This window comes from Nelusetta ayraudi, unplaced genomic scaffold (assembly GCF_046127955.1).
Source record: "Nelusetta ayraudi isolate G7.1 ecotype Tasmania unplaced genomic scaffold, CSIRO-AGI_Nayr_v1 ptg000048l, whole genome shotgun sequence".
NCBI classification, from domain to species: domain Eukaryota; kingdom Metazoa; phylum Chordata; class Actinopteri; order Tetraodontiformes; family Monacanthidae; genus Nelusetta; species Nelusetta ayraudi.
The window spans coordinates 14,410,986-14,679,343 of record NW_027466098.1 but is presented as its reverse complement, the minus strand read 5'-3'; the positions used below and the strand labels follow the sequence as shown (position 1 = coordinate 14,679,343).

The 268,358-nt window shown below is 44.2% G+C and overlaps 16 protein-coding genes, 2 long non-coding RNA genes and 5 other non-coding genes across 40 annotated transcripts; 14 read left to right on the top strand and 9 right to left on the bottom strand.

Annotated features, from left to right (window-relative positions):
- Positions 1-1,633: 1,633 nt before the first annotated feature.
- Positions 1,634-3,428, bottom strand: LOC142895477 (uncharacterized). Its single transcript, XR_012928219.1, has 3 exons — positions 3,311-3,428; positions 2,446-2,509; positions 1,634-2,164 (listed from the first exon to the last, which is right to left on the bottom strand). It is a non-coding gene; the product is annotated as an uncharacterized LOC142895477 (long non-coding RNA).
- klc3 (kinesin light chain 3) lies at positions 3,347-9,686 on the top strand. 2 transcript variants are annotated; one of them, XM_076036562.1, is made up of 14 exons: positions 3,347-3,483; positions 4,123-4,373; positions 4,945-5,010; positions 5,186-5,350; positions 6,002-6,077; positions 6,302-6,447; positions 6,563-6,645; positions 6,727-6,814; positions 7,029-7,130; positions 7,347-7,520; positions 7,618-7,717; positions 7,849-8,029; positions 8,724-8,790; positions 8,917-9,686. In XM_076036562.1, the coding sequence occupies exons 2-14, from the start codon at positions 4,164-4,166 to the stop codon at positions 8,998-9,000; spliced, it is 1,542 nt and encodes a 513-aa protein (XP_075892677.1). In that variant the 5' UTR covers positions 3,347-3,483; positions 4,123-4,163; the 3' UTR covers positions 9,001-9,686. The 2 variants fall into 2 exon arrangements, with proteins under 2 accessions (XP_075892677.1, XP_075892676.1); XM_076036561.1 differs by having other exon boundaries at positions 3,450-3,658.
- Positions 9,428-16,869, bottom strand: ercc2 (excision repair cross-complementation group 2). Its single transcript, XM_076036560.1, has 23 exons — positions 16,702-16,869; positions 16,261-16,360; positions 16,056-16,133; positions 15,897-15,959; positions 15,677-15,790; positions 15,477-15,593; positions 15,238-15,354; positions 14,972-15,095; positions 14,761-14,857; positions 14,391-14,524; positions 14,095-14,263; positions 13,842-13,960; positions 13,642-13,711; positions 13,464-13,533; positions 13,260-13,361; positions 13,110-13,173; positions 12,823-12,944; positions 12,548-12,640; positions 12,333-12,405; positions 12,097-12,167; positions 11,865-12,008; positions 11,628-11,771; positions 9,428-11,264 (listed from the first exon to the last, which is right to left on the bottom strand). The coding sequence occupies exons 1-23, from the start codon at positions 16,704-16,706 to the stop codon at positions 11,172-11,174; spliced, it is 2,283 nt and encodes a 760-aa protein (XP_075892675.1). The 5' UTR covers positions 16,707-16,869; the 3' UTR covers positions 9,428-11,171.
- A 352-nt stretch (positions 16,870-17,221) lies between these two features.
- On the bottom strand, positions 17,222-24,248 carry LOC142895473 (uncharacterized). The gene is made up of 2 exons (XM_076036559.1): positions 24,088-24,248; positions 17,222-19,460 (listed from the first exon to the last, which is right to left on the bottom strand). The coding sequence occupies exon 2, from the start codon at positions 19,090-19,092 to the stop codon at positions 18,115-18,117; it is 978 nt and encodes a 325-aa protein (XP_075892674.1). The 5' UTR covers positions 19,093-19,460; positions 24,088-24,248; the 3' UTR covers positions 17,222-18,114.
- A 14,080-nt stretch (positions 24,249-38,328) lies between these two features.
- Positions 38,329-51,351, bottom strand: zc3h4 (zinc finger CCCH-type containing 4). Of its 2 annotated transcripts, none has more exons than XM_076036529.1 (15): positions 51,014-51,351; positions 47,364-47,670; positions 47,144-47,251; positions 46,852-47,062; positions 46,491-46,642; positions 46,285-46,384; positions 46,054-46,190; positions 45,721-45,837; positions 45,495-45,606; positions 45,284-45,393; positions 44,747-45,098; positions 44,224-44,686; positions 43,820-44,097; positions 43,504-43,722; positions 38,329-43,276 (listed from the first exon to the last, which is right to left on the bottom strand). In XM_076036529.1, exons 1-15 carry the CDS (start codon positions 51,091-51,093, stop codon positions 41,613-41,615), a joined length of 4,410 nt encoding a protein of 1,469 aa, XP_075892644.1. In that variant the 5' UTR covers positions 51,094-51,351; the 3' UTR covers positions 38,329-41,612. The 2 variants fall into 2 exon arrangements, with proteins under 2 accessions (XP_075892644.1, XP_075892645.1); XM_076036530.1 differs by having other exon boundaries at positions 46,852-47,059; positions 51,014-51,347.
- A 496-nt stretch (positions 51,352-51,847) lies between these two features.
- Positions 51,848-62,723, top strand: sae1 (SUMO1 activating enzyme subunit 1). The gene is made up of 9 exons (XM_076036552.1): positions 51,848-52,063; positions 52,342-52,453; positions 52,646-52,819; positions 55,924-56,069; positions 56,540-56,639; positions 56,800-56,905; positions 60,515-60,659; positions 60,960-61,029; positions 62,468-62,723. Exons 1-9 carry the CDS (start codon positions 51,963-51,965, stop codon positions 62,558-62,560), a joined length of 1,047 nt encoding a protein of 348 aa, XP_075892667.1. The 5' UTR covers positions 51,848-51,962; the 3' UTR covers positions 62,561-62,723.
- Positions 62,724-65,883: 3,160 nt separating this feature from the next.
- Positions 65,884-75,129, bottom strand: bbc3 (BCL2 binding component 3). The gene is made up of 4 exons (XM_076036528.1): positions 75,008-75,129; positions 73,368-73,758; positions 69,863-70,068; positions 65,884-68,444 (listed from the first exon to the last, which is right to left on the bottom strand). Exons 2-4 carry the CDS (start codon positions 73,744-73,746, stop codon positions 68,349-68,351), a joined length of 681 nt encoding a protein of 226 aa, XP_075892643.1. The 5' UTR covers positions 73,747-73,758; positions 75,008-75,129; the 3' UTR covers positions 65,884-68,348.
- A 7,488-nt stretch (positions 75,130-82,617) lies between these two features.
- Positions 82,618-94,889, top strand: ccdc9 (coiled-coil domain containing 9). Of its 3 annotated transcripts, XM_076036525.1 has the most exons (17): positions 82,618-82,770; positions 83,574-83,627; positions 83,731-83,835; positions 84,054-84,203; positions 84,634-85,056; positions 85,636-85,719; positions 85,911-86,075; positions 86,185-86,366; positions 86,574-86,635; positions 87,349-87,393; positions 88,306-88,429; positions 89,068-89,224; positions 89,317-89,920; positions 90,651-90,893; positions 91,178-91,312; positions 94,822-94,847; positions 94,880-94,889. In XM_076036525.1, exons 2-16 carry the CDS (start codon positions 83,625-83,627, stop codon positions 94,824-94,826), a joined length of 2,487 nt encoding a protein of 828 aa, XP_075892640.1. In that variant the 5' UTR covers positions 82,618-82,770; positions 83,574-83,624; the 3' UTR covers positions 94,827-94,847; positions 94,880-94,889. The 3 variants fall into 3 exon arrangements, with proteins under 3 accessions (XP_075892640.1, XP_075892641.1, XP_075892642.1); XM_076036526.1 differs by lacking the exon at positions 87,349-87,393; XM_076036527.1 differs by lacking the exon at positions 90,651-90,893.
- An 11,729-nt stretch (positions 94,890-106,618) lies between these two features.
- On the top strand, positions 106,619-126,427 carry pak4 (p21 protein (Cdc42/Rac)-activated kinase 4). 2 transcript variants are annotated; one of them, XM_076036523.1, is made up of 11 exons: positions 106,619-106,807; positions 115,763-115,999; positions 116,479-116,696; positions 116,787-116,997; positions 117,369-117,596; positions 118,295-118,753; positions 118,883-119,016; positions 119,707-119,833; positions 122,030-122,155; positions 122,277-122,411; positions 122,559-126,427. In XM_076036523.1, exons 2-11 carry the CDS (start codon positions 115,799-115,801, stop codon positions 122,712-122,714), a joined length of 1,995 nt encoding a protein of 664 aa, XP_075892638.1. In that variant the 5' UTR covers positions 106,619-106,807; positions 115,763-115,798; the 3' UTR covers positions 122,715-126,427. The 2 variants fall into 2 exon arrangements, with proteins under 2 accessions (XP_075892638.1, XP_075892639.1); XM_076036524.1 differs by lacking the exon at positions 106,619-106,807 and adding an exon at positions 111,600-111,957.
- Positions 126,428-129,648: 3,221 nt separating this feature from the next.
- Positions 129,649-139,259, top strand: LOC142895454 (sushi domain-containing protein 6). Its single transcript, XM_076036522.1, has 5 exons — positions 129,649-129,874; positions 134,008-134,107; positions 135,237-135,440; positions 137,315-137,459; positions 137,652-139,259. Exons 2-5 carry the CDS (start codon positions 134,044-134,046, stop codon positions 137,971-137,973), a joined length of 735 nt encoding a protein of 244 aa, XP_075892637.1. The 5' UTR covers positions 129,649-129,874; positions 134,008-134,043; the 3' UTR covers positions 137,974-139,259.
- Positions 139,260-140,188: 929 nt separating this feature from the next.
- hif1al (hypoxia inducible factor 1 subunit alpha, like) lies at positions 140,189-149,288 on the bottom strand. The gene is made up of 14 exons (XM_076036549.1): positions 149,137-149,288; positions 145,451-145,781; positions 145,162-145,246; positions 144,823-144,926; positions 144,496-144,680; positions 144,255-144,361; positions 143,903-144,050; positions 143,645-143,772; positions 143,286-143,446; positions 143,112-143,189; positions 142,762-142,925; positions 141,432-141,540; positions 141,152-141,267; positions 140,189-141,054 (listed from the first exon to the last, which is right to left on the bottom strand). The coding sequence occupies exons 1-13, from the start codon at positions 149,169-149,171 to the stop codon at positions 141,160-141,162; spliced, it is 1,743 nt and encodes a 580-aa protein (XP_075892664.1). The 5' UTR covers positions 149,172-149,288; the 3' UTR covers positions 140,189-141,054; positions 141,152-141,159.
- Positions 149,289-149,992: 704 nt separating this feature from the next.
- Positions 149,993-160,309, bottom strand: LOC142895464 (WD repeat-containing protein 20). Of its 2 annotated transcripts, none has more exons than XM_076036548.1 (4): positions 159,305-160,309; positions 157,699-157,881; positions 155,106-156,545; positions 149,993-151,094 (listed from the first exon to the last, which is right to left on the bottom strand). In XM_076036548.1, the coding sequence occupies exons 1-4, from the start codon at positions 159,728-159,730 to the stop codon at positions 151,086-151,088; spliced, it is 2,058 nt and encodes a 685-aa protein (XP_075892663.1). In that variant the 5' UTR covers positions 159,731-160,309; the 3' UTR covers positions 149,993-151,085. The 2 variants fall into 2 exon arrangements, with proteins under 2 accessions (XP_075892663.1, XP_075892662.1); XM_076036547.1 differs by having other exon boundaries at positions 149,993-154,134; positions 159,305-160,306.
- LOC142895472 (uncharacterized) lies at positions 160,209-160,796 on the top strand. Its single transcript, XR_012928218.1, has 2 exons — positions 160,209-160,323; positions 160,356-160,796. It is a non-coding gene; the product is annotated as an uncharacterized LOC142895472 (long non-coding RNA).
- A 276-nt stretch (positions 160,797-161,072) lies between these two features.
- Positions 161,073-178,206, bottom strand: map4k1 (mitogen-activated protein kinase kinase kinase kinase 1). Of its 4 annotated transcripts, none has more exons than XM_076036542.1 (32): positions 177,812-178,206; positions 170,719-170,776; positions 170,123-170,213; positions 169,973-170,037; positions 169,635-169,690; positions 169,412-169,459; positions 169,203-169,245; positions 168,477-168,549; positions 168,061-168,192; positions 167,903-167,965; positions 167,715-167,796; positions 167,272-167,388; positions 167,097-167,178; positions 166,929-166,981; positions 166,619-166,665; positions 166,498-166,542; positions 166,343-166,363; positions 166,223-166,277; positions 165,967-166,120; positions 165,580-165,680; positions 165,370-165,417; positions 165,009-165,087; positions 164,842-164,918; positions 164,661-164,721; positions 164,375-164,477; positions 164,200-164,258; positions 163,944-164,047; positions 163,504-163,681; positions 163,300-163,368; positions 162,802-162,894; positions 162,585-162,711; positions 161,073-161,671 (listed from the first exon to the last, which is right to left on the bottom strand). In XM_076036542.1, exons 1-32 carry the CDS (start codon positions 177,917-177,919, stop codon positions 161,572-161,574), a joined length of 2,592 nt encoding a protein of 863 aa, XP_075892657.1. In that variant the 5' UTR covers positions 177,920-178,206; the 3' UTR covers positions 161,073-161,571. The 4 variants fall into 4 exon arrangements, with proteins under 4 accessions (XP_075892657.1, XP_075892659.1, XP_075892660.1 ...); XM_076036544.1 differs by having other exon boundaries at positions 161,073-161,668; XM_076036545.1 differs by having other exon boundaries at positions 166,223-166,268.
- Positions 178,207-180,591: 2,385 nt separating this feature from the next.
- Positions 180,592-184,361, top strand: eif3k (eukaryotic translation initiation factor 3, subunit K). 2 transcript variants are annotated; one of them, XM_076036557.1, is made up of 8 exons: positions 180,592-180,769; positions 181,575-181,673; positions 181,806-181,926; positions 182,518-182,592; positions 183,118-183,184; positions 183,283-183,360; positions 183,658-183,783; positions 184,209-184,361. In XM_076036557.1, exons 1-8 carry the CDS (start codon positions 180,708-180,710, stop codon positions 184,238-184,240), a joined length of 660 nt encoding a protein of 219 aa, XP_075892672.1. In that variant the 5' UTR covers positions 180,592-180,707; the 3' UTR covers positions 184,241-184,361. The 2 variants fall into 2 exon arrangements, with proteins under 2 accessions (XP_075892672.1, XP_075892671.1); XM_076036556.1 differs by having other exon boundaries at positions 180,593-180,769; positions 182,515-182,592.
- A 1,046-nt stretch (positions 184,362-185,407) lies between these two features.
- On the top strand, positions 185,408-198,043 carry LOC142895453 (calpain-9). Its single transcript, XM_076036520.1, has 20 exons — positions 185,408-185,735; positions 188,532-188,601; positions 189,079-189,197; positions 189,284-189,417; positions 189,746-189,917; positions 190,040-190,111; positions 190,575-190,666; positions 190,777-190,851; positions 190,976-191,136; positions 191,630-191,781; positions 191,912-192,117; positions 192,229-192,274; positions 193,052-193,129; positions 193,257-193,317; positions 193,672-193,736; positions 195,493-195,561; positions 195,644-195,722; positions 196,013-196,129; positions 196,324-196,382; positions 196,582-198,043. The coding sequence occupies exons 1-20, from the start codon at positions 185,484-185,486 to the stop codon at positions 196,606-196,608; spliced, it is 2,106 nt and encodes a 701-aa protein (XP_075892635.1). The 5' UTR covers positions 185,408-185,483; the 3' UTR covers positions 196,609-198,043.
- trnak-uuu (transfer RNA lysine (anticodon UUU)) lies at positions 192,737-192,809 on the bottom strand. The gene has a single exon. It is a non-coding gene; the product is annotated as a tRNA-Lys (tRNA).
- Positions 193,853-193,925, top strand: trnak-uuu (transfer RNA lysine (anticodon UUU)). Its single transcript has one exon. It is a non-coding gene; the product is annotated as a tRNA-Lys (tRNA).
- Positions 194,236-194,308, top strand: trnak-uuu (transfer RNA lysine (anticodon UUU)). The gene has a single exon. It is a non-coding gene; the product is annotated as a tRNA-Lys (tRNA).
- trnak-uuu (transfer RNA lysine (anticodon UUU)) lies at positions 194,578-194,650 on the top strand. The gene has a single exon. It is a non-coding gene; the product is annotated as a tRNA-Lys (tRNA).
- On the top strand, positions 195,068-195,140 carry trnak-uuu (transfer RNA lysine (anticodon UUU)). The gene has a single exon. It is a non-coding gene; the product is annotated as a tRNA-Lys (tRNA).
- A 1,590-nt stretch (positions 198,044-199,633) lies between the features above and the next one.
- LOC142895462 (alpha-actinin-4-like) lies at positions 199,634-248,834 on the top strand. 8 transcript variants are annotated; one of them, XR_012928215.1, is made up of 22 exons: positions 199,636-200,048; positions 230,101-230,215; positions 231,745-231,864; positions 233,706-233,792; positions 234,842-234,929; positions 235,441-235,519; positions 235,632-235,713; positions 236,570-236,655; positions 238,744-238,836; positions 238,956-239,081; positions 239,195-239,299; positions 239,999-240,146; positions 240,266-240,416; positions 240,534-240,642; positions 240,837-240,977; positions 241,354-241,536; positions 241,728-241,862; positions 242,272-242,451; positions 242,798-242,944; positions 244,215-244,295; positions 246,212-246,682; positions 246,713-248,834. XR_012928215.1 is itself a non-coding variant. In XM_076036541.1 (22 exons), exons 1-22 carry the CDS (start codon positions 199,923-199,925, stop codon positions 246,620-246,622), a joined length of 2,685 nt encoding a protein of 894 aa, XP_075892656.1. In that variant the 5' UTR covers positions 199,636-199,922; the 3' UTR covers positions 246,623-248,834. The 8 variants fall into 8 exon arrangements, 7 of the variants coding, with proteins under 7 accessions (XP_075892652.1, XP_075892651.1, XP_075892656.1 ...); XM_076036541.1 differs by lacking the exons at positions 236,570-236,655; positions 244,215-244,295 and adding exons at positions 237,085-237,170; positions 244,991-245,056 and having other exon boundaries at positions 246,212-246,370; positions 246,464-248,834; XM_076036539.1 differs by lacking the exon at positions 236,570-236,655 and adding an exon at positions 237,085-237,170 and having other exon boundaries at positions 199,637-200,048; positions 246,212-246,370; positions 246,464-248,834.
- Positions 248,835-249,332: 498 nt separating this feature from the next.
- On the top strand, positions 249,333-255,454 carry LOC142895047 (uncharacterized). Its single transcript, XM_076035774.1, has 10 exons — positions 249,333-249,413; positions 251,585-251,792; positions 251,864-252,085; positions 252,445-252,489; positions 252,643-252,700; positions 252,845-252,939; positions 253,070-253,256; positions 253,540-253,613; positions 253,706-253,799; positions 254,447-255,454. Exons 1-10 carry the CDS (start codon positions 249,333-249,335, stop codon positions 255,105-255,107), a joined length of 1,725 nt encoding a protein of 574 aa, XP_075891889.1. The 3' UTR covers positions 255,108-255,454.
- The last annotated feature ends 12,904 nt before the right edge of the window (positions 255,455-268,358 follow it).

Sequence of the window (268,358 nt, the reverse complement as noted above, 5' to 3'; positions counted from 1 at the left end):
TTAGTACTGATTTTATTTTCAGTGAAGACACTTTTCTTTTTTCAACCTCAAACAGTCATTCTTGACTTACGTGTGGAGTCAAAGTGAAAAACAACTCATCTTCTGCTTTGCAGGAGAATCTTCTTGAGTCGTTATGTGTGAGCCCGGCCCCTCTGAGGAGGGAGAACATAACTTCTCAGCCTCGTTTGAGCTGGCGAGCCGTCTCCCAGCGGATTCACAGTGCGGGCCTGAGGGATCGCTGGTGGGTTATATTCACACATTCACACGTTTGTGCTGCCAGGAACAAGAGGCAGCGTCGAACAGTGACGCCCTCCACTGACGCAAAGCCGACTAGCTGCTATGAGCGTTTCGGAGCAACTGACTGCTCCACGGATTGTTCCTGGGAATTCATGGGGGCGGAAAGACACCTGGTTCGCAGGTTTTTCTTGACAACAGATGAAAACGAATGAATTTTCACTTTGTTGAGTTTTTGTGTGTTTTTGTTTTTGAGTTTTGTCATTGCTGACAGAGACGGCAGCCCTCATGCCGTCCACCAACTGCCTCAGATTGAAGTTAGGTCAAATGTTTCAGGCAGCTGAGTCCTGAACGAGAGCAGGGAAGGAAAAAAAAAATCTTGTTCACAGTTTGAGGAGGCCCCCAAAATAGATGGAGGCATTTTGTAAGATGACTCTGTCGCCTTGTGCATGTTCACGGGGGAAGAATGTTGGAGTGGGAAGGAGGGACAGTGTTTTTGTCTAGTTTGCTCCGGTTGTACACAACACACACGGCACTTGACTGGCTGCTAGATGAGTGTGCTAGTGCTTCCTTTGTTTGACAGTGCACTGTTAATGATGGAGGTGTCTGCAAAGGGTGTCTCTGCAATGGCTTTGCGATGTGAAGTGTGTAATGTTTCATTTCTCTTATTTTGCATGTTTGTGCATCTGTCAAAGATGCCGTGAACAGTGAAGAGTGAAATGTGATCATCACAGCGAGTTATGAGGGAGACGGTGAATCCGGGCCTGAACTTTGAGTCTATCTTTAGTGGTGCCTCTGCAGGTCTTCCCATCTCCAGTACCAGCCCTCCTGATTGAATTGCTTTGACTCAGCAGCAAAAGTGTTTGTGCTCCTCCTTCTCATCCCTTCATCCATCCCACTCACCCAGCCTCACTTATGCAACTTGGATTTTTTGCAAAGTCTCATACATAAATTGGAAAAAGTGTGCGTGTAGGTGTTGGTGTGCGCACGCACCTCCAATTCAGCGACAGCTGCCACTAAGATTTTTACATCATCCTTCAATAAATTGGAACTTATTGAATAAATTGTTCGATAAATATCTGTATATCCTATTATTTGAAATGTGAATTGATGTGAAACTAGATAGTAAGTTAATTATTAACATTTTTAAAGTTTATAATTAATTATTTCCTGTGACAAAATAAATGTAACTAACGAGAAGGCTTGTGTGTTTCTTGCAGTATATTTTCTTTCCTTTAAATGACAGTAAACATTAACAACAAAATGTAGTCATGCACACACTATAGAGTTGACCTGCCAACTAGCTATTTCCCATTATTGACAACTGTGTACACACACACAGTGTGTGAGTGAGTGTGTGTCAGTGAGAGAGAGGGGGAGAGGGTGAAAGGGAGAGAGAGAGACAATGTTTATTTTACCTCTTTGCCACCACAGCACGGTGGCAGAGAGGATCAGCCATGCTTAGCAGTTCTTATGAAGGTTGTTGTTCTTTATGAGAAGATTTGAAGGGCCTAAAGCGATTTAGCCTGGCTTAGTTTTTCACCCTGTGGATTCCAAGTGAAATTTTACATGGAAAGGTGCAAGAAAACATTTTTTTTTTTATCACAACTCAAGATCGCCAACAGAATGCATGGTAGAATGTTGATTTCCACTCTTCTTCCCCACACCTTCCGTCATCACCTGGTGTTTTTCTTCCACAGCTGGTGTCCAATTCTAGCTTCTGGTTTTGTATGTGGGACTCTTCCATGCCTGACCTATGGCACCTGATGTCAGCTGTTGTCCCCAGTAGGTGCTGCTGGCGTGAACATCAGGTATTGGTGGGCTGCCAGGAGGTGTGTCCCCGGAGACCTGTGACCTTACATGGCCAGGCTACGCCTGTACGCCGCCTCTGCTGGTCAATCCCGCCTCTCCTCACAGCTGAGCCATCTGTCTGCACCATCATATAACTGTCAGGCACATATAACAGACAGAAACACACGCACACGCACACACACACACACGCGCGCGCACACACACACACACACACACACACACGTATCTACGTATACACACATACACTCTCGTGGCAGTGTGGGTTTCTCCTTTCTTATGAATTTTTGTTTGGTGAGATTTTTAAAAGAACCCCTGAAGTGTTCAGTGTCAAGAAGTGGAGACAGGAACAGTAGCTCCCTCAAGTGGTAAAAAGGTGCGTTGCACGATTGACCTACTCACTTTGCTGTACGATTGAATGGAGGAAGTGGAGTGCGCCATCTGCAGGAACTCTGATCATCCAAAACTGCATGAATGAATGAAGAAGAGAACAAAGTAATTGATATATCCGCCGTGTGACGTAAACATACATTTCCGGCAAAAACCCCTCTCTTCTTTCGTCCTCTCTTTGTTTTGAGCTCCCTGCTGAGACCATGGATTCCTTTTAAAAAGATTAAATTTATGTTGTCACTGATATGACTATTTGTGTGTAATTAGTGTATGCTAAACTGCTCTGCTGTTGTCCCTCTGACTTAAATCTTCACCCTTAAAATGATTTGGCCCTGGCCTTGTCACTCTCCATTGGATTAGATTAGCCACTGTGACATTAATAAATCTGAAACACACACACACACACACACACACACACACGGACCACCCAGTTCATCTGACTGATTAAACACGCACCATCTGTGAGATAAGCTGCAGAACCTGACTCTTTCAAAACACACAGAGCTCTGTTGTTACTGACTATATTTGGCCAATGCTCCATGCCATACATACATAATTTTATCATGTTAAGTGTACATTTACACATCATAATATTTTTTTTAAAGGTAAAGCTTGAAACAGAAATACTTAAGTGACAACATCAAGTGCTATTTACGAATCTGTTTCAACGGTAGGTTGGTAAACATCCAGTAATCTGTCATAATAATCTGTCTTCTCCTGTTGACAATTCGTTTTCCCACACAGACGGGTTGCGTTGTCCCAGGCTGGGCCGCGACGGCGCGGTGTATGGTGGGAAATACGATATCAGGTAAGCTCCTCGGCAGCGTCAAGTCAGTCGGATATAGTTATACCAGCGCGGGAAACTCTTATATTTTACCTTCAGAATAAAACAGCGGCGGTTATCGGTGTGCCGGAACGATGTGACAGCAGAGTGGTTTGTCCACGACGGACCTCTTACGTTGGAGGGCAATACCGGAAAAGGACTGAGTGTGTGGTATTAGCCAAAATGCTAATGATGAGGAGGAGCTGAGAGCACCGATGAGGTAGCAGGTGAATCACCCGGAGTCCCTAGTGTTTCACTGTCCAACCTGTTTCGTTTGAAGCGTGTAAAACTTTTAGAAGAAATGCACAATATCAATAGGGCGTTATTGTACAAATTAAAACAACCGTTTTGATTCCGCTGACAAATTGCTGGAAGCACATCGCCAACAGCCGGGCTTAGCAGGTAAGCTATAAATAACTTTAGTGGATGTGACAAGGCGGCTACTTGTTTGTCTGGGGGTTTATGCTGCTGTTTAGCAAAACAACGAAACGCGGGGAGAAGTTCACCTGCCGCACAGCAACATTTCGCCAAGAGTACGTGTAAAGAAAAAACAATTCTGTCGTCTGATGTGACGCAGTCCCCATCAAATGAGCAGGACTGGGTTTGTTGACATTTCAAATTAACATGAGAAAAAGCCTTGCATTTCCGACTGTTTTGAAAGTGACCTGAGGCGTGTAGCATCGCCCGCAGTAAACACGGAGGAAGTTCAATGAATTCCTCCGGTGTGTTTATTTTCCATGGAATATTTCTCCCCCAAATTATCTCAGTAAACATCAGTGTCGAAAGTAACGGGCCTAATTATGCTCGCCAACCAGCTCTAATTATTATTTATTCAATATGGTCACTGCTTTCGTGTGTGTTTCCAGGTTTAACACCGGTGTGAAGGGGAAACCTCGAGGGTTCTGTGATGTTGTCGGCGGAGGACATTCTGTGCAACACACAGCAAGTGATCTCAGGCTTGGAGGCGCTGCGAGGAGAGAACCGCAGCCTGCTGGAGAGTCTGCAGCCGCCGGAGGAGAGTCGGTCCGCGTCGGAGAGCAACAGCGTGGACCAGGAGAAATGTGGCATCATCCGCCAGTCACTGGACAGGATAGAGCTGGGCCTCAGCGAGGCGCAGGTACACAAGGAAACCCAGTGCAGAGGCCTCCTTTGATTGAATGATTGATTGAGCATTTTCATACCTTCAACCGGGTTGTTGTGGTTTGACCCCTGGCATCATCTGTTCAGTGTTCAGATGTTCTAAATGCTCTAAATAACACAACACAACACCCTCCACTGACTCTGTACTTCAGTTTAACAACAAGAAGAAGAAGCATTTATTCATCCCGCATTGGGGAATTTTGCAACAGCAATACAATAGAAAATAATGAGATTATATTAATTAAAAGAAATAAGGAAATAAAATGAAATAAAAATATTTATAGGCTAAAAATAATTGTCATTGTATAATACATTTCTATAGCAAATCTTTTAAAACACTTTGTAATTGTATTTATAATTTATTGTTTATAATTATAATTTAATATTTAATTTTGAAAATAATATGTAAACAGCACACAACTATATAAATATTTTAACTATTAATCTTTGTCTTACATTTTATTACCACCTAAGTTTCAGTCGTTTCTTTGAGATCAGCCAGTGTTTTTGTCCTCCAGTTTCTCGACTGTCTTGCCTCCCTCCTCCAGGTCATGATGGCTCTGTCGGCTCATCTGGGCTCACTGGAGGCCGAGAAACAGAAGCTGCGAGCTCAGGTGAGTGTCTTCTCTCCTTTCACTTCATTCCAGCTGTTGTGCTCTCCTCCTGTTGCCTCCCTCCGTCGCCGACATCTTCACCTTCCTTCTCCATCCTTCCCTTCCTTCACGTTGGGCCCGGTAATCTTCTGTACAACTCACTTCACGTCTCCCTCCCGTGTGTCCGCCTCCTCAGGTGCGCCGTCTGTGTCAGGAGAACCAGTGGCTGAGGGACGAGCTGGCCAGAGCTCAGCAGAAGCTGCAGGACAAAGAGCAGGAAGTGGTGGCGCTGGAGGAGCACAACAAACACCTGCAGTTCATGTCCTCCATACGCAAATACGACCTGGAGGAGCCGCAGCTGGTGAGAGTGATGTGTGTGTGTGTGTGTGTGTGTGTGTGTGTGTGTGTGTGTGTGTGTGTGTGTGTGTGTGTGTGTGTGTGTGTGTGTGTGTGAGACAGAGAGAGATGGGTGTGTCTCCAGGGTCTTTCTGTGTCTTTTTTTCAAAGACATTAACCTGAAATATGAGCCCGAGTTGACTTTAACTTTTGAAAGGTAGCTTCACCCATAACCATCAAACTACGGCTAACAGTGAAGTCCAAACACTAAAACAGGTTCTACAACTGCAGTCACTGCTGTAACGTCCTCAAGAGTGACAGCAAGCAAACGCAAACAAAATACTTGAAGCAGACCTCACACAGAGGAACCTTTATTTGTCCCACAACACGACTTCAGCAGCGGTGGCAGTTAAATGTAAGAAATGAAGGTGAAAGGACACCGTATAGGTCAGACACTGTCAATGTAAGGATAAACTATGAACATGAGTATGTGCAGAATACATTGTACAGAACAAAGCATGGGTTTCAGTCAGTCTAAATTTACATAGTGCAACACACACATACAAATAGTTCTTAGACAGCAAACTAGAATCAACACCCTGTTTAGTGGATGTTTTATTTGTGCTTTTGGCTTCATGCTCAGCTCCGAGATGAATGTGTCTGCTTTCCTTCTCAGGAGGACAAAGACACGTCTTCCACCAAGGAGTCTCTGGATGATCTCTTTCCCACTGAAGACGAGGAGCAGTCGCAGAGTAAGAAAGCTCCTTCTAAAACACAAGATAAAAGGCCATGTTTTGTTTTGTTTTTATAACAGAATCAAAGCTATTTTTCCACATGTGATTTGGTTTCATTTGCACACGTTTACTCTAGTTAATCTAAAACTGTGGCTGTGACCATTTTTTTATTGCGATATTTAGGTTTTGCGATATTCTAGGGGTGATGGAAACGCAGCTGTTGACACTTTTCCCTCCTTTAGTGTCTCAGCCACATCACAGCAGCGCAGCAGTCGCGGCCCAGCAGGGCGGCTACGAGATTCCCGCCCGCCTTCGAACGCTGCACAACCTGGTGATCCAGTACGCATCCCAGGGAAGATATGAGGTGGCGGTACCGCTTTGTAAACAGGTGGGTGGGGGCTGTTGGACAAACACACAGAACCTGTTTATTTTTTGTTTCGTTTATTTTTTTCCATTGTGAACCGATAAAATGAAACCATGCGATTGACAAAATACCTCCACAGGCTTTGGAAGACCTGGAGAAGTCGTCAGGCCACACCCACCCGGACGTAGCCACCATGCTAAATATATTAGCGCTGGTGTACAGGTGGGTCAAGCGCAGCCTTGTCGACGTCGTCGTTGGCCGGCAGAAAGCGACGCGTCCTGATTTCTTTTTCTCGCTCTTCAGAGATCAAAACAAGTACAAAGAAGCAGCCAATCTATTGAACGACGCCCTGGCAATCAGAGAAAAGACTCTTGGAATGGACCATCCAGCTGTGAGTGACCCGCCAACATTGAATAAGCCCCAAACTACTGACTCTCGTAGTTTCAGATCCCATTGAACGCAAACTGAACCTGACATTGTTTTTATTATTATTTTTTGGTCAAACAACTTGGAAACAAGATTCTTGTGTATTAATTCCTCTTGTGTGTGTGTGTGTGTGTGTGTGTGTGTGTGTGTGTGTGTGTGTGTGTGTGTGTTTTGTGCAGGTGGCAGCGACTCTCAACAACCTGGCAGTGCTTTATGGGAAAAGAGGGAAATATAAGGAAGCAGAGCCGCTGTGTAAGAGAGCTCTGGAGATCAGAGAGACGGTGAGGGAATAAAACTCACTCACACTTTTGCTTTCTGTCCGGATTATTGTTTATAGTGACAATAAAGATAAAACAGCTTATCTTACATGCTGACTCTTAGAAAATAATATGAATGTTTACTGCCACAGGGCCTCAACATCAAGATTTTAGTTGTTATATGATTATCATTGTCATTGTTTATTTGGTGTCTTTTCCCTCCCCCACCTCCTCCCTCAGGTTCTGGGCAAGGACCACCCAGACGTGGCCAAGCAGCTCAACAACCTGGCGCTGCTGTGTCAGAACCAGGGCAAGTACCAGGAGGTGGAGGAGTACTACGAGCGCGCGCTGCACATCTACCAGAGCAAGCTGGGACCCGACGACGCCAACGTGGCCAAAACCAAGAACAACCTGGTGAGAAGAAACCTTCAGAACGCTCCACTGACCTCCACTCATGGCTCAGCTTCTCTTCCTCTAATCAATGCTTCCTGCACTTTTGTTCTCCTCTCAGGCTTCGTGCTACCTTAAACAGGGAAAATACAGGCAAGCTGAAGCTCTTTACAAAGAGATCCTGACCCGAGCTCACGAGAAGGAGTTTGGATCTGTGGAAGGTAACAAAACAGCAGGAGGAGGAGGAGTCACTTTGGATTTTATTTATTTATTCTTTGTGTATTTTTTAGAAACACATCATAGCAGACAAACAGGAAGATCATGCTGGTTTGTGACTCTGTGTGTGTGTCAGGCGATGGTCGGCCCAGCTGGTCCGCTACTGCTGAGGACGGCGGCTCCGGGCCGGACGGACTCACTAACCTGAAGCGCAGCGGCTCCTTCACCAAACTGCGAGAGTCGATTCGCCGCAGCAGCGAGAAGCTGGTCCGCAAGCTGAAGGGGGTCGGGCTGGAGGACACCCCGAGGAATGCTGGGTAATTCTCTGTCGCACACATTTTACTGGTACCAGACGAGTTCGGAGTCCTTTCTCAACAACTGCTGCTGCTTTAAATACTCCAGTTGACTTTAGTTCGTGTTTCTTATGGGACAAGTTCCATTTTATTAAATAAACATATATTGCTTCCTATTCCTATTTGCATTCTATCACTCTTTGTAATGCTAAACTATCATTCAGCAGTCTTCCCTGCATGTTTCGAGCTGATCTGGGACTTTTAATTTTTTTGGCCCCTGAAAAAAAAAAAACGACAGTGTTCAGTATGACTTTTTTCCCAATTTTCGGACAAGTTGAGATTTTGTGCGTTATCCTGTTTCGCTCGATGAACTACCATAGAACAGTCGTCTGACTGTGTTTTGGGCAGATCTGCAACTTGGAAAATCTTTGTTGTAAAGCATATTCCACAAACGAAATAAAACCTAAGTGGACTACAGAGATATTGAAGCAACACTGTTTGTAGGTAGGTTAGAACTGCATTTCCATTTGGGATCAGGGTCTGGGCTTGATTTGGAGCTGGGGTAAGGTTTAAGGTTGGGTTGGGTTGGGTGGCGAAAGCTTCAAGTGCCAGTATTTGGCAGTTTTGTATTTTTCCAAAACATTTTTTTTTGTTTTTGATATATTTTCCTGTTTTTGAATATGAACCAACTCTTTCTGATCATGTGCCCTGTTGTCAGGATGAAGAGGGCGAACTCTCTCAATGTGCTGAACGTCGGAGCCAGAGAGACCCAGGATGGTGCACAGGTGAGAACGGAGCTTCTTAAAAGACAACACGAATGGCACAACTATTACACCTCAGTCAGGTGAGACCAGCAGATTAGACTGGAAGTGAAAATCACCTCTGTGTCGTGTGTCCGTTTGTTTCCTCAGACGAGTCGTCTGACAGACGCCCGCGGCCTGAGCTGCAGCACACAGAACCTGGCGAGACGAGGCTCACTGGGAGGGAGCAGCTAACACACACACACACACACACACACACCTTAAAAATGTCCTGACTTAGGTCTATGACAAGCATATCAAAAATATTGTGCTGTTTTAAAATCAACCGCTGGCCTCAAGCAAGAGAACATGTTGCACATTCCCAATTTTCACATGATCTCTCTCAATGCGATTTAATTTAAATTTTTAATTTATAAAGTAACAAAAAAAAATAATCTATGAACTGAATTTCAAGATTTGGTCTAAATGTCCTGCTACGTATTTTGTCAGAGCTGAATTTTGCTACATTATTCAAACGCTGCACAACAAACAATGAAAAAAAAAAAGACAGAAAAATCAGATTGGGATTTTGATCCTCTTCAAATCACCTCCTCGCCTGTGAAATGATGCCAACAGGCGTCATGTGACCAACTTCTTTCAACCTTATGATGTCTTTTTCAATAATCATCATGAAGGACTAGAAATGAATCATATCCTGTTTGTTTGTTTGTTTGTTTGTCTCTTGTTGAGCAGATTAACGTTCATGTCTCAGTCGCTGTTACAGAGGTGTGTTATGTATCTCGTGTTGCTAATGTATCCATTTTTTCTTTGCTGTTAATAACATTGATTGTTATTTATACTTTTATACTGGCTGATTGGCGTTTGTGTCCACGTCAGATTATCTCCGCAGGGAATCTGGAGTCGTTTACACTATGATCAAATCATGACACCGCTGTCATTATTGAACCAGTAGGTTCAAATTTGGTTTACAAGGGGAAAGACAATCGACTTTGTGCTGAGTCACTTATTAGATTTTGCCTTGAAATGTCAAAGTCAGTCAGATGTATTTTTTTCATACTTTAAGGCCTATGGAAAAAAAAAGATTGAATTTGCAATTTTTGCACCAGAGTTTTATCATTCCATTTTGTGAAAAAAAGGACAATTTTTGAACTGACACTTGGTGACCAGATAAAGAGTGAGAATAACACTACATTTTTTTTATATACACTATTTCTGTGTGTATTGCCAGACCTCCACAGCTGGTAGACGTGTCCACACGACTGTTTCCTCCAGTCTTGTTTGTGCCTGAGCTGATAAACGCTGTGATGCTGGTTCAACCCTGGGCACAGTTTGATAAGCTGCTCGGTTCTCCAAACTCACTGTGAGCTGTGAAACTCTGCACCTGTGGTCACACCGACGGACTGCAGCTGCGGTCGGGGTTCTTAGGCTGGTCTGTCTGTTTGAGTTTTTAAAATGTTTGAGCGACAAGCTCGGTAAAAACCAAAGAGACGAGATTCACCCGGAGCCCAAAAGATAAATCATGTAAAATCTTTACAGCTCAATATCACAGATACTGTTTATTTCTTAGCACTATCGATATTATTTAAATATACTTGGACTTGTTACTTACATAAATTCCTGTATTTTTAGATATAGTATGTAAAGGCCCAACTCCTTTAAATTTTTCTTATATCTAATATGTTTGAACTTGACTTGTTTAAAACGTTAAGAGCTAAAAAAATAATAATAATAATAAATTGCACTGTGCTTGTTAGTTTCCATAGAAACCACCTCCTGCGGAAGTAATGTATATAAATACCTGTAGAGATGTCACTAACACGGTCGTGCACAAGCTGGATTACATCTCCGATGGCGTTTATTTTGGTAAACAAATGTCTGTACTTTATATTTATTATAAGCTTGAATTAGCTTCAATAAATTGCAATGATAATTTAAAAAAAAAATAATCTGGGCTCTGTGACTGATTTCAGTGTTTGTGATTTCATTTGTCCGATTTTGTTTAAATAAGTCTGAATGAAACGCATACAATTAAAACATTAAATAGAAACATTTATATTTAAGCTCCATGGAAACAGATGCAGCAATATTCAGAGTCAGTAAAAAAAAACAAAAAAAAAACAAATATGAACAGCTGGTCTGTGTTGTCGGTTAACATGATTTTGGTCTTAAGTCACGATCCAGTGTCTTGTTTGCTACAGTGATCTGTGGTTCCTTACAGCTCACCTACCAGAGGTTGATTTTCAAGTACATGTTGATACCTGTCACGATTGGATCTGTTGGAGTTCTTTTCACTGTAACAAGATGCCGGTTTACCTCCCGGCAGTCTGCAGCTGACGGGAACGGAGAGCTGAACCCTGACCATGACGGTGGCGATGAGCCGGCGGCATTGGGCAGTGGCGCCACCTTCAGGTCTGATGAGCCATCTGACTGATTTTCTGCAGCATCTCCTCAGACTGCAGCTGCTCCAGGGTCAGTAGTGACAGACCCAGCTGGTCCTCCTGGAGCAGAGAAAAATCAATGAAAAGGGAAAATATATATATAGTTCACATTAGAAACATGTCACCAAAACATTTGTCAAACAGAGGACAAATGAATAAACATCTGATGGTGATTACTGGCGTTCCTGGAGACTTTGTTGAAAAAAAAAAAAACATTACTAGAATGCATAAAAAAGGTATTAAATTGACATTTTTGTGTGTGATATTACAATGCGTCCTACTGGTATAATGTATAATTGAGCCATTGAAGCTCAATTCAAATTAAACTTAAAAAAAAGACAATACACAGATTGCCTGGTTGCCTCCCGTTGGTGTTTGCGACACCTCAATGGTTGATATTAGGCAGCAAAAAGGTGAGCGAACCTGTCTGAACGGCTGAGCCATCTGTCGCAGGAAGTGCTTGGAGAGCTGGATGGTCTCGTCCACGGTGAGATTCAGGCTGCCGTCGCTGATGTGCTCCTGAATCCAGCGAGGGAGCTTCCCGCGTTTGTCCGCTCGGGCGTAGCGCTGCGGACAGGGGGCGGGGGGAACAAACGGACACCTTCCTCAGCCGAGCAGCTCTCTCCGACCACTCCCGTCCGGTCTTGAATGTGAACTCACCTTGTCGGCAAAGATCATCAGGCCGTAGTCGGTTTTCCCTCGGATGGCTCGGCCCACGCACTGGGCGGCGTGTCGCATGGCGTCAAACGTGAGGAAGTCGTTCTCCCTGATCTGGAAGTGATCCCGCAGGTATTCCAGACGAGCCTGGAGGACGAGAGTCAGGACAAGATGCAGGGCGGGTGGAGGACGGACGCTTGGTGGCCGCTGTGGTTGGGGGGGATTTTGTTCTCACCTTCAGGATGCGGCTCTGCGTGTAGACGTACGGCACTCCGAACATGATGACCGCTCGGCCAAAGTGGTGAACTGCACGGAGAAGGGAAGTTGTGGTTGTGTTGGAAAGTATCCCAATAAAGAAACATTCAGACGCAGCCACGAAACACTTGCGTTGCTTGTCACTGTTAACATGTTTCCTTCTGTTCTCTTGCCAGTTTTCTAATCATACAAAGTTGCAGCAAACTGATTATTTACCGAAATCAATTCCTTCCGACACTTTTCCTCTGGCCACAGACAGCAGGATGGCTCCTCGGCCGTTCTCACAGGCCTGAAAAGCAAAATTTACACACAGGGGAAAACACAAAGTCAAAATTATATGTTTACAATCGCTGAGCTAAAGGGGTTGAAAAACTAAATTAGAGGGAAATTCAATCTTCTTTTCATTTCTATGTCAGTGTGCCGTGTCTCACCTCCTGATATTTCTCCAGAGCCATGCTCGTCTCTGCACCGTCGGGCGTCTCAATGAAGATCAGCTTGTTTCTCTGGATGTTTTCCAGGATTCCCTGCAAGCAAACGCACAGTGTTAATATTCCTTTCAATAGGACTGAGCAGGGTTCCAGCTGCATTTGTGTTTATTTTGCATTAGAGACATTCTCATTATTTTGACACTCATTTTTTTTTTTTTTTACAAATAAATCTCTCTTTTTGATGTTGTTTAGGGGAAGAAGTGAGTCCACACACTGACCTGTTCGTACCACGACGCCACTATATTCTCCATGTAGACGTAACTGGTGAAAAAGGCCACAATACCATCTGGGACGATGGCAGACATCTCAAGGAGCAGGTTGCCGTAGTTACGGATCACGGCTGGGGACAAAAATAAAGCAATATATATATTTATACATATATTATTACCGTTTTGACAAATTAAAACAAAGAATGTCATACTGTGTTTTATCTCCATGGTGAAATGATCATGTGATACAGTCATGGGAACAAAAAAAATATGTAATAGAAGACGTGTCTACGAACCGACATCTTCTCGGGTCTCAAACTTTGAGCTTAGAGCCACTTGGTCGTTTCCCCAGCTGACAATCTGAAGGAGGCAAAACAGGAAAATAAAGGGTCACATGGTTCACTTTGTTAACACCGACGACAATAACGAGCAGGAGATAAACACACCAGAGGACAGAGGCAGGTCCTCGCCAGCGTCATGGTGAAGGACGCCATGGTAACTGGGCGGAAGTCGAGTATTTTGGGATAGATGTCCAGCGGCGAGAGAGTCTAGCGAGAGCAGGAAGTCATCCGTCAGCAGAAATCCAGCAGCTTGACAACTTTCGGTGCTTGTTTTTGCGGCCAACGGAGAGAATGAGTTGAGAGACTTACCCCTGAGGTGATGATGACCGACTGGAATCTCTGGAAGACAGGTTTGATGGCTATCGATGGGTCCATGCAGCTGAGAGGAGCAGAGACACAAGAGAAACGTCACAACGGGCACTCTGCGACCTCCAGAGGTCATTTCATCTGGGCCGAGATCAGGGTTCAGGTCGAGCGTGTCCTCCACCTGAAGTGCAGCACGGGGTTGGCGATGGTTGGAGTTCTGTCTTCGAAGGGCTCGATGATGATGGTGAAACCTTCCGACAGCAAGAGGAACGTTTTCAAATAAAAAGCTAAACCAACCAGGAATCCAGAGCAGTAAAACTCTCTCTTATTTTTTTCCATCCGCTGGAGAGAGTGATTTAAAAGGTGAATTCCATGTCATACCTTGGCTGTAGGTGCTGACCAGCGTGGCAAAATTGGAGATGAGCGTCACAGCTGAGAAGTCGGCGATGTCGGCGATCTCCAGGGTTCTCAGTAGCGACTGTAACCGCTCTGCACAAAACCTGAGGGTGGAAAGACAGCGGTTGATAATAAAGGCTACACTGTCATCTCAAATGTAAATTGCATCCAGACTATTTGGTCAGCATCAATAAAGGTTGAACTTTCTCCCTCAAGTGTTTACGGGCTGGCACACAACCTGAGAGGCTTGCGGTCGATGCAGACTTTCTCAAAGATGTCCTTGAGGAACTGAGGAGTGCTCTCCTGGACCACGTGCTGGATCCTCAGGCGGGACTTCAGATACTCCAGGAATCGTCTCAGGAAACCAACAAAGTGCTCAGCTGTGCGAATTGTACCCGGGACAGCCTCTGGAGGTGAGCGAGGGCATAGCAACAACCATTAGTTCATTTCAGCTTTTTAGTTTAAAGCTGCCGCTAGAGCAGAGCAGAGAGACAATGGAACAGTTTATGTCTCGATGTCTCATCCTGATGATACCTCGAAGAATCTCATCTGGTAACACTGGATTGGCGAGGTAGACGTCGGTTTCCCTTGCAACGTTGGCCTCTTTCAGCCCCTCCACCAACCGCCTGTACTCCTGCTTCAGTTTAGCGGCGTCTGTCTCCTTTATCCTGTCGCCATGGAGGGAGCAAAGGTGATGCAACGATGTCAGCATGGACCAACTTTTATTGACTTTTATTTTACATATTCTAATAAAAGTTGGACTGATCCTTCAGTATTGACTTTAAAAAATACATGTGTATACTGTATGTATATGTACATTCAAACAGTGAACAAACATCTTATCAGAAGAAACCGCATTAGTGGCAACAGATTCAACCGTTGCCGACCTCTCACTGAATCTTACTTTTGAATGGCTGTCTGAAGAGTGTCCACGTTGTTCTGGCAGCGGTCCAGAGTTCGTCTGGTGATGTTCACACTCATGGAGTCGATGCACACGTTGTCTGCGGGGTGAGGAGGTGGCGACGTGAGGAGGAGGCAAATGACACGGCAGACAGGAAGAACGCTAGCTATTGCTACGCAATGCATCCTGGCTGCTATTTCATTTTTAAACTCACCGATATTATGAGCTTCGTCGAACACCACTACCGAGCTTTTGGCCAGCTCTTTGGACACCAGGTCAGCTATCTTTGGGTCCAGCAGGTAATGGTAGCTGTACACCACGATGTTAGCGTGCAGGATCTGAGAGGAGGTAAGCGCAAGAAACAAATTAGTTATTACAAACTATAAATTAGTGATGATGATTTGAACACTGCTATTGTTGGTGTCTGTATTTATAATATATTTCACAGCAGTTGCAGTGGCTGGCAGAGGTAGAGCTTACAGAGTAGCGTGCCAGATAATAGGGACACCAGCCTTTCCTCCTGCCAAAGTCCTTCAGGTCGTCCAGGTTGTAGATTCCAGGAGGGAGAGGCACCTGTCGTCCGACTGCATCAAACTCCTGCATGCACAAATCAGACAGAGGAGGGTGGCTGAAGGAAAGCAGAGGTGCAGTCCCACAGACAACAGACTACAGCCTGAAGTATCCATGTCTACCCTGGGAGAACGTGAGGGGCTCTTTACCTCGTAGAAGCGGCACACAGGTTGATCGGGGTCAGTGTGATGCTGTGCACGAATGTATGAAGCAGTCAGACTGTGGCACTTCCCATCAACCTCCTTCCCGAAGCGCAGAGCGCTCACCTGGGGAAGACGCGGAACATCATTCCATCATTCTGCTCTATGTCTTGCTGCCCGGGTTTATTTTTCACCCGATGTCTTCTTACCTCAGGGTGAATGCAAAGGTTCTTTCTGGATGAAAGAGCCAGAGCTAGGAAGTTGTTGCTCTCTCCAGTTTGCTTGGAATAAAACTCCATCAACTTTCTGAGCTCTTCCACAACCTGCTCAGACAGCAAACCAGACATTTTTTTCAGTTATTTCATCATTTTAGAAATATTATTCAGAGTGAAAACAGAGGTGTTTCTCAGTACTTTATGTCAATCAAACCTTTTCTATCTCAGGGACTGTTCTGGAGCAGTAGATGAGTTTGGTGACATCCAAAGGATAGGTCTGTGAAGGAAAAAGTGGGATGTCACCACATCTATACAAGTTTGGTCACATGGGAATCTCAACTGTAACACAATGTATTGTATTGTGCACCCTCACCTTCTGGTAGGCAACGATGAGAGACAGCAGCGAGATGGTTTTCCCCGTTCCTGACGGCATCTCCAGGACCCCATGACCCTGAACGGATATGAGCAAGACTTTAACGTCAAGATCAATCATTCCAGTACGAACCCTAAACCTCTACCATAACCCAGCGACACATCCACCGTCATCCATACTGTGACATGCATTTCGCAGCACCAACCCTTGCATCCAGCGTCCTCTTCAGCTCCAACATGTAGGAGTACTGCTCGGGATAGATGTAGTCGTATGGGAAATACACCAAGAGTCCGTCGATGTTGAGCCTAAAGTGACAAGTTTAAAAATGTTTATAATTGTCTGCTAACATAGTAAAAAGAAGACACAAAGTCCGAGATAAACTGATATTAGCGTGTTCAAAGCTAGCCGATGGCGGTGAACATGATGTTAGTTTTATGACACAAAACATGTATACAGACAAGAACTGTCTAAACTGCAACACCAAATAGACGAGCAACGATGGGTTAGATAAAAAAAAACAAAACAAAACAAAACAAAACCACACGGCTTTGTATTTAGTTGTTTGAGTTGACTGTAGCAACGCTAGAACCAACTCTGCATTCTGTGAACTGAAAATTTTGTTTAACGTTTCACGAAAAAGACTTACTTCATCGTGATAATGCTGTAACAGTCGCTCCTTTTTCTTCTCAGTGACTCTCAGTATTTTTCTTGTTTTTCTTTTTAATAATAATTTAAAACTTGGTCAGGCTGCCAGTGGATGAGCCAAGCACATACTGATGTTGCACAGCTTCCTGTGACGTCATCTCGTCTTCTTCTAGGAGTGCTCACATGCGCCCCCCTTGTGGCTGGATGATAAACTACTGGAAAATATCTTGAAATAAAATGTGTGTCCACGAGAGGGCGACATTGATTGAGCATAAATCACAAGGCAAAATTGACCGCGATATAGCTCTTAGTAGCTAACATTTGAGCTAACATTTCATTTATATGATGTAACTGAGAGAATAAAGCGTGTTCTGTTACTAATATGCTGATTCTTATCAATTATATCCTAACTAAATAGCACTGATTGATTTAGAAAATGGAACAGTATAAGCAAACAAAATTAATTGTTATTGAAAAGTTATCTCCTTTCCATGTGTGCAGCAAAAATGACATTGCAAACATTTTCGTAATGTAGAAATTTTTTATTCTTACATTTACAGGATACAGCATAACATGACAGTGGAATAATAGGACAGTGTGATGATGAAAACAGTGGTTGAGTCCGTGAGCCATGGCAGAAGAGTGTTTTTCTTTCTTCAAAGATTGAAAAAAAAAAATACATAGAGCAGCATATTTAGTCACTTTAAAAGCCATTTTGTGTGTTTGTGTGTGACCTATGTGAACGGCCGTCATCGGCCTCCGTCAGTTTAACACACAGAAGCACTGTGCCATTGTCTCTAAAGGGCGAGTGAAGCCCATGGAAGCTACTGACTATATCTGCTGCTGAAGGACGGGGAGACCTGGAAGTTCTGGAACTTGCAGCACTACAGTACAAGAGATAATCCATCAATGTACATGTTATCATTTATTTTGTGAGTTTTGATTTCGCTGCAGCTACTGTGTATCCAGTACATCCACCCAGTCAGTTCGTTTGCCCCTGTTTTCACTTCATCGTTGCTGATCTTCTAGCTGTGGCCTCGACGATAAGATGAGTAGAATGTTACATCTTCAGCACATGTCCAGTTAGCCGACCGTAAAATGTGGGATTTTTATCCAGGAGATAAAAGAATGTTTTTCAAAATGTTTAGTTAACGTTCAAGGTTCAGCGTCGATAAGGCTCATTAGGACCAGCCTGTTGCCTTGGCTGAAGTCGTGTCGGGACGTGGCATCCGCTCGTTTATCAACAACGTCCACGTGCCCGTTCTCCACTCGGTCAAAAGTCACCGCTGGTCAGGGCCATCGCGTCGTCTCCGGCCTACGTTCATTCTCACGTTTGTCGTCCTTCAAGTATCCCTCAAAAAGTCTTCAGGATTTGTTGCTCCAACGCCCACCGCCTCCCTCTCGCCACGCCCCTTCACAGCTCGCAGCGGTTGTCCTCGCTCTTGTAGCGGTCCATGATGCTGAGGACGTCCTCCAGGATGGACGGGCCCAGGTCCAGGTCCAGGCCCATCATGGAGTCAGCCCGGGGCACGACGGCAGCGCCGGTGCCCAGGCCCCCCGTCTGGAAGGTGGAGCAGGGCGACTCGCTGCGCTCGCTCCTCAGGTCCTCGTTGCTCAGGCCGGCGTCCGAGTCCAGGCTGAGGCCCCGGCGCACGTCCAGGGGCCCGCAGCTCTCCGACATGGAGTCCTCGGAGGAGGCCTCGGAGAAGGAGCCCGAGGACGGCACCAGCTTGCGTATGGTCGGGGAGAGGGAGATGTCTCGGTGGCAGGACTCGGACGCCGGGACGCCCATGGATCCGTTCTGGAGGAAGCCCAGTTGGGTGTGGGCGTGGCCATTGGCCTGTTTGCAGTGGTTGACCTGCTGCTGCTGCTGCTGCTGCTGCTGCTGCTGGCCGTGGTGGAGGTGGCCCTGCTGTTGCGGCGGGAGGCGGGAGGGCGGGGACGGGTCGTCCAGGTGAAGGCGTGGGGGTTTGGGCGGAGCCTGCTCGTGGTGGACGAAGACGGGCATGGAGACGGTGGTCTTGAGCAGGCCGCTGGAGGCGTGCTGGTAGTGGTAGCCGTTGTAGGAGTAGTCGTGCGAGTGCTGCAGCCCGCCGCCGAGGCCGTCCAGGTCGTCGTCGTGCTCGTCGTGCCTCTCCACGCTGTGTGAGCGCCCGTTTGCCGCCCGACCCATCCCCACCCCCACCGCCGCCGGCAGCATGCTCATCTTGCCCCGCAGGAAGGCCACGTCGCCGAACATGTCGCCCTCGCCCTCGGGCCCCACGTGCGCACTGTGCCGCACGTCGCCCAGCGGCGGGCTGATCATGTCGCCCGAGAGGACATCGCGGAGCCTCAGCTTCTTGCCCTTCTTGGGCGTGGTGGTCTTCAGGTACATGGGCGTCTTTGCCGGCATGTTGGCTGGTGCGATGATGATGTTGGTTCTTTTAGGTTTCTCAGGAGCGGAAAGTTCAGCCGAGTTTCTTTCCTTTTCACGGCGAAACTGAGCGTTCCAGCTCGTTTAGGTTGGCGAGCCCCCCGGTGGGTTGAACCTCACGCTGACATATGACTCTGGAGGACGAGGGGGGGGGGGTGTTAAATAGAGGAGGAGGAGGAGGAAGGCCTTGACCTCAGCTCAGGTCCCTTTGTCGCCACCTCACACTCAGAGGAGCCATAGCAGAGCCCAACGCCAGTCGCTTTTTCCCCCACTACTTGTCTTCACCTCGGAGGGCTCTGCAGCCGGGGGACGGGCCTTCAGGAATGTGACATCAGAAATCTGGAGATCTGTGAGGAGAAGCAAGAGAGAAAGAGAGAGAGAGAGAAAAAAAAAGGGAGTCATTAGAGGAAGGAGGGAGGCGCTGGGGGAGGAGATTTACGACCTCCTCTTTAGCGAGCCAGAGGACACATGACGGAAAACACTCCAAGAATCCAGAGTGTTTGCTTCAAAAAGGGGGGTTCTGCTCGCCCTAAATTACATGGCATTGTGGTGCTTGACATCATGTGGGCGTCGGAGCTGTGAGTCAGTCAGTGAATCAACGCAGCTCATTGCTCACGCGTTCCTCAAGAGCCAAACACAAACCTGTTGCGGGGAAAATTGTCGGTTTTTGCAGTATTTTTTCGGGGCGGCCGCACAACTCCGGAGTCGTCCCTCCTGTTATCAGTCGCAAAAGCAGCCAAGACGCGACACAAACACGGTGAATTACGGAGAGACGACGACAACGACGAGGAGCCCGCAGGCTCTGTGATCTTGTGATCCCATCACCGTCGTAAAGGAACCTTCGGTATGCGACTCGTTCAACGTCAACAAGTGATGTGTCGTCTGTTCAGGGGGAGGATGACAAGATGTGAACCAGTTCTCTGACCTTAAAAAATAAAAGACGTTCTTCACTTTGTTTACAGCAGGCAGCATCAAAGTGTAAAATGTCTATTTTGTCCATGTTGCCTTTGTGGGACAGCTTCAGGGGTGAGAGACACAAATAGTCATTTGAGAAAGAAAAGCCTGCGTGCTCGTTTTATTTTGTACCATGTGACCATCTAACTGGGTTCAGCCTCAGTCCACTGAGGAATGTCTGGAGGGAAATGTGCATCCATAAACTTCACAGCACAGGCAAAGTGAATACATTTTAATTCCAGGCTGTTTCTTCTTCATCTCACTGACATCTTTCAGAGTCGACGGTTGTGGAATAAACCGCAGCCGTGATGTCAGCGTGAATCTAAATCTGGTTGAAAAGCCAAAATTTAGCATTTTATTCCTGATGTCATGAAACTCAAGTCCAGGGTCACAAAAACACCCATAAGACTTCTTCTCTGTTCAGAAACTAGGCCCCGGCAGAGAGGATTACATAAAAAAAGACCATGCAGAAAACTCATGACTTGGTCAATCATGTTGTCATGGTAGATGGTGATGTTTTCATCAAGTGCTGATAGAACGTTCAAAGTTACATAATAGGGCTGGAAGTTTTTGTTGTTGTTTTAAAACAAAGACATCTTTATTGTGAGTCCAGAATGAGGGAGATTTGAAAGCATACTGTTGCCTCATCAATTTTCTATATATATAAAATTTCTATATATTTTCCAATATATGCGTAAAAAACACCAACATTTTATTTATGGTGATTACTTTAACACAGACTAAGTTACTCTATTTGATAGTTCATCATGTCTTCAACACATTTACATACTATCAACATGTAAATGGGTGCCTTTGTTGTGACAAGCGCACGGAGCTAATCTGCTCCCAAACGAACCTCAGAGCAGCAGCTTGATGGGAGCCTCTGTCGGCAGCAACACCGTCACTGCTGCCACACGCAAACGATAAAAGACAAATAATGACAAAACTCTCCTCCTTGGTCACCTGCTCTCAGACACTTTGCAGTAAATCCACCTGAATCACATGACACCGCCGGGGAGAGACACTGACTCATAATCCAGCCTAATCTACAGGTTTATTTTTAGCCACGACGACTCCTTTGGTTGCACTGACGGGAGCGTCAGGGGGTGAGGACTGAGGGCCCAACATGGTCACATCATTTGCTAAACATTCAAATAAACAAATGGAGGAAAAAAATGCTTATTGTCAGTTTTCATTAGATTTGTAAAAATGTTTTTCCTAAACTTTAATTTACATCCGGTACATTCCCAATATGTCTACTTTAGATAAACAGGCTACATAATATTTATTTTCATGCCAAAACACTGTAGGCAGTATATGTGACTGCCAGTGTGAGCATGCACTGTACACTCCCCACTGTTTTTCTATTCACCCTGCACCGCTCCCAAAATACGATACCAAGCCAAACTCTTGACTCGTACACAATTGAAACATTGAGCAACCCTCCTTTCCTCACTCACGACAAACAAAGCCGTTCCGAACTCAAGTGTCGGATGAATAAATCTCACAAACGATAGCAAACTGTCAGATCCCAACGAGAGGACAAGGCACGCTGTTCTCCTCACTAAAGCACACGGAGCAGCCGTATGAGTGCCAGAGCAGAGGACCCTGACCACCGCAGCGCAAACGTGCACGAAAATAATTGCACGAAAATAATTGCAGCATAAGACACGTGTCGAGAAGAACCAGTCGGAGCCGCTTCAGCAGGGGTTGGGGGGGGGTTGGGTTAGGGGGGGCGATTTCAGCTGAGGACACGGTTCCAGCTGGAGAACTCTTCCTTTAAAGGAATAGTTCAACCCGAGTGGAAAAATAAACAATAAATCAGAGTTTATTAGATTTTACTGGGGCTGCAAACTGCCTCGTCAGCCTTCCAACAAAAGGCTGAGGAGGACACGTGGAGGCCCCAGTCAACGCTCATCCTACAGTTAAAGAACTTCAGCGGCAGAGTAAACAGCGAGAATTATGTTAAAAGGAAATATATGAATTGTGTTATCAAGTAAAAGTGGTTACTTGAAAACACCTTCCCAAGGGAAGCTGTGCAACTTTTTGCCTTTTCTTTATGTCAGAAATCATTGGGAGTGGAAACAGTCAGTCTGAAGACAAAAAATAAGTGTCTTATATTTAATCTGCTAATTATTGGTCAGTGGATACATGACATATATATACTATTTCACCTTTGACAGAAAGTTGAAATAGATGGATTTGTTTAAACTGCCCACAAAGCAAAACACAGACACGCCCTGACTGATATAAATGTACAAATGGGGTTACTGTGCCACTGTATCATCAATTCATCTATTGGTATTTACACGACACACCAATCAATCAGAAACAGGTCTGGCCCAGAATATTGTATTATATAGCACAAGTCCCGCCCACTGACCTAGTGACCTTCACCCAACCAGCCATGTCTGGGCCGCTGGAACATCCAGAAGGTTCCTGCATCCATCCCTCCTACACCCACCACCTCCTCCCCCAGACGGCTGTGGAATCTGTGACGCTGATGCCGGTGATGCAATCAACCCATGAGGACACTCATCTGACATCTGTTTCTACTCTCAGCCTCCATTAGCAGCTCGGACCCGTCGCCGAGCCACCCACGGTGCCCTGTCATCTTGTCAAAGAAACAAACAAACAAACAAAACACCACTCACGACTTCTCGCTCCTGCCTCCTGCGCAATTGCGCACAGCGGCAGGCTGACGACAGTAAACGCGCCCGTTTTCACCATTAAAGTTAAACGGATCCAGTCATTCGCCGCAAAAACCCGAGGAGTCCGGTGAATTTATACAGCTTTGGTAAACTGCGGCGTGTGCGTAATGCTGGTCCACCGCTGCCAGTAAGAAGTGAGCGTGTGCGTAAAAAGCTCCGATGAAGCAATTCTTACTGTATAGTGAGTCACTGAGATGCGACTCACCTCCCTGCAGCAGAGACACAACAAACAGTCTCAACCGAGACTCTGGAAGACAACAAAATCACTGGAGGATGAAGAAGAGGCGGAAACTCGGAACCGGGCGCAGCTAAAGACACAGCGGGGTGTTAAAGCTGCCCAAGCTGCGGTCCACTCCCTCTTCCTCCTCTGCTTATGTAACCGCAGCATGGGCCGTGAGGTCATCCTTGTCCTGTCCTGCAGGAGGTCCGATCGGCACAAGCAGGAACCCCGATCGGCATCAGTCTAAAGTTTAATCCGAACACTGGCAGGTACACGAGGCTGAAGAGGCACACCTCTGCAAAATACAAGCCGAATAACTGAGATCAATAGTCCCGCTGATCAAACACAGCGACTCCACCCACCGATATCAGTGACTTGCCGCCTGTCATGCTCAGGGGGAGACTTTATTCTTGGAGGCTGTTTGAAAAACACCCCCAAATTTGTATATCAACATCAATATATTCTTATATGCCAAATCCATCTCATCATCTACTGGAACTAGTCCAGAGAGAAATTGCCAGGACACATCTGACCCCTTCAGTGACACCTAATCTGCCCTGGAAATTAGATTACCATAACCTAAATAGTGTCATGTTCTTCAATAGAACCTAAACTGAGCGTTTGTGCGTGACAAACACGCCTTTTTAATCCCTGCGAGATCGCTTGTTTCCCACAGAAGAAGACGCACAACAAAACGACATTCACATGTAGACAGGAATCATTAAACGAGTATTATTCTTTGAAAACGACCAAAATATTTATTTTGTTTTACAGACTGAGAAAAGCTGAGAACTTTTTTTTTTCTCGCTCAACATGACAAAAGCCACAAACCAAGTTCAGACTCTCAATAGTGGAGCCGAGGCTATTATGTCTATTTTTTTTCCCAAAGTTACTCAATCAGTCGCTTTTTTTCCTTTTTGTCCTGCAGATAATAGTAGACAGAGGCTCTATTCAGCAGGTAGGCAGCGAACACGGACGGAGCGCTCGCTTGTTCACGCACTGCGGTTAAAAAGGTGGTCCGATAATAATGATGGAGAAAAAAAGGGAAGAAACTCAACGAAAGGACCAGATTGATCTTCGATGTTTTACCTGTAATTTGGGGCGCTGTCTGGTTTCGTCGCTGTGGTTTACTGATAAAATCCTCCGACACGCACTGGATCCTCAGCCAGGTCAGGTTAAACCTCTTACCGGCTGGTGATAAGTGACTCTGGAGCGCTCTGGACGGAGAAAGTAAAGCGGGGAGGGTCGGCTGCTCGCCACCATCAAGCTGGAGTGAAGAGCCACCGCAACTTCCGCTCAGCGCTTTCAAGTTAAAAGCTCGTACAAGAAAACGTCTAATATCTGAATGAGTGAGCGTGAAAGTTCAAACACACGTTTGCGTAATCTTAATTTCCAACGTTGGGATCTCGATTATTCTCAGATAGGGAGAGAAGTTTCAGCGGCTGCTGTCTGTGTGCCCGCGGGTTTAGTTTCCGTTACACGATCACATTACGATTACATTAAGATCAAGTTCCGGTTGCACGTTTGTCGGCATTTCCAAACTTTACACAGCTGATCGTTGAGGCAACCGATCGATCAGATCCTTGAATCAGTTATGAAACTGAGTCGATGATGTCGCTCAAAGAGGCAAAAAACAATTAAGGCTTTCATTAGGATTTACTAAAAGTTTTCTAAAAACAAGAACATTTGTTGTTTTTTTACATTTTGATTTAATGAATCAATTGATTTATGAATTAATTTATGGATAAGGGTAGGCGTTACATAAAAAAAAAAAAAGGGGGTGGGGGGGTGCTGGCCTGAATCTCAAAGATGCATCTTGTCTTTGATTGTTTTGATCAGTCACATGAGCATGCTGGCATTTCTCTTTTAGACACTGGGACATCTCATGCTTTGACATTTTTTCCACATCACTGTTATGTCATGAAACAGCCAAACAACCACAGCAACACTTCTGTCCAACTAAACAATAATGTGAGCCTTGTTTTTCCCGTCCGGAGTTCTGGGGATGAAGCAAGGACTAATTAGACACTTAACAGACTCTTCACACTTTTACCGCTGCCTCGCTGAAGACCTGCTGCACAGCCACATTCTGGCTCCCTGTGGGTATAGCAGGACAAAGATAATGAGGTTTTAACAAAGTGAGAATGCAGACGTCTGCTGCTGCTGCTGCTGCTGCTGGAGTCAAACTGCAGACGCATCTTGTTTATGGCCCCCGCGGGATGCCTGCTGAGCAAATTAAACACATTGCCTCCTAACTCATCTCCTGCTGGGTGCCCTCCACAAAAAATAATAATGATAACAAATGGACGACTTTTCCACTGAGGCAGCATCAGGCCATAAAAAATGCATGCAATGCACTTATCCAAACAAACATGAGATAATAGTTTCAGGACTCTGGCTTTGAGGTTCAGATACAACTTCAACAACTTCCATGAAACATTCCATTTGTATGTATGTGCGTGGTTTATTCAACGATGAATGCAATTCAGCTTGAATGCATCTCCTGGAATCTGGAATTAGGACATGACAAAAGTGACGACAACTGACACTCACCACACATGCACACAGTAAGAGAGAGAGAGAGAGAGAGAGAGAGAGAGAGAGACAGAGAGAGAGAGAGAGAGAGACAGAGAGAGAGAGAGAGAGAGAGAGACTCCTGCTAATTGTTGAACGCTGAGAGGAATGTATAAACAGATAAGGAGTATATTATAACAAGGCTTTGGAGTGGTTGGTTGTAACATACATACATACATACACACACACACACGCGCATGCACGTCCGCACACACACACACACACACACACACACACACACACAAACACACACGCAAAGTACAGGGACTGACATGGACACACAGATATGACATCATCTAAGTAAATCAAGATGTAATCAGTTCAGTATGGGGTGGGTCCACATGAGAATTCTTGAGAATAATTTCTCTTAGCACACACACACACACACACACACACACACACACACACACACACACACACACTCCAGCCTTCAGCCCCCCCAGGTGAGGCCCCATGCTAAGCCCCCCAGAGAGGCTGCTGTTCTGTTCCTGCTGCTCAGAGAGACAAACCCGTGGGAGGGGCCGAGTCCGTGTTCCCCTCTCTCTGACACAATTTAACCCCGGAGCGAGGACTGATGGAGTGATAGCCGCTGCCTGCGCCGTCTTTTAAGGTCACCCCAGAGCTGTGTGAGCAAGGAGGAAATAAAAGCTGCAAGGACAGAGGAAAGATTGTAGGAAGGAAGGAGCTCGTCTTTGTTCTGCAGGAGCGACCTTGGCCCCTCAGTAACCTGAGCGCTGGCAGATGGGACGACAGCCAGGGTCTGTCTGTCTGTCCGCACTTCAGGGGGGGGGGGGGCACCAGAGGTTATTATGCAACAGTGTGACTCAGCCAGGTGGGTTTCATTTCTACCCATTAGGCACACACGAAACCGCCGCGATGAAGCACAAGTTGTGTGATTGAATCACTTCCAGTCTACCATTAAGTTTATTAACCTGCCTTGGAAGCTGCACACAAAACTCCAAGCCAAGCTTTTAAATTCAGGATTACGTAACAGATGAGCGCTCATCACTCTGTGGCCATTTTGAAAGAGGACGACATCGCTTGAACAATTCCATATGCACTTTGCTCAACAGCTCACCTCGGCTGTGCGATAATTTAAGATGTTACGGAGCTGTTGCGAAACTCCAGATGTTCTGTGCAGAACGCCATTACTGTGACAATACACATAAATATTTTTTGGTTGTGATTTTTAATTACTTAGTTTATTGTACTTTCCATTCCGCATACCAAACTTTTCAGCCGATGGCAGCCAGGTGGACGGAAGAAATGACTCAGCATGGCCTGTGGAAGCAGTACTCATTATCTTGAACGTGCCCTCAGGTGATTCAAAGCTGAAGGCAAGAAGGTGCATCGAGTCAAGACGCTAGAGAGTTACAACGTAAACAACGATATTAAGAATTTGCAATGCTACTTCTAACTTCAAAAGAACACATGGTTAGCCCGACAGACAGACGTTTATTCCAGAGTTTGACTTAAAACTAAAAAAAAGTTTCCATCTCAAAAGTCCAGTGCTACATGTAGCCGCACCGCTGCAGTGCTCAGTTAGCCTGTGGCCGTATGGGCCTTTGAAACACGAGCGACACACACATCCGAGTCGCCAAGTGACCTCATCGCCTGGAATTCTGGGAATCTGTGAGCAAGCGACCCCTCATGTGTTTCCATTTACTCTGATTGAAGCAAAACTGCAGAGTTGAAGCATCGAAACAGAGGTGGAGGAAAGGCAGTTATCCGCAAAGATCAAGATAAGGAGCAGAGAAAATAAACCTGTTATTACAACATTTTGCTACCGACTCTGCGCCTTTATCTTGGATGAGGAGATACACAAGCAAAGACTTCCAGAAAAGAAAAAGAACAAGGTCACGTGATCAAGGAGGAGACCCTTCCTGGACAGGAAGTGGTTTCCAGCTGTTGGCCTCCACGGCAGAAACACTCGACTCACTCTGCACCACCCGTCCCTCCACGGACCTTTGACCTGCAGTAATTCCTCTTTCCCACAACTGCAGTAGAGCGCTACTTTTAAAGGAGATTTCAGTTTTAGAGAAGAGCAACGAGTAACAGAGTAACAGAGTACGCAAAAATGTTGTGTACTATTTGGCAACTTAAAATAGTGTAAAAATAAATAAATAATAAAATAAGAGTGAAACAATCAGCACTTCACTGCCTGAAGAAATTACAGAATTGTGGGGAAAGTAGCATCATGGCATGAGCAGACAAATCAATGTTACCAGCATGTTTCAACCTGATATCAATGTTGTGTGCTTAGCTCATGAGTAATAAAACGTCGTCTGTGCTCTTTTTATCACCTGCTGGGTAGAAGAGGCAGGTTTGAGAGGGTGTCACTTCCTGCTGTTGCACACTTGGACAGAAAGTCTAGTGCCCAGGCGTGCATGTGTTGTTTTAACTCTTTCATTCTGTGCGATCTGTAATACAAACACACACCATACGCAACTCATTGCCATTCACACAACCGCGGCGATCAAGCACACTTTAGTTCAAGTGATACCACATACAAACAACGACCCATGAATATGAATGCCAAATTTTCCTATTACACAACTGGACACTTGTATATATCCCCAGACATCACTTTTCATGACTTTTCTATCACTTTCGCTCACCTGTCACACACACACACACACACACACACACACACACACACACACACACACACACACACCAGCATTAACCACGTAGCTGCACTCTGGAGGCGATCGGTCCATTAGGAGGCTTCAGGACCCCCCGTGAAAATATAGCTGCCACCAGTTGCCTGTGTGAAAATTTTACCAAATAACCAAATCAAGCCCCCCCCCCCGCCACTACGGCTCCTATTGCTAGTTGTGGTGTTTGATAATAAAATCACTATAATGAATAAATGACAACAATATCAGTAACAGTAGAAAAATAAAGTCTCAAATTAGGAATTAGAATTTAGGGTGTGTCTATTGTCCATTTTCCAATATAATTCTGGGTCCCAGATTGTCCAAAGGTTTAGCACGTGGATAAACATATCATGTCACTGTGTGACATAAGAACAAGTTGAAAAAATAAAATCAGAAAATGTCTAAGTCGAGAACTTGATGTAACAATATTATTACTGGAGAGAGAATTTGTGGAAAAACCTCTCTCCAAACAAAGGTCCATACACATTCTTGTATGTGTTAAGTGCTAACCCTGCAATTATCACTCAACTCGTTGGCTATTTAGAGTTTTACAGCTATCTTAAATTCATTGTTTTGGTTTTTGTGTGCCAGAGCTTTACTGTTTGAGTTCCTTTTACTCTTTAGACACTGAAGTCTGTGGTTCACCTCATAAATCCCTTGCGGTTTAGTTTTGGGCAATAACAGCGCTTCAGTAACGGTGAGTCGACAATCCCGCCATAAATCTCACCTCTGTGTGGCCTTGTTGGGTCTGTTTTAGGGCGTTATCATCCTCGGCTGGGTTGGACATAAACACTCAGCGAAGAATTGTATTGTAGCAGAAACAGAAATTGGAAGAAAATGCTTTCAGTTTAAGAAGAAAAAAGACTTGCAGCTGAAAACCTGACCCACAAACTCTTGCCACCAGTTCCTTTGATTTGGGAATTTGAAATTCTGAATGTTTGACTTGAGTTTCAATTGCATTTCAAATGAAGCTGTCCAAGGTAGCGGGACGGATTTGTTAAAGTTATGCTGAACCTGAAACAAAATCTCCCCATAATATGACATGGTTTGTAAAACTTACTGCAATCGCAATCGCACAAGTCAGAAGTAGCATCTGGTATGCACGTATAGGAAGCAATAATCTATTTACAGCTCCCAATAGAAGGTTAGAGGTATAGAACCATTTTAGCATTAGCCACACTGTCAGCCACAAAAATGCTCATGCAGCATTTTAATAGCTGCAGGCCATAAATAAGCTCCACTAGAATAGTGTCCATTGTTTACCGTCTCAATTTTCTCATAAAATTAAAGCGGCCATTTGTGGAGCTCGGTGAAACACACCCATGGCGATACTCAGAAAGTGAGCACAAGGTTGGAAATCAAACCAATGAGTGATGTAAGAAGAACACAGGGCAAAGCAACACAGGACGCCATAAATGTGTCATTCAAACCTCAAAATGCAGAAGCATCAACGGCAACAATTGACAGGGAAGCACACGCTGCACATGCACAAATACACACACGCACACACACACACACACACACACACACACACACACACACACACACACACACACACACACAATCACTTTCCTGGCTGCAGAACGATGCTGTTACATAACTTTTAATCAACAGGACAAATAATAATGCTTGTTTACAGACCACCTCAGGTACGCTCTCTCTCTCTCTCTCTCTCTCTCTCTCTCTCTCTCTCTCTCTCTCTCTCTCTCTCTTCTCTGTCTTTCTTTCTCTCAGATATGCAGAATTTTAACACGTTAAACGCATTCCCTATGCCTTCCTCCCCCATCATCCTCCACCTCCCTGGACTCCTTCCGTTCCCACAATCCTCCCCTCCTCTGGCCCCTGGCTGCCCCACCACACACACACACACACACACACACACACACACACACACACACACACACACACACACACACACACCCTTACCATCCCTTCCTCTCCTCCTCTCAGTTGTGGTTCAAGGGTTCAGCCCTGCTTGAGGTCAGAGCTGCTGCCCACCTGGAACAAACAAACTAAAATAGACCAAGCCATCAAAAGCGGAAGGGACGGTCGCCTGTCGTCATGGAGCTCCGCTGATAACAGTGTCCAATAGGACTGCATAATCCTACGAAACAACAAAAACATTCATGAGAAACTGTTTTTACTACTTATCATGTGTTAAATACTGGGACAGTTTATTTTAAAGTTCTTTAAACATATTAAATTAACTATTTTACACAAATTACAGTTACCAAGTTTGAGCATCCTATGGGTTTAGCAGCTTGCAGCTTAATCAGCTGAGAAAAAAAAGAGGAATAAACAGCCTGAAAGCACTTTTGCTTTGTTTGCATTATGTAACCTTCCTGATTGAGCTCCTGATCGTGTTGAGTGAATTTGGAGCCTGTAAGCATTTTTAGAGGGAATTTTCTTTTTAAATAAACAATGTATAAACAGACTCTTTTCAGAGTTTCCAGGTAGAAAGACAGTATAATAAAAGTGGCCTTGTGTCTGTGAGATTGCAAAAATATTTAAAATGTTTTTGTTTTTTTGAAAACCAAGATAATAAAAAACCCTGAAGTTTTCCAAGAGTGACAGTTCCCCACAAGAAATGTTTTTTCTTCTTTTTTTTTCCTGTGCAACACTATGTCTCATACCACTAACTACCAGTCTTAAGCTGTTGGTAATGTTCTCTGCAGAGGGACATTCTGTGCAGGATGTTGAGGCAGCCAGGAAGACGGAAAGAAAGGGACACAATGTTGCAGTTTATTTTTCACTAATACAAATTCCTTCACACCTGAATAGTTGTACAGGTCTCAGTCAATCATCAATGTTTTGACCTCATTTTTACAGAAAGAAAAAGTAACTCTTAGTAAAAAAAAATTTTTTTAAAAATCCCCCTTTTTATTAAACTATTATTAACCCATCAGAACTGAGAATATTTTGTCATCACTACCAGATTTGGTTTTACTTTGTATTCTATGTGGAAATAAGCTGCTGCTCAGATCAAATTTAGCATATTAATAAAGTTTTTTTTTTTTTTTTTTTCTCAAATCATATAAAAGCAAAATTTCTTAAATTATTATAGTTTTTTTCTTTCGGACTCATTTGCCAGTTTAGACCAGCCAGAGGAGCTGTATAGAAAGAATGAGAGCCAACATACATGTTTAACTACGTTTGACTGACAGCCAGAATAGAACCTGGGAACTTAAATCGCTCTACTGCAACACACACAAACATCCGACTCAGGCCTTGTTGATCCTGGAAGATATCCAACCAGGGCCGAGGTGCATTTGTTTGTGTGTGTGTGTGCGTGTGTGTATGTGTGTGTGCATGTGACAAGTTGTTAGGAAACAGTGGGAAAGTTGGCAGATGGAAAACTCTCACTAGCATTTTTATCAGTGGGACATCAGCACTTGGTGAATTGTTTTCATTTTTTTTTTTAAATCTCTATTTTTAGGCTTCCAGCGAAAAAGTGGTTGCATCATCTTTTTCTTAGCTGAGAATATTTTAATGGTAATTAACATGATACTTGAAAAGTAACATGCTGATAAGCTCTTTGCACAATGAAAGTTATTTGGACATCTTGGTTGGTCCTCGCTTGTTCCCACAACTTTATCAGTAAATAGACTTAGGTTTAAAGGCACAGTGTGAATTAAGGTTAGAGCAAGGTTTTGAGCTATAGGCCTGTAAAATGAATGAAAGTCGAAGTAAAGTCCTCACAAAGATAAGACGCTCGGGTGGAACACAAGGAAGTGAAAGTTAATTTCTATTCCCTCAAGAGGGTTAATTCCAAAATCTGCTGCCAGTGTTTACTATGGTAGTAAACTCTCTCTCTCTTGCTCTGTGTGTGTGTGTGTGTGTGTGTGTGTGTGTGTGTGTGTGTGTGTGTGTGTGTGTGTGTCCACAACCACCATGTGTTTTTTTTTTCTCATGCCAGCGGACTGTTTTAAATTTGTCCCGTCGATCGCTCGACTCTGCTCCACAACAGGAAGTTGGGATGTTGATGTTGGAGTCTCTGGGAACAGGGGGAGGCCCCCACACACCACCACAAGCTGTACCAACGTCATCCGAGGCGCTGCACTTCACTTTGCGGGGCCAGCTGGTCCAAGAGGGTTGGTTGATATGCAGAAGAATTTCAGTTTCTCTCGTTTGTCTTTGTTTTTAGATCTGTTTTTTTTTCCTTGTGGTTTCCCCACTTTCAGCTCACTGAGAAATGGAGTGCAGTGAATGGAAGAAGTGAGTTCCGTTTCCTCCATTTCCCATCTATTATGTCATATGTAAAATATATAAGCAGAGTTATCTGGAACGTAAACATTGAACAAACAAATTCTAAAAATGTTTATAGATTTGTGGTTGGTTTCAGAAGGAAAGAGTAAATTGCTACATATCAGGATTACAAACTATCTTTTATGTCTCTTCTTTGTTCTTCTGGGTTGATTCCTGTCTCTCCCTGTGTCCCCTTCCCAGGACATTACGCTGCAGCAATAAACTCAGCATTAATTGCTGCAGCGTAAATAAACAAATGTCTCAAATGACACATCGGAACCCACTTTACATAACCGCAGAGGAACATGAAATGAAAAAGTTCTGCATGTCTAATTAAAATTGACCCGCCGCGTTGTGCAACAGAGGGAGCAATGTGACGGGCAGATGTTTTCTGAATGTTTGTGTGTTTTCTCCGGGTTCACACGCGCAGAACATTCATCCGCTTTAAGGAAAGACTCGGCCATCAGTTCATGGGTAATTATACCAAGAATGGAGAGGGCCAGACTCTTCTCAACAGGCATGCAGGCTGTTTGGATGTGGCCCGAGTTGGAATATAATGTTCTCTTTGCCTCGGACAGGAAAGAACAGCATTGTTTAGTTTGTTAGCGAAGTGAGCCGTTTAGGAAAAGGAACGGGCTCGTCCCACACCGGCCGAGCGCGGCGCACCAGGGGAGACAAAGCAGAAGGAGATATGGAAGGAATTTGTTTTGATGAGAGAGCGAGGACAGTGACCATCAAACCACGAGCCGAAAGCGCAGGGGCCCGAACTGGAGTAACCTCGGAGCGGAGCAGAAATAAAAGCTGTGGAAGGAGGGACGGAAGGACGGGGGAAGGAAAAAAACATCTAAAGAAAGAAGGGAAATGAAGAGAGGCACAACACTGCCGGTGCAAGTCCTTTGAGTGTCTGTGTGGGGAGATGAAGAAAAAATACAGGCGGTGCCAAGAGCGAAAGTTAATTGAACAAACTGTCTGGTTCAGAATTTATAATTATCATTATGTGGTTATTAATATGGGGCCGAGTTCATGGCACCGCAAGGAAATCTGGCCTGGTTCTAGTTGGCTGTCACTCTGATCACTGGGAGTTGCCAACTTTCACTTTTGGTCAGCAAGTCTTTTTGAAACGTGAGGAAGAAGAGCGGACGCACACACACACACAATGCCTCGGCAGCAGCTGGAAGACGGGGCTCGTCGCTCTCTGGCCTCCAAACTCAACCCGCTTGCCAACAATGTGTATTTTAGTGTCAAAATACGTTGAGATGGAACTAAAATGAAGGGGGGGAGGACTAGCCAACCACACACACACACACACACACACACACACACACACACACACACACACACACACACACACACACACACATACACACACACACACACACACACGGTCAGTGTGATGTAGACACAAACCCTGGATTGTGTGAGGACTCAGCAGGGCAGCAGCGTACGAACACAGGGATATGCACTCATGTACACACACACACACACATAGAGGCACCACAAGCATGTGGCTACCACAAAGGCGCCTGTCACATGTGGATCAGATACATACCAGCGCTGTGATGTCAGTTTGTTCATCTCAACCTCACACTGCTGATCCATTCATCAGGAAGCCAGCAGCTCATGGCCACCCTGCACCCTTCACACAGTCCAGCCTTTTTCTATTTTTTTCAGTCCAAATCTCTCATGGTCAGTTCACTCCCGCGTCATCGTCTCAATGTTCACGTACATTACAGTAAGAAACCCAGGAGACTGGTGACAGCGGAGCATTTGAATAAAGCTGATTTTCACATCGGGGACTTAACGGAGAGTTTGATGACTTGGCCGGGGCCCCTGCAGACCAGAGCGGAGGGGGTAACACAGCAGACCAAACAGAGACGAGGCCGAGGCGCCCCAGGATCAGGGGCCAGGGGAGACAAACACAGACAGGCCAAAGATGTGATGGCTGGACTCCTCATAAAGGATGAGCAGGCTGAGATAAGGCTGCTTTTATTTACCTCACTGCATGATAGGACACAGCTGGCCTGCTCTGCTCAGGGCCCCACCTCCCTTTTGATAATCACACACACACACACGCACACAAAGGGAGCGTTGTACTCCTGTAAGGGCCAGTAAGAGCATCAACAGCAGTAAGTGTAGCGAATAAATACACCATTAACAGGTGAAACCTCCCAATAAATCCTTGTTGTGTGTTGTTGTTTTGCATTATTTTCTTAACGGTTTTGTTAAAGTTGTGTGTGTGTGTGCGTGTGTCAATGCATGTGGGTGGCAATGGCTGGAACTGGAGACCCTGAATCAGCGCCCTACTCAACCTGTTGTGTGCTTGATGTCAGTTTCAAAGTTAAGCTTATCGGCCGTGTTAACAAAGCAGCAGCACATCAGCTGCCTTCTGAGGTCATCCAGGACGACGGCATGCTCTAACAATGAATGACTGATAGCCGTGTATGTGTGTGTGTGTGTGTGTGTGTGTGTGTGTGTGTGTGTGTGTGTGTGTGTGTGTGATCAAATGTTTGTGCCTGGATGTCATTCCTAAAAAACTCGTTGTTCCTCCTGGCTGAGATAAGAAAGATAAAAATAAAATAAACCTGCGTATTGTTTCATTTCTACGCCATATTAAAGCAAGATCAGCAGTATTTTGGCAACATACGTGGGCGGGTGGATGGTTGGATGACTTTGTCCCAAAACTGATCCTTCAGAGGATGTGGGAGAACAGTCTGGAAATCCAGAGGAGACTGCTTGAGCTTGACTCTTCCTGGACAGAAGGAGTCACAAGCGTCAGTGGAATTTATATTTGTGCAGTTCAGACACTGTATCCGGAGCAGCGCACAACAAGCCACTCACGGGGACAGACAGACAGACTCCCAGACTGGACAGAAAGGGGCGCCGGGAAGAGGAAACTATCACAGGAAGACAAAGTGTTCTCTACTTTCTATTTTTTTCACCTCCCTCCTGTGACGCAGATGACGGAACAATCTGCGGCTGCTATCAAATTGTCAAGTTCTGCCGTGTGGGAAATCTTTGCATTATGTAATCTGTGAAGCACTGGAGCCGTGGATAAAGAGGCAGACACAATGCAAGCGACAGACAGAGACAAGAGATCAGACAGTCACTCTTTTGCCTGTCACAGCACAGCGCCCCCCATACCTGCAGAGACGGCGCTGCAGCTGACATCCCGTCCAACCTCCAAATCCCAGTCCGAGTTGTCCGCTAAAGAGGATCAGATCTTCTAAATATATACGCTCACCGCAGGAAGCTTCCCTGAACAGGCAGCTAAGCAGATTAAACATAAAAGATAAGAAGAAGAGGTCGTCGGCGTTTGAGGGAAGTCCGGGGGCATATGGGAAGAAGAACAGAAAAAATATATATTCTTTTCATTTCTGCACAGAAACATTAATTGCGGAACATCAACAGTTGAACATGATGCCATGTTTAGAATTTCAGCCAGAAAAGATCGAAGTAAAGAGATGGCTTATGCACACCTGTGAAGAATCTCTGAAGCAGGTGCAGAGGACGCATCACAGCAGAGGAAACATTCCTGCGGATTGATGCCATTCTTGCAAAAGTATTTATTTGGAGTCGGCAGCTATGTACAGAGTTGAGGTGTGATCACAGGTGGCTTGAAAAAACACACATCAGAGATAACCAATCAGAGACTAGCAATCAGCATCGCAAGCTGTGTGTGATCAAGAATAAGCAGCAAGACGTACAGCTCTCATGCACACTCACAAAACCATTGCCACCATATGGAAAAAGTAAATTAGTAAATTCTTATATTTCTCACTCAGAATAAACATAATAGGAAAAATATATTTACAGTGCCGGAGCAGGTTTAAACCATCAGTGGAACTAAAACCTTTTTATGTGCTTTTTAAAAGTATCAATGCTCTTGAAATGACCTTGAACCTTATCTGACTCTGATTCACCAGTGACCCAGACTCCTACCCGTTGCACGCTGTTTTACAAACAATTCAACTGTGTTCTTAAGCTTGCAGTTGTGCATGTAATCATATGCAATTGTTCACGCAGACACCTGTTGACACTTCACTTCAATGCTTTAAGCGCTCAATGTGAGTCACCAAGCCCCTCAGACGCCGTGAACCACGCGTGACCGCTCTGACGGAGGCGTGTTGTGACACACTTTCACAGGATTGACGCTGGCGCGTGGAGAAATCTGATAGTTATAGATGAATGAACTTCATGACTTCAGTGTCTTGGAGGAGTAGCGTGGGAAGCACCGTGATTCAGACGGCAGGTACGGCCTGTTGCAACAATAACATCCCCAACTTGCATCACCTTCTACCTTACAATGAGTTTGAGCTGTATTACCAGACATGCTCTGACCTACAAAAAAAAATCCCCATTCAAGGTGTCTTTACAGTTGTCTCATTAAATTTTGTGTGTATCATTGCAGCTGCTCTGCATGTGTGTGTGTGTGTGTGTGTGTGTGTGTGTGTGTGTGTGTGTGTGTGTGTGTGTGTGTGTGTGTGTAATAGGAAGGCTTTGAGGTACCGGGTGAATAGTTTGTCTTCCTGGAGCCAGTGTCGGGAGCAGGATGGGAGTGGGGCAGGAAGTGAGTCAGAGGTGGATCGTGGCAGATGAGGAAGCAGGCTGCCTGCTGCTGGTGCTTCCATTCCATACACACCAGAGAGCCGTGCAGCATCAATCACCCTAAACATAGCAGCAGCAGCAGCAGCAGCACACTCGCACTGGGTAAAATGGAGAGATGTGGGATGGGCTGTGGGTCAGAGGTCATTTTTAAATAACTCATGCCAGACGAGAAGGATGACAGAACAAAAAGAGAGAACAAGGCAAAGAAAATTTAAATAGCTGACAGGATGGAGGGGTCAATTCAGGAGCTCAGCCAAATAAACCTCCGCCCTTCTGGCCATTCAGATTCTCTAAACACCACAATTCACCAAAAATAATGTTTGTTTTTTGTTTTTTTAAATGTCCGCCTAATTTAAAAGATGACATTGCAGCTTTCGAAGCCCACATACACAAAGTTCCCTTCAGAAATCTCAGCCAACAACAGTAAGTGGTGTTGTGAACTACTCAGAAGAGATAAATCCAGCTCCACTTTAGAGAAAGTTTTTGACTTAAAACACAAACAAGCCTTCATGATGTCACAAAGTCTGCTGATAACATTCCTAGGTCAGTAGCAATAGCCTCATCAAGGTGTTCACCATCAACTGAGGTCTATATATACAGAGAGAGAGAGAGGTTTGGCAAACTGAGCATGCAGACATTTGGGTTTGTTAGTCCGCGGGTCATCGAAGCTGATGCTGCTCAGCACGCTGGCTCCCCCTGGTGAGCCCGAGCCGACGTTGCGTTGGTTCCACCGCGCACTGAGATGAGAAGAATGGCATTTATTTATATTCATTATACCTGTTGGGGATATAATTTTGGAAAATTAAACTCTTTCCAAAAACTGGACAATCTTTTTAGAGACTATGACTCTCCAACATCTGGTTCAGTGTTTGTGTGTGGGTCATAATAGGTGTTGTGTAACTTCAGGGTTTTGTTTTTTCTTCTTTCGCCCCACAAACTGAGCCGTCTGTTGTGTGGATGAGTCCAAAAAGTAGTCGGCAAGTTGTAACAGCTTTTTATTACCGCAGGCAGCATATCCACAAATTAACAGCTCTTCTTACTTCTCCTCTTCCACTTCCGCCTTTCGCTTCCCCCCCATCGCCATCTTACAGTGCCTCCTCGTGGCCCGAACGATAACGCAGGAATACTGTGAACACAACAATATTACAAAAATATTTAGCTTTCTGGAAGTCAACAGAATTCTTTGGCTACCGTTTCATGTCAGGATGCCATCAGAATCAGGGAGTGAAAAACGAAGACCTGAAAATGGTATAAAATAGGATCTTTAATGGACATATAAAACAGCCTTGGAAACAGTGACAGCTGTACAAGTCTGGACTAGCTGATCATATGTCAACTTTATTTTAAATACTTCAACAGCCTCGACTACAGTGTACAGTTAGAAAAACGCATTTCTTCCAAGGACAGAATGCTGGTCTGATTAGGGCAAGAAAAAACAAACAACTTTAAAAAAACCCAACAAAGCTCTTAAGTTCGAGGGGGGAAAAGGAATCAACAAATACTTTCACGCTTGCTGTAACTGAAGCTCAGGCCTGTCTGGAGAGCCAGCACTCATTTATTGTAGCTTGTCTTCATACATGAAAACCAAATTAAAAAAATAAAAATAAAATACATCTGGCTTGCCATATCACTGCTTCGGGCTGCCTTTGTCCTGCTGAGGTGATCAAGAATCAACATACATCTGACATAAAATGATTCAGTCCAAAAATCTCAAGTGACAGAGTATATTTACCCAAGTTTTATTAAAAACAATAAAAATTAAAATGATCAACATTTGTACACAGACGGTTAAACAATGGCGACCGTCGCTCCACACGGGAGAGGCCAAACCTGCAGGAACTTCATTCAAGCACCGTTCACCAGTGACAAAACAGTCTCGCAATGAGATCACTGTGATTCACCCTGATTCAAATCCGCATGACTCCCAAGTGTTTCCTGGAAAAACTTACTGGGAGAAACTCTATACACTATGACAGAAGCCATTCATTTTGTCTTCTTTTTTCCCTTTCTTAACTGCCAGTCAAGCTTGTGCCCGGTCTGCTGTAATTTGAGTAGTTTTTAAAAGGTGTGTGAGCACATACACACATCAATTGGAGAAGTAGCATTATTTGAGTCATAGGTCAAAGTCGTGTTTCTGATTGTCAGTCACCAGCCCCTTAAGCTGGAAGTTTAAAAGGTGACACCGAGGCTGTTTGTATCATTTGACCATTGAAACTAGAAAGAAAGAAAAAATAAAACTCCTATGTCCTTCCATTCCTAAAAATTTGTATGGATGAAAGAACAAAGACTCAAAAGTCCAGTGTGTAAAACCTGACAGCACATTTCGTGTTTAGGTTGAAAGTTCACGTCTTCAAAATAAACCAATGAACGAGAAGAAGGTGGATAGTTCACTGGCGAGCTTGGTAGCGTGAGGGAGAAGGAAAGAGCGCTACGATCTGAGATGTAACCACGTTGTGTTGCCGTTTCTTCTCAAATACTACACACGTAACCTTTAAGGCTAATTTATTGCATTGTGACCATCTATCTAAAGATGAAAACATTGTATGAAGTTCATGAAAAAAATGCTCTGCTGCGGGACAAACATAGGCATGACTTTGACCAGTGAAAATTATTTGTCTTTTCTACATCTGAGGTAAAACTGGACTAAAGTCTTTCCATCTTCACAGATTGATGGAACAAACTAAAATGCTTGAACACTGACTGAAATGACTAGTAGGGATATAAAAAAAAAACATAGGAAGGACTGAGACGTCAATGGTTACCTGCCTCGTATTGGGAGGGGCTAAGCTTCTGAACTGAAACAGGAAATGACCAAGAGGAGGAGCGACACTTTAAAAACATGACCACGGCCCTACGAGAACAAAACCAACAGTGCAAAGCAGTAGAAAAATAAATACTAAAAAAAGATAATAGATTATATATGTATTTATATAGATATTTAGCATATTTGCAGTAAATGTGACTCTCAATGACAAATTTGTTATCTTGTGACAAAACAGAACAATTTTCAAACAAAGGGGACACACAAAGTAAAAGGCAGTGATTCAGGTGGTGACGAGACTTTACGACAAGTCTCGGTGTTGCTCTCTTGATTACAAAACCAACATGTACCGTATCTTCCGGACTGTAAGTCGCACTTTTTTCCCCCTAGTTTTGCTGGTCATGCGACTTGCATTTTTAACAAGAGGGTGCTCTAGGCCTGTGTGCCAGTATCTGCTACCAACTGAAGATTTAAAATTTAAACATCAACTTATAAAGATAACAAATGTCCCTAAAAAGAAAATCCTATTCTGCCGACTTCAGGCAGAATAGGATTTTTTGCCCTGATGAAAAAAAGCGGTTTTTGATTTGTACTTGCAGTTCCTTTTTTTATCCACTAGATAGAAGCCAACACAGTTAAACAAGTTATTTCTGAACGTAAATGTTAATTTGAGTTACAATTTTGTTGTGCAGATTTTACAATTTAAGTGTCTTATGAGGTCGCAACATCACTCATTTATGTATAGTTTGCCTGTGAGATAACGCCATCGTTCTTTGGATATTGTGGGGTTTTTTTGCAAACGATTTTTTCCGACTTCCAGCTTTGTACAGCTGACAGGAAAACGAACTTGATGGCGGAAAATGATCGTGTAAAGGTGCAACGTAAACGTTTATTGTAAATTAACAGTTGATAGAACAACTAAGATAGAAGACATTCCGATTAAATAATATGTTCCGTGTTCATTAAGTGCTTTGTGGCTTTTTAAACCGCAAGTCAGTGTGGACTCTGTTTGTGTTCGGCCCTGGCCAGCGCCACATTGTGGCGTGTAAAAAAGCAGCTGTGAAATAAATGGTGCCGCCTCTTGCAACGCATCAAAACACTATATCAAATGCCTCATGTGGTTTATTTAAAGTCGCCGCATTATTATAACTTGTCTTTACATATTAAATGTCTATTGTTGGTCTGGCCCAAAAAATGCAACTTATAGTCTGGTGCGACCTACATGTTCTTTTTCTTCTTCATGATGCGTTTTTCGACTGGTGCGACTTATAGTCCGGAAAATATGGTAGACGGGAAAATCTTGAGGAAAAGAAATGCAAATGTGTCCAATCTTTCCAGGTCCAGGCCCAGAGTTGACTTTCACCTTCAGGAAATGCAGCCACATAGAAAAATGGAAATGCAATGTCAGAAGGGGAGAGAAAAAACAGACATGCTAAAATGTTCATTCTATAGAACTCCTGTTTCCTTTTGCTGACAATAATTGTTTCCACCGCACATGAGATGAAAAGAATTACATTTATTTATATTCATCACATCTTTTTAAAATATAAGCTTAGAAAATTAAACCCTTTCCAAAAACTGAACTGAGCCGTCTTACAAGGTCAGCTGCTTTCAGTGCATTTATTTTCACGTTTTCACTGATTTTGTTCAGTGTCCTAAAACATTAAAACAGGCAGAGGGGCCTGGCGGCGGACCTTATGGAGGCCCTCGGGGGTCAGTTAGTGGCGGCTGGGGGGGGTGGGGGGGTTGAGCGGGAGGGGCGGATGGTTTCACTGGCAGAACGGGGAGGCCGTGGGGTCGAAGCCTTTAAAAACGTCCTTCAGCGAGGCGTTGTCCTGCTCCGTGGTGGCCGCGTCCGGCTGCACCGGGCTGCTGCCTCCGAAGGGGCTGCCCGACCCGCCGGGCTTGGACGCCTGCTTCACCACGCCGAACAGAGAGGACACTGGGAGGTTGTGGACACCGGCGGGGCCCTGGTCCGTGGACGCGGCTCCGGGAGGACCCTGGCCTCCGGTGCCGGCGGCCCCCCCGGCGGCCCCTCCCTGCGCCGCCGAGTTGGGCGATTGTGCGGGCTTGGGCCGTGGCCGGTTGTAACTGTTGTAGCGGTCGGTGCCTTGCTCGCTGCTCTTCTCGGGCTCCAGCTGCTCCAATGCTGACTTGCGGACAAACAGCGGCTCCTTGGACTTTGGTTTGGCCGCCGTCGAGTCACCGGCTTTGGATTCGGAGCCGGACGAGTTGGGGGAGTTGTTGGAGCCGCCGCTGCCGGGGCTGGCCGGTTTGTTAGTCCGCGGGTCATAGAGGCTGATGCCGCTGAGCACGCTGGCTCCCCCTGGTGACCCGGAGCCGACGTTGCGCCCCGCCGCCCCCGAGGACAGCAGCCGGGGATCATAGGGGGCTATCCTCGGGGGGGAGGAGGCGGACGACGGCGGCGAGGAGGTAGAGGAGGCGGGGGGTGGCGCCGGGTCCGAAGGCTGCTTCAGCGCCGACTTCTGCGGCTGCAGGCGGGGGTCCGAGGGGCCTTTGCGGGAAACGCGAGGGTCGACCAGTTTGTCCACTGACGCCAAGGGAGCGGGCGTGGGGGCGCCCGGGGCAGGGAGGAGGGGAGGGGAGGGGGTCTGGGATGGGCTGGAGCCGACCGTCTTCAGGATGCGAGACAGCAGCTCAAAGTCTGGCAGGGAGGACGAGGAGGAGGACTGTGCAGGGGGGTCCAGCTGGGGGGCAGGCTGCAGCGGGGGAGGCTGCGGGTGAGGGAGCGACTGCGAGCCGCGCGACAGGCGCAGATCGGCGGAGGGGACGGGAGGGATGCCCGGCGGGAGGGGGAGGAAGTCCTGCTTGGGGAGGGGGAGGGGGAGGAGGTCCTCGGGGGACCAGGTGATGGTCTTGGAGAAGGCGGGCATGTTGAGGACCACGTCCTTCTTGATGTGGCTGAACTGCTGCAGCTGCGAGCGGGGGTCTCGCAGGGCCATGCACATGAGCGGGTCCAGGGGGATCGGCACCGGCTTGTCGCGCAGCACCCGCTCCGTCTCCTCCTCGTCCATGGCCGGGGCCACCAGCGGCGGGGGCTTGTAGACCAGTGGGGGGGGCTCCGCCTTCGCGACGGGGGGCGAGAGGCTCGAGGGTCCGGCCGGCACTGCGGCGGCGGCCAGCCGGGCCAGTCTGGGGTCCGCGGGCGGACCGGCGGAGGACGGGGCGGGCGCAGTGTGGGTGGAGTCGGCGGCAGCGTCTGTGGTGCGAGCGATGCGAGGGTCCCTGGCCAGGCGAGGGTCCGCCGGCCGGGCCAAGGTGGCGCTGGCCGAGGCCTTCTGGAGCCGAGGGTCGCTCGGGGGTCCGTCAGGTTTTTGGGGAGTCTGCGTCTGTTGGCGGAGGGTCTTCAGAATGGACGTCACGCTGCTGCCGCCATCCTCGTCCTCGCTTGAATACCAGTTTCCAGAATCACCTGTGAGGAAACAGGGTTTTATTGACAAGTTATTGTAAAAGACTACTTTTACAATCATCTAAACATCAATAAATTATACTTGAGTGTGTCTGGGATATTCCTGGGGGAGGGGGGGTATTTGATGGCATTACTCCAAAAATGTCTCACAGTATTTATCAATACCAAAAATAATCTATCTAAAATATTTTCCACAGTTAAAAGTAGAAGGTGCAGGATCCTTTTCCGACCTTCGTTGTCTCGGCTCTTCTCAGATCCTCCCTCAGCCATGCGGCGAGCTCGCTCCTCTTCTTCCTGCTGCTTCTGCTGGATCCTCAGGAAGAGGACGCGCTGAGCTGGAGGCAGGAAGTCCGGCACAGAAATCCCTCCCTGATTGTTCGATGCTCCGTTTGCAGAACCTTCGGGGCCACCGCCCTTCTCATCCATCCCAGCGAATCCTTGGTAGTCGCCTGAAAGGAAACAGTGAGCGCAGGCATCAGCACAGAGACCTAAAAAAAAAAATACCAGAAGTGACTGGCGTGACATTATTGTGGAAGTAATTCTCACCATCTTGGGTCATTCCTTCCATCTTCATGCCATCCTGTTGATTGAAGAAGTTATTGTAGTAGTTGCCTGGAGGATGCGGGGGGCCGTCTCCCATCATGGGTGCTCCCCCTGGACCCATGTTGGGGGGTCCTTGGTTCATGCCATGATTGGGGGGCATATTCTGCATGTCTGGGGACACCATTCCTGGAGGGGCAGGGAAGCGTGGTGGAGGAGCACCTGGAGCCCCCTGCGGTCCAGATGGTGCGGTCTGGCCCTGGTTGCCATTGGGCGGCTGGCTGCTGGTCAAAATGGGACAACTTTAGTTACTGTTACTTAGTGGATCTCTTAGAATTAAATTGAGTCTTAGAACACAGGACCAAACTCTTTGACTGAAATGACCCCATTCCATTACTTCAAGAACTTACCTGACGGCCAGCTTCTGAGCCAGCTGTCCAGTTGGCTGAACTTTGATCTCAAACAGGGACGGAATCTTTCTCCCTGCGCAGCCTCCCCCTCCACCACCAGGGGGCGGTGGTCCCATGGCAGGTGGAGGTCCATTGGGGTTTGGGGACATGCCTTGGAAGGAATTTCCTTCGGGGCCATGAACAGGTGGCATAGCACAGGGATTTGGTGGGGGCCCAGGCCCAGGCCCTTGTCCAGGCCCAGGCCCTTGTCCAGGCCCTTGTCCAGGCCCAGGCCCAGGCCCTTGTCCAGGCCCAGGCCCCATCCCAGGACCAGGCCCAGGCCCCATCCCAGGTCCCATCCCAGGTCCAGGCCCCATACCAGGTCCCATCCCATGTCCAGGCCCCATACCAGGTCCCATCCCATGTCCAGGCCCCATACCAGGTCCCATACCATGTCCAGGCCCCATACCAGGCCCCATACCAGGTCCCATACCAGGCCCCATTCCAGGTCCCATTCCAGGCCCCATTCCAGGCCCCATTCCAGGCCCCATACCAGGTCCCATACCAGGTCCCATTCCAGGTCCAGGACCATTTCCATTTTCATTTCCAGGTCCAGGTCCAAATCCATTTCCAGGCCCAGGCCCAAAGCCTGGTCCTGGCGGACATTTGTTAGACATGGGACCCTGGTTTGGTCCAGGAGGACCACCATAGTCACCTGCCATGGGACTGCCATACTCCCCTCCCATTGCGCTGTTGTCGACAGGGATGGGACGAGGCGGGGTGGGGAGGAGGCCGACTCCAGGGGGCGGTTTGGGAAGAGGGTTGATGCCTTGCTTCTTCAGCTCCTCCACCTCCTTCTCATCCTCGGCTCCAGCCTCCGCATCCTCAGCCAGCATCTAAAGAAGCAAAAGTTACAAAAATTTTAAACTGAGAGGATACAAAGAGTTTCAGGCATGCAAATCAGAAAGTTTGGAGGACCTCAAATGTGCATCTAAATATAATAATATAATCTGCATATAAATACATAAATCTATTGCATTTAAAGGCTTAAGTGTGAACTTGTGACGACTGTGAGTCTCACCTTGTTGAGCAGCTCCTGGGTGTCGTCATTGAGGGGTTCATGGGAAAACATGCATTCGTCGTTATTGACACACTTCCCAGTGGTGTGAAACAGCTTGCAGGGGAATTCACGTGGCACAAGAGTCAAGGATGAAAAATAGTCTGCAATGCCGATTCTAGCTGGTGCACATTCATCTAACACAAACTCCTGGGAACAGTTTGGCAAAGGATATCATGCATGTATGGACAGTGGTCGGCACGAGCGCAAAACCCGGTGATGTAGAACTTGCACAACTCCTTCTTTTTGGGCAGCTCGATGTCATGGCTGAAGTTACAGTGGTCACCCTGATGAGAAACAACAAAAAAGTGTTTTTAACAAATCCTGCACATCTGTGTAGCGCCATGCGAAAACTGAAAGGCCAAAAAGAGAGAGAGAAAAAACAAAACGTTTTATCTTACCCATGTACATCTCCCCTCAATGTAGTACTTGCAGATGGCCTTTCCTTTCTTATCTTGGTGCTTGTCGTTGTGATTCCTCCTTCCGAGCCCTCCCCCTTCATGGCCTCCACCTCCATCCTACAGATTTAACAAGGCAATCAAAAATATTAATTTCATTTAATTGCTGAGGTTTAAATACAATAAGGATGGAGGAGCTCCATGTGTTTGGCCCCATGGAGCTCCTCCATCCTGAAGGGAAAAAAAACTACCATTGTCTTAAATAGAAGAAAAAAAAACTGTCAAAGTACTTAAAGACCTTGTGAACATCACTGAACTAGAGCTGTGAAAATTTACCCCATTGTCCATGTCTCCGTGGTGGTCATCATCCATCACCATGTCGCCTCTTCCTCTTCCTCGATTGCGGCCCCTTCCTCCTCGCATCATGCCCCGTCCTCCTTTACCCCTCCCTCGCCCACGGCCACCTTTGATTCCTGATCCAGAAAATAAGACAGAATTAAAGAGTGAGGGGGTGTTTGTTAAAGCACACCACCTTCATAAGCAGCATTATTTTTTCTGTAAACGTACCTCTCCCTCTGTCTTTTGACTTCCTGTAATGGTTTAGCTCTTTCGAGTAGTCGTCATAGTCATCTTCCCCCATGTTCTCATAGTCGTCCTCGCCATAGTGCTAATAACAGTGCAGTGAGAGCGTTATCAATCACTGAATACAACTTTCCAGTGGTTTTGCTAAACACAAACTGGACGTCGCCTCGACTTCAAATGACGCATCTCACCTCATGCATCTCGTCTCCATAGCCATCTCCATCTTCGTTATCTCCTCCCATCTTTCCACCTCCCATCCGCCCCCCTCTGCCTCTGCCTCTTCCTCTCCTCCCTCCCCTCATTCCGCCCCGTCCTCTCATGTTCTTCATACGTGATTTGCCACCTGATAAAAAGCAGAGACATTAAAGAAAATAAGCAATGGTAGTAATAATAATAATAATAATAGTAATACTACATTTAATTTATAATGTACTTTACATTTAAGCAATCTCAAAGTGTTACAGAGACAAATACAATAAAGAGAAAGAAAAAAACAACCTGCCATGACAAGTGGCAGGTAAGGGGGAAGAAGTAAAACCGCTGCTGACGTACCTCTTCCTCCACGGCCGCCTCCTCCCTCTTTCGCTTTGCGGTACTGATTGAGCTCCTTGGCAAAATCATCATAGTCCTCCTCGACCATGTCTTCCTCCTCTTCTCCCTCAAAGTTTTCTTCTTCGTACTCGTCGTAGCCACCGTAGCTCTGCTTCTCCGCCTTCATGTAGCTGCCTTTCTTTGAGCTGCCGTAAGGGGGCCCATGAGCCTGCTGAGAGAAAAAGAAATACTGTGAATTTGAATACGGTCAGAGCTAAGAAGACCATGTGCGATAACAGTTCCTTGGACATACAGGCGGGGGATAATGCGGGCTGTACTCTCTGTATTTCCTTTTCTCACTGGGGCTATAGTCGGAATCATCGCTGAAGTCCGAGTGGTCATCGTCAGAGGATGCATGACGCTGAAAGAGTGGGAAAAAAAATAATTAGAAAAATTAACAGATTTTAAAAAGAAGACGGTAAGATGCAAAAAGGACATTCTTATTTCTCTTCAGCAGCTGCCGATGTTCATACTTTGTGCTTGGATTTGCGTTTCCGTTTCTTCTTGGCCCTCCTCTTCTCCCTTTCCCGCTCCTTCTCTTTCTTCCGCTTCCTCTTGCGACGATATGCCCTCTCCTCGTCGGAATTGCTGCTGGGGTGGCCCTCCTTACTTCGCCGAGGCCTCTCTCCAAGCCCCTCTCCGGCGTCACCTCCACCTCCTGTGTCATCAGGCCTGTCCGCACCTCCTACCGTTGCAGACATTCCTTCACCCATCTCCTCTTCCTCCACTTCTCCCCCGTCATCTTCGAGCTCTCCCTCCTCCAACTCTCCATCCTCTCGCCTGTGTGCGCACAATTGACATCGACAAAGTCAGGTATATCATCTTTTCAAGCTAGACGCCTATGTCCTTTAAGTTGTCCATAGTTTTGAAGACAACCATCGATTTAATTCAAAATAGATTTATTATTGTACAACACTTATACCCAGAGATTGCAAAACAATGCCATGGAAACCCAAGTACAGAGGACCACCAGATGGAAGCAAAGCGCAGTGAACTACCAACTACTTACTCATGAGAGGCAAAACGTGCCTCACCCATTTTTTTTTTCCAAACACACCTGTGGCAATATGGTGTATTTACACAGCACCTGTGTTTTCGCAGTTGTTTTCCAGTTCAAACTGAAGAAATGCCACCACTTTCAGGACATTAGGGGTGAACACACATTTTAAGGCCAGTACCATAAACGATAGGAATTTTGATTTGTCTAACCACTGCCATTAATACCGTTTAACAAAGTGGACTCAACTATCACACAGTGACCCTGTAAAACTGATCAACTTGTGTATTCAAGGGTTATGTAAGGTTGAGAGTGAAAATGCTGGTCACCTTTGAGGCACCGATTAATGCGCAAAGGTCAAAATCTTCCACCTCCGGGCAGGGATTCTTTATGTGCTGATATTGTGATCAACAGCCGGGCAGGGCTCACATGAGACAAAGTGAGCAAAACACTGATCACACATGACAAGTACAATTTACACAGGTGGCTGTGGGAATGTGTGTGTGTGTGTGTGTGTGTGTGTGTTGTCTGTGTGACAAAGAGTGGGTTGTGGGCGGTAAGAATTCACAGGTGAAAGGACGGAATTTTTAAATTAAGAGTTTTGAATGCAGTACAAAAGAATACAGATCAATGTGCTTAGGTTCAGGGGAAACATAATAAACAATTCTCATTTAATTAATATGAGAAAATTCCCAACTAACTAGGTTTTACACTAGGGTTTGGACAGATGTTTATAGGCACATGAAAAATAGGCCATTTGTCCAGGCAAGGGTTTGATTTGAACTATATTCTGGTAGTGAGATGTGAGTAGAAGTGAAGCACTTTTTTTTTTTAAATAAAAAATTCTTGGTTTTTCAAAAGGGGCTCTGGGCCAAAGCAAGCAATATATATATAGCAGAAAGGGAGCAAGCACAGAGGGCAGGCTGAACTGGTTTTCACAATTTGTAACTGAAAAACCAACAATGTTGCCACGCTAAAATACACAAGGCTATCCAGGAAACAGTGTAAAAATCAAAAAACTTCAAGGGGTTGGTGAATTAAACCAAATTACAAAATGACTATTTAAAAAAGAAAAAGCCCGACTCCAAGCTTAGGGTTGTGCAACTGTTTTTAACTCAAACAACAATATGTTTTTGACACTGTGCAAACCTTCCATCCCAGAAACAAATATGAAGTTCACACTTACACTGGAAAGTAACACATCAGCACTGAACCAACTCGATCACCTATGCGATTCTCTCAAAAAGTGAACGTATCAAATCTGACCACCAACTTTAGATGAAAAAAAAACATCCCAACAGTCCTCCAACTCACTGTAGGTACACGCCCTGCACATATACTGCACACAATGATTTCAACCTGTGCTCGCACAACTGTCAGAAAGGCAGGATCACAAGCATATGGCAGGGAGTTAAAAATGCTTATGGAAAGAACTCTGGGATCCAGAACTTTGCTTTGAGCGGGTACTCAAAGCAACTTCTTTAGAACGTATCTGAAAAGTTCCAATACAAACTACAGCACGACATGAAATGTCAACAGGTTTGAGCAGTTTTGACTGAGCGTTAACCTGGCATAATTAAAAGAGCACCGTGACTCATTTGCCAACTAATAAAACCTGTGTCATCAACAAGTAAATGAGCAGTCTATTGATATCATCTGCCATTCTCAAAAACATATAAAGATTCCAAATAAATTGCAGCAAGGTAGATGCCATTCCTTACAATTCAGACAATGCTGAAAATTCAACAGGGAACGCAACTGTACTTAAGGATTAATCAATGTTGTACCGTGCAATATGATACATTATTAGCAAGGCAGAAAGTCTACAAGTTATTCAATACTATACAGGGCCAGTATTAAATCGGGCAATACTCACTGTGCCAGGTTTTCTTCTTAATTTGCATTTAAGACCCTTAAATGTTCCCCCACTAGTCTCTCAGGGACAGCAGTGGGCTCTGTTAGACTCTAATGGGACAAACTGGGCAGCATGCAGCAAATTTACTAGCAAGGGACTGAGGAAAATGGGACTTTTGTGTTTGACATACAACACTTGAGATGCTTTGTAGACGTTTAAAACCATTTTTGGGACGTTTTGTGAATGTCGGGTCAGTGTGGTCACCACTGCGAAGGAATAAGCCATGTCAGACAAAAAAAAAAAAAAAAAAAAAAAAACAAGGACAAAAATATAGCACGGGCCCGAACAAAACCCATGTATTTGGCTATGTAATGTAAATAACAGGTTAATGGGAGCCTATCAAATCAAAATTAAAAAGATAACGAGCAAATGAGGGTTTTCGGTGCTCAAAAAAATAATCTTATAACCACAATCTGAGTGATAATGAGACGGCATAATTTAATTTTAACTGCGTAGTACTAGGCGATGCGCATCAATGCGTTAACGACAACTGAGCGATCCGCTTATGTCACATTAAAAATACGACCATGCTCTTTTCTACTTTAGATATTTCAAGGGTGTCCGACGATATTAGTTATCAGTATTTTCAGTTAAACAAAACAACTGAAAAGGTTGAATAATATCGACGGTCACGCAAATTACTAGCTTAGCCTCCTAGCCAGGGAAACTATTCAACGCATTAGCCAGGAAGCTAATGGTTTAGCTAGGTCAGCGTGAGACTAGGCCCTCAATTCGCGTAAACATTTTTTTTTTTTTTAGAATTTTTATGCACCAACGGCTTTTCGGAACGTTCACACCCACGCGTACACAATTTAACCAAACCCAATGTATACCTTAAAAGAAACAATGGGCAAATAATTAATCGTTGCCTTATAACCACCGAAGTGGCTAAAATGGCGTTGAACGTATGATTGATCAGCTGTTTCGACCTCCATTATCCTTCGGACAAGTAAGCTTCAGTCGGTTGGTCGTTGATTGTGAAAACTTGATTTAAAAAAAAAAAAAGGGAATAAAGTTATCCCAGGTGCTATTTGGGCTCCCAGTTGGCGTTGTCGTGTCAACATGGCGTTCATTACCTCTGTACTCGTTTTCCAGAAAAGGCGAGTTTAATCCCTCTGACAGAAAAGCAAAAACAAAACCCGGGCTTTTTTGTGTAAAAGCACAGGACAAATCAATAATTTCACTTGAGTATGACTGTAGAATTACTCGACCTTTCGTCAGTCAGAAGACTGTTGTGTTCGTGGTTGGTAGTTGGGGAGTTTGGATGGACAGTCATGCTTTCCACAGCCATTTCCTCTAACGTTAAGCTACATTGAATTGCAAAAAAATTACAACTCGGAACTGGAAAACTACTGGCTTTGGCGTCACGTCACTAGGATCTACTTTGTTGAATTTTAGAAAGAGAAGCTGCTCATGGTAGGCAAGTCTCCACTACAGTAATTTAGAGAAATTTGATGCTAGGGAATCCTGACGCTCTCCGTCCTACAGTGGCGATGTAAAATGACGACTGGGAAACGTAAAATGGCCGACTCTCCTCTCCGAGGACAAAAGGGCGGAGTTCTCGGCGATAAGCACAATGACGAATAGGGTACAAGTACGTGTCTCACACAAATAGCCAACTGGTTGAGAGGATGGAGAATTGAGCCCCTGAGCTTGACTCGCAGGCGTTTAGCAAACGCTTTCTTGTGGAAATGTTGAGAACGTATTTTGCTTAGACTTATTAAAGTCATGTGAATAGTGTTTGTTTGTTTGTTGACAGGAATTGCGAATTCCATATACTCTAAAGTCACACAAACATTGGGATAAACAAACATGTTTGGGATAAACAACCGAAAGCAAATTCTTTATGAGGTGATGAATAAGGGTACTGGATGGATGGATGGATGGATGTGGACTTGGCACGGCAACATATGATATAATATGATATAATAATAATATTTTCACTTGTTCTAATTAATAGATATTAATTTTGTTTCTCCAACATAGATATTATAACGAGAAAATAGTATTCGGTATGAAATGATTGGAAGCGAAGCAAGTTTGTTGTGACGTCATCACTAAGCGTCTGTCGAGCGGGACCGTCTTGGCACTTGAAAGAGTTGGCGTAGCAATCAAAATAGCTTTTTATTGCTAATATATCAAACTTTGTTGAAAATTGAAATGATCGATATGATCGAGAAGGAGGACCCGGTCATCAGCGAGGAGGAAGCAGCTCAATATGACCGCCAGATTCGACTATGGGGGTTGGATGCTCAGAAGAGGTCAGTTAGCTTCGTTAGCTCGCCAGGCTAACCGGCACAGGAAAAAAGATGATTGAATAATGGCATTCACTATGCACCAATTGTGTTTACGTGCACATTTTATATGGTATGCTGATGTTATATTGAATTAATTTCTCTAAACTTCCTAAGATTTTCTTGTACTCTGATCGTTTAGTTGCTCGTTGTTTTAATTGGCATTGCTCGTTGGCAATCGGTGACGTATAAATCACACGTTTATCAATTAATTTTTTTTGTTTGTTTTACCTTTCTTTTACCAGGCTACGAGGCTCCCGTGTCCTGCTTGCAGGTTTAGGTGGCCTGGGGGCTGAAGTGGCCAAAAACTTAATACTAGCTGGAGTTAAAGGACTCACCTTGCTGGATCATGAACAGGTGCTTAATACCAGGACACCAGTCTTCACATTAAGCACTGTGATGTTAAATTCCAAACCATGACTGTGCTACAAAGGCAGTATATATTCTGAAGGAGGCGACTGCATTGATGTGTTAAGTAACTCAGCCTCAAAGAGATTAGAGTACAATAATCTCCACTAAATCAACATTCTGTTCTTGTGTGTCTCTCAGGTATCAGAGGAGTCTTGCCGAGCTCAGTTCCTGGTTCCTGTGACTGCTCAGGGGCAGAACCGAGCCCAGGCTTCCCTGGAGAGAGCTCAGAACCTCAACCCCATGGTGGAGGTCCATGCAGACACAAACAAAATTGAAGACAAGCCAGACGATTTCTTTCTGCAGTTTGATGCCGTGAGTCCGTGTGTTATAATTGAATTCAGATCATAGCAAAGAATCAACCTTTTGCGTAAATGCTTGCCAGTGATGCAACTCTTCCCCATCTCATTTGGAAAATGTTGATTACATGATTTGGAAACGGCCCTAAGACAGCTGGGATAGGCTCCAGCAGACCCCCGTGACCCTGAATAGGAATAAGCGGGTATAGAAGATGAATGAATGAATGAATGAATGAATGAATGAAATTATATGTAGACTGGTTAGCTGTTCTTGTTTTTGCCTTAACTCTGACAACGTGTACAGTTCCATTGTTCCCTTTACTCACCATTATACCTTTGCTGTAATACTATCATGACCACTAGATGTCGCCTTTAGACTATTTAAATGAAAAAGCTTTCGCCTCTTGATTTGTGGCTAAGACTGAAAAACATGCAATGGCGTTCATCTAACGCTGCAGTTTTTTGGTTTTAATTTTTTTTTTTACAGATGTAGAACATAATCAAAATCCTTTATTTTTTATAATTGCAGTGCGATGAACAATTCGATGAACAGAAGAAACAGGTTCAATCATATCCTTCAGAAATGTTATATTAATTGATTATAAAAAAAACTCAAATATGGTTACATTACAGCATGTTTAAAAATATAACATATTACAATATTATCAATAAGAAATTGGATAATCATTTATCTGACTCATTAACTAAGGACAACATTCAAAAGATGTCAAATAACTCATTGTATTGGTCTATAAAAAAAAATACATTCTGTCAAGGCAGCCATTGCTTTAATATAGCCCATAACAGTTCCTTTGAGTTTAAATAAGCATTTAACTTGAGCTCCTTGTTTTGGCAGATATATAAGACAAGGAGGCAGATTAATATTTTAAAAACATAACTAGAAATGTCTAAAATGCTATGACTACGTTGTCATGGTCAATGTAGCAGAAATTATGTCTGGTGTACTTAAATTATAATCTAGCTGATGTGAATTTTTTTGATAAATGGTATTGATTCCCATAGACATCTGAATATGTCTTGAATTTAGGTATATGTCTGGTGAAGACAAGAAAGTTTTTCTTTCTTCTTTTTTTTTTAACCGCCATCAGCAGAAGAGACTTCTTATTTAAGCGGTGTTGTGTCTGCTTCATCAGTAGTCTCGCTCCCTTGGGGAGAACCAAGTGAAGGTCGAGAAGAGGGGAGGGTGCTACGTGAGGAGAAAAGTAGGACAAAGTTAAGTGAGGACTGGATGAAGGGTTGGCCTGAACGAGGGAGAGAGAGAGAGTGAGGCAAAAAAAAGGAGGGAAAACAGCTTAAAAAGAGACAGAACGGAGTCTGCACCTACCTCTCCGCTGTCGACCACACAGCGCTTTCATCCGTCTCCATGTCTGAGGCTCAGCGGGAACATGGAGCGGGATTACAGAGGGGAGGCTGGAGTGTGTTCACACTTTTCAAATAAAAAAGCCTAATTACTGAACAATGACAGAGTGAGAGAAGTGTCCATCTGGATACCCACCGCATACAGCTGACTGTATGCTACAATCACTCAGCCTCACTCGAGCTTGTTTATAATTCACTATCATTGTTTATTTTTTTTCAACATTAAAAAAATGCATCTATTAAAAACCCTATTAAGTTGAAGAATAACTATAAACAAAACACTTTCTACCTTCTTATTATATCATCAGCATAGTTTTAATCTGGCTGGCATGGCACAATGGTAGATCCACATCTACTATATAGAGACATTCACAGTTGTATTCATCTGTACCAGAATTTATCCCCCCCCCAATACTGGTATCAAACTATTGGTTGTAGAAGGAGATGCTTGTCACACAGAACATTCAGCAGCCTCCCACGCTGCACTCTGCCTTTTCTCAACAAGCAGCAAGCGGTTGTCCTTGGGCCCAGTCGACCTGTCCTCATGTGGAACACTGAGTGATGCCAACAATCTTTTTTTTATCAGCCAGTTGTTGGGTGCGCCATGCTGGCTTTGCAGGATAAGGTGGACCCAGCCCTTTGTTCACTTGTTTACAGCTGCGCATCAGCTCAGTGCCGCTCTCACATTGTTTGTTTGCTTCAGCTTCTTTGGGAGGGGAACCATCACCAATAGCTTCTGTCGTTGGTGCACTAGGTGTGTCTCAGACAGGTTGGAAGGCAGCCAGTTGATGCTTTTCTTTGTTTGTTTGTTTGTTTGTTTTAAAGAGTATTGTAGGAAGTTTTCATAGAAAAATGGCGGTTCGTCCTTCAGGGATTCCAGGCAAAACAAAGGCAATCATTTGATACTGCTTCATGTTAATCAAAACGGGAATGAGCAGCTCGCAAAGAGGATGCCGTGAGGATGAGATGGCGTCCAACAGATGCACACAGCAGGGGCTCTGTTTCTTTGATATTCAGAGATAAAAGGTGCAGACAGGTGGATGAAATGAAAGTCTTACGGTAAACAGTGCCGTCTGACAGCTGAATGCGAGGGTGCACTGGCCACCTCTGCACTATCTGCTAATATTTGCACAAACAAACAACAGGAGGTCTTGGTCGAAAAAACAATGTCTAGCCACCTAAAATAATTGGCAGCACTCGAATGGACCCAATCGCTTTTTTAAAAGCTTTATTTTTTTTTGTCCTGGTTACAACTCCAGTTCGCAATATGGTTCTATGTTATGACAGAGTCCTCATCACATGGCATACAAGCACATAGGAAGGGTGGGGGGGTAAACGTGATTTGAAAATTTGTCTGTCTGGTCACAGTGTTTGTGAAAGTGCGGAAAAATGCAAAGTTCCAAATTGAAAAAGGTTGCGCGTGAACTTATTTTTGTCTGAATCCCACACATTGCACTGAAACTGATCTGAAGAAACAGCTTTGTTCCTGTGTTGACTTGTGGTTGATGCATGTGACCTACAGGACGGAAGGTTTTCAGTTTGACTGAAACAATAATAATAAAAATAAATAAGATAAGAAAAACTTTGATAACAACAGATTTCTAATTAAAAAGCTTTCTTTTTAAAAGGCTGATTTTAAAAATAACTTTGAAATAACAGTTGCTTAGAATTGTCATTAGGAACAGCGGACTTTGGTCAGAATCCGCTCTGACTGCTGAGTGTTTTCTGCCTCTTCCTCAGGTGTGCCTGACTGGCTGCTCCAGAGACCTGATGGTGCGTGTTGACCAGCTCTGCTCTCAGCACAACATCAAAGTCTTCTGTGGGGACGTGTACGGTTACTATGGTTACATGTTCTGCAACCTTGGACAAGAGCACAACTATGTCGAGTGAGTTTTAAAAGAAACTCAAAATATGTGTTGTATCCGATCCGGTGTATCCGGTGCTTTTTAAAAAATAAGTAAATTCTTTCCTTTTTTTTTCACATGCTGGGTTGCATAACCGTGCTTGGTGGTTTATATTTTTGCCAGTCTAAGAACAGCATTGCTGCCAAGGAGCACATTTAAAGACACAACACTGCTATTTTCAGTTGCATCTAACTGAAAATCTTTTAGGAATTGCAATATTTATTTTTTGCGCTTTTCCTTTTTCTAAGGAGGAAGATGGAGTCTTTGAATATTATCTTGAATGATGTATTTTCCTGCAAGACATGTATTCATTATTTCAGACCATGTTATTTGCTTTTCTTTGATGCGCCCCAACATTGTATAGAATTGTTTTCCTGTGCATGGTGTGCATTCTAATACCAGCTGCTCTATGTCCCGCTCCTAAATGTAATTTTCTCCAATCCTAACTTTAGGGAGAAACCCAAATTAGTGAAACCATCCGAAAGTAGCCAGGGCGGTCCAGGAGCAAAGAAAACCAAAGTGGACCCCAACGAGACCACCATGGTGAAGAAGGTTGGTGAGCCCCACAGCTGTGGACTTGGACTCAGGACTTAATGTTAATGACGCTTACACCAGTTCACCACTCGGGTACTTTTGGACAATGACTGAGGGAAAAAAAATACAAGTTAATTTCCCATGTTTATTTATTATTTTCTGTTTTTGCACCTTCAAGACGGCCAGTTTCTGCACCCTGAAGGAAGCCCTGGAGGTGGAGTGGACGAGTGACAAGGCCAAAGCCTCCTTGAAGAAAACACCAGTCGACTATTTCCTGTTACACGGTACTTAAGCTGTCATTACAACCTGCGTTTGCTTTGAACTCTTCAGGTTTTGGTGTCTTTAAGTCATAAATCTACTAATTTGCTTGTCAATGCTTGTCACCAATAATAATAATAGTTCCGGGTCAAAGACAGAATATGAAAAAAATTATTATTAGTTTCAGGCTATTACTAAATTATTAATTTAATGGCATTTTCTTGGATATTTATTTCACAGGATTTTCATTTGAGTGAGGTGCATCCAACTGAGTGGCTGATATTTCTGTGTAGGCGGTAAAATGCAGACGGTATTTGCATAAGGAGAGGATGCGACCACAAATATATAGTAATTATTTCTGAAATTTGAAACTGAAAATCCGTAGGACCCCCTGACATGGGACTGAAACACAAAGCAAACATTCAAAATCAGCTTGCTTTTGCACTTGCATGGAAGAAACGGTCTTCTCATGTTTATTGCAATCAAATCAAATACTTTGGAGCATCGTCTCCCTCTGGGAAGAAACCCACGTTTGACCATAAAAAAAAGAAGTCTAGATCAAATCTGGTATTTATTAAAATCCAAAACACCAACCAGCCTAGGAGAAAAGAATGCCGTTCCGCAAAGTTGCACCCGAATAATCGCACACGACCCAGCAAACGTTTAGGAACCATCAACACCAAAGGAACCTTTTGATATTTAAAGTAAACCCAAAATACACTTCCTGTTTTCAAGATTATTTGCGAAGCCCGATGGCCTTTTCTTTGTGGTTGTTATTGTCCCACATGTCACCTGGCCGTGCACCATCCCCACACAGTTTCCATCACAGGCTGTCCATGGCCAGTCATGTGCACTGAGCGTAGAACAGAGAACATCTCCCAGCGCCTACATCACATATCAACGAGCAAGAACAGGAAGCACGCAGAGAAATTGTTGTTGCAAACTTGAAAAGGTACGGGTGTAATAAAGACAAAGCGCACCTCAAACAGGATGCACAGATCCCTGCAGTGAAAAGGCCAACACAGAAATGCAAACTCTGAAAAAATTCATACCAGAATTTCCTTGTTATTTTTGCAATGTCCCTCCAAAAATTAAATTGCATGCTTACCTGTTTTTTGAGGTTTAAAGCATTAGAAGTTTTGAAAGTTTTTCTTTTTAAACTCTTGAGAATGACTAGAAATACTGTTGTTGAAATCAGTTAGGCAATGACCCTGTCAATAATAAGACTCAGGCCTGATTAATTTGTTTTGTTATTTTTAATTAAATTTAATTAAATTTAATTAAATTTATTTTATTTTCTTTATTTATATATATATATACTCCGATAAGCCATTGTATTTATTTACCACAAAATTTGAATCAGATTTTAGTGCTGTTGGTTATGATTTCAATTAAAAAAAAAGATGAAACTACATAGAATTCCAACACTTCCTACTTTTTAATTTTGTAAGTGCACAGTAGAATTATTTTTACCTTTATAGTTTAATAAAAAAAACTTTTTTATTACATATTAGAACTATTTTTGCAACAATGTTCCTGGTATCAGAATTTAATTTTTAATGAAATTTTAAGAACATTTTTAGGTAGACTTTAATTATTATTATTAGTAGTAGTAGTTCTAGTAATAGAACTACTGGTAGTTATGTTGTTGTCAGTAATAATGACAACAACACAGATGGCGATAAAGACATTAATTATAATGTTGATGAACAGCTAAAAGGCAACAACAACACTGATGACTTGGTGGAAAACATGTCCAGTCCAGTATGACAGAGAGAGAGAGAGACCGCCACACCAACAACACTGGCCCCACTAGTGGTCATGTGACCGCTGGCGCCTAGTTCGTTTGTTTCCTAAACAACAAGTTTGCGTCCTTGTGTCACTCATCATCTGCAGGATGCTGCCATTACTACGTCGCTACCATTACTACGTCCTCGGTGCGGTGTGTGTGTGTGTGTGTGTGTGTGTGTGTGTGTGTGTGTGTGTGTGTGTGTGTGTGTGTGTGTGTGTGTGTGTGTGTGTGTGTGTGTGTGTGTGTGTGTGTGTGTGTTACAAAACATTGCCCTCCTTTTTTCCTCCTTCACACTGCGGAGTTATTATTCCAGGGTGGCTTCTATAATTGGAGCTGGTGGTTTGTTGTTTAGGGCGGACGCTGACAAGGAAGTGGCTCTTCCCCTGTTACAACTTCTTACAGCTTCCTGTGTCACTGGGAACTGTCATGTGTTGGAACCAGTGCTGTGGGTTTTGTGTTTGCATACAATCGTCATCATCTCTGATTTTTCTTGTCAACCCTCTTTTTTTAAGTTCTTTGCCAACAGTCGGTCGCTGGTTTTCACGTTTATACAAGAATAAATGTGAATATGGAGAGTCTGTGCTCAAAGGTTCTCTATTACATCATGTTATCCAGGTATTTATTTTTCATCCCAGAATCTATTAGATCAATCTTGAAAAAAACAACAACCTAATAGCGCTCCACAAAACTGCGTATTTAGCCCTCTGTTTACAACCTGCAGCGTCACTCCTGGCTTCCTGCTCAAAGTGATTGTCAAAACAAGGTGGTTGAGAGCCGGTCTTAGAACGACGCTGTCACTGATCAATCATGTAGGTTTCAGTGCTTTGTGTGGTATCATAAAGGGCTGCTTTCAAGAACTGTATATTTTAGCACACGTTTGAAAAAGCAGAGGTGACAAAAGTGGCAAAAGATACATCTTTCGCTGATAAAGTTATTATTATATTACCTTTTAATAACGCCATTTAAAAAAAAAAAAAAAAAAAAATTGGTGAATGAGACAATCTCGTTTGTTTGTCGTTGACCTTTTACGTGCGCATTTCAGGCGCAAAGGGACATCTGAAACATTTCCAACACGTGTAGGTTCAGAGTCTCGCCGTTCCAAGCCGCCCCGCTTCAATACTTTTATTTTCTATTATGAAATTTCTCTTTTGGTTTTCTGCCCTCGCAGTCTGATGCCATTTGTGCCAGTCTTTGACTTTCTTTTGAGCGTCTTTTGCGTGATAAAGGGCAGAGTTGAGGTGCGATATGATTCATCGCGCGCACACACACACTGTCTCTGTGTGTGTTTGTGTGTTTGGTGGCAGTGGGAGGATTTGACTTCCTTTATGTGGTTTAGGTTAATGGACGAACAGGAAGTATGTGGGCTAGGTGTTGATGTGTGCGCCTGTGCGGAGCGGATGGAGAAGAGTTTGACTCGCAGGCTAAATCTTTTTTTTTTTTTTCCAGTTTGTCAAATCACAGAGCGTATGTTTGTGTGTGTGTGTGTGTGTGTATGCGCGCACGTGTGTGCGTACGCCTCCTTGCACAGTTGAGTCTGTGTGTGCGTGCCCTCTTATTTTGATGCTGGGAGTTGTAGACTCATGCGAAACCAAACGGTTAATGTTGCAACCACGCACTGCAGTGGCGGAGACGAGATGCTGTTTCCATTAAGTGATAATTCCCCGTGAAAGTTTCTTGAAAGCGTTGCTGAAGTAATGGCTGGCGATAGTGTAACGGGCTGTTTGGCAGATGTTGCCTCACACACGCAGTTTGAAGCCGTTTCCAGTCGTTTGCACATCAATTATTTTCCCTTCCTCTTGTCTTACATCCCACTCCTCCTCCTCTTCTTCCTCTGCCCCTTCAGTTTTGTTGAAGTTCCGTACAGACAAAAGCCGCGACCCCGACCCGCAATCCTTCCCCGAGGACAGCGAGCTCCTGAAGCAGATCCGCGATGACGTCCTCGCGGCCATGAAAGTGAACGGTGACCTCCTGAGTGATGAATTCACAAGGTATACGGCCCTCTGATGTGTCATTAACTCTACAAATAAATGAACCCATGAACTGGTGATTGTCAGTTATGTGTCGCTCCATGTGGTGTCACTCGAACCAAACGGTGCAAGTCTTGGAGGTGAAGGAGAACCGGCCTGAGAACTGCAGACCTGGATCGAGATTACTTTTAAGAACCAACTTCAATCAGTGAATTTTAGTCTTTGTCTTGAACGTTCATGGTTCATCTTCTTGTTAGAAAGGCTGCTGTGATTCAGTCCTCAAATTTTCTGTCTAGTTACACCTGCTCTGCTTGTCCTCAGCCACTGCTTCTCTGAGATGTCACCGGTGTGCGCCGTCGTGGGAGGAGTTCTGGGACAGGAAGTGGTCAAGGTAAACCTGAAAACATCAGGAAGCATTTTAAGGTCCCAAATTGAACATGTTTTACGTCTTCATCCACCAGTCTGGTGCAGTTGTTTGATTTGATTTGATTTGATTTATTATTTTAACAGATTGAAGGTCCAGAGCAGAAGATTGAAAAGCAAACAAGCAGAAAAAACAAAACTTTATGATTATTTACTAAAAGCTGTAAAACTCAAAAAAAAAAGAAAAGAAATTCATATTTTTGATTATGTTTGTTTTTCTGGGGTTTTTTCTAGGGCTGATTCTCAGAAGTGTATTGTTTGCCTCGCGCTTCAGAAAACTGAACTGAAACTATGTCTGAAAAATGTATGTTGCATAATATGGAGACTTTAGAACACTGTGAAAACATTACAGCGGCAAAATCAGAAGTATGATGCATCAAAATCTGAGGAAACACAAGGTTTGTTTTTTGTTTTTGTTGTGTCGTTGGACCATCAGCTGGTTTCTGGCACAGCTTCTTGTTCAACGTCAGCGCCTCTGCTCGGTGCTTCACTTGCCGATGACTGCGAGAAGCAGCGTGTTGCAGGGAACCAGCTGAAGAATGAGTTACCCTGGCGCTGTCTGCCAGTGAAATGGCGGGTGTCTGACTGACTACACTTGTGTCACAGCCTGAAAATACATATTTCTCCAATTCAATCTAAAAGAAATAAAGAAAGGAAAACAAGCACGCCACTCTGAGGCATATGATGTAAACTTCTTTTGCCTGGGATGTGTGCCGTGACCTCGGCCGACATCCGCCTTACCCCCTCACCCTTCCGTCAACCCTGATGATGAAATTCTTTGCAACTGATGTCTGGCTGAGCGAGTCTGACTCTCCAGCAGCAAAGTCTTATTTAAAGTTTTTTTCTTCTTGAGCGACCGAAATTCCATTCGAGTCGCTCCATGATGACTCATGGTGAGACCCGAAACACACGAAAATGGCCCTGGCTTCATCACTGAGGAATGTGTCCGAGCTGCACCATTTGGGTGTATGAATAACGACCCATTCCCAAAACCTTGTTTTCCATCTGTGTTGCCAGTGGAGCAGCCCTGTATGACTGCTTTTCCACGGAGCTCCGCAGGAAGACAACATATTTAGCCCTCTGTTTAAAGCCTCCTTCAAAAAAAAAAAAAGTTTCTTTCCTGCTGACTGATGCTTTGACAGGGTACAACAGCAAGTCAGCCATGAGGTGGTCGTTGTTGCTAACCTTTGGGCGGTATCTTTGTACTTTGTGACATCACTAGGGGCTGGGTCCCACAGCCAAGTGATTCCACACTGCAACGCGAGAAGTGAAAAGAGTGATTTGGAACACATTGTTGAATATGGGACCTTTTTTCTGTGACACTGAATAAAGAAAATGAAGTATATAAGAAATTTCTTTTCCAACTGAGTTTCGCTAAATTGTCCGACTTGTGTCTTCGTCCGCAGGCTCTGTCCCAAAGAGACGCTCCGCATAGGAACTTCTTCTTCTTCGACGGTCTTAAAGGCAGCGGTGTGGTCGACTACTTTGGGCCAAAGTGAACACAGTCAAGTTCATCATCATTTCTGTTCAGCAGTTGTTTTTTTCTACCGAGTTCCTTGGTGTTTTGTCACTGTTCATAAAATTTGTTCCGTATTTTGAATTTTGTCTGAAGTACTGTGGGATTTTTTTGTATGTTTCCTAATAAAACAACATTCATTAAAAGTTTGGGTGTTAAAGTGAACTGTATCAGTGTTCGGCACATGAACCAACATGGCAGCAAAGCATCAATAATGCAAGAGTGAGTGAACAGGGAAGGTTTAAAAAAAAAAAAAAAAAAAAAATAGCCTCGGGACAAACATCTTGTATTTTCTTCAACCTGCAAAAGGCAACAATAACACAGTCTTGAGAACAGAAAGCAGCTATTGTGTGGCCTCTTATCTGATCACAGCAGTGAGTGCTAGTGGTTGGACCAGTTTAACCAGTCGGGCCCAAAGAGCCCGAGCTGCCACTTAGAATCTGAAGCAGTTCAACCAGCGTTTACTTCACTGTCCACGACAGCGGTGGATCATTGTGCAATAATTCTGCCGCTGCAAAGTTATCTTAAAACACAGACGTGCCACATTTAGATTGACTTCTTAAGTTTCATTTTGAAGTGTTTGTATCTTATAAATCTCAGGTGTCTTTTCTTAATCATCAAAATAAACTTTCATTTGTGCTTATCACAATCATGAATCCTTTCCAGTGACCCCCGTTGGTCTTGAAAGGTGCCACATTGTCCAAAACGACCTCATGATTAACATGTAACAATAAGCTGTGTCCCTAGCCTGTCAATTATCTCGTCACAAATTGGAAAGGTTCATGGTTCATTTGCCTGAAATCCTTAAAAGTGTACGTTCTGTTTTCTGTTCAACATTCAAAGGATTTAAATGCGGATCATTTGTTTAATCCATTGACAATGTCCATGTTCAATTATTCTAAGTAAACTATAGTTTACAGGAAGAACAGAATTTTCTTGTGCTCAGGAAATTTGGGAGCCATGAAACAGCAGAAACAGATAAAATAATAATAATAATAATAATAATAATAATAATAATAATAATAACAATAACAATAACAATAATGATAATAAACTAATTATAAACTAAAACCTTGGATTTGGGTATTTGCTGCTGTACAGTCCGTTGCACTAAAGGCAGAGAAAAAACAGAAATGATTGTAAGTGAAACAGATATTGGCAGATTTGAATTACAAGGACATGCAGTTGTAGGATTGGGAAGGGATGGGATCCCCAAAACAACATTTGAAGCAGGACAATATTTTTGCGAGTGCTTGTTGTGTTTACCGCACTGCACCAAAACAAGGATGCGATCAGGCAGCTTAACTGCTCTTTTCCTCTGATTAAGAAAGAAGATTAATTAAGGAATGTCTTGATAAGCTCATTCTGCTCCTGTAATTAAAGCTCAACTCTGATCTGCCAACACACACAAATATTTCGGTCGACCACCGACTAAATGTGCGCTTTCTTCACCTCCACTCTCTTGTCTTGTGGGTGTAGAATTTGATTTAATCTTATTCATATCTTCCATTTTTTCTGTTGTGCTTTGTGGACCGGTGTTGTTCACACAGGCACGCGCACACTCGGTTAAATCCCACCCTTGTGCCCCTGCTGTGTGGTCACTCTCTCTGCTTCCACTCCTCTTCAGCAGCAGAGACTGAGCGCTTGTTGCTGCGACCAATGGGATCCCCGATTCAGCAGTGAGGGCCTCATGATTGGCTTACTCAGCCGAGCAGTTTACACGATAAGTCTCATCTCAGTGCCCAATGCTGCCTGTTAACTCAGTAACAGACGTGTGTGTGTGTGTGTGTGTGTTGGTGTGTGGAGGGAGGTGCCAGGCGAAGAGGTTTTTGCCTTTGGATATGGTAAATTAGGGCTGCAGTTGTATGCAATTAAATGTATTTTTATTTTATTTTATTTTTTTATTATTGTTTTATCGACAAACGTTTAGAAATTGGAGGAGAAAAGTCTGATAAACCTCCTCAAACATCCTTATGTTTACGCATACATGCACCCATGCCCACATAGACTATATCTAATGCAGTAATTGTGCTCATTATATTAAAATAGCCTATGATGCACAAGATACAGAATTAACTGATCTTGTACTCAAAACAGTACACAATAGATAAAATACACTGTATGAATAAATACACTTTATTTTATACCTGACTACAGTAATTAGTAATAACAGTATAAGTAATTAATCATAATTAATAAAGAGGACATTAATAAAAAGTCATCAAGAAAAAGATGAAATTCAGAACTTCAACTACTTTTGTCGTCATTTCCGTCTAATACGTTGATGTTGCAACATGCTAAAGGGAAGGAATTTTGTCTGATTTGAAAGAGTGGGTTATTTTTCCTACCAATTTCCCAATTGCATGACACCAGCTACGTCTATTTTGCAACACAGGGCACATGCAACCGCCTCGTTGGCAGCTTCAAAAACAACATTTCCGGAACATTTTGACGCAGTTCTTCTTCTTCCAGATTGACTAGTCCACCGTCGCTGTAAACACTTGTGGCTAATGTGGTTATCTGTGCCAGCGCGCACGCGTGTGTGTGTGTGTGTGTGTGTGTGTGTGTGTGTTTTTGAAGGGGTCTTGACCTTGCGTCTGCTAATCTGTGGTGCTCGCCAGATGTGATGGAGGTTGCACCGGTGTCCATCCGTCCGCTGGCACGCACGGCCTGCAGGGCAACGTCTCCGCCTCCCACACACACACACGGCAAACATCAGTAAACATCCTCGCCTGCCCCGCCTCCTCCCAAAATCAGTGTCTCAACAGTGCGAAGAGGCTCAGTCATGGATGTATTATAAGAACTGGATACCACAATGGCAGTACGGTGGCCGGCGATTTGTCCCAGTGGCCAATTGAGGTAATGCAGCAAAAAATCCCATGGGCTCAAAAAGCATTTTCTCCATAGATTGCAATAAGAAATAAACGCCTTTAAAACAGCTGACATGACTGTGATCTGAGACACAAATTCATGACAAATCTTTCTATGGTAGATTTTTCAGTTCTTTTTGTCATTGATGATAAAATTGATAAAGGCCAGAAAATCACCAGAAAAGTTTATTCCCAGCGTGACATCACCACATCGTACGTGCCGCTGTGTCTCAGCTCGTTCTGATTTGCCAAATAGATCATGTGAGTTACAGAGGCATGATGGGCCCATTAATGCCAAAGTCAAAAATACGCTGGGTGAGCAACTTCATTTAAATGAATGGGCAGCCATCTTGGACTTTGGGGGCCTGGGCTCAGTTTGTGACCAGATCAATCTTCTTTTTGTACACACAACACATGCACGCAATTAAGTGAATTGATGTCTCCCTTGCTTTATTGTATAAAAAAGAAAAAAAGTACAAAAATTATGTAGAAAGCTTACAATAGAAAATGGTAGAAAAACAGTAAATACACACTGCATGTGATGACGAGCACCATCACTCGAAGGAAGGAGGTGAATGCTGAAACAGGAAGTGAACCCTCACATGAAAAACCAGGAAGTGAAATGATGGAAGAACTTTTTTTTTTTTTTAACTTATACAAATAATAATAATAAAAAAAAACAAGTCAGCATTCACGTAATGACAGCAAACACGAGTAAAACCACTGCTGGCAAACTGATCCAAAAACATCGTGAAACAGGCAGGATAGTAGCATGCTAGCTTAGCTTAGTTTAGCTTAGTTTAGCGTAACGACAGCTGAATGTTATGGAGTATGTGTTGTCATGTCAGTACATCCAGACCTTCAAAACTGTAAAATTATGGACCGACAAATGAAACAATGGGGACACATCATAATGTCATTAGTAATCTCATTAATTTGACTTGAGTTGTCATTTTGGGTAACAGGTGAAAATAAAGTTAAAAGAAACATTTCGTCATTTTCTGTTTGTATTTTTTAGAAAAAAACAACAAACTGAAATACTTCCCCGAATAGGCATATTAAGAATAAAAGTTCTGGTTGGTTGAGTCATATATCTTTCAGAACTCAAGTCAAAATACAGACCAAGGCAGCGTTATAATCAAACACAGGTTTGAGTGAAGTTGAACCACAAAAAAGACCTTTGACAAGGAAATGTTTCAGTAAAGTGGTATTGCTAACAGTCTCCAAGTCCCTAATTTGTTGTGCTCTTTATGTACACGTTGGAAGCCAAAAAACAAGTTTTTAGTTTTTCATTTTTTTGAAATAGACCTGCTGGTATCGAAATGAATTACTTTTAATTTGAAACAAAAGTAATTGTTCTAAAACACAGTGCCATTTCAAATGACTTCACAGCTTACTGATTCTATTGAGCTGATAGCATTTGAAATGGTTTATTCCTGCTTTTCAAAGGGATGTATTTCAGTTTGCATACTGACAGCTTTTCATCTTATTATCTTATCTCTCTTTAAACAGTTCAACACAACGTAAATCATAGCTCTCATCAAGACTGTAAGAAAAAAATATATTACATTGAAAGTAACGTTCCAAAAGAAAAACAAAACAGGCTACAGTCAGGCTACTTTCCAAAAATAAATTATGCTCCTAATACGAGCAAATAAAATTTTCTCCCACAATGTCATTAAAACCATCGACCACAGGCGTCAATTTACTGGCAGCGTCTCAACTCTTTTCAATCAAAAAGACCCAAATCATTCACATTTTCCGCCTTAACTCAAATCCACTGGATTTAGATTCAAACTCTGCTCAGAAATACAAAAAAGATCTCCCAAACATAGTGAACTTGCAAGTTCATCAAATAATATCACATCAGTCCTCCTCAAAAATATATAAATATTTACAAACTGTCAAGTAACTATGAACACTGTGTCCACACGTGTGTGCGTGTGTGTGTGTGTGTGTGTGTGTGTGTGTGTGTGTGTGTGTGTGTGTGTGTGATGGGCTTTCGAAATTATATTGTGGCAAATTGTGGGTGTAGCAATAGTGTGAAATGCAAAGAGTGTACATGTGATTTTTCCCTTAGCTGTGTGTGTGTGTGTGTGTGTGTGTGTGTGTGTGTGTGTGTGTGTGTGTGTGTGTGTGTGTGTGTGTCTGGCTGATTGTCCTGACGGTGAAGATTAAGCCTCAACATAAAGCACTGAACAGGAAGGCACGTCATATGATGGAATGAAAATGTTTCAGATTGGGGCAGAAGCAGGTTCGACTCAGTGGTAGTTTGTTTGTTAAGTAATACCCGAATATTTCCCCAGATGCCAAAACAGCATCAGGTTATCACAGTTCAATTAAATTATGCAGAATTCAGACACTTGAGTATTGTCCAGACCATCTTAATAGGTTCAAATCAGCTTCTGAACTAAAGCGATATCATGTAAAAAAAAAAAAAAAACAACAAAAAAACAATTCATCTTTTAGTTCCAAAGTAAAAGAAGCATTTTTTTGCTGTTCTTGTTTTTTTTCTTGCAATGATGTCTGAGTAAACAACACTGCCCTTTTTTTTAATCTCCAAGATCTGCACACAACATGTCACCCAACTGCCACACCTGCTACAAAACGAACTGGCCGCCTTTGTCAGAGAAGCCGAAAAACTTGTGAGATTTTACAAAATATACAAGTTTGAAAAATTCTGCCTGCCGCGGTCCGAACCAGCAGACCCGGGTGGGCGGGCGGACTTGTTTTTGTCCACAGGTGAGTGCGCACAAAAAAAGGGGGGGGGGGGAAGACGCCTCTCAGCTGCCGGCTCTCAGTTCGTATCACGTGAATCCTGACGGTTCGGTGATCAGCAGTGCAGCAGCGCAGCGGCATGGTCAATGAAGGCGGCGTTCAGGTTGCAGGTGAGCCGACTCTCTACGTCAGCCTGTACAGCGTGCTGAGGGTCTGCGTGATGAAGGTCAAGAGTCCCCGGCACGCATCTCTCCAGTCCTCCCAGTTTGGGGCGGCGTGCTGCAAGAGAGAGTTTGGTTAGTTCTGTCAGTCAGACGTGAGACCTCCAACTGTGAGCAGAGTGCCTGGCTAAGTATGATTAAGTAACGAGGTACAATCAATCGCCCCTGGAGGACGCTGGATTATTGAATGTAATGTTTAATAAACAGAGAAAAAAGAGCCTGGGTGTGGACAATATGACATCACTTTTAAATTTAATGTCCTAAAAAAAAGAAAGCAGTTTCCTCACGCTGCCATTGGCAATTAAAAAGCTTTTTCTTTTCTCTTATAGTGAGCTCGAATATGGTCACATGACAATGTGATGATGTGCGATCTTCTGGGGAAAAGAAAATACAACGCCCTTTGTTTTCCATTTGTACATCAAACTCATTTTTTTTCCTTCTGTTTTTTAAGTTTAGGGAAATTCTCTGACTCTGCCCTTTGCTCAGACTGGGTCATAAAGGAAACATGCGTAAGTGAAAACTGCCCCGAGTCGTCAGCTGACAGCAGGAGAGGAGGCGGGTCATCGAGGGCAGCAACCCCAGAGATCTGCCACACGTCTGCAAAGGGGGCGGAGCACCTTCATTTAGTGTGTGTGTGTGTGAGTGTGTGTCCGCGCGCGCCAGCCTGAGTCAGAGCCAACAGTAGGTGACGTCATCTTTGTTTACGTGTAAGGAAAGAGAGAGGGGGAAGTGGGAAGGCGTGTGTGAGTGTGTGTGTGTGTGGTGGGGTGGAGCTGCTGGCTACTCCTCACGCAATGTGGAGAGGAGGGGAGGGAGGTTGAGTGCGATAAGGAAATAACAATGATGTGCAGCAGAAGGACGGCCGAGCAGAAAGACTAATCGGGTCGTTATTTTTCTTAGTTATCGGGGGTTTTAACGTATAATAGCTGAGTAAAAAGGAGATTTTTTTTTAGGCAAGTGAAACACGCAGCACAAAAAAATGGAGAACAGATGGCAGCAATAAACTAAGAGAAAGCAATCAGAGGAGAAAAACACGATATACTGGTAGAAATAAGGACAGTAGAGAGGAAAGAGGAGAGAAACTATGTCAGAGTTTGCAGATGACATGAATTCACTCTCTCTTCACACACACACACACACACACACCATTATCGATCGGCCCTCTCACACTCGCAGACATAAACACACGTGTGATTACACATGCAGGCAAAGTCACATGCTCACTCATGCGAGAACACAGCGGGCCGATAAGAATCAATGGGACTGCGAAGCGTTCAAGGACAACCCCGGCTCAACTCAGACTGAGGGGAGGAGACAACACCTTTGCAACACGCTGACTTTTTCATTCCTGTTTTAGTCAGTCTAGGCAGTTTGAATTGTCAGCGGTTTACGACTTACGATTGGGAATTATCAAACGTCCCTGTCAGAAGTTTGACTTTAGAACAAAATGAAAAATGACCCTTTGGACTTTCTTACCGCTCTGCGCAGCATCATGGCGTTGTAATCGTCTCCGATGGCCCTCAGCTGGCTGCCCACCCTCCTGGCCTCCGACTCACGCACTGCCCTCTCCCTGGAGGCGCCGTTTTGGTTGGTGGCCCGCGGCGGGTGCTCGTTGTGGGGCAGCAGGTCAGGCAGAGGGCCCTGTTCCCCCTCAGCCTCCGGGTGCTCCGCCCTGTCAGAGTCTACGACACAAAAGGGCCAGAATTAGCAAGTGAAATGAAGTGTGAAGGTGTGATTTTATTTTATTTTTTTGCATTCTGACCCTCACTGTGTCCAGAGAGAGGAAACAGTGATGCATGGAGAGTCAGAAACGGCTTAATTGGCAGCACAGAGCCTCCAATTAGGCATAGTAATTGGTACTTGTAGCAGGCAATAATTTTCCTCCATACACATGTAACGTAATGTCTTCCGGTATAGTAAGACACTTTCTTTAGTTAGCCAATTCCTCAGTTAGCCCTTTGTAGAGTGCTGCTGATGGGGAAAATTCAATAACAATCCCCCCCTAAACAAACACAAAACAAAACATTTTCAGTTTTTTTTTTGCTTTAACATAAGTACAAATGCAACTTCTCTGCATGTGTAACGTGAGGGTTTATTTTCACAGCTTCACTACTAAAGCAAACAAAAAAAGTTGCTGCTTTTCCCAACAGTCAGGTCAGGTTTGTGACTCAGTGACCTAACCAACACACTCACGCATGCACAAATATTTCTTCGAGAGTCTCAAGGTTACTTTATTTTGTTCTTCTTGGCATTTAGGCGTATAATCTCTTAATCTGCTTAATAAGTCTGGTATGGAGACACCGTGTGTATGTGTGTGCACACGCGTGTGTGTGTGTGCATGTTTGTGTTTCTCTTGTTTACCGACACTCAAATTGGTTTAAAAAAAAACAACACAACCCTGGATACCTGTAAGATCAGTTGCAGGACAAACTGGCTTTCAAGACGTGTGTTTGTAAAGTCAATTATGACTTTTGGTGTAACATTTATTCAGGTTATTTCCAACCTGATTCTTTCTTGTTTGAATTTTTGCATTGAACATAATATTAAGATAGAGACATTAAGATCATTCCCAGCTACCTCACGACTGACTAAAACTATTATTATCATAATGATTACAATTTTCTTTGGTTTAAATATACCTTAACAGACTGTGTACATTCCTGAAACAAAACTGTATTTTCTACATCATATGACATTTTAAACACCAGTCTTTTTAAACGTTATGAATATGTCCATTTGATATTTCTTTAATCCATCCTTTGAACATTATCCCTGACATTTTCTCATCGTGAATGAACGGCGCCTCCACGACCTCGGCTTTCGCGGGTTACAACGGATCCTTTGAATATGCAGGTGACCAGAGAGGAAAAGAGGAGGGGGAATGAGGGGGATGTGTGTGTGGTGGTATGGGGGGGGTGGTGGTGGTGAGTGCAGGGGTGCGGGGGGGTTGAAAATACAAAACAAATGGCAAACCCTGGCCTGTTGCCAAGGTAACTCTGAGATAGCGCTCCTGAGGAAGTCTCAGCCTGATTGGTGCGGTGCACGCACAGCTGAGACCTGACTGGCTGGAAAGGAATGGGGGGGAGGGACCGACAGGGGGTAAAAGAAGAGGGGCGGGGGGCTGTGTGTTTGGCACGACAGCCTCACGAGGTGAGAGAGAGAGAGAGAGAGAGAGAGAGAGAGAGAGAGAGAGAGAAATCCCCTGACCAGTTGGAGCAGCAGGAAAAGACTAGCGAGCCCAGCGGAAGAACTCGCTGACTTGACGCCAAGTGGCTGCCTGTTTGACTATGTGATTAGCCTCCCTGACTAATAAGCCCGGCTGAGTCTGGGCCGTTTAACTGACAAACTCTTAAACTGCCTGGAAACATAGGGACGGCTGGGGAATAAATGAGCCCTTTGTAGCCTCGCTGCTTGACACGCAGGGGACGGACGGACTGAGTGACTCTCTGCTGCTTCCTGCCCTGCAGGTGGAAGTGCAGCAGCGCTGAGCAGACATGCCCAGACATGCCTGGGATGCTCAGCTGAGCTGCTGCTGCTGCTGCTGCTGGAGGACTGGGGAGGGGAGAGAAGGGAGGGTGCAGCAAGCTGAAGGAGGTCAGCAGAGAGGAGGGAGGGTGGGAGGAGGAGGAGCGGCCATGTGTTGATACAACTCTGTCACAACACGGCAGCCGAGTGGTGTGAACCTGCGGCGCTCTGAATTTCCCTTTCTTTCCCCTCCAGCGACGTCGAATGTTTGAATACCTCTGCGTGAGTCACCCAACAGTCTGACTCCTCCTGCCCTGAACTCAACACACTCACGTTGAGTCTGCCAACGTCAAGGGGAAACAAACATATAAACAGATGATCTGGCTCTGGCCGGAGGCGACAGAACGACCCGCCATGTTTTTAGACCCCTACATTACGGATGGTCTTTCAAAAACTCGTATTTTTTATACCACTTGGATAAATAATACTGTTTAGGAATTTCGCACAATACATCCTATTAATTGCTCCTTATAACTCTGTTGTTTTACTTTCTGAATATAATTTAAAACATATTTATACACTATTTCCTAAAACCTCATCTTATATTGTTTAACTTTCTGAAAATTCTTCAATCATCTATCTCATAGGATATTCCTACGTCAGCATCCTCCGTGCTGCATTTTCACCACTAAATATTATTTTTTTTCTGGTGACAATGTGACAGCAGATGGAGCCAATAAAGCTTTCGCGGACTTCAGACAAAAGGCGGCACTTGTTTTGATTTGCACGACGACTGCCCCTTATCGCTACTGTAACCTTGTGCCTTTTTTTTTTTAGCATCAAATATCACCTAACAATCGAAACCAGCCAGACCGGTTTTACTGCCTGAGTCCGAAGTACCTTTTCCAACACACCGGCAGCAGCAGAGTCCTGGCCGGCCGGCCGGCAAGCCGCCCACTCACGTGTTTGCGCCCGCGACAGCTGTAATGCATCCCTCTTTATCTCTGTCCACTAGCACCACCTCCACCACCCCCTCCACCATCTCCACCACCCTGTAGGAGCAGTTTCACCGTCAGCGCTGCTCAAACAGTCTCCCTCCCGTCATGGAAACACAGCCGCGGGGTCCGGGGGCATGACAAACACTCTCCCGCTGAGCTGATAACGCTGCTGTTTACTTAAAGGTGGAGGTCTGAAAGGCAAACTGAACTGTGATACACCTGACACTTGCAGACATTTCTTCACAAAACTGCAGCCTCTACTGCTAATCGGCTTCTGTAGTGGTGCGGCAAGCCGGCAGAATCATGCCAGCCAATAATTTATGACCAGATGACAGAAAAGTAGGGGATGAAGTGAAGGGGGCTAGTGTTGCTCTAACACAGTTCGTAATAATCTCGCTCCTTCCTTTGACATCAAAACCAATGTTTTTACTTGGTGGTTTTAAGCAGTGTGCGTAATATTCGTTAATATTCTTGGGTTGTCTTAAATATTGGCAAAGAAATGTGGATAATATTTTTACCTGACAGGTGTCCTGAGATTGATCCTTCCTCGGCCTCGTCCCTCCGACTGGAGGGTGGCGAAGACAGAGGCGTTGGGGCCGGGGCCACTACAGGCCCCTGCTGATGGCTCTGCTGCTCACCCCGGCCCTCCGGCTGAAGGAAAGGCAGCGGGTACGGCCGGTAGACGGCCTGCAACGGGGGCAGTCGGTGGTGACTGTGACGGAGGTGCGCAGGGCCAGTGCAGGGGGAGCCGGCGGTGATGGCGGGGCCGGTGGGCACGCCGGGCCAGCCGCGGCAGGGGGGGCTCAGCTCCATGCGGCAGGTGTTGTGGCAGGGCAGAGGCCCACTTCCTGCTCCTGCAGTTTCCCCGATGCTCTCCATGGTCACTGCACGGGCCATCTCAATGGAGGGCTGGAACAGATCAGTAGAAGCAACATGCTTAAATGACGTCCTTTGTCGATTGCTGGAGATTTTTTCAATTTAGGTCATTTTTAACATTATCTGCATTAGGTCTTACACAATATTACATTTATTATGATGATTCAAGAGCTCTTTAGACAATGCGCAAACTGCATATTTTGTTTTGTTTTTGCTCTTTTGCTTTTTTTTAAACTGTTATCCATTTTGATATGTCTTTCTCTACGATTTTAAATAGCAGAATTTGCTGATTTTATTGAGATGTTTGAAATAAACAGGGCTAAAATATCGCTGAACTAAACAACAAAATGCTCAACACAGCAAAATTCCAGTGTGGTTTAGAAAACAACAATTACCAGAGAGCCATTGTGTTTCCCCCCCCACTTCCCTCGGGTCTCCCGCGCGTTTGACCCACCAACCTATATTCTTAACCGTCCGCTAGGGGGCAGTGCTGACGCCTTCCTGTCTTGAGCACGAGACTTGTGTTGGTAAACAAATCCGTGCAGCCCCGGCACGAGGCGCGCGCGCGCGCAACCACGCGCGGGTGTGCACGCGGCTGAGAGCCAGGCTATGTACACGACGAATGATGCGAATGTGAAAAAAACAAAAACAAAGGTGCGAAATCAAAACTCTAATTAGCAAAAAAGGACGGTGAAATAATATGTTGTGCCTCATCGACGCGGGTCTCTGTTCGAATGATTTATTTTCTTTAACCGCGAAAAAAAACCGTCTTCATCGGGATTTTTTTTATTTATTTACACAATTTGATAACAAAATGTCGTCGAATAAGTGTGAGCTTTAAGTGAATTCAGGTGTTTAGAATGAATCTGACGCGCGAAAGGAGTGTGCGTCAGGAGCGCTCAAGGATGACCACTATTCCACGGTACAGCGCCGACATCTTAAACGCGTAAATTCCAGATGCAAATTCATGGAGGTTAATGACGAGCGAGTTCACACTTATAATTCTGTCACGCACGTTGGTAACTTTACAGGTCGGCACGTAACCTCAAACATAAATTCAACAACAACAACAAAAGACGATTTACAATTTAGGTTTAAATTAATTAACAATTAAGTTGAATACTCCTACTGCTGCTTGGACTGGTGATACAAGTTGTTTTGTTTTTTGCCGAGACAGAAGTGGTCGCTGAACAGATGATGCAACGCCAAGCTGTCAAACTATAGAGAGCAACTTGTGCAGCGGTAGCAGCGTCCTGATGTGACCGGCCTTGCAAGCACCTACTTGGTCGGTGTGACGATCCGTGGTTGTCTGCACGTCCGGAACCGTCGGTGTGAGAGGTGGACATCAGAGGAGGACCAACAAAAATGATGGTGCAAGTGTGTCTTTTAAAGATAAAAAAAAAAAAAAGAAGAAGAAGAAGAAGAAGAAGAAGAAGAAGAAGAAGAAGAAGCTGCGAAGCAAAGACCTCAAAACGATGCGAGGAAAAAGGTGTCAAAAAAAGTTGTCATTCCATGTTTCCCCTGCTTCCCGTTGAAATGATCGTGACAGATTATCTTCGGTTTTAAGCCATGAAGATGTGCGATGCGACAGGAGGACGTTGGAGAGACGAGTGGAGGACGCCGGCGGGCAGCTGTGTGCCGGTTGCTCCTCGCCTGCCGGAGTCTAGCAGTGTGTGTGAGCTGGTCCTCGTCCGCGGCGCTGATTTGCTCCGCTTCAACGCGAGCTTTCTCAAACCGCGGGAGATGCGCCCGCATCCGGTGCGGCTTTACAAAATAAAACGCCTCCGCGTTTGCGTCGGTCTTCGAAAGGTGCTAAGGTGGGTTAAGGCAACGGCATACAATCTTAAAATAATGTAAAGCCTTTTTGCATGCCTGTTGCTGCAGGGTGTGAAGATACAAAGCGTAATCTATGGGGTTTGGGATTTCAGATGCTGCTTGTTCACGACAACAAATCACATTACTCACACTCGTTAATTACTTCATGTGAACCCATTTTTGAGATGGGGTGAAGGAAATTAAGGAAATGAATGCAGTGCACTCTTAGTCTTCCGTGCAAAATGCACATTGCAATTCCCAATTTCAATTTCCACACACGTTTTTAAATTTTACTTTTTTCATCTGTTCTTTGTTATTATGTCTGTTATTATGAGCCCCCCAACCTTAGTTTTATTTTGAAACGTCAAATCACAACGTCATGTGATTCAGGCTTCCTCCTCCTTGACAAGTACCAACATGCTCCCCACGCACAGGATGTCCATGTCTCTGCACTTTGTCTGTCCTCTGTGGTTATTTCCTTGCAATGAGGCTGATTTACTTCTCATTGATTTCTATTTTTGTTAGATGCAAAACGAGAAGCATGCGCCAGGAATATACAGATTTGTATTTTTTTTTTTTTTTATCATATCTCAGATCAGAAGACATTTCCCTTTTGTATTACACCTCAAACATGTCAACAAATCCCCCTCCCCCACCAACCCCTCCCGCACACACACACACACACACACACACACACACACACACACACCTTTTCCTCATCATTTCCTCTTGAGCGTGACAGATGTGCCGCAGCTGTGATGTGAACACTGCAGTGATGTGTAAAGAGGTGCAGCTGACTCAGGCTTTTCTGTGAAGTGGCTCTGTTTATTGTAACACATCCGCTGCAAGTGCAGTGAGGGTGTCAATACTACTACTAGGACCTGCACGCACCTCAGCGTATGCATGCCGTGTCTCTCATAACATGAGAGATTTCTAAGCATAGTTTTGGAAAAACAAAGAGAGCATGCCAGTGACAAAAAAAATAGGCCCCATTGTTTTGTATTTGCTGCTATATTGTAACATTAATGAGCAATCAAAACTTTTTGTTCCTTATCTATCCCTAGAGTTTGTGCTGTGCATATTTTTTTTTTTGACAATTTTGCCTTTGCAGATAGTGAACTAATTTCATTTGAGTTTATTCATTTTTTTTATTTTTTTTTCGGACTGCAAGGTTCACACATATCTGTGAATCCTGCAGTCAAATTGTGAGTCAAAACAGCAGTCCAATTGTTCAAGGCTCCACTAAAAGAAAAAAAACAAAACAAAACACCCTGCATCACATTAGCATCCCTAATGACTTCAGACCCCCGCCTTGCCTTGATCCCTGACCCTTGAATCTTTGTCTTGCGGCTAGAACTCTCAGCTGCAGGGCATGAGACTCAGCTGAGCTGCAGGGTCGGGGGTTGTTCAATCAGCTGGAAACAGCAGCTTGTCTTAAAGGTCCCCCTACTCAAGACCTTCTCCCCAGCAGCAGATTGGTGGTTTGCGTCTTTGTTTGAGGTGTAGGGGGGTGGGGTCTTCTCTCAGGTACATGCCCGGGCAAGCGTCCTCCATAAGATAATCACACAGACGTTCAGACAGACAAACAAACCTTGCATGACACAGTGTCAACCGCCTGCAGACTGCTAATGCGAAACAAGATGCGGCCCAGTTGCTCTAAGTTTTTATTTGTTGTCAACGATAGCAAATTGTCAAACCTGTGCTCCAATGGTTTCATTTACAAGGTTTTTCAGTCCAATACGGTATTTTTTTAATTTCCTTTTGTCAGAAAGTCTCTCCACTGTCTTCACGTCCACACTTTGTTTAATTTCACAAGGCAGCTGTGTTGTTTTCAAGTCTCAAATCTGAAAAAACGATCTTCAAAAGAAGAACTTTGCTCAGAATACGGTTGGACCAATCGGCATTCTGTGGTGGCAGCTGTGGGCGGGGCTTCGTTCAGACCAAATTGCAAAATGGAAGTATGCAAACAATTGCGGTTGCAAGGGCATCACAATATCTGCAGGTACATAATGATAATAATAAGTCAACAATAATAAGCCAACAGTCAAGTCTTTGTTTTCAAACTTGCATCATCAGCTCTTTTTTATCGCACACCGTGTGTGTGTGTTTGTGTGTGTGTGTGTGTGTGTGTGTGTGTGTGTGTGTGTGAAGGGAGTGTTAAACACCTTGTAATATGAGTACTGCCATGAAACTGGAGGACATGATTGTGCCTGATAAGGTGTGACACTACCCTCTGACCCCTATCACGACTCTTTCACTCTCTCAGCACCCCCCCCCCCCCCCCACACACACACACACACACACACATACACATTTGCGCAGACGACTATACACATACACGCACTCCTCCCCATGATCCCCTATGGCAGACAGGTCACTTAGCTCTGCAACATTGATAAGCATGCAAATGACATATGTCACCTTGCCGTTATACACAGCAGTAGGAGTGAGAGTTAAAAAACAAATGCTTCAGTTCACTAACATGCCCGTTACAAATTGTGTCCCTTTCACTGTTGGTGATGTTGTTTTCTAAAATATAATCCTCTCGGGGCCCTGTAGTGAAGCTTACTGTGTCTTCCTATACAAACTGTATTTACTCCATCACCTTAGGCATGTGTATCCCTCATTTACATGAGTTGCAAATAAATAACAGTGGAACAACTGAAGTCAGTTTGAATTAAATCAGCACACAAAGCTGTTTGGTGGTAATGACGCAGAATCTTCAACGTAAACACTAACTGTGGGTATTTAATAAGTCAGCTCCTTTGGTGTGGGCCAACAAATGAATTTTCAGTGGCAGGAAGATGTTACACGAAACACTTCAAACGTGTACATGGAGCCACTGTATAGGTCAATATTGAGAACCAAGAAGAAGACCAAGTTTGTTTATTCTTTTTTGACTTGCTTCTTTATCAATTGTACCCATTTTTGAAGAAAAAGTCACAACATCCTCTTTCTTTTATCCCATTATGTAACAATCAGAATGATGTCATATGTTAGCTCCTCTCTTTTTTTTGTTGTTGTTCGTGATGTTATCTCACCTGAATTTTGCAAATGACCTCTGGCTGTGTAGTAATAATTATCTGCTAAAGATGCACCACAGGAGCTCCGAGTCAGTGGATGGTGGCGGAGGGAGAGGGGGGCAGCTCTCTCCCGTGAGAAAAGGGAGAAAGCCTGATCGAGCAGCAGGCACAAAGCCACTTGTTAACAGCCTATCAGCTGCCCTTGATAATAGCTTTGTGCTGATAGAATGATGAAAGGACTTGACTTGGATGTGATAGAAATAGACATCAATGTGGAAAACTAATAAAAACTACTCTATGATATATTTACTTAAGGGCTATTTGCTGGGAAAGAAGTTTTGATTCTCTTTTTGTGACCATTGTTTGCATATTTTGGTGATGAGTGTTTTTTTTTTTTTTTTTTTTTAAAGCATGAAAGAACAAATACCATTAAAATAACATTCAGATACACCTATCCATAAACGGCAAGAGCAGGATTATGAGCCTGGTGTTACAGATGATACAGCAAAAATAAGCAAAAATAAACGTTATGATTCACAGTGGAAATCTGAGATGTCTGACGGATGGATCTGTGAGGAGAGAGAAGGTGTCATTCCTCTGAAGGGCATCAACCATTACCTCATCCATTTCAGCCCAAACAGGGCTGGACAGATGGACCTGGTGTGTGTGTGTGTGTGTGTGTGTGTGTGTGTGTGTGTGTGTGTGTGTGTGTGTGTGTGTGTGTGTGTGTGTGTCCGAGCATGCAGTGGGCTTCTTGCTCTCCGACAGCCCAACAAATCCCTGTTATGATAAGTCAAGTCTACCCACTGTGGAGGAATGTGCATCTGCAGCACATCATCTTTGTTCACAGACTAAGCAGTGCAAACACAATAGATCTCAATGCATTATTATGTAGTTAGACCCATTGGCAGAAAATAGAATGAAACATTCACATGTATTTAATGGTACAAGTAACACAAAACCAAGCAGCAACTGTGTTTTTACTTGCAAATAACTGTCTTTAATATTTATGAGGGGAGAAGCATGTAAGCATGTATAAATTTACATGTACTGACATCAAGAGGTGCCCTGTATTACGTCACTGCCTTTCTTTGTTTTTCTCTCCTTTTGTCGCATTTAGATCCTCTTTTAGGGAACTTCAGTGAATCGATTCTAAAGGTCAGCATCTGTTGGGCAACTATGGTATGTAATGAAGTGTTTCCCATATTTCCCAAATGAGCTCATTATGCCATGAACTCTGCCCAGTGACAGTCCACTCCAATGTAAGAGCCGTGCGCCGTTGTCAATATAAACAAGAGAAGCCGTCGTCACTTACCCCTGTGCATGATCCGAGCCTCGAGGGTTCTCATGTTTTCCCCCGGGGAGGCTGCTGTTTGGCTCTCACAACAATGACCTCATCGCTGAGCTCCCCTTCGCATCAAAGCTTCGGCCGAAAGGGGATCCACAACTCAGTACAGCACCGCCATGTTAAAGCAACTTGTGAAACCCCAAAGTAAATAAACCATGATCGGTGAGGTGTACCTCCAGCAGTGGTGCAGACCCTTATCACGGGATGATGTCATGGTATCGTTAGAAGGCAAACAACAACAACAACAACAACAACAACAGCCACAGCGACAACAAAAATGCTTTCTAAATGAACTTATAGAATTTATACAGATGTCATTGGTTTATCGTTGTGAGTTTTGAGAGAAGTAGCGATGGAAATCATCCTGGATATGTAACTGGTACAAGGTGTTCCCAAACATCTTGCTGCCGTGACACAGCACAATGTGATGTTACCTCGGACGTCAGAATAATGTGATATACCAACTGCCCAGGAGGGAACCTCACATGATAGTGTACATTTGTGTGAGGGCTCTAGTTAGTTATGTCACGTCATGTGAGGCAATACGATGCCTCGTGTCATGTGAGGTCACATAGCCTCTGTTATATAAGGGGCAATATTTTTAAGTTCTACGAACAAACAAACAATTTACATCAAATGTGTTGTTTTTGAGAATTCAACTTCCTTTTTGTTTATCTGATGTTATTTTCAAGACAGATGCATTTAAAAATATTATCAAATGCACAACTTTCTAACGTGTCCACAAACTGCCATTATTGTCTTGTTCTCTTTGTGTGTGCAACCAGTTGAGTATTTCATATCTTATATAATATATTATATTTTATGTAGATGCTTTGCATCATTGAAATCTATTTCTAAAAATGTATCTCGGAGGATGCGATGAGAGAAAGAATAAAGCAGAAGAGCATCAGTCCCAGCAGGATCAGTGACAGATGCTGCTGTTGGTTCTGCCTGTTCATTTCCATCTGCTTTGTGCTCTTGGTAGCTGGTTCCTGCTGTATGTCTGCTGTCAGTAAGACTTTGGGCTCAGGTTGCCAGATCTAATCAAGGGCTTGAGAAATCCTGTGTGGTCATTCGTCAGTATGTGCTGCCTGACAACAGAGCGGGTGTTTGTTTTGACTGCGTTTGCTGAAACTGGGCCACAAGATGGCTTGAAATCCTTGTGGCAGTGAGTGAGTGAGTGAGTGAGTGAGAGAGTGGGAGTTTAGGAGTTACTTTAAATGGAACACCTTTGGATTTTCAAATGCAGAACGACAGTATAAGATTACATTGGCATCAGTTGAGTTGTTGGTGGGTGTAGATACACTATGGAAAGATAGAGAAACCCTTTCTGTTGACTGGGACTTTCAGCCTCATCACACCTTTTTTAAAATTCTGTGCCATTCAAAACAGGTCATCATCCAGGCTGCAGGTGGGAGAGATTATTAAAAACTTTGCTTGCGCTACATGGTGTCAATCAGAAAAATGATGATTACTGATTTTTTCAGCATTGGTAATAAAGGAAGACAAATACCTTAACACTGTGACCCATGGATTTGGAACCATATGTTAAAAAAATGTTGAGCTAAATCCTTTTGTAGTTGTCATTATTTTCATTATGAATACATAAAACAAACATTTTGTTAACAAAATTAGGAAAGTAAAGATGGACAAACCTGCAGGAAATGAGTTCTGAGGGTGCAACAGTGGCCGATCTGCGAACTTTGAGAACTTTTGACAAATTCTCCATGCTGGCGGACATTGTTTACTGACACAAAATTAATGTGTTTGGAATGTGAATGGAAACTAGTTTCCAATATTGTTTCTCACTCAATATTTACGGACGCTGTTCATAATCCCTTAAGTGAATCGACTATTGATAAATTGGAAGCGTTCAGTGAGCAAATATTTTTTGTTTGATTAGTAAAACTATTGAGCACATTTTGGGTCACCTACATTTTTCATTCACTGCTGCAAGTGACTGTTGGAATTTGTTGTGTTTTGTTTTGCTTCTAATGTGAAAGTAGCATATAATGAGGATATAAACTGTTATTTCACATATTACTTTTGGCACATATTTTCTTCAGTCTAACTTTACCGGTCAGCACACAAACATAGACATTTTTTATACCTAAACACTGCACATACATCATAATGAGCTGTTCAACATTAAATTCGGTTACAATAAACATGTATTATTGAATTCATGGTAAAATTTTCATGAAATTTTAAAAAATAATGTTAGAATAGAGGAATAAAGTGACTTTTCCTTTATATTGCTCAGTTTCAATGGTGTTGTCATTAGTGTTGCGGTGGTAAAATATAGTTTTAAAATTAAATTGTACTCATCTTTGCCCATATGCAAAGTAAGAATTATAATATAAAATGTTGATTTAAAAAAAATTACAGTGACACGTGGTGTATCCCATTTCTTTTAAGCAATGTATGTTATACGGTCATTTGTAGATTTGGGCGGCAAAATTCTGCTTGACCCCCTCTGCGAAGTGACCGCAACTCTGTTTTGAGGGACGCTGACGCCACCTTGCGGAAAGACCATAGACTTTTCACTTGCCGTGAAACCTAAAACAGCGCCTTATATTTTTTAAGAATTCTTGTAATTGTTGATTCAAAATCACTGGAAAAAAAACAAAACCTTAATAATGGTATATTTGTTCTATGACGAAGCATAAGTTACGATCCCTGCAGTTTAGTTAGAGCAATGTGTCTTTAAAAGAACCGAGAGGTACTCAGTATTTGGCAGGAAGTTAGCTCCCCGCTAACAGGAAGCTGATTTAACATGCCTCACTAAGTGGCAGGAACTGGCTAAGAAATACGAGCCCAAACGTTGCTCTTTACCCGGTACAAGTCTAACCGAAACAGGTAATTTACTGCTTTAAATGCGAGCGTAAACATTTTCTGTTGCAGATTTGCTTCGTGTCTCCTCGCTTCCATTATGTGCTTTCGCCGTTGTGCGTTCAGCGCCTGGTTTTAGCCCACTAACTGCCTAACAGACATGGCACACTGCGGTTACATTACTTCCCACCACCAGGCACACAGAGTTAATAGAATAATGCTCTGCTAATCGGCGCCAACGTCATGGATCAGCTGCGATAAATGATGTGTGGAGGTCACGTATTGTTACTGTTGTTATAACTGTTGTTTGGTACTAAGTTTTGTTTGGCTACTGGTTGTAGTTCTCATATCCTTGCAGAACCCTGGAAAAACGTAAGCATGGAACATTTATTTACACGCACACGCACACATTTAGGTGTGATCTCACCTAAACGTCATAATTGGACCTTTAACTAGGGTCGGCATAAGTTCTGAAGAGAATATATATGGATTTTTACACTGCACCTTTGATGTCAATCGCACGTGCTTTGTAATGAAAAGACAAGATCATAATCAGAATTTTATACAGAATTCAGCTGATGTGTCTTTGATTTCTGAGACATTAAATGACTGTTGGAATAGTTGTTCCTTTGTATATACACAAAAGAACATCGAACTTAATTGAAATTCCTATTCAAACTGCACTATGTCGTGAAGTGTATTTAGTCTTTTCACCTGAGAAAGGCTTATTCAATTGTACATTACATTTCATTGGGCCAGACTGGTGAGGGGTTCCATTTACGAACCAGAACGTTGGTCATTCATCTCTGAATGTGATTTCTTCGTCGCAGGCTTATCAAGACATCGGCCACCACTGTGTGACGACAGCTCTGCATGAAGCAATGGTGAGTCGGCTAATAATGTCAGTCAGCTTATATATATTGTATATGCTAATGAATGCTTTTAACTTAAGAACTGTGTGTTGTGTTTTTTACCTCTCTCTGTCAGTCTTCAGCGTTGGATCTTAAGACCAAGGAGGAGAAGGACGCTGAGCTAGACAGACGAATTGAAGCTTTGAGGAAAAAGAATGAAGCTCTGGTCAAGCGGTACCAGGTGGGTTGTTAAAACATCAGAAGTAAATGAAAAAAAAGAAAATCTAAAATCTTTATTTAGCCATGTATTGCTTGATAACATAGGTTTTTCCTTATGAATATTTTTTACTGTCGTACTGTAGCTATGCTTTGTCCAAGTAGCTGGAAAATAGATATTATAATTTTTGTTTTGCTTATATTATGTGTGATATATTTCCATCTCACGTCTTCACTCAACAGGAAATTGAAGAAGACAAGAAGAAGGCGGAGCAGGAGGGCATAGCAATCACAACACCCAGAAAACCACGCCCTCATGATGCGGAGACCGACAGACGGAAGGCGGAGAAGGAAAACATAACCGTCACAGTTGACCTTTCGAGACAGACAGCGGTAGGTTATGATGTGGATTCATTAGTATTTAAAAACCGTCAATCGTCAACCGTCACCCCCATCACAATCAAATGGAAACCCACACCACCAATGTCACATATTTTACCAAAATATTTTAAATATTTTACTCTTCTTTGAGTCAAATGATTCTTTTGATTTTTCCATATGTCAACTCTTAAAATAGATAAATATTCACAGCCTCTTTTGCTCCCTATCTTTCTTTAAGTATTTCCCCGCTGGTGTTGTAGTTTTGCATAATCCACACATTTGTGATTTATTGCGTAGAACCTTTACCTCATATTAACAGTTTGTTAGTTTATTATTCTATTTATTTTTATCTATGTTTGTTTCAACCTAATCCAGGAATACTGTTCTCAAAATTCATTGGAACTGTAGTCAGTTGAATGTTATGGCTGTGGTTTTCTTGCAGGAGAAAAGAGCCATCAATGACTGGAAACCTGGGACGCCTCGCGGCCGAAAGTCTTCAGAAGGGAGCGATGGTCAAGGAGTGCCAGCCGACAGCCACAGCCCCCCAAGGAGGAGGGGACCAGGAAGAGGTGGCCGCGGTGGCCAGAGAGGGGGACGGGAAGGAGGAGGAGGAGGAGGAGGTGGCGGAGGTGGAGGAGGAGGGCGACAGGAGAGACAGGAGAGACGGGAGTGGGAACCAAGAACACCCAGAGATGGAGAACATGGCGAGTCTGGAGGAACAGGCTGGAGAGGAGGAGGTGGTGGTGGTGGAGGAGGAGGAGGAAGAAGAGGAAAAGGAGGAGAGGGAGGAGGTGGAGGAGGTGGAGGAGGAGTCGTAGGAGGAGGAGGTGGCGGGACACCTGGTGGTGTGGACAGGAAGTCCAAGGTGTGTCTGCTTGAATTTCTTTAAATCTACTGGATTTTTTATGTGATGAACTTGTAGTTTATATGTCCTGTGAATAACCACGCTCACCTTTTTAGGTTATTTGCATTTAAACATTTTAAATGATTAAACAACAACTGTGTCTTGTTAATGCGGCCAGTCATGGTCTGTTACCAACAATCAAGTGTTTACAATGCTGACCATGTTCTAAATTTTTGTATATAATGCCTATTATCAACCCATGCAGTAGCAGAGCAGACTAAATTGTCTAAAAGAACCAGTTAGCCCTCTGTTTCCAGCCCCCTACAGAAACACTGTGTTTTTGCTTTTTAGTCAAAAAAGAAAAAGAAAAAAGGCCCTGCTTGTACGTTCAACATGAGCCAAAAAAGCACAATCAGTGCCATCATCATCACAAAGGAGTCCATTTCAGACGATGTCTGAGATTCATCATGCTATAAAACATAGGGGAGGGAAACCCATTTTTAAATGGGACAATTTAATGATCACTTTTTTTTTGTTCCTTTGGTCTGAATTTAAATATCCTGGATGTGTCACTAACCATGCTGCTGATTTTCCATACAGGAGTGGGAGGAGAAGAGGCGACAGAACATTGAAAAGATGAATGAAGAGATGGAAAAAATAGCCGAGTATGAGCGCGGACAGCGGGTATGACACATCCTGTTAGTAACGAGGTGTTGGTTGGCCACTTCAAGGGCTTCTTTTGTTTACATAAGGGTTCTTTATGGCTTCTCTTGTGTCTCAGAGATGTGAAGTACAGCTCTGCTGACATGCTGACACTCACAATGAGAAAATGGGATCCTTGGATCAGCGTAACGGAACAATATTTCTCTCCACAGCCGGATGGAGACAAGCCGATCCGCAACTTCCTGGATGACCCGAGACGTTCTGGCCCGGTACTGGACACAGACCGTAAAGAGGGCAGCAGGAGGCATGTGAGGAACTGGGGAGGGCTGGACTTTGACAGTGTGAAGACTGGAACAGACTTGGAGAAAGAGTGGACAGTGAGTCATGAAAGAAATGTCCATTGATGTCCACTGTTGACCTTCCACTGCAGCTTTGTTTTACTTTTTATTTCTCTCCGTCTGCCATCTGTCTTTCTTGCTCTTGCAGAGTCGAAGGCCTGGTCCAAAAGGCTCTGTGGACATGACCGTGTCCATGACTGGCAGGGAGAGGGCGGAGTACCTCCGCTGGAAGAAGGAGCGCGAGCAGATCGACGAGGAGAGACTGGCACGTCACCGGAACGCCACCGGCCAGTGGAGACGCGAGTGGGATGCACAGAAGACGGATAACATGTAAGAATGTTTTTTTCATTTTTTCATTTACTAGTGCAAGCAGGCAAAGAGGAAACTCAAACACGCCAAGTTGGCAGGCTGCGTCAGGTTTCCGCTGAGGCTGAAAATCACTGCCTTCAATTTTATCACAGCAGTGGAGACGGATGAAGAGAGGATCACGTGGGTCGTTGTGTGGCTCTGTGTTAAACCCTGTGGCCCTTTTCACAGGTTCAAGGAGGACCCATCTGTGTCTGCAGAGGGCATCGCACCCGAGCAGGGCGGCAGAAGAGGTTGGTACACACACACACACACACACACACACACACAGACCCTGGAGCCACCTCACACCCGATTGTCAGACGCCGCACACACTCAACAAACATCAGGGAGCAGCACCCCCCGCTCCCCCATTACTTCATTACTGCTGTTATGTAAAGGGAGGCTGATTAAGCTCATTATGTAAATTCTCACTCGATTTCCCCAGAGTTCAAATCAACCTCCTGAGCTGCAGCCACTCTGCTCTGAATGCAGCTTTCAGCAGAAGCACATTCTCATGGAAAGAGTCTGTTTTAAACTTACAGTCACAATAACAACTGGAGAAAAGGAGAGGCGACAAAAATGTCTTCAATGTTTTGCAAATAAGTTCTTTTAGTTTTCATTTTTATTATACATTTTAATCATTTAAAAGATGATCATCATTGATGTATACATTTTTTTAACACACAGTTTCAAATCTTTATTTTCATCTTGAAATCAAGTCTAGCAGCGCCATGTAATGAATTATCCCAGAAGTTCTATAAATCTCAGAAAACAACAACTGAACCCTGGCATTGCAGAATCCTGCAAAAAAAACAAAATTAAATCGCAAAAAATGAAGCTGCTGTTTACCCACAATCCATCTCCCTCCGATGTCTTCTTCTATCACTTCTCTCTTGATAAGTTGATGGCTTAATTGTTGAGAAGAGGTGTACAGTATATTTGCATGTGTGTGTCTTCTCTGCAGCCCGAGGGGGTAACTCTCGAGCAGAGCCTCGGGGCAGGGCCTCAGGTTAGACCACAGCATGAGATCAACATGTGTGTTATCTTCCTGTTTGTCCACAACCCCCAAAAATCCCAAACTCACAAATTTGAAGCGTCCGCCCTGGCTGTGCGTATCTCCATGGCATTAAAACCACTGAGCAGGAGAAACAAAACCCGATCACCAGGCACCACATGAAAAAGTTACCTAAGCTGAAGTTAATAGGACAGCAGGATGGGTTGTGTTTGCTGTTGTGTTAGTGCTGCCTTCTTTGACACAGCAAACATCAGTCTGGATCTTCTCAGCTGTATTTTATTTCTAAAAGTTTAACAAGAGCCGCCGCTGCTGCTGCTGCTGCTCAGTCGCTCCTCCTCGCGTGTCCCACTAACTGGAAAGTGTATCACAGAATATTAGGTGACACCTGCACCACTTTGAAAACCTGCATGTGTGTGATTTATTATTTTTTTTCTCCTTATCACAGAGTGACTCGCGCGTTCCCTTCACCGCCTCCAGCGGCTGTGCTCTCCCTCCTTATTATCACACTCTCTGTGTTTCCTTTAATCCTCACTGATCCGTTCATTTCTTTTATACTTCTATCATTCCCTCTTTGACCTTTTTGAACGTCCCCAGTCACACCCTCCCCCACACCCCCCTGCTCTTATTACCCAGTCTTTGCTGCTCTCCCCTGAGCTTTCATTCTCTGAGCCTCTCCTCTCCTTCCTTCCTTTTCTCATATCCTTCCCTCATCCATAACTGCATCACGTGTTCATTCACTCACTTATACACTTCTCTCCATCCTCATGATGGTTTTTTCTCCTCTCCATTATGCACTCATCTGTTTGTCTCAATTTGCTTGCCTCTTGTTTACCCATCCGTCAGACAAAAAGTTTAACTTCTGGATACGTTGCTAACTTTTACTCTTGCCATCGCTGTTTCTTCCAGACGACAACAAGCGCACTCCTAAAGGGCCGACGTTCGGCGACTATGTCTCCCAAGGCAGGACGCAGGGAGGTCCCAGGGGTGACCGGGACCGAGGCAGGGGCCGAGGACAGAAGCCAAGCTACAGGTACGTTAGACTCTCAGCTGTGAGTTCAGTTAATCCATCTGAATATAGATGAAAGAAGGAAGAAGGAGCGCTGCTTGGGTCCTTTAAATGAAATTTGTCAAAAAACAGGTGTGTTTTGGTTGGGATGCATTCATAGAGGCTGACAGTTAAGTGCTTGCACAAAAATGGGGGAGTGTATAAGTAAAGTGCAGGATGAGGAAATTGAAAAATCCAAGGCAACTCTGTTGTGTATATAGAAAATTAAAAAGCCTTTATTATGGCGGAGTTACACTGACTGGATCTACGCGTTTCAGCTTTGTGCTCGTTCTGGGAGTGTTTTGAGTTCATGTGTTACGGTGAATCTGTGGTGTCAGCTTTCAGCTTCTATCATCTGTCAGCTTCTATATTGCTGCAAATATGTTGTGCAGCTTATTAAAGGCACACGGCAAAGTCATATGGAGCAGAGCTGGAAAGCAATGCAATTAAACAAACATGGATGTCTGCACTTTAACAGTTTTCTATTAATTTTCTTCACAACAATTACATTGAAATATTTGTGCTTTTGTCTTGATGGTGTTTTTCATTGAGAATCAACTGAGAGGTTGGTTTCACCTGCTAACAATACTGTTTTTCTCTCCTTAAAATGTTCTCATCATCAGTATGCATGACAACCGCTGGGAAGGAGAGAAGGAGGAGGACAAAGAGAAGGAGGACAGAGTCAAAAGAGAGAAACCCATGAAGAAGAAGAAGGAGGGAGGGGAGGAGGGGCAGGGGGAGAAGGTGGCGGACAAAGCCAAACCTCCAACAACGCCAAAGGTACAAAGTCAAACCTTTGCTGTGTGTGACACAATATTTGTGTCCAAAGGTTTCGCTGAGTCAAATGACTTCATGAAAATCTGTCATTTTAGGCGGAGGACAATGTCAAAGACGGGGAGGATGACGAAGACCAATGGGAGGACGCCAGCGACTTTGAAGAGGACGGAGACGGGAGCAACTCGGATCCCGAGTCCAGGGGCGACGAGAAGAAAGACAAGGGGAAGGAAAAAGCGGCCAAGAGCAAAGGCGACTCCAGCGCGTCGCCGTCGCCCCGATCCCGCACCACGTCGGCGGGGAGCCCCAAAGAGCAGCGGACCCCCAGGCCCAAGGTCCACATCCCCCCGCCGGCAGCCGCTCAGGAGTCCCCGGAGGGCGGCAAGCCCCTCAGCCCCTTCGCCCTGCTGGAGGGCCACCGCCCCGTCACCGACTGGGGCGAGGAGATGGAGATGCTGTCGCCACGTAGCAGCATGGGAGGCGAGAGCCCGCTGAAACCCTCCAGCCTGGAGTCCAGCCCCAACCAGAAGAAGGAGCAGGAGGAGGAACAGGTGGTGGAGGAGGTGATGGAGCAGGAGGTGAAGAAAGAGGAGGAAGAAGTGAAGGAGGAGAAGGAGGAGAAGGAGGAGAAGGAGGAGAAGGAGGAGAAGGAGAGCCAAGCCTCCAGCTCCGCCGAGTCGGCTCAGAAAGAAGAGAACACAGGTGAGCAGAGCAGCCGGCTGAAAACAACCTCACATTAACTTCAGAGAAGCAAAGGTGTTGCATCACGGCTGGAGTTTCCTCCTCTGGCCAGGGACTGCTGTTTTCTACTTCTTCTGTCCATAACGTTACAGCCCCTCACCTCCAGTGACGTTCTCTGGTCTGGCGCATTGGGTCTTGAGTGACGTCACGGACAGTCAAAACAGACGGAGACGCATCTGTCCAAATGCGATTTGAAACGACCTCCCGAAGGTGGTTTCAATCCGTCTTGCGAAAATCAGATTTGATGTGATTTGTGACTGTTCAGACCACAAAAGAGCTATCCTGTTTCAATCTGGATGGGCTAAAATCGGATTTTGGCTAGCAGTCTGAACGCGCCCTATAGTGGCGCTGAAGGTTTTGCGACATTTAAGAGGCTGCTTAAAAGTTGTGCTAGTTGACAGCAGCTGCAAGGTGATACGAGGTGGTCACTCCCATCAGTCACACAGCGCCGCCTCCAAGTCTCGGTGACTCAGTGTTCAGACAGGAACTGGTTTGCCAAGAAAATCTCAATCTCAAAATTTCCCTTTTGATTCCTTGTTGCTTCTCTTTGGTTCCTGTCTTGACTTTCCTTACGTCTTTTCTTGTCTCATCTCCTCTCCATTGCTTTGTTTCATTCCTCCCTCACTCCCTCTTTTCCTCCCTCCTTCCTCCCTCTCCTCTCTGTGAAATCATTTCCCTCCCCACCCATCAGCCTTAGACATTTCACTTCCAGTAGAGGAAACAGTGACGGTCTCAGACGCACCGTCTGCTCCGGCGGACTCCTCTGCAGAAGCGTCAGCTGACTCCGCCCTCTCTGAGGTCAGCGAGGTCGCTCAGGAGATGGACCAGGATGCACCTGATGCCGCTCCTGCTGACGATGCTGCTGCTCCTGCTGCGGCTGCTGCTGCTGATGATGATGCTGCTGCTGCTGCTGATGATGATGCCCCATCTCAATGTAATAGAACATCACAAATCAGCAGCGCAGTGGTCCACTAAATCTTAACAAAAGCATGCACACAGTTACAAAGGAAGCTGTTGTAAAAATGCAGGAACCAGTTTAGAATCCAAGTGTGCTAAACAAACATGCTAATCAGCATGAATCACACAGCAAAGGTTGTTTAAGGCTGAGGTCCAGCGCAGGGGCGTTGACGTTCCTTGGATTGACGACACGGTGACGGGTTGGCGAAACAGACACCGTAACTGTAACTTTGTCTTGGTTGTATTCCTCCCTGACTGCAGGTGAAGCCGAGTCTGAACCTGCCGCCGCCCCGGCTGACGACCAGAGCGTCTCTCAGCCAGCAGGAGGGATGGATGAAGCTACTGTCCCGGAGGAGGCTGACGCTCCACCAGCAGAGACGGAGCCGACGCCCTCAGGTAGGCCCGCAGATGTTTTCTGTCCAACAACCTCTCACACTTAAGTAGTTTTATTTTTTTGTGCTGTAATCAACCAGACTGACAAACCAGATGTAATTTTAATAGATGAAAGATAAACTGTAGACTGAAGGCCAACCGGAAAGCAAATTGCAAAGTGCTATTGAAGAATTTCACTCCTTTCTTCCTGTCGTGTGGCGAGTCTTGTGACATGGATGTGAGATTGCTCCCAAGCATAAAGAGAAATCATGCCCATGGATTCGCAATGTATAATGAATAATATGAGGCTTTGGAGCAAATGTAACATTTTCTTTTATTATCATTTAAGGGAAGCAGGATCTAATAGCCACATTCACTGATACGTATAGTCAAAACTATGAATGGAAATGAAAAGCACAGAAAATGATACAGTGATTTAATTAACGTATCTAATTTTAATTAGTTGTCATATTTATTCACGTTGCCATTGCAACATATTGTCATGTGCTTCTCTGTGCTGCCATTCACGCAGGCTTTTTGTTTTTCCCGTTCTGTCCAGTGGGTGTCCTCGCACTGTCCCATATTCCCCACCCACTTTCAGATAAATATTGATGAGGCTCTTTGCTTGGCAAAGACTAAGTCAAAAGTTACACACTCACAGACCAACAAAGCTTCCCTGGAGGTTTTGGTCTTTCAGTTTCCTGTTTTGGGGACATTTGGGCTATTTTGGGATCCTGCTGCATCACTGCCCTAAAAACCCTAAAAAAAAAAACCCAAAAAAACACCTTCAACCGGTGTCGGTTAGCTTTGAATGTGCCGACCGTGTTTGTCATAAAGGCGATGCGCAGATTGAGAGGTTGGCGCCGCAGCCAACATGGATGACCGCATTTGTCTGAGCAGAGCCAAACCAGAGCTTTTAGATCTGTCCACCAATCAAACGGCTCCAAGGAGATCAGTCCGAAGAGGGACGCAGACCTGGTCTACATTTAGAACAAGATGTAAAAGCATGAAACTTTCTCAACCCTCTTCACTTTATTGTCGTTATCTCGGTCAGTATTTAAAGAGAAGGAATAAAATTCCAGATCTTATACCAACAGTTTAATGCATCTGAAGTGCAACATATCATCTGGGACCATCAGCACATTAGAGTAATTGGAAATTCTTAAGTGTCACTGTGTGAGCGTGCAAGGCTGTTGTCTATGAAGCATATATATGGTGAATTCATCTCATGCTCCCACTTCTTAAAGGCCCCTCATGCTTTAGGTGACCATAAAGAAAATGTCACGAGTGTGGTCTAAATGTTAAGACACAGAAAATAAGCTTTCATCACATATACCTTTTCACTGTTATGCAAAGGCGTGGCTGGTTAGCACATTGATTTCTATTACCAGAGTCCTGTTTTAATCTAGTAAGTGCTATACACCATCATTTGAATCAGATCTTTGCTAGAAATGACTTGGTGTGTTGAGGCTGCTCCTGCTGATTGACCCGCTCATACATCCGCTGGAAACTGCAGCGCCAACAATCAACCATCCGTCCGCCACTTTTCTAGCCGCACACTGTGGTTTTTAAGTGAAATTAACCCACAGATAAGAGGAAGTTATTCAATTTCTCCTCACAGCCACTCAGCTTGTGTCTGCGGCATTTTCAATTTGGCAAATGGATGTTTTGATTTTTCCTTTTTTTCTTTTTTTTTTCATTTTCCATTTTTTTTCTATATGAAGTAGTTTGTTTTGCTGTTGTCTGGCCTGCTGCTGCTGCTCAGATGGCCAACAAATACAAAGATTCAGGATTTGTTCATCCTTAATTTACACCCCGTGTGGGACTCAACTGCCGCTCCATCAGCATTTCAGTTGGAATTAAATTCACATTTAAATATTTTATATTTGATCATTCAGTATAACAAAGAAATGATAAGGATCCTGTAAAAGTGAAGTTTTGGTTCCTGTCTTTGGTCCAAATGGGTGTTAGGAAGCTTCAAACCTTTTAGTTTTTATATAGAAGAAAAATAGAACGCGTGAATTGGTTTTACATTTTCACTCTAACACAATAAATGATTGGCTCATTAAAGATTTTAATGTTGCAAGATGTTGCAGCGTTGTGATGAACGGTGGCAGATGAGCTCATGTGGATGTTTAGTGCGCGTGCACGAGCACTGACGCGCACATTTGGGGAGCTAATTGTGCGTCAGCGTCATCCTATGTGTCAGTGTCAGGGTGGAGATCAGGAAACCAGGGAAATTAGAGGCACAATTAAGTTCATAAAAGGCTTTTGAGAGGAAATGAGCCGCAGCCTGCCGGACAGACGATCAGGGCCGACTGGAGGGAGACTCTTTGAAGCCTGATCAAATTAAGTCTTGTGATGTTTTGTGAGGCTCCTGCAGCAGAGTGTGGATGCGTGGATGCAGCTGAATGACTGATTCAAGCAGGAGTTGCAGTAAATGTCTTTGTTGGAAGACCTGCTCCCTGAAGTTTGAAAAAATAAACGGCCCACCGCTGCCATGTAGACACGTTGTTGCCGAGCATCCGAAGAGGGGAATGAGCTCATCGCTGGTGTTTAAAGCAAAGGCTCTGATTCAGGTCGTCTTCTCCAGTGGATGTCTCATGTTAACCTACCAAACTGCAGTTTTTGCTTGTATTTATGCATATTTTTCAAGAATCATTCCAGTATTATTATTATTATTATTTTTATTTTGGAATTTGTCCTTTATTCCAACTCTGCACATTGCAAACCTGCTTAGCGTGAACCATGCCCTAAATATATCTCACAAAAACCATTATACTCTAATCACCGATGCAAAATCACATTTGCTACTCGTCTTCCCTGTAATCAGCCGGCTCCTTCAGTAACACAACTTATCACGTCTTTAAGATTGAAATTTGAAAAAAAGTGCACATGGGGGTGAAAAATTATTTTCTTGTAAGATGGCTTCCTGTTGTAAAATCTGATACACCTACATGTATTCTAGATCCTGGTAGGGCAGTGCTGCAAGATTTTAGCCGCATACTATTGAAAAAGAATTGGTTGTTGCATTGTTGGCAAATGGTCCTTAACTGTTTCTTTCTGTTATAGTTGATATATTCAATGACAACTGGCAAGCTGGATGAGGTAGTGCAGCGTTTTCAACCTTTTTTGAGCCACGGCACATTCTTTACATAGAAAAAAATCCAATGGCACACCACCTACCAAAAATATTATAAAATTACACTTTTTACTGTTCACAAAATTATGATCAGTGCATTTATCAAAGAGCCTGTTACACACAAGTGTTTGTTTTGGTATCAAAATTGACTTTGGCGAAAGATGACGGGCCTCCCTCTGGTATCGATTACTAACTATCCTTCTGCCAGCAGAGGAGCTCAATGTGCAGAGTGAAAGCGAGTAACGCTACCGACCTGAATCCCAGTGAGTCAGAGCTCCACCCTGGAGGCCGCTCCCTCTCTAAAAGAGTGCAGACTTGTGGCTCCGTGATCGTTCGTGGGGACAAACGCTCCAATTCACCGCCACTTCCACCTCTCTGCTTGCATTAACAGGCTGAAGCTGCTGGGAGCAGACTGGCTTCTGAGGAAGAGCAGCGACGTGAGAGTGGGCGAGGATCATCGCACCACTGAAGAGGAGACCACCACACGTCCATACGAAAACAAGACTGGTTCAGACCTCGATAAGCAGAGTGAACTGCGTTATGATTTCTTTTAAGTGTTTTGCAATCAGCAATATGCTGCCACAGTTTTTTTTTTCTTTTTTTTTTTTTTAAAAAATCTGATGTTACATGTTTGGATTGGTGGGCAGCCAGTTTTCAGTACAATGGTACAATGAACTGCTGTTGTGTTAAAATTGTATGAAATGTAATTACATAGGGAGTTTGCAAGGGCAAAAAGCTACAGGAGTCGGCTGAGGAACTGAAGAGATTTGACTTGTGTAAGCTTTGGTTGAGTGGAAGAGAGAGGTTGATTGATTAGATAATCATTTTAATGTATCTGATCCGTGCTGTAGCAGACGTGGTCACTGCAGGCAAACCTGTCACCCTGTAAGCAATAGAGAGCAAAACTCAGCTAAGGCCTCAATCATCATGTTTGAGCCTGTCTTATACCATAAAATGTAATTGGGGGAAAAAATCTTAACATTAAAGAGTGACATTTTGAAAAGTTCCAATTAATAATTTAAATACTCAATTCATTTTCTTTTTTTAAAAAACAAAAAACAAAAATTAAATCATTGTGAAGGTGGTTATGAACTACATTGCAGTAAATGATGATGGATGATGGTGATGTACTTTATTTTATTGACCATTATTAATTCTCTGAGGAAATCTGTCATTTTGAGTTTCTCATTAGTCACCACACAGATGGAACACCTTCCTGCAATATATGCTTTTAATTTGTAGTCTGTACAGTGCACTTTACTCTCAGAATATCAACTCTTTAAAAAAAAAAAAAACTCTGAAAAAAAAATCTTTCTGTTGGCCTCCCTGCATCCAGATCGAGGTGATTTAAAATGTAAATGATTCTGATGTGTTGCATCAGAGCCGCCCGGGGCAGCGTGCGCTGATCCAGCGGCACTGGTGCCTCCTCTCACACGGATCAGCATCAGGTGTTTATCTTAAGGGTGATTTGACCGAACACAGTGTGACTTCCTCACATCTCCTCTTCGTCCACTGATCTCTCACTGTTTGGATCGCTTCACTGTTTCAGTGACTAACTTTGTTTCAAAATCAGATTTTTTCTTTTTCTTTTTCTTTCCTCAAGTCCTTAAGTGACACTGATGCCGTTTGGCTCACTAGTTGAACAGAGAAAGTCATCTTGGCTCTAACGTAAAGTCCATCCTCCTCTCAGAGGACACACTGCCTCCTCAAAGACTGGTGCAGTTGCTGGAGCTGATTAGATCCTTGTCAGCAGTCATGTTTTTCGGACATGAATGTCACGTTTGGAAAAGCACACATTCACTTGTAGAATCATGAACTCCTACTCAGATGAATAGGGCTGCAACTGTCAGATGGACAGTTTGTTTTGAGATGAAAGGCGTCACTCATACCTCAGAAGACCAAGGGCTTCAGCTTTGAGTTTGTCTTACTGCGAAATTTTTTTAGTCGTAGCCGTTTGCCTGAGGCGTTTGAGAAAATTTAGATAAATGGGAATGCTTTACCGTTTTAGTGTTCAGAGGGGTAACTGTGATATATTTTATTTTGAAAAGAAAGTACAATACGTCAAGTTTTTTTTAATGGGAAAACTACATTCCACAGCAGAGTGTTTGTTCAAAATGGAGTTGGGAGGTATAAGATATTATTTTAAGTTTCTTGTTTGCTGTTTTTTTTTTTTCGTTCCTTGATTGGATTTGGATGTTTGCTGTTCTGAGCTTCGATGACTGATTGTATTCAAGTCAGTATATATTTGCTGTGTACATTCGATTTCTCCGTCTTCCTGTTTGATAAATGTAATCGCCATAAGAACTAACAGGGTTGGCTTTTCTTTTGTCCTTTTTTTTTGAGTGCCGTGCAGCTGTTTGCTTATGATGGAGAGCATGTCTGGATCCAAAATTGTAGCTTTTTAATGTTGTTGAAATAAAAAAGCCATCAATGAAATACAAAGCCTCCCCTTCAGAGGGGAGAAGACGCTGACATTTGTACCACCTTCCAAAGTGTATGCAATATAAAGTACACAGTTCAGATTTTCTTTTTCCATGTTTAGCCAATGAACCTAATCTTTTGATTAAGTCTTTTTTTTTCTGGTATGAGACAAAATAAAACAATGTTTTCTCTGAAATGGTATTCCTTCTAACTTTATTTAAAACTGTGATGGTAATGAATGTTTTTGTCCTATACCCTTGTGGTGTGTACGCTGGCACCCTCTATTCCTTCTCTCCCATGGATTTATAGGGTTATTCACTCTGCTCTCTACTCAGCGGCAGTGATAGATGCTTCTTCTGCATATTGAGCAGCCAAAAATACAAAAATAAAACAGTCTTGTGCATGCTTTTGTCCTTTGCTGCTGCAGAACAGAATGAATTACTGCTGCTCTTCACCCCTTTCAGCGCATGAAGGTAAAGGCACATAATCCTTGCACAATGTGCTGCCCTGCATTTCATTTTATGGCTGCAGCATGTGACTCATCCGCATACATCAGGCTTTAGCAGTCTGTCCGTGGATCCTTTTGGCTGTGTAGATATGACGGGCTGCAGGATGAAATCTGAGGCGGCTAAACGCTGCATCTCTCCTGCATCTTCTGCTGCGGGACGTTTCTCTCAAACTAAGACCCAATCGTTGTGTGTTGCGTACTTTTGGCTCCTCCTCGTCCGCAGCATCGTCAAGTCTAACGGAGATGTAGAGAGTTGCACCGGAAATTTAATATAATCCTTTCAGCAGAAAGGTTAAAATTTCCACCCTCTACAATTCTGCATCCTTTTCGAAAGGTCGATCAAATGATTCAATGTGCTGTTTTCTTTAGCAGAAACCGAAATACAGGTGGGTGCTTGTTACTTTTATGTTTAAAATGGTTTAAAAGATACCAATTATGTTCAAAGTAATTCACTTACTGGTATTATTTATCAAAGTTGACATTTGAAATGGAGATATTTGAACTCTATATGGATGATGTTGTGCAGTTCAACATAAAAGTGGATCATATTTAGAGAGAGATAATTTTAAGGTACCCCAGCTTAGGGGTCACTGTTCTGTGAAAAATGTAGAAAATAACATCAAATCAAACATTTTAACTTGAGTGAATGAGTCGATTCAGTCCTTTTACTCTCACCAGAGTTTATTTATTTTTATTTTTATTTTTATTTTTTTTAATGTATTTTACTTTACTTAGGTACAGAATGTGAACACTTTTGCAACTGGATCCAGGCCGAGCCACTCTTTCATTACAATCTCTAATCAAACAGTAAAGGTCTGCTAATTAATAGTTACTTGGGTAGAAAAAAACGTGCTATACGCTGTGACCTTTTGTATTTTCGCCTCCACTTTTTTTTTTCCTTTTGCCGCAGTAAGCGGCACTGCCTCTTGTTTTGACAAGCCTTCCCGGAAGTTGCATTTTTTAAGCCACGCTCAATTGACGACGGTCCCATCCAGTTGATGCCAGAGAGACGTCCTCCTCCACTTGGCTCAGCCCGCCCGGTGCGCACTGAGGGCTCGGAGAGGTCAGCCGGCCGCGGTCAATACGCACTCACCGGCGAGCCGAGCAGCTGTCCTGCGTCCATCACACGCCGGGTACCGGAGTGGACCAGCGGTCAGAAGACGAGGGACAGCGGCGGTGGTGGAGGTAGTGGCGGCTGGCTCTGCTGTCCGGACTCAGATGAACTCGGAACAGTCGGCGGAGGAGACGTCGCCAGGAGCTCCGGCAGCGAGATGAAAGCGGCCGGCAGACAAGTGACCGTGAGCGCCGCCGAGAGGGAGAAGCTGAACGGGGACATGAAGCGGAGGCCGAGCTACCCGGGCGAGCTGCGGGCCAAGCACGTCAACATGTCAACTAAGATTTGGATTAAAGTGGCCATGGCCATCGTCTATTTCCTCTGCGTGTCCGTGGCCGCCTTCATCCTGGTCATCTACTACGTGTTCTTCTGGACGCCCGACCCGCACTACAACATCACCAGCACCGAGGCACCCAACCTCACCGCCGGCGCGTCGAGGTCGGGATGACTATGTAGCAGGCACGCGCGCGCGCGCGCACACACACACACACACACACACACAAACACACACACACACACACACGCACACACGCACACACACACACGCACACACACACACACACACACACACACACACACACTGGATTTATGCAGGTGACTGCACCTGACATGGGGCTGCAGTGCCAGCAGGGACCGATGGGAAAGGACATCACGCAGGGAGGGCTGCAGAGTTTGGTTTGGGGAGGCTGCTGCTGACTGAGGACTGAGGACCTGCATGGGGGAGGAGGGCAAAGACTGCCGGGATACATCGGTGTTCCACATGCAGGGTGCAGATGGGGAGCCCAGGCTGTTCTTTTGTTGTACTTACCTGTCTGAAACACTCTGTCCTTCCTGGGAGGGTTTTTATTCAAATGCCTTTTTTTCTTTTTTCTTTAAAAAAAAAAAAAAAGTATATATATATATATGAATTCCTCTTCCAAGGCTCTTTCAAGAAGGTCGCGGGTTCGATTCCAGGCCTTGGGGTCCTTTTTCTGCGTGAGAGTTTGCACGTTCTCCCTGTGTCTGTGCGGGTTCTCTCCGGCTTCCTCCCACAGTCCAAAAACTCAAGGTGAATTGGGAACTCTAAATTGTCCGTGTGTGTGTAAGTGTGTGTTACCCTGACTTCGCCCCCAATGAAGGCTCCAGAAGACCCACGCAGCCCTGAGTGTAGGGGTAAGCGGATGTTGAAAATGGATGGATGGATAAATTATAAAGTATCTCTCACATACTAGTAGCCTGAAAAACCTTCATGATTTTTGTTAGTGCTGAGTGGGTGTTGTGTACAAGAAATGAAGCGGGTGGTTCCTTTTTGTAAGCCATACTAAAATATTATCTTGTGAGCAGATTACGAGGCACAGCGATGGAGGAGATAAGCAAAGAAAGAAGCACTTTTGGGTAGATGCAGACCTCGAGCTGCTGTTGACTCGCAAACTGCTGCTAAACTTAAATATTCAGCCATCAGGCCCACGGGCATTCACCTGCAAAGCCATTGCATTAAACTCCACCAGACCAAAATGAAATCTTTAAGCAATTGGATTTTTAATTTTTTGTTGGAAATGGGCATAAAATTAAATTATGTCTTATTTATGTCTTATTTGAAAAAAGGTTGTCTGTAAATGAGCTGAGAAGTTTGTATTCTTTTTCTTACATTTTATGCAAAATAAGTCTATTTATTTAGGCTCATCAATCAATCCTTCCTGTAGCCTTGTAAACACAACCCCATTCAGACTCCGTCACAGAGAGAGATGATGATTTTCTTTTCTATATTCATCCGTTTTTGGCAATTATAACTTTATCAGCACAACCCGCTTAGCCTGAAGTGGCACCATTTGCAATACGTGATACATAATCGGCTTAAGGCCTTTGTGTGACTCCTTCATTATGTCGCACTTCTCGTCACCTGTAAACTTTGATGTGTAAAGCAGGTTGTGGTTGCCGTCACTTCAAACACGGCCTCCGTCCAACCCTGTGCCCAGCAGGTCTGCTCAGCCGTCCATTCATGAAAGAAAAAAGGTCCCGTGTGCTGCACTGTGCACTCCTGGCAACTGTAGAAACATTAGTGAGCAACGCATTTGGACTCGACCCCAATTTTATTTTAAGGGCGAAAATGCCAATGACGTCCTTTATTTTTCTGCCAATAACATTCTGGACCTTTTTCTCCTGCACTTTATATCATTTCTGACCAATCAAAGATTTATTTAAAACAAACTTGACATCTCCCAGGACCCACACAAGAACCTCAGTCCCAGGAGATGGAAACCTTGACCTCTTCTTCTTCTTCTTCTTCTTCTTCTTCTTCTTCTTCTTCTTCTTCTTCTTCTTCTTCTTCTTCTTCTTCTTCTTCTTCTTCTTTGGGGCCCCTTGGATTTTATTAAATGGCCCTTAAGAGCACGATTGCAAAAAAACAGAAATTGTAGCCATTGAACTCCTCAGACCTTCAAATTAAGTGATATCTTCAGAGACTAAGTGATGTATGAAGAATCCCTGGCAACCTTAAAGACTCCATTCAAAATATATTGTTGACTCCACCTCAAGAACCACAGAGAGGCTAAAGGGCCACAACCCCTGAGGCCTACTGCACTGACAATGTTCCTGTCAAGGAATGATGGACCTTTCTTCTCTCTCTCTCTTTCCACAGCAGGATGCTGTTTGTATTCAGGTATCTAGAGGAACTTTAATACCGTACTGTAGCAGATGTAGCCTAAATCGTGATCTGCAGTAGCTTGTATGGAAATGCAAGGCAAATTCTTCCTATACTCTCAGTAGTAACAGCAATTGTACTTTTTTAGAGCAACTTTTTTTTTGTCTTGCAATGTCTCACAGAGTGAGCATAGATACTCAATGCACCTCTTCGTTTTCTTGTTCTTCATTGCCAATGTTTGTTCACCTCACTTTGTTATTATGATTTGGGCAGCAAAGCCCTTAATCTACTAGACTGTTTCGTTTACAATGTAGCCTTGACAATTTATTGTGATGATAAACTATGCATTTATTCGAGTGTGGGTGTGGTCATTCGACTTTCTGCATAGGCTAGTTTAGTACAAACATAACCGAACTGTTGTCGTTCTAACCTGAATAGAAAATGGAAGGACATTTATTTTGAAGGACGTGGTGACGTCAGTCGAAGGCTATTTTAGATTTTGCATCAGGGACTGTTATGTTCTCATCAAATAATCCTTGGTGACCCTCTGCAGAACTCTGCACGGCTATTAATACACAATGCAATTAATACACAACAAATGAATTAATGTGTAAAATAAACATTGTTAAAGCAACACCCCTTGCTTGGCCTTTGGCTCAAGCATCCATCACTTTTTTGTATTAATCTAATTTCTATGCTTTTCTAAAATTTCACAGTGTGTTAGAAAATGTTCCATGATTATCTAAAGAAAACAGCTCAGTGGGTTTCATAACAGCACGTTATGGACAAAAATAAGCAAACATAGGTGAGTCAGTGCGTGTCTGTGTTTTTGTTTTAGAGTTGCCACACTGCCTCCAATCAATAATTAAGTCTGCAGCCAAACTTGTCCGCAGTTGTTGTTTCACCCCACTGGCTGCAACAGCCGTGACCTGAAGATGAGCAAAGTATGAGTCAGCAGCAGTCCCTGTCCTTCCCAACTGCAGCAGCAACACCAATTACAATGTAGAATAATAATTACCACCAGCAGATGTTCACCATCTATTTCATATTAATTGACTTTGTGGGTTTAAATTGATTATTGAAAAATGCAGAACAAAACTCAATATATATTTTCATGACAATCGATTAAATAAATCTCACCCTGAACCAGAATAGGATCTTTGAGCTTGGCGGTATTTTATGAGTTTATCTCGGGCCAGCTGGTGGTGTGAAAGCAGCTGCATCGGCACAAACTAGATTTTCCAATTTAACCCCTGAATTGCAAAATGGCAGAAGGCTCTGCTCAGGTTTAGAGTTATAGCTGCTGCGCTTCATACTTCACTTTTATAGTGTCATAGTGGCTAAGGTACTGAATAGCATCACTCGGTTCCATCAATATCAATCCCATTTCAACTCACTGGGACTAAATTTTGACATTTTTGGAATAATAGAAAATAATAAAGAATTTAGTGAAAATTAGGCAAATTGCAATATTTTGACCACGTGGATTGTAGTAGTCCATTGTCCCAATTGAAATTGAAGGTGTTGTGGCCATGTTTTGCAGTGTAATAAGTGATTTATGTATGCTGCCCCACTGTTGCCGCCCCCTCATGGCATGTTGGTTCTGAGCCAGAAACCCAGTCACCTTCAGGGAGGAAGCTGCATGAGGACAGATTTGTGAACTCATTTTGTCAGCAAAAGGTTGCAAGAGTGTGGAGCATTTTTCATTAGCAGCTAATTAGATGGCTTAGGATGCTCTTCGTTATCCCAGACTCAGTTCTATTGAATATGCCAAGAAAAACTCATGATGAAGCTGAATGTCCTTGTTCATTTAAAAAGGAGCACCCCTGCTTAATTTTCAATACACTTTTACTTCCTTGTATTGACCGTGTTTGCTTACAGGTAAAGGAAGTTGTCTAACAATGGTCTCACTGTTTAAGAACACACACAAACATTAATTTTGCCTGTAACAAACAGCACAGCCTGACAAAAAAGGGCAGGGCAGAGTATATTTTAAGCTGCTGCCACTGTTGGCCGATGCACTTGACCCCACCTGTTAAAGTAATTACCCAGCCAGTGATGACTGGAAGGATGAGGAAGTTCTGCTCCGTACGACCCAATCAGAAATTTCATTACTTCAGAGGAGGATGGAAACCGGTGAGGCTGCTCATCAGACTGCCAGGCCATGGAGCTGAATGATTTAGGAATGAGCTTCCTGTCCTTTCTGGCCAAAGTGGAATCAAAGAAGGTGAATCCTGCGGCCTTAATTCATTCACTTGGTTTAGATGTTTTTCCTCAGATTGAAATTTAATTTCACAGAGGAAACACAGTTTGAGATGTTTCCTTAGCAGATACATTGGTAATTTTAGAGGAGAATAACAAGGATTTGTATCAACAAGGTATCATTGCTTCTAAAAACAACTTTATTCACTCACGGGCGTTCAAAAAAAATAATAATCTCACACTGTATTTCTGGAAAATTAGTTTCTATTCTGAAGAAAGAGACTCAGGAGAGGAAACAGTAAATGCAGAAACAGGAATGAAATAAATGCAAATGCTTGAATAAGCCAATAAGGAAGTGAAATAAGATTTAAAAGTAAATACAAATGTACAAAGACAGACCCTAGGCTTCAACAAGGTAATAATGATGTAAAGGAGTGTGAGCGCACTAAGCAATATGTCTCCCAGGATAGACAAGGAAATGAAAATAAACCTGGGGAATGGACACAAGGAATCAGCTGTTTCAGCACATTCACAATGTATTGATCTCAGTTTGCAGGGTGAAGAGGAAAAGTCGCTGATATTGGAAGTCTGGAAACCTGCCTTCACAGCAGGGCTGATAGAAATGAAGCCAGGCAAACTAAAACACACCGGCACAGTCGTGACTGGGATCGTGTTGTTAAGCTTTTGACTAACACTGATCTAAAGATGGACTTTTAAAAAATAAAATGCATATTATTTAAGAGTAATAAATTAAATACGCTTATGCGTCTATACATTTTTATTTTTAAAGTATTATGAACTACATGTAATACTCTTTATTACTCACCAGCTCAAATTTGTCATCTTAATATTTTTCCAATTAAAGTGGAAGACAACTTTTTACAGATCTGGAGAAAAAATAAATTCAAATGTGATCCATAGTACTCGGGGAGGGGATGGCACTTCTCTGGTCAGAGGTCAAATACATACACAATTAAATGAAGAGCACCCAACGAGAACCAAGAGTTTAAGAGAAATCCTTTGAAGCTCGTAAAGCTTCAGTTTGGTGGAAAACCAACGAAACGCAACCGCCCGAACAGCAGTGTATGCATGTGAACGGTAGAGGCCAGTGTTGCATATTAAAAATGTGCACCGGTTGCCGCTTCCACTGGTGGTTTTATAGTGAAGTGCAATGTGTCATGAAGCTGAAGCGTTTGTTCCGATTGAGTTTCTGCGTTGCAATTAAATTATTTGATTGATGAGCAGAGTGTTCACATTAACATGTACCTGTCGATTCTTTTCTGCTGCAACAGTGTAGTTTCCCAATTTGGGATCAATAAAGTTTAATCTAATCTAATCTAATATTTTTTGCATTTTACTTTTACTGTTATGGATGAAAATAAAAATATTGAAACGTGAGCAATTTGGTTGAAAAAGTTTCTTAGTCCTACATTATTGGTCTATGCAAATCAATAAACACTTTCACCTTCCTCCTCCTCAGCCAAGAGTTCCTCTGTGTCTTCTTGCCGTTGCTCCCAACAATGAAGCCTCATCTGAGTGCAAACCTGCTGAAACAAATCAGAGAAGCCTGTTTCTTCGACCCTTCCTCTTCCATGAGAGAAGAGATCGTCAAAAAGTCCCAGTCTGGCATCAGAACTAGGATCCCCACAAACTTTGTGTCGCGATGCTACCAGCTCTCCATCATCCAGGAAACATCCATTCACCACAGAGACGGACTTGTAGCCAGGCTGCGGTGAGTCAACAGCAGAGCGGCACATGTGCAGCTGGTCCCCCACTGCGATGTGAGGATGACGTGATCTTAAGAGGAGCAGCAGGTGTCTGCAGGACCAGCTCTGCCACAGACCACCACCGGCAGCAGGCTGGTTGCTCTTAGATTGTGGGTTTGCAAATGTTTTGGATGGGTATTTCCGTCTCAGCCAAAAGCAGAGCCACTTCCTCCACACTGTTCGGACTCTGTAGCCCAGATGGGAGTCAGTGTGCTGCCTGGTGCCATCTCCTGCCGGGGTTTTGTCCTCCTGGATTTTAGGAACATTGTTGCAGCGCTCATCAGCATCCAGATTCCCGGAGTGATGGTGGATAACCAGGAAGGGGCCAATTTCTGCCTCGACAGACTCCATTTGTTCAGTCGCCGAGGGGTCGAGCTCTTCCTCTCTTGGCTTTGGCCTCAGATGTCTGTCTCAACCGCTCTCCCTGACATCTTTTCCTTCTAATTACAGGGCAACCTCATCCACTGTATCACTCCTTCTAAATCTTTTCTTTTGACTCTTCCAAAAACAAAAACAAAAAAAAACAACAACAACCCAGACGTGTTCCTCTGTACAGTTCACACTAGAGTGGAGAGTTCATGATGACTTTTCCTGATGCATATCAGCTCTCCGTGAGACCAGCACTCAAGCAGCATCCAAATATCTGCTTTCAAAGACCCCGCCGGGTGTCCTCTTATGTTCTCTCGGTCAATCAATGACTGCTGCTTCCACAAGTGCTGTGTGTCACAGTTTGACCCAGTGAGGGCAGAATTAACCATGTCAGCTGAACTTTGCTATCCTGCCATAACCTGGAAGGAAAGAAAAGTGAGGCTTTTGTCTTCCACTAACAAATATGAGCAATGAGCTATGAATGAATGACTGATATTTATGTCAAAACAATAATCTCTCCCAAGGTGGCTCGATATTTTGTTTTAATTCATGTTGCCATTTCATTTTATTTCTCAAGTCTATCTTCGCGTAAATTTAAAGTAAACACAGGTTGTGCAAAAATACTAGTGCATTATCATTACAAATGGTGACAAACTGAGAAGTCTATAGTTGAGTTTCCTTTTTATGGTGTGTAGGACAGCCAATTGTGGACAGGTAGTAACACTTTGAAGTGTTTCAATTTGTTCAGAATGGAAGTGGGACTCGGGTTGAGTCACGGGAAATAATAACAAATTGATCGATGGAAAAGCTCCTCAGGCAGATGCTGACCTCGTGTCCTCTTTTACCTCGTTTGCTGTCTCTCTCATCATCAAGTCCAAAGATAGTCTGCCTTTTTTTGTTTGAGTAATGTTTTTTTTGTATATATTGGTTTGGTTCTTGAACATGGCATCAGTGGACTTCTCTATTAACTGTTTGGCTTTACCATATTTTCCACTATATTAGACAGCTATATTAGCAAGTATTTATTTAATGCTATTAAATTTAAGTGGTAAAATTTATAGGTCACATTTACGTCTCAGTAACTGTTACAGTGCCAAAGTAGTCAACTTGTCATGCACGCACAAACGACCCCTTCCTTCACATTTTATGTGTCGCTCCACCGACTCCCATGAACGCTGCGGGTTGCCATGGTGCACCGCGCAGTTTCCCGGATGTACAATTTCCCCCTGTTCAACATGGCGTCAGGAAAGTGAGACTTCGGCTAATGTTACACACTTCGAGCAAAGTTTCCCCGCTTCTATTTTATTTGAAAGAAAGTAACCTGTTTTACGTGGGAGAGTGGCAGCATATAAGCCAAGTTTTTCCGGGACTTTCTGAGTGAGTAAACAGTTTTGATAATACAAACGGCTGTTGTAAAGCTTGTTGTTCGCTAGCTTGTGGCGCGTCTCTGCCCCCCTTTCAGTATTTGCTAACAGCGGCTAGCGTTAGCTGCTTTCAAGTCTGTGCCAACCCGTGTTGCAAGGAACAGACAAATATCGTTTGCTCTGGCGTGTGTGTGTGTGTGTATTCGCATGTGACTAGTACCGCATAAGTGCAACTTAAAGAGGCATGCTTTCCTTGTATGAATGACTTGCAAACTGATGAGTCACTTGTGAAAGTTGTTCAACAAAATCAGGAGCCGCGGCTCTGGGCACCGTACCAAGCTAATTTCACGCCGGGGCTGTGATTCTTAACTAAGACCATACAGTCAATGGCTAAGACCCTCTTAGCTCGCAGACCGGCTTAATGGCAAATCCAGGAGACGTGTGTTCCCACAGCAATGTTTTTTCTTGTCTGTCTACAAACTGTCGTGTACATGACAGAGGCAAAATCACAACTATTGTGTTACGGGCAGTGTGAGTAACGCTCCTTCTCAACTACAACACAGAAACCTGCCCGTGTCTCCACCTTTCATTGTAAATATAAAAAATATTATCTTGCCTTCCTTCCGTGCTCCCTGTTTGACAAAGTCATTCTTTTTGTATTGGGCGTTTCTTGTCAAATGAAATGTACATAATGTATTAATTGGAGGGGGTGTGCATATGACGCTTAAGTGTCTGCTGATGTACGTGAGACAGTTTTATTAGGTCGGTTAGTCATCACAGTTGTGTGATGATCAGTAATGTGCCTGGCACATCACTGCACATTCCTAGAATGCCAGAGCTTTATACAGGGGGTCACTATCCAAACTCAGCAGTTGGAAATCAACCCCCGTTCAACAGCAAGAGATATGTGGATCTGTTTAATGTTAATAGAAACAGCTCAGAGCTACATTTAATGCTTTAGATTTAAACATGAATTGGATTTGGGTTTTGAGTGTTTGATGTTTTGCAAACCGATGCCAGTGCATGTTGTTTATTATGTGACAGATTGACACGATATTTGGTTGATTTTACATAGTTGATTGTGTTAATTGTTCATTTTTTGTTTCTGAGTAATAGTCGCAGCTTTTGAAAGCATTAACACAACAGGTGGTTAAAGATTTAAACAAACTTTGCCTTTTCAATCCAAAATCTGGACTGAATTGCTAGGGTCAAAAAAAGGCACCAGCCCTCTCGAGCATGTACAAAAATGGTTTTATTGAAAGCTTTATTGCTTTCAGAAAGAATCTGGTTTGTCAGGTTTAGAAATACCAATGGCTTAATAACAGTATTAGGAAGACAGAGCTATGCTAAGCTATGCTAAAGTATGAAGCCCTCAACAAGGAAATGAGGAGCATAATAACAATCGTGATGAAATATACTGTGCTTGTGTAGGTTTCAGATAGATTACACATAGAGACATTAGGTGTTCAACTTCGGCTCAAGCCAGAGTGAGAACCAGCCGGGAAGCAGATTGCTACAAGTAAAAATCCCCAACTCCACCTTCTATCTAGGGAGTGATACAAATGGAAAAATTTGGAACAGTGAGCAAGAATAATTTGAGTGCGTCTGGGTACATTCTTTCATCATTATTATTTTTTTATTCACCCTAAAAAAAAAATCCTTTTCTTTCTGAATTTTACACGATAGTTTATGAGAAGTTACATCTGAATGATTTTTGTCTCTGGGTGGTGGAAATTAATGGGTAGTAGTTCAGCCATTGAACTAAGTCATGTAGATCAGCTGACTCGAAATCAATTAACCTTTGGTATGGAAGTAACGGGGGCATGGAGAGGCCCGTTGAGGGTCATATCAGACTAGACGTGATGATTTTTACTGTAACAGGGAGAGAGGGCCAGCCTTATTGCCTCAGAGGAAAGAAAATCCTCAGTGGAATGAATACAGCAGCCAACGTCAACACAACTCTCTCGGAGCTCTAGAACAGACAAGAAGAAAGTGAAGCGTAGGCACTTGATTGTAACAATGGACGTGGGATCTGACGGTTCAGTCTCAGATCCTATACCAGGCTTAAGTAAAGGCAGTTAAAGGTATTGGACAAAAAAAATCAAATCATACGATTTTGATTTTTGTATAGATTGGTTCTTCTGTTAGCATGGCGAAGCAGTTTGCTTCGTTTACACACAGAGTTTTTTTTTTTTTATTCCCCTCCAAGTCATGCTGGGGCTTGCAGTGTTCCCAGTAATAACAAAAACATCCAGCACACATTCCCAATACAAAGAGAGTTCTGGATGGTGGCAGTGCTTGACCTCAGCTATACTGGTGTTCCAGTGCCATTCAAAGGCGCTGTGTTACAGAGATGAAAAGAAAAGCTGCTTTTTGTTTGTTTCCCCTGTAACGGCCAGATAGTGTGGATTGCACAGACATGAATCCTATGATGAGAGATTGCAAGGTACACATTATTGACATTTAACCTCACCAATTAACTAAACACATTTCCAAAAAACTATAAAACATTTAAATGGTTTTCAGATGTCTACACTCCCAAGAAATGAGATAATTCCATTGCTTGCTTTTTTCCTTGTTACATCCTTCCCTTTTTAAAGAACTCTGGAAGTCATCCATTTGTGATGTCTCAAAGAGCAATGATACATCACCGGTGTTCACATTTATGTCAGCTCTCTCAAGTATGGGAGTTTGTTCTGTACTGTACCTCCTGCCTTAAAGGCTGAAGTCAATATCTCGGCTAGAAATATGCTGCTACTGTTCCTAGACAAATCACACTGCTGTGATATTGCTGAATAGATTGAATTGATTGATATATCAATTCTGAGGCTCTGCCATTTTTATTGTGCATTGAAAGGCCAGTACAATCACTGCTGTTGTGACAATATCCTGCATCTTGAGCAAAATTGCCTGAAGAGGTCTTTATTTATCTTATGAGAATGTGTAATTCTTTCTATTAAACTCTCATTCTCATTCTATTAAAGAGCAACTCACTTTTCATTCCTGAGTGGCAACAACAAGAGTGATGTTTGCATGCATGCATCGAGTTTGAATAGTCGGCAGCATGCTGCTGTTTGGAGCAACATTCCTGCAAACAGTAAACCTCTGATATCTGACTTTTTAATGACAGGGAAATGGGAACGTTGATAAAATCCTTATCTCTTAATGACAACAACATGACCTCTTTTTTTTATTCAGTTTCGAAAACGTGCCGTCTGCAATATAATGATAGTGCCACAAACCAGAAGTAAGCGCGATGCCTGACTGATCTTTCTGTTCAGATGTTTGTCGTGCTATTGTGAGGTTGAAGGGAGATGACGGAATTGTTACTGACTCCTGTTTCTGTGTTTGTCAGTCGAAACAGGAGGAAAGCAAATAAAGACCTTGTGCACAGTGCAACTAGCCGTCTGCGTATGCACGCTGATAGCCCGGTTTGCTCTCCAGAGCGCCCGCTCTGCCTTCTTTATCATTGACCTTTCCACATTCCACAACCTGCTTGGGAAGTCGGCCCTCATTGGCTGCAACACTGCGTGCTTTGTTTGAACTTAGCCTTGTCATTGGCAGGTTTGTGCGTTTCTGACTGGGATATGTGGACCTGCGCCCGCTGTATTTTTATTCTCTACGGAATGCTTACGGACTTTTTCCATGTCTGCAACACCTCGTGGAGTCAGGATAGGACAAAGACGGCAGATAATGAACAAATAACAGCTGGCCGTGCCGACAAATTATTGTCATCAACTACAAGATGAAATTGGAAAGATTCTGAAGGAAGTGTTCATCATTCCCGCCAATGTGTGTTAAAACTAGTTGGGATATTTACATTGGCGGTACTCTCAGCACCATTACTATCAAAGCAAGGGTGGAGAAATCCTCCAACTGAAAACACGTCTGACCCAAATCATAGGTGTTTTACAGGGTTTTAGGCATGTGTGAGTTATGTGTTATTATTCAGCTGCAACTTGTTTCCACTGCTGAGGGTGTTGATATTAGCAGGTAGACAGGGAATTTCACAGTAGCCTGTTTTCATCATACTGACAACGGCAGAAATAATATTAGCCGTGTGCTGTCATAGTCCATCATGTTTCGTCAAGTCTACTGTTGTGTGTTATCACCAAGTAAGTTTACAAAGGAGTCAACTGAATTTCATTTTTCAACGTCATCAGTCTGAATTAGTGTTTGTGTGTTTGGTGGATGGATGTTTGCTTTCCATTTGAGGCAGAGTGGCACATTTACAGTAAATATGTTGCACATCCGTATTCACAGAAAACTTAGATCCTAAATTATTGATGATCTAACTTCATAGGTGACTGTTTGAAGTATTGTATGACTGTGATATTACTAGTGATGTGATACTATAATACGAGATAAGAAATTTTATTTATTCGGTTTTGTTTTTAATTTAGCAATAGTTGTACTGACAGTGGTAGCGTCAACGCCATACAGTTGAAAGATCTCTGTTGGTATCTTGACTGTATTTTATACAATATATTTTTTCTTTTCTTAAACTATTTTGAGAATGTTGTTACCACTTTTTCTCTCTTTGTTTCTTTTTTCCCCACTAAATTGTCAGCAGTTAACAAAAAATGAGTACATATCAAACCTCGTTACGCGACCTGTTGAAGTTAATGTGGAATCGGAGGAGGCAAAGTAGAAAGTGGAAGTGAGGGGGGGGGGGGGGGGAATTGTTTTCACCGATTAACTGAACACGAGGCTGTTGTTACACCCAACCTGTACTCACCGCTCCCTCCCTCTCTCTCTCTCTCCCTCCCTCTCTCCCTCTCTCGTTCCCTCTCTCTGTGACGTCATGATACTGGGCCGCGTTTTGCTGAAACCGTAGGAATGCGACGCAGTTTGTATTTCCAACCCGGAGCCGCGGCTCCGCTCCGGGTCAGCAGTTGCCTGAAAACACCGGGGAGGAATTAGCAGCAACACTTGCTAATCTGGCGCCGTGACTTCGACGACTGTCGACGGCCAAGCGACGTCTCGCTCCGACGGTTTTTCTTGAACCGAAATCCGTCGCGGTTACAACTTTGCTTTGCTACCGCGGAGACTTTTTTTCCCCTCTCTCCTTTCCCCGCCGTCGTCCTTGGCTGCCGCTGCCGACATGAGATCAGGTGTATGGTGCGCTGCTGTCGGCTAAGAGACACCCCTGTCCATCGACCTGTGAGTATCTCCCACCAGCTTTATGTGACGTTGTTACTTACGACTTCCTGCTCGTAAACAAACGTGCGAAGAAGTTGGAGATTTTTTTTTCTCTACTCTGCGCTGGCAGGACAGAGCCAAAGTTAATCTCGACCTCCCACAACAAAAACGCTCTTGTTAATTTCACAGAGCTGGGATTAAACTGAGTCATGGGAGAGGGGGTGGATCGAGGGACGTACAATAATTTGATTGTTTACTTTGTGTTTTAGGGGGAAGTTAGTGACAGGCCAGACAGGAAGAGTGATGGATGTTTGTCTCTCTGGCAGCAGATAAGCGTGTTGGGACTACATGTGTGATTTAAACCTCCTCCCTACTAGCTGCCTGTTTAAAACCAGTTGCCAACTGCTCTCAGCTGCAAATGTCAAGACAGCTGTTACACTCCACTGTTGGGTTCATTTGTCTCTGTTCGCACAAGTGTTGGTGACACATGGAGACTGGGGAGAATCGTCCTTCCCTCGGTTCCCACGTAGGGAGGATAACCAAAGGCTTGGTTGTTTTGCTGCTACACTGTTCATGTTGTAGAGTTAGCATTTTGATTTTTCCATTAATTGAGGATTGGTTGTTGACTTTTATTTTTATTTTTTTTAATGAAACTTCTCAGATGTATGGCGTTGTCCTTCCTGAGCCTGATCTATTGATCTACAACCATCAGAAAACAATAAGCTTCTGGATATGACTCAGGAAACTGAAAAGGGTTTGACATGGAACTTGTTATTGTCAGATGATGTGCGTGACTTTCCTGTCTGTGTTAACTGCCAGAAGGTTTCCAGTCAAATAGCCATGCGTGAGTAGACGAACTGCAAGCAACACTGGTCGATTGCCAAGCTGTGATGTGCTTGGCAAGTTTATCAAGGCTTCTCTGCACCTAAACGTAGATGTGTTGCAGCACGATTGTGAGAATCGAACCAGCATTGTGAATGTCTTTGCCATCGAGGCACTGTTTGTTTGTTGCAAATGCAAACGCCAGGAAACGGAAGAAAAAAAATATTTTGGATCTTGTGTACTCAATCCAATCTACCAAATTCAAAGTAAAAAAAACAAAAACACATTAAATTAAAAAAAAAAAAAAGATTAAAGGAATATGTCTCATGTGTACAGAAGCTTAAGAGCTAATCACTTCGCTTTCGTTCATACTTTTGGTATGCACCGGCTACTGGTGGTTCATGCCGCCAATAGTCCCAAGGTCTTGCTGTGCAAAGTTTGTTTTCACAGTACTTTACAAACCTGGGAAAACACTGTGAGAAAGGTCTTCTCTTGTGTGTGTTGTTTGAGTGGCTGCTAGTGCAGCTGTATGTAGAGGGAATCAATTAGGAGAAAATAGAATACTTCAGTGACTAATGGATGTTTACTTTTTTAGTTTTTGCAGATGTGTACATTCATATATACTTATATTCACATTGTCTAGCAGTGCCATTATTTCAGTCTTCACCTTTATTGTACAACACTAGTATGTCCTCTCATGGTTGTAGCAGACCTATACTGCTGAAGGAGGAAATATCCTGGAGAGAGCATCCGATGAAGTTCCATATTCACTTTAATTACTAACGTTTCTTTGTAGTACAAGTATTTTTATTTCTCTCCTTTGAACCACATCGTCTCAGTTCCTGAAAGGCAGATGTTCAATCTTACAGTTTACCCTCCAAGCAAAATAATTCCAGTTATCCTCCCATGCAGCAAAAAGCTCAGCAGTCCTCCGTGACTAAGAGCCAGACCGCTGTCTGTTCATGTAAGATGCTCCGTGTCATTCTCGATGACCACATGACACTTTCTGGGATGATTCATGCGCTGCTGAAATGCTGTGTGCCCCTAATAAGACATTACAAATCTGGCCATTAACAGCTGCTAGTGCAGCCTGCTGGTCAGTAGCAGATGTAATCATAGGCTGCTTGTGGTGTGTGCGCTCGTAATCTGGAGGTGATAGAATTTTTCCAGCAACCCCCCCACTCCCTGTGGATATTAATTTTGTCCCTTCTTGGGGCTGTAGTTCCCGTCTGTGTCCCAGCGTTTGGATGTATTGATTGACTGTAAAACTGCTTCAGCCAAACTGCAATGACAGGGCCTGTGCTGTGATTTATGGCCTTCTTTTCTGTTGTCATCCCACTCATTACGAGTACAAGGAGGCATTTATCACCACAGTAATGTAATGTGGCTGTAATCAGAGCGTTTTTGCCCTCGGCCATAAAATCTAAAGTTGGTCGTGGGAGGAGCTAAAATCCTGCTTTCTCAGTTTGTGGACATACATTTTATGCATTATTCACATTTTTGAGGACGGCTCAAGGCTGTTCTGTTATTTGTTAACATTACGCTGGCATTTATGTTTTTATACGTTACATTGGTCCAACACAGTTTTGAAGCTACATACCACTTTTTAAAACATTGATTATTGTATCCACTGTGGTTTATGTTGTATAGATACGTAAATTGGATTTTTTTTTTAACTGGTTAAAAAATATGTATGTACATATTATGAAATACAAACCAAATTGATGTACAAAGAAAATCTGAGCTTGTGTCTGGATATTTATATTGTCAGAAAGGAAGAAATCAGAAGGGGAAAACAATATATAACAAATAATAATAAAATGTAAATAAATAAAAGGCAAAGAAAAAAATAAAGAGTAGAAAAGTTCTAAATAAGATTGCAGAGGAGTTCAGCAGAACTTTTATTTATTTTTTTAAAGAGAAGCAAGCTGTTGTTGATATTTTTCAGCTGCTCCACTCCCTCTGCCCTCGCTGGATCACCTGGAGCCAGACAGTGACCTCTTGCCTCTGGCTTAGTCCAGCTTCTGCTCATAACACATTGATGGTAAACAGGCCCCTGTTTGAGGGTTGGGAGTGTCTGTTTTGTTCCCCACTGACCAGGCAGCAAGGTTGAGAGTGTTCAGACGGTGGTCAAGCACATGAGCTGTGTTTTTGAGGTTAATTTAGGACAACGTCACTGAGCGAGCACTGTTTTGATGATGGTGCAGAAGCAGTTGTGTTCATCCTGTGTCCGCTGGTGAACTGTCACAAATGCTGTGAACTAATGATGCAAATTATTGATTAATTCATTAATCGTTCGTTGATTGACCTTATCGATCAATTAATGATTAATTGATAAGCAGCAATTTTTCCTCTGACTTTAAGTTGACTTCTAATGGGTCACATTTCAACTGTTTAAGAAAAATAGTTGTTTAAAAGAAACTTGTTCTTGGTATATAATGTCCATCGCAGTATGAACAGGTGAATTGCTCTTTCCTGTCACTATACTGTTATAATCATATTAATTACCAATGTGAAAACTGTTCAATTAATTTCAACTAATTTAATTTAATCTGATCAATTTAATTCTTAATTGACAATTAATCGATAATCAATTCATTGTTAACATCACTACTGTGAACGCTTAAAATGATTTTAAATAATAAAAAAAACCTTCCCATACTACTTACTAGCTTTCAACAGGAGATACTTGAATTTTACAATATAAGTTGCATGCAGAGATAACAAGCAACACCTCTCTGCATTGTATTTTTTAGAACTCTACCACCGCCTCTGTCACACCAATGATCAGCGCCCACGTCATCTTTATTCATCAGCTTCATTTCTGTTTCCAAAAGTCCAGCTTCCTCCTACTGGACCCCTACAAAGTCAATTGCGCTCTGTGTGTCTCTAGCGGTGTCTGTCTGCACCGCTGTGTTTTACATGCACCTTTTCACATTTGCATTCTTCCCGGTCCGAACTGCTCACCATCCTCTCTTCCCTTCCTGCTTCCTCCCCCCTGAAGATCTGATGCTCGGCTGCAGCCGGAGGAGCCGCCACCATGTTCACGAAGAAGAAGAAGTCTCGCATCCAGATCTCGGCTCCGTCCAACTTTGAGCATCGAGTCCACACCGACTTCGACGAGCAGGAGCAGAAGTTCGTCGGGCTGCCGAGGCAATGGCAGTCGCTCATCGAGGACACGGCCAAGAGGCCCAAACCTTTTATCGATGCCACTATTATCACTACTGTGGAGCCGCGCAAGGTGGGTTTTCTCGTAGGGGGAAAGTTACAGATACAAACAGAAACCAAGCGAATTGATTTTTATGCCACAGATGATAACTTATTAATAGCTTTGTTCAAAAGCGCTCTGATATGCCTTTGGTTGTGATGTAGCGATGTACAAATTTTTTTGATCACCGATATGATCAAAAATATAATGTATTTCATCATAAAATGAAGAAGCTTTTAATTCTTCAATATTCTAATTGGAGTAACATCAAATAAATAAATAAATAAATAAATAAAATAAAATAAAATATATAAATATATACACAGTTTTTTTTTTTGTTTTTTTTAAACTATGTTCATGCATCCAGCACTAAGTGGATTTAAGACAGTTTTCACTCATCTATGGTGATGAGTTCTTGAGTTCAGTGGTGAGATCAACACCTTACTAGGAGCCCATGATGCTTTTTGAAATTTTTTCACCCACGTTTGTCACAAACATCCATTCGATTTCAGACCATTGTGCGTGGAAGCAAGATGGCCGTGGACGGCTCGCTCACGTGGCTGCTGGACGAGTTCGACACCATGTCTGTCACTCGCTCCAACTCCCTGCGCCAAGGCAGCCCCCCCACCCATCCCCGGTTAGACTCCAGTTCCTCGGTAGGCGGAAGAGCCGGCCAGGAGAACGGAGATCCTCACTGGAGGCATCCTTCAAACCAAGACAGGCACGACAGGTACCGGCAGACTGCTGCCGCTGGATCCGCAAAGATTTTCTTTGAAGCGGCTGCGTTAAACCTCTGTATTTATGTTTGTCGCCATCCTAGGGACCACCGGCACAGACAGGACCAGCACAGCGGGTCTGACTCCCACCACAATCGACATGCCGTTCGTCCTCTTCAGCGAGATGAAGGGGTGCAAGGTCGACCCCAGCAGCAGCCTCGGGGCCAAGAGCCCAGCAGGTCCCACAGGGACAGGCCCGGGTCTGGCCCTCCACCACCACCCCATCGAGACAGGGAGCACCGGGACAGAGAGCAGGTGGAGACAAATATGTCAAAGATTCAATGTCCTATTTTAGTTTACTTCTGTCTTTTTTTTGGTCATTCTGTATTGACAACTGATGAAGTCAGTGAAGAAAAACAAATCTCAAACATTTTCTTCATATACCTTCACTTATAGATAGATAGATAGATGCACTTTATTGATTGTAAATTGGGAAACTACACTGTTGCAGCAATAAAAAAACAGTACAAAAATAAACTATACACTTGTTGATAAGCAAGGTTTTCTAAACCATTAGTGCCATGCTATTTGCCATTGACTCCAGGAAAAATGTCCATCACAACGCTCCAGAGATTCTTGAATAAAGCTGCTGTTCTCCTATTCCTTCCCCTTCACTTCGGGTTCAGGCGGATCACAGAGACCAACCTGGGGAAAACCGGCCAAAATCCAGCTACATGGTGCGGGATGGCAGCCCTCAGTCTCCCAGAGACAAGAGGCCGCTCTCGGGGCCCAACATGCGCACCCCGAACCTGCCGGTCACCGATGGGGTGATGAAGGCGACCCCGCAGACCACGAGGCCCTTCAACACCTACCCGAGGACGGACAGCGACGGCGGACGCAGCCCCACAGGACAGGTAGGGGCAGCGGAGTGCACAGAAAGGCACCAGGTTATACGTGTTCTTTTTGTTTAGGCCAGGGGTCGGCTACCTTCACTATCAACAAAGCCATCTTGCCCCATCTGCCATCAAATAACATTCACCTGCAGCCAGGGGGCATTATTCTTCCTCTTTAAGTGGGTGACGGAGACCTGAGGCTGGGGGAAAATTTGCAACCTCAAAAAAAAAAAAAGTATTCAGTTGGAAATTAAACGTCCAGTGATTGACGTTTGCACCAACGTTCCAATATCTGACGATCTATGTCGCAAAATGCGGCAGGGTTACCAGAGGGCAATTCTTCCTTCTGACCCATTGGGTGCCGCATTTCTTGGCATTTCTGCTCCTGCATATCGTGCAAAAACCTTTGTGGATACGACACAATGATGGCAGAGGTGGCAAGTAAGTAACTCTTCGCCATCTTCGCAGTGCTATGTTAGCGAGCTGCTACTTCTGTAAATACACCGGGCGGATATTTTTGGAGATGGCTTCGTGTAATCTCTTTTTTCAAGGAATGTCCTTTCCTCGTAAACTGAGCTATAATGTATTTCCATGTTATTAGGTTGTTGTTTTTTCAACACTAAAGGCAGCCACTGCGGAGGCGCAGAAGAGCCGCAGGTTGCCGACTCCTGGTTTAGACTCATGATGATCTCATTTGTTTCTCCACCTGTGCGTCGCAGCCGGCTCGACACGACTCCTCTCCTCAGAACGGCCCCTCCAGCGGCTCCTCCCGCAGCTCCTCTGGCTCCAAGCCTCCCATCAGCCACCCTCACCCGCCACGCCACGCCTCCCAGCCCAGCCTCAGCCCCGAGGCCACCATGCACCCGCACACACCTCACCCCAGCGTCCCCGCCCCGAGGCCCCCCGTGCCCGCTGGTCCCCCGTCGACGGGAGCTCCGCCGCAGGGCCGCTCGCCTCAGCGGGAGCCCCAGAGGGTTTCCCACGAGCAGTTCAGAGCGGCGCTGCAGATGGTGGTGGATCCCGGAGATCCGCGGACGTACCTGGACCACTACATTAAGATCGGGGAGGGCTCCACAGGCATCGTGTGCATCGCCACCGTGAAGACCACTGGGAAACTGGTTGCTGTGAAAAAGATGGACCTGAGGAAGCAGCAGCGCAGAGAACTCCTCTTCAATGAGGTATCTGCCTGGCCATCCAACAAATGTGCTACTGGCTACTTGATGAATTCCATGCCTACAACCTGATTCAGGTTTCTTGTAATCTGAGTTTTTTTTTTTTTTTTTTTTTTACCCTTTCTCATTCCTCAGGTGGTAATTATGCGGGACTATCATCATGAGAACGTGGTAGAGATGTACAATAGCTACCTGGTGGGAGACGAGCTCTGGGTCGTCATGGAGTTCCTGGAAGGTGGAGCTCTCACCGACATCGTGACTCACACAAGGTGAGAAAGAGAAACTTTTGATTGGTCAGATTTTTGTTTTCTCAGTTTATCCAAGTCTCTTGTTGTCCATTAGGGGGCGATGTTTTGCCTCATTTTAAAAATATGTACACTGCAACGGCTCAGACATTTTTATTGATTAAAAATCTTTGTTCCATTGTGATTTTTTTGAAAAAACTATTTTAATATATGTATGTATATATACATTGTTATTATTATTATTATTATTTTTTTAGCTTATTCTTGACTGAGTTAAATTTATCATTCTGAGTTGTAATGCTGACTTGCTGCTTGGACTAATTTCATGACATCCCATTGAGTTGTGAGAGTTTCTTTTTTTTCACACAACAAACCGATCAAGTCACTCCAACTTCAAATGTAAACATCACACACATTTCGATTTGTTGTAAATCCACATGACCCAGACAGGTTTGTGTGAAGTGAAGTTGGGAGAGGTGTAAGAGTGATCTGTAAACATCTCACATTAGCAGATTAGCCCTAGCATCAGCACTGAATTAGGTCCCTAAGCGGATAATTCCTCTGATTGTCAGCAGGGTTGAATGTGGGTTAGGTCAGTGTGAATCTAATGCAGTCTGAATCTAATGCAGTCTGAGGTGGATTTAGGAGCGCACACAGCGTAAACATGGGAGGTAGTGAAAAGGTTGAACGGCGTGTGTTTTCTCGCTTCTTCAGGATGAACGAGGAGCAAATTGCCACCGTGTGTCTGTCCGTCCTGAAGGCACTGTCTGTCCTCCACACGCAAGGTGTGATCCACAGGGACATCAAGAGCGACTCCATCCTCCTCACTCACGACGGCCGCGTACGTACCCCTTGTGTCACAATGAGTTCCCACACGACATCTGCTAAGAGAGCAATGATGCCACGCTGCCTTTAGAGGGGCACTGCAGTTCACCGAAACCACAAACGGTGAATGCCACTGAAAGTTTAATGCAAATTTACACCTCCAGTTTTTTTCAAATGTCACTGCAGCCGCAATGCAAACTCTGAACTCCGCCTTAATATCTGTCTGCAGCTGCGGTTCCATATTTCCCTCCAGTTTTCCACAAACAAGTACAATTGCGATTTGCAGGTGTTTTCATTGAATGGTGTGAAGCTCATAAGCCGTAATTCTCATAAAATCTCGTCCCGCGAGATTTACGAGAATTACACTTGCTTTTGTTTGTTCACATCTGTTTGCTGTCAAGAATGGTTGTTGTATTTTTCTCTTTGATAACTTGTAAAAAAATATTCTGTCTTCTCCTCCGTCCAAACACAACACGTCCTTTTCACTTCAAGTGAACTGGTCACATGACTGCCGTACGTCACGTCCGGTGATGTGTAAATGCGATATATCTCTAGATCAGTTCGTCTGAAAAACCACCTCGTGAGAGCGGAAAAACCTTTTAGCGGAATTTGAGATGACCATTTTTTTTATTGCGAGATTTAGGTTTTGCACAATTCTAGGGGTAATGGAACCGCAGCTTGCGTCATATCTGCGCGCTAGTATTACATTTTACACTTGGTCGAGAGTCCATGGGCACATTAACATGCACAGCAGTATTCCAGTGTTCACCTTGTTAAACTCCACGCTGACATTGCCTTGTAAACACCAGTGAGTCCATCAGAATGCAGCCAACCATATGTTAGGGGAGCTGCAACTGCATGTGTCCTGTCATGTTAATTACATGAAGCCCCCCCACCTGGACACCTGGAGTACAACAACTGCAGGATTTCATCACAGCTGTTTGTTTTTGGCATGAATGCAGCTCAACCCACAGTGAAAAACTGGTTTCCAGTGTCCTTAAATGCCAGGGAGAAACAGCATCAGACAAACATTTGACTTGGCAAATGAAAACAACCTGCAGTCCGCTTTGCGTCACCTGATCGAACCATCTGTTGCCCCCCCCTGTTGCGAGACCACCTCAGCCAAGCAGAGCCGCTGCCGCCCTCGGCTTATTGAGCTGAGCCAAGAGTTCGCTCAAAACGGAACCTGGTACCTCATAACTTCCTGTAAGTTGCCACAGCGAGATGCTGCTGTGTGCAGAAAATGAAACCTAGATGTTTCTCTGTATCAAGGTCATGGCAAAAGGAAGTAAGATAGAAGTAGGTCACAGGGAAATAATCCATCCTCCTATAGCTTCTATTCACTTCTACACTTCTGTATGCTTAGATTGCAGAGTTGAACTCAGCTCTTTATTCTAGCACCAGTCATAGTTTGTGAGCAGGCTGACAAGGTTGAGATACCAAAAGTCAATCTGACTCTTTCCAGATTGCAAGTTATTTCATTCAGCATTTTTATTTTTTGGGGTGAATATTCTCTCGCCTCTGTGCAGGTCACCGCTGCTGCGCAGAGGCAAACGTGTTGATAAACCACAATTATCTTATCAACTGCTGCAGGGTTATTGTGGTTCTAAGTCTATAAGCTGCGGTTTCACCCACTCGACTCTCACACCGTAGCAGGCCGGGCTTCTGCACTCGCGATGCGGCGCCTCAGCTAAGCGTAACAACAACACAACTTCAATGCACCAGCGCAAGTGTTTGTCTGTATCTTTACATCTGTTTGCTTGCAATGTTTTCACCTATGTGATCATAAGTTCATAAGGTCTTAAAAAAAAAAAAAAAAAAAAAAAGCTTCCTGTTCGCTGCTATGTCATTGCTTATATGACTTTGGGGTCGCACTGTGATCAAGTTGTTTCCTGTCAGTGCTGGGTGTGTTCCCACCCCGCCTGAATGCATCAGCGTGCACTTGATGCAACAGTGCCTCATTACTTTCACGATTAAGTTCACCTGCATTAACACAATAAGGTACGTGATTAGCACTTCCTGCAACAGGGTCTTTCTATATTTCAAAAGTTATTAGGAATCCTCGTCTTCCTCCAACTTTTTGAGTAAATTCTTAGCCGGGCAGCCATCGTTGTCAGTCTTCTTTATCAAGCTGAAATAGAGAAAAAAAAAAAAAAAAAAAAAAGAGCTTTGTTGATTTTATTTGTTGAACTTCTTCTCTGTCTGTCTCCAGGTGAAGCTGTCCGACTTTGGCTTCTGTGCCCAGGTGTCTAAAGAGGTGCAGAGAAGGAAGTCTCTGGTCGGAACGCCGTACTGGATGGCCCCAGAGCTCATATCGAGACTCCCGTACGGGCCAGAGGTAACCACTCACTGTCTCACTGCAGCCACTGTAGATTATATTTTTATTTTTATTTTTTTACATCATCTGAACATCCTACATTAACTGGTCCACTTCCCGATGTGTCCGTGCTGGGTCGCAGGTGGACATCTGGTCTCTGGGCATCATGGTCATAGAGATGGTGGACGGGGAGCCGCCGTATTTTAACGAGCCACCGCTCAAGGCCATGAAGATGATTCGGGACAATCTGCCTCCCAAACTGAAGAACCTGCACAAGGTACAGAGCTCTCTAATATTGATGGGTAACTTCTTCCATTCTAAACATCCTTGTATCGACGGCGCGTTTTGAGAAAATGTTGCGCGTCTAAATTTTACCTCACAGTCCCCCCCTCTTGTGGTAAAGCTGTCATCCTCTCTTCTCCAGGTGTCTCCGCTGCTGAAGGGCTTCCTTGACAGGATGCTGGTGCGAGACCCGGCTCAGAGGGCCGCAGCCAGCGAGATGCTCAAGCACCCCTTCCTCACCAAGGCCGGCCCGCCGTCCTGCATCGTCCCCCTCATGAGGCAGAACAGGATGAGATGAGACGCCGCTGCACTGACACCCTTCCCGACTCCAGGGGGCGGCGTGTGCGGGTTCAGACTGAACGGAATGCTCCTGGCGTGCAGAGGGGAGGCCCGCAGGTGGGGGGGTCAAAGGTCACGGACACACGGCCTGCGTGCGCAGCGTCGCTGTTTAGCCGGAGTATCCTGTTGTTCTTCTGTAAATCACTGAATTCTGGGGGAGTTCAGCTCCCTATTTTGAGTCAATACGGTGTGTGTCTGTGTGTCTGTGCGTGTGCGTGTGTACTTGTGTGAACCTGTGTTGCCACCGCTGTGAACGACAGGTCGCTGTGGCTCATAACGTGTGTGTGTGAGCTCTCTCAAGGAGAGAGAAGAGCAGAGAAGCCACAGTGTGAGTCGAGTGATTTTTCTTTTTTCTATTTTTGTATATTTTTCATTTGAGCGGCCGGACTGACTGGGATCCTCCAGGACTCTGGCCGTTCCTTTTTTCTTTTTTTTTTCTTTAACATTCGGACAGTAGCTGGATTTTTTAGCTTGCGGTGGGTTTTGCACACCAGTCCGGTGCTTTGAAGGAACCACGGGCTCCCTGACACGACACTACTCTCCTCTCACTAACACAAGGCAGATTTGTCACTACAAGCGTTTCTCCCTGACGGCCACGGCGGAGCTCCTCGCCTCGCCCAGAACTTACTACTGAGGGAGGAACGCCCGACTCCAAAAAAAATAAAGAATGAGTCGGGACGGACTTTATTTTGGTAGTCATTTAAATACTAACTTCCTGTTGTAAACAAGCAAACATACACTAAGTCAACACTGGAGTGTTTTTTTTGTTCTTTTAAATGAATTATTTTCTCTCCCCCCCAAAACCCCCTTGTTACTTCCCTGTGTATGTACAATGAGCATAGAGAGATATATCTTTTTTTTTTAATGTTTCACTTTTTTTTTTATTTTGTGCTGTTTTGTTGTTGTTTTTTGTTTCCTGGTTTCATTTTACAGAGAGGGAGAGAGAGAGAGCCGTCACAGTTTGAAGGCACCGTGGAGGAGACATGAAAACTGCACTCGCTTTCATCTGGCAGGCAGAAACACATTTTATTGTTCAAATTGTTTCTTTTTTTAAAAAACCTCCACTGTTCACCATGTCTGTCAATCCAGTTTGATATAAAACATTAAAAAGCAGAGAGTCCACTTTGCAAATAGCCCCGCCCCCTGCTCATCAACACTGTAAGTGCAAAAAGAACCTAAACACTAAAGAACAATCAAACTCCTGCTGCAGCTCTTTGCAGGTTTTCCAGCAATCTATTTTATAGAATAGTAAGTCTTTAACTTTCTCTTTTTTTTTTTATCATGCTGCCCCCTCTCTTCTGATTGAAGTGATAAATGTTGGACCATCCACTAAATGTAGGAAGCATTCATTCCTTCATTGTCTCAACTTGCTTAAACTAAACAAAACAAAACAAAACATTTGGTGGCAAATAACAGCTAAAATAAAAATGCGTGTTATTTTCCGACAGGCCCCAAAATGGATTCAAGTCACCAAATGATTGACCTTGCAGTGTACAAAGTGAATTCTCCCACAATATCTTCAACGCCAGCCTTATACACAATATTAAATGCAAGACTGTTGTGTTTTTTTTACCCCTTGGATATGAAGATGCTCATAAACAAAAACCTGCAGACCTGTTTCCTCCTCAGTGGCAAAGCGTCTATTTCCGTTCCGTCTGTGACTCAAACTAGAGACCCTGCAGAGAGTCTTGCATGAAAGCAGACCTCAGCCAGGAAGCTTTTTGCATCGAGAGAACTTTACGAGCCCTCTAATCTTCCGCTGCTTCACAGTGAAGGCATCGCCGGCTCCTTCAGACGCCCTGCACCGTCACTGCGACGCCGACACGACCACTACGGGTCCTGCTTGTGAAGGTTTAGGCCTCAACCTCATGTTAACACTACCGGCGCTGTAAAACTGTTTACTTGCAGGTCCCATGTTGTACTAAATTCACTTTGCCAGTCATTTCTAACTAGACTGTGTGTCTCTGGCCCGTCAGAGAACACCGCAGACAAATAGAACAGGACCTTTAAATTCTGTATTGAAAAACAAGAGGTACGTGTTGAAATGACCTGAACCACAAATGTTCTGACTGTAGCTTGTAATGAGCCTGGAGCTCAGCACAGCTGCTTCTCCTGAAACAGAAGTGGCTGTGCAGGTGGTCACTGTGGTTGATAAACCTGCCTTACACTACAGCTGAGATACTTTTGTCAAAGCAAAAGTCTTTTTGCAAACTTTTGCAAAGAGCACTTAAAAATGCTAACAGGCTCTTAGCATTGGAGCCTCTTGAGGCTCCAATGCGGTTTCTTCTTCGGGCATTTTTTTTGGCCCACGTGAGTGAAAAGGTGTTGCCGTGCGGCGAAGTTTGTCAGTCCTTCAGAGGTACCCGGTGCACGTCGACGCTTCTGCAAAAGGACAGAGGTCAACTGTGCTCTGTGAATGTGTCGACAAATCTGTAAATGTGTCAACAATAAGTCAGCGCTATGAGGTTATAGACCCATATATAAGAGCAGCTGGTTCTGATAAGAGATCAGTCACACAGCCAACCTGCGTCTTAATGATTACATCAAACCTGGATGTCAGTCAAGGCTGAGAGTTCTTCTGACTCAGGACGGGGAGCTAAATTGTAACGGACTTGTTGGTTTTACTGGCTGTTAAAAAATATGTTTTGTTTTTTGTTCTTTTCCAAACAAGCACAGATTTAATGATGTGTGTGCATGAATCCCATTACGAGGCATTTTACACATTTTCAAACTCACTGTGGTCTTGTAAACAAGTTAGGCCATTACTAGACACATTGACGAAAACTCATTTGACTAAACAAAGTCCCCTGCACATCAGTTAGCTTTTTCTTCTTCTCCCCCTGCTAATTCCAGCTTTTCCAGCTAATTTTAAACCCTTGTGCTACTTTCCCTCACAAACACTGGCTCTAATCAGCCTGTCATACTTTGTCTCCTTGGCAGCGGACAACAACAAAAACTTTCCCCGGATCTCCCGTTCAGGCCAAAGTGGGTCAAAGCGAGTAATGTGTCACAATTTTCCAAAACATTTTGTGATGTTCCATGTTTTTTTTGTTTTTTTTTAAATATAATCAGACATGACACTGAGAGTGGAGTGAAAAGGTTCATGAGAAGACAATCAGGTGCAGTGCTGTTTTCTTTTTTTCTTTTAAATAAATATTTTTTTTTATAAAGTGTTTTTCTTTTGATTTAAAGAATCCCAAGTTGATTAATAGTCCCACTTCAATTTTTAAAAAATCAATTTTGGACTGCACGTGTATATGCCACTGAAATGGAAATGATGTAACGACTCCATAGTTAGCGTCTGATGCCCTTCGCAACCACTAGAAGCTTAAATATTTAGAGCGACTGGCGCTGAATTCGGAAGAAAGAAAACATTAGTTTGAGATTTTGAGTTTCGCAAGAGACTTTTGTTTTGAATACCGATACCAAATTCTTGTTAGAGTTCTTCAAACTTCACGCTTTCAGTTTCATCATTAGTCATTTTCAGTTTTTACATTTCATTGTTTCTGTCCTCTTTTTTTTTGAGTTAATGTCGAGGTTGGTTTTTGTACTTAGAACGTTTTCAATTTTTTTTGTTAATTAGAAACCTAAAAGTTGTTATAATGGCAAGTTATTTATATTGAAACCCAACTTTTGTTTATCTGATTTAAACAAGCTCTTCCTGTTACGATTCATCCCATTCCTTCTTCAACAACCAATGTGAAAAATCCCAAATCCATCTGTTCTGCTGTCGAGCTGATGTTACTCGTCCTGTTGTCAGACTGTAGCAATGCCCTGTGGACCTGAATGACTGCTGTCTGTGTGTGTACATATGCTCTGTGAAGAAATGTTCTCATATATACATAGATATATATATATATATATATATATATATATATATATATATATACATATATACAAATATATACACATATATACACACACATATATATATATATATACATATATGTGTATATGTGTATATATATATATGTGTGTATATATATATATATGTATATATATATGTATATATACATATATATATATATACATATATGTGTATATGTGTATATATATATATATATATGTGTGTGTGTATATATATATATATATGTGTGTATATATATATATATATATATATATATGTGTGTGTATATATACATATATATATGTGTGTGTGTATATATATATATATACACACACCCACATACATATGTGTGTGTGTGTGTGTATACATATATACACACACACATATTTTCTCAAGCTCATGCCTTAACATTTACAATCGTTTTGTGATGGACTGTATTTCAGAACTGACACTCAAACTGTAGTTTTGGATTTTTGTTTTGGTTTTTAAGGTCGCATATCTGAAACCTATGAGAACATTCAGCTCTGTGGGGAATGGATAACTATCAACTTTCCCACATTATAATTAGTTTTTTCTATGACATTACAAATGCAGGATTTTTTTTTCTACTTTACTGGAGTGGCTTTAACACTAAATAAAACATGACTCTCCCCAAGTTTTTTTTTTTTTTTTGTGGGTTCGTTTAAAAAAAAAAAAAAGTTCAAACAAAAGGATTTTCAAAAAGGCGGAACTGCATGGAATCGTTTCCCTTACCATCTTCCTTCCTCGCACCGCAGAGCTTCCTGAAAACTCCAGCAGCCAATGAGCAGCTTAGGTGTGGCTTTTAGTGATTGAAGTGCCTTTCTTAGCAGCTTTTTGTCAGAAAAAAAAACAAAAAAAAAAACTGCTGGACTTCCTGACTGGGGCTTACGGACCACCAGTGGCCAACTTATGCCACGTCTTATGAAATGTGTCAGCCAAGAGAAAAAACGGGGACTCTGGCTGCCTCACTGTTGGTCTGTGGCACCATTACCGTTGTTGCATTTCCACGTCAGAGTTCTGCAGCTGTTCTTGCATCATGTTCTTTTGTAAACTTACTTCACTGGCATTGTAAAATAAAAAAAAAAAAAAAAAAAGATTTCACTTTAAAAGTAAGATTTAAAAAAAAATACTTTTTGCAAATACAGGTTTTGTAAAAGTCATCCATGCGGTCTGTGTTCTTTACTTGTGTTGTGAAAGACAAAAAACAACTCTTAGGATCACTTGCACACAAAGTTACATTCATACATTTCTATTCACCTATTCAAGGTACTATATTATACCCATTCTTTGATTTTTATTCTCAATCCCACTGCTCTGTGGTGCAGTTCTGCATGAATGGTTAATCCAAAAGCGATGCAGTTCCAGGAAATGGCATATTTAGCCATATGTTTAAAGCCTCCTGCCAAAAATACTTTTCGTGCTAAAAGTAACAGGCAGCTCAGGGCAAAACAAACGATGTGGACTGGGACGTTGTCATTAAACTGGGACAGATGTATCAGCACTCTGTGACATCACAGAGAGCTGATTTTTTTTTTTTTTTCAAAACTGTTGTAGTGCTCACTTCTGTAAAAGTGTATCAGAGAAAAGCATAAGAAGAAGCTCAAATTTAGAGTTATCAGTCAAAGATGACTGACTAATAACAACCAGATCAGATCATACACTGTAGCCCCAGCAACTTCCGTCAAGTCACCTCAGTCAAAGCATGTGCAGCAGCAGCAGCAGCACCACCACCACCACCACCAAGATGCAAGTCATGAGTTTGTTCTGTAAGTGCAATGGCAGCTGTTACAGTCCACAGGACAGCTGTGACTGTGGTTCATGAGGCTGCAACTTCACACATGTATTTATTTTATTTCATAAGATGTACATAAGTAATTATTTTTCTTCAACGACGATGTACAATTCAGATGGGGCCAATAGTCAGTTTGTAGTGGCACATCACACACACACACACACACACACACACACACACACACAGTTTATTAGGTTACAGAGGAACTATTTTCATGTATGTTCCTTGCATATTAGGCTTTTCTCACTTGACTCACTTCATGACCTTAGCACCGGCTGAATGAAGAAAGGCGGTAACTTCAGAGTCCCTCTGCAAACATTTTACAGTCATCAGCAAAGTCCATCCGACAACGGCCACGCTGATGTTAATCATTGTTTTCTAATGGCCCACTTCATCGTGATTGTTTTTTCTTTGAAATACCAGCTGTGATGTTGCCACGAAGTAGTGAGCATATCTGCATCCCACACTACAATGGAAACGTGGCAGCTGACACCTTTCAAGTGGTCCACCTGCCCTTAGTTACATGTTTGTAACTAAATACCAGAGGTGGCAAAAGTGATCACATTATGTAAGTCACAAGTAAGTGTATGGAAACTTGTTTTTAAAAAATGTGAACAGCCTCAACTCCTTTGCTAAAGTTAAAGAAAGTACAACTTATAACATGTACTTTAGTTTTTGTTTTGTTTTTTTTTTAAAAAAAGGACTTTGTTTTTGCAATAAATGAAACAATACATTTGTTGACAAGCCGAGGTACTCTAAAATATGATCCAGTTGTATTTTTTAACAAAAACAAAACTATAGTTTATACACAATTGCTCCTCTTCAAGCAACAGTGTATTACTTTCAAAAGAATGTGTGTCTGTTAAACACAAAAGTAACTAGCATGTCCAAAGTAAGGAGTACAAAGTGCAGATATTTGTGTACAAACAGTATTAAAACCTGAAAAATCTACCAAAGTACAGTAGGGAAGTATTTGTGCTTTATTACTTCTCACCTTCTAACTGCTAAATACAAAGACGTGTGCAGTGGATGTCACACATTTGGCATTTTTAAACGGGCCAACCTAGAGCGAATTATTTTCGAAGTACTTTCGTCAAAAACACTGCACCTTCAGTCACTTTCCACTTCCTTCTTCCTGCGCGGCGTCTGTGCGCTGCCTGTGTACGTGTGCGCTCCCAGAATACGATGGAAACGCGCAGGTGGGCGGTGCTTACGCTCATAATATGGGTGTCAAACACAGCTGATCAATGAGTCAGGGCGACAGCGGCAGCAGCGGCAGCGGCAGCACCGAGAGGTACCTGTTGCGGAGGCAGGAGCCAGTTATTAGCTCGTCGGTCTTCCCCCCCCCCCCATACCCCCTCGAGTCCCCGCCCGTGAAAGCCCTCAGGAGGCAGAAGAACCGCCGCGGGAAGCTGCCCAATCAGCCGCCGCAGCCGGGGGCTTCTTCTTCGGCTCTCAGGTGAGACATTTGTCCGTCGGAACGGCTTTAATGCGAAGAATCCGGGAGCTGCCGGTTAGTGTCCGTTCGTTTTTGCATTCGAAGCACCTTTACTTGCCGCCGTACGTAAAAGAATGAGTGGGTTTATTCCGAGCATTTAGGCCTGTGAGGGTTGGAAAGCGCCAATTTACTGTTTATGTGGAAAAAGTGAAATTGCCAGTGACTTTACGGCGCGAGTGTCGTAAACATATACGAGGCTACTCCTGACAATGGAAACGGAGCAGTTGAGCCGTCACTGTCTCACACACACAGACAGTTAGTTATTACACGAACATTGAAATGACGCTTGGTTTGGCGGTGCTGTCATTCAGATATGCAGCCTACGGTGCTACTGCAGGAGAGAATGTGTTGCCATGGCTGAAGTCTGTAGGGGCGTTTGAAGAGGAGTTGATGTGAACGCGGTTGGCTCACATGCACTCGGCTTCTGCTGCTGATAATATCATCTTGTGTATCTCTAACATATTCCAACCCCTGGCCTCCCATATATACAGGTATATTGTCTGCACACACACACACACACACACACACACACACACACACACACACACACACACACACACACACACCGATAGGAAGGAGGGGAGCAGGGTTCATCGCAAGTAATAAAAAAAAATGTGAAAATATACATGTTGGATGTTTATGGAGGAATAAAAATGATGATGTTTATCAAGCCATGATAACTTAAAGTACATTCTTCTGCTATTTGAAGTGTATGGAAGCATTTGGGGCGTTTGTTTGTTACATCACATTACGAAAGTAGCGGGCGAAAAAAAACCTCGACTCACTCACTCACTCACTCATGGGCACACACGCACAATGAGTACAGGAATGCATCATCAGCATTTAACACTTGCGCGTTTTGCATTGTGGCACTGTGACCTGGCAGTTCAAATCTTAACACAAAGCCTGGGGTTGGAGGTAAACGAGAAAAATAAAAATAGCCTGCTGAAAAATATTGCGTAAATACTGCTCTTCATATGTTGTTTGTGAAAATGTGTTTTCAGTAAATGAAAATATACTCACTGAGGTGTTTGAGTGACTCTGCATCAAGACGGTGTCATGGAAATCTTTTATTGTGCAGTGTTTTCTCTGTGGGGTGGAAGTCTTCCAGAAGAAGATAAGTGCCTCTTTTTCAACCTGTTATAAATCAATCTTAAATCTAGATCAAGGATCATCAGGCTCATCGACTGAGAAAAGGAAGAGTCTATGATCAGCTCATAGCTGGCGCTCAGGCAGTGCAGCCGCTGCAGAAGGCCCTTGGCCAACGTTCTGCCAACACTGTAGCGCGCTGCACACCCTCACGAGCTCCCAAAATAGCGCATGGAGGGATGTTTTTGCTCTGATAACAGAGGGAAATAACCACCAGAGAGCAAAGTTCGCCTCCGTAGCCACTGATCAACCAGACACATGTGGTTCAGTGGGTGAAGGCGCCGTGGCTGAGTCACAGCGCACCTCTGGCACTCCTCTGGGTTCTGTTCTCGGCTCCGTGCTGTTCTCCTCCCATAATCTGGCGGATGGCAGGGTGCGGCAGCTTCCCAGAATGTGTTGTTTCCTGGGATCCCCCCCCCTCGCGCACGTTTGCGATTTCAGGGCATTTATCTGTCGTCGGCCACTCGACTGTCCCGGGCAGCCCCTCCTTTTTGTTTGCCTCAAACAAACGACTGTTGTGTCTGTCCACACAGCCGCCACGAGAAGCTGCAGGCCACAAAATACATTATCTGACCTCCTTTTTAAAAATCTAACAAGACTGACATGTATAATTTCATCTAGTCATCTCGTCGGATGACTTGTTACTGCAACAATCTAACAAGGGAGAGATCCTAACTACCCAATGCACCCAGCCAAAAACTGAATGAAATGGGTTGGATGAGATTTCATGTAATAACCTTTAGATTGAAGTCATGGATCCATTCAACTTGATTGGACAGTGTCCATCAGATGTGTGTATTAATGTATTGCACTGCTTTAGAAGCAGACGCTACGCTTTAGTCAGACCACTAATTTAACCACGACGCTTCCTATGATTGTGACGGCCGACATCAGCAGGATGTCACCTACTTGTGGAGAGCAAATACAGCCCCAACGTCATCTTCTCAGAAATACCCTCAGCGCCGCTCTTGCAGCACTTTCTTGCAGCAGTTCTTGCAAAACCTCTTTAGCCACAGCCGGACTCGCTGCCGCTTCCCATGTATCTCGTCCATCTTCTCACTGCTCGATGGCTCTGAAAGCCTCCACCGGAAACGCTTTCTGCAGAAAGATGGCAATGTGGATGGGCGGTTTTCATGGCTCTAAACCAGTGGGTGTTGCTCCTCCTTGTTTGCGACCTGACAAAACATTCGAGCAGAAGTTCTAATATCACAGAGCGGCGTGGTGACTCAGAAGTGGAGCTCCCACGCAGATTGTGGTCGCGCAAGATGGAGCTCTTAGTGTGAGTGTGTGTTTGTGTCTAACAGCTGTAACTTGTGTGTGTGTGAGTGTGTGTGCCGACCTGAGCGTGACTGCCATGTCGAGGCGGTGGGTGGGGGGAGCTCCCGCTCCTGCTACTGAGATGACTGGCACCGCTACTGAAATGAAAAGAAAAGATAGAAAAAAAAAAGAAAAAAAAACAAAAGCTAAACATGCACGCACACTTGTGTACACATATTTTCACACAGTCTGCTGGGCTCTGCTGGGCTCTGCTGGGCTCTGCTGGGCTCTGCTGGCACCTCCACCTGCTGGCGGGAAGCAAAGACTGGTGGATGGGTGTGGTGGGGGTCATGCAGAGCAAAAGTTGGCCGTGTTGTGGTACTAAACCCGGCTGAGGTTTTGTTGCTGCTAGATGTGAAAGTGTTTTGCCCCCCTGTTGTCGAGGTGACCAGCTGACTGCTGGTCCACCTCAAGGCAGAATCAGGTCAGTGTCCTGGACCTCTCAGGAACAGAGGAGCAGAAGTGAGAAAAACGTTTATTACTATTCTTTAAGAACACAAATTCAAGTCTGTGGGTTCAGGAAAAAAAATGTGTCAGGACTTGATCATTAGCTGCATTTCCATTAGTTTTTTGCAAAATAAATCGATGTTTCTAAAATTTCCACAAAGTACATTTGAAATTTGCAGGTGTTTCCATTGAATGGTGTGAAGCTCTTGGGACGTAATTCGCGTAAAATCTTGTCTCACGGGATTTAAGTCATCTGTCTCTTCGTCCGTCCAAACATAACGTGCCATTTTTACTTAAAGTGAACTGGTCATGTGACCCCCATACATTACGTCCGGTTACATGTAAAGCGGAAAAAGTGTTTCCATGACACTTTCGCGATTTACTTCTATATCGATGGGTAGAAAAACGACCTCATGAGAGCGTAAAAACCTTTTACCGATATTTGAGAGGTTTTTCAAAACTTAGCTGTTTCCATAAACAGTTTTTTTTTTTATTGCGATATATATTTAGTTTTTGTGCAATTCTAGGGGTAATGGGAACGTAGCTAGTGTGAATATATCCGGTGTTGCCGTCCAGTAGACGTGGTTCGGTTTTAAGTTAAAGCGCTATTTTTTGTGAGCCACAGACACGTGTTGTTATAATAAAGTGGTGACAAGTCAGTGGAATTGTAATGAATAAACACAGTGACTGTGACAGTAATCGCCGTGCCAGAGCATCACAGCAGCAGGTCTGTCGTCGCCGTCTTTGCTGGTGGTTCTGTTCATTTCCCGTGTGATCAGCGCCGGTGATCAGCGCCGGTGACGCCGTCCCAGTATGTTCTCTCATTAAAACACATCCAGACATCCAGGCACGTTTCCTTGTCTTGTGGTAGTCACAGTGTTGCACATATGGCAGAAGTAACACTTGGAGGTTTTGGTGTGAACTTAAATGCAGGTGAACGAAGTGTGTGTGAGGTGACGCTGCCTCTGGCCTTTTCGTCGCCTCCCTGCTCTCTGTGTGTGAAAGCGGTCAGCAGCCGGATACCTAGATCACCTTTCGCCCTGAGATAAAAAAAAAACCCCGATGTACTGCACATAACGAGCGTGTCCGTGCAGGTGTGACCTGCCCGGACATGTTCCTCCTCCAGCTCGGTCTGTGTGTCTTTCTTCTGACTCCTCGTCTCTTTCTTTTGTTCTCTGCAGGAAGTCTCGTTTGATGTCCGGGCCTGTCCTGTATCCATGGGACCAGTCAGTCTAGCGTGCGGCGCCCTGCTCCTGCTCTCCTCACCGCTTCTTATTGCAGGTACCCCCCCCAACACACACACACACACACACACACTCCTCCACATACAACTGCCTCAGCCTCACTCCCTCTGATGATTCAGCCCGTCGTGTTTCTCTCCCTTATTGCAGCACTTGGCTGGAAATGACTAAATTGGCAAATTGAAAGTGGAGAAATCTGTCCCAAAATAATCGTGCAAAACACACAGAAACAGTTTTCTTGGCCAAAACTCAGGCCATCTGTCAGTTAAATGTATGTAGCTGGTGGTGAAGATGGACGCGCACGCTCGAATCTCACACTGAAAATGACGAGAAGGCCACTTGCTGTTTCCTTTTTTCTCCTATTTTTCGATGAGTTAACACTTTATTTTCTTCTTTTTCGCAATCTAATGATTTCCTTTCTCGCTCTCTCACTTTAGACCTTCATGCATGTTGCTCAAGATACATTTGTGACTTCAGTTTCCTTCCTGTTTTCTGCTTGACTATCGTAATGGCACCAGCCAACCCCGCGAACCTCGGTCTCGCCGTGGCATGAAGACGGAGCGTTTTCTCAGAAATGACGAGCATAGCGTCAGATTCCCAGCTTCACACTTGACCTGCTCTTCACACCTCGCCGCCGGGGTCGACGAGCTTTGTGGGTGGCGGCGGGCACTCGCGTTCTGCAGCATTTGTCTGTGAGGAAATGAAATAGAGGAAGTGGGCCGCGGTGATTCCCTGCACGGTCATTTGGTTTACCAGGAAAATGTGCACACAGGTAGTTGTGTGAATGCGATTGCAGTTAAGAGGCTAGTTTTTTTTGGTGCCTAAATGGAAGTATGGTAACTGAGTAATGCCAAGAAGACTGGCAGCTCTTTGCAGGGCCGCTCTGTATTTCTAAGATATTGCTCAGTGCACAGTAGGTGCCTCCTCCGGGATATTTTCTGTTTTTGCAAAGCTGTAAGAAAACAGCCCGGTGTTGAGGCAGAGAGTGAGGGAGGGAGGTAGGGAGGAAGGGAGGGAGGGTGGAGGTGTGAGAAAAAAACAGTCAAGCATTAAACTAAAGGCAACCGTATGAGGTAGAGGCTAGACTGAGGGATGAATAATTACCATCATTCACCTTCATTGTCTTCATCGCAGCGTTTTGTTTTTTTCTTCTGCTCTGTTTTGTGCAGGCAGACTGAGCAACTGCACTCACCCCCTGGTGCCCGAACATGGCGGCTTCCGCTGCGAGCCGTCGCCGTGCCGGGGTTTCCCCCAGAAGAGCAGCATCCACTTCTTCTGTGAGTCGGGCTACCACATCGCCAACAAGATGCGGGTGTCCAGGTGTCGCCACGGGAAGTGGCAGCCCCCCATCCCCTCCTGCATCCCCGTCAAAGGTACCGCAACACACATCTCAGCATTTCTATAGGGCATTTTATAGAGGTGTTTTACATCTTCTTTTTTTGATATTCAATGTCTTTTTAAACATGTTTATGTGTGCTTTATTTTCTATTAAGCACAAAAAAACAACTGGCATGTATATTTCTATTTTTTCTTTCTCGTTGTAAGCCCAGAGATTCTGGCATAATGTCAATAAAGGTCTGGAGTCTACAAGGGAAAGTAAATCTAAGGCCACTTTACTGACAACTGGTTTTCAAGGCCCATATTTTACCAATCTGCAGCTCCATTTGTCATGCTGTAATGTGTGAGGGGAATATAAATCCTTGGTGTAATTAGTCAATCGCTGTATAATTTGCAGACAAAAAACAATAACATTTTTCGGATATGGTTTAGAATATATGAGAAAATCATCCCAATTGATAGTAACAGTGACTGTCCCACTTCTGACGATATTCAGCCAGTGATGCAGTTTTCTATCAGTCTTTCTCATAATAAAAGTCTGTTTATCAGTCATCTGATCCAGTGGTCAGGTGGTCAGGAGGTCAGATGGTCTGGTGGTCTGGTGGTCTGGTGGTCAGATGGTCTGAGGGTCTGGTGGTCAGGTGGTCAGGTGGTCAGCTAGCCGCTTTAATAATGTCCTGTCCTTGGACTCAAAGTTGTGCTCCTCCTCTCGGAGCCTCAGACGCTCCGGCTGTGTTCGTCCGGACACTAAAAGCAGGTCATATGACCGTGAGATTCCCATGTCCTCAGGTAAACATCTCCAGCGGCCAATGATGAGTCAGTGTGACAGCGGAGGGCTTTATGAGAGTCAACCAGTGTTTCTATGACAGTGTGTCACTGATGAGGTCATGTTTTGCTGTCTCAGTTGTCTATATTTAAACAGTTTATAATGGCTGACGCTAGATATGAGCAATGATCCGTCTGGTTCAATTGGCAGACGGTTGGTAATCAAGTCTGACTTGGGGGAATTAAAAAAAAAAACTTTTTTCAATTCACATCTTTAGCGTGAGTGACGCAGTGTTGTTACATCTTCGAAAACCAACACGGCCAAGTGTGTTGTCTTGATTTTAATCAGCAAAATCCAGTTGACCTTCATATTTATTTTGTCCTTTGTCTGGCTGTCGCAGTTTGAAAGCAGCAGCTCACGTTTGTTGCCTCCTGGCCTAGTTAATGCGAGTGCGGCCGGTGCCGGAAGCTTTCCTCACGCCAGTTCCAACTTCCTCTTCTTACCATTCAGTGAAACGCCGCAGCGCCAGGAAGTCGGAGAGCAGAAGGAGGAAACCAAAGCCTCAAAAACCAACCATTAGAATAGACGTTTCCTCTTATCAGACGCCAACGTCTCCGCCTCATGGAAACCGTCTGCCGTGTTGTCACGGGCGGAGAGAAACCGCGACGCCAGATGAAAGCCGCTTCTCACAGAGCTTGTCTTTGATACTCTGACGTTTCTAGTCTGTTTTCACTGAAATGGATTAAAAACAGGCTGACAGGCTGCCGTTTCTTTCCTATCGGTGTGCAGCAGGGCTGATTGTTTGCCCCGCTTCGAGTTCTGCGGCTGGAAAATTACATTGAACGTGACGGCACAGAAAGAAATGTGGCATGTGTGATTTCGTCACGTGTTGGTTCACTGGATTCTTCCGGCCAGTTTTGCTGGAGATGACGGGCAAAAACAAATACTTTAAAGTGGGGTAAAAAAAATGCAGAAAGTCAAGTGCAGCTTACTTTCACATTTGTGGAAACGAAACCAGCAAATGTTGCCTTTTTTAAGTTTTGCCTACGCTCAGGCGTTGGTCACTTCCTCCAGCTGATTTTTACACACTCGCCGTCTGCCACCGTGTTCCTCTTTCAAACCTTTGCCTCCGTCTCCCTGCAGACGGCCCCCCCAGGAGCCTCGACGACGGAGGGAACGAAGCCATGCCCAGCATGGCTACCACGGCGGTGGGCGTGTCCATCTTCCTGCTGACCACCATGGCCTGCCTGGTCATCAAGTCCCGCCTTTATCCCTGTCAATCACACAGGTGAGTTTTGACCAAGCAAAAGAGCGTAGAAGAAGAGGGTGTCTGAAAATGTGTACAGTGGTCATTTTAAAAGTAGTAATGACTGACACAGTCTTGTGTTAAATTGCCTAACTTAACAAAACAGAGTGGATAAAATGCGCTTTTCTTTTTTTTTCTAAATGAGTTGTATTATTTTCCTCTCTCTGTGTCCAGCAGCCGTCGCTCCTCGGACCAGCTGGACCTGATGGTGGACGGCCTGCCGGTCTCCCTGCCGTCCTACGAGGAGGCCGTGTACGGCAGCTGGGGCCAGCGGCTGCCGGCCTGCTCGGCGCCGGGCCCCACGCAGCTCCTGCTGGCTCAGGGCGGCGGCGGCGGCGGCGGCGGCTGCCGCCAGTCGTCGTCATCGCCGCCGCTGTCAGACGGCAGCCAGCGCCCCCTGCTGTCCGGCCAGAGCCCTGACAACCCGCCGCCCCCTTACGAGGAGGTCCCGGCACCGCGGCGGTCGCCGTTGCTCTCCGACGACAAGGACACATGACGGAGGGAGGGCGCAGTTGCAGAGACTGTCCATGGGGGCGCTGTTGGGACTGTGTGATTCACCGAGAGGATGGTTGAATGAAGCGAACGAATCCAAACTGACGGGGCAGACTGGTGCCACTGACCAACTGTTGGCCAACGCGAGCTGTCGTCCAATCAGGTCGTTGGATCCATGTGACCTGTTTAAAAAACGGACTAAATTAGATACTGTACATTTTCAGTGTTTGGTACGAATGTATTGTGACAAAAGAGTGATGTTGTGACCTGGGTGTCTTTTGAAAGTCCCCCTAAAAAAAGAGAGAGAAGTCATTCTGTCTGTTTTTTTACAATAATAACATAACTGCATTTTGTCGTACCAAATATTTTCAGACGAGATCTGCATTCTCTAGTTTAAGTACACAATGGTGTTGGCCAAACCCAAATGTTTTTGCAGGACAGCAGTTACACACGTGTGTGTGTGTGTGTGTGTGTGTGTGTGTGTGTGTGTGTGTTTTCAGTGTTTCTTCTGGAAACATTGTTCCCTGTTCCCGTCAGTGACGGGGCCCGTTGAGGATCAACACACCACCCCTCCCCCCGGGTGTTTTTCACATCGATCAGAGAATTTTTGCACAGGGTTTTCTCGTAATTCGTTGTGGAGGGTCACACTCGGGGAAACTGTGCGGGGACGACTTGTAAAACTTGAGACAGCATGTTGCCTTTTTGATGAGGGGAAAACGATTAATTTAACGGCTATTTAGAGACGTGTGTTTGCCGAGAAAGTTTAAGTGTAACTGTGTTGATTCTGTGGTAAGTTTAATGAGATGATTAATATATTATAATATGGATATGAGTTTAAATGTGCAGTACAAAACTAATCTGTTTATACTGACATGAAATTATTCTCTTTTTTTTAATTAAAGTACATATATATGCGCTGGGGGCAGGAGGCTGGCAAAGTGCCGACTCTAAGGTGCTTTGAGCTCACTGAAATAACGGTTTCATCTTTTTTTTTAACATTTTTCTTTTCTCAACCTGCACAAAAGCTTTTCCATCTGCAACCAAACACTTTACAAATCAGCCCAGTCATGGATGATCTGACCTGCATCAGCTGCTTCGCTCTCTGCGCCTCTTTAAACCCCCCTGAACTGCTGCACCTTCACAGACTTTGAATGTATTAATAGTATATGTATTATTTTGTGGAAACTCCTCTGAATACGACATGAATTGTACTGCCTACGTAGAAATTATTTGTACATTGTATTATTGCACAGAACTATATAATTATTAAATACTGAGATTTTTCTTTGACTTGTGGTATTTTTTTCCTGATTGCACACTGGCCCGTTCCCATCAGCGCTGCCACTTCAAGGGGAGTTTTTGAACTTCACCTCAACAGTTGGACCACAACAAGAAGTTGTTTGTATGAGAATTAGGAAATGAAAAACGGCCCAGTGGAGACACAGTCTGATGAACCAGTGGAGTCATCGTCCAAAAAACAAATCCAATTGCTCATGAGCTGATTTCAATGTGGGTGACACGGTGGTGCAGTGGTTAGTTGCCTCACAGCAAGAAGGTTGTGAGGTCGATTCCGACCTTGGGTCTTTTATGAAGGCTTCACGTGTTACTCAGGCCTCCTCCCACAGCCCAAAAACATGCATGTGAGCTGAATTGGGAATTTTAAACATTGTACCCTTCCTTCCTTTGGCCCATGACTGGGATAAGCTCCAGCGGACCCCTGCAGCCCTGAGCAAGCAAACACCCACTGAAAAGGTTGAAGACCCACTGGAAAAAACACACTGCGAACAGGCGTTAATGTGTAGCGCGAAAAACACTCAGTCTGGCCCCAGCAGTCACCGCAGTCGCACCACTGCACTGCGTCATCAATCTGTGAATGGCAGTGGAGGATGGAAACAAATAAAGGCAGCAGAACTAGTTCAAATGCTACTACTGTCCACTGCTTCATATGATTACTTAAAACAAAAAGGTCAGTGATGGTGCAGTTGGAAAAAAATACTACTCTCCTGTTTTTATAATATAAAAATTATATTAAAAAAAAGACCATTTAAGCAGTAATTTGTTTGAGATTAAACTAGGGCTGGAAGGAAGAGGAAGAGGAAACAGGGTATAGAAAATGGGTGGATGATTTCAATTTTGCAACAATCTGTTGAAACTATGTCACATAGCTACTTTTTCAATTCAATTCAACAGTGGGTTGTAAATTAGCACTCCAAAAACAATTGACTTCAAATTTGCTTTAATTGCCAAAAACAGTTTCCCTGATTTGTCCAGTTGTCCAACATTGGAGGCATTTGTAAAGTCACAAAAGTAGAGTATGTTAAAAAAAAAAAAAAGAAAGAAAAATGCAGCCATATGGCTATTAAGCATGTCATGTCAGATAATGGGATTTATATGTAGAAAGTATAAAGATTCGGAGTCATGTTAACGTGTTACAGCAAAACTTGGTCATCACTCCAAATAATTTCTCACTTGTTTAAGGCCTAATCTGCTTTACTGAAACTTTACCGAAACGGGACAAAAATGTAACAAAACATTTCTACTTGTAAAATCTTTGTCTACTGGCGATTCTACTAGTTATATATGCCATACTCCACATACTAAAAGTTCCTTGGACTCCACCACCTAGCACCCCAGCAAGATTAAAAAACAGCTACATGGCTCTACCTTAGATTTTTTTTTTTGGTTAAAAAAGGTTATATTCCATTTTTTCATTTTCTTCAAATATTTCTAAGACTATATATATATATGCCTACATGTATGCCACTTAGGTTTTGCATTCTGATTACATCACTGCAAGCTGTTTCAATGGAAAGATGGTCTCTGAAGCTGCATTTACAGTCTTTTTGCCTGTAAAAAGAGTCGATAGTAGAAATACAAACGAACCGGCACTTGCTAGCTGCCTCACAACACGTCGCCTCACAACATCCACCATTAGCGACTGATTCGGCTACAAGTCCCAACATCATATTTGAGTTTGCTCAGACAAATGTGTCAGACTCTTCCCCTGAACTCAGCCGCCAGGAAGAGCTCCGGCAGGTCAGCCAACGCAGAGGTGACGTCAGGCGTGAAAATGGGATGATTCAAGCTGGAAGAGAGATGGAGCAACAGGGGGAATCAGTTTAATCACATGTTTTTGGGGAAAGAAAAAAGACGTGTTCTAAATGATGATGAATGAACCTCACCTGAGGTGTCACTGAACACATCCTAAAAGTGGGTCCTTGTCTGTGAGCAGGTGACTCTTCTTCACTGGGTCCGGATCCACGAGTAAATCTGGCTCGTTGGTTTCATCCAGACAGTCCTTTAAAAAAAAAAAATCAGTAAAGGCAGGAGGAAATCTGCACAAGAAGCGTAATGGTGCTCCATATCAAAGCTAGTTTTAATTGTATGCATATCTGCAGCGGTCGTGTGTGTGAGGATACTGATGATAGCCGGCTGTCACATCCCCCTCCATTCCTCCCTCACCAGGAACTTGTACGTGAAAAGCTCCTCTTCTAGCGAGAGGACGTCCTTCCTCCGCCTCTTGTCCTCAACGATCAGATCAGAGAGCAGCTTCTCGCCGGGATGCTGGTTCCTACCAGGGAGACGGAGCACGGGGTCATCAGACCTTAGATACTGGCATGCAGAATAGTGAACTTCATCACCACAGACAGCGTGATTATCTGTGTGTTATACCTTCACACACCACTGCAGTGCTCCACTCATGGTACTTTTTAAAAATCTATCTTGATTTAATTTTTTAATGGGCTTTACGTGTTATTAACTGGAAACTGGGCTCTGTATCCTGAGGCAAGGGACGAGTTTCATTGTTTCTTTTTTACTGACTTTCTCTGCCACTTTCTCAACAGCTGCTTTCACATCCTTGCATTATTTGGGATGGTGGCAAGAGTGTTGGTGAAGTGATACAACCGTGGTTTCGTGCATTAGCAGCCTCCTGCCAATGAGGAAGCTCCCCCCACCCCCATCCCCAAAGATTTTAACACGTCTGCCATTCTGTCTGTAAATTCTTTGACATCCCCTATAAACCATACAAAAATCCTTGGAGTTTGGACTCTGGCGCCCCCCTCAGGACAGAATTCACATCGTAATCAACAGTTGCTAAATCCACAGCTCGTCCATGGATGTATTATAAGAAGTGGATACCGACTGGCAATAAGGCGGTGCAACGATTTCTCCCAGTGGTCACTCGAGGTACTGCAGTAAAAAAAAATCCCATGGGCCCAAAAAACATTTTTCCCATAGACCGCAATACAAAAATAAATGCCTGACAAACGGCTGACAAAACGACTGTGACCTCAAATGCGATTCATGTCAAATCTTTCTATTGTAGATTTTTCAGCAATGGTCTTTTAGTCATCATGTGAGTTACAGAGGCATGATGGGAAGACAAAACTACTACTGTGCATGTTCTATGGCAACGATGGCCCTGGCGGCCAGCAACAGCTTTTCCCAAGTCTTCTTCAAGTTGATGATGTAAATACCATCACTTTTCCTCTTGTACACGTACTGAGACCAAGATGAAGTCCACACGAGTCAAGCTTTCTCATATTGAGAGCTCAGCTATGCCTTTTCTGGGTTAGCCCTCCCTCCACCTAACCACTCTGGTTTGACCTAACCAATACACAATTTTTTTTTTTTTTTTTTTTTTTTTCCTACGAGGTATTTTTTTTTTTTGTTCTATGGGCCCATTCATGCAGAAGTCAAAAACTTTTACGGTGTATGCGCCGGATGAGCGACTTCATTGAAATGAATGGGCCGCCATGTTGGACTGTGGGGGCCTGAGCTAGTCAGGTACCGTTTTCTGCTTCTTTGGACTTCACACGTGACTGGTGGGAGCTCAGGTGCAGACGACGGGCTAGTGTGAACGTCCTCCGGCAAACCGCTGAGGAAATTCAGCTGGAAGTCATCGTCCATTGAGATGTAAGGAGCCAGCATCTCCAGATCCACCCCCTCCACATCCTGCCAAAGAAGGAAATTAAGTCATTGGTGTTTGTTATGACTGCCACATCAAAGCAACACTGCTGCCTTGAACTGTGAGTCCACCGGTTCTTCAGAGTCCTGAAATTATATTCCACAAGATAATTGTGTGTCTAAAAATCTATAATTGTTCTGTGTATTTTGACAAGCAGTGTTTTTTGCTTTTACCATCTGTGTTTCCGTTTGCTGAGCAAAGAACTTCTCCACCTCAGTGGTGTCCATCGTCTCCTCCTCAGAAGAGGAATTCTGAGCACACAACGCAACGCAACAGTGAAATGACCAAAAAAAATGTGTGCAGTGGTTTAAAATAAAATGGAAAGAAAATAAAAGCCTTCTATTCACCGGCTCAGTTTCGCAGGAGGAGGCCCCTGACGAAGTGGGTGGAGTCATGAGGTCAAAGATGGGCGCCAGGAGCTGCTGCAGCTGCGGCGTGCACAGATCCTGAGGACGTTCCGGATCCTCGTCCAGCTTGGATGGACTGCAGAACGACAGCTTGACAAAATCTGACAAGGACAAAAATTACAACAGAGTTAAAACCAGACAAAGTCTTACAGTGCAGATGAACCAGTGTGCTCCACAGATTTTTAGATTCACTTGTTTGAGTCTGGGACAGACCTTCAACAGGTCAAAGATGCTTCTTCTGCATCGATGCACACAGAAATACAACAAAACCCGGCTTATAGCAACAGCAGGAGACTCACCGTCGTGATTGGAGTCGAGCGTGTCGGCCATCAAACAATCCTCCGGCACCACCGTCTGTGAGGGAGCTTCTGTGCGACCACAGCGGAGCTGCTCCACGGAGAAAACCACGTCTGGCATCTCCACCGAGCTGCACAAGAGGAGCAAAGACCAAGACAAAGAGAAAAAAATAATGTGGCTGGACGCAGCTGAGTCGGTCTCAACTTTAGACCTGAACCTCTAATGCACAGTCGCATTTCTCCCGTTTCTCAGTCAGGTACCTGAGGACGAAGTTGAGGCAGACGACGGCTTCGGGCTGCGACGTCTTGCTGTTGTAGAGGACGGTGGCCTGAGTTTCTGCCCAGACGAATCCACCACAGTTGGCCAGGAAGCGGTAGTGGTTAGTGCTGACCTGACCTATGGACAGCACTGCACGCAGCCAGCGGGAAGACAACAAATAAGAAGCAGCACTGAAACACATTCGGGCAACGGCAAAGATGAGACGTGTCTGATGACTTTTGATACTAAAATATATTTTTTTAAAGATTCCAAAGTCTTTGGCTTTGCTGATGCTTTGTGTTCTCTGCATTATTTTGCATCATTGACCGTCTGTGTTGTTGCCCAAGAACTTACACGTGTGCAGACTCCTGCTGATGTGATCAGAGTCGAGCACATGATGAAACTGGAGGGCGGATCGGCCAATCAGATCGTCAGGTTTGTACCCCACCAACTCTGTCACCCTGGAAACGGAAAGATGGCAGGAAAGCAGGGGGAGGAAAAATACTCAGAAACCCACCACTTGAAATATTCCACCTCTCCAAAATCTCTCTTTTCTTCCAGCTCCACATCGCAGAGGTCAAAGTTCTGGTCCTACCTGCCCTCGCAGTGTGTGAAGCGCAGGTCCATGGTGTGGCGGGTGAGGAAGGCCCAGGTGTCCAAGGGGAACTCCACGCTGGACGGGTGGGGGATGGGCTCGCACAGCAGAGTCATCACCCTGGCGGCCGACGGTGACCCGGCGCTACCCGCAAACGGACGAATATGTCCCGTACAGTGGAGAACCTGCAGCCAATCAGACCAGACTGGAGTCAGGCGGAGGCGGGGCGCTCAAGTTTAACACACGTTCTGCACACTTTGGAGACTTTATGATTGATTCTTTTGTTTTGAGTGTGAAGCCTAGTATCGTGTGCGAGGAAGACGGTACCTTCCATTCGGCAGATTTGATGGTAACAGTGCGCCCTCTGCTGGTCAAAGTGCTCTTCATCCGCAGGAAGAAGTTCCTCTCGCTTTGCTGTTTCTTGCCTAAACCTTAAAAAAAAGAATCCAAAACACTTGAGCAACGAGCTATGAAAGCATTTAGTAAACCACAGAGCAATTTAAAAACTCAAACACTGCAGTTAAAAACCGAAATATTTTTTGTATTGTTTTTAGTGTTGCAACAGCAAAGTGTCCCAGTTTGAGATCAGATAAAGTACATCTACTCTGCTCTATTTTGAGGAGCATGTCACTTTTGACCCAGTTCCACACAAAGTATTGAACCGACCTGTGCGCGGAGTCAGCAGGTCTCTGAGCTCCTCCTGATCACAGGGATGGACAAAGTTGAAAACACTCTGACCCAGCAGATCCAGCTGTCGATAAAAGGAGAAGACAAACAGTGATGCATCGCACAGGAAGTGGGAAGATCCTGCGTCATCCCTCCGACATGTTGGCGCAAGCACTTTGATAAAGTGCTGGCAAAGCACGCATTTTGTGTATTTAAAAAAAAAAAAAGTATTTTACATTTTATTCCACCAGAGGCACAATCAGAGTGTTTCTCCCCCCTTGTTCTCTACCTGCGGGATGCCGATGTGTCTGCCGACGTTCTCCGTCAGGTAGATCACGTCTCCTTCCTCCGTCAGCGTCATGACAAAGCCGGCCAGAGTCTGCGGGTAAAAACAATCCATGGGGTCGCCGTCGTCTTCCTCCTGGTCAGCGGGCGGGAAGAGGCCGCGCAGCCGCAGGAAGCTGAGCAGGACCCTCATGATGCCGGACTTGTCCAGGTGGTTGGTGACCCTCCTGGGCAGCGGCAGCGTGTTGGCCAGCTCGTAGAACACCTCCGTCTCCTGGCTGCGTCGGTGTCTGGCTGCGTCCCGGGATCGCAGCTTTCGCTGCTCGCAGCTGCTCCTGCAGCAGGACAAGGAGAAAGAAACCGGAGACATTTTCTCCATGCAAGTGCACCATCTTAACAGGCACGACCAAACACGAAAAAACAAATGTCCTTCTTTTTTTTTAACTCAGTCAAGTCCTGTATTTTGTCGCTGTTCAGTCACATGTATTGTCCATCTCTTGTCCATCTGCGCTTCCCGCAGTTTCAGGCAGTGCATTATCATTTCCATTGTGCAGATTTCCTATGAGGTGAGTCCATTGGTCCTGTGTGGGAATGTCTTCCCATTCCCATTTTGTTGTAAAAGCTTTTTTAGCAGCTGCTAATAATACTTTTACCAGCTGCTTGTCCTTCACTCTTATATTGTCTTCACCATACACAAATACATTACTGCACATGACATAGGAATCTTATGTCCAAGTAATTTCGACAATGCATCGTGCAACATTTGCCCAAAACTGGCTCATTTTAACACAATCCCAACAAACGATGTGAGTGACCCACATTCATTACTCCTCATCATCTCTTCTCCGTCTTTCTTTTCAAGATAAAAAAAACCCAAAGTGGAACATTCCACTTTCCTTGCACGGTGCAGGTCACAGTCGCACCGAATTATACGAGTGCCCTTGGTAATCAAACGCACATGCTGCTGAGCATCACAAACAAATAAAAGCTCCTGGAGTCCCCCCCCCCTCTGTCAGCAAAGTTCTATAAACATTCATGGGAACAAAAATGTCCAAAACTGCTGAGAACAGAATGTTATTTATTTCAGCTTCTGGGAGTTGGCCCAGATCCTCCCACCCTCTCTCCCTCCCTCCGTCCCTCCCCTGCTGTCTCTCTGCCCTGCTCATCTGTTGCTCAATCAGCCTTCATCCACTGCGGCCAAACGCCAAAAAACATGTGCTGGCCTGCAACAAAAAGCCTGTTTTGCCTTCTCGGCAGAAGGCAGGAACACAACTGCACCGAACTGCACAGGCGGCTCGAGGGTGCCAACTTCATGCTGAGTTCATATGGTGAGAATGAACAGCTGAAAATAAAACCTTCCTAAGTAAAGAAGAATTTATTATTCTTAAGAGACCGAATGAGCATGTGTAGAACTATTTTATTACTGTGTCAAACTTGCTGACAGTAGTTAATACTAGTGAAAGATTATTGTATTGTTATGAGTTGTGTACACACACAAGAAAGCTCTTCTCTTTTAGTTCCTGTCAATAGTTTTAAGTGACTGTTTAATGCATTGAATGGGAATTTAGCTACTTCATCTTAAAACTGCAAGCAGAGGGCTTCTTATGTTCACGTTTAGATTGTGTTCATGGTTCTGGCATCATCTATTTTAGGTCAATCTCAAACTCACTCATGCCCAGCTCGCTAGCACGTGTAGAGACGGTCGGTCAACCAAATATCTCTGCGCTGGTAACAGTTAACTGTAAATACGCAGGGAAAACAACTGCACGACGTCAGAGAGCAGGGGAGGAGCTTCAGAGAACACAGTGTCCTCAGTCCCAGAGTCAGCATGGCAAAGCTCGTATTACTCAATGACTGCGTGCGCACGCGTGTGTGTGTGTGTACGTGTGTCCTTTCTGGAAGTATTTTCGTCACACTTTACCGTTAGTGTGTCTGTGTGTGTGTGTTGTAGAACACACAGTGATTGCGGAATGCGAGCGTGCTGTTTATAGGCAGAGGTGGGTCATGATGATCCAAAAACGACACATTTCTTGATCCTCTGCAATACATGCATGCACAGTCGACTGTACAGCTGCGTTAATAATACAATAATATCAAATAATATCAAATAATAACTATAAGCAATGTTAACAATTAATCAATTATCGATTAATTGTCAATTGAAAATGTAATCAATTAAATTAAATGAGTCACAATTAATTGAAATTCACCTGTAGATACTGCGATGGTCATAATACATGTAAACAACTTTTTGAAAAAAAGTTGAAATGTGACCCATTAGTAGTCAACTTAAAGTCAGAGGATAAATGTTTAGGGTGTCTTCATTGTTCTCTAATGTGAAAATGGGTCACATTGGACCCTCAACATTATTTGAGGGTTAAATAATTTGTTCCTTACACATTTTTTATTGTGAAATTTAGGTTCTGCGGAAAAATCGCCGCTTCTGAATTAATCGTTAATCAATTGATAAGGTCAATCAGCTAACAAAAAATGTATTAATTGATCATTTGCATCCCTTATAACTATCCTGACATGGAGAGACGAGGTTACATCCTCTAGGAGGAGAGGAGAAGTCAAAGGCAAATGGAAGTAGAAAACAGTTTGGGGGGGGGGGGTTGGAAATTCTGCTTTAAGTCTTCTCCAGTTGACATATAAACCAGACTTTCCAGCAACAAATGTAACGACTTGAGACCTGCAGCTGCTTTCAAATACGCACACGAAAACAAACACACACATGCACACACACCCACACATCAAAAGAAAGCAAACTTTCCCCAACTGATAGTGACTTGAGGTAATGGTTGAACTGTAGCCTGACATCGAACTTTCTCACTGCTTCACTGCTGAATTAAATCCATTAAATACATCCAGACATTTCCTTTAGGAGAGATTGTTTTAAAATTCCATCACATTTTGTTGAATAAGGTGATTTTGTACTGGGATATATATCTATATAGACATAAAGCTGAATATATGTAATTTATTGATCCCAAATTGGGAAGCCACACTCTTGCAGCACTTAAATAAACACACACCAAAAAGAACACATCAAACGGGACACAGCAACTGTCTGCTTTGTTGAGGCCAGTCCGCCCCTAGTCGTAGGGGGGGGATGGGAGTCTTTTCAGCTCACCCCTCACCCCTCACCCTTGACCCCCTCCGGGCAATAAGTAGCCTTCCACAGCTATTCAAAGTCACAGGATGAGACTCAAACATTCCCATGTTAAGAAATTCCCTTGATGAGGGGTTGCCATCAGAGAGGTCACCCGAGGTCACGCTCTGGATTATTGCCTTTCAAGGCCGCAGTGTTTGTCAATCTGACAGATATAAAAACACCATAAAGAGGGTTGGTTAGACACGGAGTCCATGTGACACTAGCAGCACTAGCCGTAAATATCCATTCTCCTGCAAACACAAAGGCTGATTTCGGCGCTCCGAATTCAACGTTTGCAGCCAGGTCGTTGTTTTCGGGATAGACTCGGCAGATTACACATAACCGGGTATTTAGAATGGTAAACTCATTCTCATTGTTCCGTTTAACGTCCAACAGAGCACCGCTGCAAAGTCATTCAAAGAGTCCACATCGAGCGAGCCGCGGCGGAAAGTTACTGCAAAAGAGTCACTTCAGCAAAGAAAGAAAGGCATCTGAACAGAAAGCACGTGAAGTTTGCACCCAAGTATTTTTCATACCTTCCGACCGCGATCGTCTTCTCTTCCGCCTCCATCTTTAAAGTGTTCGCCAGCGGTGACTTGTGACTATGAATTATTGTTTACACCGGAATGGAACTTAAGACAGTGAGTCAAGCAGTTTTGGTCGTCATGGAGTTGCGGAACACGCAGTTTCCGTCAACGTTTCAAAATAAAAGTCCGCTTTTGTGTGGTTTCCGTTGCCCGTTTCAGTGGGGGGTGGGACTCTTAAAATGTTCAACTAATTAAAAGTGGCTTAGGTCATGTTTTTGACAAATGCCGTGTTATTGAAAACAAGACATTCCTGCTATCCCGCTGACAAAATTCAATAAACCTTGAACCTTCAAATTAGACAATTTAGGCAATGGGCAATTCTGCGTCTGTGATTTCTGCTGGCGTACACTGTTTAAAAAAAAAAAAAAAAAAAAAAAATGAATTTAGTGATTTCTGTTGCCAAACACTGGATTTAAATGGTAAACTCCGTAAAAAAAATAAATAATACTCCGGCACAGTAGGTGGCAGTAGTGCGCCATGAAGTTGCCATCAGTTGAGACGCAGGAAGGAGGAAAGCCCTGTACACAGCAGTTTAGGAAGGTGTCCGCTACTTCCGCCCCGATGGTAGTTTCTGTTCTGAATGTTCTCGTATTATGAAAATTGTATATTGTTTTGGCCCGACAAAAAGTTTATTCTTCGGGTTATGGTGAGCTGCCTGAATCCACGCCTTCATGCGTCCGTGTTCATAACAATGCTTTTCAGATGTAATTTAATCTCCATAATTTCCCAAGTCTCATGATTCATATTTGGAAATATAACCAGGTTAGCGTTCCAAATAGACAGGAAACATGCACAGACAACAGTCTTCAGGTCTAACGTTTTAATAACAGGTCTCCATATACAAACTGGATACAGTGCTGTCACTCCGCTGTCAAAACTTTCATTAGAGCAGGCATAACATTGGTAAAAGCATGTGTGATGCTATGTGTATATGAGTGTGATTGGGCTGTGAAAGTAGAGAATCTGTCATTTATACACACACTAAGAATGGACTTAAACACACACACACACACACCACAAATAAGGGGTCATTTTGAAAAATAAATAACACTGACATTTTGTTTGTTCCCTCTAGACTACAATTTGTGCACAATTGGAAAATGCAGTCTGTGTTTTAACCTTTGAAAGCAAGAACAAAAAAGCAAGAACCCAAATGTTGGTGTTTTTGTTTTTTCAATTTTATTTCCAGATGTTTGCTTCTTGTGACTCAATTATTGACTGAACTCGGGTGGCAAAACTGTGATGACAGCCTTTACTGTGGAACAGCACAGTTTGTTATGAATACTAGGCTTACTTTCCTTTCCTTTTGTAATGCTAGCAAACCAAACCAGATGACTCTATTGTATATAACTTATTTCCACATACTAAGGAATGGATTCTTATTAGATTTTCTTTCAATCTTGAGTTGTATAGTAGATTAATACTCTGGCAATATCACTGAGCTCTGTTTAGTAAAGTAACTCTTCTTTTACTTCCTAATGGCCAGGAGCGAGGACAGTAATCTTCTTAGCATTTTTGAATGTTGAGTGTTTTCGAAAATACTGCAAGTAATTTAACAGACAGAAAGAAATGTACCATTTACAATGTGGAAGCACACAGCTGATGTAAACAAATTCAAAATAACAACATCAAACAAAAACAATTAAAAAAAAGTTCAATTAAATTAATTTAATTTGTGCTCATAGTAAACAGTCCCCCCATGACCAATCAACCCAAAACTCACATAGTTACCTCATACAAACTGAGCCTGAGTGTAAGACACATAGATTTGACAGTAATTAAAAAAAGAAAAGTGGACTGTACACACTTGAACTACAGCGTGTTTTGGTGAAAATACTCCAGATGTTGTAACCTTGCACAGCAGCTGGATCAGTCCTGTTCCATCTGACATGCCAGGTTTAACAAGTCTAAATTAAAAAAAGAAAAAAGAAAAGAAAAGGAAAAATAGTCATGATGATATTGATAATGACAATAAAAACTTTAAACACACTGAGTTTGGCAGGTTTTGGAAGCTGAAAAACAACCAACAAGTAGGCAACACATCCGTTTTCTTGACACCAGAGATTTAGCGACTGCTGTGTTTACCTGCAGTCACTTGTGATTAGCAAGAGTATGAGTATAGTATCAATGAGTTATCCGTTATGTGCAGAGCATGACACTTGACTGCAATTAAACAAAGAAAGCAGGTGAATACATGTCATCTTTCAAAAGGCCAGCCAAGTGTGGTTCATTTTTCACACTTGTCTGAGTTGTTATCCGGTGAGAGCAGATCTAGATGTTTCTATTCTCCCTGACTATAATGGAGCGTGTGTTTTGCCTCACTGCTGTGACTGACCGCAGACCTCTTCAGCTCAGTCAGCAAGATATGCCGTTACCATGACAACAGAGACACGTAATATTAGCTGCAATGACAACCTGGTAACCGGCGTATTTTTTTCCAAGGGCAGGACCTTGGCTCCTGATGTGGAGGAAGCTGCTCTGGTATTTAAAGATGGTATAAATAAATACAACTCAAAGAAAGCTGATAAAAATATACCACCGCCGCCTCGCTGCACTCAGAGGTTTGAAGCACGTTAGACGGTATTCAATCATCCGCTGCAGGGCAAAATCAAGAGTGGTGTGTTAATTTATTGTTTTACATGATAATTAACTACAATAACCTGGTTGGATATCATACACAGCTTCATTTCCTTAATTATTACAGTTTGTCTGTTGTTGCAATATGAAATCAAGAGCTTGTCTCAAATCGGATGTTTTTTTCAATTTAAAAATCTTGGAATATTTGGATGTTTTCATATGAGATTTGTTTTTAACCTTTCCAAAGAACGTAATACTTTCTGCCAAACCAAATGTTTTATTTATTTTTTTGCTTGCAAACTATTTTGCTTTATTTGAATAATTAGCCAGTCAAGGAGCACCAAATTCATTACGCTCTTAAAATAAATCCATGAATCATGTCTATAGCAGTTTTGGGTTCTCTGTTAAAGTTTTCGGGTTACGTGGATTGATTGTGTTTGTAGCTTCACTCGGAGACTTTAAAACCACTTCATGCAGCTCAGGATAGATTTGTTTTCATTGGACCGGTGGTTTTTTATTACATGTGCAAAACCTTGCAAGAGGCAATTCAGGTGCGACAGGAATGCAGTCAGCGGCGAGCACACGTGAAGCTACTGTATGCCAGAGTGTGCGCGCCTGTACGCGTGTCGTTGAGAGGGACGTTTCGCTTCGAGAATGTGCAAGAGTGTGTGTTTGATCATGAGCACGTTGTTCATTAGGATGCCGTTTGGGGAGGATTGATTATTATTCACACCTTTTCACAGCCAAGATGCACAACCCATCTGAATATTGCTCCGTGGGCTCACGTTGGGTCCGTTTCTCTTAATTTTAAAGTCACAACCTCTGCCTGAGCAGACCAATGAAATCTAGCTGGCTCCAAGGAACAAACAGAAGAATTTCTATCACACAAAATGAAAACACATTGACATCTTCAAGTCCCCTAAAACAGCAGACATTCAGTTTTTTTTTTAAGTGTGGTTGCTATGTACAATAGAAGGATCTTCATATATTAATATTCTTCATTTTTCCTATTTTTTCTCCACTCTCTCGCACCATCAAGTCGTCATTTTTAGTACAAGTTTGTCCCGTTTTGTATTCATAGAGTATTTTCAGTATTTACATCATAAATTACAACAAAGTCATGTGATAAAATAAATAACTTAAAACAATGGCCGTGGCTTTTTGCAGTCTATTGCATGACTGGTTAATGGGATGGAATGGATGGCGAGGGGGTTAAAGGTCAAACTAATACTGAGTCTGGTCTGTTTGTTGTCGTCACTGCTTGATGGTTGCAGGCAGAAAGTATATCTAAGCTGTTGTATGAGCAGCCCTCCTCCCAGAAGGAGTCTAGCTAGCGGGCGATGTGACAGACTACATTAAATTTCATAAAAGCAGCAAGTGGAAACCTCAGTTTTGTAATTCTATGCCTACATTGGTCCTTATCTGTCTAAAGCTAAATGTTCAATCACAGACGTGGTGGAGTGACAGAATCACTCCGGTTGTTCAATCAGTGCAGAATCTTAATTTCTGAAGGGACTGAAATTCAAAATGCAGGGGGGAAAAAAGCACAAAAACAGTGAGTGACCTCTATTTAACTTTTGCATTTTACGGCAAAAAGACATGTGGACGCCTGGAAGGTCGCCTCTCGTATGCTGCCCTCTACTGTTGTTTCCCTGGGATTTGCACAGCCACGGGGACGTCACTGAGGGCCAACTCACCGCCCAGTGTGCATTCCAATTAGAACTGCAGATGGCGCAAGTCACTTAAGGTCTTCCCTCCCTAAACCCCAGCGACGACATCTTCTATCTATCAATCTCTTCACATTTTTATGCTCACATCCAGACAGGGAACGGCTCCCCAGTTCTGTGGTCCCGATCCACAAAGAAACAAACGCTGCATTTAAACAGGGGTGTCCACATACTTTTGGTCACGTTGTGCATATGGTGGCTGCAGCTGGACTATAAGCTACATAGGGATAACGCTAACAGCCCTGGAAGCTTCCGAGCAATCTTCGCTGTATACAAGCCTGCATCGTCCTCCCTCGTTTTGCAAGCACCCCTTAAAATATCGGCGCTTATCTAGAGAGCTGCCACCATACTGGAATACTGCATGTGCCGACGACCATTTAGAGTCGAGAAGTGGGGGAGGTTTTGGTTCATGGCAGGTACTTGGACTAATACTGAGTAGGTTTAACACTGCAGTGGTTGCGCGTGGTCTCTGCTTCTCAGAGCCCATCGTTTGGCATTTGATGTTGGGAGGGAAGTGTTTCCGTGGACGGGGAGACAAGAAAAGAAAAGATGAGATGAGGGTGAAGGATAGATAAGTGCAAAGCTTCTCCTCCAGCTATACCACCGTGCCGCTCGGAGAGTTGCCGTTCTGTGCTGTCAGGTTCTAAAGAGACGAGATGAGACAGAGAGAGAGAAGGAGAGAGAGAGGGAGAGAGAGAGAGAGAGAGAGAAGAGTCGGACAGTCAGACAGCAGCTCGGACCAAAGAGTTTGCAATCTTTGACAGTAAAAAGGCTTCAGTGGAATCGTTCCTGCAGGGGGCAGAGAGTGATGTGGCTGTGCAGGTGGACTGGAGAGATCCCCATTTACCACCTTCCTTCTACAATAACACAATGGCTGATTCAGTAATTGGTGGCTTTCAAAAGCAGGTGATGCAGCATAAAAGTGCTTATTCAATATGAGGACTATAGAGGCTGAACTAATGCTGCTCCTACAGAGACTTTCCATCCTGTGTGTTTTAGATGGTACTTGAATAAACTGCATTCAGTTGCCATCAAGCATATTAATCAGACAGTGTTTAAAAAACAGCACCATTTTTTTTACTCATGTTCATGTACATATTCATGTATCCATTCCACCTCAGGATTTGCTCATAATTTTGTTCTACCTGCTCGTAGACACTGCTGCCTTTAGAAAAACTCTTTCAATGACCTTCCTGTTATTCCTCTGGGTTATACTTTCTTTTGGGAAAACGTATGCTACGTTTCTCGTTTTAACGTTGAGCAAATCCCAATTCAAGATTCCAACAATAACTGAAACTTGTAAAGAGAAAAAAGCAAAAAAAAAAAAAAAAAAAAAAAAATTCCCACAGTCCCTTATCTTGGACTGTGTTGTTTTACTGCTGTGTACTTGAGTTGTTGATGTTAGTTATGTTTGTTTATCTGTTATTCTTAATCATCTTGGGACACCAGATGAATACAAGCCTTTGGCTACATTCCGGCATGTTTACGTTGTACTCTTAGCGAAGACATGCTGATTAACGTGCACCATCCCTCCCCCAGGAATACAACTAAACATCAAAGTGACGTATGACAGAGAAGCTTGTGAATAACGACTCATCTGAGTGGGGAACGTACCGCCTTCCCCGGCCGCGCCCAGGTGCAGATCAGGCCCTCCTGGCAGGCCGTGATGATGCAGTCGTCCATGAACACCAGCACCGTCAGCCTCTCGTGCGCGATCTTCTTGCACACCAGCGGCTCCAGCAGCGGCACCTCGTGCATGCGCGGGCACAGCGTGGTGCCCAGCACCTTGGCGGCGTCCAGCCGGTTGCTGCGAGGCGCCACGTTGATCTTGTCGTTGCTCTTGCTGATGTTGCCCAGGCTGTGGTACCTCTTGTGCTCCTTCTCCACGCCGCCGCCGCCGGCACCGGACTTGTCCGACTTGCGCTCCTGCAGCGACAGAGTGGCGAAGCGGCCGATGCTGAACGGCGTGACGTTCCCGCCGCCTCCGCCGCCGCCTCCCCCGCCACCGCCTCCTCCCCCGCTGCCTCCGCCGCCCCCCTCCGAGGCGCCCTGGGACTTGGAGGTGTTGGCCACGGCCGGGTGGGGCAGCGAGTTGGAGCGGGACAGCGAGCGCGGCAGCGGCAGGGGCAGCGTGGGCGGGTTGGAGGTGCCGGTGTTGGTGTTGGGCGGGTGGTGGTGGCCCTCCACAGCGCCGCCGCCGCCGCCGCCGCCGCCCCCCGCAGTACTGGTGACGCCGCCGCTGCCCGAGTTGGTGAGCGAGGGTCCGAACGTGTTGGTGAAGGCGCGGGAGAGCGGCAGGCGCGGGTACAGCACGTCGTCCGTCAGGTCCCACAGGCAGAACTGCGTGTCCTGGCCCACCGAGCCGAAGCGGTACGTCACGGCTGCCGAGCCGCCGCCCTTGGAGCTGTGGCGCGAGAGGCGCGACAGCGTGCTGCTGGTCCGCACCCGGCCGAAGTGCGCGCCGTTGTTGGGCGCCCCCTGGTGGAGGTCCTCCTCGCTGCCGCTGAGCTCCATGGGCTCGTCGTCCTCCAGCGACGTGGTGAAGGGGTCGAACGCCACCACGTTGACCCAGGACTTGTGGCCGTGGCCGCGCGCCACCACGCGGCTCTCGGCGAAGGACCAGACGGTGACCAGGTCGTCCTCGCCGCCCGTGGCCAGGTACTTGCCGTCGGGGCTCCACGACACGCACAGCAGGCCCCCGAAGTAGCTCTTCATCACGCCCTGCAGCTCCATGGAGTCAAAGTGGAAGACGCGCAGGCAGCCGTCCTGGCCCACGCACGCCACGTGCACGCCGTCCGGTGAGAAGGCAAACTCGTTGAGGCCGCCCTCGCCGACCACCCAGCGCAGCAGCGGGTTGCGCGGCGTCTTGGTCTTGCACGCGTAGACGGCGAAGCCCTCGCCCTGCCGCAGGAGGGAGTACTGCGGCGCCGTGGTGCCGCACGGGTGCTCCACGTTGTAGAGGTAGAGGTGTCCGCTGGCGTGCGACACCAGGAACAGGTTCTCTGACTTTGGAAGCCACTTTAAACACGTCACCTTGGACTTGTCTATCAACCTCTGGTGTGGTGGGGAGTTCGGTGGAGAGAGGAGGCGGTTCCCAGGAGGACGCGAGGTTTTTCCGACAAAGCCAGAAAAACAGGAAATGAAAGGGATGGGAGAAAAGGGGAGAAGACAGAAAAAGATGAAAGATTAAAAAAAAAAAAAAAAGTTTGGACATGTTACATCTCCGCATCGCTGGCAAAAGGTTCTGACCTAGGAGGAAAAAATATATCATGGGATATGTAGAAAACCGTGATTACAACCAAATGTGTCTTCGAAGCCCCACAATATTTAGCTCATTATTGACATGACTCTTAAAACACAAAAACAATTAGATAAAATACAGCTATTTTATGACTTATTTATCATTAATATAATTTCTTCAGGTTCGGCGGGCCAGATTAAAAAGCTTAACGGGCCGCATATGGCCCCCGGGCCGTAGTTTGCCCATGCCTGGCCTAGATCTACTTATGTTTTATCTCTTCAATGTCCTTTTCCCTTCACCTAATGGCATAGGGACTACACTTGAAAACCAGCTTCTATGCTAACGCTGGCGTGTTTCCAATTTTATTCTGTTTGACTAATATGCAAAGAGCCTTGATCAAATAAATTAAACTAAACTAAATTAAACCTTAATCTAAACCGTGTGGAAAGAGTGGAGTGAAGCACACATACAAAATACGCTCTGGATACATAATGTAGGAAGAGATGAAGCAACAGGCTGTGGCAGAGACAGAGACAGAAGGAAGCTCGCTGGACTAAAATGAGAAGGAGCACTGCGTGACAAGGGAAAATTATTTAGGGGAGCCAATTCCACAGAGGCAAACCGTTTCAGGAGGCACACAAACATCAGGACACACTGACACAAACACACGCGCACGCACAAACACACACACACTTCTCAAATGTCCTAAATTCAATTGGGAATCCCATTACACAGAATCCCATTAAACAGAGAGAGGAGGTTCATTTGATGCACTAAAAGAATGTGGACAACAACAACAAGACATGATGGTCGTGGAAAAACACTGACGACACTATTTCAAGCCACATAACAACACGGGGGAAAAAAAAACATGCAGTAACAACTCTTAGCAGGCTTCAACCCCAACCATATTCTTCCAATGTGGTGCAAGACAAAAGATATCTGACAGAAAGCCCAGAGTGATACCTCTTCATTGAAGAGTTTACTGGTCTCCTTTTTGATGGGGTCGAGATACTGGACCTGTCCGGCGGAGAAACCCACGATGAGAGCGACACTCTCTGCTGTGGCCGAGTACTGGTTGAAGTCGTGGCAGGTGGGCTGCGTCCCTTTGTAGATTCTCTTGTCTATCGGCTTGCTGAGGTCCACAGCCTGCACGGCATACACACGGTAAAGGGAGAGAAACATCACGAACAGAAATTGCATCAAAAAAAAGCAACTGATTCATTCTTTGCACATTGATGAACTCCACAGTCCAGGATTCGATGGGAGTCCAGATTTTCAGAGTGAAGGAGAAACGTGTCTGGAAATATTAGTGCTAATGGCAGGTAATTGCTTTTTCTAAGGGGCCTGGCCTGGATTACTGTGTAGGCCAAGTGTGTTAAAACCAAAGTAATAAGGATTTATTCTGGAAATGTCACGGGAGACACAGTAACAATCTATCCCACATGGATCAATGACGTGACGGTTGCTAAGGACCTTTATCCCTGAACATTCAATCCTTGTCCGAGTGAAGGGAAAGTGGTGAGCACTTGGCTGTTGAGGAAGGATGACTCAGTGCTTGCCTCACAGTTCACAGATGATACGTCTGCGGAAAGTTGCACGTCAATGTAAACAGAAGCCGTTCCTGGAGACACTGAGAGCTAAATCCCATATTTATGTTATGGCATGATAATGATAACAGTAATGAATTTTGTTTAGATAGTGCCTTTCATGATATCAAGCCCTGACCTTAATCGTGACAGGAACGATTCCTTGTTAAACCAATAAAAAATATGGATCAAATTAATACCTGACTGTTCTCAATATAAACAGTCTCATATTTCAAAACTTTTTTCTCCACACTAATCATTGGAACACACTGGTTACGTACAACTTTTACGTTGATTCAGATAATAAACGTCCTTATACAAATCATTTTAAATGGCACCAAACATGCATACGCATGCATTTCAATCGTACAGTCTGCTCCTGCAAAGGACCGGAGTCTGGCAAACCCTTTAACGACACCGACACGTTTTGTGTGTATCTTTGACCTAATCCACGTAGTGATGCGGGCAAGGAGAAACATCTGCACCTCCTGCAGCTCACTCAAAGTGTTTACCCTCGTTCTAAATAAAGCAGTTTTGATGCCAACAAACTGGCGGCCACCTAAATAAATTTCTGTGGGGTTGAGCTGAAGGACAAATGCAGGTTTGACACTCATCGGTGTCCCTGATGCTCATGCATGCAGCTGCAAGCATCACCTCCTGGAGCCTCCAGTGTGTGTTTGCTACATCTGCCTGCAGGATGCAACCACCATCCATCCACTGTCACCTCACGCACACGGATACCTGCCGTGCGCAAAACATATGTCCTAATGCAAGAATGCACGCAAACCCCGTGCAGCAATCGGAGCCTTTTTTTGAATGAAAACGAAAGAAAAAGAGATGACGAACCAGGAGCTAACAATTTAGCAGCGCAGGCTAGCATGCTAGGCTAAACCCTGAGCATGGCAAATATGTCACTGTGGTCGGGATCATAAGCGAGGTTGGTTGGGTGGATTGGGGGGTGGAGGGGCAGAGAGCAGGCTCACCTTCTTGATGTTGGTGTACGTATAGAAATAGAGCTCCCTGCCAATGTTGAAGCAAACTCGCTCCGAGTCCTCGCTCGGGTCCTCGGGCTGCAGCTTGACCATCGAGACGCGCACCGGCGGCAGGAAGCCCGCCGGAGACGAGTTGGCCGCCGCATTGGAAGAAGAGGATGCTGCGGCGGCGGCTGCCGCTGCCGCTGCTGCTGCTGCGGCGGCAGCCCCGGGGCCCTGCAGCAGCCCGACACCTCCGCCGGCTATCGGACCGGCTCCGGCCCCGGGGCCCAGCGTGGCTGCGGCGGAGGGACCCCGCGGCAAGCCGCCCCGCTGCTGTGAGTCAGAGAGGGTGAGCAGTTTGTAGAAGCCCTCCCTGGTCCGGAACTGAGATTTAATCTCATTGATATCCTTCAGAGCGCCGCCATCTCCGGCCATTTTTTTTTAAAAGTACAAACAAGCCGCACAGGAAACTGAGATGTTGACCTGGAAATAATAAAGCTCAGATGGTCCTTAAAAAAAAAAAAGGGAGAGAGAGAAGAAGAAGTACTAGGACAGCAGAGGGGAAGGCGAGGGCGAGCGGGAGTAGCCGAGCTCCGCTAGGCCGACCAACACACCCAGTCCGCTCCGGTGCATCTTTACAGCCGCGGCGACGAGCACCGAGCCACCGCTACTTGACAAATGATGGCCCGGGTGAGAGAGTCCGTCCTTCGGGGCCGGTGCTAGCTAGCATCGTCCTCGGCAGGGTCTCTCGCCTCCTCTCGCTCCTCCGTGCGTAAACTGCATGTGATGATGATGATGCGTCGGCTGGCTGCTCTGCTCTCTGTGGTCCGGATCGCCTCTGCGCACTGCCGCCGTTGGTTCAGTGGGGGGTAAAGCGAGGGCACACGGAGCCCGGATCAACCGCTAACCCATCCGTGACTCAACACGACAGTGTGCTGAGGTCCGTTACTACTCTGGAGCCTTGCCTCCAGAGTAGTAAGAAACGTCTGTGTGTGTGTGTGTGTGTGTGTGTGTGTGTGTGTGTGTGTGTGTGTGTGTGTGTGTGTGTGTGTGTGGTTAGAGCCACATGTGAGGAGAGTGTGCCAGGGTCAGGGGTAGATGGCGTTGACCGTGTCCTGAAAAAATACATTTTTCCAGAATTCAAATTAGTTCATTTACCACATGATGTAGATTTGTCCTCAGAAGAAGGATACATATGCAAATACTACGTCGTGTTTTTCAGTGAAGTAGTCCCCAGATTCTGCATACAATACATACACATACATCCCTTCCCACAGTCATCAGACTGTACAAAAAGCATCCTTATGACACCACTACCTCATACACTTGTCAATTATGCACAGCGAGGTATTGTAAATATTTGTATTATCCTATTGAAATTGTTTGTGATATATTATTTTTTACTCCCTAATTCTGTGTGTGCTTCTATGTGTATTCTATATGCTGCTGGGACGCTGTGATTTCCCCATTTTGGGATAATAAACATTGTTCTTCTCTGTGACCTTTGCTGTCGTACTGAACCTGTTTATGTCTTTGCTTTTTGAATACTTTATTTAGCAAATAACAGCTTTTTTTTTTTTTATCTGTATGACAACAAACACAATTTTCTTGCCACTGGTCACATCGCAAATTTTTGGCGCCTTTTCTGTTTGTGTCTGTCTGTGCAACAACTTGAGAGAGATGCACGGCTGCATTGCAGCAACACTTCTTGAGCTGTGAACTGTGTGAGGCAGGCGGCACCACAGCTTATTCATCCACAGGCACAGAAACGTCACCCTTGTGTTCTGTGCACACATGAAATTGTATGCAAATTAACTTTATTATATTATAACGGCAGTAATAAAACAGTTTGTATTTTTCATACAAAGCTTGCACACAAGTCTACGCAGCAAAACACACAATGCTCAAGTTCTGAGTGCTTGAATGTAGCGTCTTTGAGGGGCCATGTTTTCTGACTGGCATGCCGCTTCAGTCAAAATACTGTGGCAGCAGGAAACAGAGCTCCTCTTTGGTCTTTTTACATTCTCACCTTTTTTCACAGTTCAGCTCTAGTTAACGAAGTGATCTTTTTTCTGGAGAGTGTTCCCATTTCAAACACCAAGTCGGTGTTGCAACAGACTCCTTTCGTCAAAATGTAGAAATGCTGCGAGACAAGGATCCTCAGAGGGCCGTGCCAAATCCATCACTGGCTTCAGACACATTGAAATACTACAGCGGCCCCAATGACAGTAAAAGCTCGTCCTGAGTTCATCCAGACATCCTGTTGTAGAGATGAGTCAAGGTAACATGACGTAATTCACAGCCACTTCCAGGATGTAAAGGTTGGACATCCCCGATTGGTCGTCAGTCTGACGTGTCTGCAAGATGACCATCCTGCTGTGACGACAGGGAGGGCAGAGTTAGCGGTTAGCAGTTAGCAGTGTTTGGTTCCAATAATGGTCAGCACTCAGGTCTCTGAATCAAGGCTTTCAAATTCAGCTTTCACTGTTGTTGACCTCTTCATCTGCCAGGCATCAGTTATTTTAGTCTTGCATATATAAACAAACAAATTCTTGTTATAAACAAACAAATTCATTTACATTTCTTTAAAAAAAAAATAATGCTACTGAAAAGACGAACAACCAGTTGGAGAAACAAAGGCACTCTGGTTGGTTTACATGTATTGGTTGTATGGTTCATCAAGTCATTGTCTAAAGAACGCCCCCGCACAAGATACATGTTTTTTCTGATTGGCTACCATGACTTCAGTCCTTTATTACAGGTCTTGCTACAGGATGCCAACTTTAGCACAACTGAAAATTTTCTTTCTTCTTTTCCCCTTATGTCACATTAAATGTATGTATTTGGCTGGTAAGAGATGCCTTAAAAATAGATTGTTAGTTTTATTAATGTATTTATTATTATATATACTGTATACTGTACTGTATACTATATGTATATATATATATATATATGTATATATATATATATATATATATATATATATATATATATATATATATATATATATATATATATATATGTATATATATATATATATATATATATATATATATATATATGTATATTCTTTTTTTTTATTTATTTTTTTATTACAAAATACCTTCCAAATTATTGTGCTGCTTCTCATGAAATTTGCTTTGCTAGCTGCAAAAGAAAAACTGCTATCCAAAAAAAAAAAAAAAAAACCCACAAAGCAATTAATTGTTAAGTGAGAGGAGATTGAAGTTTTGCCCTTTTGTTCGCCACACAAACGCCACAGCAGTGAGTCAGTGAAAACATGTCGTACTTGTCTGACGGCACCAGCCTGTAGATCTTCCTGGGGTTGGTGGTTTCCTCCAGCACCTCTACAGCACCTTGTGCTTTTCTCTTCCAGCCGTGGCGCCACACTGCCAGCAGCGTGTCCTCAAAATAAACTGGTCGGACACACAGAGGGCGTCAGTGCTGAGCTGTGAAATCCCTTAAACATTAGCCACCACTGCCAGTGTTTATCTTGACATTCTCACCTAAGGAGTCAACATCGTGGGAGAAGGTGGTTTCATGTGGCAGAGGCTTGTTGCTCTTTAGTTCCCCCTTGAGACCAACTATGTACACTGATTCTGTGAGGGGGAGAGACTCGGTGTTGGAATACAGAGAAAACTATTCATGATGTTGGGTGAATCTATTTCTATAGATTTACCCAAAATGCAATACATTGAATTAACATAATTTTTTTACATCGATCTAAGATGATGAAATATAAATCTAATTAAACCTAAGCCAGGTTGACAGATGTGAGGCAGGTATTTCGATAGATAGATAGATAGATCGATAGATGGATGGATGGATGGATGGATGGATAGATAGATAGATAGATAGATAGATAGATAGATAGCTTTGTTGTCTACCCCAGAATGTGGTAGAAATTTCTCTTTGACAGGTGCATACACTTCACACACAACAAAAAAAAACTAAAATCAATAAGCATAGATATTCAGATATTTAATACAACTTGTGTCACGTACTTTCAATAAGGACAAGCAGTGAGCTGCTGTCCAGCTGGCGGACCTGTACGACCTCTGCACAAGGTTTCTCTGGAGTAGGCACAAGCAGGGGACATAGAAAGACACCCATCAACAACAAAGTCAAGAGGGTTGTTTTTTTTTTAAATTTTAAATAATGATGACCTGAGACCTTAGAAATGCACATAAACAACCGTCAGAACATACCCAGGCCAGTGTTTGTGAACCAGGATGTGTTGGAGTTGAGGTTGATGTAGTCTACATGAACTGGAGCGCTGTGGCTGGAACTCCGGGAGACGCCGATACACACCAGCGGATACTCCTGCTCAGGTGCCACCACCATCTCAAACAGTCTCACAGGGCTGGGCAGGGGGAAGTCAAAATGCTGCAACCGTGAAGGAGGGAAAGGAAAATGTCAAGACCCTCGATTCATTCTGGAAGCCTTGTCAGCATATTTACTTTGTTCACGAAAAAAAAGGACCGAACGTAAATGTCTTTGGCAATTGTGTGACGTAACCGAGGGTCACAAATGAGTTTGCAAACTCATTTAGAAACTGTCAGGGTTTTCACTTGGGTTTGTCTTTTTTTATTATTATGAAACTCGTAACCTTTTACTTCCTGGCGGTTTTGATCTCTTAGGGACGTACCTTAATAAGCATGAACTTGTTCATTGGCTCGTACCACTGCAGCAGCACCACGCTGGACTCCAGACCGCAACACAGAAACACGCAGCCTCGCTGCAGGTTTTCAGCTGCGGGAGAAGGGACGGAGTCAAAGAACATGCAGACACAGTGTTGTGACTGTGGGACATCGGACTGATTGCTTAAAGTTAGAGAACAGACCAAAATGAACTGGTCATAGTAGGCATGCTCAGAAATATTAGATGTTTGCATGTTGTCTCACCAAAAGCGCAGGTCTGGCAGCCTTTAGTATCAGGAATTTTATACGTCACTGCACATCTCCTGAAGAAGAAACACATCATGCAGTATGTATTTTTTGAACAGATTTCTGAGGTATGATTTTGGCAACTGAAGATAATATTAGTAATAATAATAATGATAATGAGGATGTGTGTTACCTGGGTAGAAGCCTGTGCGTGGGCAGAGCCACCATCCGATGGTCTTTCCGAGCCTGTTCGTACAACTCCTTCAGCGAATGGGAGTAAAGGTGCATCGATTTACCTGCCAACAGAGAATCTGACGCTCAGTCTTTTCTAAACAAATGATTTTTAACCATTTTCTTTCTCGTTTAGAGCCAATTAAGTCAAATTATAAAATGGCGTTTAAATCATAATATTTTGTTGAAAGTCCCTGGAAGCTTTGTGTTTGCCCAGTATTTACATGTATTTTCCACATATGATTCACCTGATATGGACATGAGGACGTTGTTAATGGTGTAAACCCAGGTACACCTTCCAGGATACAACTGAAAAAAGAGAAGAAGCCTGTGCGTTCACTACTTTATCTCTTTCCTTGATGGCAACCAGCAATTGTAGTGCAGTGAATGGCGTCTTGAGTTTAAGCTTCTTTTTGTTTGTTTTTTTACCAGCTCCATGGTGGTCTCAGAACTGTTGAGGTTCATTGTGTAGATTCCCTCCTCTGCTCCGATGATTAGATGCTGGTCTGAAGAGACAGAGACGGGCTGATTAAGCAAAAAAGTTTGCTGATTGGTCAGAAAAGAGTGAGGTGAGTTTTCTTTGCACGGTGAAAAACCTTTAGTCGCTGGGTTTTCCCAGGTTGTGCAGCGGTTTATTTTAAGAGGACAGCCATTGAAGATCTTTTTAAAGTAGACCTGGGGGGAGAGGTGGTTTAATAATTCATTCTGAGCCATTTAGTAATTTAGACCAACAATTATTCTATTATTATTACTATTATCTATCTATCTATCTATCTATCTATCTATCTATCTATAGACTAAGTTATGGATTTCAACAAATCATTCATGAGACTTAAATTTGAGAATCACATCTTTTGATGGCTTTAAATATGCATAAGTGAATCATCATGAATTGATACACATGACATAAAAATCTGTCATGGCTTAAAAACAAACTCCCCACCCACACACACTCACGGGAGAGATCTTGGCGACCGGGCTGGCACACTCAGGACTCTGCTGAGCCTGGAAAGATAGAAGGAGGGAAACTTAAAGAGGAGCATCACACCACGACGAGAAAGATGCAGGTGATTAAAAAAAAGTTGATGTGCAACTCAGTTGTTATTATACAGTTAAACAGCTTCTGTGCTATTCTGTATGTTAAACCATCAGTTTTTCTTCGTCTACCTTTGAGGGGGTGGGGCGTCTGCGAAGGCCTTTAGGAGGGAGCTGGGGAGGGACCAGGTCTGGCGGGGTGTCGTTGCTGTGAGCAGGTGAGGGAACGGGGTCTGGAACACACACACACACACACACACACACACACAGAGGAAAGCAATCTGACTTGAGTAATTGTTTTCAATTATTTCATATCGTTGTAAGTAAACTAAATGACCAAAAACATTAAAGTAATATATTGTAATAAAATAAAACGCAGCCCATTCCGTTTTTTTTCTATTTTTGGTCCACAAAGTCGCTTTCTCATTCTCAGTGCATTATAATACATTTAAATTAAGGAGGCTCAAATTCTTTGTCAGGTGTTTGTCAATGTTTAAGTTGGCCTCTGGGGGAGCTCACCTGAGTGGCGTGAGCCCCGGGGGTGGGGTTTAGGCCGGACGTGCGTCCCGCTGGACGTCCTGATCAGAGGAGTGGGGATGTTGAGGCTGCTGTGCTTCCTGCTCCGGTCGTCCTCACTGGCCATGCTCTCCTCTGAACTCGTCCGTGCCTTGGGCTGCGCACGTGGAAATGTTTTAAACCCAAAGCGAGCACATTTAAAACGCACCTGGTAGGTTTTTATTATTGCCAAAAAAGTGTTCATTGTTGCAATATTCACCTTTGGTGGGAGCGGAGGTGGAGTTTCATCTTTTGGCATGATGACACTGTGGAGACTGTTTAGCTTTAGTCTTTTTCAGGTGGATATGGATTCTTTCGAGTATTTGTCACATGGCTTTACCTGGTGGGCTGCATCGTTGGGCTGAGCAGAGGAAAAATGCAAAGAGTCAGCAAATAAATTACGACATGTGATTGACTCAAACGCTAAGTAATGAATTAGATCCTTATGGAGAGGACAGAGGCCCTTTGTTTATCAAAGTGTGTGATATTTCTTACATGTCCACGTCGTCATAGTCGTCGTCTGAGTCCGTGTCCTCGTCCCTGTGTGAGTGACAAGCAGACAGCGCTTAATAAACAGTAGCTGTCTGAGTGGAGCGATGAGCTCAGATCCACCCACCTCTCAGGACTTTTGGTGATGCCTGTCCATTGCATGGAAACCTTCAACTGCATAAACACACAATACGGCACATTCAACAACAGTAGACAACAATGATGAAATGTCACAACGGATGCTGAAGTGTCACTATTTTGTCGATGTGAAATGCAGACGACTGTTACTTTAGCTAATAATAATTTATACAAGGGAATATTCTTCTGTACTCTGCAGAACTGATTTAAAAGTACACACACAATGTTTGGAATGCATATTTGTCCTGCATCATATACTGTATGAACAGTGTGTCTTTGTGCTGCTGGGAGCAACGCACCGTTGTGTTTGGTGATTCTGTCCTCATAGGCCTTTGTGTGTAAATCTGTTCCACTGAAATGCAAACACAGCAGATTAAACACAACAATTGTTTTTCTATAATGTATTTGCAGGAAATCTGCACTGCTTATTTGAATGAATTTTTGTTTTGTTTTTGACTTTTTCTTACAGCTGATGTCCGAGTTTGTCCTTCCTGCTTGGTTGTGTTTGTTGATGGACTGGATCCTCTTCAAAGAACCAGTCACTGCCACCTTTAATCAGTAACAGAACATACAACTAGTTCAGTCAAACTCAAGTAGCTGCATGAGGTAAAGTTTGAAGTTTTATGCCACAGGAAGATCCACCTCCATCTCCTCGTCCTCCGTCACCAGGTTGGTCTTCAGTTTCTCAGGGTTTCGAAATTTCTCCAGCAGGTCCAGGGTCAGTTCCTGGGTCAGGCCCTGTTGGGTCAGGAACACGTTCTGCAGGGACACACAGACGGCAGGCAGGGAACAAGCCCACGAGTTCAGTTGAAATTATGACTTTCATGAGCTGAATATGATTCCTAAATGTAAGATTTTAGTTTTTTTGTCCACCAGCACTTTCTTCTGTCTCGTGTTAACCAGACATGAACAATCTTTAGCATCACCTCATAAATCTTTTTTAACTGAGGAAAGTTCAACCCTTTGCTTCTTTAGGTTGAAATAGGGAATAGACCCGAGACATAAGACTGAAAGGTTTACACGGATAGTTAAATAAATCTACACCAGCGGAGCGACATGATGAAGCAGAAGTGAACGCTACTGACTGAGAGTATCTTGGCAGCACTTGGTCTCTTCTTTGGGTTCCTCACCAACATGGCTTTTACAAAGTTGTAAAACATGGAAGACCTGTGGGATAAAGGCAGGGTTCCGGTTTTCATGTCTCTATTTCTAATATTTCACATTTTACTGTGATGCTTCATGGATCCAATCAAATGCAACGTGTTCCATGTACCATTTAGACTTGTCCTTTAGCTTTGGAGGCTGGTAGCCACTCTTGGACATGAGGAAGAGGACCCTGCAGGAAGCAGCATAGTAGTAGGTGAGTATCTGAGTGCCATCAGGGTGGAGGTGGGGAGGAGATGGCTTTGTGCGGTTTGTGTTCATCATCACCTCAGCGGGTGCACGTCAAACATCGGCGGCTGCAGCTCAGCCAGCTCGATGGCTGTGATGCCCACAGACCAGATGTCGCACAACTCGTTGTAGCCGCCTTTAATTTCCACTGCCGCAACCTCTGGTGCCATCCTGAGGACAGGAGGGGGAAAAGCAGCGCTGTCATTTCTAACTAGCACAGAATGTATTCTGACAGAACGGCTCACAATAATATGAATCATTTCAGTTACATTCAAAGTCATCTGGAACCTATTTAGCACTAAAATTTTGTCATTTTAAGAACAAGGCTGATGTGGCCTGTTGCTATTGCACAAAATCCATAACATCACCAGCTTGTGCTTCAATATGTTTTTTTTTTATTTATTTTGTGCTCATTCATTAACTCTTTAAGTCCACAGTTTATGGGAGGCTGTTACCAATATGGCGTCCCAATGAAGGACATCCGCCGCGCCAGGGTGGCTGTGATCTGCGCCGAAATCCCAAAATCAGCTGAAAAGAGAACAAAAAAAAAGGTATTCCAACAATTTACTCAAAATAATTAAAATAATCAACAAGACAAACTTTTGTTAATCCCGGGCTGCTTTGTCATTAAAAAAAAAAAAATGTATATATATATATGTATATTTTTTTTTCAAAATCAATTTCAACTTTTTTTTCACACAAATTCTGACCTGTTTGTCACTACTGCCTCCTGCTGCTGCAAAACACACGTTTCCTGTGCATGCAAAATGCATTTCACTGTCGACAGCTCTGCAGCCAGTGCAGGTGTGATTATCAAAACACTGAACAGAGCCTCGGAATTTACTGCCTTTCCTGTTCAATTCTACAACACTTTTACTGATAACGTTGTGTAACGTTTACAAAAAAAAAAAAATTCTCATCTCAGAGATTTTGCAGGTAAATGAAACGTCGTCTTGCAGTCAGTGCTGCACCCAAAGAAGAGCCCGTGCTCAACGGGTGTAAAACAGTGCATCAACCCTTTCAATCCATAAGTGACGCACGCACACAGGAGACAGCAGAGGTGTGTTAAATGTTGAATGAGCTTTTTGCGCTGTTTTCTTGTGTGCACGCGCCCTGCAGCGAGTGACGAGTGACTCATTGTAACCACAGCGGTGCAGAGAGAGAACATGAGAGACACCTACCCAGCTTGACTTCGCCCTGATCATTGACGAGGATATTGGCACCCTGGAGGTGAGAGAGGGCCAAGCCAACGTCAACAGTGCGAAAACCCCACTCAACAAGTAGTGGCTAGAATATGTTTTCTATATTATTTTTTACGTTCTTATTTCCCATGTGTCTATACAAATAGGTGAAAACATGCACAGAAACACTCTCAGAACTGTCAGTTTACCTTGATGTCTCTGTGAATTTTCTTCTGCCCATGCAAGTAGTCCAAACCCTGGTCACACACAAACACACACACACACACACACACACACACACACACACACACACACACACACACACACATTAAACTTGCATCATTTCAGGAAGTTCATCATTGATGGGAGAACATGATTCATTGAGCCTGTTAGCCGAGAGCAACAATTAGTCAGCAGTCGCTGGGACTCTACCTGCAGCATCTCTCTGCAGATGTAGGCGATCTGTGGCTCAGACAGAGGACCGGTCACTGTGAAACACACGCATAGTCATGACATGACACTGTAATGTAGCAAGAACAAAAGTGCTGAACTAAATCCCCCCACCAAAAAGAAGTGTGCATGTATGTATGTGTGTGTGTGTTGCCGTGGATGGGCTATTATAAATACACGGATAAAAACAGGTTTCTCAGGTTTATCGTGTGACCTTGTGATGATCAAAATCTGCCTGCCTTGAATGTATCGACAGTACATGACACACAGCGACCGTGTGCTGAGTGACTGGTGTAGTGATTTTGAAGAGGGGTTCTTACCGTGGTAGACATCCTGGAGGGAGCCTCCTCCACAGAACTCCATGCAGATCCACAGCTTATTCGCTCTGTGTGCAAAAATACGCGTTCACAACTTTCAAGTCACGGATCGTCTCTTCGGCAAAGGCCAGAACACCACAGCAGCTGCCTTACCGTATGTAGCTGCCATAATACGCCACAATGTTGGCATGCTTGCAGCTTTTCACGATGACAATTTCCTGCTGGATGATGGAGAAATCATCCTCTGCGGAATAAGATGGAGAGACGGTCATTGAACACCACGGACAAGAGAGGAGAACATCCTTTAATTAATTTTTATATTTTTGGAATTGGCCCTTTTTTGTTGTCAAAAATCGAATTATTTAAATATTAAACCATTCGCAATGTCCTCTTCAAGTCAGAATATCAAGTTTACAGGATCCCAGTGCAGCAAAGCCTCCACCTGCATCAACTCTGCTGTTCATCAGAGTGTTCATTAGCCACTTGCTCTGTTTGTTAACTGTCTATTGACTATCTTCCCTCTCTATGAATGTTGTTTCTGTGCTATACTTAAATCTCCCTCAGGTGTTCATGAGTTTAATCCACGTCGACGAACACAAACCCCCAAAAAATGCCAAAGAAGAAGCAAGAGATAAAAGATGAACTAAAGCAAAGTGAAGTAGTGTGCCGATAAAACAGCACAACTTTATTTTTTTCTCGGCACAGGACGAAAGGAACGGATCAAACGGTGATTCAAACGGAAGTCTCACCCGGCTCCATTTTGATGACCTTGATGGCTGCCATCTCACCATTTTGTTTGTGCCGCGCCTGCACACGCAGAAACAAACACAGAGGAGAGTTAACCACACAAACACATGCTGCCCTTTACCCTCAGTATATTTTAAATACGATTCTTTTTTTTTTCTTGTCCGCCAGCCGTGCTTCATTTGCATATTTGCTCCGGCACAGATCAGTGGAGAGAAAAAAGTGTGCAAGTACACGTACAACGCACACACACACGCGTGCGCGCGCACACACAATGCATTTGGTGACCTTTAAGAGTTAAGTGCGATAACACCGCAGAGTCGCACAAGTATTTATAACAACAACAACAATTTTAAAAAAATAGCAGCTTCTATATATAAAGCTGCAACCTTTAGAATATCAGTTATAAGAATAGGAAGTTGAAGGTTCAAGGGAAACAACAAACTGGCTGTCCAGGAACCTGCTGCTAACACCCAAATCCAACTATATGAAATCCTGATGAATGTTTACTGCTCTTACTCATTTTTTATTGTTGGGGTATGTGTTTTAATTTGATTTATAATTTTCAGATTACCACAAAATGTTTCCGTTATCAGAGTTTTAGCACTGATATCGGTACACATTAAGAGCTGTCTGTTGTCACTTCAGTGTTGCCATTATTTTTGTCTGTGTCCCAAATACTTTTGTGCTAAATAGTCAAAATTTTGGGAGCAAAATGGGAAGTGCGTTAAAAATGCCATGGACTACTTGCACACGGTCCAGTGATTGACACCTTGCACTCTCACTGACCACCGTGCTGGTGACGTAGCGGACTTAGCATAACACAGTAGCATGCTAGTTTTCTTTATTTCGTTATTTTCAGTAAATGTAAAACAGTATGGTTCCAACTGCTAGTATAGAATACTTGTGGCCCAAGGTTTTACTGAAATCAACATGATATTAGGTTGTGAGAGGCACAGGGTCTGAAAATTTTGAATTATCAACGGACGATCCTTACTGGGAACCAAAGTAGCAAAGCTCAAATAATGTTGTTGTTTTTTTAAAATTTTTTTGGTGTAGCCAGAGGTATGAAGTTATTTGTTCTTTTCATTGAGTAAAAAGGCTCGAGAGCAAACGGAAAAGATGATGTCATCAACCAATATGGTAGTTTAGACAAGACGCTGGTGCCACTTCACACACTTCACGTAGAGGAAATACCACTTGATGTTGACTCTTGAAACTGAACTCAGTCATAAGAGCCACCCCTCACAGAGGGGACCACAGGTAGTACAGTAACATTGGAAACTCCCTGGGCTTACTACCTGAATTACGAAAAATTCAGCATGTCAAGGCTCAGTGAACACAGTCCAGATGAAGCTTAGTTTACCTCATCAGTAAATATAACAACAGAAAGAAAGAAATAGGAACTTTCAGTAAGGAGTGTTGCATCGCTGTCAAAAAAAGAAGCTTTTTATGGTCCTTAAAAATAAAACACAACCTATAGCAACAAGACAGTTTCCTTCATTTGAACCGTCTCAACTTTCATTGGCCTTTGACGTTGACGTTGAAGTGGCCCAGTGGAAAGTGAGGTTGCTGCGGTCAGAGTGGAGGATACTCACAACAACATTTAATGAAGGGCAGTCTTATTTTTAGACAGCGCCTTATTTAAAAAAAAAAAAAAAAAAAAACCCCACAAAAACGTCAACAATCAGATCCTCAGGGGTAAATTAAATGATTTTGAGCCGTTACGCTGTAAAATGACAGATGTAGGATGTTGCCATGCTGAGAACCTCATCTGAATGTCAAAATCAAAATCCCGGTTCTAATTTGGGGTCTTTGTCGGTTTTGTACAGCTACCGTGTGCGTGTTGTAAAGTATACGCCGAGTCAGTGCATTGAGTTGCCATCCATACAGCGATAGCTTGAGTTAGCTTCTTTGATGTACACAGGTCTGTGGTGACTCCCACACTCCAAAATGGTGCTTTGGCAAAAGCGGTGCCTGGCCAATCTGAGGGACGTTGGCCAGCACCTGGATGTTTAGCGTGTAGGTGGTTGCTTAAACCATCACCACGGTGTAAACTGCACAAAATAAGCTAACGTTGGCTGGATTCAGTGTCAAAACAGTGCTACAGCTTAAGGACATGACTACCGGTTGTATGGAGGGGACAAAAGGCTTGCAATTAAAAAAAGTAGCGTGTCATGCCTTGATTTTAATCTCATCGCGATTGACGTGTTGATGCTGACATTTGCACTGTCACATTGGTCTGAAATGGTGTTTATGTTCTCTCGTGCACCTACAGGGTCGATACTCGAAAAAAACAAAATTTCATTCAAAATGTCATCCAAAAACAAAACTAAAACTTAAAAGTGCACCTGTATTCTTCAGAGGAAAGACCAACAAACACACACACACACACACACACACACACACACACACACACACACACACACACACACACAGACACGCACACATGAGTACCCGACACGCTTCTTGCCCTAGTTTTGGTTGTATCACATCTTGACTCAGAATCAGAGGACGTGTTTTAAGTGCAGTCTTTACAGTGGCTTCATTGGCCATCTTGTCTCTCGTCCACAAATGACGACTACGTCGCCACACCACATCACAGCTCGCATGTTGAGAGTGGTTGACAGGAGCTTAAAGCCAGAACGGCGTTGTGAAAGCAAAAATGCAGAGACGGAAAAACAAGGCGTTCGAAGCGGACGGCTTGTCAAAGTGTGTGACATCAGAGAGGTCAGCGAGAGGAAACACGCCCATCAGCTGCAACACCACGCAAACAAGAGACAAACAAAAGACGCTCGTCACAGTGGAAGCCGCAGACCTTTCGCAACATTTCCATCAGTTCAGTTCCAGTTCATCGTGAGGTGGAGGTCTCGTCTCTTTCCCTTTTCTGACCTCTGACCTCTGGTATCGAGACCATGATACAAGCACGTTTGATCCCACTGGCAGTGGAGGACAGGTGGGCAAAACTTGCTTAGTGGAATAAAAGCCAAAGTTTCATCGCATATATCTGCATTCAGTTCAACAAATATTAACCCTTATTTTAAAGTACCATCGTCGGTCTAACAAGGTTCTACACAGACCAACATCTAAACCTTCAGAGCCAAGTAATTTCTTTAAGAAACACATCTTTTCAACATGTCAGCCACTTCCTAGTACTCAGCAGTTCCCACCACTCTCACTATCTATGTTCAAGCTGCTTCCGATTCAACCAAACATGATCCAGCACATGTCTCTGTGGAACACTCCCACGGCACGTGCACACACACAGGAGCACACATCAAAGTTTTGCTGCACTTTTTGCAAAGCTGAAACGTTTACTGTTGCAAAAAAAAGCCACTAGCAACTTTTAGAGATGCTACGATGAGTCATTTATCATCGCTAAAACGCTGCAGTCCAGGTCGCGCTTGTTGTACTACAAGCCCTGAAGGAGACTCTGTGTCTGTCAACTCAATACTTAAAAAAAGAAAATACAGGTGAAAAATACACAAAATGGCAAAAATGAAACAATAATAAGCACATTGACAACTGTGTTGTGTTAACAAGCTAAGCCCAGTGATCCAGTTCATCTCAGATGGTGAAAAGATAACCTTTACAGTGGCTGTGTGTCTTGTGAGGAACTACCGCAGCTGTGTGGGCGTGGACCCGGAGGTGGATGAACAGAGGATCTTCCTCCCTAACAGGGGAACTTGGGCACAATGGACCTTTGAAAAACAGCGCTCTTTCTCTCGTCAAGCTGGGAAATAGAGCCATCTGATGACATGAAAAAAATGTTCTTCTTGGTTTGCCTCCTTCTTTGTGCCACATGCTTCTCGATCTCACAGGGCCCAGATGACACTAGGGAGCATGACAATGTGAATCCTGGTCGACTTTGAGCAGCTTTTTCAATCCGTTCTTTTTCTTCCTCTGAAGTCATCCCAATCTAAAATACTCTCAATCAATATTGATGTTTCAAAAATAATGAGCACACCACATGCTCTTCTCAGCATTAAAGCTGGAGAGTGCAGTTAAGTGGAGGCGAACACAAAATGTATTCATAATTAGGTGGTGTTTAATGCATTTGGTTGTCTGTGAGGTCAGACTTTGCACATTCACAAGGCTGATTATTGTGTGAAACTGGACTCGATCAATAGTGAAACACTAACTTGATGATCCTGAACCTGAACCTGCTTAGAGGAAGTAAAGGAAATTGGACTGGAGTTTGATGTCGTTGGAAGCAGGAAACCAGCCTTAACGTAACACTGGCTCTGTACGAAACGTCACAGTCCAACTGGTGAGACCAGCTGCTATTCTGAGCACAATGGAAACAATAAATGAAAATGTGTCTGAGTAGGCCGAGTGGGACGTGTCAGCAGAAAGAAATGTTGTTGGTCAGGTCAACCCGACTGGATTTACGATTACACGCGTCTACACGAGAACCTAAGAATTTATCCTGGTAATTGAACTGCTGGATTTAAATTGCTCTGTTTCTGACTGGTTTTGAAAGAGTTAATTTTGTGTATTTTTGTTTTCTGTGGGACAATTGTGAATGCTGGTTACAATAAAAAGCAGGTTATCCAAAAAACATCAACCCAGAAATGAAATGTATTGCTTTCCCCGCTACTGTGACCAATCAAAACTTCATTTAGTGCCATTTATCTCCAACGGTACTAAGTAACATTTGGTTCAACTGCTTTGTGGGTTCCCTCGGACCCGTCGGCCTGCTAATTACGACCCACTAGCAATGCTCTGTTTCCTGCTGGTAGGCCCTCATGCCCTCACCATGGTGGTATAATATATGTATCATCATAAACCATAATTCTAAAATGGCCCAGGTCTCCACAATGCATGGCCTTCAAGGAAATGGCTGTAGAAGGACACACACACACACACATACGCACACACACACACGCAGTCTGATCATACACCGCTGCAGGTGCAAAAGTGCTGAATTGTCACATGCTAACCTCATACGCTGACTATATCAACACGCAGCCGTGTACATACAAGCGCATGCATACTAGATCTGTGTGTGTGTGTGTGTGTGCTTTGTCCCTTCGTGAAATAAGGACTGAACTAAAAACATGTAAATGTGCATCTGTGCGTGTGTGTGTGACTTTCTTCTTTAGAGGAAGTGTGCTCGCTCTGCTTACCTGCTTTGCATTAGTTACTTTTACTGGTTTTCACGGTATGGAAGTGTGAGCACAGAGGAGATCAGAGCGACAAACCAGTGGACAGAACGGCTTACGGACATTCGTCCTGCTGGCATAACAAGATTTCTTTTCCGTTTACTTTGTGGGGACATTGCTCTTGGAGCGTCGTCGATGGACATTGTAGTATCATAGGTAGTTTTACAGACTGCCACCGCATAATTGTTTTATGGAGCTTGAAAAAAAAAAATCCAAATGTCTGACAAAAGCCAGACTCAGGTGTGTTTCTTTTTTCTTTTTTTTTTTTAAGAAAATAACCCATCAATAACTGATGGGTTATTTCTGTGGTAAAGAATGAGCTGATGGCACGGAGACTGGAACAAAAGACTTCCTTAATTATGGCGCCATAGCATCCTTGACATCGCTTCTACATCTGTCAGCATGCGGTACTTTGTCGCTGACGGCAACACTTTTACGGACGGTTGTAATAGTTGTTTATCCATAGTATCTCAATTATCAATCATATGTAGTTAAAATTTTTGATTTAGCATCACGCCAAAGAACTGCCGTATCTCTGTGCGCTGTTCTCGTGCGACTTGGGAATGTTTTATATCAGAAACAAAACAAGCATTATAGAGAACTATACTGGGAACCCTGTATAACACATTGCTCTCAATCAATTTAATTTAATTTTTTTTACATTCAAATTATTCAGAACGCTATGCACCCTGTTTATGTCTAAACTGAATAGGTAAAAATGGGAATTTGCCCTGAATTTGTCTACTATACTGCAACACCTACATTGCCTGCATTCATCATCTCTGCCATGTACCAACACAGAATGTTGTAGACAGAGATCGCAGCTATGAGGACAGAGAGACGTGACACTGCTTTGCTTGCGACTGTGGCCTCAAAGCTACGATAAAGGTACAGATACAGCCTGTGTGACTGTCTCACAAAACCAGATGTAGCTTCCCCTGTCCTAGATGAAACAGTCTCAATGGTTCTGCAGGGTTGTATGGAAGAACTTTTTTTTTTACAATTACCATTTTGAAACAGTCTGTTATCATGTCACAGTCCCATGTGCAATGACGTAACCTCTCCGCATGGAATGCACCACTTGCCTTGTGTGTCCTTGTCTCCCCTACAGTTTGAACCTAATCCACGACAAGTTTGAGCCTTTTGCTTTAGCTCTGCCTTTCTGCCTGCTCCACGTGTGACACAAGTTTTACACAAGTGCATAAAGTGATTCATTTTCTTATTCTCTTTCATTCTCTCCATGCCCTCGCAACTGCCCATGCACTTGTGCACAAGCTGCCCTGTCAAACAGTCCACTCCCCATCATCCACCCGTCCTTGCCTGCTCCATCGTTCTTATTTAAAGCATGAAATTCTGAGACTTCAAATTAACCTCGAAGTCAAAATGTCGTCATAAACTATTTATGTTTATTTTTTTTCCAAAAAGCTCTGAGCAGTGTACAGGAGTACTCTCACTTCTTGTAAAACCACTTCCTCTGACAAATTTGCACTCTACTTCTCACTGCAATAAGCCAGTGAAACATGGGGAAGAAAAACTGAAACAGTTGACTTCACACTCATCCTCGTGGATAAATGGATAGGTTACGCGACACAATTTGTTTGGCGCATAAAACTGCATGCCTGGTGCAATCATAGTCTCTTCTGAGACGTGACAGGATGAGGCTGTCACTCATTCAGCAGGCAGAAGTAAGTCACACTTGACCTAAAATGGCAGCAACCAATCATCCCTATAACACTCAAAATTCCGTTGTGCAGTTTCAAATTTGCATGTGACTGACAAAAAAAATCCTCTCTCAAAGTGAGTCAAGGTTCCATTAACTTTAAAAGATTATTTAAGACGCGTGATTTCGTATCACCAGACTCAGGGTCGTGGAGTGGATGAGACCAGCAGCTGTAGTCGAGGATCTGACTGCGTGTAGAAGTAGGGTTCAAACCTTGTAAACATCTCCGTAGGTTCCTCCCCCGACTCTCATTAGGATCTCAAAGTCTTCCTGAGGGTTCCTGGTGGAGATGTCCAACGCTGCTCTGTGCTGGAAATCCATTCCGAGGGTGATTTCTTTGCTTGTGTTGCTAATACTCCTTCTCAGGCATGTCAAACACACACAAAAGCGTACACAGACATGCACACAAACTCACCCATGCGTACATGCACACTCACACACACACACAGTCCCCTTCCACAACACTCTACACTACATCTACGGCTAAACAGCAAAACCAATGATCTCTCCAACTCATGAGCTGCTGAGAAATGAGACTCATTCTGTCGTTCAGTCTCTCTCCCTTTCTCTCTCTCTCTCTCTCTCTCTCTTTCTCTCTCTCTCTCTCTCTCACACACACACAGACCTTCCTGTTTCTGGTCTCAACCTCTGATCGATCCTTCCTACCTCTGTCACCTCCCTCCCCGCCACTCTCATACCTTCCTTTCAAGCTTTTTTCTCTCCTCACAAATGTCTTCTTGTTGGGTGTGTGTGCGTGCGTGTGTGTGTGTGTGAGACTGCGTTTGTGTGGATACAGAGAAAGAGTGTGCGTCAGTACGCAATTTCTTTTGTGTGTGTAATCATTCCTTTGGACTTTGTGCTGCCGAGCTTCAATGCAGTCTATCATGATGAAATCAAGAAAGTTCGTAAAGAAACAAGAAGTGGTGTTTGATTTCAGCTTAGGATTTGATTTGAACAAGAATTCTGATGACAATGTTGATCTGAGTGTGTTTGTCTGCCTTTGCACACTGGGAGCATCAGGGTGCCTACATGTGTGTCACTTTTAACTGACTGAAAGCAGTTGCGCTGGTGCTGTTTGGGGTTTTCTGGGTGAGTTTCACTCTCTGCCTCACACCCACCAATGTGTGTGTGCAAGCGTGTGTGCTCGCGCGTGCGTTGGTGTGTGTGTGTGTGTGTATGTGTGCTGCAGCTCTGCAAGAAGAGTCCCTTGAGACTCCCAACCAGCTTCCTGTTTAGTCAGTTTTATGAAGATAAATAAGAGGAACCCACTAAAAACTACACTTTACTGATCCAAGTGTTTTTATTTAACTATTATTATTTACTGAATTCAAATATCTTCCTCAAAATGTTATTGCCTTACACATGCTTATAGTTGTTTCATATTATTTTTGGCTGGCAGACAAAAAGAAAGATCTTTATTTATAATTAAATCGCAGTAATCTTTATAGCTCAACGAAAAATCTGCAAGCATGCAGTAAAGATTACTTTCTGGTTTATCTTGAGACTTCTTTGCTTTAGTGTTTAGCCTCTGCAGTGATGCAGAATTCCATATTTGTTCTCATTTTATCCAAGAACACCTACATAGTTACATAATTACTCCGGAGAAATAAAGTGGTTTAAAGGCCTCTAACAGTATCATTGACTAAATCTTACTTTAATGAGGGAATTGAAAGAAGGCCATGTGTCAAGGCATCACCGTTTGACCTTATCGCTCTCCTCCAGCTGCTTGTCTACCAGCCTACACTCTCATCCTATCACGTGTCTCATGCCCACATGTGACAGACAACCACAGGACAATTAAAACCAAACAATAGTCTGACCCGGACCTGAAAGGTGAAGAAGTTATGATCAAAGATCAAGCATAAAACAATTGCACTGCACATCTATCCATCTATCTATCCATCTATCTATCTATCTATCTATCTATCTATCTATCTATCTATGACAGTGGCGGTCCTGTCACTATGCCTCCAATTGATCATGCGCCCTGGCTACTTGGCCAAAGGGATATCCCTTCAGCCGAATGGTTAAGCGCGCATGGCTATTACCCGGGAGACTGTGGTTCGAAGCCTGCCCGGGCCCTCTGTGCCTTGCCACATGTCTATCAATCTATCGCTAACAAATTTGGTTTAATTAGTTTCCTCTAATGTCAACATTTGTAGTGGTCAAAACACAAGTATGTAATTTTATTCTTGGTTGGTCGTTGTAACAGTTCGATGTAAATCATAAAATAGCTGTATTTCAGCCTCTTTTTTTTCAGTGTTTTTAAGAGCCATTTCAATAAATACTTAAATACTGTGGGGCGTTAAAGACACATATTTTGTTGTCACGCTTTTTTTCATTTTCAATTTACATTAAAGCAGGTTTTCTACATATCCCATGATATTTTTTCCTCCTATGATGTGGGTCACCAAAATACTCCATCGATCTGCTACTGCTCTGGCCCCTATGTCAACCAACTGTAGAACCAATTGGGGCCCACCAGTCAAAAATGTTGCCCACCACTGCATTAAAACTCTTCTTAGCTCATTATGCATGGCAGTAAGCTTTAGTAAATTTACCCAACGTCTATGTTTTAGCACTTTAAAAAGCCATTTCAGTTAAAACAAACAAAAAACATAATTTTGGATAACTGCTTTCGTTTTCATAGCAAAAGCAAGAGGTGTATGCGACCCTATTTCGATTATCCATAAAGATTACGGTGTGGCCCATGTAGTGTAGTTCCGCATTTTAACCACGGGATGACGCCCCAGATCATTTATTAGCCAATGCTCTACTGAAAAACGATAAAACAAAATGACATCTATTAAAAGTGAGTTATAGATTATCCGGGCTTTGGGTAAGAGGGAGCGATAACGAGCTTTTTTCATCGTTTGAACGCGCAATTAAACAACCGTGTTTTACAGCAAACTAAAACCATCCGTCACGCGCAATTTTGGTGAGCAGTCCGTCGATTTTCAGTGTCCGGGTATTTTCCACATCCGGTTGTGTACCGGTCCTTTCTGCTCGACTCTTCCTCCCTTCCTTCTGTGCTCCCTCCTACCCGCGGTCCACGTGTGGGTTTATTCAAGTTTTTAACCTTACCGTTTTTGTCAACCTCCGGACCAAAATGTCGTCGTCTTTCGAGCAGATGCGGGCGAACGTTGGAAAGCTCCTGAGGGGAATCGACAGGTATGGATGCTGATCTTTCCGGTTTGATTAACCGGCGAACAAGCTAACGAGAGCCTAGCCTGCTAACAATCCAAGCTAATATTGATTCACTGGAGTTCGCAGCGTGAATATATCGAATAACGTCATTTTAAAGTGACATATTTAGGGAATTGTCCGAAAACTACTAATAGTGAAGATATAGATAACTTTTCATTATCTATATTTGTATATATAAATCGAATTAGTCATTGTTCCCTCAGCCAACAAACGAGCTGTAAACATCCGTTCTGTTCAGCTCACGTACTGTGTGTAGTCGTATTTAGCAGTTTTCTTAATAAACCTCACTGTAAAAACCTGTTTTGACGGACATAAAATTCAAGAAAACGTGTCAAGAATTCTGTACTGCTGGTTAAACCTTGCAACCTGTACGAGATAATTGTCAATTTGCATGCATATCAGATGAAAGTGGCAAAGAAAAAAAAAAGAAAAGAAAAAAACGTTGTAATTCACGACCTGTTTATGCTGTTGAATTATATTTATTTGGGTCAAGCCAGTGAAGTTGTTTTGAAAGTTTTGCCATGGCAATAAGGGTTAGCTATGTAGAGGAGTGGACCCACAAAACGATTAACTGTAAAAAATGTGATAAATGTGTGTCCACATATCAATGATGCTGTCCTTCATCATTGTTTGTAATGGTCTACTTTAAAGCTATAAATTATTGGGGTAACATCATTTTGCAGTTTTCATTTGAATGCAATGTTATGTCTGAGGTGAAGTGATGCCATGCATACTAACAGCGTTCTGGATATGATCATGCCTACCACAGGTATAATCCAGAAAATCTGTCCACGTTGGAGCGCTACGTTGAGACACAAGCCAAAGAAAATGCGTATGACCTGGAGGCCAACCTGGCTGTCCTCAAACTGTGAGTCACAGTCACATTTCCCCGTCTCTTTTATGAACTTTATGGTAGATTAAACTTACTTCTGACTTCCTATTTCCATTTTCTGTTGAAATAAGACAATTACATGAATATACGTGATTAATATCTCTCCAGGTACCAGTTCAACCCGGCGTACTTCCAGACGCAGGTGACTTCACAGATCCTACTGAAGGCCCTGACCAACCTGCCACACACTGACTTCACCCTGTGCAAGTGCATGATCGACCAGACTCACGTATCCTTTTGGTGCCACTTTTAGCTGATGCCATGCAAGTCTATGGGGTCAAAAGTCAACTTTGTCCTAGAGACATGGGGCCACTTGCAGGTTCATCGGGGTCCCACAAGACACAGCCATGTCAAATTTGGGGCTTCTAGCCCATAAGGAACCCCGAAACCCTAACCCTAATTCCAGCAGTAACCCTGACCCTGATTCCAGCCTTATCGCTAACCCTAATGCAATGCAAGTCTATGGGGTCAAAATTCAACTTTGTCCTAGAGACATGGGACCACTTGCAGGTTCATTGGGATCCCTCAAGACACAGCCACGTCAAATTTTCTTCCTCCAAGGTGGGGAGTGACAGACAGAGAAAGTTTGAGAACCACTGCATAACAGTAACATTACAGACAATGTGCACTGCTGTATTGCATGAATCTACAGTGTTTTTGTTTTGTTACACCGGTCCATGCTGTAAAGTTCTAGTTTGGCTAAATCAGTGAGTATTATTAGGTGAACGCGCCTGTAGTGAATGCCTGGTTTCTTTTGTGGTGTTGGCGGCTCTTCTTTTTCTGGGTTGGGGGGGCTGCTTCCTTGACTACAGTGTCGCAGCAAGAGGAACGCCCCATCAGGCAGATCCTGTACTTGGGGAACCTGCTGGAGACGTGCCACTTCCAGAGCTTTTGGGTAATGCGCACACACACACACACACACACACACACACACACACACACACACACATGATGTGAATGATAAAGCTGTGAGAACCAACTAAAAAGTCCTCTGCTTGTTTGATTAAAAATGTATTCTTTCTGTTTCTCACAGTGTCGCAACACACACTCTTGCTAGATATAAGAATTGCAAATGAAACAGATTTACTTCTATAGAAAAAAAGATCAAATTATCTTTTTGCTTTTCACAAAATGCAAGGGCAGTTCCCCCTTTCCCCAACACAAACTGCTGTAGCTTTTAGTTTTGTTTTGTTTTCTAAAGACAATCACCTGTTCATCCCAGGACTGGATCAGAACCGGATCAGATTTTACATCGCTGACTAATTACATGAGTCATTAAACTCTTTGCACCACCCCAGTTTATTAGTTTCCGAATGTAATCACTTGACATGTCTGTCTTTTTCTTCCTGATGCCTTGCTGATGTCCAATCTGGGGGAAAAAAAACATAATTGCTGACCCAATGTTCTCTCTGCAAAACAGAAAAGTCTGGAGGAGAACAGAGAACTCATCGACGGCATCACAGGCTTTGAGGATTCAGTTCGCAAGTGTGAGTTTATGATCGTCAGCTGAGTTTACTGAGCAGGAACGTCAATGTCACATGGTCTCCGTGTGACCATATGTTATTTAATTCATGTCCCCCTTCAGTTATCTGCCATGTTGTGGGAATCACCTACCAGACAATCGAGCACCGGTTACTGGCTGAGATGCTGGGAGACCCTCTGGGTAAGAACCAACAGTTGTTTATTGTAGTGCACGTTTGAATCTTTTGTTAGTCAACAATGTACCGCAATTACAGTTGAATACATCAGGATTAGAAAGTCTTTGAAATCATGCCACACACACACACACACACACACACACACACACACACACACACACACACACACACGTGGCCTCAAAAAATGAGCATAAATTGATTTTAACTTAATTTGAACTTAAGTTGCCAAGATTACGAAGAAGGCTGAATTTGTTCAGCTCTGACTGAAATGTCCTTTTCCATCCCTTCCTACAACTGTACAGACACACAGGTGAAGGTTTGGATGAATAAGTTCAGCTGGACGGAGAACGACGAGGGCCAGATCTTCATCTTCAACCAGGAGGAGAGCGTCAAGCCCAAGAACATTGTGGAGAAGATCGACTTTGAGAGTGAGTCCTCCTGCCCGCAGTCACGAGTCTGCTCGGAAAGTGATGTCACAGTTTTTTCTCTGCCAGAGAATATATTAAAAAATTTTGAAAAATGATTTAATGTAGTGACAACCAGACCAAAACCTTGACGTTCACGAAGGCCTATAATTGAACGCCTGTAATCTTTTTGTTTGTGACACACTTGTTAACCGTGGCACCAAACCCCAATAGACACTATTTCAGTCTAATCAATCAACATTTCTGTGGTTGCCATCCCTTAAAAATTAAGAGGCAGGAGGTATCATGGCAACATAATAAATAAGAAAATAACGGAACTTGCGTAATGTTTCTATCTCTTCTTCATGATGTGTCTGCCTCTTTTATGTCTGAGTGACTGGAAGTGAATTAACCGCTTTTGTTTCCTCTTCCTGTTTTTCTCTTCACAGGTGTATCCAGCATCATGGCGACCTCTCAGTGATACACACAGAAATAGACGGACAGACAGACACACACACCCATATATATCAGTTATTACAGATTCCACCGGCTCGTTTGTTTAAATAATCACAATTTTCTCAATAAATAATTTATCATTTACAGCCTGTGTGTCTTTTTTATTCTTATCTGTAATTAAGACGTCTCGACTCTTTGTGGTGTCTTTCCGTGTCATGTTTTGTTTATCTTTGTTTTCAGGGTGTTGGCTGCAGTCTGGTATTGAGAAAAAATAAAAATTTGTCAACAACGAACTGACGCTGACTCATCAGGCTACTGTTCCCAGTGGTGGTCTGATTTTGCAGAGGATTTCTGAGAGTTTCTATTGTTTTGACTAGGTGACATTATATTTAACTTAAAAAAAAGAACCTGATGTATATAATGCAACTAAAATTGTTGAACTTATGTTTTCCGATTTTAAGCGATGTTTGGTTTTTCTTATAAAATTAAAAAAAACAGGTGGCAGTTGAAAAAAAGATAAGGCAAAATACTGAACATTTCAAGAATTTAAAGGTGTAAAATTCACTTAGCAGGGTCCAGTGATGTGTCTCCCAGGTTAGTGACCACACTCACAGCACAGCCAGGTCATTCTCTTGTACTCTTAGGGCGTTTACCCACAGGCGCCCTCGGTAACATCTCGGTACGGTACGGGTCGGTATTGACGCATTTCCACGGGCCCCAGCACGGTCCCAGGGGTTACGATTTTGGTACCTGCCTCCTTGGGGTTCGAAGCGAGCAGAGCTGACACCGTATGGGTGACGTAGCAACGTGCAGGGCACTGATTGGGTTTGTCTTGTCCTAATCGTGTGAAACGTGCAACAAAACTGCATGTTTGCTGGTGATTGGTGTGAATATGCAGTTTTCTTGAATTGTACAGAGGCTGTTGTTATCTATTACAAAGAAAAAGTGGTGTAAGGCTCCTCAGCCGGGTTCCCAGGACGTCTGAAAATGGGCTCGATACTAGAACCTTACAGGTTATGTGATAATTATCCCTACATTGACGTACACACTTAGGAAAACGTGTTGGCGTTTCCGCGTTAAGCTGTCAGGTGAAGACATGGCTGCCAGGCTGAGGGGAAGCCAGGGAGCTCTGACCTGCACGCGCTTCCCCGCCCAGGTGGGAAGGGCGTGGCTTCGGTGCTCCCAGGTGTCGAGCTGACGCACAGACAGACAGATAGACAGGAACTCGGTCCAGACGGTACTTTAAGAACCGCTGAAGCTGACCCGACATGATCAAGTCGCTGAGCGTCTCCTCGGAGAGCTCTCTGCCTCCGCTGGACGACGACGTGGACTCGGTGTGTTCCGACGAGTTGCTCGGCTCTCAGTCCCGCCGCTGGCTGGACGACCTGCTGACCGGGGACATGGCACCGGAGCCTCCGGACGTCAGCACCACAGTGGGCCGGGACGGACTGTTCGTGGACTATCACTTCCCGCTGGGGGAGCTGGAGATGCAGCCCGGCATCAAGTGGAAGCGACCCAAGGTGAAGTATAGGTACAGGCTGAAAGCAGTGGCGTCCGAAAATACACTTAATGTATTTGATCCGTGCACACACATAATCTCAGGTGTTATTAATGAGAAGGGACATGCTATCAGAGCTTCATCTGTCATGGTCATTGTCTAACATTTAAATATATAGGAATGAAATCAAATGTGTGTGTTTCAGTTTTGTTTTGTTTTATATTTACGCAATCCATAATTTTTTTGTTTTGTTTTTACAGTTACATAAAGGAGGCAGCTCTAATTTCAGGGCAGGTGATCTTGCCTGTGCATTTGCAGTGCAGGGTTTTGGGATTTTATACTGTCACAGCTGTTATAAGAAAACTCTGAGATCAAGTGGGAAAACGGGGTCAAGTAGTTTGCAATAAACACATAATTAGATGGTGAAATCCTAATCTGCAATATTTCAACCGGTAAAATTGGAAGATATTTTAACAAATACAACAAAAACAAAACAAAAACTTTGAATGTAGCCTTTGTGCTCAAATCAAACAAATCAAATATTTTTTGACTTGTTTTCTATTAAACTTTTACCTGCTGAGCACCCACAGCTAAAGGCTAACTGGTGCATAAAAGTTCATGAGCATACAAGGGAAGTTTCAGGAAACTGACAGAGCAGCAGAAAGGGGCCAGACAATCTATGCTAGTATCTCAAACAGGAACACACTGAGAGCTGAGTGTAATAAAAATGTACACCAAGTAGAGGCTTGTCCAAAGAATGTTCTAACCAACAGATGTTCGGTCAATTGTTGGTCAATGCTTTGGCAGAAATGCAATGAAAATTAACTGCACTGATAACTAAGCTGTATACCTTAAGATAGGGTCCAATTTAGTTCGTCCTCGTAGTTGGAAATTAGCCACTGGAATCTGCACCAAAAACTGAAACTCACTGCACATTTGTCACACTCAAATCCCTCTCTGTGAGTTGAAGCTGACATAATATTTGCAGACAACAGTTCTAGCCCTGTGACAGTGACTGATGCCATGCTGTTGTTTCACTGTGTTCCCAGCAGCTTTCCACTGGTGAAAGCCACTCGCTTTCACTCCCTCAACCATTACATGTCCACACATGACAGAGGAACAATGGTAGCTGTTTGTTATAAAGTGCTTTAAAAGAGACGATGACACCATCACTTTATCAGAGCTTTTCATCTCCTCAAATACAGCAGGGCAGTGCCGGACCTCCTGGGGATGAACGGGAGCCTGACGTTGTGCTTACACTGTACTAACAATGAATGACTCATGTGTCTCACATGGGTTTCTTCTCATGATAGACGCAGGAGTATTATGACAGTGGATGCACAGTGCAAGGCAGTCCGTTGGTTTTTGTTGATTTATCAACACATCAACTCAAACTGCTTCTTAGCTCCTGCTGAAATCACACCAAGTAGTTATTTTGTTAGCGTATCAGGAGTGTTTCACAATTCATGGAAAAAACAGTGATCTGGGCAACAGAGATCGGTGGCCGTGAGCCAACAGGAGATTTATGACGTTCAAAATCATGTATACATTTCATAGACTTCCAACGGGGAGAATGTCACACCACTGCCACTGCCACAGCGCCTCAATTTGGCCGAGTGAAGGATTATGTAACTCTGGTTACCTGCCCTTCACCCTATCGCACACACACGCCCCACTCTACAGCAACATTTCACACACCAACACATTTGGCACAGACAGGCATGCTCTTGCAAGAAGCTGGCACAGAGGCAACTCTTATGGTTTTATGTCAGTGCTCTAGCCATAAATATATACCAGAAAATATAGCCACTGTGTCTAGATTGTGAGCTACATTAGCTTGTTCGGGGGAAAAAGTTAACAAATAAACACATCAACAACAGTTGCAGTATTTTTGCATTACGCCAACACATTTAAAATCTCATAGGGGAAAACTGAACACTTTCCTTCTCACATGATCCTCTAAGTCTATTCGGACACTTGCACTTTTGTCAGACAAACATGCAGATTTACAGATTTGCCTCTTGACACTTTACATGCTGAGCAGACCATCTCTGGGATACGTGTCTGTCCTGTTCAACGAGTATCACTGACAGCCACTCAAGGACACACACACACACACACGCACGCACACACAGTAATCCCCATCTCACCTGCTGCGTCTTCATGTAGTTTACTGGCTTATGACGTTTTATCTTGTGCATTTCGGGCTTCTTCTTTTAACAGCAATAACCACTTAAAAGCTCAACAAGAGTAAATGGTGCATGAAGAAAACATTCATTTAGGGTGACCCAGACTGCACAAGGTACCTCATGTTTTTGCAGCACTTTCAGGAATGCCCTTGGTGCATTTTAACGTGTTTAAACGCATGACTACTGCCTGTAATTGCTGTAATTATGGATGCTGATCCAACAGGAAAGGAAAAAACAAATCTGAAGAAGTATTTAAACAATCTATATAAATCTATATATATATATATAGTGAAAAAACTGAATAAAACTGATTTAGGTCAGTGACTTAAATCATTGTTAATTTTCACGTTTTAGAGTATATTATTTTAACTTATTCATTTTAATGAAAAAAAAAAGAAGAGACAAAAAATACAGTGCCAAGTTCTGCTGATCCCCCTAAATTAGTTGCCTCTCCCTTTCCTATGATGCTTTTGAGTCACACCAAAGCCTGTTTAATTGGACACCTATCTATGTTTTTCTTCTTCACCCTCCTCTCCTCCCATCTGGCCTCCTCCACTTCTCTTCTTCCTCCTCTTCCTCTTCCTCCACCCTTTATGCCCACCAACTTCAAATCTCCTCCCTGCTTGCAGGAGCTCTCGCCGTCGCCACAGTTCATAGTAAATGGAGCAACGCGCTTGGACGTCCGCCAGGGAAAACTTAGTAAGTGCACGGCTCATGTTTACACAACTTGCTGTTTCTTTTGACTTGCATTTGAAAAAGAAGATTATATCAAGGTTAAGTGTCAGGTTGAAAAAAACGTCTTCTCTGCGTCATGAGTCTGAAGAGGCCCAACCAGTCAGGACAGCTCTGCTTCGAAAAGGAAGTGCTGATTTTAAAAGGACAACTGCTACTGTGTGTTGCAAAACGCTGAATCTAATGTTAAAAATAGATGCCATGATACCAGTGATCAATTGTATTGATCAGATTTTTGATTGGAAACATGGCTGTTGCTCCTAGTGTAGTAACAGCTGAACTATTGTCTAAATTAATTAATTAATTAATTAGTTAATTAGTTATTACAGCAACAGCTATAAAGTAATACATTAAACCAAGAGGTAAAACATGTAAAAATGTCATTAATTCGTAAATGGAGCCATTCCACTTGTCCTCAGCCTTTATTATACCCCCTTTCTTTAGACGACTGCTGGTTGCTCTCTGCCATCGCGTCTCTCTCTGTGAATCGCTCTCTGCTGAAGAGGGTGATGCCGCTAGGACAGAAATTCCAGGACGGCTACAACGGCTGCTTCACCTTCAAAGTAAGTGGCCCAGAAATAAAAGTCACTGCACGCTGCTGCATCCTCTGTGTGTTGAGTTGGGAAGTTGAGCGTGACCTGCCTCTCAGTTCTGGCAGTATGGCCAGTGGGAGGAGGTGAGGATAGACGACCTGCTGCCCACTGTGGACAACGAGCTGGTTTACCTCAGCTCCCCAGATAGACACGAGTTCTGGAGCTCCCTCCTGGAAAAGGCCTATGCCAAGTGAGTCATCAAGGGAGCGTATACATCAGTGTGTGCATTTGCCCAATGTCTGTGAGTGCATTGAAATATAGTTGACGTGCAATGACAACTATTTTTTTGTCTGTAGTTGCCAAAACATCAAACGATAAACCTGTGCCAAAGGTCATTTTATGCTGTTTCTCAAAGTGTCCTTCCCTTGCTACATATTTTTACTGCCCTGTTCTTACAATAAAGTGGTGTAGAGCTATAAAGAAAACCTAAAAATGCCACAAAAAAAAAATCATCTCTATTGTCAGATTTTTAATATATCTGCTAATTAGACATGTGTGCTAAATGCCTGTTGCCGCAGGCTGAAAGGAGGCTACAGAGCTCTGGATATGGGCTTCCCCCACGAGGCCATGGTGGACATGACGGGTGGCGTGACGGAGGTCCTGAAGGTGGTGTCGCTGCCCAGAGACCTGCCAGCTTTCCTCAGACACCTGCTGGCTAAAGGAGCGCTCATCAACTGCGCCAACTGCCAGGTATTCACAGGAAGCGGTGCCACAACAGGACGTGTCTAAACTTGGTCGTCAAGTGGGTTGTGATGAGTCATGTTTGACCTTACTGAGGGAGGGTTTTTTTGTTTTTTTTATTTACCCTGCAGGGTCCTTTGGAACAGCGGAATGAGCTGGGAATCATGTTTAGACATGCCTACTCTCTGACTGCGGTGGAGAGGGTAAGGTTGATTTTTGACACAAGCTTGAGAGCATTTACATTCCGATGTCCCCAGTTCTTGGAGTAACAGAGTGGCTACAAAGCTAAAAACGACTCTAAAGCTTCTTACCTTGTGTGTATCTCTGAGACTTAATTACAGATTGCGTGTATGGTGAAGCTGTTGGTTCTGCCTTCTGAGACTCACCTACTCTTGCACCTGCCTTATCAATGATAAAAAAGATTAAATTGATGTAATCGAAATTGGTAAATTTAATCGTAACAAATATTAGAAGAAAATAAAAACACTACTTCTCTTCTAGAACTTTTTTTTTTTTTTTTTTTACAATATTTTGCTCACATGTGGTCTGAAACATCACCCTGTCAGAATCATTTGTTGCTTACATGTACCAAGCCTTCAAATTGTCAGTTTTAAAAGTTTTCTAATTAAGTTTGTGAAGACTTCTGTTTGAAATTTCCTCTGCCAGGTGAAGACCACTCACGGCGTCATGGACATGGTGCGAATCCTGAACCCCTGGGGCAACACAGAGTGGGAGGGGCCTTGGAGCGATATGAAAGGGTTAGAAATTAAAAGAAGAAAAACTAAAAGATATGATTTGCACATCACCAATGAAAGTGTTGAATTTAGGCCTAAATGCAAAATGCCTCTGTCACTTTGTGTTTGTGCAGGCCAGAGTGGAACACTGTGAGCATGGAGGAGCAGAAAAGACTGGAGAGAGTGAGCCAGGAGGATGGAGAGTTCTGGTACGGTTGGTGGTGCTTCGCATCAATGCTGACTTTCATGTACAGCCGTAAAAACGCTACAAAAACCTCCATCTGGACATCTGGTGGGGAACTTCAGAGAGTAATCAACCTCTCTCTCCTTCAGGATGTCAGTGTCCGACTTCAGACAAAACTTTGAGCTGATGGAGGTTTGCCACCTGACGGACACTCTCAGTAACCCAGGCTCCAGCGTGCATCCGTGGTCGTGCACAATGCATCATGGGACCTGGGTACCTTCCATCAGCGCAGGGGGCTCTGCGCAAGGAGGTAAGATAACCTATGATACGTCATGAAATATGCACTTTATTCGCACAAAAGTACTGGATACAGCAACGGAGCGTTTCTCATGTGTTCACGACCGCTGAATAAACAGTCTCATTACTAATAACAATTCAAATCCCTCACTCTGTCAATTCACATGTCTTTTTGTGAGTCACTGATCTGCTGTTAATGGAGAGTGCATATCTAGCAGCAAGTCAAGACAGGTTCAATTGTTCAGAACCAGAACCATTAATATATTAATTATTATTAATATAATATAATTAATAACCAGTAATACCACAGCACTTTGGACAGTGGCTCTGTGTCTGTGAAGCTGTGGCCACTGGCCAGTGACCTTTGCACCTTCCACAGTCTCTGTTTGTTTAGTTATCATGGATCGAAACAACAAAGGCACACAACACTCTCTAATTAACTGCAACTCTTGACGCCCGGTGGTGTAGATTGTGGCATGATGTGGAGCGTCACTGTGTGTTTGCAGGCTTTTTCTGGCAGAACCCGCAGTTCTGCTTCGTCTTGTCCAAGGACGACAGCGACGACTCCAAGAAGACCTGCTCCTTCATTCTGGCTCTCATGCAGAAACACCAGAGACGCAGAGGAATCACCCTCTCTCTCGCACTGCACGTGTACCAGGTGCACACAGGATCGTTACTAGCCGACCTTTACTTTGACATGACTTTACTAAAAGGCATCCACAATGGTGCTGAAAGTGCCATTGCAGGGATCAGTGTGCACCGGGGTTGAACGTGCTTTCTTTCTCCAGGCTCACCCAAACAACACGTATCTGTCAGCAAAGGAGCTGAGCATGCTGCGTCCAGTGTGCTGCAGCCAAGTCTACTCCTCACGCAGAGAGGTCGTCCTCCGCAGCTCCCTGCCTCCCGGTTGTTACGTCATCATCCCCTCCACCGCTGAGCCCAACCAACAGGGACAGTTCCTGCTCAGGGTGCTGACAGAACAGGGCAGCGTCCCGTAAGTTTCCACACATGGAGCTTGATGCTACTCAAACATCACCATACAGCGTTTTAAGCATTTGGAATGAATTATTAATATAGTTTCTTCTTGCTCTTTTTTCCCCACCAGCTCAGCCAATAAACCAGCTCCTCTAGATAAACTTTCAATGACACAGGTAAGATGGCAGTTATGTAAGTAAATATAAAGTAAATGTATCACTTATATCTTATAGATTTCGAAAAATTACTTGTGTTTAGTCACTGACGCTCACCTAAGTTCAAATCAATGTGCAATTCCAAGTGCAACGTATTTACATATTGTTTACCCAGAAACGTTGCTCCCTCTACTGGCCAAAGGTGAAATACGTTTTTTTTTTTTTTTTTTTTTACAAGGAGCATTTTTAAATAATGTACAGTATGTCTGCTGTAGTATTGACCAGGTCTAATCGTGGAAGAAAAAAAGAACCGCGGCCAACAAAATAAACTTCTTTATATTGGCAAGTTGTATTTACTTTCAAAGTTTGCATAGAATTTCCAATTCAGTCTAGAACACCTTTGATGTCCTATATTATATGAGCACAGGCGGTTTGCCTTTTGATATGTTGCTCCTATTGTTAATGTCTTGGTAAAACAGCACTCGCCTGAACAGGGACTTGAACCCTGGACCCTCAGATTAAAAGTCTGATGCTCTACCGACTGAGCTATCCAGGCCCTGCTAGGAGCTGCTCTAGGCCCGCCTAGTGAGATCTTAAGACTGAAATGACTGTGCCATGAATGGGCGGGTGGAGTGGGATGTTTTGTCTCTCTCCATGTGATAAATAGTGTTGCTGCCACTCTGCTCGTCTGTTGTGGAGGTGTTGGCTGCTTCTGGAAATCGAAATACAGACACCAAGCAGTTCTTTTTTTTGTTTTGCGATGACGTTCTTGAATGTGGCATTGTGTTGTCGTCCCAGCACCAGTCGTTCCTTCACGAGACGGTGCTTCCTTCTCCTCAGTCCACTAAAAACTTGTTCAAGAAGCACTGCAACAAGGTGAGAATGTTGCTGACCTGCATTCGACAATGCTGCACACCGGAGCTCTCCAGCATCAGTAAATTAGCTGCATATTGAACATCTCTAGCATGTCTGATGCACCGACTCTCTTTTATTGTGCCATCAGAAGGGATTTTGCAAACCGGTGCATCTTCACAACCTGCTGACTGAGGCCATACAGGGAGGAGGTCAGTTTCCCCTATTGTCTGATTATCTGACAGTGCTGCAGATGATTCTCTACCAACTTTGATCTCCTTAGTGACTCGGGGAAATAAATGATAAATTACCTCTCTTAAAAAGGAGCCTTAAAAAGGAGCCGATAACGGCGATCGTTTTGGACACACCCACTGCAGCACAGTGAGGCTGTTTGCACGTCGTCATGTTACACCCTCCACTCAAGTCTTTTTTTTAATTCTGAACTGGAAAAAGCTGTTTCATGTTACGCAACACAGTCACGTGTAAACATTCTCAATTGAATTTTTCTGGCTTGTTGTTTTTTCTAGTTTGTGTTTGTTGATGACCTTTCTTTTGTGTGCTTTCAGTTCTCGCTGGCAGTGAGAAGTACTTGGCTCTGGAGCACTGCAAGAGCATGGTGGTCCTAATGGATGTATCCTTGAAGTCAAATCTGAATATTCATGAGGAAACACATGCAAAGTTGTTGAGATGTTTGACAAAAGGATGAAGGGAAAGTTACAAGACACCAGGCTGTGGAGTGGTGTCAGAGCCCGGATAGCTCAGTCGGTAGAGCATCAGACTTTTAATCTGAGGGTCCAGGGTTCAAGTCCCTGTTTGGGCGGCGAAAGTTTTAAATTTGGCTCAACAGCAACGAGATAGAAAAATACATAGTGAAGTAGTAGTACCATTTGAGGTCTAAGATCAGCAATACATGGGCACATTTTTGAAAAATTAGCAACAGGAAGACAGACATTCTCAAACAGATTTTTTTGGCATGTTTTTGCATGTCAGCAGCAACGGTGGATCTGTGGGTTGCAACTGTCGGCTTCCTCCTTAAGTGATATTCTGTATATACTACCGAACAACAAGGGTTCAGCTCACTCTGCTCTCTGTTATCAGGCAAGACCAATTTGTGATGAGGCTGAAGCAGAGCCTGGATAGCTCAGTCGGTAGAGCATCAGACTTTTAATCTGAGGGTCCAGGGTTCAAGTCCCTGTTCAGGCGGTGGAGCTTTTGAATATGGCTGCAAAGGATTTTAAGGTGATAATAGCTGAGAATACTATTATAGCTGAGAATACTATTAAGAGATAAGTAGATGGTAAGAAGGTGATGTTTGAAAAAGTAACAATTCCATGAAAACAATAGGCTTTTTGATGTCAGTAGATCAGTAAGAGTTCTTACCTGCCACTGGTCTCACTGGCAATTGATCAACTCATTCAAACCTCCAGATCTTGACTAATAATCTTACTTCTCCATTAGTTGTTCCTTTCAGGGCCTGGATAGCTCAGTCGGTAGAGCATCAGACTTTTAATCTGAGGGTCCAGGGTTCAAGTCCCTGTTCAGGCGAGATTGTTTTACCAAGCAATCAACAATAGGAGCAACCAGACAAAAAAAAACAAATAGATGTTGTGTCACTGTAATGTGTGCTCCAATAGATACCACAGGTGTTCACAACTGAATTGGTTTTACTGTCCAAAAGTTTCCTTTTCATCCATGAGTAGACCTCCTTAATACTTTGTGAACAAGCGCTCTATTGGAAAATTATGGGAGACATGCATGACCTGTTTGTGGCTCTTAAAAAAAACATATTTATGCAGAAAACAGAGCCAACAAGTCTTTTTTGAATACACAGTGGGAACAATTCCAGGATATTTTAGCTTTGTAAGGAAACAGTAAGGTGGGATCTCTGGGTGGAAATGGTTGCGGCCACTCACGAGTGGCTTTCTTTGTTTGTGAAACCTCAGCAGATACCTACAGACCAGAGCCTGGATAGCTCAGTCGGTAGAGCATCAGACTTTTAATCTGAGGGTCCAGGGTTCAAGTCCCTGTTCAGGCGAATGTTTTAAACTTGGCTTCTAGCAGGAGTAATGACAGCATAGTCATTAAACTCGGCTTATAGCAGGATTAGTGGGAGCATATTTAGATCATTAGTGATCTATCAATCAACCTCAAGAAGAAGTTGGGGCAACTCTCATTCAACTGACCAACTCAGTTGAATCAGAAAAGGTCTGTGTGAATGTTTTTTTTGTGCATATATTTTAGCCAGATGCAACCAAAAAGCAAAAAGCAAAAAAAGAAAAAAAGAAAAGCAAAACCCTAAAAAAAAAAAAAAAAGAGTAGGTTTTACAAAACGGCATCAAATTGAATCTCACAGGTTTTGCGTGTCCTTGACCTCAGTGTTATTCCAGAGCCAAGGCATTGCTCAGCTAAACTGGCCAGAGTTCAAAGATCTGTGGGACAAGATTAGGAGATGGACGGTACAGTCACCAACAACACACAAACGCCACCAACACAAGACAACACTTTCATTGCCTTTAATTTGAACATTTATCTCTGCAGGATATCTTTCTCGTATTTGACAAAAACAAAACTCAACATCTGGAGTACCAGGAGGTCGGCCCGGCACTGAAGGCAGCAGGTAAAAGGAAATATATTTACTCACTTCTCAGCCGCATTTAGGAATGAACTGGCTGCATGTTGCTGATTTAAGTTACACAACCAACAGGGGGAGCCAAAGCACCGCTTATTTTCACCTCTTCTTCGTCGCTTGTTTACCGAGGTTGAAGCAACGTTGTGTGTTCACTGACTGCATTACATTGGAGAAGTAGTCAAACGTAGATTTTCTTGCAAAGTTGATTTAAGTACTTTCACTAAACAAAATCCACGATCCTGAACCTTGGCTGTGCATCTGCTTTGTTTCTACTGCAGGAATCAGGGTGGACGAACTGATAATGCAGCTGGTCGGATTGAGATACACCGAGTCTGATATGACCGTCAGCTACCCGGGTTTCCTTTACCTGCTCATGAAGATGGAGAGAATGATCCGTAAGGGTGGGAGGTGTGGGAGGCAGCGTGTACATTTGCTCAGAATTATCAATAGAAATCCAATACCAATATTTTGACATATTTGTTTTTTTTTTTTGTTTTTTTTTTTTACTGAATTTTAAATAATTCTAAGAAGGAGTATTTTTTTGCCCAATTGTTCAGTGTTTTTTTTTTTTTTTTTTTTTTTTTTTCAGATAAATTTCAAAACTACGACATGGTAGGAATGGGAGCCATAACTATCAGCTACAGACAGGTATGAACATGGATCCATGCAAAAACATTTGCCATTTCTCTTTATCTGCTTCAGTATCATATAAAGGACCAGACATTTAAGAAAGTGTAATCTTAAGAGATAGTTTTCACAGAATGTCACTATGTTCTTAATGGACTTTGAAATATTCATATTGATGCTTTTCATTAACTGGATCATTTCTGCTTTCTGAATGTTTCAGTGGCTCCACATGACTTTGTACAACTGACCTGGTCACCTCACCTTCATTTCACTTCTAGTTCCTGGTTTGGTGCCTTTAGAAGGAGCTCAGTATTAGCAGTCTGCTGTATTTCATATTTCTGTGTGATAGAAAATAGAAACTATAAAAGTGTGGGCTCATATTTGTATGTGAGAAGGAAGTACACTAATCTATCGTGCACACAAAAAAGAGATACATTTGTCGATTGATCTGTTTCACCATTCCATTAGCTTTTACTTCAAACAAAACCGGTTCAGCCTAAATAAATGACACTTTGTAAATGTAGCTGTAAAATTTTATGTTTAACACTATATACTAGTGTATTAAACTATGAAATTATGCATTGGAAAAAAAAAAATTGTTTACTGCATTTTAGTCAAAAAAACAATAAAAAAAAAACTGAATAAAGAAGAAGTCTAAGTGTTTTTTTCCAACACTGTTAACAGCACGATTTGTTTGATGTTTCTGCATTTGTCAATTTTATTTTATTTTTTTTATTTGAGAAATGATCTCAGTGACATGCTTATTCCAAGGCATAATAATGATTGCACATAAAAAAAAAAGTGAGACTATTAAGTGTGCATTTTTCAAGATTTTGGTGCAATGAGAGGACAAGTGGTAGTTCCGGATTTTATCAATTGTTTGAAAATGTACAGGAGACTTGTCATGTATGTAGGCCATGTCTGTAACTGTTCTCCAAGGTCGGTGTGTGCGCCGACCCAACTGCAGGGGTTGTTTTGAGAATTTAACCCTTTGTTCTGCACTTATGTCTGGTATGTGTAAACTTCTGTCCTCCAGCATCATTCTTCAAAGTGAGAAGTCAGAGAGCCAAATACCAAGTGTGTGTGTGTGTGAGTGTTTGTTGGTCCCTTTATACCACCGCTGTGTGGTGCTGTACTTTGCTGTTGTGTTATTTCTTGTAGAATGGAATGTACTTCATACATTTGCCAAATCCCTAACACACTCTTCCTGTTTGTGTCTCTTCCATCTGACATTGTGATGTACACACGTCCCACCGCAGATCATTTTAAGTCCTTGAATATTACTTCTTTTTTTTAAATTTAAGTGCATATTTCAAAACTAGAAGTTGAAAAACGACAAAAAAGAGGCAATTCAAAGAGCTGTTGAAAATGTAGAATATGTACGAGCTGTGAGAAAGACTTCCTGTCTTACTCTAAACAACTCTACATCAACCTCTCGTATCAGTTTTGCATTTTGAATAAATAGATAAGAACAGCCCATTATTGTGTACCTGCTTCCTGCTGAAGATCCCAGATTGTTGTAACACAGCTGAACAATAGATGGCATCCACTGACAACTTCAAAGGTGATTCATGGTTCTTCTACATGACACTAATTGACCAAGACAGCCTGAGGATGACCTACTTTTGTGGGCGGCTCCAGGAGGCGGGACAATCCCTGAGTCAAGCAGGCCGTACCTCTGTCCCACCAGCTGTAATGGATCATCCAGCAGCTCAGGCCTCTCTGTTTTATGGGTGTCAGTCCTCTGGGTCACTGGTTCCCAAATTATTTGGATCATGACCCTCTTCATGGTCACGCTCTGGGCAGGAGCCAGCAATAAAATTAGAGCGGTTCCCCTTCCTCGCTGATCGTTTTTTATCTTCAGAGGAGGAGAAGCATTTCATGTTGTTGAGTTTTGAGAGGAAAACGGTGCTCTAAGGCCAGGACGATCCTGAACATTGCATTTAAATTAAAGGCATTTGATTTAAATTCGAATGTAATCAGGCAACTCATGACACAATATTGGCTGGAAATATTTAGTAATTCTTTTGAATGTTATATTTCTTTTCCTGAGTGTGGCCATTTTAGATTCTTATCACAACTAATTCCTCTGTTCGCAAACTGACTTCTCTAACTTTGGCAATATCTCCGTGAGACCACTTATCTCATTTCCATGCCATGCAAATATTGACCCTCATCTCTGGACAATTTATGTGGAAAAAAAAGTGGTGGCACTGAATGACAGTGTTGATGGGACTCTGATACAGTCCACAAGAAGGAAGTTAAAACCAAGCACGTAAAGGTTATAAAATGTTGAATTGTATAATAGTTATAAAACGCATCAACATTCCAGAGGCGTGGTTAGTTATTTTTATAAAGTCCATAGATTATTTGGCTTCTAGACCTCAATTATATGCTGGTTTCCATTCAGTTGGAATAACAATTGTAAATTACAGAGCTTAAGCAACTTCTACCATGACTTTCCTGTCTTTAAAAGTTTATGAGCTGGATTTGATGATTAGTTTCAAAGTACTGGACCAAGGCTTAACTTGATTGAACCTAAAATGACAGATTATCAAAAAAGTGTTTTTAAAAGTGACTTCATAAGTCAGAGTGCCTCAAACTTTTTTTTTTTTTCAAACTGACCAAACCGTTTTTCAGCATTTGAGAATTCCACACAGCTCTCTTTAACTTTACGTTCTAATAATATATGAATATTCATAAACTGCATGGAGACAGGTGTGTCAATTCATCCATAAGTACATGCATTTACACCGGATATGAAGTGAAAGTCCTTCAACAAATAGTTTCAATACTAAAAGGTTGACGTGGGAGTAAAAATGATACGCACATACCGTCGGTAAGGAAATCAAGGTAACTTTAAAACGTTTCCTTTAAAATAATCACTTAAGGTTGTCAGACACTGAGGGCTAAGCTAAACAAATCCATTATTTTGACCTGCCTCTTGTCCTCTAAGAAAAAAATACAAAAAATTAGACAATCAAAGTATTAAGTGCATTCAAATATACGGTTTAAAAAAAAACTGTTAATGAGGAGTTTTTAAAAAAGAAAATACAAAACCTAAAATAAATAAATAAATAAATAAATAAATAAATAAATAAATGAATAAATAAATAAAAAATAGTAGCGGTAGCAGCTCTGCTAGCTTGTCTGGGGCCACAAGACCCTTACGCTGAAAGGAAAGGCCGGAAGTGCGACTCCCCAACACGTCGCTTTTCACTGCAGCTCGTAGGAGCGGCCGGTTCCTCCCAGCAGCAACCTCGCGGCTCAGAGTGAAAGCTTTTCTTCTCTCGGCGGCAGGCAGGGAGGATTGTGTGACTGCACAAGCCGGACATTCATCACATTCATCGACCGCGCTCGCTGCTGATAGCGGAGAGAGAAGAAGAACTCTTCCCCACTGACTCGTGTTCCTCCCCATCCCCACCAGCCTCTCCGTTCCGGACCGTTGTATTTTTTTTTGTTTTTTTGTTTTATTTTGTTTTTCATTTTTTTTGTACGTCTCCCTTGTCTTCTGCATTGACAGTTGCTCTGTGGCGCACTCAGGTTATTCGTTTTCCTGACATGGTAGATTATCACGCTGCCAATAACCAACCGTCGTCCGGCGGTCCGCCAACCTACATGGAGCAAGAGAATGACTGGGATCGGGACCTGCTGCTGGATCCGGCCTGGGAGAAGCAGCAGAGGAAGGTGAGTGGACTCGAGTCGGGCCCAGCTGGGCCGAGTCAGTCTGGGAAGAGGAGGAGGAGGAGGAGGAGGAGGAGGTGGCGGGTAGAAAGAAAATGGCAGGAGAGAGATGCGAAGGGAGTGGAGGTCAGAAAACTGAGCTCGGCCCTCGGTTCTGCTCCATAAAGTCTGCGGCTGCTTCCGGGTCCAACACTTTTCAGCCGAGCATTTCTCCTCCTGCCTGCCCCGGTTCTCCTCTCAGCTCCTCGGATTCCAGCGTCTGCCCCCTGTCGCTGTACGCTCGTTTTTTTTCCCCTCCTCCTCCTCTTCCTCTTCTTCCTCCCCGCTCTCCCCTTTGTGAATGTTAAAACTATTTGTCTGCGTGTGCACAGCCAAACCCGTGTAAAAGTGTTCGCTGCCTCCCTCCTTCTTCCAAGGATGCCTTTTTCTCCCCTATCCCCCCTTTTCTCGCCCTCGGCTCCTGGCATTGTGCTTTAGCTACTTCCCCTAGCGGAAGCAGGGTGCCCACATTTTTTTTTTTTTTTTGCTTTTTTAAAATCTGAATTGTGCTTGTGCACACATGTGGGGCTTTAAACAGCCGGCCAGATTTTATTTCATGTTTTACCCCCACCCTCCACCCCCACCCGAATATTTTAGTCTCTTATCAAGGCGTCCTTGTCCCACTTTGCTGTGCTTGGCTGGCTGCAGGCCGATTAGACGAGACTCACCACAGGAGGAGTTGACCGATTTTTTTTTCTTCCACGATTCCAAAACGATGTGATTCATAGTTTGGCGACTTTTTGAACAGTCCTACAACGCCCAGAAGGAGTTCCATCATAAGTTACACGGTTTTTACAGCTAAAGGAAGTCATAAATGGATAATTCTGCTGGTTAATCAATCAATTATTTCATTATTAGTATTATTATTTTAGCTCATTGATTATCTCAATAATTCACCGACACGTCAGGTAAAGAGAAACGGGCCTTTAAAAAAGTGTAAACCCACACGGCTGCTATTGGCTGAGGCGAACACACACCAGCCAGAGGTGCAGATTGTTATTTCTGTTGAGCCAGTCACACCTTTACTCACCTCACCCACCCCCCCAACTTTTGAGATGTTTCTGCAGGCTCCCACAGAACTGAGCTGCCTCTTCCTGTGCTTGCACGTTTTTAAAATACAGCATCGCTGTCACGACACCCAGTTGGCATCTTTTGGTTTACCAGTGCTCGCATGATGTAACTTTACTCCAATTCCCGCCACTTGCAACAAAATAGAAGCTGTCCTACTCACCCACTCGACTCCTCTGCCAGATCTTGGTTTATTTTTAACCCACATCTTCCCTCTCTTTTATTCATGCTCCATGCATTTACACCAGTATCGAATGCAATAGCAGCCTTACCTTAGCAGGGTTTGTTTTAACTGCGTGCAGTCTTGATTCCAATGTGCTTTAATTTTTTTAGGAGCGTGTATTAGATTACAGATAAGGGCCAGACAAATATTCACCCCATTACCATGACCTTATTTTGAAGCCAATGATTTGCCCTGAGGTATTCATCCCCAATACAGGCCAATCATGTCCACTTCAAATGCTGTGAGAAAACATACATTGTGGCATCAAAATGTTTTCCTAAAAGGTAACCCTTATATTTAACCCTACCATAGGAAATGCACCCTTGTGACCACATGGAATTGTTAATAACATTTTGTGAAATTGTGGTCACGGGAGTGTTCACTCTTCCGAGAATTGAATTTGCCTTTTTGACCCAGATTTATCAAAGAAAAAATGGCAACGTAATGCAAACCTTTGCTTGATGGGGCAGCAGGATTGGGCTGATTTTTTTTTTCTTTTTTCTTTGTGTGAAACGCGAACCAGATTATTCACTCAGCCTCCTTCACTCACTAACCAGATGACTGGCATACTTTCCGGTGGTGTGACAGCATGCTTGGAATGGTTAGTTGTTTTTTTCTTTTTTCTTTCCTGGGGTACTCAACATTATAGCTGTTAACATTAGTTGTCGCTGAAGAACTCAAGGGTGCAATCCTTTCCTATTAACTTATACTTGTCGGTTGACACTTGGGACTCTTGATGTGTTTGCCTGGAGATTAACCAGGTCAAAGTTTGTTCAAAAGGAAAATCTAACCCACTAATCATTAACAGAATGAGGCCAGTTGTGCAAACCTGAGCTGAGGTCCACTCCCCAGTGTTCCTGAATCCCTACTCATCAATGCAAAGGCTGATGGGTGTTTGCTAGCTGCGAAACAATGCAGGCTATAGGGACATGGCCGCCCCCCACTCGTCAAACCTCAGCGCTGTCGCCCCCAGTGAGGCGGGGGATCCAAGGGCAAATTCCTGCAGTGTATTCACGCTTACTGTGCCAGCCATTACGCAAAAGTGAGCAAATGCCCACTATATATTGAGATAGACGTGTCTGTAATGAGTGTGGGAATGGGATTGTCCATGTAGTTTGGGAGGGTAAAGTTCCAGAGGGTCCATTGACTCTCGCAAGTTTTACCGCGTTGATTTATCAAAAAAAACCCAGCAATGCTCACAATTTGTTTATTTTATTTGGTTTCAAAAGCAAGATGGAACCGTGAGGCCAGGAAATGGAAGTAGATAATTGTTGCAATATACGGGCAGAGCAGCAAGTGTCAAAGTCTATCCACTAAAACGTATTTTTCTCGAGCATGGTCAAAGAATATTACAGGAGGCGCTTGCCGGAGTGTGACGGCAACCTTGCTCATAGTTTTAGTGAAACCTTCACACTTTTACCAAAAGTAGCAGAGTCTTCTTTGGGTGAATCTTGCGTCAGCATCTGTTGAGATAGGAGAAGTCTTAGTAATGCAACTGTAGGATTGAGTGAGATTTGGAGAGGGGTGGAGTACGTGCCGTTAGAATAAAGTGTTAAAACAAAGGTATGAAAACTGCAATTCATGGGAGTGTTCCTGCCGGCGGAGGGGGGGCATTTCTGTTGCTTTGAACAGCTTGGTTTAGATTTCTTTGGCAGCCACAGTAGTTTGTTGTTGCAGTGTGTTCTTTTGTCCATGTTGGATGAAATTGTTGTCAACCTGAAAACTCTCGGCCTGAGACGAGCAAGCTGGTGTGCTCCCCGCCCCACAAACATGCTATTAAGTCGTTCCCTCTCGCTGCTTCTGGGTTCCGCAGCATGTCGAAACATGTTGAAGTACGTCGGTGACGCCACCAGAGGTTTTATTGTAACACTGGGCCGTGTGGCAGACGGTATGTGCAAAGCCCGGCCTCTCAGCGACAGTTGGAGGCGCGCAAAATTTCCCATGTCATGAGGCAAGGTGAAAGTAGAGCTCGCTAGGTGGGTGGATGAGCCACCAAAGCAAGCAGTGAGGCCCACATGCCAAAGGGCCTGGGGGCGTTGGCAGCGTTGCTGGCTGATTTGCTCACTTATCAGTGTGACACATTTTGATTTATTACGTCTGAATTGTCTCGTTTAAGATGTGAAAAGTGAATATCGGAAGAAAATCAATCAGTAGCTGCGTTGAAAGGGTATCTGATAATGGACTTCCTCCTTCATGTTTGCGCTTGAAATTTTTGTTTGGTCCTGACGGAATTCCGTAAAACGTATTGACGCATTTTTGAGGTTTGTCCAATGAGTTATTTCACCCAGAGCACAGCAGCATTGTCCTCCAAACTCCTGCACTAAACTGCAGGAGTTTGGAGTTCGCCTCCACTGACACACCCTGCCAGTGCACAGACTTGCAAGGCAGCACACTTATTTTTTTTCTCTCTTTCACTTGCTGCCAAGGTGGGCAGCATGAGCACAATGTCAGTTTGTTCCTTTGCCGCCCACTTTCGCATGCTTTAAGTGTGACTGGCCATCAGAGGAGGCTCAGATGGGCCGGGTTGGCTCGTCCTGAGCCGTGCACGTGTCGGGACGAATGACCAAACAGTCGTGGGCACGTTGACATAATCTTCTCGTCGGCCTAAGATCTGCTGACAGGTTGTAGCTGTGTTTCAGTCCCAAAATTCTTTATGAGAAAGAATGAAGAAGAATGAAGAGAGTTAAAAAGGTTTGAGGAAGTTTGAGAGAATTGAGGAAGACGCACTTTAGTTTTTGTGTGTATTGTGTTGACAGGTTGAAGCAGGAACTTTTCAGTATTGTGAATACAAGGGGAACCTAAACTTCTGTTCTCTTTTGTGGAACTGTTATTAGTAAATTAATAGATTCTTTGGGCGGATATATTTGCCTACCTAATGGGAAGATGGCAGTGTAAGCAACACAACATTGTTGGTCCTCGATATTAACCTTGGTGATATATCTCATGTATTGGATGTTCGTATATAAAAAAAATTGCTATGTGAATCTGCTGGAGTTGTTGCCAGCCGCCATCTTTCTTTCTCCCATTTTGCATATTTATCATAATCTCCATCATCGCCTCCCATTATCCATAATCTGCAGCTAATTTAAAGCTATTACATTGACGTCTAGGCTTTACACCGATCTCATCGGCTATATCGGATCGGCCGATATTTGGCATTCTTTGAAATGTTCATGATCGGGCGTCATGTCATAAATCTCCGATCAATGACGTCACAGTCGTGTTGAAACTTTTTTCATCTGTCTCATTTACTCCAAAGTAGTTTCACAGCATCGACATGTTTATTTGTTTGTATCCGAGAGTTAATGATTCATGATTCAAAAAACTTCATTTTCGTCTTTGTGCCTCTTCCTGTTTTGAGTACTGTCGCTATGTGACGGACAATAAAGTTTCTTTGAATCTTCCAGACAGCAACATCCATGGGCGACACAAACAAACATGTCGGAGGTGTGGAAGTTTTTCAAATATAAATATTGCTCCTCACGTGATCTGATCGGTGATCGGTTTATTTAAACTCACTGATCGGTGATCGGCCCAAAAATCGTGATCGTGTAAAGCCTTGACATCTTTGCAATTGATCCATAGTGAAAGGCGCACCCCCTCCATTTCTATGAATTAAATGCTCATCCGTCACCTTTTACAAAAAAACACACCATTTTTCATTGGACTTTTTAAATATGAGAGGAGTCTACCAACCCGAACCTGGTGCGTGCGTGTGTGTGTGTGAGAGAGAGAGAGCGAGCGAGAGAGAGACTGGCAGCGTATTTGTCGCTCATTTTCCTGGCTGCCAGCTGATTGCGGGTCAGCTGTGGGAAAGCCCTTTGCCTCAGCTGACGGCCATCCAGAATCAGCTTGTGGAACCCGAAACAACGAAGCCAGTGAGTCAAGCAGACAGCGAGTGGGGAGAAGAGAGGAATGCAACCCCTCTGTCCCTCTCTCTCTCTCTCTCTCTCTCTCTCTCTCTCTCTCTCTCTCTCTCTCTCTCTCTCTCTCTCTCTCTCTGTTCTCCTATTGGCAGCAGCGAGGGAGCACGCCGGGGCAAACATTCCTTTGGTGGCCCATTATAGCCTGCTAGGCCGGTGGGAGGGGGCTTTTTTACTAAAGTGGGGTAGCGGTGGGGGAGGGGGGTATCCTGTTTTTTTGGAACAGAGGGCTGGTGGTGGTGGGAGGTTCAGCAGGACTGCAGATGTGAAGGGAGGGCAGACTCCTCCTGGCGGAAGGGAAGCGTGGGCTTTTCCCAGCTTGGTTTTTTTAGGGGATGCGGAGGAAGTCGTGGCGCCGCGACGTTTGCTCCAAATATTTGTTTGTGGGAAATTGTGCTTTTTTTTTTTTCTTTCCAAGGTGGGCCTGCGATGATTAATTGCGCCGCCGTGCTCCGGCGGGCCCCGACGCTGCCCATGGCTGCTCGCACTGATGCCGGTTGAGGTGGCGGAGCTTGAATGCGTTCCTCTTTCAGAGAGATTTCTTTACGGTCTGTTTCTCTCGCGCTCTTTGTGTGTGTTTGTGCGTGCGTGCGTGCGCGAGGAAGGCGTTTGCATTTCGGGGCCACGGCCAAGGAACAGAGTGCATCCTAATGTCGTCTGAAGCCCCCCCCCCCATCACCCCACCAACTCCCCTTCCTCCCCCTCCCCCTGCATTCAGCTCACGACCGACGCGACCTCCAGCTCGCTTGCTAATTGTTGCCGCCTTCACGTGTTTACTTCTCGGCCATTGTGTACATAGTTATGAGGATTAGTAAATGGCATTTCCGTCTGATGAATTGAAATCGGCAGCACAAGGGGAGTTAAGAATTTCCTGTTGGTTCGCCGCCAGTTCGCACGTTGATGGTTTTAGCGTTGAGCTCAGTCGTCTCTTCCTGGCATTTTTCTTCAATGCAGAGAGAATCGGATATTTAAAAAAAAAAAAAAAAAAATAGCCAACCTTTTTGTTTTTGAAAAATGTCAACTGTTAATGGCACTTCAAGCGTGTTGTATTTCTCTTGAACTGTTTTTGTATTATTCCAACATGATTTGAAGAATATTTTCCTCCTCTCAGATGAGATGAATGATAGAACGACCGAGTCGTTTTACTCCTCTAGCGAACACTCGGGACATTTTATCCTGATGTCTGCCATTTGGTGAAGACTTGTTTCCTTCCTTTACTTTTCTTGCCAATGTGTGGGGAAAGAATTATTTTTTTGTTTCAAGCTACAAATACCACATAAAAGTGATCCCTCTCCAGGCAGACGAGGTCCAGACCTTGTGTTTAGTGTTTAGGTGGCCCGGGGAAAAAAAAAACCCTGACCATGTGACCCCAGTGAAATGAGTCACTCACTGATGAGTATTTTTTATTGGTGGTGTTTGTAGGAAAGCAACAAGATGAATGTGTCTGTTGAGGTCTCACCCTCAGAGTGTCTGAGCAAACAGGCTAGAGGCCATCACACCAGTGCTGTGAATTCTCTTGAATATCTTTCTTCTGATGGGAGAATCGAGAAGGAAATCGGCTCTTGACGTGCTGAAAACGATTTCTGATGGAGCTACAACTTGTCTTTGTGCCTCGTAACGAGGAAGCACCTCATACCTCCCTCCAGCATTGACAACATCTGCTCCCTATTATTTATGATAGAAGTTTCTCATCGACCCCACAATAGACAACTTCCGGTGGGGATTCTCAGATGCCGCAAACTTTGAATTGCTATTTTGATGAGGAAAAAGCCCAACCCTACATGAGAACACAATATCCAACTATTAAAGCCCCACCACACCACGGACATATTGGTTGTGCTGTTCTTAATGCCGCTCTGCTGCCTGAGGAAGTGTACGTCATGCCAATTTGCAAGCTGGCACAGGAAGACATTTTAGGCTCCAGGACTCGACGGTGCCGATTGTGGAGGGAAAGTCATTTGGCTGACAAAAGAAACTCACAAATGATAGAATGCTTATTACACAACAACACTAACAGTCTCTTGGTAAAGGCAGATCACAGAAGTGTTTTTCTTTATTTCTTCTCATTAAAAGACAGAACCCGTTAGCTTGCAAACATTCCAAGACATGCCAGTAGTTTGGTCCCCGTCTTTTATCTTGTCTCGTCCTCAGCCACCTCCTCTGGAAGGCCCTGGACTGCATGAGGTGTTTGTGTATGTCGGTGCAGCGCTCCGTATTTTTGGAAACAGCACTTCAGAGTCCCGAAGTCGTCCTGCACCTGAGAGAGAACCGGAGGCTTCAGATTCACTGAAAATTTAATCGGCATTCTTTTATAGAGGATGAGAAATTTCACGGTTCGCTATTTCAAACTGTCCTTGTGTGATAGACGGAAGGCTAAATATAGGTGCCTGCTGTGAACCTCCCAGTCGATGTCGACACATTTATCGACACAAAAGCGTGAGGGAGTTCATTTGTCTTCACACTGGTTACAGATCTGAATTTCCAACTTGTGGACGCGACAGTCAAGGTGGATTTCACGCATTTCTGTCTGGTGAAGCACAGGTCAAAGAATGTAGTTTGTCTGAAAGTTGTATACAACCATCTGTCGGCACATTCCTGCTTTGCCCTTTTGATTTTCATCTTAGATTACGTTTGCTAATATGTACAAGTCTTGATTTTTTTTGTGTGTGTCAGCACCTTTAGCCAGCCATTCTCATCGTGGGCCATCTGAGGTTGCTGTAAATCTCCACATCCAGTTTGTGTGTCTGTGCCGGCATCTGTCCTAGGCCCCGCCCCATCGCAGCGGCTCTCTCAGGGATTACATCCCAGCTCGTTCGACCAGATTATATTCAGCTTTGACACATATCTGGGGTGAATAAAGAAGATGGGTGTGGATGAGCTCACTGCGTTTGTGGTTTAAAGCAGCAATGAATCAACTGAGCGATGGTGGACGTTAGAATCAGTTGAAGCTGCTTGTCTTCAAGATTTCACACATCAAAAAATGAAATTGCGTCCACACAAAGTGTGTGAAGGAGAGGTATTGTAGCTTAGACTTCAAAAGCGGCTGTACCGGATTTAGACATGAGTCCTTGTGTATATATGGCCATTGTTTATATTGTTTGTAGTGTTTTTCTGATTTTTTAACTTATTGTTTCCATATTTTCAGTCTGTAATCTCCATGCAGTAATAATAAAGGTTTATTCTATTCTATCCAATTCAATGAGCTGGCCCTAAATTACCTGTAAATACAGTTTCTACGTTGTCTTACAATAAACAAACAAGCACTTATACACACAAGATGTTCACAGTCCATCCTCAGTTTAGGATCCAATGCCTCATGAAGTTCCTCACTATAAAGCTGGCGATGCCGCACCCATACAGGTTAGTGTCCCTCAGGTGTGGGTGTGTCGGAGTGAGCGCAACAAACAGGCTGTGCTAGTCTGGGCGCCCAGAGTCTGAGCTGCCGCTCTTTTCAGAAATCTGGGAGATTGTTTTTCAATACTTATTGAGATACTTAAGAAATAAGTATCTTATTTTAGTAGCTTATTTTAATAAATATTTCAATACTTTGTTCTTAGTAGTGATAATTGTAGTTCTGTCTTCAAATTTCGCCTGCTGGGCTTCAGGCAGACTCACGCACAACAGCTCGTTTAGCATTCAGGAATCCAATCGTAATTAACAAGAGGTCGTTCTGCTCGGAGGGAAACAAGACATGTTCTTTTTATTTGAATTTGCAAAACAGTCAAAGCTATTGGCGGGCCTGGTCTCATGAATATGCAGCACCAAGAGGAAACTGGCCATGATGAGGCTCGTGGAATCCGTAGGCATCGGTTGGCTTAGCGGTCGCTTCTGTGTTGAGACCGGTGGCCCTAATGCACGGCGGTGTCCTTTTAAACAGAGCATGATTCACACTAAGTGAGTGGATTTTTTTCCCTCCCCGTCTCTCCCTCTGCGTCTCTGATTCCTTCAGTGAGTTTCTGCTTGTATTATTTAACAGGTTTCAAAGTGGGGCACTGGGCAAAGAGGTGAGGAGGAGAGAGGGGGAGGAAAGGGGGGGGAGAGCGAGCGAGCGAGCGGCCTACTGGGACACACACATGCATGCGAACAACAGCAGCAGCTGACAATGAGTGGTGTGTTACACAGACTCAAGAACTGCCCTTGATTTTCATGGAACACACACACACACACACACACACACACGATGCAGTTGATCCTCTGAATTGGTGACGTCTCCTCTTTGAGTCCGTTACTGTTGCTGATCACTTTTTCCCCTCCCTTTTCTTTTGTGAAATTGTGCAAACAAGATGCGTTGTGAAGCCTTTCTTCCCCCATCTTGCCCGATCCCATCTTCGGAAAGGTACTGGTGGTTTTGTTAATGTGATCCAGACGTGTCAGCGGACGGCATAAAATATTTACAGACTGCAAGCGACTCCTTCGGGTTTGCAGCTCCGTGTTCGCTGCAGAGTCCCACGCAGCTCGTCATTTATTCCGTGCATTTCCATTCTGCTCAATAAAACAACAAGCGCAGACTTAGTATGTGGTTGCTGTTGTTATTTAAAAAGACACTGCCACTGTCTTTTGGGCTTGCGTTGCCACACTGTTTGTCTGTGCTATTAGTCCGCTCAGTTTGGGGTCCTCCCTGTATACTGCACCGGGTATTTTCCTCCCAAATTACATGTGTTTCTGGTCAGGCATCTCCGGGACCTGCCTTGGGGGCCTGCTCATAACTTCAGTCTGTTTTTCTGTTCTTCACAGTTCAGAGGAGGTCCCTCTGAAACCATAAGCCTGGAGCGTTTTAGACAGACACATGGGTTGGATGATGATGGGATCAAGGTTTTTTTTTTTCTCCTTTCGCCTGTGGAGAATTTGTTGATTTATGTTCGACGTGTCCTCCAACAGGATGTTTTGTCTGTCCTGTTATCTCATAACTCTTGTTGCGTTGTTGCCTTTTGTCCTCGTGAATTTGAGGATGAGTAAACATCATAGTGATCCAAACTAGAACTTCAGCTCACATGTTAATGTTACCAATTATGTTTGGGGCTAAAATTATTTATTTCCTGGCATTTCTGAATTTGTTCTAGTAACCCGTAATGTAAAATAACCCTCGACGATTCAGCGGAAGAATCCCCAGCAATCCAGACGGTCATGTTTGTGTCTCGCAAGGCGACATTTTGGAGCTGCATCAAGGCCAGACAGAGAACAGAGCAGATCTGAGGCTGATTGCTGGTGAATGTTGTCTTTGATTACGCTGTTGTTGCAGTCCTTGGTCTGTAAAATGGGAATGTAAAGCATTGTGCTGCCAAACCAAGCTCATCATTGACTGGAGCGAGCAGTGAAATACATTTCATCACACTCAAATCGTGACATGAGCGTGAACTTCAAGATTTCTGTCTTATTTCAAATATTTTGATAAAAAAAAAGAAACCAGAGGGCAGCGACTCTTTATGAAGGCTTACATGGTTAAGCTGCGAGGTTGTAGCTCTGCTCGAATGTTTTATTGGCCTTCTGTTCTTCTCCCTGCGTGCAACTATGGTAAGATAAACAGAGTCTGGACAGAAATATGCCTGACTGCAGTGATTGGTGGTATTTTCATGAACTGCGTCTGCTTCAGTCTGGATTGCAACACTGGTTTTGTGTCCCTGTTTTGTCGATCCTCCTTCTGCACATTTGACTTCTTTATCAAAGCCACTTTGGGAAGTTTGGAACAGAACCCTGGGGCCAGTTTGGGTTTGATCCAGGTGTGGATGTGCAAGAATAATTTGACGCCCTGAATATGATATCTGGGTGTGTTGGTTCGATTTAGAAGACTTCTACATTTTCAGTAGAATTCTGCAGTTTGTAGCAGACCAACGCGTCAAATGGACTTATTTCTCTTGATTATGTAAGTGCACGCAGTCGCTTCGACTCTGGCGGCGGCGGTGGAAGAATGACTGCAGCACTGTGCTCGTCCCCTGGGAGTTGTAGTAGTGGAAGACGGAGGAAGGAAGGCTCTGCGGTCTTTGTGGTTTTTCTGGCCCTTCCCTGTTTCAAATATAAAGCCACCACACACACGCTAACAGTCAGGCAAACCCCTCTGAGTCATGGCGGGAAGACAGACCAATCTCTGTGTGTTTGTGTGTGTGTGTCACCCTCTCCCCTAATGGGCCAGATGGCTCGCCAAGAAAGTTGGGGATGCCTGCAGAGCTGCGCGCTGAAAAGCAGTGCAGAACAGGGAATAATTTGTCTGCGCCGCCCGTCAGTGACGTTGGCACCGCTCGTTCTGCACAATGGACACAGTTGCACGGCTGTTATTTTTAGCCGTGAGATTCAAGAATTTTTTTTTTTTTTTTCCCTCACACCAGTAACAGAACTTTACCTGCTTCTTAATGGTCAAAACATGGAATTCAAGCAATACCTCAGCATTTTTGTCCATGAACTGCTGTTGGTAACATTGCCTGTTGTTGTCCTGAGTGGAAATGCATATAAAACATTCACAGTTTCGAATCCAAGTTGTATGTTTTTGTCTTAGTTTCTGAGGAGACACATTATTCACTGGACACCAGTGTGGCATGATGGAAGTTCCTCACACTGAATTCCAAGTGCGACTTTCACGCACTCGCTGATTGCAAACGATCTTTGCAGTCAACAATTGGCTTTCAGAAAATTGGAAATAAAAGCAGTCATACTTAACATAATCTCAGATCCTTTTACTTTGAAGGGGCCTGATGCCACACAAACAGGCTGCTGCTGCAGGAAGTCGTGTGACTCTCCGCTCCGCTGCCGGTGTTCAATGTGGGTCAGGGAAGTCCTGCGTCCTCTCTGCCGTCGGCCACGAGGCCACCAACCCGTCTGCTCCAATCAGAGCTCGCCTGCAAGGGGGATTACTATTTTTTGCCACCGTACCCCCCGCACACCCAGTTAACAAAGACTCCTCTTGTTTGTCCCGGCTCTGACTGGCAGCACCGTGTGGAATGCACAACAGCGTGCCGTGGACGCAGAGTTAACACAGATGCTGCCGGCTGCGGCTGTCAGAGCTGCGGATGAAACCTGTGTGTGTGTGTGTGTGTGTGTGTGTGTGTGTGTGTGTGTGTGTGTGTGTGTGTGTGTGTGTGTGTGTGTGTGTGTGTGTGTGTGTGTGTGTGTGTGTGTGTGTGTGTGTGTGTGTGTGTGTGTGTGTGTGTGTCAGCTCTTTGGTTTTGACACCTCTGCTGCAAAGACACGACAGTTTGTTGTTGCGTTTCCTGCCGAGCTCAACACTGTTTCTCTGCTGAATCTCTTCGCAAATCTTCCATGGTGACAAATTAAATTAAAAAAAACAACAAAAAACCTTTGTAGGAACATTTATGCAGTTACTGACTGCTGCAACTGGTTTTTAGCTGTGTCTTGTCTAATGAGGAGATGGAGGAGAATGCAGATGATGAGCAGTAATAATATTGATGATGTGGTGGAAGTTTGTGCTTGTCTTTTTTATTTTATTCGTACAAAACAAAAGCGTGCAGAGGTGTGAAGCGTGGTGGACTGGTTCATACTACGGACACCAGCTGCTTGGGAGCGTTTTGAAACGTTCTAAAAATAAGATGCAGTAGCCTTACAGTAGGTTGCCTAGCAACAGCCCCCGAAGCCGGACCGACTGCGCTGCCGCTTTGTTTATCCGCGCGATGAAACTGTTCAGAGATTTACTCAATGAAACTCCAGGGCCATAATGGAAGCTGGACCGCGAGTGATGGAGTGCAGAGCAGGGAACCTAATTAGAGGAGATGGAGTAGCGCAATTGAAACCTCCCTGCAAACCACAAATGCGATTTGACGTGAGGTGTTTTAAATGTGTTGAGAAATCAAATGTTGGTCATCGGTTGATGAAAAGGGAGTAAAGCAGTTTAGTTCCTTCATGCTGCATCCGTCTTCTCATGGCACCATGCATAAGTAGTGTGTGTGCAAATCACCATTTGTTAATTTTAGACTCTGCTACCCTCTTTAGCACATCCATTGGTCAAATCCAATTAAAAAAAAAACAAACCGAAGTTTTATGAGAATAAGCTCGACTGCAGACAGAAGGAAAGTGGTTGAGCGGATCAGACTGTCACTGATTCACCGTCTGCACATCCTGGACTGCTCCACATAGGGCACGGCGAGAGGGGGTGTGGGGGGTGGGGTGGTAGGGGCTCCTCCAAAATTAAAGTCATTTTAAAGGGATTGCACCAATCCCCCGGCGGAGCTGACCTGTGCGCAGTGGTAGCGGCCGTGACCGAGGCCGTGACCGAGGCCCTGCAGCTGGAGGCGGGGTGGGGAGGGGGGTTAAAAGCTCAGCATGGGTCTATCTGGGCCACTGGGATCACTGCATTAAATCAACTTAAGGTTTTAGCTTCTCGTCGTTATTGTTGTGTAAATGTGTAAATGTGTTTAGGCATGTTAGCGAGCGTGCACGGCAAAGACGTCGGCTGCTGTCGAGCGGATTAGCGACGTCTGCCGCCACGGCAGCGGTTTAACTCGACAGCGGAAGGTATTTATGCATTTGAAGCAAGAAAATGAAACGCGACTGGAGGCTTTTCTTGGCCAAAGACGCTTCGCTTTCCTCCAGACTGCCTTTGCGACGAGTCTCACTAACGTTGTCTTAAAACGGCTATAAAAAGCTCCTGAGTTGGTTGAACTAGCAGCCACAAATTTAACGAGTCGGCTAAAAAATGTCGAAAGTCACCCTCCAAAGTCTTGCCCCCTCTCTGTGCCAAACTCCTTCTACGGGCTCTTATCCAGATGGATGCAGCAGATAAATCCACAGGATTCAGGAAACGTCTCGTCCTGCGTGCCAAAAAAAAATTGTTTTCCGATCTAAATCTCAATGTGGACAACGGGAGCGTTTCAGGAGAGCCACCAGACGTTTCTCACCGTTTGACATTGGGTAGACTAAACAATTAGTATAGCGAGTCTCAGACACTCCAGCACCCGCTTCCGTCTTTGGCCCGTTAGCGACGTAATTGTCTCGAAAAAAAGTCTGCCTGCTTTAATCCCAGACTGCTTCCTGTCTGCGCCATGTGACAGTCAGAGGTTGATTAACGTCCATCGCTATGTCCACTTCTCCCAGGCACGCTTTTCTGTGTGTGCGTGTGTGCGTGTGTGCGTGTGTGCGTGTGTGCGTGTGTGCGTGTGTGCGTGTGTGTGTGTGCGTGTGTGTGTGTGTGTCAGACAGGCGTTGGACCAGTGAGTCATGAAGCCATAAAGGGCAGGGTGAGCTCTGGAATGTGTGACAGAGCTGGACAGAGGGCGGGAGGGGCAGATGTGTGTGTGTGTTTGTGTGAGTGTGTGTGTGTGTGTTTGTGTGTTCTGTATGGGTCATCAACAAGCGGAAACTGAGAGGAACAAACAATGTGCTGCTCCTTGGACCAGGTCTGGATCCTTTCAGCACCTTTACGAGGCCCCCTACCCTCCTGGTATATATAAATGACCCTCAGTAGCAGGAAGCACTCTGATTTTGCGTTTTGCTTTTTTGGAGAGGATGTGTGATTTAGATTGAAGGCCTTTTGTTTGCTACCTTTATTTAATCTTGTTAATACACTGAGGCAAGCCTCATTTAGAAGAAGAAGAAGAAGCCTTTAAAAATCACACATTGGGGAAATTTGCATAATAACGGCAACAATACAATTGAAAATAATGGCGATTATATTGATTAAAAGAAAGAAGGAAATAAAAATAAAAATATTTATGGGGGAACAAACGGCGATCAATAACCAGATATTCACATTAAATTGACAGCTGGATTATTTACAAAATTATTTCCAGTGCGGACGAAAGTACAAAGCAAGACAAAAGTTGAACACAATAAAATACTGTAAAAATGCAGATGATCAGAGAAAGCGCATACAACTGGAAGACAGGAAAGTGAGTGAATTTAACTTGAGAGTTTGCTGAAGATGATCTCACTGCCCCCGGCGTGTTTCCTCGCTCGTTCAAAAAAAAAGATTGTTTCTCCAACGGCTCGGCGAATTCACGACAGACTCGCCACCTCTGCTGTGTTGGCAATTGTGCCAAATGTTGCTCAACATAACAGCCAATCAATATAGAGCCTGAACTGCGCCCTAGTTGGACCTCAGGGGGCCGTCTGAGCACCCACATACATGCGTCTGTCTCAGCATTTAGCCAGCAGGCGTTGGGCACTATACTGGCACATTACCCTCCCCCCGCACACACACACACACACACACACACACACACACACACACACACACACACACACTCTCACTTAACCTGTTGTGTTACTCTCTGTCTCTATGTTTGTCCATCTCTCCGTCAATCTGCCCTGCTGTCTTGCTCCACTCTGCTCTTGCTTCACGGTGACTGGCTTGCGGAGCGGCTGCTCGATTTGTCTCGTGTTTCGCATTCCTGCACTTTGAAGCGCACACACACAGCACAGGTGAAGACACACTCAGGTAACTTCTGAGGATCTGTGCTCGAGGGGAAGAACAAAAATCCTCCGTTGCACATTTGTGTGTTTTTTTTTTTTTTTTTTTTTTGCTGCGTTTGTGCGGTTTTACAGCGCGCGCCTGTTTGTGTGTCAGCAGGGGGTGCACCTTGCTGCCCTCTTACATCACCATTGTCGCCGTGACTGGCAGTTTAAATGCGTTGCCTTATAAGGTAAAAGCGTGCGAGGCGCCTGGGAGGTGGGAGGGGCAGGAAGAGCCTGTTACCGTGACAATGCTGTTTGCTGCCGGGCAACTGGGCCGGCCTGAAACTCCCGTTCGGCCACATTCCCTCTCTCTCTTTCACTCTCACACACACACACACACACACACACACACACACACACACAGACACAACCACGCGTGCACACTCGCTGTATGAGGTTTCGTCTTTCCTCCTTTACCTTTATCCGTGCCGTGTGATTCACTCCTTGGATATTTGCTCCTATTGTCGTGGGACTTACTTTGGTGTCTTGGTCCCTTTTTTCCTTCGGTTCCCTCCCCCCCCACCACCCCGCCAAGGTGTGTGTGTGTGCATGCGTGCATGTCGCCGTCACAGGTCTCACAGGAGATCAGCAGCGACAATGAGCGAGGGAATGCCGATGATTCCAAAGTTGCCGTCAGAAATGTTGCGCGCGTCACGCCGCTCGATCAGCTTCGTCCACCTGCGTTTTCTCCCTCCGTCCATTGCTGAACCGCGTGACGTGTTGTAAAGTGTCTGATGAAGAGAAGCTGCCAGCCAAGCACTTTATTGATTCAAGGGAGCCACCGCTAAGCACCTCAATCTCGACAACCGAGTTTGTCGCAGTGTAATTGGATCTATTAGTGGCGTTTAGTCGCGTTCACACGCTGGCAGGCCTCCCCGAGTATTTACAGGTCGCACTGGGGAAGTAGAGAGTATATTGAGAACTATTGCAGTCAAATTCGGAATAAGCGGTTTATCGTAGCGTTTACTTCTCTCTTTTGTTTGACCGACAACTTCCTCTAACAGGCCTCTACGGTTTCAGATGTTCTTCTTCTCTTTGCACTCTGTGACCGCTGCGGCTTTTTCAGGTGAACCATCCGTTGTTTTTCTTTAGCTGCACCCACTGTCGGCCAGACATGTCTGCTCTCACACTTATGCATCATTATTATTATCACCATTATTATTATTATGGCTATGTGGAACTGACGGACTACACAACGGGAAAAATAGTTTTGCGTCATCGAACGAGTCGCGGTGTTGCTCTTGTTTCTGCATTTTAATGCAACTAAGTTCATCACCTTTTGCATTTGTTGCACCTGACCCCTCCTGAAACAAGTTGTGTAGTCATTAAAGCACGGCTCTCAAAATAAAAGTGGCCGTTTAACGCTGACGACCTCGTCATCAGCGTCATAACGGGGAAACGCACTGTTTTCACGAGTTCTCTCTACTTGTGCTGATGCACAAACGGTGGCAGTTTGACAGCCCTGCGGTGCCCCTTCGGAGCAAACCCAGGTTTCCTGCTGCTGCCTGAACCGATCAACAACAGAGCAGCAGAACGATCGCGCAGCTCTGGAAAGATTCATGCAGAGGTTTTAATAAAAGGCCGACGCAAACAGCTGACGCTTCAACCCTGCCAGCTGCTGTCGGGGTCCTGCCAAACTCCTGACCACCTCTGTTATCTCACACACACACACACACACACACACACACACACATACACACCCACAGAGCATAAGTGTGGGTGTGCAATCATAATGACCTCAGCTTTCCAGTGATAAGACTGCTGTGGTTTTGTAACAGAAGCTGGTGCTGAGAGAAGAAGAATGTACTGTAGCTACATTTTGGGCTACTGGTGCCCCCCCGCCTCCCAAAAAAAAACAGAGTTTCAGCAAAAGTCAGTTCCGCCGTCACGAGTTGATGCAGTATGATTTGTTGAACCTTCCAGCTGTTGTTTTTAACCTCCTCAAGTCTTTTCCTTTCCCCTGTTGCCTTGCGATGGCTCAGTGTAATGTGTGACAACGTTGAGGGCTGAATATTGGAAGGGAAAAATAAAGACCTTGAGTCAAACACCACTAAGTACGGCCCAGTTTTTAAATATTTTAAATGACTCCTCAGGTCAAACAGGCGTCCATCTCCTGTTCTTCTTTCCATCTTCAGCCCAAACTGACCTCGGACGGCTCATGTGAAATGCACTTAGCTGATGCTGCTGCACCAGATCACCCTGGAGGATAGTTAATGGCAAACACACCTGGACTGTCTGTGTTTGTGTTTTCCCCCGCCGGCGGGAGTGGGACATTGTGTCGGTTGTCGGTTGTGAAACATCACGGCGGTTGACTCATTCCCCGCCGCTGGTAGGAAATTGTAAAACCTCGTCAGCCATTGCGACACCTGTCAATGTTGCAACCCGGAATCCTGGCCACCAAACCTTTTTGACACTGAGAGCGACTTCATGGGTCCTGAGTCATATGAAGGGGAACCAGTTTACTACACTCTCCTGAAATTACAAAGTCTCTGAGTTATGTTATTAATGATTCTCACCTATGTGAAGACACTTATGAAGTTAATGACTTCTCATTAATTATCAACAATGACTTAACAAGGTTGGATAAAATTTAATCTTAGACGCAGCTCAATGAGTTGTGCAATTCTTCGAACGGGCCTGCAGGGGGCGACTCATGTGGTCCTTGGGGGCCCTGCTCTAGTGAGTGGTGGGATACCAGCGGAGGGGGTCATGATCGTTCCACCTGACGCAGAGTTTCGTGTGTCCTCTTGAAACGGAGGATTGGAGCTGCGAGCGTGAGGCCGTTTGCAGCGTCTTCGCTTCAATTCTTCGACCGTCCCCTCCACCCCCCAAACAGGCGCGAATAAGCAGCCCCGTTCAAAGTGTTTACTCCCTCATTTTTGGAACCTCCAAGCAACATTCCCTGGATTCCATTAGACCACCAGGAATTGATGCCGTGTGCGCGTCGAGAGCGAACGCCGCAAAAAAAGAAAACGGCCCCGGCCAGATTTCCCACTCATCGGTTAGCTGCTCATGCAAACCCACAATAACTCCCGACCAGGTCAGGAAAGTGTTGGAAGTGGGGAAAAAGAGAAAAGCTTCGCTGAACGCAGCTTGGCTGCCGCTCAAATACCCGGGGTGGTGTGCCCAACCGACCTGCCTTGAGTGTGTGTGTGTGTGTGTGTGAGAGAGACACGCGATGTGCTGTTGGAAGAGAAAGATGTTTCGCTCTTAAAGAAAGAAAGAAAAAAAAAAAGATTGACGTGAGAAAGCTTGAGGCTGATCCAGGCTGTACACTGTTTTTATTGTTTTTTAATCTGCATCTGATCTCATCTTGCTTTTTTATTACTACTCTTCTAAACAAACCAGTCTGTGTGTGTTTTATGCAATGCAGTGATTTCTCTGCGTTAGTAATAACGGCCTTGAGATTTATTTTTTTTCTCAGCAAATAGTGGCACCTTTCTCCGACTGGGCCGCTTTATAAATGACCTCAGCTATTTCCGGTGCGTCGCTCATCGCACGTAAGCCCATAAATCCGCTCCTCTCTCCCTTTTTTACGAGCTTGCTCAGAGGTTAATATGTTACATCTTGTACAGTTGGATTCCCTCGCCGCATTCCTGGAGAATGAACATGGACATCCTCCGCCCCCGTGGTTTCCTGTGCTGTGCCTCTCAAGACAGGAAGTGCAGCGCTTGGCTGCTGATTGGCTGCGCGCGTGCACACACGCAACGCACACACACAAAATAGGAACGATGGTCTGATAGGAGACGCACACACGCTGGCAGCTGGTGCAGAGTAATGCTGACTGTGTCCTAGTCTGCCTTTCTAAGACGATCTTATCTCGCATTTCCACTTCAGTCCTCGTTGAAACTTTTTCTTCCTTATGGAGCGTTTGTCACACGTCCCTCTCGCAAGGACAAAGAACTCCCCGGTTTTTCACTCGTCCTGCTTTACGGTTTCACTTTTAACGACCTGTAAGACGGCAAACTGCGGCGTCACTTTCTCTCACACACACACGTGTGAGAGAAAGTGGAAACGGACAGACAGAGAGTCTTAAATGAGCCTTGTTAAATGCTGCGAGGATGATTCACTTGCACATCAAATATGTATACTAATCAATAAGTGGATCATCTGAACTATGAAAGTGCCGCCCGGCCTCCTCACACTGTAAGATGTTTAAAAAAATCCAGTCTTTTGTTCAATATTTGTTTTCCCCTTTTCAAAATTATTTGTCAGATTTATCCATTTCCATTCGATACGATAAACTTTATTGTCCCTCTTAAGGAAATTTGTCATGGACTCGGCAATTGCGCCAGAACTGCATCCCAACAACACTTACAAGGCAGTATTGCACATGTTGCATAATATTGCGCCCACCCTTTTGCTATCATGCCTAGTAAACAGACGATTGAAATTATTGAATTGAATTGTGTGTCCAAACATTTTCTCTATAAATAAATTCATTTCAAAATCCTCACGAAGCCGCCAGCCAATCAAAACGGCTCCGCCACCCAACCAATTGAGAAACGGTGTGCTAAAAGATCACCATGAGGAAACCACTATACAAAACACCACAACAATGGTTGCACAGCCTTACTAGCTCGTAGCAGCTAGAAGGGTACGAACGTCCACCCCGAGAGCTGCGTGCACTTCAAGTCCAGCTGGAGAGATCCCACCTCCGAGGGGAGGAAGTAAAGCTCTTCAGTGTAGTGAGACGACGTGAGAGAGCGAAGAAGTTAGAAGATGCTCCAGCCAGCCAGCCAGCAGTCAGCCAGTCAGGGGGAGGAAGAACATAGCTGGCATTCCTGGCGTGTTCGGCAGGGTGACTCTCTCCCTCGCTCCATCCTTCCCGCCTCACCCCCTCTCAGGCCTTCCCGGTAACTGCTGCGCACGCTTGGCAGGCGGAGAAAAAAGCAGCACCAATTTTTTTTTGAAGAGAAACGTTTGCGGTTCGTTTTCCTTCTCGCCGAGGTGCCGCGAGTCTGCAGGAGGACGACCCAAAAGGCCCCTTTGATTTGTCTTGTCTGCGCGCCGCCTCGGTAGCGGGTTTAAAATATCGGCAAAGTTGTTATCCACGTCGTTAATTTCACCCACACGCTTCCCCGGGTTTTGCTTCATTAATAAGTCATTGTAATCCCAGCTCTTTCGCTTCAGTGAACTCTTTTATTTCCACCGTCGGCCGGCTCCTTTCTTCCCCTCCGTCCTCGCCGGAGATCAAAGGCTCAGCGCACATGTCAGAAATCTCCTTTGCCTTTTTCTCTTGTCGCCTCGGTTCCTTTCATTTCCCCCAGGAAGCGTATCAGTGTCTCATTAGAGTCTCTTGTTACCTGCCCCGGCCAAGTCCTGCTCTCAGCTGCTGTCCTCAAAGTATTAAATCCAAAGGCCATTTAGAAAAGAGGAGGAGAGTCCCGCTTGTTTTTTTAACCTCGTGTTTTCCCTCTGCCGCGGGGCAAAAAGTGGAAATAAATCTTGGGACGGCTGAACGGGCAAATAGTTTTTGACATGATGAACCGTTGGTAGGATTTCGGTAGTTGGACAGACTTTAAGAATCAGGACCACACACTGATTTGAGTTTCAATTGTAGACATGCTGTATATGTCAGCATGGCAAAAACACAAAATTCTCCTGCAAGTAGTGATGCACATTAAATTCTATTCTTTGGAAAATAAAAATGAAGAATGTTCAATCTCTATTTGTCTATTACTCAAACATCCTTCTTCTATTATCAATTTCTTAAACACTTTATTTTTGTTTTCGCTAGAATTGGAAAAAGCTGCACTGCACTGACATGCAGCGGTGGTTTCGTAAATGAACTTTGCCGCTTCTACTGAAATAGGTGAGAAAGGAAATGTGCATGCGCGTACACACACACACACACACACACACACACACACGGGGCTGGGTGGGCGGGTGGGTGGCTGTCAGCAGTGGTGCAATGTGACCCCTGCTCGGACTCTTTGAGCAACAAAGACAGGAAAGACATAAATAAATGAACAAACAACTGCATCGCTTGACACGTTAGCCCCCCCCACCCCCCTCGCTCTCTACCTCCTCCCCCTCGTTCGCTCGCACTCCCTCCCCTTGCTCGTCCTCCACCTCCTTCCCCTTTTTCCCCTCACCTCTAATTTCTCTCCACCTTCGAGCACCCTCTCGTAATATGCCAGCAAACCATTAAGCGACGGCGGCCCGGCCGGCTAGCTGTTCATTAGCTCGGGCCGTGGTCGTGTCGGCTTGTTTCTCCAGCTGCTGAGACGACAGATTATCATTATTTTAAAAAATAAATATGTTGATGGCAGAAGTGGGTAGACATGTTTGGGAGTCGGGGAAGCTTGCATGTGTGTGGTCCCTTGTTTTGACACAGAGATTATTTTACACACACACACACACACACACACACACACACACACACACACACACACACACACTTGGCAAATTTCATGTGAAAGATTAAGTCGCTCTTTGTGTTTGATTCTCCCGCGGTGGCTGCAGGAATGCGGCAGTCATGACTTCACAGACCTCTCTGGTTACCCAGAATTCTCCCACACACGCTGCGTCCTCGTCCTGCCTTTCTCCATTGTTCTTGCAAACAGAGCTTCCACCGCTCAACTTCCGGGTTGTTGCTTCCCCTGTCATTTTTATATGTATTTTTTTTTCTTTTTGCCCCGCTCTTCCCCCTGGCATAGAACTGGAGAAAACTGCATATTTAGCCCTCTGTTTAGAGCCTCCCACAAAAACACCATGTTATCACTTCCTGTTAAAACAGCTGCTTAATTGTAGCCTCGAGGGGCCACCAGGTTTGGAAGTGGACGGGAACGAGACCCGGTCACCAATCTGGGAGAGTGATCTCGTGCCCTTTCTGACATCACAAGGTTTCAGAGCCGTGTGATTAAGCACGCTGTCATGCTGGAGGGAGGCAGATATTACTACTGCATGTTACATTCTCCTCCCTTTACTTTACAAAAGTTCTCACCTGGACACATTCCCCAGCTGGCAGTGAGGAGATGGTGCCCGTTGATGACAGTGTTGAGGCTGTTGGCCTGCACAGTGGCGCACGTCAGAGTGAAGAGGGCGGCCCGTGTAGTGCACGGTCAGCAATTACGTGTGTGTGTGTGTGTGTGTGTGTGTGTGTGTGTGTGTGTGTGTGTGTGTGTGTGTGTGTGTGTGTGTGTGTGTGTGTGTGTGTGTGTGTGTGTGTGTGTGTGTGTGTGTGTGTGTGTGTTCGCTCCACACTACCGGCGACATGTCGACACACGAAGCCGCTCTGTGACGCGCTAACGATCACCTGCCCAGACTTGAGCGCCTAATGAGACCAGAAGCACCTCGCTCTTTCTCTCCTCCTACTCCTCCCCCTCTGCCTAATCTGTTCCTTTTCCTCTTCATTGTCTCTTCATTCCTTGTGATTGCTGGTTCTCTTGTGACCGCTAGTATTTTAGAAATGATCGTCCCAGCCAGTTTTTCTTCGCTGTGCAGATCAGCCGCACTTGGCCGAGGTGCTGTCTTTCCAGTTCATCACTCGTGTGTGTGTGTGTGTGTGTGTGTGTGTGTGTGTGTGTGTGTGTGTGTGTGTGTGTGTGTGTGTGTGTGTGTGTGTGTGTGTGTGTGTGTGTGTGTGTGTGTGTGTGTGTGTGTGTGTGTGTGGCTGCGTTTCCATGACAGTTTTTTGCAAAATAAAAGCAACGTTTTTAAAATTTTGACAAACTACAATTGCGATTTGCAGGTGTTTTCATCAACGCAGCAAGTGTGCATTTGTGCTTATGAAAAAGTAACCAGCACTTTCCCGGAGCTGCTCGAAAAAACTCAAACATCTGTTTCTGACGCTCCTATGTTCTTCTCGGTCATCAGACACAGTCGCGGACCGACGCGGGACCCGCTTCAGTCCCGTGTCGAGGCCCGGTTGTGGTGTTCCTGGGCTGCGACTTCACACACCAGCAGCTCCCTGTCCGGTTGCATCTCAGTGCTGCGTAGGTCCGATTGGCAAAGAGAGTTGTTTCTTCAGAGTGTCATGACTGTCCTGTGCAGTTCTTGGTCCATCAAAACATGTTTTGCAACCAGAAGTCCACATGAATTTGCAGAATATTTACAAAAGCTCAAAGATGTCCGTCAGGTTCCTCCGAAATGGGTGAATTGTGAATTCAAACAAACTGAACAAACACGAATGTGCGGCGAAAGACTTTTCCACACCCTCCCCTTTTGTTGCTGTGTGTTATGTGTATTTTTTTTGTGCGTTCATGCAACGCGTGCCTGTACTCGCGCGCTGCTTTCGAAACGAAACTTGTGTGTGTGAACTTGTGCGTCGCCTCCTGTGTGACCATCCTCGGTTGCTGCTGCTGCTGGTTTGCACGCTCGCCACCACGGCCCTGTTCTAATTGGCGGGCCCCTAAGAATAGGTGGCCTTGTGTGAGAGAGCAGACCAGAGCTGAGCCTCCTTCACAAAGGCCCAGGGCAGCGCGGTTGCAGCCCAGCCTGGCATGGCCCAGCCCGGCCCGGCCCGGCTCGGCTCGGCTCAGCTCGGTCCAGTCCAGTGTGTTGTGGCTGCGTCCAAGTTCCTTGAGGTCGTCCGTTCTGCCAGCAGATTCTCCCATAAACTCCCTCCACCGCTGCCAAACTAACCTCCAGTGGCACATTTCTCCCTGTGGCTCTGCTGTCGTTCTCATTCCCCCACTGCTGCTGCTGCTGCTGTGCCACTGCTTGTGAGAATTGTAGCCTTGTCATTGCTGCTTGGCTCTTTCCATATGTATTGTTTTTAAACAATGCTGCATGCATTTTTCAGCAGAGTTTAAAAAACAAAAAGGGCACAGAAATTACTAATGGAGTCGGTGTTGCACCGACACGTCGAGCCGTTTGCGTTTCGTTTAGTCGCATTTAATGATGTGTGTCTCTGCGGCCTGTGTTGTGTGTGTGTGTGTGTGTGTGTGGGTGGACCTTGGCATTTTAGAGACTGAGCTGTTCCGAGAACGCATCAGTACACAAAGGAGACCTTCGGTATAAAAAGGGTCTGAAGCCTGAAAGGTTAGAGACATTTTTGTTTGCTGGAGCCGTCGCCTTGTGTGTGTGTGTGTGTGTGTGTGTGTGTGTGTGTGTGTGTGTGTGTGTGTGTGTGTGTGTGTGTGTGTGTGTGTGTGTGTGTGTGTGTGTGTGTGTGTGTGTGTGTGAGAATAAATGTTTTTGACTTTGAACCACTGCAGGGGTTGGTGTTCGGTGTTTAACGAGAAATAAAGGGTGTGTGTCTAGAAAACACACACAGACACATGCATTGACATGATGTCATGTAGGCTGTTGAAGGCTGTTGAGCAATAACATCGGTCTTTTTTTTTTTTTTAACCTGCCTTGTCGTTCCCAGGTGTGTGTGTGTGTGTGGAAAATGGACACATGGTCTATAATTTAATGTTTTTTGTCGTTTTTTTTTTCTCGTCTTGTAGCGAAAACAATCATCATGTACCAATTTACAGCATGTACACACACGCACACAAACACACACACCGCACGTTTGACCACCTCAAATGCTGTGACTCTTGCGACAGCAACTTTTCCCCCATCAGAGCAGACGCACACACACTGATTAGCAGCCAGTTCAGCATGTGAGTGTCTTTCTAAATGGTTCAAGCCGTCCATGACTTGTTGTTGGCGAGCGCGCGTCTTTATTTATGTGCGCAGCGATGCGTCGTAGACTTGAAAGCGACTCTGGCCTGAGTTTCTCGCTCTCAAACGGACGATGAACCTTGACCTTTAAACCCGGCAGGCCCGGGTCGAGACTGAAGTTGAAAGCCAACTGGGGCCACGGTGATGTGATGACTGTGTGTGTGTATGTGTAAAACAGACATCAAACAGCTGACCCCAGTAGACCCCTGCAGACCCCAGCAGGCTCCTCTCCTCTCCACACTTCTCTAAAGTGGTGAGGAGACGCTCAGCTATATATCTGCCATGGAAGGAGGAGAGTTGTTGGAGAACTTTAACCACTTCCAGACACAGTGGCATCTTCGCCGCAACACACACACACCACACGTGAGCCTCATCTTCACCCTTTTATGCTGTTCTGAAAGTCAGCTGTTATTGCTTAAAAAGTAAAGGCGCGGGGAATAAATGGATACTGGGAGCGGCTGAAAGGCCGGGTTGATTAAAGTGGGAATCTCTGAAATGAAGATCATGTCATCAGCTTTTCTTTAACTTCAGCACCTCTGCAGTCGGTTCGATTTTCCATTTCTTCTCCTTGCGTCGTCATCTTTCCTTTCTCCATCTTTAAGTTCAAAGAAAACCGATCCGTTCCGCGTAAAGCTCTCCAAACTTTCAGCTGCTGTTTACTCACCGACAGGTTCTCCGCGGTGACTGAACCGTCTGCGGTTCACTCACAGTTCAAACTTTAGGATAATGATTTTTTTCTTTTTTCTTCTTTGTCCAAATACTTATCCTCATGAAGCTTCTGTTGTGTCCGATAGCCAGCTACAAAGAAGCGGGTTAAATACATGGGAGTATGATAGCGTTATGTCACACTATACTTAAAGTCAGTGTCCCGGGCGGTGGCGTGCCGCAGTAATAACAGAGGGGAGGGGAGGACGCTCCAAGATGCGCTGAGGTAAGAGGTCCGTGAGCGCCGTGAGGTCTGAGGTGTGAAGCGGCTCCGAGGTTGAGCCTTCAGCCGCTTCTCCTCCGTCGGGAGTCAGAAATCCTCTGATCTGATCAGCAGCGTGGGCACGAGTTTAACAGGCTTCACTGGCTCATCCTATTTGCTGCTGATAATTAGCCTCACTTCACTTTCCCCTCCACCATCAGGCCTGCAGGATGCTCAAACTTGAAGGTCCTGGTTTTTTATATTAAAGGTCCATGGAGATGAGATTTAAAGGTGCAGTGTGTAAAATTTGGCTTGATTTATGATTTTTTTTTTATTGATAAAAGCTTAACATGCAGCCCATAAATACATTAATAAAAGTGTATGCTCAGAGTACAATAAAAGTAATTTGGTCTTCCTAACGGTTCTCATATATTTAAGAATATACATCGAGCACCTAGTTAGCTGCCGTCTTGCGTTACCCCTTAACAAGAAACGCCCTGTCAGTCGGGCCTCCTTAATAATTGTATACAGTGGACATTAAAACACAAGACACAGTTACCATAATTTACGTTGTCATTACGACAAGACAGTTAAACGTTTCTGCTCGCATTATTTAATCAATCTTTAGTTATTTCCAGTGAAGGTCGCTGGGTTGACCAGTTCAGCCACCAACGCCGTGATGTCACGCCTGCCCACACAGTAGCTGCGGCGCCGCCCGTTGGTTTAACGGCTAAACTTAAACTTCCGTATTTTAAAATACATATGCCATCAGTGTTTAAACATATCTAATATTTTCAGGGTGGGAGATCTTTTTAAAATTATGATAACAATGTTTTGTGTTTCATGTCCACTTAAAGTCGGAGCTTTAAGAGAGAAGCCTTTTAAGGCTAACGCTAACAATTTTCTCCAGGGAAAGCAAATGTTTACACATGTCTCTTTGATTGCCTCGCTAATGTTGTGTAACTCCTGGCACTGATTGAACATCGCTGCGTTCACTCGGCCCAATCAAAGCACTTCCCACAAAATGACAAAACCAAAAACAGGAACAGGAAGTGAGCGTCGTACCCCCTCGGGAATTGCGCTACCCATATTGTTCTCTGCGTCTCGTCACACAAATCAGCGACTTGTCCAGTCAGCACTGACCGGTGCCATGCGCCTTGCAGAGTAACACAACACCTTGCTACCTCCTGGAGCCACGTGTGATTGTTCCAGCAAGCTAGCGAGCCAGCAAACCACCCAGCCAGGCATTTGGAGCTGTGTCATTGTTTTTCACAGCAGCTTTCAGACGGACCCCCCGCCGCAGCTCTGAAGTGCCTGTTAGCGACACGCCAGAGTGCGCGCAGCGGCGTCGTCGTCTGTGTCACGCTGCCGTGCACGGAGTCTCCGGGCTCTCTGCAGGCCTCAGCCTGCCGCTTGCTCGCTGGCTGTTTGTTGTTTTTTATTGCGCTGCTACTTTTGTCACCACTCCCTGCAGCGGACTCCACTGTTGGAACACTTTGTACCACTTTTAAAAATCTCTGGAACGTCCCGGAATAAAGAAATAATCAGCCCGACCTTCCACCGCTAACCAGATTCCTTAAAAATGGGAGAAAACCTTGAAGAGGTTTTTTATGCTCTTGCATCTCTGCTCTGGAACTCGTTGATGAGAGACGTGCTTGTTTTATCCTCTTGTTTTAAAAGGGAAAACTTAAGTCTGTTTGTCTTTGCTCTTATAAGACGAGGCTTTCTTTATTTCCTTAATGAGAGACTGTGTATTACGACATTACTTGCATATTTTTTGGAAATAAAAGTCACTTTGACATCTGCCCAATTTTCAAAGCACGTTTAACAGGCACAAATTTGAAGAAAGTGACATTGCTCAAACTTTTTTCTTTTTTCTTTTTCTTTTTTTTTTTTACAAACAGGATGAAACCACATTGTTTCAGATGAAAGTGTTGTTGACGGACGGATGCCTTTTTGTTTGTCGTGGAACTCGAATCAGTGCTGATGCAGGTTCACTCTGATTGTCTCTTCTCAGGCGAAAACAAAGCTGGAACTTCCTGTCACTGCAGTGCCACTTCCTACTGCGGTGTCATTAACTCTTGTCTTGTGTGTGTGTGTGTGTCTGTGTGGGGCAGAGTTAGAGAGGGCATTGTTTACTCCACCGCTACTTTGTATGTGTGTTTGTTTATGTGAAATGTATCTCCCCTTCTTTCCTCCCACCTCTCAGTGTGTGTCCTGGTGCCGTCTCAGAGAGCCAGCTCACTGTATAATTGTGTGTGTGTGTGTGCTGCTAGTTAGCATCAGACGGTCTGGGGGAGGGTCTGAAGGCACTGAAGGCTACTATTATCCCGCCGGCTCAATGGGAGCTTTGTGCCCCGGCCACCGTGGGGGGAGAGGGGCAGGGCAGCGAGTGGCGGCCTGTCATAATGTTTTTCAAATCACAGTGCACGAGGCAGGAGGCAGGAGGAAGGTGAGCGCACGGGATCGTTTCCTCGGTCGCATATTTGACTGATTGTCATTAAGACTGCGCTGGGAGGGGGAGGAAGAGGTTTTAAGTTCTCGCCAGCTCTCGGATGAGAGAAATTAACCTTCACGCGCGCCTGCGTCCGATGAAATGTTGCCGCTTGCCTGAAGCCAAATCTACTGAACACGCAGCACAAGGGGCAGGGTTGTCTGTCATTGCATTAATACCTGCTGCCGCTGAAGCTGTGCCACATAAAGAATTGAGGACATGGTCGATATCAGTCAGCTTCCTGCTGTGGCTTCCTGCTGTGCAGAAAAGCCACTTCCTTCTACCCTTTTCACTTAGCCACAATGTTTCAACTGTGACCTTCTCTTAGTTGGAGCTGCAGATGGAACTATTGTATTGTTAATCTCCTATTAAAGGACCCAGCAACGTGTCTCTCCTCCTCAGAACTGGGAAGTTCTGAGGAGAACTCAGAACTTCCTGAAAAGTTTCAGGAAATAACTGGAAATAATCAGGTACTTTATGTTCCTGTCCCCAAAAATTTGAAAGTCCGTCAAAGTTTCATTTTTTTTTTAACAAACAAGCGAATTTCAAGCAATCTTTTAGAGGCCCTTTTTTTTTTTTTTTTTTTTTTTTAAAGATCTTGCTCTAATTCAAATGGAAGATAGAAATAGATAGAATAGATAGAAAAACCCGTCAGCTTGTGCTTTATCTGAAACAGAACTGAACTCTTCAATGGTTGGTTCGTCACTGAGCGTGCCCAGCAGGACTTCTTTTTTGTCCGCTCACATTTTTCCAAACTCTGCTAAAACTACGGCCCCGTGACGCGGCTGATGACGTTCCGCAGCTGAAAGTGGTGCGATGAGTGATCAGTGGAGCTTATGGAAAACGACGACTCCGCTGCCCTCCCCGTAAATAAAACCATTCCAAGCGCATTCCCGAAGAATGCCGGCTAACCAGAAGCACGGAAACACGGATTCCGACCAGCAAACCATGTGTGTGATTTGTGCTCGGATGTCACTGTTTATTTAGTGCAACACTCTCGTGTTTCGTCGAGGTGTTGGGTTTCAGTCAAACGCTGGACGGCAGCTCGGACATTCTAGCCATTCCTTTGCTTTACGACCCTAATTGCGCATTGTTTTATTCTTTTTTTCCCGTTCAACAGCGTCTAGTTTAAACTGAGATCACTCTGTTCTCGCCTCTTATATAACAGCATTGTGTTATACCCGTTTTTTCCCCTCCCCCCCCCTTCTCTTCTTCTGCTTCCCCTCCTATCAAAGCAGCGCCCTCGACGCCCTTCCCGTCCATTGAATTTCATTTTCTTTTATTCTCAATTCAAAGCGGTTTATTGTGATAAGAGCTCGAAAATACACCATGACGCGGCGCTCGAAATAATTCCCCATTCTGTCCCCGTTCCCTCTGCTCCCTCGCAGACGTTCACGGCGTGGTGCAACTCCCACCTGAGGAAGGCCGGCACGCAGATCGAGAACATCGAGGAGGACTTCAGGGACGGGCTCAAACTCATGTTGCTGCTGGAGGTCATCTCAGGTAAACCTGTCTGGAGGAAAGAGAAGGAGAGACGTGGTCCGGCTGCAAATGCGCCCGTGCTGACACACTGCTGTGTCTCTGTGCGGTGGTCAGATTTCCAAAGCCAGTTGGGACGAGAGTTGGGAAGGAGGGAGTTCTTCAACCTTTATTTAAATCTCGAAACATCATCGAGGGCAAGCAAGCCCTAATATTCAATGGTGTCGAGAGTACGGAAACATTCAAATACATGGACAACAAATACAACGTTGACAATGTTGCAATGTTAAAAACAGTTCCATTTAAAAGCAAAGTGATTGTGAATTGCTGTTTTGAACAGTCCCCATAGTGACGACTGTGTTTAATCTGTGATTGTGTTTTAAAATGTTCCAGGTAGCTGCAGCGGAGGAACTGAAAGCAGTTTCCCCAATTCTGTGTTTGTCCGTGGAGCATCGCTCAATAATAAAAAAACAAAAAAACACTCCAACCCGTTGTGTAGTTGTTATGTGAGCAGCTTAGAAGAATGCTGAGGTTAGGGTGGCATGTCACTTTTCAGGACTTTATAGATGAATAAGAACCAATGCATTTCCCGTCTCGCAGATAGTGGAGCCCATCCCACCGTCTCGTACAAAATGCAATGATGGGTGGAGTCCCTGTCACCAGTAATGAATCTGATTGCAGGGTGATAAACTTGAGAGGCATGCCTATAGATAACATCCCTATAGTCCAGTACTGATAAAAAAAAAAAAAATCCAAACTCAATGATCTGTTTCCTACAGGCCAGGGGAAAGTTGGCTTTGTTTCTGTCGAAATATCCACTTTTTGTGTTAATTTGCATTCAAGTATGTCAATATGAAATTTTAATTTACAGATTTTAACAACGTGCTCCATCTATTTGCAACTTCAAGTGATCCCAACTATTGAGTTAAATAACATGGCAGGGTTCTAGTATTTAATTTTGAGTTCCATCACAGAAGCTCTGCTGCTGGGCTGCGTGACATCATTAAAAGTTCCCCTGTCCCCTGATACTTCTTTCATTTGCTTCCTTTTTTTTACCTCACGCTGGCAGCTCATAATCGCTCATATTCCAGCCCGGACCTCTGGCTCGACTACCTTGTCAACCTTTGCTAGGAAGCGCTTTTAATAAATCTTACCTGCCTAATTAACGTCTTTAGCAGATAAAGAGGTGAGAGTTGGCGGCGACTGTTCTATGCTGCTCTGACAAAACCAGAGAAGCAGAAGCTGCTGTTTTGTAGCCAGTGGCTGCTGCTAAAGACATTAGCATGGATGCAGTTGTAGTGGCAGTTTTCACCAGCACTTTAGTGGGACAAATCAGCAGTAACAAATCTGACTGGTCTGCATCAATGTGATAATTAATTGAAATCTCCCTCATTTCCAAACACTTCCTTCCGACTCTGTACTCCATGGCTACACTAGTTTCACTTTCAGCCGATTTTGTCTTTCTGAACTGCGGATCTCGGCTGAGTTTTATTTTTTTTTCTTTCTGTCTGCCGAATGCAATGCTAACCGTGTGTGTTTTGGATGATGTGCAGGCGAACGGTTACAGAAGCCCGAGCGAGGCAAGATGAGGGTCCACAAGATCAACAACGTGAACAAAGCCCTGGACTTCATCGCCAGCAAAGGAGTCAAGCTGGTCTCCATCGGAGCCGAGGGTGAGCACGACTGGCATCCACACGATTGGTCCAAGTTGTAGCCGAGATTGTCCTGTATTCTTATTTATCATTGCTGCGCCAAAACTTTAGTGTGAAACCAAGAGTGTTGCTTTTCTACCTCAATGCGATCCTTTCAAAGTCCTTTTTGCTCGTTTACTGACTTTAAATAGGAAGAATTGGACTCCAGCCCACAACACAGCGCTCCTGCTGGACTGTCTTCACACACCTTGCTTTACAACAACAGTTCACACGCTAATTTTAACGCTCGTCGTTGGTGGCTGGGATGCTATTTTCCCTTGTTACAAGTCAGTGAAATGGTACAATGATTCTGAAACTATTAATCAAAGTGCTCCATCGCTCTACAGGATGAGATGCTGGTCCTCTGAGGCTTTGTATATCTCTTCTAGCATCAATGTAATGAGACCCTAATTGATACCAGTCTGATGTTACCAAATCAGGTATTTTAGATGATGTATCTACCTAATCTCTAATGTCATTTAGCTGAACGTGCCTTCTGGGCAGAGCGGGACTTCTGTGTTTACTTGGCATGTTAAGATTTTGAAGATAAACCAGCAGTCACGTCTCTTGCTCTCCATCCAGGGTCCAGTTCCAGGGTTAGGCTGCTCTATCACTGTGTGTGTGTGTGTGTTTGTGAGAGAGATTAGTACATTCCATTTAATACTGAAGGCCGCACAACACAGAGATATACAACTGCAATCCTCTCCACGGTTTGAACATTACGAGCAGACACAAGTGAGAGGCGCGCACGTTTACTGGCCCTCCTCACACAGAATGACCCTTGAAAGGTCATCTGCTGGATGCAGCGACAGGGGGAAAAAAACGCTGTCATAGAAAAGGTAAAAATAAAAGTGATGGCAGTGATAAAATGAGAGGAAAGGTTGAATGTTTCACGTCGCAGTGATAAATTCTGCTCCCGGGGCCTGTGTTTAGACTTCAGGGCCGTCAGTGCTTCTGTAATAAGTCAAAGCCCAGAGGTTCAGGGAGGGGACACAGTGGACAAAGACACTCTTTCAAAAAAACAAAACAATTACTGGATAAAAAAGGAGGCACAGCTGACATTTATAAACTGACATTTACCGTATCACACCGAGGAAAGCGTCTAAATCAGTTTGTTATTAATAAAGAGGAAAGCGGGTCCAACTGCATCTTTAGCTTAAGAAGAAACGAGTCGGCCAAAAGTAACAATTGAGTGCAAAAGATGTTTTTTTCTAGAGAAAAATAAAATGTGAAGTGAGAAAAAGCAGGTAAAATATGAGAAGGACTGTTTGAGCCCTGAATGGAATCTGACCTGCACCACATGCCTTCTTACAACACATCAACGCACATAACATTGCACGCATGCAGACACACACGCACGTGCGTGTATGTCTGGTTGTCGCTGTGTGTTTGCCTGCTTGCTCGCTTGCTCTTTAGCCTGCAATTACCTGTAACAGGTATCAACACATCATCCAATAAATATTTTCAGTGAATTTGTTCTTTCATTAGATGGACTTCCGCCATGTTGTGTTAAAAAAAAAAAAAAAACACCCAAAGGAGCTTCCGACTCGATGTGTAAATATTTTTGATGAGTCGATGTACTGCGTGTCCTCCGCTAATGAGCGCCAGTCCCTTGGGTGAAGAGCGTCCTGTGCACTTTAAGTAATGTCAAGTAATCGCTCGTTAAACAGCCTTTCATCTGGGAAGTTTTAGGAGCTGCGGTGCAGCTGCGTGTGGGCGTGTTGGCACTGACGAGCCGAGGGAACAGATGTGCGAATGTAACAAGGTTTATTAGAGAAATGTGACGGCCGATCAATGTCACCTCTGTCCGTTGTGTCTGGCAGAAATCGTGGACGGAAACGCCAAGATGACCCTGGGGATGATCTGGACCATCATCCTCCGCTTCGCCATCCAGGACATCTCTGTTGAAGGTACGGCCCGGCGCTACTTCCTCAACCCCTTTTTGCTGACGAGCAGCAGACCTCTCCGACCGACCGACGTCTGCGGGACTCTCTGGCCGTGACGGAAAAGTGTGCATGTGCGAGGCGAGGATGCTCTGTGGGAACTAGAGTGGAAGTAACGAGGCAGCAGTTCACACACAGACAAATGGACTGGGGGGGGGCGGGGGGGGGGGGGAGTATTGATGGGATGCAGCCAAGATGGGCTGGATCTGGCCAACATCACCAAACGATGATGTCAAATGTTGCTTTATACATGTGCTTATTGTTAGAAATCTGGGTTATGCAATTGCTCGCACAGAGGGGAAACGGTGACCAGCGGCCGTTTGCCGACCTCCAAATTGTTCATTTATTTCAATGAAAGATTTCTTAAGCAAAATTGCAATGGCGAAATCTGTTAGATGCGCTGAAAACCTTCACCCCTTAAATTGATGATCACAAGGCTTCTGATTATGTCAGTGCTGATGGTCCTCGCAGTTTATTTTCATTCAGTTTTTTTTCCCTCCCCAGAAAAGTCGTGACTGGTACATCAGCCTTTTTCAGACAAAGCTGCTCTGACTCTGCGGTGGCCCACAAAACCAATTTGTCGTGTTAATATCTGCCTGGCACAGATGCCACTATAATGAGCCTTTTTCCCCCTCAGTTTCCATGTTAGCGACACGTTTTTCTGATGTTAGACAAAGGCGTCGCAGGAAAAAAATCTTTTCACTTAATGCCATTTTTAAAGTGGTCGTATTGTTTTTCTCTTGGGTTTGCTTCAGTCACATTAAATAAATGTTTACATTTAAGTAATATCATATAATTTGGTATCATAATATTTGTTTTTATACTTTTATGTCTGTATTGATTTTAAACACTTGTCATGTAAACTTTTCTTCCTTGTGTGTTTTAATTTGATGGTTCCGCTGAGAAACTGCATTCTGTTCGCAGTTCATGTCCTTTTCGCTCCTCTGTTTTTTCATCTTCTTCCTCCTTTTCCATCCTCTGTTTTTCCCTGTTCCTCCTCCTCTTCCTCGCTGCAGAGACCTCTGCGAAGGAGGGTCTTCTGCTCTGGTGCCAGAGGAAGACGGCCCCCTACAAGAATGTCAACGTACAGAACTTCCACATCAGGTAACGTGTGCTTGCAAACGCTGATGCATCTAATGATGTCGCTGTGCACCAGCTTCAGATTGAAACCGGTTTTGTTTGGGTTTTTTTTTTGGTGGAGGGGAAGTGAGGTTGCATTGGTTTTCTTTCATAGTAATTGAAATATGAGATAAAATGTTCCATCTCATATAAATAAGTCAAGTTGTTTGGTCGATACTGCTGAGAATTTCAGTGGTAGATATTAATTAACAATTAGACTGTGATTCTCAGTGTTGACAGACAGCAGCAGTAAATCATGTGTGAGCAGATAATTTGTCATTTTTCTGTTTGGTCTGCACTGATAGATTCAGAGTAGTATTTGTGGGAGCATGTCGCCCCCTGTTGGAGAACTGGAGTGTATTTTCATGTTTCTTTTTTAATAAGATTAAATAGATGATGAGATAAACAACATCATTGACTGGTGTTATGATAGAGGTTCCTTTTATTAGTGAACAGCACTTCCGTCCATTATTAAGATGAGTTTTCTCCCCTTCAGCTGGAAGGACGGTCTCGCCTTCAACGCTCTGATTCACAGACACAGACCTGATCTCATCGACTACGACAGCCTTAGAAAGGTGAACACTCAAGTGCACTCACCAAACCGTAGCACGAGTTGACGAGAAGCTTTTAGACTAGCAATGATGGTCTAACAAGTGTCTCTGTCCCCTGAAACTGTGATTGGTTTAGGACGACCCTGTGACCAATCTGAACAACGCCTTCGAGGTGGCTGAGAAACACCTGGATATCCCCAAGATGTTGGACGCTGAAGGTGAGCTGATTGTTACGATTGTGGAGGGTTTTTTTCCCCCATGCATTTAACATACTGTGTACTTACATTTGAGGGTTTTGCTTTTTCATGTTCACATATAAAATAAACATTTCATGTTGTTTGTTTAAAATTAAGTTTGCCAGATGTAAAGGCCCTACATTTTCACCATTTTGCAGTATTTATTATTTTAAAACCCTTTGGATGTCCAGTAGATTTAGGCCTGTGTTTACAGGTTTTGGCATCGTGAAAACAAATGAATGAACTCCTTGCCACACACCTGTACAAGGTGCCTCTTGTTACATCACAGAGGGCTGATTTCCATCACTGCCTGTTGTAACACACAGAGCAGAAAAATATAATGGAATATTTTTTATTCCTGATGAGTTAATTGCATGAAAAGACAGTCATTTTGCATAATATGGGATTTGTAATTAAAAATGCGATGTTCTGATGTATAAAGTCTCAACTGTCTTCTGACGGTGATAACCAAACTCAGCGGCGGCTCCCAAGTGGATGAACCCTACTTCCCTTTTCAGCCTCATGAAGGATTTTCCAGATCTTGTTTGCAGTTCTACTGTCCAGCATGTTTTTTGTGCTGCAGGAGCAGACAAAAAGGCGCCCCCTTCAGGATTGTCTGAGTCCTTGTCTCATTGTTGCTGCTCCTCACCAAAGCTTTGGATTGCTGACACTGTTGTTGTTGTTAACGTCTCGCAGCCTGCTCCATGTGTCTTTGTGTTTGCCTGTTTCTCCTGCGTCTCTGTGCTGTGTAGTCAAACGTCTTGTCATGTGCCAAAGTTTGTGTGTGTGTTTATCATCATAACACCGATCTCCCCCTTCCTACCCCACTACCTTGTAGACATTGTGAACACTGCTCGTCCTGATGAGAAAGCCATTATGACTTATGTGTCCAGTTTCTACCATGCATTCTCTGGAGCTCAGAAGGTACCCTCTGACCCTGACTACTACCACCACCACTACCACCATCTCTCCTTCTCCACTGTCTGACCTCTAAACCTTCCCCTGAGTACTAACAGTGTGTAGCTTCCTGTGTAGCATGCCTTCGTTATCTTCGCGGTGCTGCTCAGCCCTGGCCTGGAGTTTGTGCGACTCCCATCCACTCTTTCCCTCCCTAATCCTCTCTGACCGTGGCTCCGACATCCTGCCTCCAGGTGTCCGTGCAGGTGGATGCAGGGAGTGTCGGGGAGACGCAGATCTCTCCACCCTCTGCTCTCGAGTCCCCTACGGGGGGGAAACACACTAACATGCAGCTTTGGGTCGCTTTGGCTTCATCCTCTCTCTCTCTCTCTCTCTCTCTCTGTTTATCTCCATTCCTCACGCCCTCTCTCTCACTGCCTGCGGGGTGATGCGTAGACATCGTGGGCACTCTGAGGCCAGATGAGAAGGCCATAATGACCTATGTGTCCTGCTTCTATCACGCCTTCTCTGGCGCACAGAAGGTGAGCTCCTGCCGCTCCACCGCCGTGTTAACAACCTATAGCAGAGTCTCCATCAGTCCACCTGGAATTAAAGGACAAGGGCTGTGATTTCAAGTAGCGTTTATCAGAGAAATATTTTAGTTAGGGATGTTAACAATTGATTGATTATTGATTAATTGTCGATTAAGAATTTAATCGATTAAATTAAATTAGTCGCAATTAATTTAACATTTTTTTACACGAGTAGTTAATATTATTGTAACAGTTCAGTGGCAGGAAAGAGCAATTCACCTGTAGATACTGTGATGGTCATAAAGTACCTAGAACAAGTTACTTTAAAACAACTTTTTTTTTTTTTTTTTTTTTTCTTAAAGAAAGAAATGTGACCCATTAGAAGTCAACTTAAAGTCAGAGGATAAATGTTTAAGGTGTTTTTACTGTTCTCTAAGGTAAAACAAATGGGTCACAATTAACCCTCACATTAATTAAGGGTTTAAAATAATGTGTTCCTTACACATTTTTTATTATGAAAAATTACCACTTCAATCAATTAATCATTAATCGATCGATAAGGTCAGTCAATTAACGATTAATGAATTAATCAATAATTTGCATCCCTAATTTCAGTATAAACTAAATTTAAAAGAAAATGTAATTGACAGCTCAGCCACCTGATGGAAACTCTGAATTGAACAACACCAAATGCTTCTCTGGATTTTCACAGTATCTTCTTAAAAGGGATCAACCAAACGTTTTGGGCTTAAATTCCTCTTCCGTCCTGTGACGTCACTGTGCTGGTGATGTTTTTGGGAAGCCAAACCTGTTTGGGTTGATCTCTTGAGCCAAAGACTTGGTGACATTTCTTCAATTTTTTCCTTTCTTCACCTCAAGATGTTCACCATTTTAACATCATTGTATTCATTTTCTGAAATGTTTTAGAACAGGATTGATTGAAATATTTAAAGCATAAACATGGTTTTGAAGAGAAGAATATGTCAGAGCTGCAAATTGTTTAAATGTAGCATAGCATTGGTAGCGATCAGGGTGTCATAGTGTGTGTACTGTGCTTGTTGTTACAGCGGTACTGTAGTGTAATCTCCTAGCAGCCATTCTGACGTGGACCACAGCGCAACGTGAACCTGTAACTAGACTTGCGGTTGACTCCCGAGTTGTGACGGGAGACGCATGCAGCTTAAAAAAGCTAAAAAAAAAGAAAAAGAACGAAAACCACCAGCACCTCAAACTAACCTATCGACAGCTGCCGCATGTTATTTAATGAATTTTTTCACTCGTCAGACACAATAAATTATAGTCAATTGTTCATGGCATTGCACTTTTTAAGTTTTTTTTAGTGTGTGTCTGATATGATGCAAAGATTTATTCTTACTCACTGCTTGAGTGTGGAGTGTGTTGGCACATGTCTGGGGAGTTAAATGCCAGGACGAGGGTCTTAATGGGACAGTGTTGACTTGATGTGCAGCATCCTGATTTTAAGATAACATGAAAACAGAACGGCTTCACCGAGCCTTTATTGCCGTCAGCGGCCTTCACATCGTCTCCGCGATTGGCGTCTCATCACTGTGCTTTCTGATAGGCCGAGACAGCCGCCAATCGCATCTGCAAAGTGTTGGCTGTCAACCAGGAGAATGAGCAGATGATGGAGGACTACGAGAAGTTGGCCAGTGATGTGAGTGTGAAACATGACACGGTTCAACTGGCGCCTGCTATGTGGATTCTTTGCGCATATGTTTATTGTCAAGTGTCTTTTTTTTCTCCCTCATCCTTGTCTTCTTCTGCCAAATCCAGCTGCTGGAATGGATCCGTCGCACCATCCCCTGGCTGCAGAACCGAGAGCGGGAGAAGACTGTGAGTGAAATGCAGGCAAAACAGGAGGACTTCAGAGACTACCGCCGTGTCCACAAACCACCCAAGGTTCGAGTTTACAACTGTGCTTTAAGTGTATTAATAATAAAGGTCTGCTTTTGTCCCCCCCCCCCCCCCTTCTTCTATTTATACTGTTAACATAAGCCTCATTGTGTTTTTAGGTCCAAGAGAAATGTCAGCTGGAGATCAGCTTCAACACTCTGCAAACTAAACTTCGACTCAGCAACAGACCTGCCTTCATGCCAAATGAGGGACGCATGGTCTCTGTAAGTACACCCAAGTCTTCATCCTCTTCTTTTTCTCCTTCATCATTAGAGGTGTTATTCATTTGTAAACACGGCAGACACTCTTCAATGGGTGGGCAGAGGGAGACACTAAGAGTAAAACACAAGCACTCCAACAGATAAATATGAGAGAACGTAAAGTGTCATTGACTCGAGCTCTCCTCCTCTCGCCGAGAAACTCGAGGCACTTTAGGGTAAAATGGTCATGTCACCATTGATGTGAAAAGATGTTTTTGGACACACCCTGAATGAATGAATTTAATTTATTTTTCTTTTCTTTCATTCTCATGACTATTGACGTTGCAGTTTCTCACTGAAGGCATCAAAACTACGTATGAACACACAGAATTATGCTGGAAACAATGAAAGTGTAAAATAACTCAAACATGTTTTGTATTTAAATTCTTCAAAATAGCCGTCTTTATTTAGTTACGAGTTATTTAACGTGTTGTTTTTCTTTGCTGCATAATTACATCTTGCTCATATATTTGATGTCTTGAGTATCTATCTGCAGTGTAGAAAGTTGTAAAGATTAAAAAAAAAAACAACCTTGAATTAGAAGTTGTGTCCAAACCTTTGACTGGCAGTGTACATATTCCTCCTTCTTGATTGACTGCAACTGATTGATTGACTACTGTGAAGGAATGTGTGTGTCTGACCATCTCCACCGTCTGTTCTCAGGACATCAACGGAGCGTGGCACTCTCTGGAGGGAGCGGAGAAGGGCTACGAGGAGTGGATCCTCAGCGAGATCAGACGCCTGGAAAAACTGGAGCACCTGGCAGAGAAGTTTCACCAGAAGGCCGCCATTCATGAAGGCTGGACTGACGGTACGTTGTTTGTTGCAAAGCCCCCACTTCCTTCCTCTCTTCACCGTCAGCGCCTGTCTCAAGGTCTCCTCTGTTTCTTTTTTTCTTTTTTTTTCTGCTTATTTATAACACACGTGCAGGTAAGGAGGCCATGCTGACCAAGAAAGACTACGCCACCTCCACACTGTCAGAAGTTAAGGCCTTGCTACGCAAACACGAGGCCTTTGAGAGCGACTTGGCTGCCCATCAGGACCGCGTCGAGCAGATTGCAGCCATCGCACAGGAACTCAAGTAAGGGAATAAAAAAAAAACCTTGCGGAGAAAACCAGCTCTTCTGTCCACCGAGTCATTCAAGTGTTTGATGTTAATATCGTTTTGTTTTCTTCTTTTTTTCTTCTTTTTTTGTAGTGATCTGGACTACTATGACTCTGCCAGTGTCAACACTCGCTGTCAAGTGATCTGTGACCAGTGGGGAACCTTGGGAGCCCTTACTCAAAATCGCAAAGAGTCCCTCGAGGTACCGTGCATTCTCTACTTTTACACTTGCTGGTTAGTCGAAGTAAAATTCTAAAAGGAACAGCAAAAAAATAATGATTGCAAAGTGGATGGATCCAGACATCATTTTTTCAGAGGTGTAATAGTCATAGTAGTAGTAGTAGTAGTAGTAGTAGTGTTACCATTCAACACTTACTCTTTACATCTATCATACAGAGGACCGAGAAGCAGCTGGAGATGATAGATCAACTGTACCTGGAGTACGCCAAGAGAGCAGCACCCTTCAACAACTGGATGGAGGGAGCTACGGAGGACCTGCAGGACATGTTCATCGTCCACAAAATACAGGAGATCGAGGTAAGTCCACAGTGGATGGCAAGCATGGTCAGCGTGGTCCATTGTGTGACATGCAAAATCAATCGCAGCAATTAGTGATGCAAATTATCGATAAATTCATGAATTGTTAGTTGATTGACCTTATTGATCGATGAATTAATTGATCAGTGGTGATTTTTCCTGAGAACCTAAATTTTACAATGAAAAATTTGTGAGGAACACATTATTTAACCCTTAAGTAATGTTGAGGGTCCAATGTCACCCATTTTTACATTATAGAACAGAAAAAAACACCCTAAACATTTATCCTCTGATTATCCGCTTATGGTTTTTCAGCAACTTGCACTTGGGTGAGGAAACAGATCTGATGTTCCTTGCTGCTTCCTCTCCTCCTCAGGGTCTGATTGCAGCCCACGAGCAGTTCAAATCCACTCTGGGCGAAGCCCAGAAGGAGCTGGAGGCCATTCAGGAGATCCACACGGAAGTGAAGCGCATCGCAGACAGCAACGGCATCGAGCTGACCGGGGGGAACCCCTATACCACCATCACGCCAGACAGCATCGACAGCAAGTGGGTCAAGGTAGGCGCTCTCTTCACAGCGGTGGCCGGCTTTTTCTCTCCCCTGTAAGGTGGTTTCTCGCTCACACGTCAGATTTTTTGGGGGTTGGGGAGTGAAGTCGAGAGCGTCGATGCAGCCGTTCAATCACTGAAGGATTGTAGTTAATAATGTGCGGTATGTTTCTTTTTTTTTTACTTGTTGTTCTTTTTCAGGCTATGGAGTTGGTGCCGCAGCGTGACCGAGCCCTGCAGGGTGAGCTGCACAAGCAGAACTCCAATGATGAGCTGAGGAAGAAGTTCGCCGACAAGGCCAACGAAGTCGGTGCCTACTCGAAGGCCAAGATGGAGGTAACGGATCAGCTCGTTTCGCGTCTGTTTCAATTTAATTTCAATTTATTTACTTTCAAGAGCCAGGGCTCCCCTGCCAGTTGTTACAGGCACACTACCTTTAAAAGGAGGTAAACAACAGCAGTAAAAAGCAACAGTAATAAGCAGTTCATATTTACAATAAAGCACAGTATTGAAATAGTCTGCTTCTCACCGTTTGGGTGAATTTGGCCCCTATTAATGTCACCCACTGTCTACAAACCAAATCTGCACGCTACTAATCGAGCTTCGCTGGCTGGATGTTTTATTCCCCCCTCAGACAATTGAACCTTTGCTTGTTTTGGGGATTTTGCATGATTGTGTAGTATACAGCACCTACGTACGTATCCAAGGACAGACATCCAAGTCCGTCTATGTTTGCTGCCGGCAGGAAATCGGTGCGAAGGCCATCGAAATGCACGGCACTCTGGAGAAACAGCTGGAGGACCTGAAGACCTACCAGGAGAGCATCATATCGTACACACCTGAAATCAACACCCTGGAGTCGATTCATCAGGAGATCCAGGAGGCCCTCATCTTTGACAACCCGTACACCTCCTACACCATGGAGGTAACAAACATGGGCATCATCGCTTTATTTAATAATAAAAGTCAGTTTGATTTATAGACAATTTAGGACAAGATGGATATTTATTTGAGAGCAATTGGTACTTACAGTCAATTACGATAAACTCTCACTCTATTTTTTTTGTTCACTCCTCATCTTACTACTTCCTTTTTTTTGTTCCACTTACATTTGAGGTTCCTCAAGGTTTGGTTCTCGGGCCGATTGTGTTCTCTCTTTAATAAGGCGTTCACTGGGATTGATGCTGAAAATGTGGCGTCTTTTTACGTCCTCCCATAGACGATTCTTGACTATGCTGTGAGTCCTGAGCTCTGCGTTCTCGTCTTTGCAGCACCTTCGTGTGGGCTGGGAGCAGCTGCTGACCACCATCGCCAGAACCATCAACGAGGTGGAGAACCAGATCCTGACACGTGACGCCAAGGGCATCAGCCAGGAGCAGCTCATAGAGTACCGGGCCTCCTTCAACCACTTTGACAAGGTCAGGGCCTTGACCTTTTTCCCCCTCAACTTGTTCTCGCACACGGTTAGAGGGTTTGAATCTGCTGCCAGTTCTGTCCCGAACGTTGGTTCAACTTGCAGTGATTTCTCTTTGTTCTGCAAGGTAGTTCAGGGTCTGCAGAGAGAGTCATGGTCAAGTTTAGTTTGCTGATTCAATCCGTGTTGACGCATTTGATTAGAACGTTGATTAATCAGTGCAGGTCAGACTGGAATAAACCAGGGTTTGAGTCAATTTGAATAGTTTGCCTGGGAGGAACAGCATCAATGTTTCGATTTTTTTCATTTTGCGATTTTTGCATTTTTCCTCAATGACAAGCGGGAGAGAGGGTTGCCACACATGCGATCGCTCGGAAGATTGTCTTTTCCCCTCACAGGCGGGCACAACACAAGCACACATTCATTTAGACCGCCGTGATTTTTTTTTCAGTGTTTGGAATTCACAGACTAGTGACTGTTTCAGAGATGAAAAGGATTGAAGACACAGGAAAAGAGATCAACCAATTTTATTGTTGTTATTTTTTAGCGTCTTTTTTATGGTTATCTCTTTAGCTACACACTTATTTCAAACATTCAGATGGTCAGACCAGCTGTGAAATCTCTCTCAGTCTCTGATGAAATTTTATCTTGAAACTGGTGCTGATTAGTGGGTTGTTGTCCAGCCGGATCATCTAGAACTGATGCACCTCAATAAGATGAACATCTCCACAACCAGCCATCTGTGTGTGTGTGTGTGTGTGTGTGTGTGTGTGTGTGTGTGTGTGTGTGTGTGTGTGTGTGTGTGTGTGTGTGTGTGTGTGTGTGTGTGTGTGTGTGTGTGTCCTCTCTGTAAAAAAACAATGCAAGATGCTTGTCTTACATTGATGTGTGTAGACTAGACATTCGGGCTGCACAGTATATCTGAAGCTTATAGTCGCTGCAAAATCACTTTGGAATTAGACACATTGCAAGCTTGAACTGCATCGAACGTAGTGAGTTAAGCGGCGATGTTCATGTATCAAGGGTTTTTACAGAATATCGTGCAGCCCGAACACACACGCATACATAAAAATTGTGGCCATTGTGTTTTGTCATGGTGACCTGTCCAGCGGTGCATGCCAACGCTGTCTAAACGTCCGTGGATGTTTGTCTGTCTCTCCATCCTCCATCCTCCGGACCTCACGTGACGTCACCTTTCCATCCCTCTGCATTCCCATCGGGTTCACCCTCATGATGTTGCTCCTCTTGTCATTGGGCGCGTGGCCGAACCTCAGGACCACAGCGGGGCCCTGAAGGCCGAGGAGTTCAAAGCCTGTTTGATCAGTCTGGGCTACGATGTGGAGAACGACAAGCAGGTAGGGGGTCCGGGACCGCTGGTAGAGAGAGGGACGCTGTGCTGTCAGGCTGCCTGAGCAGGGGCGCAAAGTTGGGCTCACTGGGCTGCACTCCCAGCTCCCATGTACAGGACAGTTAGGATTCCAATTCTAATTAAGCTGCGTGAAAAAAATGATCTTTATTCTAAACTAGTCTCCCTTTAACTTACAAACAATAATATTCATCTAAGACTGGAGCTGCTCAGTGATCACTCAGTGCACCTGCTCAGAGGCTCCTGATAGTTTCCTGGTTCTTCCCCGTCAGCATGGACGGCATTGAGATGCCGAGCCTCTGCCTGTCCACCAGAGGTCTCTGTTGCTTGCACTGCTGCTGCTTTGATTCTCAGAGGGTCTCTCTCACCTGCTGAGCAGCAGTCGCCACCTCCTCCACCCCTCTGTGCGTGCTCCCTGTTTGTCTGCTGGGTTTTTTTTTCTTTGCACAGTTGCTAACTATGTGTGCTTTGTTTCTTTTTCTGTATCTTCTCCCACCTCCCCCCCTCAAACATCCTTCTGTTTCTTCAACTCCTCCTCTCTGCAACCTTTTCTTTCTCTTAACGTCTTGCTGCTCCTCTCTTGCCACCTGTATCTCTCTGAACACTCCACCCAACCCCAACCCCAACACCACCGCACCCCTGTCTCCTGTGCCCCTTGCTGTGCTGTGCTGTGGCGGCCCACAGAAGCGCTCAGGACAGATGGTCTCAGAAGATTTCCGAGCTCTACTCATTTCTACGGGGACCAGCCTGGTATTGCTGCTGCTGCTGCTCCTGCTGCTGCCATAAAGTTCTCTCAGGGTGTCTGCAGGTCCCAAACTGCTTTTCGTTGAGTTTACCAGTCCAGGTCCAGTGTATAATATTTGGCTTGATTTATGATTTTAAATTTTTATGTTTGTAAAAGCTTAATATACTACCCATAAATACATTGGTAAAAGTGTATAATCGCAGTTCAATACAAGTCATTTGGGTTTCCTGCCCTGAGAACTGCTCTCATGTATATAAGAATATACATATAACAGGGTATTTCTCCGAGTTAGCTGCCATATTTCGAAGGAAGCCAGATGTGGACAGTCCAGCCCACCTGACAGCACGTTTCGTAATTCGGGTTGCTGTTCGTGTCTTGAAATAAACCAATGAAGAAGAAGTAGACAAAGTATCCAGATTTGGGTGCACAAGCCACTGTAGTTCACTGGCAAGCGCAGCAGGGAGAGTGAAAGATGCTGCAATCTGAAATGTAACCACTTGATGCCGCTGTTTCTTCTTCAAAATCTTCAAATATTACACACTTAACCTTTCAGTCAGAGCTTTTGCTCATGTTTTGTTTGATTTTTTATTTATTTATTTATTTATTTATTTTTACAATATTTTAAAATCTGGTCCGATACTTGCAGACGCCCTGTGGTCTTGTCTTCATTCTCTTCGCGAGCTCATCTCATTCCTTTCCACCGCACGTCTTGACTGAGCGAGTCGTAGTCTAGCCGCCATGTTTCATACCTTCCATCGGAACGACACGCTCCTGTTTGAGCTGCCATCTGTCTGTGTTTGCCATGGATTCCACCAGTGATCGTGTCGTGTGTGTTCACTCTGCCACATCCATGTGTGAAGTGTGAAATATCTGGACTAAAGTGTGAAGTCCCGATACTTTAAAACACGGGCCATATTGATCTGAGATTAAATGGAAATTAAATGGAAAGAAAATTATGTGTATTCTTAAAATAGAGGAGTTCAGAAATTATATAGACAGGTTCTCAAAGTCATTTAAATAGACAAAAAGTTTATAGATGTCAGGCCCGGGTTTTAAAACACCTGCATTCTCCTCACACTTCATATTCTCTTCATGTTCGTGTCTGAGATGCACATTCCACCCTGCTACCGGTTAACCCCCCTTGTCTCCCGGGTTGCCAGGGTGACGCTGAGTTCGCCCGCATCATGGGCATCGTCGATCCCAACAACAGCGGCGCCGTCACGTTTCAGGCCTTCATTGACTTCATGTCCAAGGAAACGACAGACACGGACACAGCTGACCAGGTCATCGCCTCCTTCAAGATCCTGGCTGGAGACAAGGTGCGTTTCTCTCTCCACACTCTTGAATGGAAATGCAATGAACATTTGAACTCCATCCATTTGACGTTCCTGTCTTGTTTCCCGTCCACCCAGAACTTCATCACAGCCGACGAGCTGCGGAGGGAACTCCCGCCTGACCAGGCCGAGTACTGCATCGCCCGCATGGCGCCCTACAGCGGGCCCGACGGCGTCCCCGGCGCCCTTGACTACATGTCCTTCTCCACCGCCCTTTACGGAGAGAGCGACCTGTAGAGGAAGATGACTGGAGAGACAAAAGGAAGGGAGAGGAGGAGGAAGGGAGGGGAGAGAGAGAGAGAGAGGGAGAGAGAGAGAGAGGTAGAGGTAGAGAGCTACTCTGTGTGTGCGGAGGAGGTGAGCATTTTGGAAAAGAGTGCGAGTGGAGGGTGCCCCTGCGTGTGCCGTTTTAGAAATCATCAAGAGTTGTTTTTGTTTTTTGTTTTTTTGTTTTGTTTTTTTCATTTCTCCTCTCCCCCCCCTTTACGGCTGAGCTTGTTGATTGAAGCGTAGTTTGGTTTGGCCTGCGCCCCGATGCGTTCCGGCGGCTCTGTGACGTTGTGAGACATGCTGAGAGGAGTGGAGGCTTGTAGGAACGGGCGTAGCCAGGGGCAGGTGCTCTCTAGTGGGGGCGGGGGTCTTTAGCTTCACACCTCCCCCCTGCGCGTTGCCTTTGCTCGGGTCAAACGGGGGGGAGGGGTTTGGCTGTGGGGGGGGGAGGGGAAGGGGCTGGGGGCAAGTTAATCTGATTCTTATGCTAATTTTTTGTTTATTTTATATATATTTTTTTTCTTCTTGCCATGGTGGTTTGAGGGCATTTTGCGGGGAGGACATTAGGGCAAGTGGCGAGGTCTGTGTATTAGATGCTAGAGAGACATGTGACCGGGTGGGGTGGGGTGGGGGCGGGGTGGGGTGGGCGGGGTGAGTCGAGAGTGTTGACCAACCAGAGATGAAATGTCATATTTACCCATAATTGACCATGTTGCTGGATAAGGTGACCTGTCTAACCTCAGCTCTTTTTTCCTCTTCTTGTCTTTGTTGATTTGTTCTTGTTCTCCGTTTATTTTATTTTTTTTAATTGTTTTCTGGAGCAGGGTGGTGGTGGTGGTGGTGTTGGTGTTGGTGGTGGTGGTGGGGGGGTGGAGAGGGGAACGGTGGGAAGGCAGGACTCAGCGCTGTACATACTTTTTTTTTTTTCAGTGCGAAGAACGACAGTCCCACCTATTGCGAATCATCGATCACAGGCTTTTCCCACCGGGGGTGAAAAAGAGTGACAGTTATTTAAAAATAAATAAATTAAAATCAAATAAAAAAAAAAGCAAGAAAGTGAGCAAGCGCTGCAGTCTCAGCGGCGGAAAGGTTTGAGCTTCCAGATGTCTTGTCAGATTTTTTTTTTCTTCTTTCTTTTAGCAACTAAAAAAAAAAAAAAAAAATACTGATTCAAAAAAATAAATGAATTGAATTCAAGGCTAATGAACCTGAAGTCCTCCTCCTGTATAAATCCCCTGACAGGCAACACATTTACCCACAGGTCATTGCTTCTGTTAATCTGTTCCCCCTCCCCCAGAGTGGACATATTTAAATACATAAACTAGACATTTATATGGTAGGCGAAGCTGCAGTAGAAGAAACAGAACAAGTACAGTTTTACCAGCTAGAAATCACGCACATTTACAGACAGAGATTTATCTGATTGGCCCAATAAAGTTTCTCACAGCCCTTCGGGATCTTCTTTATTTTATTTCGTTTTTTTTTCTACCCACAAACCGTTAAAGCAATCCGAGGAGAAAATTGTGAAAGTAATAAAACAACACGTGCCTAATGGTGTCTATACAGCCCTGCACCTCTCCTACTTTCTCCCACTTCCTGTCCCCCACGTTTCCACTCCCCATTTGCCTCCAAAGAAAAGGGAAAAAGAATTCAAGGGAGGGAAGATAAGGAAAAGGGGTCTTGATGTAAACATTGCATTAGGCGCAAAAAACAAAAAACAAAAAACAAAAACAAAACAAAAATCTTGAGAGTAAATTGTTGTGTAAAATAAACTATGCAATCCTATTGTGCGCAACATCTGATTACTGTGGGACGTTTCGGGTATCAATCAAGGCCCCCCTTTATCAGAAAGTTCTTGTTGAAATTAAACACAGGCGAGTGGTTTTTCTGCTGTCTGGGTGGCTGTAAGAGGGAGAGGAAGGAAGGAAGACCAGGGTCGGGACAGACAGTGACGGATCGAAACAGAAAGACTTGGACCAAAAGCTATTTTTCTTCCCCATTTTGTTTCCCTGTGAGGTTTGAGAGAAATGAACTCTGGAATTGTGATTTTTTTTTTTTTTTCCTTTTTTTGTACTCTTTAATATCAAACCTTATCTGCTGTACTGGAAACTGCAACGCCTTCTGTCTCTAATGATAAGTGAATTTCACAAAGCACACATAAAAGTTTCCTTATAAAATACCTCCGGCTTGTCTTGGTGTCTCTATTTATTTTAATCGATTTCACTTGTCCTTGTTCAGGCAAAAAATGTCCATCTGTTTGTAATGCAAACTGATTTAGAATATTCAGCAACTCCCTAACCATATGGAAAATATGGTTATGGTCTGGGCGAAAGCCAGACGTTATTTTAAAAATTTAGTTTTTAACAAACTACACACAATTGATTGTGAATACGTGGAAAAACATTGTTTAGCTAAAATGAAGACTATTATCATTATTATTATTATTATTATTATCATTATTATTATTATTATTATTATTATTATTATTATTATTATTCAAGTAATTTTAAGAAGGTGACAAACAGGAAGGGGCCGTCCCCCTGTTTTCATACCTCAGAGCGAAACTTTCGTCGTCTTCTTGTCACTCCTCCTCGGAGCAGCCGGGACACCGTGACTGGGTCTCGGCTCCGGACCTCAGCACCTTCGTCCTTCGGAGCTTGAGGAACCGGCCGGAAAGATGCTCGTCCTCCGCTTCAGCTGCCGCCTCCTGCTCACCGTCGTTGCCATGCTGGACTTGTTTGGCAGTGTCAGAGCCACGGTAGGATGCGAACTCTGCTTGTACCATGGCGAAACCTAACCGCCCATTATTGAATTAGTATTGCGACTAAGAAGGATTTCCTGTTTTAAAGTGTACTATAATATTAATATGTATGTTTACGCAGCACTTCATGTGAAGAGTATTTCATCTGTAATCCTCAAACTTGAGTTAATTGCCTTTAGTTAACTTTCAAGACCTACGGTGGCCTGGACGACCGAGAATCTTCACAAACATTTTCCTGTATTCTTCTATTACAGAATATGGATCCGAATTATTATTGCTTTTCTTACTTATATATTTATTTTAGCTTTAATAAGAAAGACCACACCAAATAGAACAAATATCATAAACATTGTTTGTCAGCGTAAATTGGGTGCTTAAATCATCTCGAGCCATGAGTGTTATTTTTGTTGGCGCGTGTGTGGAATTCCCCTTAGGATGGTAGGTCAACTCAAGCCAACATGACCAAATTATAAAACCACAAGCGCACTGCTGCTGGACAAATATTTGACTTATTCAGGCCAGAGGAGGCAGACAGGTGTGTGACTGAGGATGTGTGTGAGAAAGGAGAACCTGAAGGATAAAGAGCTACTGTGCAACTTTGAATATATTTTAAACCGTAGTAGGCTTTAGCTACAAGCCATTGAACCACGTGAGTGACTTTTGGAAGTAACACACATGTATTTTTGGATATGTATGCAGTGCGTAACAACATGGAGGCCACACTGATACTAATCACTGCTTTCTGATCCCTTTTCTTTTCTTTCTTTTTTAATATACACATACAGGCCGATACGTCTCTCCAAAATCCTGTTACACCCCAGACCTTTAAATAATTCTTGACAAAACTGCAGCACTGAAGCAAATGGGAAAATACACAGTAAAGCCTTTTTAAAAGTATCCTATTAAACTGTGAATTTCTGCATGGGAAGGACTCTGCAGTTAATACAGTGTGGGCCATCTGTGGTCGTGGGATTATTCATGCAGTGCTATTCGGTACATATTCAATAAGCTGCACAGATGCACATTGTTCACCTGCAAAAAAACACTTCATCAACGTCATCATCTCTAAAGAGTGAGTGAAAGTAGTGTTTGCACACAGGGATGTCAAACATGTCATCGTCGTCATTGCATGTGTTATTGAGCATTAAAGCAAATTAATGACAGCCAGAGAGAGAAGTGCGTTCACAAGAGTGTTTCACACCTCGGCATGTCTGAGCTTAAATCGTGCATGCAACAGAATCTCACTGCTGCACGTCAGCAGACGCTCTGAAACCTCACTGAACCTCTATATGAGCAGAGATTCACAAGGTTCTGGCGATGAGTTTTCCTCAAGCAGACGGAACTGTGTTATTGGTCTCGGAGTCTTTTTTTTTAGATTCCTACTCAGCCTCCCACCATTTTCAGGTGCAGCCGCCTCATTATATCTATTCCTACATTCACTTCCTTTGTTTTCACCATCTATTCGTCATCCTGACTTTTATTGGAGTTTGACATCATGCCTAAATCCAAAATGCAACAGGGAAAGATTATTATTATTATTATTTTACAGCAGGGAACTCACATTTTAATCTTGTGCACATTTCTGTGCTGATGCAGTTTGCCTTTCGCTGGCTGCAGTGTGTTAAATACTTCACCTGTACGGTAGAAGTTGTTGAATGTTGGGCCGCGGTTGTTTATGTTTTCAAATTAATCTTTAACAAATCAATCATGTTAACTTGACAAGAGGCACACAGCTCTCATTCAGGTTCAAACTATGTCAACACAACCGACACCATGTCAAAGCCACCATAACAAATTCCCTCACCTGTGTGTGTGTGTGTGTGTGTGTGTGTGTGTGTGTGTGTGTGTGTGTGTGTGTGTGTGTGTGTGTGTGTGTTATGCGCATAACTATACGTGCAAGCGCCTGTCTGAGGGAGAGATTGGGAACAAAGAAGCAGTGATAAAGTGAGGTTTTGTGTGTGAGAGAGAGACAGCAGTAGTATACTACATCTCATGTTGAATATTTACATTTGTTGGTAGTTTTTTAGGATGGATTTCTCTCCTTTTTGTTGCTTCAAAAGCTTCAGTATCAGCGTTGAACACCTTCACTGTTGCCAGTCTGTAAAAACTAAATTGGCTGCACAAACTAGCCTAGAGCTACGTCAGAATATTTGGAACAGCTGTTTCAGATCTTAGAAAAAATACATTTCGTACACATCTCAATTTTGCAGCCCACTGAGAGTGAGTTGCCTGAGGTCTGTTTCCTCGGCTGCCAGGGGGGGCGCCACAGAGCCATGTGCGGCACCAACGGCAGGCTGTATAAATCAGCGTGTGCCTTCCAGAGGGCCCGCTGCATCAACTCTCAGCTCCGCCCAGCTCCACGGTCACGCTGCTTAGGTAACACGATGATGATGACGATGATGATGGTGATGAAGCTCCCTGCGTTTAGCATGTGTACCTCTGTGTAGATCCAGCTCTGTCCAAATGCCAGCTGGTTCAGCGCCAGGCCCGAGAGGCCCTGGAGGCCCAGAGGAGTCCAGCAACTGCAGTCTTTGTGCCCCGGTGCCGCCCAGACGGCCACTTCCTGCCGCTGCAGTGCATGGACCAGACCGGCTACTGCTGGTGCTCGACGCCCGATGGCCAACCCATCAGCGGCTCCTCCGTCTTCCATCTGATCCCCAACTGCACCGGTCCGACTGCGACATCTCAGTTATTCTGTGTTGGCTTCAGAACAGTGTGACTATGCAAAGAGCAGAGAGTCATATGTATCTATGACTAACATATAGTTGTGTTTTTTTATTTATTTATTTATTTTAATTTGCTAAATGATTACAAGAATGATGCTGCGAAGAACAAAATTGCATAACAATTTTCTGACAACTATAGGCAACAGAAAAATATTTGGAAATTAAAAAATGTGCAGGATGTACTTTGCTCACTATTTAGGGCAAATGTGCACAGGTAGGATACGGCATAAAGAGTTAATTCTAGAGTCAGAGTTCGGATTTTTCCCACACTGATGATTTTATTCCCATCATATCTCAAACAGATCACATGGCAAAGTTCACAGATGGAGATTCAGCTCTGATCCATGGTGAGAAAGATTCTTTACATGTACAGTATTATTCAAAGTTCCAACCTTCGCTGCGCTTTCACTGAATTGTTCCGCAAAGAACGTTGACTTAAATTTTCCCGCCGTGTTACAGATACATTTTCTATTTTTGTTCTTTTCATTTGTAACGACCAGATGAAACCACTGAACCGGTGACCACTGTGACTCCCAGGAAACCTTCAGGTGACACTGAGCCAACTCCAGAAACATTCTACTTTTATAAAATGAAAACACAAACAGATTTATTAGTTAAAAAAAAATATTGTCTGAGTGAAAAAATCTGTCCTGTTGTTTAGTTTTACTGAATTCCAGATGTTCAATTACCTCACTTTGACAGTGAACTTCTCTCAGTGCTGACAGCTCCTCCGTCCTGGATGACCATCCAGATGAACTCTGACCCCACAGGAAGCCACTTAGTGAGGAGAGAAGCTGGTAGATGGCACCGTACCTGGATAACCACACTTACTGTCTCTCAGCTCTGCAAACTCGTGTGTGTGTGTGTGTGTGTGTGTGTGTGTGTGTGTGTGTGTGTGTGTGTGTGTGTGTCCATCCATGCATATAGGTGGCTCTCAGACGTGCGAGCACTTGCGAGCATCGCTGCTCTCCCAGCTGCACTCAGAGAGTGAGCGTTTTATCCCAGAATGCACTGCAGACGGCCGCTACAGCCCTGTGCAGTGTCACGCTGCCTCAGGTTACTGCTGGTGTGTCAGAGCGATCAGTGGCAGACCGCTGCCCGGCACCTCTGTGAGGTAATCCTCCTCCCATCCGTCTCTCTTGGCCTCCTCGACTCGAACTAAACCACGAACGACACGAGCAGGTTGTCCTAGTTGCTAGAAAACTGTTAAAATAAATCGCAAGTATACCTTAAAGGTCCATAGGTTTTTATTTTGAAAAGGTGTCTTACCCTGAGACATAATGTCCTGTATAGTAGTAAAGTCATTCATGACCTTGCAGCTCCTTTTTTGTGTATGATTTTGTGTTTTGTTAGTTTTAGTTATTTATCTGTGAGCCACCTGGTTGGTGTCTTTTTAGGTATGAGATCCCAAAGTGCAGCAGGACTGACAAACAGCTGAAACATCATCGGTACAGAGTGAAACCTCTCCCAGGTACGTACCACGAGTTTCGTGCTTTGGCACCCTGGTGTTTCAGTCATCACTTTCCAACACCCACTGCAGGTTTTATTGTCTGTTTTTTCCAGGATTTCGTGGAGCTCGAAGGCAGCACTTCCTGAGGAGTCTGGTCCGAACCCTCCAACAGAAAGCACAACCTGCTGAAAGTCTGAGTCTCGCACTGTGAGTCTGTCCTCTGGCCGCCACCACCTGGTTAGAAGCTGCAAGCACATTTTTTTTTTTTTAACTGTTTCTATATAATCTCCTGCGTTTCACTATGTTGCATTCAGTTTGTCTTCCTTCCCTGCAAAACTGAATCAGTCATCACTACCATCATCATGGAGTCAGTTGTGAAATCTGATATTTACAGAGTTGTGAAGAAACTGTAAGAGACAGATGTTGTGAGTTATTAATTTAGTGGAGTCACAGAAGCTCTGCAGTGATTTGCAGAAACCTGATCACAGGTATCTGAAGATTTCGGCTGCTCACACTGTACAGTTGGAAAAAAAAAACCTTACACTGACTTAGAGTAAATCGAAACAAACAGTGACTTTGCTGAATGAAAAACAATTCTTCTTGTTGAAGGTTTGTCTTCTGTCTTCAGTGTTCTTGTTGCATTGTGTTATTCGGAGTCAATTAACCCAAAGCAGATATTAGACTTGAGGTTTTTTTTTTAGTCCCTCTGCAGACTTGATTTAGCTGATCTGGTTTTACGGAGGTCAAACCAGTTCCTCTGAACGATCCGGATGCCTGCAGCTTCAACAAGCTGAGAAACAAAACCAGAAAGAAACTTTAGACTTGGCTTAATCATCTCTGTCTCTTCCCATCAGACCGTCAGACACCACCGTCCCCAGGTCCCCACCTAAAGCCGTCAGCTCCACCACCTCCAGCCCCGGCTCCTTCTCCTCCTCCTCCTCCTCCTCCAGCTCCCTCTCCACCACCTCCAGCCCAGGCTCCTCCTCCTCCTCCAGCTCCTCATCATTCACCTCCAGCCCAGGCTCCTCCTCCTCCAGCTCCTTCTCCACCACCTCCAGCCCAGGCTCCTCCTCCTCCTCCAGCTCCTCCTCATTCACCTCCAGCCCAAGCTCCTCCTCCTCCAGCTCCTTCTCCACCACCTTAAGCCCAGGCTCCTACTCATCCTCCAGCTCCTCCTTTGTTACCTCCAGTTCCACCTCCTCCACCTCCAGCCCAAGCTCCTCCTCAATCACCTCCAGCTTCTCCACCTCCACAGTTGTGGACATCGCTTCCTCTCCTCCTGTGCTCCTGGATTCTGAGCCCTCCGGACCAGAGGCGGCTCTGCGGTGGCACTTCCTCCAGCTGGACGTGGACTCCAGCGGAGTGCTGAGCGAACGCGAGGCTCGTCCTCTTCGTCGCTTCCTGCGGCGACGGCTGAAGCTGCGACGCTGTGCCAAGAGGTGCATCCAGCACTGTGACGGGGACGGCGACCGAGGCCTGACCCTGGAGGAGCTCAGGCTCTGCCTTGGTGTCTGAGGTGGGTGTCAGCCTGCTCTGCGTGTGTGGATGTTTATTTTGAACTACGCCCACATACATAATACCTCAGTGGGAAAAAAAAGTATACAATTTAACATGGAAATATTAAAAAAAAGAGGTTATGTGAGTGAGAAAATGTCACAACAAAGTCACATCAATTTTTGGTGAACTGTCCCTTTAGACAGGTTGTTAATTCCAGTAGACAAGCCAGAGTGTTTATGTGCCTTTAAGGAACCCACACAGGTGTGGGGTGTAGACGCCATGACATATTAAAGTACTACGAGCAGTAGTGGTTAGTAGTAGTATATAGTACAGAATATACAAAAATACACAGTGTGTTACTCCATCCACACATTGTTTTTACTCCCTCTGTGTATTTTCTCCTCCTTTCTCTCTCCTCCAGAGCACTGGGACCAATCTGCACTTCACTGTCACCTTCTGAAGATTTCACTCCCCCATAGAAATCACAGGAGTGGCATTTCTCAACTTGTTGCACATCTAACTGCTCACCTCTTCACTTTCGGTCACTGCCTGTCTTGCGCTGTCACAGGGTGACAGGGAGGTACCACCTCGTGCACGGGGCTGGAGGTGGAACAACATGTGCACACTGCAAATCCTTTTGAATAATCGTGCAAAGTCTCTGTTTGTCAGTGTTGCTTTTGAACGTCACCCTTTTGTTTCCTCTTTCTGCTTCGTCTCTCCCGCTGCCGTCTTCATTGTTTTTTCTTCCTTCTGCGGTTTTCCCTCTCATTCTGCACTCTTTCTCTGAGATGAAACCAAGATGTATTTTTTTTTTGGTTCCTCGGTTACAAAAACAAAACATCCTTGTCCTACTTAGAGATCCTCATCCATCATCTGCATTTCTTTTCTTTTCCTGTGCTTTATTGAAGGCTGCTCCTGAAGCTCTTCCCCATCTTAACATTTCATGAATATATCCAGAATATGTTGATTTGACATATTTGAGAGACATTTCATTTGGTTTGTACGACACTTTTGACATTTGTTTTAATCTTTATACATAAGTTTCAATTTGTGTTTGTTGTCAAACGGTTTGGATGTTTGTAATGGAGGTTGTAATAAAACTTTTAAGCTTTAACTTTCTTGTGACCACAGCTGTGAAACTATGAATATTGGCTTATTTATCAGTCTCACAGAAAGGATGCTGGTTTCCAAGACAACAGTCGCCCCCTCACAACAAAAAAACAATAACAATCAGATAAACAGGAAGCGACAGCGCTCAGGTCGGCATATGGAAATTACTCCCCCGAGTATATTTGTTTCAGTGCGAGCTGATTGTGTGTAGGTGAGATGTGAAGTGGTTGTTTGTGCGTCCAGGGTGATTTCCCATCTTGTTTTCTCCTCCATCGTGTCCAGACTGCAAATGTAAAAGGCCTCATGATGGGACGGAAGCGTGAGATAAGAAGATCCAGGCGGTCTGAGTTGGGGCCAAGCTGAGTCAGGGGCTGCAGGGAAAATTAGTTTCTGCCATCAGATATTGTTCCCTTGTCACAACTTTAAAATAGAACATGACAGAAATGGAATTCATCCCTCCTGGCGTGGGACTTTTTTTTTTTTTTTGAGACAGAGCAGCAGAGCAGCACGCGCCCTGTCAGATTGTCTCCATGCAGGAAGCCCCACTCAAACCATCCACTGTCTGTCAAGTCAACCCAACCCTGCAACTTCCTCTGTCATCTTCAGTTGTAGTTGAGATCCTCGCTTGCACGGCTGTCACTCCCGTCTTCAGAAAGGGAAGTGGGAAGGAAGTCTCTCCATTGTTTGCTAACAAAAACTTCTTCAAATCCCAGAAGATCACGACTAAATCCAGTGTTGCGCACCCTGATCATTTAGTTTGAGTCTAAGGCCTTGAAAGGCCTCATTAAACCTTTGTCTGTATGGCGTAGCATTTAAACCCATCCATCATAACTAGAATGAACTTTATTTATCCCCAAAGGGGCTATTGAACAGTTTTGTAATCCACCAGGCTCATACATAACTCATACATAACTCCCACTTGCACAGTATGCTTGCAGTAAGCAGGGCAGTAACTCCAAGTCACAGCGCAAGTCGATAAATAAATAATGACAAATAAAAAATAAGGTAAATTCCTCTCAGTCAGCAAAGGCTATTCAACTTTAAACAGTTAATGGAATAAAAGGCCTCAGGAAGTTAATAGACAGGTTTTCATGGTCAATGATATTGATGGTGACAACCTTGTCACTGGCCAAATAATTTCTCCTCCGCCCGAAATATCTCTTCGCATCTCTTCGTTGTAGGAATACTTTTTTTTTTTTTTAAACCTAAATGTGACCAGCAGATGGCGCCCAAAGGCAGCAGTGAGGGCGGCACAGATGGAAAGAGAGAGAGAAGGTCCCTGTGGTGGCGCACAGGCGTGTATGGCTCCCCAGACACACCCCGGGAATACTGGACACAACAGATGGGAAACTATGCCGGATATATTTCACACAAAAAAATACAAGTATGGATTTTATAATAAGATAAACTGCTCGTAAAGATGGAAGTTAAGAGTTAGAGCCTCGGGCATCGGAGGCTGCGCAATCCACATATGGATTGTGTAAATTATATGATATTGATATGAAATATAGATGAGTTCCTGCCTTTTAGTGTGTGTGTGTGTGTGTGTGTGTGTGTGTGTGTGTGTGTCTGTGTGTGTGTGTGTGTGTCCCCATTATATGAAAGCAATGCCAAATTAATGTCTGTGTCTGACCTGCAGACCACTACACCCTCTGTCTGTCACCCAGGGACGCACTCATCCACACACACACACACACACACACACACACACACACACACACACACACACACACACACACACACACACACTGATGGACCCACTATGTGTGTTTCCCAGGACATTTGCATGCTGGGATTTATCTATAATTCATTGCGTAAAATCCATACGTGCCATTTCCCCCGTCAGCATTTCTTTTGTGTGTTTACAAGGCTGCCGAGCTACACTCACTCTCAGGAGGAGAAACACTACAACCTTTTGAATTGGAAAACAAAACGCAGACCGATGCAGGTGGACTATTTAATGGGTTGGAGACTTAAAGGCTGTGCAGGCCGGTTGGAGTAGCCCTGCAAGTGATAAGGACTCAAAAACAGGGGACCTTTTCATATCACTTTCATTCATAGGGCACACAGCCCTGTGTGACAGATGCCCATACGACTCTCACTCCAAGCAGGCTTCATGTGCTGGAGTGAATGTGTAAACATGATATGCATGAGTTGAGAGAAGAAGTCATGCATAGCAAAGTGTTCCCACCATTGTGTTGTCCTTCCATCGAAAATTATTGCAATGGTGCCATACTTTCCCAAGAAACGAGAATCCATCCTTTACTTTTTTAGATTGAAACGTGTTCTGTAATGTGCAGTTCAGGAAGTTTGCCCATTGTGATGTCAGAGAGAGCACCAACCTCTGCCAGCTCAGCCCTTGCAGTCGTTGGAGGTCCAGCAACGCTTCACTTTTAGCAGGAAGCTAATATAGGGAATTTTTGGAGGCTGTAAACAGAGGGCTAAATATATTCACAAGTAGATTTATTTCCATGACAACATTCCTCAAAATTGGTATAAAATAGTCCTGGTTAGCATGTTCTTTGAATTGGAAAAATCTTATTTGGGAGGAGGAGTCCTGCATCCCGAGTGGTCACACACCAGCCAACCAGCCGCTTCTGCCGCATCGCCTCCTGGAAGCGGCAATTGGCAGCCTCTCAGCGCTGAGAAAATGTAGCCGTAATCTCACAGTCAGCAGGAGCTGTTATTTACCAATTGCCAGAAAATCGATGTGGACAGTGAAAGGCGGCAGAGCTGTAAGGTGCGGTGGTGTTCTGAGGATGCAGCCACGATATCCTGTAGATAAATTGGCTTCCTAGGCTGGACTTTGACCTCACGGCTCCCCGCTGACGTAGATCACGGAGCTGATGTGCCGCAGAGTCTTGTTATAAACCGACAGAATTATGTCATGTGGTGCCAATCAATGGCTGTCTAATAAAATCCTGGCTCAGTTTATTGCCACGTTTTTCTGTCCGAATGTGATGGTCAACTACCGTCACCGAGTCAATCGGCAAAGCGAGAGGGAAATTTACCTTGATTTAAGTTGAAGGGCTTACACTCCTTTGGGAGCAGTATACAACTTTATGTTCTCACAGTGGGACAAGCGCATCTTTGTTTTTTCCTGACATTTACGACCGTATTGATTTTTTTAAAAGTTTAATTAAACAAAAGAAACAGCCTGAAAGTGATTAAACCACAAGTAGTTTCAGTTTAAAATGATTATTGAGCAACAGGCGAGGCTTTTATTTCAGACTTGTCCTGCAGTGTCAGGTCAGGCTGACCATCGTTAACCAGCGGCCGGTTTCTCTTCACACGCGCCAGGGTTGATTTCCTGTCTTAAACATTCCATTTCAGACCTGCTTCCAGCCTCCAGCTCAAAACTGCTCGAGCAGTTCTTCAACAAAGACAAAACACACCCCAACACAAACACACAAACAAAGAAAATTAGCCTTCTGTTTGCAACCTCATGCAGTAATGCTGTATTTTATCCTCCTTGTAGGTCCTTCGCCACATCCTAGAGGGGGCACGAAGTCTCGAAAGGCTGTGCAAACAGCCGGCTGGGGAGTGTCATCACCTGACCTGTCAGAGGCATCACTGCTCTTTATGACATCACGTTTTTAGCTCATATTTTCTAGAACTTGGAGTCAACATAAAAACTACAGGTTGACCTTCTCAGGGGAGTCCACTGACCTGCTAAAGTCACCTTTTTAACTTTTAGAATCTCAAACAACACTGTGACGCAACTTTTGCTGTGTGTTGTCTGCTGTTCATTTCTTCTCATTTGTGTTGTCCAGAATTTCCTCCTCAATCCCAACTGCCGTGCCTTAAAACACTCTAAATCTTTTGACTTCCGACGTACAAAGTCCATCCAATTACCTCAGTGTCAGAAATTGGGTCTCAGTCGCAGAGCTGCGTTGAATCACATTGGTCTCATCTGATGCCTCAACAGTTTAAATGATGCGGAGCGCTGCCTGGCGGGAGGTCGCATCCAGCGGTGATTTAAAACTCTGCAGGAACTTGGCACAGATGTCTGGAGCCGGAGGAGGGCTCTGCACTCCATGTCTGTCTTTGAGGATCTTTAATTAATCGAGAAACATCGTGATGTGAGAACGCACGCTTTCAGGCCTTCTCACTTTGTGGCAGTCTAAATGAATGTAATATTTGGTGCCAGTGGGACGGTGAGCTCGTGTCTTAGCCAAGCAGTCTTTCTAAAATCAACATAACATGAGGTTAAAAGTTTAGAAATTTAAACTGAATGCATTTTAAGAAAAACTGGAGCGAAAACAAAAGATTTATCTTGCAGAAAATCAGGAATCAAAATGGGATTAAAATGACAGTTTCCCTGCCAATTAATACATCTTGCTTCAGATTTTTGGAAACGAGTAAAAAGTTGTTGTTTTTTCAAAACTTGTGTGAAAGTGCCAAGAGGCTCCAGGTTCAACCCTGGCCTCAATTAAATTCTGGATAAAATCCGAACTTTTACTGCTCCAGGATGTAACCAAACTGACCGTAGCAGCGCAGGAGGTTATTGAGCCACACATTCATCGTGTGTTTCCCGTTCTCGCTGGCGCTTCAGGTGACAGACCTGAGAGGATTTACGGCTGCGTGAGTAATTAATTCCCCCCCCTAAAACCTCCTTAATGACGCCCTGATTGCATCCGGAGAGCAGGGGAGGAGAATATTTGGCTCATTGGTATCAAAAATGACAGCAAACATCCTTGATAAGCAACCTGATGCACATCACGTCAGTGCTGGTTAGCGTTTATCTCTGACTTGATCTTGACTGCCTCTGATGCCGGGGCCGCCAGAACCTGAGTCATCCCCCTGCAGTTTCCTCCCGCGGGCTGCTAGCGGGAGACGATGCTGCTGCAATCACTCGCGCCAGGGCGCGCTGTCACTGTTTATTTCAGCAGGTGATCGTCCATCACTTCCGGCACGCCAGGCCTTTAATCTGCCTCATAACACGATGGCATTTGAAATCAATAGAATGAAAATCACGTGAGGAGTGTCCCTAGTCCAAATCTGGAAATTGAATCTCACTTGCCATTTGTCATTTGTGATGCATTGTTTGGCTGAGCGAGGCGGGGATTCAAGTGCAAAACAAAAACCACCGAGCCCTTACCCGACCTTGAGTGAGTCACCATAACTGTATGTCGAACGGTTTGAATTTGCCCTCTTAAAACTTCTGAAAAGTCGGTTCGAAGTTAAAGGCCCAGTTCGTGAGATTTAGGGGCATCTAGTGGCGGTAAAAAATACTGCACACGAAGCAGAACAGGCTTCTTTATGATGTACAGCATAGCATGAACACTTTGTCATGACCTTGTTCTAAAGCAGAAATTAAACAGACAAGATGCATGAATCAGAGGCAAGAACTTAATGAAGTCATTATACACAAGTCGCACTTCAGACTCGTTGTCAATAAACCAATATCATCAGTGGGCAGAGTGACTTAATCCCGGTTTCCTGATGTTCCAACTGATCTCACGTCTTTCCTGTACCAGTTGTGGTGCCACTTTTACACATAGTTTTTTTTTTCTCACTCCTTTTTATATTTATGCCAAAATATAATCATTCAGTCAGTATTAAGTGTGTTTTTAAGCCTATATTACCTACTTTAGAGTAATTTTGTTTTTGAAAGCACCACTTCAGGTATCTGGGAGCCTTCACCCCATGCAGCAGTGTGACTCCTCTTCCGTTTTAACCATCTTCTCGTCTTTCCGATGCTAAAATCTGTCCCGTTGCTGCTGTTTGCTGTCATCTCCTCCCACCCCTGCAGGGCCCAACAGCATCAAAACAAGCCAAGCCTTTTCAAAACTCTCAAATATATTTCAGGAAGCTTTCCTCCCGTCGCCACGTGCCATGTTTTTCCTGCCTGTTTCTTCTCTGGCCCTAAAAAAAAACAAAAAACAAAAAAATCCAGCTCAATTTTTACATTTGTATTTATTTATTTATTAATTTGTTGACAATTTCCATATATAGCCGGCTGGTGTGACATGAAGGAGACAAGCAGTTCGCATTAGTGTGACAGTAGGAATTCATGTGCCCTCACACACACGCCCACGCACACACCACACACATACACACACTGTGCTGCTCATTAACGGAGGGTATTTGGTGCATGATGTCCATGATGTGTCTCGTCCGCTTTGTGTCTCCGTGTGCTAATGGCGACGACAGCGAGGTGCCACAACAGGTTTCAAGTACACGCACACGCACGCACACGCACACACACGCACACACACGCACACGCACGCACACACACACACACACACACACACACACACAGAGGGCCTTTGTCTTATTTTCAAATTCACACCACACGTATTTCCACCAAGCAAGAACTTGGTGAATCTACTGACATGAAATAAAGTTGAAAAAAAGTTATATTCTAAATATGTTTGTGTATGTGTGCGTGTTAAGTTAAAGAAAGACTCATATTAACATATTTAACTAATTACTTACGTGTGTGTATATGTATGCAGTACATATATTACATATATCCAAATATATGTATATGTGTATATAAAAACGGTTTTGTGTATGAATGATAAACTGAATGTGCTTGCATTTAAAAACACCTCTAGCTTTGTGTTAATCAAACTTAACACGTTGTGATGCAGCTCACTAATTAAAACCCTCAAGGCTAATTTTTGCTCTCTGTGCATTGCAAACTAGAGAGAAAGCAAAGAGGCCGGCTAAGGCAGCTAAAACCGTGCGTGTGTGTATGTGCTCGCGCATGCATTCGTGCATGCATGCATGTGTGTTTGTGTGTGTGTGAGTGTGTCTGTGTGCGCACCAATAGGATGCACAGAAGAGAACCGGCTGAGTCAGCGGCTGACGTGGGCTGCCTTTCACTTTGCTTGTTTTAGTGGGGTTTTGTGAGCAGAGCCTGACTTCCGTGGCTCTCCTAAAGCAACACAAGTTCACTTAACATGCAGCTGACTCCAAAAGTGCGAGGCTTCAACTCGGTCCCCCTCACAGCAATCACAGTTTTTGCAGCAATAGAGCCAAGTGAGTATCAGGGATCACGGCTGAGTGTTCAATAAGTTGTGCAGAGTGATTCCATAAGACCGGGAGTCAGTGTAGACAGAGACTGGTATGGTGTCAGGGAAGCTTCTCTGTTTTTATCTTTGACAATATATATATTCAACATTGGCGAGCAATTGTTCCTCCGCTGTTCTCGGCATTGCAACTACAATTTCCCATGATTCCTGTCACTGTAACAGGAAGTAGTAACTTCACAAGGAACCCAAATGAAGGTCTAAATTAGATAGTAATATATTATATAATTAAGTCTTAATTGGTAATGTGTGGACTTCTACAGTATTCAACTAACCTTGCTATGCAGCAGGATCTTTATGATTTTGATTCTGAAAACTGTCAATACAAACAGCCAATGGGATCTCCTCCTGCATTCTGCCTTTTCTGTCATTTGAATCTGTCACATTTCCTTTATTGAATTTATTTTTCTATTTCGCCAAGCACATTTAGACTTTACTCAAAGTGTTTTGAGGCCGTCCTTCAGTTCTTTTGCTGAGGTGCAAATAAAACCAAACACAGGACAATCAACGAAACCATCCTCAGTGAGAGTCTGTGGACCATCTACCGAGCTGCTCTTTCAGTCTGATTTGACATCCATTTCTTTAGGGATAAACGTGTCTAAGCCCGTCAATCCTGCCATGTCCCGCCAGAAAAGCAACCACATCACATTTAAATGTGCTGGCCCAGAGCGGTGAATTTTCTTTCTGCGAATGAAGACGGAAAAAGAGAACCAAAGTGATAAAAGGCAGATGTGCCAGGAAATGGCTTTAGTGGGCCTCAAGGACGATACAATTTCCATTTATTGCAGCGTGCAGCGCTCTCTGCCGCTCTGAGCCTGGCTGAAGATGAGGACTTCGCGGCGAGGGGGGGGAAATCAGGGATGTTAGAAGCTCCCACTGCTGGTGTTGAGAGCTGCTACTGTGTGTGATGGGAAAGGCTCAATTTTCACAAAATGTTTCTGAAATCAGACGCGTTCCTCTTCCGAGGAGCGGAAAGTTACTGGAACAATTAGCTCATTAAAAGCTGTCACGACTCATGTAGCTATGGACTCTGAGGATCCACCTGCTTAAACAGGACCAAGAGGCAGAGGAGGCAAAAGTGTTCACACTCTGTTATAAGTAAATGTACGGATACTTGTGTTATAAAATACTCTGGTAAAAGTAACTGTTGATTCAACTCCTTTACTTGAGTAATAGTAAGAACATACAGGTTCTGAAATGTACTTAAGTCATTTGCCATCAATGAAACAATACATTTGTTGATAATTTGTTTGTTTGGTACATTTATTGTAACAGCTTTGCTGCTCTCAATGCTACAGTTTATTTTTATTTTCAACTGCAGCAAAACCAAACTATTATAAGTACTAGTAGTTACGACCAGTGAGCCATTATTGAATGTTTTTACTTTTAATAACGATAACAATGTAGTTTTCCACATTTTTATTTTTCTCTGCACTGAAAATGTACAGAGCACTGACCCCAAAAGCTGAGCTACTCTCAAATAATATCCCTCTAAAATACGATCCACTTATATATTTAACTACACAACCACATATTTACATTTTCTCCACTTCAAGCAACAGTATGTGAATTCTTTTTAAACAGAATTTGTATCTTTTAAATAATTTTACATACAAAAGTAGCAAGTGTGTTTTTCCAATGTAAGGAATAGAAAGTACAGATATTTGTCAGAAAAAGAAATAATCAAGTGAAGTACAAATAGCTGGAAAACCTACTCAAGTACAGTAACAAAGTATTTGCACCGGTTTTCGAGCAACACATCAGGTAGTTGTCTGCCCGCCGGGGTGGGGGGGGGGATCACATCAAAATCATCCGGTGTTCAGCGTCTTCAAATGATTCCTGACAGTGTTTCAGGAGTGTTAGAGTGGCTGAGCATCGAGAACCTTGCTCACGCAGGTTCCAAGAAACCTGTTTCTAACTAATGCATCTGTGATCTATAAATACACAGGCTCCAATTGACAGGGCCTGTCGTCCACTTTGACAGTGCCAGCACAAATGAGAGTGGAGGCACGAATGGCCGTGGACCAAAACTTTTTTAGCACAGGAATTGAATAACTTGGAGCCGGCCAGCGCGGCTCATCCTGCGGATGGATAATGTTTCCACAGTTTTAATACCAACACTTACTTCTAGCTGTAAATCCTGAACACAGCCCTCGGGATGCGAGTGTAAACTCCAGTAGGACAAAACTGCTCATCAAAGTAATATTTGTTTGTTTATTTGTTCATGCTAATGACTGGTTTCGAGCATATCCAGAGTTTACAGAGAAACGTGGGTAATTATGTGTTCCTCTGCTCTGCACCTGCTCTGCACCAGTATCCCACTTTCTGTTGACTGAGTCTGAATTGCACAGGTGTCCAAAAACCGTTGCAGTTTAGTCTGATAAAAATGTGACTCCTGTGTCCTGTTGCTTCTTTATGTTGTTTATCTACCAAAATAATGAGGGACTGCAAGACTCACTGGTCTGACAGGACACTTTAAAACCCTAATGATCATGAATAAGACATCCCTGTTAATACAAACATTAAGTTTTTTTAAGTATTTTTTTTATGTATTTATTTATTTTTAAATAATCTTCTGTTTTTCTGATACATCTGCACAATGGCTTCTGTTTGCTCAGAGCCATAAAGTTTATTTTTGATATGATGGGAAGTAAGAACTGAAGTTTTGCATGTCATACAAACTGTTAATTCATGTGTCAGAGTTGACTGTATGTCCCTTAAACAGGGTTTTGATGATAAATGTGTGAGGTGACCTGGATTTTCTGTTGTCTTTCACAGGATGAGAAGTGCGCGGTGGCTTCACGCTCCAGCCAATCAGCTGAGCACCTCCGGGCATGCTCACTGCTGACCAAGCGGACTCACTCTGAAGTAAGTGAACAATTTACTGGACTCGGTTGTTCCTCTTCAGCCTTTTTTCTCTGTCTAGTTTCCAGCTGAGTGAGGTCAAATGACCATGCAGCGTTAGTGATGTAAGGTGCTGAAAAGAGTTTAGCAAATGCTGTACCGCCCGACCTCGGCTGATGTCACCGCTGACCGGCACTGCTCTGCCCCTGCCAGAACAGTGTGATGTGTGCAGATATCACCACACGCCTGCATGTCAATGAATGTTGAACTGTGAGTGGGTTTCAGGTCCTCTCAGTGTGCGCTGGCCTTCAAAGGTTTCCATTTTGCAGTTTATCAATTTGAAGCTGAAGGCCTCAGTATGTATGTCTGTCTGTCTGTCTATCTATCTATCTATCTATCTATCTATCTATCTATCTATCTATCTATCTATGTATATAAATATGCATACATACATACACGCTCAAATGTCAGCATGAAGTCCATTCAGACTGACTGTTAACTCTCAGAGAAGGCAAAAACAATATCTGTATTTCTAATGACAGACTTCAGTCTATGGTCTTCTGCTCTGTGAAGCAAGTTTAACCATCCTCTTCTTCTTGAAGAAAGAAAATAGGCCTCGTCTTTACTTACCACACACATCAAGCCCGCCGTAGCTGGGCGTAAACAGACATTTTTATTTCATACGTGACTCCTCGTCATGTCTCTCTCCTCCTCCCCCTCCTCCTTTGCCTTGATGTGATCTAATGATAAAAAATATCAAGAAATCTCTCACCGCCTGCTTGCCCTCATTTACATAATTGCTGTAATATCATATACCACACACACACACACACACACACACACACACAAACACTCACGCTCACATGTCATGTGATGGATCATATCATTTATATACCCGTGAAAAAAGAGGGAACACCAAGCCTGAGGGCAAACCCTGTGTGTGTGTATGTGTGTGTGTGTGTAGTTAGAACCAATTTCATCATATACACAGTCCCTGACCCTAAAGTCAAGGGTCATTGATTGTTCAGTTGCGCTCAGTGTGTGGGTGTGTTAGTGTAATTGACAGTGTACGACCATTTTGTTCCATCAAGTCGACGGTACAGCACGGCAGTACACCTTATTTGTATTTACCAGCGACTTAAAATGTGCAGGCGCACGCGTTGTGTTCCTAAATTTCACTTGACTTGACTGTGATAGTTTTCGCCATGAGGGAGCAACAATCTGGGTTTCCGTAAACCTTTCATCTTAATTTATGGATCAGACCTCTTTTGTATTCATTTTCATAATTCATTTTTCACTAAGAGCTCTAGTGCAATCCGTCTATCGCACAGCATCGAGCATTACCACATTACTGCGACCAAAACAAACCGGCTCCCTGCACTTCCTCACAGCAGCGTCCTTAGGCGTCCCAGCACTGCCAGAAGGACCCTTTGAGAGGCAAAATGGTCAGAATGGTTCAAATCATGAATAAAGAAGGCCACAAAGGAGTGATGTTCTTCATCACCTGACCTCTCAGTTGGTTGGATGGAGAAGCGCGTCTGCGAGGAGGCCGACCGCTCGGCTGATTTACTGTCTCTACTTCCTGCCTGCTTGGTCAGCAGGACCTGTCTGCGCTGCTGTTAGCGCAGCCTGGAAACGTTGTGCTCTGCTTAAGTAATTGACCCTGCTCGATGCGATGATAGATGCCTCGCTCCTTCATCACCTCCCCTTTCAGCCTCCTCCTCCCCCGCCGGCTCCCTCACCTCCTCCCTATTGCGACCCCCACCTCACTTATTAACCGAGGAAATGTCAACCTGTGTGTCAAGTGTCAAGTATGATCATCCACAGCGCAACTCCAAATACGAGAAAATGGGTGGGACATGTGTGTGTGTGCGCTGTCGGCTGCCCTGCTTCCTCCTTCCTGCTTCAGAATCAGTCTTAATCATTTTTCAATTTGCTGCTGTTGACTCCTCCCCCACCCTCAGCGCTCTTCTCACGTTTGCTCTACTCTTGTATTTTTGATGTAGCTTATTAAATTCCTCTCTTCTTCAATCATCGTTTTGACCTTCCGGAATCCTGCTACTTTACACTACATGTTAGTCTCCCTTTTCCACAACCCTTCTTTTTGCGGTTCCCTTTTCTTTTCACCATCATTGCTTTGTGTTTTCTTCATTTTCTTCCCTCATCCCTCCCAAGACTCCTTTTCTTTTCTTAGCTGTTCGCCTTTTCTTTTCCATCATCATCATTTTGTTTGCTTCATGACTTTCGTCCTTGTTTCCTTCACTCCACGTTCTTT

Excerpts from the sequence above, each read along its gene's own strand:
- map4k1 (XM_076036542.1), bottom strand. The coding sequence starts at position 177,919 with ATGGATTTCCAGCACAGAGCAGCGTTGGACATCTCCACCAGGAACCCT. Across the intron at positions 167,966-168,060 it reads TTTGACGTGCACCCGCTGAG|GGTCCTCTTCCTCATGTCCA; the intron begins GTGATGATGAAC and ends TGCTTCCTGCAG. Across the intron at positions 165,418-165,579 it reads GACGCCCCACCCCCTCAAAG|GCTCAGCAGAGTCCTGAGTG; the intron begins GTAGACGAAGAA and ends CTATCTTTCCAG.
- zc3h4 (XM_076036529.1), bottom strand. The coding sequence starts at position 51,093 with ATGGCTGTGGAAAGCATGACTGTCCATCCAAACTCCCCAACTACCAAC. Across the intron at positions 46,643-46,851 it reads AGGCGGCCGTGGAGGAAGAG|GTGGCAAATCACGTATGAAG; the intron begins GTACGTCAGCAG and ends GCTTTTTATCAG. Across the intron at positions 43,277-43,503 it reads GAAGAGCCGAGACAACGAAG|GTGATTCTGGAAACTGGTAT; the intron begins GTCGGAAAAGGA and ends GTTTCCTCACAG.
- klc3 (XM_076036562.1), top strand. The coding sequence starts at position 4,164 with ATGTTGTCGGCGGAGGACATTCTGTGCAACACACAGCAAGTGATCTCA. Across the intron at positions 5,011-5,185 it reads AACAGAAGCTGCGAGCTCAG|GTGCGCCGTCTGTGTCAGGA; the intron begins GTGAGTGTCTTC and ends CCGCCTCCTCAG. Across the intron at positions 5,351-6,001 it reads ACCTGGAGGAGCCGCAGCTG|GAGGACAAAGACACGTCTTC; the intron begins GTGAGAGTGATG and ends TTTCCTTCTCAG.
- hif1al (XM_076036549.1), bottom strand. The coding sequence starts at position 149,171 with ATGGAGGCGGAAGAGAAGACGATCGCGGTCGGAAG. Across the intron at positions 145,782-149,136 it reads AAGACGATCGCGGTCGGAAG|GAGCAGCTGCGAGCAGCGAA; the intron begins GTATGAAAAATA and ends GTCCTGCTGCAG. Across the intron at positions 141,541-142,761 it reads GTCCAAAGAAGCAGAAAACG|GAACCAGCATCCCGGCGAGA; the intron begins GTACCTGACTAG and ends TCTCCCTGGTAG.
- LOC142895047 (XM_076035774.1), top strand. The coding sequence starts at position 249,333 with ATGCTCGTCCTCCGCTTCAGCTGCCGCCTCCTGCTCACCGTCGTTGCC. Across the intron at positions 252,490-252,642 it reads AGATTCAGCTCTGATCCATG|ATGAAACCACTGAACCGGTG; the intron begins GTGAGAAAGATT and ends TGTAACGACCAG. Across the intron at positions 253,800-254,446 it reads GAAAGTCTGAGTCTCGCACT|ACCGTCAGACACCACCGTCC; the intron begins GTGAGTCTGTCC and ends TCTTCCCATCAG.
- LOC142895453 (XM_076036520.1), top strand. The coding sequence starts at position 185,484 with ATGATCAAGTCGCTGAGCGTCTCCTCGGAGAGCTCTCTGCCTCCGCTG. Across the intron at positions 189,198-189,283 it reads ACGGCTGCTTCACCTTCAAA|TTCTGGCAGTATGGCCAGTG; the intron begins GTAAGTGGCCCA and ends CCTGCCTCTCAG. Across the intron at positions 193,737-195,492 it reads GCATGGTGGTCCTAATGGAT|AGCCAAGGCATTGCTCAGCT; the intron begins GTATCCTTGAAG and ends GTGTTATTCCAG.
- LOC142895473 (XM_076036559.1), bottom strand. The coding sequence starts at position 19,092 with ATGCCGGCAAAGACGCCCATGTACCTGAAGACCACCACGCCCAAGAAG.
- LOC142895464 (XM_076036547.1), bottom strand. The coding sequence starts at position 159,730 with ATGGCCGGAGATGGCGGCGCTCTGAAGGATATCAATGAGATTAAATCT. Across the intron at positions 157,882-159,304 it reads CGTACACCAACATCAAGAAG|GCTGTGGACCTCAGCAAGCC; the intron begins GTGAGCCTGCTC and ends TATGCCGTGCAG. Across the intron at positions 154,135-155,105 it reads GGGCGCGGCCGGGGAAGGCG|AACCTGACAGCACAGAACGG; the intron begins GTACGTTCCCCA and ends TCGTCTCTTTAG.
- bbc3 (XM_076036528.1), bottom strand. The coding sequence starts at position 73,746 with ATGGCCCGTGCAGTGACCATGGAGAGCATCGGGGAAACTGCAGGAGCA. Across the intron at positions 70,069-73,367 it reads AATCTCAGGACACCTGTCAG|ACTCTGACAGGGCGGAGCAC; the intron begins GTAAAAATATTA and ends TTTGTGTCGTAG. Across the intron at positions 68,445-69,862 it reads CCATGATGCTGCGCAGAGCG|CACGCCGCCCCAAACTGGGA; the intron begins GTAAGAAAGTCC and ends TCTCTCTTGCAG.
- sae1 (XM_076036552.1), top strand. The coding sequence starts at position 51,963 with ATGATCGATATGATCGAGAAGGAGGACCCGGTCATCAGCGAGGAGGAA. Across the intron at positions 52,064-52,341 it reads GGGTTGGATGCTCAGAAGAG|GCTACGAGGCTCCCGTGTCC; the intron begins GTCAGTTAGCTT and ends TTCTTTTACCAG. Across the intron at positions 52,454-52,645 it reads CCTTGCTGGATCATGAACAG|GTATCAGAGGAGTCTTGCCG; the intron begins GTGCTTAATACC and ends TGTGTCTCTCAG.
- pak4 (XM_076036523.1), top strand. The coding sequence starts at position 115,799 with ATGTTCACGAAGAAGAAGAAGTCTCGCATCCAGATCTCGGCTCCGTCC. Across the intron at positions 116,998-117,368 it reads AGCACCGGGACAGAGAGCAG|GCGGATCACAGAGACCAACC; the intron begins GTGGAGACAAAT and ends CTTCGGGTTCAG. Across the intron at positions 117,597-118,294 it reads GACGCAGCCCCACAGGACAG|CCGGCTCGACACGACTCCTC; the intron begins GTAGGGGCAGCG and ends TGTGCGTCGCAG.
- eif3k (XM_076036556.1), top strand. The coding sequence starts at position 180,708 with ATGTCGTCGTCTTTCGAGCAGATGCGGGCGAACGTTGGAAAGCTCCTG. Across the intron at positions 183,185-183,282 it reads TGAGGATTCAGTTCGCAAGT|TTATCTGCCATGTTGTGGGA; the intron begins GTGAGTTTATGA and ends GTCCCCCTTCAG. Across the intron at positions 183,784-184,208 it reads GGAGAAGATCGACTTTGAGA|GTGTATCCAGCATCATGGCG; the intron begins GTGAGTCCTCCT and ends TTCTCTTCACAG.
- ccdc9 (XM_076036525.1), top strand. Across the intron at positions 87,394-88,305 it reads GCCTCGGGGCAGGGCCTCAG|ACGACAACAAGCGCACTCCT; the intron begins GTTAGACCACAG and ends TGTTTCTTCCAG. Across the intron at positions 90,894-91,177 it reads TGATGATGCCCCATCTCAAT|GTGAAGCCGAGTCTGAACCT; the intron begins GTAATAGAACAT and ends CCCTGACTGCAG.
- ercc2 (XM_076036560.1), bottom strand. Across the intron at positions 13,712-13,841 it reads GGTCAGCACCTACAGCCAAG|GTTTCACCATCATCATCGAG; the intron begins GTATGACATGGA and ends TGCTGTCGGAAG. Across the intron at positions 12,009-12,096 it reads CGCAGAGCCGCATCCTGAAG|GCTCGTCTGGAATACCTGCG; the intron begins GTGAGAACAAAA and ends CTCGTCCTCCAG.
- LOC142895454 (XM_076036522.1), top strand. The coding sequence starts at position 134,044 with ATGGGACCAGTCAGTCTAGCGTGCGGCGCCCTGCTCCTGCTCTCCTCA. Across the intron at positions 134,108-135,236 it reads CTCACCGCTTCTTATTGCAG|GCAGACTGAGCAACTGCACT; the intron begins GTACCCCCCCCA and ends TGTTTTGTGCAG. Across the intron at positions 137,460-137,651 it reads TATCCCTGTCAATCACACAG|CAGCCGTCGCTCCTCGGACC; the intron begins GTGAGTTTTGAC and ends CTCTGTGTCCAG.
- LOC142895462 (XM_076036536.1), top strand. The coding sequence starts at position 199,923 with ATGGTAGATTATCACGCTGCCAATAACCAACCGTCGTCCGGCGGTCCG. Across the intron at positions 230,216-231,744 it reads GCTGCTGGAGGTCATCTCAG|GCGAACGGTTACAGAAGCCC; the intron begins GTAAACCTGTCT and ends GATGATGTGCAG. Across the intron at positions 242,945-244,214 it reads CCTTCAACCACTTTGACAAG|GACCACAGCGGGGCCCTGAA; the intron begins GTCAGGGCCTTG and ends GCCGAACCTCAG.